Raw genomic sequence first — 288,358 nt, forward strand, 5'->3', positions numbered from 1 at the left:
CAGGGGAGAGCTCTCAATTGTTTGACCATGAGGTGGAACAAACTAAAGCCCAAGGTTGTTGACCCATAGACAAGACCCAAGTTCTTCTGTTTACTCAGGCTATTGCTTGAGGAAGACTGACAATAGTGTGATACTGGAGTTCAAAACAGTTAACATTAGTCACTGCAGTGCTTTCTTTGGTATATTTGTGTATGTCCCCAGAGACCTATTTTATAATTTATGTAATGCAAAATAAATAAAGCTTGAGCCACTAAGCGTGCCATCAATTCACAACCTGTGTGCACAGGCAGGGAAATCAATCAGACAATGAAATATAGTCCTGTGCAAACAAGAACTTGAAAGACTGCTGAAGACAAATATTTAAACTATAAAAAATAAAGAAATAACTTCCACTGCATGTAAATGATGCATAAACATCCACAATGGGGAAGCCAGGCCTGGGAGAAGCTTCCCCACAATCCATGGCAGCCTGAGGGGTACATTTCGAACTCAGGTTTGTTAATATATTTTTAAAAAATATATTGATCAATTTAAAAAAAGCAACCGTCTGTTACAATAAAGGCATCTGGCTGGGATCATCTGACCCCAGCACTCTTTCCTGACTAGGCAGGGGGTCAGACTTGATCTGTTGAGGTCCCTTCCGACCCTAGCATCTATGAAACTCCAAGCCACTAGAACCCAGCGAGGTTTGGTCACTGTACTAGTATGGTCTAAATTTGAACTTGGAACCTTGACTACAAACAGCTCAGAATCCACAAGCAATCCATTAAACTACTCTAGTCTTCTATCCACAGTCGTGTAAAGTTCCACCCTGTTGCAGATTACTGCCCACAAGCCCCTCACTCTGCACTTGTCTGAAATAGAACCAATGCAAACTGGCAGTAAAAGAAGAGGGTGCAAGTTTTGTAATACTATATATACATTCCACATGGTCCCACGGCATGTCCCAAAATAATGCAAGGGGAGTGAAACCAGAAATGCAGATCCAATGGCCTTACTCATAATGAAAGAATATGGACACAAGTTCCACAGTTACTCCTATAACCCAAGATATTCTGCCACCTTTGCTGCTCTAAACCTAATTTGCACAGTCCCAGGTACCCAGGGGGTGTTTGTAAGGCACACAAGGAGCCCCTTTGGACACAGGCATAACCTGGTGTTGTTGTGGCTAGGGTGGCAATAGTGGCAGCTGCTATTTTTGCAGCTTGAGTTGGTGCCCAGGAATACTTAGACCAGCAGTTTTCAGCATTTTTTTTTCCATTTGTGGATCCCTAAAAATATGAAGAGGTGTATAAACTCTTTGGAAATTTCAGATGGAGGTGCGGACCCCTTTAATTGTAAATCATCTTTCGCAGACTGCTTAGACAGTCTGCAGACCCCCCCATGGGTCCACAGACCACATGTTGAAAACCACTGGTTTAGACTACTGCCTTTGGAGGTTAAAATAGCCAAGGAGGTTGCTGCACAATAGGAGGAATCTCCAAGTTCAGATTGTGGTTGCACCTAACAGGTAAGCCGGAGTTTGCTGCAGTTTGTGTTAAGAAAATTAAAGTTCTCTCTCAAAAAAACCAAACAGAGAAAATTCTAATAACAACTTTCCCAGGAGCAGCAGCAGCTGCTGCCACCTTCTTGCAAAACACTTTAACACACAAAACACCTTACTCTTTGTAAGGCCAACAAGCCATCATTTCAGAAGGAACAGGAAAGCACATACTAAAAGCAACATAAGTTTTATTCAACAGCAGCTTTCACTATAGCAGGAAACACATGAATCCTAAACTGGTGACTGCAGACAAAAGCTGGGTTCGCTGCAAGTGTCCACTGAACAGTGAAGGAGTACCTGGCTCAGGGGACAGGCTGTGGGTTATGCAGTTGCTCAGACTTACACTCCTCTTTCTTCAAACACAGATGAGGTTTGTACTGAACGACTGTCAGCATCCACAAGCAAAACCATGTTGAGCTTTATGGGCAAGTGCCCTACTTATGTCACATACCAGAGTCCCTACTAGTTGAGGCACAGGGCAGGTAAAGGAAGGAAGCTCCTATAGGTCTCCTTGTATAGCAAGCTGACAAGTTCATCTCCTTTGGTCTCTCTTTAGCTCATAAATCTCTTTCTCCTTTCCTAGATTTCTGTGAAGAGGAACATTTACAAGTTTTCAGCCAGTTCGGCACTTGACAGAACAAGAAGCAACAGTCAAATTACAGCAAGGGAAGTTTAGGTTAGATATTAAGAAGTATTTTCTCACAAGGAGGGTAATAAAACACTGGAACAGGTTACCCAGAGAGGTGGTGGAGGCTCCATCCTTAGAGGTTTTCAAAACCCAAAAGCTTTGGCTGGAATGATCTAATTGGGAATGGTCCTGTTTTGAGTGGGGGGTTGGACTCACTAGATGACCTCCGGAGGTCCCTTCCAATCCTAACTTTCTAGGATTTCAGTGAGTCCTAACAAGTCCATCACACATTTGAGTTTGAGTCAAACAGAAAGATAAGGAGGAATCAACTCATCCAGCTACTGAAGTGAAATTCTGCATAGGTTTCTTTCTATTAGCTGCTCTAGAAATCTAAACAGTGCAGGTCCATCCAGAAACAACAAGAGAACAATCAGCCATCAACCAAGAACTGGCACATGCGGTAAAACTCAGAGTGATCTTCAGGGCTAGTGTTATTAAGCCTCTATTATTATATTCGCTGAGCTCCCAGATAGTAGACGAGCCAACTGTGCTTAAGAGTGCAATCAGTCCGTGCACTTTGGCAACTACCATACAGCAGCTCTTCCCTTTGTTCTTGTTTTTAATGACTACCTTAATAAAAAGACCAAGTGCTTAGAAAATACCTCATTGTAAGTGGCCAACTCTTTTTTAACCTTCCAGTACAATTAAAGAGTGACATCGTCCTCAATTACAGTAGAACTCCAACATTAAAAGTAAGGCTGTCCAATTTCTAGGCAGCCATGGCCACCTGCAGTGCAGGCTGCAGCCCAGAAGAGCCAGGCCCCCTTTCACAGGCAGCCCAGCTCTCTCCCACCATGCAGGCAGCTCCCCAAGCCCACATGTAATACAGGAAACCCACCAAAGGCAACCTGGCTTTCTCCTGCTGCTCATGCAGCATGGACAGCCTAACTCCCTTCCCACTGCACTGCCCCACCCCTAGGAGTGGGGGTGGGAGCTGGAAGCAGGAGCCTGGAGGTCCAGGCTGCTGCCACAAGAGCAAGTGGGCAGAGTGGCAGCTAGCAGTAATGCATGAGCCAATGGTTGGACAGTCCTACATTCAAAGAACAATGGAAAAAATTCAGGCATTAATGAAGTCATTGGAAGTTTTGTTGACTACATCAGCAGAGCCAGGATTGACCCAACAAATCCAGAAGGTCCAAAATGCATATACAGGCACATGGTCCAACGTGAACTATTTGGCTTGAAAGCAGACAACAAACAACACTAATGCAGATCACTGCAGTGTGCTTGCTGTAAGAAGACAGTAGCCTCTGCTGTGCTAGGGTTGTATTTTATTGCCCAAGAGAAATCAGGAGAAAGAGGCTAGTTTCTTTGTTTTGTTTTTAAGTTGCTTGCCAATCACAGGAGAGAGACTACATTTAGTTGCATGAAAGAGTCCTAATTAGAAAGGGACATACAAAATTTAATGGTTTTGGTTTAAAATACATTTTCAATTATACAATTAAAAAACAGCAGTGAAGACAGAAAAAAAATCAGTTTCATAAAACGTGCACACAACAGTGCTGTTATTTAAGACCCGTGTCCCAGTGTACTTTAATAGAAAACAATCAGCAATTCAGTTCACGTACTTCATTAACAGTAAAAAGAAATAATTGTTCATGTCAATCCTACCTTTATAGAAGATCTAAATCTACTTCCCTAACCCAAGAATGAATTCCTGTAATAAAGCTTCCATTTTCAAATTAAAAAAGAGTATATACTTGTATTTCTATGGGTGTATAAAAATTCTCTCACCACAGTAGCATTCATCCCATGTAAATTAATGGCTGGAAGCTCAGATTTCAGTAACATTCTTGTTGTACATCAGGCTTCTGTTTTATTTGTACATTGAGGACTGGTTCAAGGAGATGGCCATGTGTGCACAGTCACACCCATACGTGTGCCCACTGCACTCCATGAATGCTTCTTCTTTTAGGGTTTCAGTTGTACCTGCTGCTTACAGTCATTTAGGGCTTTTATATATGTGCTCCAGGAGTGGCAGGGGGTGGGGAGCCTCCGAGAGCTGCTCTAATTATAGTCCCCAGAGCATCATGTGCATCAGCATCCCCACACTGAAAAATGCAGCGGGGCGCTTTAACTAAAGCTTGTCAAATGAGCTTTAGTTAAAGCATCCCTGCCACCATTTTTTAGTGAGGGGATGCTACTACACATGATGCTGGAGTCTGCCAGAGTGTGGGAGTATGGTAATTCCCATGCTCCAGCAGACTCTATTAATCAAGTAAATCGCTGTCATTACAACATATCGGAGCAGCCTTGCTGCATGCATATAAGTGCCCTTAGACTCCAGCACAGAGCACGCAACACTTGGCAAATCCCAAAGAGGTTTTCACATAGTGCAGAGAAATACACAATGTGCAGTACATCAGCAAATCTCAGTACCCATGCTGAACTGAGCTGTAAGGCATTAGTGATCGAAGTAGGCCTGGTGTGGGGAGGCAAGAAATTGTCAGAGATCAAAGCCCCTAAAAAAAATAATGTAATTTAGTGAATATCAGAAACTGAAAACCCTAAACAACTGTCCTGGCTACCAGCTGCTTCTGTCCCAGGCTGCCCCTGCTCAGTTTCTTCTCTCAGTGGTTTGATGCCTCATGCTGTACATTGAGCAAGATGCCCATGCCAGCCTGCACTCCCCACTGTGGCACCCTGCTGATGTTTTAGCCTCACCCCAACACCCCACCCTCTGTGCATCTGCACAGTCAAGTTCTCAGGATTACAGGAACCATCAGACTATCAGACCATCTAGTGGTCCATGTAGTTCAGGATTCTGTCTTTGGCCAGCACTAGATTCAGAGGAAGGCACAAGAAATCTTAAAAAGCAAGCAGCTACAGAATAATGCACCCACAGGGGAAATTTCTCTCTAATCCCCAAGAGATTGCCTGATGCCCAGAAACACAGGCCTTGGAACTCTGCCTCCACAGGTGACTGGTGCTCAGCTCCTCCCAGGATCAGGCTGTCTACAGAAGATGCACAAAACTCATTGCAGGTAGAGAGCACTAGCAAAATAGGCAAGGGAAAACTAATCACAGAAGCCCAAGCCGTCACACCTCACTGCCCAGAAGGGACTACTGTAGAGCAGGTGTAATTCTTTGCTTTGGTTTAGGAAAACCCTCTCCAAACTCATTATTTGTGCATTTTATGAACATAAAGCATATGTTAAGTTTTGGTGCATACTAGGGTTTTTTTTTTAAATAAGTAGATTAAATAACTGCTTTCCTGTGTACGGTATCCTTTTAGGTGGGCCTCATTGCATATATTCACTGTATATACATGAACACCATCTTTATATATAATCTATATATATATATATTATATATGATTCATATGTACACATTTACAAACCTTCAAAAATATATTGCACTTATATACAATACAGCTTCATCTCAAATGAGTTCACACAGTAACTTGAGGGAGTTCTTCATAAGCAAGGCAGTTATACGTTTTTAAAGAATTAAAGAGGCAATTTCAGCAATGTCCCCTGGTCAGCAGTAAACATCATGGAGTCTCATCTCCAAAACCCACATGCAAGTCCCATTAGCATCAATGGGAGCTATGCAGCTGCATCTGGCAGAGAAGAGTCCAGGAAAACACTATTAGGCAATAGCAGGCCAAAACGAATATTGAGTCGATAAATAGAATACAAGAGCCATATTACAGGGCTTCCCCCTCCCCCATTTGCTAATGCTTTATACGCACTCTTTCATACCTGATCTCGTTGATCCCTCATGTCAAGTACACTGATCTAGTGAGCATTATTTTGTCCTTTGGGAAGAACAGAAACACAAGTGTACTTATTTCCTTAAACAAAAACAATGCTCCAGTCTCTGGAAGAACTCGACCCTCTCGGTTTCTTCTAGAGAAAGCGATTAGTGTTTTACCCTGCCGACTAAATTATGGAAAAATGTTCATTTGAGACCTTCATTTTAAATTCTCAGGAGGGTCAGTAGGGTTAGTCTTAGATCTCAGTGAGTGTGAGCTTATAAGATCCTCCAGCTTCTTCAATCTGTAACTGGAAGGTGTCTTCATTAGAATAGTGCTTCACAATGTTATCATCCATGTTGACCAGGATTCTGGGAAAGTAAGGCAGGGAAGTTATTACAGGTCAAAATGCCAAAAGCATGAAATGTTATTCATTCAGTTAAAAATATGCTTGTACTGTCCAAAATTAACACAAATCTCTAACTCACTCCTGATTCTTTTCGTCCTGGTTTAACTGATTTAACCCCGACTTAGAAGCTGCCCACAAACTGTTGCCCATGCTATACAACAGCTTTAAGGCCATCTTATGGGACAGGCAGTGCCTGGAAATCCTTTTAAGGGTGATGTGGGGTGCCATGCAATGCTACCACTATTAGGTGTGCAAACATGATTCACAAGTAAAACCAGAGATTTCAAAATAGGAATCTGTAATGTTAAAAACACATGAGTTGCAGTCTGAGTTCTTTACAACAGAAGAATTGCTCTATCATGCATTTCTATAATCAACAAACAAGTTAAAATTAACAACTGCCAAGTTCCAAAAGAGCGCCTTGAATCGAACGTAGGGTGCCTCGCGTCTAAAGCTGATTGAGAACCACTGGTCTATTGTATATACCCAAGATGAACTGTTCCTCAACAGATGGTTTAGTTATCAAAAGACAAGGCCTCCAATTCACCATCTTTGCATTTAGTTCTGCTTTAGTAAATTCCACTCATGTGAGCATGTACAGTAATTAAAGATTCAATTCTCTGGCCAGTTCTGCTGATCACACTTCATGAAGGAAACTGATAAACTGAAAAGGGCTGAGAATTATTAACAGATTGAAAATTGACTGGAAAGGATCTAGTGGCAAGAGGCACAGTTGATCAAGGGGTTGGAAGGCAAGCCATATGAAGAAAGTTTGAAGGAATTCATTAGGTTTAGCTTGGAGAAAAGGGGGTTAAAGCAGGGACATAATAGCTATTCTCCTAGATTTGAATGGCTTCCATAAAGGAGAGAGAGTGATTGCTTTTCCCTTGACATAGAGGACAAGACAACAGGCAAGAGAACAGACTTAGATTAGATTTCAGGAGAAAGATGTTTCACCCCTAAGGACAGTAGGACCAGCAGCACAGGGATGTAGTCAGGCACCTGGGACACAGTGGAAGCAGCAGCTTCTGGTTGCTGCCACAACTGCAACTGCAGAGCTTCTGGCAATGGCCACTCTTTTGTCAGTATCTGAGGCTACCCAGGTCAGTATCTGAGGCAGTTGCCCCATTCACCCCACTCAAACTCCACCATTGTGTAGGAGGACAATGGAAGAAGCTGCCTAAGGAAGCTGTGGAACCCTCCATCTTTCTGGAACAGTTTAAAAACAGTGAATCCTGTATCACTGCAAGGGATTTAAACTACATGACTCTTAAGTCCCTTTCCAATCTAATTTCATGAAAACATGACTTACAGTGACAGATTCAAGCAGCTGAAATCTATTTAAGGTTGAGGAGTGACTGAATAAGACTACAAATACCCTCATGCATGACAACAGAGGGATCTTCAGTTTAGCAGGCTTATGTAAAACAAGTTCTTATGATTGGACCTTGAAACTAAATCAGAAATGAAGTTCCAATTTTTAATAGTGAGAGTAAAGTAACCAGTGGAACAATTTATCACTGTATGAGGAGTCGTCTGTCTCTGGAACTTTTAAAACAAAGACAGAATATTTCTTGAGATGTGCTCTAGTCCAAACAGGAAGAAACTGCTAGGGCCAGCGTTATACTGGAGGTCTGACTAGATGATCACAGTAGTCCTTTTTAGTCATACAATTGAAGACTCATGCACACAGATCACACAAGTACTAAATCTGTTCCAAAGCTTGCACTCATGGATGTGCAGAGAGGGCTTATGAAGGGGCATATGAAGCATAGATTTATCTGAAGATCTGACAGCACATGTAGAAAGTCACATTTTTTCTGTGAAATTTGCTGCAGATGCCCTATAGTCAGTACTTACCCTTTTTTACACTTCTTGAAGATTTTTCCAATTTTATCAAAAGGAACATCATACTTATCCGATATCTAGAACATAAAGAGTAAATACAGTCCTTAAACCAGGAAGACTATAGAAGACTTTCACTTTTACTCAAAAAAGAAATGATAAAAAGGACATTAAAAAAAAAAAAAAATCAAACAGAAGCCCTGCCTTTTAGGTTTGAAGCTGAGGGCCAGATGCTACTCTCACTATTAGATGTTTAAGTGGACTCATGTGCCTAAGTGAGATCCTGTTCCACTCTACCCGAGTCCCTGAAAACTGGTTAACACAAAGTAGATGGGTCTTTCTTTTGCTTGCTGCTTTTGAAACCTTGCCTTATGGCAGATGACAGCACTTTACAAAAATAGGCGTATTGACTGTTTTTCATGAACTTGACCAGGGAAAAATATCAGGTTCCAATAATATGGTAGCTTTGCATATTAAAGAAGGGGCCTTAAAAGGACTGACACTTCACTTTGGCCCTCAGTGACTGCAAGAAAAAAAAAGATCAGTTCAACAAACATTGTTTTGGAAAGATCTCCAGTTTTGGGAGCAGATTTAACCCGTATGATGTAACCCGTAATACAAATGGATTGAGCTCCCCTAAGCAACACAAAGCATGTGTGCAGCATAAAAGAGGTGTATACCAGAATGAGGGAAATCAAGGAAAATGAAGCGCTATACTCCTAACCTACCTACAAAGACAAAAGCTTCAACAACCGGGAGAAACAGAGACAACCCTGACACACTCCTGTGGTGCCAAAAATGCTTGATCTTAGCCAAAAGACTGAGATGCTGATGGAAACCTACCACAAAGATGGACTGCACTAATCTGAGTAAGACACATGGTAGTGCCCATTAAGCACAGTCCCCCCCTCAGTGCCAGGTCTTTTTCAAGTCATGGTGAACCGCTACATCGAATACATTTCAACCTCTTCACTCCCACAGCTGAGCAGTGCTTCTCTCTCTCTCACTGCCAATGATTTCTGTTTCTTTGTGAGCTTAAATCACCTGGCAAACATCACCAAACTTCTATGTAGCTGAGAGACTTTGTTGCCCCCTCTCTCAGCCTGTCACATACGATTAAGTACCGTCCTTCCCTCTATGAGATGAAGATGGACCAGGCAGCCCTGCATCTCATCTGCATAAAAATTTTTGGAGGGTCCCAGGACTTGACAAGGATACCCATTTCCAATTGCGAGTGGGGGGGGGGGTGGTAATTAGCATGTGGATCCTTTGTGAGGGGTGTCTGGAGTACACATACTAAACAGTGTTGGGTTGTGCGGTCACCATGACTTGAAACGCTGTCGACTCCGCTGCGGCCCAATCCAATAACCTATATGATAACTTATAAGCCTTTTAACCCTAGACCAGGGGTGAGCGATTATTTTGACTGCAGAGTCACTTAAGTTTTGGGGAGCTGTTGAGGACCACACACACAAAAATCTGTCAAAAAATATCATAAAAAAAATTATAGATAAAAGGTAAATCATATACTTAAAAAAAAAAATCAATCTACTGTAACATCTTAATTGTATTTCAAAAAATATTTTCTGTCCCGATTTATGGGTTTTTTTAGTAGTATAGAGGCAATCGCATAACAACTCAGAATAAAAAGTCTTAAAGTCTTACACTTGTACACTGTGTGGGGGAGGGGGTGTTGAGTATGTGGGCGAGTAGGCCAAACCCTGCCTGTTCCCACCTGGGGTAGCCTGCGCTGTACTCCTGCCTGCCAACAGCACAGCCCCAGCCCTGGCTAGGATGCACAGCTTCTCCGTGAGGCTGCTCCTGCTGCTGCCTGGGTACCAATTGGCTCCCGCCATCTCCAGCAGCTTCTCCTCCTGCCCCTGCTCCTGCCCTCATTGCACCAGGCAGGCAGAGTGGGTGGAAGGTGGCTAGAGCCGGAGCCCTGCACACCAAGGCAGGAGCCACCTGACTAGGCACATGTCCCCATGTCTGTTGCTGCTTCCCTGTGGTACCTGCTGCCCAAAGTGGCATAGCAGGGGCAGGAGAAGGCACCACCGCTGGAGGCAGGGGGAGTTGAGTAGCATGTAGGTGGCTGCGGTAGCAGCCCCAACAAGGAAGCTATATGCTTTGGCCAGGGCTGAGGCTCTCAGTGGGCACGGGGTGGGTGCCAGTGGGAGCATGGTGCAGGTACCTCAGGTGGGAGTGGATGGGGCTCAGTCCCATGCACAGGACTGCATGGGCAGCTATGGGCTGGATGCAATCAATTGGTGGACCAGATCCGGCCCATGGGCTGTATTTTGCCCACACCTGCTCTAGACAAATAATCATGCAGAGTTTGTGCTACACATTAGCAGGTACAAAATTGGTGCTCAAAAGTGTGTTTATGGAATAGCTATGCTGCAATTTGCAGCAGTCAGGATTGGGACCAGAGTCAGACCTACAGCCGTCTCCTGTTCCTCTCACCAGTTTCTACCCTCCTCTGTCCCTTTCCCCCTCTTATTGTCACAGGCACCTCACTTCTACATTGCATTTGGGGAGGGAACAACCTGAGCAGGGTCTAACAGTAACAAAGGGCCAGGAAAGCTGCAGGGGGAAGAAGTTGGGGGACCAGAGGGCAAAAGGGCCACCTGACCACTCCCCCCATGACTATTTTCCCCACTGTAGTACTGGGAGGGTGATGAATTCAAGGCAACACTAATTCTATACCTGGAAAATTATAAAACAAATTTATAAATTTTTCCATACATGGAACCTAATTATTGGGGAATGTCATCTTGTAATCAGGGTCATCTTGTATTTGAGTAACAATGGTAATAATAAGCAACATAAATGCCCCAAATTCAGGTTTACAAGGTGAGACCATATGCTCTAAGGTCCCACACTTGCTCCTACATTTATGCCCAAGTGGAACCACATAACTGAGTCACTACATTCTTCCTCCTCAATCCCAGATTTTACAAGAAATACCTTGACACAAATCAGGAAAACAAGTCACTACAACAGTAAGAAATCCTTGATTAGGATACTAGATTTGGATCCCAAAGCTAGCCAGCACTGTCCATTATACAGCTCTAAACCCTCTGGCCTTCAAACTATTACAAGGCACTGACTGGACAAAGACCAAGCATGAAAAAACAAACAACCTGAAATTTTAGTGGCTGGGGTAAGTTCAACAAAAGAAGAGCTATAGTTATGCTATAAGAAAAAAAATTCACTCTACTTCCTGCATTTCTGCATGCTCCTAAATTCCTGAAATATTCAGTTTTTGGAATGAAATTTTCCATGCTTAATAAGTGCCTGAAGGATAATTTTACCCAGGTATATGCACATGTAACCATTTAGAACACCTAGTAACCCTGAATCAAAATACTGCCTAGTAAAGTAGAAAATGTTACCATGCTTTAAGGGAATACACATGAACAAAAAGTTGACACACTCCTACCCACCAATTCACTTGAGTATACTTCAGAAACTGCTCCATCAATCCCAACTAATTAAAAGGTTGTCTTTAATATGAAGGACAGCCAAGGTAGGAGTCTGCTGATTAGTTTTGAAACCAAAGAGAAACCTGGGAAGCTGCTTCTGCAGCTTGACAGATAATTAATCTGCATGAGAAAGACAACCTAGAAGCCCAAATTTTCAAAAAATGACTAGAGATTTTGAGTGCCTCAAGGTTTTGGCACCCTTATAAGGCACCTTGATTTTCAGGAAGTGTTCAAGCAAAGACCCACTCTGAAAAAAATCATGCCCCTAAAATGGGTCAAAGCAAGCACTCAAAAATGGAGACTTTCAAAGAAAAATTGCTAGTCATTTGAAAAGTAAGGCCATAAATTTCAGATGCTTCCTTCTGCATATAACCTGTTTTTTCATAAATCAATCAAGACCTCTTTGTTGGCTTCATTTCTAAAATTCAATTTTTGTTTTAAAGTTGAAGGGTAACTTGCAGTGTTCTCCTCCTTCCTCAAATGTTACCTCGCTAAAGAACCAGCCCCAACTCTTTAGCTAGAAGAAACTGAAATATTGGGATGAACCAAACTGCTGCTATGATTCAAGTTTAGACATGCTCTCAGAAGTTTTTAGCACTTAAGTATAAAGAACTAGGTATCATGTTCACTGTTTCACAGATCAGGCACATGATTTTACAGAACAACCCTACTACTTACAGCTTCCATTAGGCCTTTCAAAGATGGTGTCTTTAGCATAAGTGCATCAAAAACTTCCTCCGACTCTTTCCGAACATACAGCAACACTAAAAGCAAACCAGGGAGAGCGTGATTTATGATATAGTTGTATCTTGAGGAAGGAACGTAAGTCATAGTGGTAATATTCATTAAAAAGCACCAGAAATCTGAATAAGCTTGGTTAACCTTTTGTATTCTTGTTGAGGAAACATCAGGCGCATGTTCCACTATCCTGCACTTCTCTCTCTGTTTACTAGATAAAAGCTATCTTCAAAATGCTTTAAGGTAAGTTAGAGTAAGTGAAGGGTTCTGAACCAAGGAAGACAGATCTTTCATAGCTAATTATGGCCCATAACATCCAGCTTGTCATCTGTCACACTAAATTACTGAATATAACTAATGCAATTGCCCACCCTAGCCTTCCAAATGTCTTTAGTATTATTTTGGTCTCTTGCAACCATCTAGAGATTTTTCCCTATTTCAAGCCAGCCTCTCTCTCCTCTCCTCTTGCTAGTGTTGTTTTCTCACTCTTGTTGAGTTCTGTTCCTTCTAGCAGAAGGTGAATTTAACTTCCTCCCCTGCAGAGAATCAAGCAGCATCCTTAAATTCTTATAAATTCATTATACACAGAAACCACCTCATTAAAAAATAAATAAATAAATAAATAAATAAATAATGCAGCAAGGCTGAGAAATAAACCAACAGAGCAGGGAAGTTTGGACTTTTAACAGCCTCACTTGTCCTTAATCCACCTTGTAATGATTAGTTATCATGACATGTACTGTTTACTGGGCTTAATTGCTTGCTGTTCCGACGCAGCTATGAACTGAAACAATTGCAATGATATCTAGGTCAAATGGGGTGAAATAAGGCTACCACAGGAGGTTGAAGAATTTTCTTTGGTGGAAGGAGCATAGAAACAAAACCAGAAGGTGGAGGTTGGTTTTAAATGTGAAGACAGCTCAATCCCCTTAATTATAAAATGTGCAGATATGATGATACTGCAAGCTACACATAGAATAAGGCTATGGTTTCCATTTTACACACACTAACAAAAGGAACCAAACTGTTTCATTAACTGTTGGTTTCCCTTAAACCAGTAAGGAGCAATGTATTTGCTGATCTCAGCTGGAATGAAAGGACAGTGCTGTGGTTACAGCTGTAGACTGGTACTCCAGAGATACAGAATTCCTTCTGTCCCACAGCCTTCTTATATGACTGCAATCAGATCTCTGCTTCACTGACCATTCAAGAGGAGGGCAGTAGTACTTTCCTACTCCACAGAGCTGTTGTGAGGGGAGAGAAGTTAGTATCTGTGATGTTCTATAACACTACGGTGATGAAGCCAAAAGAAGTACTTAAGGTAGATAGACTATTCACTCTCACTCTCCTTCCAACAGGGGATATGAGTGGGAAGGGAAACAGGGAAACGTTCCAAGTAGAATCAGTTTGTGACTTTAAGCACTTGAACTTCCAAAGCATCTTTTATCAGAGGATCTCAAAGGATTTTACAAGTATTTATACCCCCAAGAAGTTGTAATGAAAGGAGGAGAAAGAGAGACAAGGTGAATGACCTGCCAAAGTTATTCCCATCACAGATGTTGACTTGCTGTGTGAAAACTGCAGAATCCTGAGCATGAGAGACTCCCAGGATGTTAAAACCAAAAATACACACCTAGAAATTTCATTGCCACCCCAGCCAATACACTGTGGGTACAGTCTCCTTCCCACACATGGGAATCTACTGTTAGCACTCATGAAAGCCATAAAAACAAATGATACACTCCTTTTCAGTATATGATATACTCTTTTCTTTGTGACAAAAGAACTCTACAAATTAGTCTTAGAATATATATATTTACCTCTTTTTGGTTCCTCTATTCTAGACAGCTTATTGGGAGGTACAATGAAGTCATCCTCAGTTATATATGGTCCTCTCTTCAGACTGGAACTGTAGCAGGGCAACCCCCCCCCAAAAAAAACCAAACATAACACCATCAGCAGTAGGATCAGCAGGATCAACCAAGCTTGCCTGGTAGAGGGGAAGTTGCCTAGTCACAGGTATTGTGAGGAAACAACAGGCACATCATTTCCAGAACTAATTATTACTGCACTGGCCATAATGAGCATTTATTTCTAGACAAGTCAATATACTTCATTTACAACTGTCCAGGTACTTTGCTCCTATACATATTATGCTATATTCTTGTGCTTAAGCAGTCCAGATGCACTCTGTTAAAGCAAAACTCCACGTATTTAACTGGAGAGTCTCAGCTACTGAACCAGACAGTCTACGTAAGAGTACCTTGGCAGCCTGAATATTATCAGCATATTGGAAAAAAGCACAGGAGCAAACTTGGGCACTGAGATGGCTGCAACACTAATGGATACTATCTAACATTCAAGATCTTCCATTACAGAGAAGCCAGAAGCTAGCAACTCAGATCTAAGCTAAACAGCGGGTCTGACTATTCTGGGACATATATAATGGAAGAGCAAAATGTACAGTCCATTGCAAATTCCTCGGGGCCCAGACTTCCCCCTCCTCATTGTTTATTTGGCATCCTGTACCTCATTAGTCTTACCACAAGACGGAAATAGGAAGGCTCTTACCTTTCACCCTCCAGTTCTTCTGAGGCAACGGGAAGAACCTTTAAAAGCAAAGAAAGAATTTATTGGAGCCTATAGAAAAAGGTGCTTTGAACTACACTTGTCTACCATGACCTTGAATTGGAACCTCTGAAATGTCAACTAGACATCCAACTCAGAAATAATGTCCAAACAACCACCTCCCCCATATGGACTCTACCAGCTGCGTTCCTCTGTCTTGCCCTAAATATTTGCCAGCAGTGGACCACTGCATTAAAGACTGGAATGCATTTCTGCCTCTTCCTTGTCAATTCTGCAGTGAAATACTTAACAGCTGCCTAATTTCTAGTGTCACATAGAAACATTATTAAAAAAGCTAATAAGTTAGCATCCCTAAATAGAGTATTTCTTTGTATACTACCTGTTCCCCACATAAAGGTGTGAACACACATAGAGGGCATGTTTACGTGTGCAATTAATGCAAAGCAATAAACTCTGAAATGTATTGCTCCTGGGTGCGTTGTCTGAACATTCATCTGGGATCGCAGCATGTTGAGCTGGGTATGGGCAGCCCCAGCTGGCACTGAGTTCGGGGGGTCAGCCTGCCAGACAGGGGCTGCTCCTCTCAGCTTAAATGTGCTGTGGAAGGGCTGGCTGGGGCATAAGGGTGCTTTAGTACAGCACTTGTCAACAGGCAGCCCTGACACTGGAGAACCCTCATGCACCAGCCAGCCAGGGCATCCTCTACAGCATGCATTACTGTAGAGTAAAAAACTCTGCAGCAGGACAGTACTTGTATTCAGGAGTACTAACCTGCAGCAGAGTTAATTAGTTTACTCCAGCCTAATAGGGGTACATGTAGTAGACAGCATTTACTGCAGAGCTAATTACTCTATTCTTCAGTAACTCTCATGTAAATGTGCCCACAGACCATTTTAAAGGCAGATTAAACCACAAATGTCTAGATATACAAGCCAGTTTGGAAGGGTTTAAATCTCCTGGAATGGTTCAAAAGTGTGCCTGGATAATTAGGTATCATTTTTAAACTGCTCTTCCATAGCCTGCACTTAAAGTCTGCAACATCCCAGATTGATATTGGGGGAGGGTAGCCATGTGGGCATAGGAGCTGTCTGGATTCCTGCTTCTGGATGCCTGGGGGCTGGGTGTTCCAGACTTCCCTGCAATGTCTGCATCACATTGGAGGCTTTAAAAGAGCACCTTTCCCCAAAAGACTTTCAGCTGCTGGCAACAGACCCTACCTCTGCAGATTCCCAGGCTAATTTGGGGTCAGGAGAGGGGTGGCCAGGCAGGGATGCTACTTGGACCCCTGCTTCTAGGTTTTCAGGGGAATTGCCCAGCTGGTGAGTGAGTAGGTGCACCTTTAAGTATAGGCACCCCAAATGCTGGGCAAAGGAAAGCTGAGTGACTACACAATGGGCAATTAATACCATGGGATGGCTGTCAGCACCATGCTCCATAAACGTGAATCACCCTGTTCATTTTCAAAAATTGCTCCTCGCCCTCCATGTTACAATCCCATCACCTCCCCTGCCCATTCCACCCTGCTCACACAGCTCTATACAACTGTCAGCAATGCAAGTTAATTGAGCTGCTTTCAGGCACCCCCACAATCATCACTGCTCCCCCAGATCAACCCAAGGCACCACAGACTGGGGTCACTTGTAGGCAATGGAAGTAAATGAACAGCTTTGTATGGAAAGTCCTTTTAAAAGCCACAGCAAGTCACAGATCTTGGGAAGCAACTTGGAGCACCCAGGCCCCTGGGAATGTGGAGATGAGAGGTCCAGGCAGGTCCTCCCCCATACACAGACACACAGACCTAGACACCCCCAGTCAGGGTACCACCACACAGATTTTGGTCAAGTGCAGGAAAAAGTTACTGAACTCAATGTTAGTTAAAAGGTGGAAGCAGAAAATTGTAGTTGGGCTGAATACTCACTACCACCCCCTGGTGACAGTTCAAGAGTACCAAAAATGCCTAAAAGGCAACTGTTCTATTTGGAATCCTTGGCAGTACATGCATGGACACCTCTGACCTGGGACAATTATGAACTGATTCCCAACCCACGATACTTTGTAATATTTCAGTTATGTGCGTCCATACTTTAAGGCAAGCACCTGTTTTTGGAAGGCAAGATGTAGAAAAAAAGATTTTCCTAGAGTCATGGCAGAGGGCTTACTGTATGCAGCAGTAGTAGCAGCTCACTCAGTCTGAGCTAGCTCAACGACTCTTCAGGCAAAAGCTAGTGTTAACCCTTTCACAGTTCCTGCCAAACAGGTAACAGCTATTAGCTGCTCAGCTACTAGCTGTTCAGCAGTGGCTGGAGGGGGACTCCGGCCCTGCTGCTTGTTGTTCCATTTTGGCAGCTGTTACAGTACAGTGTCACCATGCTTTTTCCAGCAAAGACAAATCAACTTCGCTGCTTAAGATATGTAACCGAAATTTTAGAGTCTCAATTTTTCGGAAAGGGGGCACGTATGCAAGTAAGTATGGTGTTTTTAAAGATACAAGAGGAATGAAACATTAGCAATAGAAACATTTAAAGGTCATATCACTGCTGTACTTAGACTAATAGGTCATTTTCTGTACTGTGGCTGGTAGCAGGGGCTTTGTAGAAAGACATATGGAAAAAGCCTATGAACATTTCTTCCTAATCCCTGTTTGGTGGAGTCTGAGCTTTAACTGTTTGTGTTTTAGGGCGCATTATACTAGAGCTAGCCAAAATGAGAGATTAAAAAAAAAAAAAAAATCACAGGAGATTTCACTCATTTAACATTTGGTTTCACTTTGAATCAGAGGGAACCAGGAGATTTTTTTGGGGGGTGGGGAAGAGGGGAGGGGGGAGAAAAAAGAATTTGTTTCAGAAACACCAACCTAGGGAATTTCTGAGGTGAACCCCCTCAGGGGACCATGACAGCTGCTCCTTCAATGGGACTTTCCTGATACTTTCACCACTATTTATAGCATGACGAGGCTGACCTGGAGCCACAGACCCTCAAAAGCACTGGGGTCTCCTGGTCCTGTGGTGGTGCACAGCATGGGGCTGCCCTGTAGCAGCAGCGCCTAGAAGACCAGGTTCTGCAGCAGCCCAACAGAAGTCATGCAGGAAGTCATAAGGAAACTGCCTCTGTCAAACCAAAGAGCTCATTAAGATAAGCTGTTTTTCCAAAACACGGCAGATCAATGAATTGGCATTTTTCAGTAAAACACTGCCGCTAGAAAAGTAACTGACAGGTTCTAACCCCCTAAGAGCAATTTCTATTTCTAAGATTTACACATCTAAGAACCAGTCCATTAGCTCTGTATGGCATCATCATGTATGTAGTGCTAAAAATTTGCATACGTGCTCACAATTTTTGTTTCTCTCTCTCACATACACACACACTTATCACGTACATGAGCACCACGTTGGAGATTTGCAAAGTGAACATCAGGGATAAAAAGAACTGGCTGAGTGTCAAGATCCATGAATGGCTTGAAGACAGTGATGTCCATCCGTTTGTGGGAGGGAAGCATTGGCACTTTGACATCGGAAACTGACAAGAGATCAAAAAAAAAAATCAACATAAATGGATAGTTAAGACACTTATGAGGTCCTGACCTTACTGAATCTTAAGTGTAACATGTTGCTATTTAGATGTGATAAGCTGGGGCAGGGGGAAAGAGAAGAACCTTGGGTCTACTGCTAACATTTCTAAACCAAGCAGAAAGGTTTCTGATGGTGTCACTATCTCCGGAGGCTGCTAAATCACCCGAGTCAGAGGAGACTGATTCTATAGGCTGCATCTCCCTTTCAAAAATATCCATTTTTTACCACATTTCAGCAACAACTTCCTAAAGGGTATCTTAAGTCTCCTCTTCCCTCACTCCACAAATGACAGAGCTTGAACACCATCCAATGCTCTCAATCTGCCTCATTTTCCTTAGGCAAAGCCTTTTTCAGCAAGTAAGGATGCCAAATGACATCACATCCCAACTTAACCACGATTAGGAGAAAGCACTTACGTTGGCAGAAAGAAGAACTAATATATTTCTCATTGACAGAACTTCTCCAAGCAAGCTCACCCTTTCTCTGGAAGCTCATGCCCAGCAAGATCAAGAGATAGGTGTAAGTTTACAGGAGCCCATGGTTTCCATCTCAATATCACATAATTGCTTGAAAGGGTTACACACAAGATGCTTCACATTTACAAAAACATTTCTTAAGGAAGGATGGTCTCCTGGCTACCACACAGCTAGGATCTCTGCCCTGCTTTGTGACTGGCTTCCAGGGCATCTTCACTGTGCCTCAGACTCTCTGCTCAGTGAAGTAAATACTTGTATACTTCACAGGAGCTCTGTGAGCCTTTTATGCATTCAGCATGGTAATGCATTTGGAGTAAAGCTGGTCAGGAATTTCCTAATGAAATAATGTGTTTTTTCCTGTCAGAGAATGTTAATGTGTAGGATGTGGACACAGCTTTCATTGGGAAAGCTTCTCAGGTCCAAAATGGATGGAATTGCTACTCAAAGAGGGGGAGAAGGAAAAAGAGGGGGGAAAGGGGACAGCTACTGCAGAACAGCTGATAATGGGCCTCATCGCCAGTTTATCCAAAAGATTCAGGGCTGCTCTAAGTCACAAAGTTTGGCTAGCTTATCCACACCAGTCAGGGTGTGAAAAGATCATACAGCTAAGTGACATGCCAGCAATACCCCCGTCTCATCACAGCAATACTGACAAAAAGAGGATTTTCATGAGCTTAGCTTCTGTCCTTTGGTGAAGCAGTCTAGCTTAGGCAGCAGGGCAATCGCACTTTCTGCCACCATACACTGGCATCTCTTCTAAGGGGTTCTGATGACATACTGATGCTGGCACACTAGGAACACTGACAAGCCTACAGGTTCAGGTTCCTGCTCTGCCGTGATTTGGTACAGGAACTTCAACCAGGGTATCCCACCTCCCCACAAGCAACCTAACATCCAGGCTTGCCTGTTGTAGGTCTCCTTCACTCTCCTGTCAGACCTCTTCCACTTCATATAAATATTCAGCGAGCCAGAGAGACTGACTCTAGTGACCACCAGTTTGGTGACTCGCAGGGGATGTGGGTGACCCAGGCTTAAGTCCCTGTTCTGCCCAATTCGGGCTTTGATTTCCTGTATGCAAATGAACTGCATGGCTCCTGGCCTCTCTCTCTCACCCCCATCACAAAAGGTCTGATGTATGCCCCAATGCAGAACAGGAACGTTTCTGAAGTTTCAAAAAAATGGTTTTGAAAGGTGGCAATGCCATTTTCCACTTAGCTTCATTCTGGAAAATCTCAACTAGAAAGCACTTTCAGAAGTACTATTACTGCTATGGATGTGGTGTAATAATACTCTGACTTTTTTTTGGTAAAATGAAAAGTTCCATGAAAAATTCTTAAAATTCCTGCACTGAGAAGTACTTTGGTTTGATTTGATATTTAACCTATGTCACCCTGATCTGTCGCATTGCCTCATGGGAGCTCTAATTCACATGTCACATGGTCTGCTTTCTTTATTGGCCAGACTATCTGGCTGGACCCCATAGACTCAAAGCACTATGGTTAGCATGGCTCCCCTGGTTGAACTGATGTGGAAGTTCAAAGGCAAGATCTAAGTGTACCCCTGGAAATGCAGGTCATCAGGGAAGCCCAGCCTGTAAGAAGAACAGGGTACAAGAGAACTGAACCGCAACTTCCTGGAGGCACTAGAGAAGCTGAGATGGGCGCAGATTAATGTCAAACTCACCCTAAACAAAGCATTTCAATTAAGTCTGTCAAAATGAAGGGATTCTGATTTGGGTCAAACTGACCCTAAATGAAGTGTTTCATTTCAAAATTTCCCAGCGCAAGGTTTCCAGCAGGGGAAATTTCCCATATACATTTCAAAACATTTCAGTAAAATTAAAAGATTTTCTGTGGTGGAAAGAAAAAGAAAAAAAAAGCTTCAAAATTTTCTAGAAATTGCCTTTTTGTTCACAAATAAAAAAAATCTTAAGCAAAAACTGTCAGCCAGCTCTACTACAAGGCAATCCATGTATATACAGTTATATCAGGGAGGAGTGGGAAGGGAAGAGTACAGCACCTTGCATTTAAAAAATGGCCACTCCATATTTATTCAAATTTTGGGGGATAAAAGGGTCCCTTTGGGATTAAACTTATGTTTTGCCCCAAGAGGGATTTTCCTCACAGGTTTGGCATGGAATGCCCTTCTCTGCTATTAACAGTAGGTCTACGTCATGCATGGTGATCTGTGGATGGTACTGAGGCTACTACACTCGGACAGAACAACCCGTATCATTCAATATTTTAAACACAACACTTGCACATGTGGAATCTCCTCTTTAGGATGTACTTCAAAATGCTGCCCTCGCTGCAACTGCCCCAGAACAACCAGGTTTCCCTGTGACGACACTTTCTTCTGAAGCTGCACCACCAGCTTTCCTGACTTGCTGGGTCAGGAAAATCTTGTTTGACAAGCTGCAAGGTGAACACTTGTTGAACCGGTCGGACTGTTATAAGTTCAGCTTCTGGCAAACACATCCAGTGACATAACATCTTCCTCACGCAATAGAAAGGGGGGTGGGGGGAAGGAGTGCATGCTCCTCTGCTACACAGCATGGAAGAGAAATGGGGATATACATTTTACATGAATCAGCCCTGTTAACAAGTAACCAGGCACGTACAGGGAACGAGCATACAAAACTGGATCTTCAGGACAATGTTAAGAAGTTAGAGACATCTGGAAGAACAGAGCCAGAAAGCCTTTGTGTACTTAAGCACTGAGGCCTCAGTCTCACCTTCACTTTTGCGGCAGCTTACAAATATCAGGGGAAAGCATCAGGGGCTAGGCAAACAACTATTCACCACAGTGCCCCAGGGGAAAATCAGGAGCACCAGTCAAACTCCTAAAAAAAGTCTCAGACTAGATATAAGGAAAAAGTTCTTCATGGTTTGTGTGACCAGACTCTGGAACAGACTCCCAGCGAGGGTGGTGCCAGCACTTACCCTGGAGATCTTCAAAAGGAGGCTGGATGCACACCTTGCTGGGGTTATCTGACCCCTGCAGTCTTTCCTGCCCAGAGCAGTGTGGCTGGACCCAAAGATCTCACAAGTCCCTTCTAGCCCTAAACTTCTGTTAATCTGTTCTCAAAACAAATCTCAAGCCAAAACTACTACCTGAAAAGGGATTAGCTTGATCTGGTTCATGGAAGCTGGGTCTGGAAATCAGAAGAGCTGGGGTCTTACTCCAGACTCTGCCACTTGTTACTTCAGGGTCCATGCCACTTCAGGCCAGATTTGTAAATGTTCCAAGTACTTCCAGCTCCAACTAGCTTTGGCTGGAATTGCAAGTGCTCCAGCAGTTCTCAAAATTAGGTCCCTGCCCAACCTGTGCATCAGTTACCCCTGCTGGAAACCTGGGGCAGACAATGCTTACCCAGCTTTGAGGGACACCTTGTACAACACTTTTCATCTTTGATTCCAAGTGCCAAGTCTTGGATCCACAGCTACCACACCTCATTTTCTCAGCTGGGTTCCCAGGTTGGAGGTACATTTGAACTCATTGATAGTGATTATACAGAGCTTTCTGGAGTGAAGTTGAATTCGAGTCCTAACTGATCCAGGGCACAGTAAAAAACAGTTTGCAAACCCAGATATAGTGGCTCAAAGGGAATCTATTTCATATGTTTAAGGGAATTTGTTTATATAGGAGAGCTCCACTGCACCAGAGACAAAATTCTGTAAGGGATGTGCAGTCTAATATTTAAAGGCTTGGAAGAATAATTTTTACTTACAGGCATTCAGCTGAGAACTGGGGTCAGTGCACTTGCCTTTTCTTTTGCTTTGTTTTCGTTCTTCATCCCTGATCTTCCTCTCTGCTCCCTGCCAGATAAAATATTGGGGGAGAGGAAGAGGAAAGGAGAGAGAGAAAAAAGGATTTTCAGTTGTTTGTTTTTTCTTCCCCCCTCAGGTCAGTGACACTTATCTAAAGAGTAGTGTTTGCAGAGGCCAGTCCCACACCAACCTTGGAGGCAGGTCAGCTAGAACACATTGCTTTTGAAGTCTAGCCAGTATTTATTTTGAAGCACCACCACCAAATCAAACAGTCAGAGCATCCAACTCGGTCATCCACTTTTCTTTTAAATATGGGACCAGGAGCTACTGAGCAGTTCTCAACTATCTCCATGCATGTGAAATAATCTTGAAACATGGTATCCAAGATAAAGAGTGCCATGTGCAATTCTCTCTCCAATTAAAAGTTCAGTCAACATCTTCATCAAAAATTTTATCTTAAACTATAGTTAAGCTAAATTTAAATGAGCTATAATCTTAGAAGAATTAAAGCAAGACATGTCAATATATCACAAAGACCCAATCAGCAACACCCATTACTAGATCACTGTGGTGCCCCTGTGATGAAGCCAAGATGACATACGACCCAAGCTAAGTCACTCCATCTCCTTATGCCTTTGCATCACCTGCTTTGCAAGGGTCTGGTAAAGGGTGCCCAGCACTTTGAAGATAAGCAGCTACCAAAAGAAGCCAAGCATCATAGTTTTGATCTCAGTTAGAGGACAGCAGCAGACAAGAAGAGATGCAAAGGGTGCCAAGAGTAAGCACCACAATGAGGAACAGGACAGGGATTTGAGCTGTGGCTGAAGACCCCCATTTAGTTGAGTCTTGTCATTAGTTTTATCATCTTGAAAAACCCAATGCCTCTATAAGCAGTAAGTCATATGACGCACTGCTGTGCTGTCCTGGGTGTATTATAGTTAGATAACATGGTGGTCCTCCAACTCTCTCTACACACCTGAGTCCCAAGGCAGATGCGACACTGACTGTGGCTTGAGGCCATACAGTTAGCGATTACAGAATACACTCCTTTGTATAAAACTGCTAGCTGTTACTTCTGCTCTGTCATTTTTTTTTTTTTTTTTGGAGGGGCAAGAATTCTGTAGACTCAGAGGTCCCATTTCTATCTAATCTACAGCTGCAGTTTATTGATCCACAGCACTAATAAGTTCACATAAAAAAAATGCCACTTGTTCTAACAATACAAGGCATTAGAGAGGCAGTGACGAGTTGATTGTGGCTCTGCAAGAAATGAACATCTTTTTTTGTAAGAGACACCTAACGCTACAGTGTTGTAAGACTAGGTAGTAGCATGGGTGTATGGATCATGGAGGTTGAATAAAATTGCTTAGATCAATTGCTTGAGTTTAAAAGAATGCAGATTCAAAGATTTAGGAACATCCAGCTGCCATTTAACCATTTACACAACACAATGGGGCCCCAGGCTGAAGGAACCCTTCAGTTTGTGACTTTACCTACCAGGCACATTGCAATACATCAGCATTATAGTGGGAGTAAAGGCTCGAGGGGTCTGCTGAAATTTGGGTTTAAATTCTTCTTTATTTGTTAAGCACCAGCAATAAGGTTGACCTAATACAAGGCAGACTCTGCGTGAGAGCAATTAACAGCACCAACAGAAGACCTGACATCTCTTAAAGAAAATTAGGGCAATTCTTATATACCATAACTACCCCAAACATTTTATTAGCAGTGCAACCACATGCCAAATTGTGCATGACATGACTGTAGTGTGTTGCGTCCCACTGAATGCAATTAAAATAATCAAATAACAAGCATCTAGCAAGTAAGCAACAACAAGACAGGGCATGCAGAGTTGCTGCCTATGATATATGCATATATTACCTAGCCCTTTTTGAAGTTTATGAAGCGATCAAAAAATTACACACTGCAAAGCAGGTCATTAGATTTTTATGATGACTGTACTTCCAGAGAACTTGGTGAGAGTGGAATACCAGTACAAAAGGTTTTGCCATCAGAAAACATCTCTCTTGCAGGAATTCCCAGTTACATATCAGGCAACGAAACAAAACTGTATGGGATATTCAGTTCACTGTGAGATTTTACTGTAGGGGGGTTTCACTGTAAATATTCTCTTTGATTCCATTACTTATATTCAGATAACCCAGGGCAAAAGGGTGGCAGTGCTTAAAGGTGTAATAAAACAGGCCCGGTAAGAGCCTAAATCTGCCTAGAAGCTAACTTGCTGCATGACAGCAGAGTAAAGTGACCATGCAGAGCTACAAGAAAGTCAGTGGTGCAAGATGGAAGCACCAGCAGGTTGCAAGATGTAAGTTTTTGAAGTCTTTTGCTGGCTGGCTCAATAACTAGATCAAGTGAAGCAAGGAAACAGTTTTACAGAAGAGTTAGTACTTCTTAACCTGTTCTCACCCCCTTGCCATTCCCTACACTTCTTTCCCATGCCCCTCCAACCACAGAGTTACCATTGCAGAGAACAAGCAAGCATGCATGCCTCAGTGGCTGCAGCACTGACCTGAAAGCTGGAAAACCTGGGTTCCCTGTATACCACTCTGGGCTAGTCTATATTACAAAGGCTCTGTAGCTCTACCACTCAGGCCACCAAGTGGAAACATAGTTTATACTAGTGGTTCTCAACCTGAGGGCTGCAAGCAGCCCAATCAGCACATTGTGAACTGCAAGTGTGGCCCACTATGGAAAATAGGGTGAGAACCAGGTTTATACCATGAAAATAAGTTATTTTGTGATATAAACACTGTCTTCAAATGGAGTTTAAGCAACAGGCTATAGGAATCTTTTGCCAGTACAAATTATGCCTAGCCACAGGGCTCTGACAGCAGAGTTAAGCAGGTTGGAGGCACGATACATATTTTCATGCTCCTTTGCCAGTTGATATGCTGGCAAAGCTATGTGATGGAGGCCTGGCCTTACTTAGCCTCTCTGCACTTAGGGGATAATAGGACTCCTTTACGTCACAAGGGTTAAGGCAAGGCTGAATGCATTAGACTGATACGCTCAGATACCAGTCACACTGACCTTGTAAATATTTAATAGAAATAGATTGATCATTCATATAGTTTTCAAGCCTTGGCTCTTACTGGAAAATAGGAGGAAAGCAGGGTTGTTGTTGGGATTTTTTTTGTTAAGGTGCTAATGCTGTGATGGGAGGGGCACCAAAAAGGCAGGACTAATATGTGACCTATGAGTTACCATCCACATCCCGGGCACATGCAACTGCAGGTTGGAATTAACCATTAGATGATCAATTGAGTCTGTAAGAGTATTTTAAACAAAGCTTGATGAAACACTGACCTGGACTTGTTCCTACCCCGCCCAGTGTCTAATTCAGAGTCAGTTTGAGGTACAGTATAATTACAATACAGTCTGTTTAAGAATAATGCTACTGACTTACAGCCTCATCACAAAATGTGACAATATGCTCTGGGTTGATACCAAGCAGTGCCCACAGATTAAATCCAACAAACTATAGTTTTCCCTTTTAGTATAAAATAATCTGGCGAAATACATGGAGGAATAATGGAGAGAGAGACTGATCAAAATCCTGGAGAAAAAAGAATGATATAATGGAGTTACTGTTTAAGTATGCTGTAATTTATGACAGACTAAAATGTCTTCCTTTAAACCTATGGACTGACTGCAGGTTTGCCATTTTATTAACAACCTGGTCTTATGAAATAAGAGAGTTTGGGAGTCAGTAATTTTATAATTTTGTAACTAACTGAGGAAATTGCAAGTAGAAGAAAATCTTTGGGAAGCTTGCAAGCACTTTGTAATCTTCTACAACGACAGATATTTGCAAAGCAGCCAAGGCCCATATCCTCCAAACATGTTTAGCCACTTAACTCCTGTTGCAATGAATGTGATTTAGATGCATAAATAAAACATGGTATTTTTAAGAAATGACTTGGGTTCTTTGAAAAGTCTGTAGAATTTATGTGCTAAAAGTTACTTAGACTTGGGCCAAGTCCCACTAGTTTTCCTAAATAGAACAAATTACTTTTGAAAATGGGAAATAAGAGCTTCAGCCACTAAAAGGAAAATAATTAAAAAAAGAGCTTAAGATGGTATTGTGGCCCTGCTGACAGTCCAGTCAGTAACAAGACAATGGGAATGGAGCGGGGGCTGAAGAGGTGTGGCCATGTCCACACATGAACTATAACCAACCAAAGCAGTCATAAAGCTTGTCTATTCTTTGTATTACTGTAGTACTTTGGGGCCCTAGTCACAGACCATGATTCATGGTATTGCTGTATTAACAAAGAGCAGAGGCAGATCATAAATACTTTACGCAGGAACTTAGGTGAGAGACAACAGATAGATATGGGGGTGGCACAAGGAAACTGAAGCAACAGAATTAATCATGGCACATCAGTGACCTAATTTCTGCCAAGATTTTTATACAGGTAGTTGTAGGTAGCATGAAGACAAAGGTGGTAATCTATGAATCTATTCAAGTCATGGTGAAGGACATGGATAACTATGGAGCTCCTCCCAAGCATGAGGAAAACCATGGAGGAGTTTCCTTGAAAAATGAACAAGTGGGTGATGAGGACTGGTCTGAAGCAGATGCTGGCCTTTCAAAACTGAATGGAACTGAACTCCTTAGCTTGACCTGGATACAGTGTACACCTGCCCTTAGAGAGATACCATGAAGGAAGAGTCTACATGTTTTAGGCAGAGATCTCTCTCCAGATTCTTACAACCAGGCTGAGTCAAAAGATGGTCCCCCAGATTACATGTCAATGACACAAGCAAGAGGGAGACGGAGGTAGCAGGGAAGGTGGGAGAATGCCACTTCAAGCCATACTGAACTCAAGGTATCTAGTCACCCAGGAACGTAGGTCACCCAGGAACGCATGGTTTGGACAGTCAGAAATGGGTCTAGAGTAAAGAGGTAGATCCAAGTCATCCACATGGAGGCAATAACTGAAGTAGCATTTGTACGCAAGATTACTCAGTAATAAAGTGCACCCCCAGGACTCCCACAGACTGAAGTAGGTTTGAGGGGGGAGAGGAAGAGATGAGGAAGATGCACCAAGGGAAAAGTTCATGTAAAAGGGGATTTGTTTATATAGGAGAGCTCCACTGCACTAAAGACAGGGTAAGAGGGGAATTAGCTAGGGATAACATCATTTAAACCCGGACTGTTTGACCAGCAGCCCAGGAGTTGTTTAAAAAAAGTAAAAATGAAACCGGGTGGGGGTGGAAGGGGCAGACGCATTAATTTCTTCACCTCCTGTGCCAAAGCAGGTCTGGCAGCTGCAGTGAAGAAGCCCTGTGGGCCAGGGCTAGACCAAAGGGCTTCTCACTGCAGCTGCTGGACCCACCGTCTTGGTACCAGTGACAAAAGAATTAATGATAGTGGCGGCAGTATTTAAATTACTCATTTGAGTCAGACACTCCTGATTTAAACCAAGGGAGGACATGATTTCAAGAAGGGAATGGCCAACTGTGTCAGAGGCAGCTGGCAGGTCAAGGACGGAGTAATAGTTCTGAGCTTTGCCAAAGGAGGGCTTCTTAGGCTCTCAGAAGAAGCATTTCTGTTAAGTGCAAGGGAAAAAAGCTGAAGTGGAGGGGGTCTAGGATGGAAATAGAGAAGAAGTGCTCTTCAGACTGTGACTCCCAGTGCATTCATTGAGTTTAGAGACAAACAGGAGAAGGAACCAAAATCAGGAGAAGCACGTGGGTGGAAGGTGTGGATTCTGTGGTATGACTAAATCAGGCTTGAATTGAGAAGGAGAAGAGCCAAAGCTGAGAGAGAGGTTAAGGAAAGAATCTGGCAGGTCCTACACAGAGATTGCAGGAGGAAGGGAGGGTTGCGACTTGAGTCAAAAGGTAAATAAGAGGTGTCTGAGATTGCAGGGTTTTGATACTATTAAGTTGGAGACACAAAATTGTTTAGCTAGGACAATGGCATAACTGAAGGGAAAGAGAACAGGTTTGCACTGGTGGAAGTCAACCTGGTCACAGTTTTTCCACCAGAGAGGTTTCAAAGCATGATTGCAAAATAAAGGTAACAGATGTTTGGGATGAATCAAGGCTGGGGCAAAAAAGTTACGGACAAAAGAAAGAGAGCAAGAAATGGAAAAGATCAACCAATGTCTCCGCGGAAGAACAGGCAGACAGAGAAGGCTGAGAGTAGACAACAAATCATCAATGCTGAAGGACTAGAAGTCACAGAAATTCTGAGCATCTGGATGAACAAAACTGGGTAGTAGCTGGACAACAGGCACTCAACAACTGATATAGTAGTGACTGGTAAAGATTAAATCAAACTAATAGGCCTTTCAGTGAGGGAGAGACCTGAACCAAAACAACAAATTGGATGAACTGAGAGCAAGGAAATACATAGCTCAGGGGTCAGATAGGTCATTACCACGGAACTGAAGTCACTGAGACTGCAAGGAGAGGAAGAGGGAGTCAAAGCTAAATGGATGGTAAATGACAGCAAGAGAAGGGAAGTGGAGAGAACGTTGCAGGTAGTGCTGTTTTAGAGAGCAAAATGTGGGAAGGGGGAAGAACAAGGGGATTGGAAGCAGTAGGAATGGAAGAAAAGAAACCCAACACCCTCACCATAGCCTGATCTGGTAGAGGGCAGCAGGGAGTGGGGAGCCCTCCTATAGGAGAGGGCAGCTACAGAAGCAGATTCAGGCAAAGATATCCAGGTCTCAGTGAGCCAGAAGCTGGACAATAGGCAGGGTCTTAGCATTGTGTTTCTCAAAACAGAGTGGAGATTGCAGGGAGCAAGGGTGCCCATTTAGCTGTTACTGTAGCCTGCGCCTTTGAAGTTGAGATTACAAAAGTCAGGTGCTCACCTGAGCTGTTACAACAATGGCTCCCAAGCTCGAGGCGTGACCCAAATCAGGGTCACGGGGAGGCCACCCCTCGCTCCGCCCCTTGCGGCACATGGCCCATGCAGCTCTTGCCACCACTGCCCCCCATGATCCCAACCCAGACTCTGCTGGCAGCACCAGGCATGAGGGAGTTGGTACCAGGGACAGGGGTTGCAACCTGGATTTATGGTCACCGCAAAAAAAAAAAAAAGGTTGGGAGCCACTGTGTTACAATTACTGTAGCTTTTGGCAATGCTCCACCCCTGCTACATTGCACATGCTTCTTTAGGTGGCCAGTACCTCTGGAAAAAAAAGCACAGGCCCCACCTGTGTCAAGTGGGGCACTCAAACTGAGGAACCCAAAAAGCAGGAGGCACTCAAATTTTGGCCTTAAGATGAGCCTCAGCTGCCCCACCTGAAAAAACAGGATGTCTGAACTCAAAAAAAAAATCTACTGAAGTCCCAATAGAGTATTTTGACAGTTTGGTATGGTCAGGCTCAGTATCATCTAACACAACCCTCACCTCCCACACAAGACCAAAAATTGACATTGTGCCTAGAAAGGCTGCTCAATGCTCTTCTCTTCTGAAGGTGGCAAATTCATCTGGGGTCACTAAGATCTCCAAGTCAAACAGGAGAATTTGTAATACTGAAAAGCACACTGAGGTTTCAGACAGTCTAAAATAGCAGATGGCAGAATCAGATAGGAAGAGGTAGGTCATCTTAACCAGGGGACAGCCTTTTCAAAGGCCTTCTTTGCAGACTGACCTGACCTTACCTTGTCACAGAAGACTTTAATCTGGCAGTAAGCCCTGTGCACCGGTTTGTTACTCCTGTTATTGTAACTGTAGGTATCAATCTGAAGGTTTAAGGGCAGCCCTTTCACTCCTTTCTGAGAGGAGAAATCTGTGCTGAGGCAGTTTACAGAAATGAAAACCTGCAAAAGAAAAGGGGGGTGGGGGAGAACAGCTCTCATCAGTAGTAATTCATGTATTGCTAAAGATCGCCACAGGCAGCCAGGTTAAAACACAACACAACTCATACGGCTTGGGGCAGAGTGAATTTTGAACCTTAGACTAGACTTTTAGCACTACAAGTCCCAGTAGTGCATCAGCTGAAACACCAAATCCACAAGCAACAGGGACAGCTGCTCACCTCTTACATGGACAGCCACTGCAGAGGTATGAAGATTCACTTCCCTGGGGGAGATTACAGTAAAAAACCTTGAAGCACCAGACAGACCCATGATCATATTCTCTACTTGACATTTGATGGTTCTTAAATGTGTAAATAAGATACTAAAGTTATATTGTATAAACTTGAAACACAATAACCCCATTGGCTTCAGAATGACAAGTCCTGAGTCTTCAAGAGAATATCATGCTTAAATCTTTGCAGGATCCAAAACCTGAACATTCCCCAGCAGTGCTTGTAACTGCCTGAGTGTTCAGAAAAAGTTAAACCTGAACCAGCTTTCTCTCTTCAAACTTTTTTTTAAAGTTAATGAAAAAAATGTGCTGAGCTTTAAAATGATTTCAGCGCAATACAATTAGTTCAATTTCTATATGTATCAATAAAACAACTGTCTGGTGTCTCTGAAAAGGACAAAATGCTCTCCTCCCCAAAATCTGCACCTACACAAATGCCATACTAAAATCTTCTTTATTATACAGTTCCAGAAGCAATGGAACTTAGCAATGATAAAAATCACCAGCAATAAGAGTATGGATCAAAATTAGCCAAAGGATTTGAATGGATTACTCTCTTCTCCCTTTTGAGAAGGAATTCCTATAATTTGTAAAAGCAAGGATTTCAGATGCAGAGCAAGAATCTTACTTAAGATATTGAGAAACTGTTTCAAGAATCAGTTGCTATTCAGTTTTGGCTACTAATAATAAACTGAAGTTAAAGGCACCAGCAGCTAGTGAGGGCCACCTACTGAAATTTGAGGAGTACTACAATTTTCTACTGTACATTGTTTATAAAAAAAATAGAAAAGAAGAAAAAGTTCACATTACACAATCTTTTGCACAGATGACACAACAATTGACAGCTATTGAAAAAAGGGGAGAAGTAAGCCATGTCACAGGTTAGGGAGCCCAGAGACTGTTTCCAGGGGAATTTTTAATGAAAACAAAACTAACTATCAGTCTGCAAGTCAAAGGTAGATGGATAAATAATACTTTAACCACAGCATTTGAAAAATCTAGTGCAAATGAATCTTCTGTCATTATAAAGTTTAATTGTCAAAAAACTGCTACAATTTAAGCTGCAGCCCCACTAACATTCAAACAGAAGGCAAGGGAAGGCTGTACCTGCAAGTTTAACTCTGACTGCATTAGTCTCTCAGAGCACATCCAGATGAGCATGGACGTTTGTTTCCCCAGGGACAAGTAGCAGTGGCACACCTTGCATCTCTGCTACTGGTTTCCAAGCCCATGACACATGCTCCAGCATGCAGAAGGTTACCCAAGGTGGGTTAAAGGAGGCTGAGGCCAGCAACTGTGCTGGTCCCAGCAGCCTTACCTGGGGTCCTGGAGGCCTCCCAGGGCTGCAGCCATGGCAGAAAGCCTGGCTGGCAGCTGGAGAGCGGCTCTGGCCAGCCAGGCTCTGGTATTGGGCAGCACATGCTGGCACCACATGCACCGCCTTGATTTTTTTGGCATGGGTTTTTGTGACCCCAGGAGATCCTGGGGTCAACCCTCCCTTCCCCCCATCCGTCACCCCCCCATGCTGCAAAGTAGCAGCACTGAAAATGCCTGCGTGTGTGGGATGTGGCACAACAGACAGGTCTACAGTGCCACATACTGCACATCCACACTTGTCTGCTTGCAGCCTCAGGTGCCATCCTGTTCTGCCGCCTGCTTGGTTTGAGACTAACAAGGTTAACCATCTCTAATTATTCACAATCAACATGCATGAGAAAGTCATAAGCAAGTGGTTTCAGATGGCCAGTTACAGAGTTGGCTTTTAGCAAACACAATTCTTAAAATACTAAGCAATTCTCACCGACCAGATACACAAATCAGTGCATTTGTGTCTCTGATTTCCCTGACCTTTGTACATAGATTGAGATAAAGATTTGAACAGTCCCCGTGTTATTTAATAGCCATCTGTAACTTACTTTTGACAAAAGATTTGTCCTGCGATTTAGAATTTTATAAGAATAAACAAGCTATTGCCACCTAGCATTTTAGGCTGTGCAGCCCAATATCTGAAAATACACTGAAAGGAACTTGCACTGAAGCAGTATTTCAAGCCAGTGATCCTACAACTGATTCTCTAAACCCTGCTACCATCCTTCACACCAGTAGCTAAAATGTAGATGGTTATCCTCGTAGCATTACAATAGTGATTCAAGCTTTTGATTCAAAGGGAGCACATATGTAGCCAAATACCATTACACCACTACTTGACAGTGGGAAGTCTTAAAAATAAACACACTGCAATAAATTGGCCAACATGAATGACTGCTAGTTTCTACTCCCTTGACTACCCTTCCTCTGCACAAGATACTAGTACAGCCAATACTGAGTTACTTATAAAGTCTGTGCAATACACATTTAGGGTCCAGTCTGCAGCATTTACTCAGGTAAAATATACAATAAGTCTGACTTCAAACAGGTTTTCTGTCCAGGTAAAGACCAGAAGATTGGGACACCTAAAGGTGTTGTACAAGGGAGCATGTGGAGGAATTTGTCCACAGGTTTGGGACCTATATAGACACATATGCAGTCTGAGTAATGATATGGGTTTGTGGTTTTTCCTTCCCAAAATACTAACTTTTAGTACTACTTTTTTTTTATTTTATTTTTTTTAAATATGCAGTATGCTAAGACACACACACACTATAGGCCAGGGGTGGGAAAAATATGGCTCATGGGCTGGATCCAGCCCACCAAGGGATTCTCTGGCCCATGGCATGTTCCTCAGCCCTGCCCAGCTTAGACACAGGGGGGCAGCCCAGGCTGTGGTGTGCGTGGCAGGGCAGGGATGGCACAGCAGCTGGACTCTGCTTCCCAGAAACCCCCGCAACAGAAGCTTCTTTTGGCTGCTGCTGCTTGCATCTGTCACCTCCAGACCCAGCCCAGCTGCCTGCATACCTACCACTGGGGGCACCTGATGCAACAGGTGGGCAGGGAGGGAGGGGGTCTCCCTGGAGACAAGCCCAGGACCCCTGTGGGCAGGGCGCGCTCAGCCAGGCGAACAGGATGGAGCCAAGGACAGGTGGGGAACAGCACCCGGGAGTGGGACAGATGGGCGAGGCAGAGATCACGGGGCAGTGACAGGGAGGGCCAAGGGCAGAGCCGCAATCCAGGAGGTGTGGGGAGCAGGTTGCAGCTCTGCCCTGGGCCCCAGCCCTACCCTGTTGCCACCCTGTAATCCCGGTCCCAACCCCACCCATCCCACTCCTGGACTCCGCCCCCTGCCTGCCTGAGGCCCCATCCCATCTGCCTGGTGGCATGTACCCTGCCTGCAGGGGTCCCAGCTGATCACCATCCATGGAGACCCCACCTGCTTGCTCCACCCAGTGTTCCCAGCAGTAAGCATAGGGCAGAGGGGCTCCAGCCAGATACCTACCCCCTGCAACAGCCCACAAAAATTCCTTAAGTGGCCCGCCAGCCAAAATAATTGCCCACCCCTGCTGTAGGGTATTCTGTACACACGTGTTGGTAAGCTTTTACAAATGGTTTAATACGGCTTTGGAACTTTAGAAAACGAGTCACTTAATATTGCATCTCTGCTCCAAAGTAGAAAATAAAATTTCTCTAGAACAAGCAGGAATTGGTCCATTTTTAGTATCATTTATTTTGATTGGAAGATCTTAGCATTTGGAGCCTTTACATCCAGGATTTTACATAGTCTATGTATATTTGGGAAGGAAGGGTTCAATTCCAATTAGCTAATTGGGCAAAGCATCCATAGCACTTTAAGATAATATTAGTAGCTTTGGTTGAAATGGCAAAAGACATGTACAACATAGGCATACTACACTTGATCTGAGAGCCCATTGAGCCATACACATCTGCTCAATCTAATAGTTAAAGGCAAATTGAAGCTGCTCATCTGTCAGGTGGAAAAGATTTCTCTCTCACTTGAAAGCAGCTGGCATTTGATTTGTTTGGCTTTGAAATACTGACTTCATTTCTATATTTAATACCATTCAGCCTTCTGTGAACTGGGAGGAAGAGGAAAGATCAAAAACTTACTAAGTCTTTTCTCTCTCTGCACCTCTCTGGGATAGGATCCATCCTGTCCAAATGTAGTCAACCCAGAACTTGACCTGTGTCATCCTTTCTACAGCATTATCCTTGTTGTCCTCTGATACCAGACTGAGGCTTTTAAAAACCCATCTGAAAGGAAGTGGGAGAACAGCTTCTCCTGTTCAGTGTAAACTTGATTTCTCCCACTCATTTTTTTTGTTTAGGTAAGACTTGAATCATGTTCTTAAAGAAACACAAGGACGAGCGACTGAACCAACTCATCCCCACCCCAAAATTGCCAGAAGCAAGAAAAATATAACCGCAAAAGTTGTTCTGCATCTCTAGCCTGCTCAGCAAGATTCTTCTTCAGATGTCCAACCTATTTTCCAGGGGCAGTTCCGCATTCTCAACTATATTAAGATTTGCTACTTTTCAAAAACATTTTCATCTTACCACCCAAGATTCAGCTTGTGTGACAGCACTTAAAAATAGAGCATTGCCAAGCCCAAGCATTTAAAAGCTGTGAATCAAGATCCTAAAAAACTGGACTGGCTTTAGTGTCATAAGGTTGTTAAAAAGGGAAAAGAATCAGGTGCATCGTTATTTTTGCCTTGTGGCTTTTGAGTCTTTATGGTGTGCTTAAATCACATTTCCAAATTCTCAGTGACCTAGAAGATAAAAAATTACTCCTGCAGCTCCAGGAACCGGGTATTTGAGGTTAAAAGAAAAAAAATTAATATTACAGATCAAATACCACGAAGGCAACTGTACATAAACAGATCTGTACCATTCCAAGACAGGTGCACATATACCGATTTTCCTCCAATTCTTCTGTAGTCTCCCCAACTTGAATAATAAATCACATTATCACAAGTTGGGAATTTGGCATCCCAGTACCCCTCTGAAGTATGTAAATATTAGTCCTATTTTACACAAGGGGAAACTTAAGCAGAGAGATTAATTAAAGAAACATCTCCAAGGTCCAGTGAAAGTTTGTGTGGCAGAGAAGAGAACCCAGGTCAGGTCGGAGATTTAAGCACAAGGCCATTCTTACTCCATTTCATAATTCAGGGAAACTTTTTTTTTTTTTTTAAATTTAGTACAAAAGTCAACAGAAAAACAGAAATACCTGATCGTTAATTTAAATACTCACTCAGGGAGAGCAGAAAAGTGGCTCAAGTACCTCTGACAACAGTTTTTCCTAATAAGTTCTACTTTTCAAACCAGGGAAGCAAGTGCAGCCAAAGCTCTAAAGGCTCTCTGTCAATAAAGTAGAGTCCGTTTCTTTAATGAGTACTAAACGTTCCTACATTTTTCTCTTCAGCACGTTTTGGACACAACACTCTCTATGCCATGCAAATTTTACAAAGCAATTTAATTTTTCCAGGAGTCTAAATATTAGATCTTTTAAGTGAAGATAAAATTAGTGTTCCTTTATACAACATTTATTTTTCACTGATGAGAAATCAAGATGTACTTGGAGATTTCTATGAATACCAAGAGCATCCATGGTTGTCAAACTTAACAACAAACATTTGGATATTAAATCTTAATATTAAATATTTGGATATTAAATCTTGTGTTTCACAGCTCTAACCATCTCTGTGACGGGGAAAGCTTGGGGCCGAGTCTCAAGTAGACCCGCTCACCTGTCTCTATGGGGCAGTCCGCCTAGTCTTGCTTGCCATGACTTTGGCATTCCCACAACTGGTGGAAAATGCGGGAGACTACCCATTACATGCCCAGATGCAGGGGGTGCTATCCAGTGCTCTGAGCCTCCCCTATATGGTGGCCTATGCCTCAGAGATGGCATCATAAATTCTCACTACACCCCTGGCCTAAAGCCAGACCAAGCTTAGCCTTGGCTGTCAGGCCTCTTTCACATGTGCATTCACAGCGCCCTCCTCCCGCTAGGGCCTCTCGCACTCCATCCCCTCTCACAGGGACTCTCTCTCGCACTGACAACTTGTTCCGCCCTGCTCCCTCTTGGAGCAGCTCCTGTAGGCCTTGGGGCTTTATCTGGATCATGCTCTGGGTGTAGGGGGGCCATCAAGGTACCTCAAAAAAAGAGAAGACAGTTGCATCTGTCCCCACCACCATGAACAGCATGTGCCTCTGAGGGGGGAAGGGGGTGGCACGGCAAGCCCCCACAGGCAACTGTGGCAGTGTCAGCAGTGGGCCAAGCGGGGAGCTCCCACAGGCAGCCGCAGCAGTGTTGGTGGTGGGGGGAGGGGGGAGGTGCCAAGTGTTGAAAAAGAGAGGACCTAAAGTCATCCGGTTTCATACTAATAGAGGACAGAAGACCAGAAAACTGGACTGTCCTCTATAAAAATGGGACAAATGGCCAACCTACTTGGGTGGCAGACATACAGTCTCTTAGGCCTCTCCCGCGACCCTCACCTGGGTAGTGGCCAGCCAGATCCCCAACCCAGGCCAAGCCTGCCCTGGCCCTACTCAGGGCAAGTCTACCTAAACATGAACAAACGCACACTGGGCCCCTGCCCCACATACTGGGCTCTCAGCCCTCGGTTCCCCACACTTCCCTCAACTTGTTCTTCAGAGTGTTGGCCCATGTGCTGCCCTTCAGGCTGTCCCACAGCCCTACTCAACCCTCATCAGGGCCCTCACTACTGCCCCCTCTCTGGGGCTACACATCTATCCCCTCCCTGGGGCCTCCGGGGTCTGTCTCACCTGTGGGGGCTGAGGTGGCTGCAGCCATGCCTGGCTCCCTTATACCCACAGTGTTGTGGGGGCTAGGGATTATCAAGGTGCCCCGACCCACCTTTCACTAGGGAGGTGAGCGGTCCTGGTATTTAAGTGGAGCTGCCACACCATCAGCAGTCCCTCCAAGGCTCCTTATCCCAGCAGAGTGCTGTTTTAGGTCACACCCAGGACCAAGAGCCCCCTGCTCTTACCTGCCAGATGTTTCATACAGCAGTTCAGCCAAGTGATGTGTCTGCCTGGCTGCCAGCAGAAAACTGCTGCCAGCAGAAAGCTGGCCTGTGTTTAAAAGGGCCGCTGCAACCAGGCACCTGCTAGCTGCCTGACTCAGCCCTTAAAGTGGCAGGCACTACAAGTGCACTGCCGCAATCTCTAATCACATATTGTTAACAAGCCATTAGCAACATGGATGAGATTAAAAGCACAGGGCAAATTATCCCACATCTGCCTACCGTAGAATTTTCAGACCTTTCTTTAAAGTATCCAGACACTCTGAGATGGGACATTGTGGTAGATTTATTTGAACCTGATGTAATGTGGCAACTCCTATGATCCCAATATTCACTGCAGTTTCATTTTCAGCATTACTGTACATAAAGACTCTACAAATCAAATTTATGCTATATTATATTTCTGTACCTAGGGGATTAAGATACAATCTAACAATTCCAAGATATATTGGGTGATTCTGTTATAGTCAGGCTTCAAGTAAAGCTTGTTCTCTTCCAATATTATTGAAGGCAAAGAGCTCATAAAAGATTTTTGAATATCTAAATTTTATATAAGATTATAGTTTCACTTGCACCTCATTTCAGCAATGTGCCACTTGCAGCTTCTCAAGATCCTTTTGAAGTTTGGTTTAATTCAGTCTTCTTGCAACAATGGTGGATAACCCAATTGAGTTGGCACCCTTTTTTGGCAAACTGATTAAAATACCATGATCTTCTTAGAACTTTCATTTGGACGCTATACCCATCAACAGTAACATTCCACCTGAGTTTCAGCGGTGGACATTTGCGAAGTAATGTCTGGGAGGGCCTTCAAGTAGGCTGTCTCCACAGCACAAGCATCCCTACTCTGTCTTTGGATGGCTCACCACATACAGCCAGCCACCCCAGATCTGAACTTCACACCAGCCTTGGACACCAAGAGACCAACTGCATCTTTCCTGAGACTTAGCTTCTATTTTCTAGGGACAGTATTGCGTGTTATATAGTCTGACTCACTGGAAAGAAAGACACCAGCAAGTAGCTGAACCATCCCCAGACAAGCAGAGCTCTATCTGGGATGCCTGCTTTACATGCCATGTAATTCTGTGGGATGCAGGTCATTGACAATCCCAGAGTAGGCCACAACCAAAACTGAGCAGCAGAAGAGACCCAAACAAGTTGCTGGGGTCCTTAGCATATCTAAAAGATGCAGGAACTAACAGAGAAGAGGATTTGTCCAACTTAAAGAGAAAGGGTTGGGTAATGGGTCAGGGGGCTCAGGCTAATTACTTATTCTTGTATTAGTTCATACATAGAATTAACACATCTGTGGCTGAGTACCAGAGGCCCTCAGTAGCTACAGACTGATATTACCTCATTGGTAGTCGTCTGTCAGAGCTGTAACTCAGGGTTTCACAAAATTCTGGCAGCTCCAGCCCCAAATTCTACACACAAGTAATTTATTGTCCATCCATCAGAGAAAAGCTACATCAAGACAGAGAGGTTGTTAATACAATGGTGATGGCTGGAAGTCAGGTTAGGTCTGGCAAGACAGTTAGCAAATCTTAGGAAAATAAAGGGAACTAAAACAAAGGGGACTAAGACAAATAAAAGGAAATAAGACTAAACTAGCCCCTTTTGCTGGGAATATTTTCCCTTCTAAAAAGAAGGGAGCTTGATAAAGATCAAATGAGATGTTGCCAGTGCTGATGCTGTCACTATGTTGAGTCTCCTATCTCCCACTCATTTCAGAGCTTTTACAATTAGAGAGAGGCAAGCCAGGAGAGCAGACAAAAAACGAGAAACAGAGGCACCATAGGCTCCTCAGTCTCCTTGTGCATTTGGGATCAGACCTACCAGGACTGTGCAGTCCTACTAAATAGGACTAGGTCCCAGGTTGCATGAACCAAGTACTGGTCTAACCAAAGAATTCACTTAGTTAAGTTTGGAAAACTCAACATAGGCATGACCAAACTAAGACCCAAGGCATTCCACTGTTGTGGAGTACAGCATGGAAAATACTACGCATTCCCAAATGCAGGGAAATGCTGGTAGCAAGTTCATTCTGTCAAGAAAACCAAAAATTAATAGTAAGGAAAAGAAATATTCCTTCCCACAAATAGAGTTATAGCAATTGTTATTCCAAGGAAAAGACAGGGGGTGACTGTGTTGCAGATTGCCAGTAACAAATTCTGTTACCATGGGGGAAAACATGGGTTCCAAAGTTCCCGGAACAATGGCATTCAGATTCTTGGTAACAGTATTTTTTTAAGTTAGGCTAAAGATGCAAGGCCTGTGCCAGTTTTTGGTGATGATATGCATGGCAGTGGTAAGTGGCAGGCTTGCTGAAAACACCCACAGGCAGAAAATCCTACGAGGATTCCAAGTTTCCTGCAAGAGCATGAGAAGGAATAAGACAACTTCTGAAGCTGAAAATTTGCCTGGAATTAATGAGTTGGTTAAATTCTAACAGTGACCAAGAGAAACATCTCAGCTTCCCACAGAAAAAAAGAGATTTGTTAAGGCATCCATTTTGTTCCTATTATAATGGAAAAGGTGTGGGTATCTTCATTTGACTATGAAAACTGAACAGCTCAGAGTAACAATTCCCATGGAAATGGGAATCTTAGAAGGCTGAGCCTAGGGTTATCATTTCATTAAATGGATTCCAGAGCGTAAGAATAAAGTCAGGAAGATTTGTTTCGGTTTTGCAGTGCTTAAGAAAAAGTACAACTTGGGTATCTCCTTAGGAAATCCTGATTAGGTTTGGTTGGTTTATGGCTTTTTTTTTTTTTTTTTTTTTAAAGAATCTGTGTTACAAACATCAACATTTAATGTTTATAATAACTTCCACCTGCATCTCAGCTTCTCTCTACTCATTTGTGTCCTAAGTATTTGTAGTTCTACAGCCTTTGCTCTGACCCAATGTCTTTTCTTTAAATACATGTTTGACTCATCATCCTCCCATTCATATTTCAGTGTTTAATTTCAACTAACTAGACCTGTACTTCCTTCATGCAACTAAGTGGCAACACCTTATTTTAACGAAGCATGTGATTGATGTTTCATTAGAATGGCATCCATATAAATGCATGGGATATTCACCAATCAAGAAAGTTAAAATTTGCTCCTACAGTGAACTCCAAACAAAGATTATTCTAGAATAAACTTTTTGAATAAATCACTGCTATGCAGACAAGAGAGTCTGGCTTCAAGTTATGTTAAGTGATCCACCCTCTTCAGAAGGTGTGTTCAATAAGATGTGCTCAAGGATTGCATGTCACGGGCATATTCTATTGTAGAGACCACCCTTCTTAAGTAATCTTCTATTTCCAGAGACCAGCCCAAAGTATCCCTAAATAGTCTAAGGCAGAATTCTGCCCCTCCTATATTAGCATAGTTAACCAGCTGATTTTTGCCTGCCCTTTAAGGTTTTGCATACAAATAACTGCCCTGCACCTCTACATAGGCTGAACATACACTAAATCTTTTTATAGATTTCAAGATTCACTCACAGTAAGGTTTTCTGACTCAGTGCCACTTCAGTACATTTTATCTACTCTGTGGCATTACAAACCTCTCCACATACAGTATTTTGCCTCCAAGAACTGCCTCTGTCAGAGGAAGAGTATTCTTGGGTTATTGGGGGGGGGGTGTCTCCCCCCTCTCATCGCCAGCCTAAGCAAAACAGAGGGAAACCATCAGGGAATGTTTGTCTAGGAGCTAAAGGAAACAATACTGGCGAGTCAGAAGGTGGTTCTTTCTTGCCAGCAGTGACTGCGTAGCCCATCACAGCATAAGGGGTACCATGCTGTTACAGATGTACAAGACAGAAAACCTGGTAGAAGGCTAGTTAGAAAGTCAGGTTAATTGTCTATCTTCATTAAAATATCATGTGGAACCTTTATAAGAACGAGCATTAACTTCTAGGTCTTCCTCAGCCTCTAAACTGGGCGATTCCATTCTGTGAAACTCCATCTCTGCCACAGTTTCAGTTGACCAGACAAAAGGGAGCTCTTCACCTCCGTGTCCTGAACTACTGTCTAGAAGCACCAGTAAATGTATACCTTTTACTCCTGCTGTGGCTCAACTCTTGCATGTGAGAAATGATTCCTGTAGATGACAAACTATACAGAAAATGTTTGGCTGACAAAGTTTGGATAATCAGGAGAGCCAGTCCATAGGGCTTCAGGAGTTTGGGCTTCAAAGTATGGTGGCTAGCTCCGATTAGACACTATGTTCACTGAACCAAGGTCTTAGGGTTCCTGTAGGGTGAGGCTCATGCAGAATATTAGCTGGGGCACCAAGCTGAATCATGCAAAGCCAGTCATCTGGGGAAAACAAGCTAGCTGAATTATCTAACCCTCAGTGACCTAAAATGAGGTTATGTTCCCAATACCAGGAGTTTGTTTTACAAGGCAATAGTCATGAGTAGAGCTGGCAAGACTGTACCCTTTGTAGATGGAAGAGTGGGAAATACTGGGGCAGAAATCTACACCTATTGTGATATACATTAGTGGCACTGTTACTATTCAAGTAAAACTTTAAGGCTCCAACTAAAGGAAGGAGTCACCATGCTAGGCACTGCTCACATATATGGTAAGAGTTCCTTGTCTGAAGAGCTTACAGCCTAACCTGACAAAGCTAGGAAAAAGTAGTGCTATTTTCCTCATCTACAGATGGGAAGGGAAGCACAGAGAGAGAGTGAGTGATTTGCTCAAGAGGAAGATGTCTGCAGAAGGAAGAACTGAACCCAAGTCTTTCATGCTCCAGTCTAGAGCGAATCACAAGACTGCCCATCCCATGAAATTGCCTCATCTGCCCTCCACTCATTATTCTACCTCATCTGGTATCGCTCCTCCCCTCCAAGTAGCATCAAGCAGCTGCCCTATTTTCCTAAACCATGAGCCAGCAGGTGCCCGATTCCTAAACCATCTTTTGTCTTTTCCCCCCACCCCAAGCATGAAATTTTCATACCACCCCCATGACTTCTCAACCCAGTCAAATTAAGTGGCCTTCATTATAGGTGAATAATCATATTCACCAGATTTTAGACTGGCTACTGGCTCATTTAATCCCAAACAGCCACTATTCTTCCCCTTTCAGTATTTTCACACCTCCCCCAATCTAACACATGTTCTTTGACTGCTTTCAATCTTCCCCCTTTCCACCAACTCATCATCCTCCTCATGCTCTCAATCCCCTTCCTGTCATTAGACTCAAGATGGACATAAATAGCCTCTCCTGTCACCTCTATCCTGGCTTCCTTCTCTCTGTCAGTTCCTTCACTGTTACAGGAGACAGCACATCTATTTTTGGCCCCTGCCAATTTTATCACTCCTCTCCATAGATTCATAGATGCTAGGGTCGGAAGGGACCTCAATAGATCATCGAGTCCGACCCCCTGCATAGGCAGGAAAGAGTGCTGGGTTCAGATGACCCCAGCTAGATGCTTATCTAACCTCCTCTTGAAGACCCCCAGGGTAGGGGAGAGCACCACCTCCCTTGGGAGCCCATTCCAGACCTTGGCCACTAACTGTGAAGAAGTTCTTCCTAATGTCTAGTCTAAATCTGCTCTCTGCTAGCTTGTGGCCATTATTTCTTGTAACCCCCGTGGGCACCTTGGTGAATAAAACCTCACCAATTTCCTTCTGTGCCCCTGTGATGAACTTATAGGCAGCCACAAGGTCACCTCTCAACCTTCTCTTGCAGAGGCTGAAGAGGTCCAGGTGCCCCAGTCTCCCCTCATAGGGCTTGGCCTGCAAGTCCTTAACTATACGAGTCGCCCTTCTCTGGACCCTCTCCAGGTTATCCACATCCCTCTTGAAGTGCGGCGCCCAAAACTGCACGCAGTACTCCAACTGCCGTCTGACCAGCACCCGATAGAGGGGAAGTATCACCTCCTTGGACCTGTTCGTCATACATCTGCTGATGCACGATAAAGAGCCATTAGCTTTTCTGATGGCTTCGTCACACTACTGACTCATGTTCATCTTGGAGTCCTCCATGGCTCAGTGCACACTATGATCTGCCACTTAGTTCTGAAATGAAGTTGTTTCTACTGATTTCTCACCTGCCCCAGAGCACAGTAGCCAGCAGGGGGCTCAGGACAGCTGCTAAAGGGAAAGTATACATTGCAGGAAGAAGAGGATATTGTGTCTACAGCTTGTCTGCCACAGTCTGGAGTGGCAAGCTCTTGACCAGGGTACACAAATCAGCACACAAACATTGCATCAGATCACCGCCAAGCTATGCTGAAATCTCAGCTGTTGAAGCAGTACAATTTCTACTGGTTCTCCCAACAGAATACTACTGAAAGCAGCTCAGAGAGCACCTAACACAGCATCCAGTGTCTCCTGGGCTCCCAATTTGGTTTCACTGTAGTTTCCTGAAATCAGAATATAAAGTCCAAATATTGCTGAAACTGAACAAATATTCTGTGGGAAAACTTTAGTTCTACAATCTACAGAGTGTGTAAAACCCAGTAGAAAAATTCTTGCTGACATGGGTGACTTCAATCACTGATAAAGCATATCCCCAGTTGTAAACTGCTTCTCCCATCAATACCCATACCAAGGGTACACTGTACATCAGATTGTTAAATACTTTTTTCAGATAAGATCATTTTTGCATTATTATAATTAAACCATTGCACTTTTTACTTTGAAGAGCTACTATGCAGCATGAGGAACTCAAATCTTGCTTTATTCTGTGCCTTCTTCACACACAAAGTCATATAAGCCTCTGTCAAAAAAGTGAAGTAAATGAACCGTGCAATAAAAATTGTTGAAATTGGCTCAGCTACCCTGTGATAAGATCATGGAGTTGGGAAAGAGCTGCAGCTCTGATGATGAGTAATCTGATCAAGACTCACTGACAAATGTATTCACTCTTTAAAAAAAAGGGGTGGGGGGAGGAAATGGAGACTTGGAAACGCAGATCTACGGCTGCAAAGACTGTAATGCTCAGCTTTTGAGCCCTAGGCTCAGATATAAAACCACACTCGCATATTCCCTACTTGCCTAGTTTTAAAACTAAAGTTGTTTTGACTTCCAGTTTCTCTTGCTTTTTAAAGTGTTCAGGAGTGAGAACTCAAGCTCAGAAGGCTGATGTAACACCAGCCTAGAGCCTCATCTAAACCTACTGTTTAGAAAGCGTGTGGATTTAACATGCTAACAAGTGCTCCACTGATGCTGCTGGGGGGCGGGAGGGGCACTCTTCATTCTTCCACAAAACAAGTATATCAGAAGTTTTTTATGCACAGCTCCTCTGATATACCTGATCCCTGACCTAAAGGCACCACCCTGGGGAAGGAAAGAGTTCTTGGCTCTCTACTGAGACAGGCAACAAAAATTTCAAAATTGCCACTGGCATAGTTGACATGGACAACCAGCCACTGAAAAAAAAAAAGAAGAGGGACAAAAACTACTAGTTAACTTCACAAAGGGCATTACAGACCATGTGATCATAGGAAAGTAGGGCTGGAAGGAATTACAGTCTTCTCTTCTTCAGACTAAATAAGCCCAGTTCCCTCAGCCTCTCCTCACAAGTCATGTGCAACAGCCCCCTCACCATTTTTGTTGCGCTCTGCTGGACTCTCTCCACTTGGTCCACATCCTTTCTGTAGTGGGGGGCCCAAAACTGAACACAGTACTGCAGATGTGGCCTCACCAGTGCTGAATAGAGGGGAATAATCACTTCCCTTGATCTACAGGCAACACGCCTACCAATGCAGCCCACTATGCCATTAGCCTTCTCGGCAACAAAGGCATGCCACTTGCTCATATTCAGCTTATTGTCCACTATATCCCCAGAGGACATTTTCTGCCAAGCTGCTGTCCAGCCAATCAGCCCCCAACCTGTACCAGTGCATGAGATTGCTCCATCCTAAGGCAGGACTTTGCACTTGTCCTTGTTGAACCTCATGAGATTCCTTTTGGCCCAATCCTCCAGTTAGTCTAGGTCTCTCTGAATCTTAGCCCTAGCCTCCAGCATATCTACTACTACCCCAGCTTGGTGTCATCTGCAAACTTGCTGAGGGTGCACTCTATGCCATCTTCCAGGTCACTGATGAAGACACTGGGGAAAAAACAAAAAAAATCAGCCTCAGGACCAACCCCTGGGGCACCCAACTTGATACCGGCTGCCAACTAGACACTAAGTCAGCATGGATTCACCAAGAGCAAGTCGTGCCTGACCAACCTGATTTCCTTCTATGAGTGACAGGCTCTGTGGGTGAGGGAGAGCAATAGATGAGATATACCTTGACTGTAGCAAGGCTTTTGAAACTGATATGCAACTGGTTAGACCATCGTATTCAGCAAACAGTCATCAATTGCTCAATGTCTAGTTGGGAGGAAGTATCAAGTAGGGTTCGCCAGGGATCTGGTATTATTTAGTAGCTTCATGTTTTGAGCAATAGGATTGAGCACACACTCTGCAGCTATGCAGATGCTCTGAAGGGCAGTGCTAGGATCCAGAATGACCAGGACAGACTTGAAAAATGGCCCACAAATCAATTGGATGAGAGTCAACACGGACAAGTAAAAGTTCTATACTTGGGATGAAATAATTGAATACAGACTGGAAAATGACTGGCTGGGTTGCTGTACTGCAGAAGACCTGAGAGTTACAGTAGACCATTAGCTGAATATAAAAGCCACCAGTGTGCTCTTGTTACTAAAAAGGCCAAAAGTATACTGTCATTTGCAACTCAAGGGAAGCGATTCTTATGCTGTATTCAGCACTGATTACTTTGTCGTCTTCAGGGTACTTCACAAGAGATTCTTTGAGGACCTGCTCCATGGCTCTTTCCAGTTACTGAGGTCAGGATGACTGGTCTGCAATTCCCCGAATCCTCCTTCCTTCCCTTTCTTAACCATGAGCACTGACTGTATTTGCTATTTTCTAGTCAGCTGGCACCCCATCCACCCTCCAAAAATTCTCAAAGAGGATACCTTATAGACCTGAAATTACCACAGCCAGTTCCTTCAGTACCTGAGGGCACAACCCATATGACCCTGCTGACATGTAAGCATCTAGTTTCTCTAAGTAATCTCTAACCTGTTCTTCTATTACTCTAGGCTGTGTGTCCCCTTCCCTCTCTTTGCTGCCAACTGCACTGGTCATCTGGTAGCTACCCCTATTTGTGAAGACTGAAGTTAAAAAGTATTAAGTACTTCAGCTTCTCTGCATCACCTGTACCTAGATAGTCTTCTGCATTCCATACGAGACCTATGGTTTCTCTGATCTTCCTCTTACTTCTAGAATCCCTCTTTATTTTTTTTTATGGCCTTTGCTAGTTGCATCTCAAATTGTGCCTTGGCCTTCCTAATTTTCTTCTTGCATGCCTGTGAGATGCTCTTATTCTCTTCCGTCATACTATGACCAAATTTCCACTTTATGTAGGATTCCTTTTTCAGTTTCAACTCACTAAAGAGATTGCCATCTAGCTAGGCTGGTTTCCTGTTTCACTTCCCATTCTTCCACTATGATCAGGATAGCTTGCTCCTGCACCAGTAAAAGGACCTCCTTAAAGTACAGCCAGCTCTCCTGGACTCCGTTTCCACCTCAGATTTGCCTCCCAAGGGATCCTGCCCGCCAGTTCCCCAAGGTAGTTAAAGTCTACTTTTCTGAAGTCCAGGGCCCTTACTCAGCTGCTCTCCCTCCTTCCTCTCCTTTGGATCTTGAACTCTGTCACTGTCACTCAAGTTACCTCCCACTTTCACATTCTCAACCAACTCCTCCCTGTTTGTGAGCAGTAAGTCAAGAAGAGGCCCCCCACCTTAGCTGGCCTCCCCGCCATCTGTATCAAAAAGTTATTCCCAACACACTCCAGGAATTTGCTGGATTGTTGTGTACTGCTGCATTTTCCTCCCACCAGATGTCCCAATAATTATAAAGTCCCCCATGAGAACTAGGTCCTGTGATCTGGAAATTTCCATCAGTTGTTTAAAGGAGGCTTCATTTACCTCCTCCTCATTTGGAGGCCTGTAGCAGATGCCCACCATGACATCCCCCACTGCTGCTCTCCCCTCTGAGCTTTCAACAGATCTACCTTTCACTTTGCACTGGACCTCAGAACACATGTACAATCTCTACAACCCTACTCTAAACCTGTACTGTGGTCTTGATGAATGATTCCCGCTCCACTTACCAGCCCCAAACCCCAAGTTCCAAAATTGTTTTCAGGTATAAGATCTCATTCCCATTTGCAAAAGCCCTGGATGTACAGCAGTGTCACTGATAAAACTGGTCCCTTTGCTTGCATACACAAGAGGCTGACAGGTCATGGTAGGGCTGACTTATCAGCCCCAGATCTGGAAAACCTTTCATTTGGGTCTTCATCCACTCCTTGTTTGTCCATCAGTGCCTCAGAAACAGAACAAGCCTTTTCATAATGGACTGTCTCAGTTCCTCCAGCTGTAAAATACATGTAATTCTTAACTACTATCATGGCTGTTATACAGCTCAGTTGATCTATGTTCGTGAAGTACCCTAGTTCCTTGGAGGATGGAATGAGTCTAATTCTGTGGCGGCAGCACACAGCTCTGTTGTCAGAATCCCACTGTGGCAGGGCACTGTTGGTGCCTGCCACTTTAAGGGCTGAGACAAGCAGCCAGCAGGTGCTTGATTGCGGCGGCCATTTTAGATCTCTGGCCACCTATATAACCAGAGCAGTTCACTGCTGGCAGGCAGGCAGAAACATTGCCTGGCTGTAAGGCTGTATACAATATCGTGGAGGTAAGAGCAAGAGCTGCAGGGGATGGCTTGGAGGCTCCTGGTCCTGGGCATGACCTAAAACTGTACGCTGCCAGGTGTGGGTGGCCTGGTGGTGCTCCCAGTGGCACATGAGCCCCCAGGAAATACCAGGCCAGTTACCATGCCGGTGAAAGGTGGGTCAGGGTGCCTTAGCCCCCACAACACTGTGGGTAGAAGGGGGCAGGCACGGCTACAGCCACCTGAGCTCAAGGAAGCTGGAAGACCCAGATGGGGCCAGGCACAGCTATGGCCACCTGAACCCAACCAGGGAGGGAAGTCCTGTAGCCCCCAGCGAAGGGGCAGAGATGAGGAGCCCCCAGCGAGGGGGAAAACCAGAGGGCTGGGAGCTGTGTGCGCGTGTGTGCGTGTGTGTGCGCGTGTGCGCTCAGTGAGGGGCATGGGGCAGAATTAGCCCAGGGTTCGGCACAAGGCCAGACCACACAGAGTAGGGGACTTGCGGGAACTGAAGGGACTGAGAGGCTGGAAGGCGAGTAGCAAAGCCTGATGGCCCAGAGGGGTCACTCAAGGAGGAGCAAGACAGTAGAATGTGGCCCGGTAATGGACAGTATGCCAGAGGCCCCGGTGAGAGAGGGGCAGTGTGGAAGAGGCCTCCTGTGAGGGGAAGTGTATGAGTGTGCACATGCATGGAGCCCAACTTTGGACTCCGTTTGTTCTGGTCTCAGGCTGGGAGTAATATTAACCTGGATGCCATCTGCGAGGCTTGGGCTGCAGTGTAGGGAAGGAATGGAGCCACAGATAGCGTCGCCCAGCATTGGGGCAAGAATGGGCAGCCTCCTGCCTAATTAACATCATAATTATGTATCATCAAGGCGTGGCAAGTGAGGAGGTGGGCAGCTGGCCCAGAAACAGGTGGGCAGGCCAATGACAGAGGCCCCGAGAGCCCCCCTGTTACACCCCTGATAGCAGCCCTTCACGAGTGCTTACTAAACAGAGTTTTCTGAAGGGACCAGCACCTCCATACACTATTAAACATTCAAACTTTTGGATGTAGAAGGCACCCTGCTCCACAGTTCCAGTGCAAGATGGAAAGCCATCCTTTTCAGCTGAACTACAGTCACAACTAGATAGTGGCTTCATGGATTGGAAAAGACCAATGTCTACAAGCAGCTTCACAAGTACTGCCCCTCATGCAATGTGGGATCACAATGAGACAAAGGCATAAAAGCTACTAGATTAGGCAGGGTGGAAGAAACTCATTTTCCCTGCTGGGGAAAGCTTCCTGCTGCCCATGCTCCAAGCTCTTAAACTTTCTCTGCAAAACTCAGTTTCTCCACAGCTGCCTAACAGTGATTTCCTTCCTGAAGTTCCTACTTCCCCCTCCCTCTCTAACTTCTTTGGCAAGACAGACCACGAGATACTCTGGGCAGCACCTGTCTACCATCTATTCTGTACAGCCCGCTAGCATTTTACAGCTCTATATAAATCTTTGCAGCAGTAGTGAGGGATTCAGTTGCTCCCCCAGTTGTACTCTTCCCATATATTACCTTTAGCATTTTACTGCATGACTGAGGCTGTATAAACATATGCCATTATTAGTCATCTACATACTGTTAGTTCCCAGCTTCAACTATGATGTGCTAGCATACAATCAAGCTGACTTCTAAAAGTGACAGGACCAGTCCTTGGTTTACAAGGGAAGCTCAATACCTCCAGGCCTGGGATGACACTTCAACCAGCAGGGGTCAATCAATAATTTAAAGAAAGTCCTCCAACAACACTTGCAACTTCCAAAGCTGAGCAGTGCTATTACCCCTCTGAAATAGCCCTGTGTCTTTCCCTCACCAACAAGGTTTTCTTGCACTGTGAAGATGCACAAGCCTTCCACAAACTCTAGGGGAGTAGCTCTCAATCTGTTTAGACTTTAGAAAAATACCAGCTCTTAATTTTCACTAGTTTTGTGACTATGGAGAAACAAAGCAGTTTCTGTTGCAAAGAACTCAGAAAAAGCACAAGAATCAGGATGTTTTCAACACTACAGATTCTTATTTGATGTTTCTGGGTTTACCTTGTGACTCATGTTTCTATGCCTAGCAGTGCTAACATTGCATCCCACAGCACCTTGAAAGGATCTCAAGGCACCCCAAGGTGCCAGAGCACCCTGGGTGACAATAACTGCTCTAGGGTTTTAAACAGCACCTGCCAATTAATACACCAGCTGCGAAAGCTGCTGAACCTGTGTGGCTACCACTGACCATGGTGTCCCAGTGTCCCAACTGCATGAGGATTCATCCAGAGATACATAAGTTCACCCAGAGGTTGCTCAGATGTAAAATAGCTCATTGCATGTTGGGAATCTATAGTTGCATGGAATACAGACTTTAGTGTTTAAATAGTAGCAATGGCAACCTGTTCTACTTGATATAAGTTAGATTCAGCTGTCTAGGTTCCTGGCAAATTACTCTATTGGCTCATGTGTTGAGCCACTTCTATAGGTTATTGGCAACTCCTAGGGCATCATACATGATTTAGTGTAGTTGAGAAACCAGTATCTCAAACACCTGTGCACCACTGCTCTGGGAAACATTTGTTGTAGCTCTGAGTCAGTACTCCTATCAGAATAGATTTTCCCTGTCAAAAACCTTAAAGTAGCTGCAAAGCTTTTAATGTCTGCATATGCAAGAAGCCCTCTTAATAAACAGCCAGGAAGATTTTGCCTAATTCATGAGTGTAAACAAAGTCATTACATGCTAATCATCAAGTCACACACCCCTTTCTTTCCCCATATGCTGAAAGGGCAGGAAACATAAGCTTGGTTACATACCTTTGCTTCCTCATTGATGTCCCAAGTAAAGGATATGGCATTGTAAGCAATCTCTTCAATGTTACTGATTGTGTTGAAGCTCTCCTTATAGTCAGCTGTCAGGCAGGAGAGGAGGAACAAGGGAGCAGAGAGGACAAGTTTATAAGTATCTAAATATCCTAGTCATACATAGCAGATGAAGTGGCCAACTGCAGTTCTCTGACAGTCTGCCACAGGTTAATGCAACGGAGAAGCTTTCAAGGTGGGGGAATCATTACCAAAGTTGAAAATACTTTGTATTAAAAAGGAGAGGGAGGTGAATTACAACAAAAAAAATAAATGAACTGAGAAAGTCAGCAATGCCAAGTATGGCAGGTACAGGGTATGTGCCATACCCCATAGTTATGTATGAGAAATGTCATACTGCATGACAAGGGTATAAGCTCTGAATAAAGCTCCTTCAATAATAAACAAAGATTTGCATGCGCGTCTGCTTTAAGTGCCAAGTGATTAATCCCTGCCTTTATTCACAGAAGGAAAGGGCTGGGAGGTGCAACCCAGCTTTCAACCAGGGAAATCTGGAAGCCAGCCAGTCACAGCCTTGTCTGCAGGCAAGTGGAAATTTGCAGTGTTTTCTTTTTTAACTGAACTAAAGCCTCATTGTGAGAGAAGCACTGGGAAGATGGACAAATTGTGCTAAAGTATTTTGATAGGGGTCTTGTCCTTCATAGCTCACCAAGCCCATGAATTACACTGAGACTTTCAGAAGCAGTCAGTGATTTGGGAAGGGGGCAGTTCAATTTCTGGATGCTGAGATGCCATAAAGGGACCTATTTTTCAGCATTTTTGGAAAGCTGCACTCTTCAAGGCATCTCTAGTTAGGACTCAACTCATAATCACTGCTGAAAATCCACTGACCACAAGCTTCTCCCTGGTTCAGCTGCAAAGCTAAGGAGAGAGCTCAGTGAGGTTCCCTTTAATAATGAAGCACCAGCAGAAAGTTGAAGCTTGCCAAGAAAATCAGATTTAGAGTTTGACACCAGCAATTAGAGAGTTTCTTACCTATGTCAATGCATCTTTGTTTGGCTGTGTGCTGTCGTGAGTGCCAATATTTCCAGTGCCTGAGCTGATCTTCTCTTGTTTTGTCTTCAGCAAACACTACCATGATGACGCTCTTTGTGAAAAGGAAGGGGGGGGGGAAGAGGAGGAGGTAAATATATAAATAAAAGAAAGCTTTAAAGGATAAAAGGCCACTGTAAGTTTGGCTTGGAAGCTTTGCTTAGGTTTGCTGTACTTTGCTTTCAAAGCTCAGGAAAAAACATACTACCCCTGGCAAAATGAATCCTAGTTTCCAACAAAGAGACACACTGAGGTTCTTCTGCAACATTAGAGATGATGATGGCCAGAAGTTTCTCAGGTAAAGAAAAAGTAAAGGTTCTCATTCCAGGTGTCAGCACTGCACGATCCCACCACCAGTGACAACCCTGCTCAGCAGACAAAGATACCAGTAAGTGAATGAGCCAAGAGATTGACTGGCTGTTCCCTTTCGAGTTGGCATGGCAGAGTAAGAGAGCCAGCCCTACTCCTGCAGGATTCAGTCTGAACTGTGCATTTAGAGGGACTGGATGGCTCTTAGCTCAGGCCCTCTGAAGAGTGGCAGCACACACCATATCTCCCAAAAAGTTGTAAGAGTCACCACTCACTCGGACTTTGCTGATAGGATGGTGGATTCCTTCACTGCTGCTGACTTCTTTCAGTGTGATGGGATAAAACTGGCCCTTGTTCAGGTAAGTCATTGTGCTGTCCCCTGGCTTCTGTCGAAGGGATTTGGAAGCTTCTAGAGTATATTCAAAGTTATTCCTACAAAATGGATAAGACGAGGATTGCTAAGGAGTTTTGCTGAAAAGCCAATATAATGTTTTACAGTCTATTTGGAGAAGGTCCACAGGATTCTCAGTTGACACACTAAGCCCATCATAGTGAGGAAGGAGGAAAACAAAACTAGTCTGATTTATGGCCATGCCCTTCCCTCAAAAAAAATAGCTTGGCACTCAAAACCCCTAGGCCATCATCAGGTAGGACTGCAGGCAGCCTATTCATGCTCAGAGCAACATGCTATTTTTATGCAACAGAAAACTTTCTATCAATGACTAAAATAAACTCCACACATAGTTCCTTGCTCCTATGGCTCACTGAAAACAGGCAAGCATCTTTCCATGTCTACTAGGGAGGTGAAGCATGTGGAAGCCAGCTCCAGGGGAGTCATGAGAATCAGTACTAACTCCTTAAAGGACAGTGTAGATCCACATTACAACAAAGTCCAGAGTTACGGTGGAACTCCCATTTGGCAGCACGGTGCCATGACCAATCCAGTAGAGTTGCTGTTCTCTAAAAACCATAAATACGATTCCCCGGGTTGTTGAGGATTCACAACTCCAACTGAAACCAATGGGAGCTGCAGATGCTCAGCACCTTGAGAATCAAGTCTGACACCAACAGGTTGGCTATAAGAGATGAGGAGGATATAGGACAAGAGGAACCTTCATGCATTACCCAGCAATGCTGTCAAAAACGTAGTCTTCTGAACTCATGTTGGCCATCCGCAGATTTAGTTCAGCAGGGAAGAAAACCTGAAAATACCAATAATTAACTCAGCACAGAATCAAAGTCAGTGGCTGCCAAAACACTTTAGATGGACAGCTTGAGGAATTGCTCACTAGTAAGTTGTGGCCAGCATGTGCAGTGTACTTGCTTATGGGCCTAGGTCAAAAAGATACTCTGCAGCAAGTACGTACACGATCTCTGAGCCAGCTTATGGTAACCTTTTAAATCAAGCTTTCCTCTAAAATTTATCAACTGACAGACATTATACATATCATCCACACACACTTGGTGAAAATGTTGCTTTCAGTAGTCGTAACAGTCTATTCAGAACATGTGGGAAAGCCTGGCTATTTCATTCGGGTGCCGGAGAAGGAGCTACTGAGTGCTCTTGAAAAAACCCCAGCTAGGTACACACTTCATGGTTGCTTCTGACTGATTATTTCCATGCATTATTTAGTCAAAGTGTCCATCATTTGTAAGATTAGCCATTTGCTTTTGATAATAATTTCATGTTCTATAGGTTTAATTTGCTAAATTATACCAATGAACCTTTCTGGGAAAATCTTCTATTTCTAATCCACTGGACAGATTTCAGGCTTACATAACAATTGGAAGTGGAACAAGATATCCCTGCACAGATTAGGGAGGACACACACACACACACAATAAGTAGCTGTTCCTGTACCTCTTGCACTCCTTCTTTGAAGGTCTCTGAGAAGGTGGAGTCTGGCGTGCGCCTTTGGGAGTTCTGAGGCTGAGCACTAGAACTAAACTGATCAGGGTTAAGATTTCGGTCAAAAACCACCACACGCTCAGGAGGTTCAGGGTGGTAAACAGCTGGAGGGATACCCACGGCAAAGCCATGGGGCTGTGTTTCCATTTTAATTGAATGCGTGGGCATTGTTGCAATGGAAACAGTGACAGTGGTATCCGGGGTTGTCTGATGGCCTCTCTTGTCCATGCCCATTTGGGTAGTGTGAGGAGGAAGAACAATATTGAAAGGTACATTTTTCAGAACCTGAACTCTGTTTTCTCCAGCAGAAATGAGCGATTGTTCTGTCATGTTTGGGAGGCTGTTCCTTTAAGGGAAAAAAAAATGCTCAAAATAAATAGCATCTAATGGCCCCTTTTCTGGTCAAGAAGAACTAGCAACATTTCTTGGGGTTTTGGCTAAAACAAACTCAACACTGGTCATCTTACCACTGAAAACCAACTATATTCTACTTAGGAGAAAATGGGACTGTACAATTTATGAGGGTCTCCATCTCTAACTTCTAGGACTCTAATTTTGAGTTATGTTGTATTTTTAACTGGCCATAAATTATTAATACCCCATAATTCCCTAAGAACACAGACTCAGATCATCAGCATTTACACACCAAAGGCCACATCAGATATGAGGGACTCATCTAATTGGTTTGCATACATGTATATGCTCCCCATGCTCTGCTCTTTTTGACAGGGTTCAAAGGAAACCAAAATCTGCGTGGCTGAGCTTTCTGTCCTCATCTCATCATTAGAAATGGACAAACAACAGAACTTGGAGGACCCCAATTAGCATACACGGGCCCATTCCTGATGAAAATCAGAACCTAACTAAAGCTCACTTGTAGGCGACTTTACGCAAGCACAGGGAAGGAAAGGAGCATTAAGCCATCTCATGACTCCCCTATAGGAGGGATGTGATCAGGCTGTGTATGGAGGGAAGAGAGAAACTGTTGCTGGACTGTTCTTCCTTCTCTCACACAAGTGGATGGAGGTGAGAAGTGGGCAGGGCCTTCGCCCTAAGTAACAGTTCAGTCCCAGGGACAGCACAGCTACCTACTGCCCTCTCTCACAGGACCCCTGGCAACTTCAGTCTAACTCAGTGGCAGCCAACCCTTTTGGCCCAGGGCACCACAAAGTCCTGCCCTCTCTCCAGCTGCCAGTTCAACTCCCTTCCTCTGCTCGATTCCTTGCTCTGCTTTCTCCCTGACCCCCCACCAGATCTGCCACATGCCAAACAAAATAGCTGCACTTGCCATTTGTGGCACAAGTGCTGCAGGTCAGCTGCTCCAGTTTAGCTGATAGGCTGCCTGCCAGCCTTGCTGTGTTCTGCTGGGAACAGCCACAGGCCCCAAAATCTTTGTGATGTTGTAGCAGAGCTTCTGCAGATACTGCCACAAAGGTAATAGCATTTTAAGCAACCTTCACAGTATATCAGGATTGTACATTGAAGGGACAGGCTTTTGGCAGATATGCAATAACAGACCCTCCTACCTTTTGTTATGATCTTGGTCAGGGTGATCTATATCTGGTTTTGCTGTTGAAGTCCTCCTTTCTCTGGGAACCTGGATGGATCACACATAGGGAAACAAGTTTAATTGTTCCTGTCCAAAAAACAAAGTTAGCTAATCAAAACAAAAAAAAATCTGCTCTTTCCCCCTCTATTTTGGCAAGGTAAGGGAGTCTCACTTTGTGAGGCACTGTTATTTGAAGACACTGGTTAGTACCTGTAAATTGCTTTAATATGGTCAACTTAAGCCTGCTCCCTCCACTACTATGTGGATCCCAAAAATAATGCACTTTGAGGGTCCTTTGAGGTCAGTTTTTCCATGAGACTTCCAACCTGCAACTTTCTGCTAAGAGCAAAAAGGTAGGCCATTCTGGCGATTTGTTTTGGACACTTTCCCCGAGAGCCAGGCTGAGATCACTGTGCTCATTTAATAATGGTAACACAAGACTTGGCCTTCCAAGGGCCTTTCATAGTCACACAGTAGCATGCAAATGTTAGGCAATGTTCAAGGTACCCTGTAAAGTTGAAATTATTCCCACTGTGGATGGGGAAAGCAAAGAAAGGCTGGCAGTCTGCTCTTCAGAAGTTCTGAGCACCCACAACTCAGGGTAAGGTCAACAGGTGTGCAGCACCTTCAAAAAAGAAGGCCCAGAGCAATTTATCCAGTCACATAGCAAATCAACAGTAGCACTCAGGTGATATCTGAATGGTAACACGGATTCACACAGGGCGCATCTACACGAGTTGCCTAATCAGCTTCGCAGTAAACATCTCAGTCTCTACACGCGCGGTGCTATTAGGAGGGAGTAAACTAATTAACTATGCTGCAGGTTGGTACTTGTAAATACAAGTATTATCCTATAGAGGGGTTTTTTTTGTTAACTCTGCAGAAATGCACGTATAGACGTTGATGGGGCTGGCTGGGGCACAAGGGTGCTTCAGGGCAGGGGCTGCCTGCCAGCTAACCCTGCATTGGAGCATCATTGTCCCCCAGCCATCCCTTCTGCAGCACATTAAGCTGTGTTGGAGCAGCCCCAGGCTGGCAGGCTGAGCTCCTGGGTCCCCTACCAGCTCGGGCTGCTGTGACCCAGCTCAACATACTGCAGTCCTGGATCCACGTTCAAATGCAGCACCTGAGAGCAATAAACTCTGGCACAATATGCCCTGAAGTTTATTTCTGCACATTAATATCACATGATGTGCCCACTATGTAGTAGATTGGTATTTATAAGGTTACGGAATATTAAACATGATTGACAACAATAAGCACATTGAGTGAGTAGCGTTATAGATAATTGTAAGCCACAGTGATAAGCAGCCTACTGACTCAATAGATTCTAATGATTTAATAAAAAGCATCAAACAATTATTTATTAACTCTTTAGAAATATACCCTCATATACATGGTGACCCTCTTCCAGTACAGACTCTGTGGTTAGACAGCTTTGTAAGGACTTACAGCATTCAGACTGGGTTTGACCTGGCAAGAGGGAGGCAATGACCTACTCTATATCTATTACTTAAATCAAGCCTTGCAGTTCTTTACACTGCAACTTTGTACAGTAAAGAAAAAGCCTAGATACAATCACAGCCTGCAGAACTCATCCTATCAGCATTCCTAAACTGAGCAGAGTTTTAAAGCTGTGTATTGTCATGTGCATCAGAAACTTGCCAGTAGTCTCATGATGCTTGTCAATAGGACATTTCTGTCTAGTGCTCCAAGTTTAAAAAGGGGTTACTCTCTCAACCTGCCACCCTGTTTGGGCCTCCAGAGACATTACTGATTATTTGATTATTAACTCGTATGTTTAAGTTCCAGGCTACTCCAAGGCATACTGCAAGTCATGGTACACTGATGCACACCATTTGAATGATTAAAAACTAATTCACTGAGTCATTAGAAGGAATTACCTCCACACCTATCAGCACTGAAACCTACTGCATAAGCACTATCACATGCTGTACTTTTCCCCAAATAAATGCAAGCTATTTAAGCGATATTGGAAATGATTTTTCCCCCAGTAATAGTAATTATAGGCTCACAGCAAAACCCTTATAGAAACAGTATATTTTTTAAATAGCTTCCAATTAAATCCTTCAAACTGCCATGGCATTTCTGTAGCATATAGTCTAGAAAAGCATATTAGAACAATGCTGGTGAAAGATTTCTTAAAGGTAGTGATTTTAGAAGCCTCCGTTTTGGGGGGCCTATGTTAATACATGATAAAGAGCAGATAAGTTGGTGTGAGTGTGTGAGAGTGAGAGAGAGAATAAAGCCTCTTCAAGATGCTGCTTGATGGGGCAACCAAAAAAGTCACTAATCACTTCTGAAACACTTGAAACTTGATATTTTAATTCAGATTTATTTTTCTATAAGGTTTGCTAGTAGCACAAGTCAGGATATGGTTAAAGATTTTGTATTAAGCATTTAGGTGTGATGGTTTCTTCTTTAAGTATCTTTAAATAAACCCTGACCTTTTAAATTTTCTACCCACTACACAGGAAGCCCAAACTCTGCCTCTTTGCCTTAGTCTCTCCGTCAGATAAAATCCTCTTACATTTACACAGACTTTATTTGTGCATACACATTCTGAATACCTATCCTCCTGAACTTTTAATCCAGTCTACAGAAGAAACCTTGACTAAAATATTCATGAACAGCAAAATGATTTATACTTCATTAAAATCCCTTGTGTTCCAAACCTCCATCAGAATTCTCCTTATAATTCTTCAGATTTGAAAGTTTAAATTGATTTGTGGATTAAAATCTCTCTCATAAGGAAGGCTTTTTCAGTGGACAAATAAATGAGGGCAAGGATTTGCTAAGGAGGAGAGCAAGATCTCTCACAGAAAAGTGGCACAGTAACTATACTTGCATCAATTATTTTGTGGCATTTTTGTCGTACACATTGGATGCATCTACACATGGAACATCTACACATGCACTTTACTGTGGAGTTGACCAATTAGCTCCTGAGTAAAGCGTCATGGTCTACATGTGCGCCAATATTAGGGCGCAGTAAATTTAATTAACTCTGCTGTAATATAGTACTGTTGGGAACAGTACTAACGTACAGCAGAGTAATTTCCTCTGCCAAAACACATGTGTAGACCACGACAGGGGCTGGCTAGGGCACAAGGCTGCTAAAGTGCAGGGGCTGCCTGCCACTTAGCCTCTTCATACCCCAGCCAGCCTCTCCATTGCCCTCCACTACCACCTGGAACCTAGGGTTGATTCCCCACCTCCCCCACACAACCTGCCAGCCTGAAGCTGCTCTGCCCTGGCTAAAAGTGTTGCGGTCCCAGGCGCATGTACAGATCCTGTGCCAGCTGACTCTGGTACAGACTGCACCAGAGTTTATTTCATCGCCTTAATAGCATGTGTAGATGCACCCATTAATAGCTAAACTGAGATGTGTTAAGCATCATAAAACACAATGATACACCAAGGGACTGTATACAATTATAATGCTTGAAACATTAATTAAATACTTAATGATAAGCATGTACTTTGCATCTAACAAGTAATATACTTCTACTGGCTTGTCAACAATTGACAAGTGGGCTCAAGACACTTGAGACACCCAATGAAGAATCTCTGCTGGGATTTTGCAAATAAACTCTTGCTTCTGCTGCATCCCTTCCTTAAATGGCAGGGATATAATAGGAAAGCCCAGAGAGAGGAAGAACTTGGAGTTACTGGCTTGGTTTGGTTTAATCCACCTGTTCTGGACATTCTGAAATGGGCAAGTCTTTAGGAAGAACTTGAGTACACAGTGGTTTGACAAGGCAGTCAGCGACAGAAGCGTAGAATTGCCAACACAACTCCCCTTTACAGTCAAAGGATTTGGTGCTTAGCTTTTAGACAGGGATTTTTCTAAAAGTATATTTATAATATTATTTGTCTTATGGTAGTACCTAGGACCCATATTCAGAAACTATGGCTCCATCACACAAGGGATTGTACAAAAAGAGCAAAAACTCAGTCCCCATTCCACATACATAGACATTTAATTCTTTATAACTTAAATATTGCACCCTACAGATTGTGAATCTCTAGGCAAAGCTACCAGCTTCTTACAAGAAACTCCAGAACAGATGACATCTGAGCTTAACAAAGGTATTATCAGGAAAAAACAAGCACCACAAAACCTTAGTACTGTGCAACAAGATGTCCTCATTACACTGTATTTAAAGCTTCTACAAAAATAGCTACATGTAATTTGCTGTTAGAATTTCACTTCTTCATACAAGTCAAACAACTACTGTCAAAGTACCTTGTAATAGTCATAGAGCAATCCCAGGGCAGCTGCGCTGTCTTCATCGCCATTGATACTCATCATGGCTTTGGTGGCTGCAGTAAGGGGATTTTCAAGAAAGGACTTCCAGGCTTCATCTTCACTGGTGTATGGACGCCTCTGGGAGTAGAGAGAATCATTCTGAAGAACCAACACCGGCCTTTTGCTTTGGTCATAAAAAAAAAAATGAAACTTTGTTACATCAAAAACATATAATAAGCATGTTTCCCAACTTCTGTTATGCTTCAGTAAAAACCATGCAGCTGACTCTGTGTTTACATCCTGATTTTATGTGTTGCAGTAGTTACTCAGCGTACAAAAACTAGACACCTCATTCTGATATTTACTTGTGTCAGTGAGAATCAGGGGTGGTTTTACTGAACTCAATGGTCAGATCACCAAACTGTTTAAGGCTGCTAACCCAACATGGCATGGCAAAGTACTCTGAAGTTAGTAATCTAAAATGCACAATACTATTTACATCCTTTACTTAAAGAAATGCACACAGCAGCAACTTGGGATGAATATATTCAGGCTCTGTCTGCACACCAACTCCTTCAGGCTTTTTCATACAAAACTACTGAGTGTGGATTAACAAAATCCACAGTCATGTTACACAATAGTGCTAAATCCACTTCTCTGTATCTTAGAACTCCCCCAGAAGACACTTTCCTTAATCCTCAGAGTATACCTGAAAGTTATTAAAAGTTGCTGATTAGCTGTAGACTATACATGGAATGTGGCCAAAGGGGACTATAAATCAACAGGGCAGTGCCATTTTCTGGCAATAGAAGCCAAACTGCTTATTGTGTGTTTACCTCAGATAATCCATGACATCGTATTTTGAGACCTGTTTGAGGGGGCTCCCAGGAAAGATCACACACACTTTGGAAAGATTTTTTTCTAGCATAAATACCTGATTAGGACAAACCTAACTGTTTTCCAAGCATTTTGCTTTCCTTGCAAAGGAAAAAATTCCAAGAACTCAACATGAGGCTTAGATCCCAAGTACACAAGTGGACGTAGGGAGAATTGGTGTTTGCAGCAAACAGTTTTACCAGCCTAGACAAGTTAACATATTTAAACTCAGTTTGTAAAATTTATGCTCCCTCCACAATGGCCAGGTAAATAGTGTTTAAACCATGTTAGCTTGAACTAGTTTAAAACCAGTTCAGACAGTTTTCTCCCCAGTGTGCACAGGGCCCTAGTTGATGTTTACTACACACTTTGAGTTCTTTGTTTTTAAGATGTCAAGAGAAAATAGATACCATCAACTCTTAAAATAAAGTTAAAACACCCCTACAAAAATGAACATCTTCTTATCTATTGTACCTGTAGGACTATTCACAGATTGAACTGGCTAGAAATACCAAAGAGACACTATGATCAGCTAAATATTTTACATTTATAACCGTTCCCTTCCAAAAGGATTGCAAAGCACTTTGCAAACTATGGGCTTGATCCTGAAAACTCCATGTCACACAGCTGGCCTCACTGGGACAATTCAATGGGACAACTTGCAAGAGTTAAGGACTACTCAAGGGACTGAGCACTGCCAGACCCAACCATGAATTGCAAACTGCTTTGCAAGTCTTCCACATGAAAAGGGCAGATAAACAGACACCTCCAAGGGAAGACAGCTACAAATTCATGCATAGCAGATTGCACAACAGAGGGACAAGGCTAATTTTTCCTCCAAGGAGATAGGCAGACACCAAAACTTATGGAAAGTGACAAAGGATTTTTAAGTATCCACACAGAGAAGATACCAAGAGGTTTTTATAGGAAAGACTCAACTATAGTAACCTGCATCAATCCGTCTTCTCACAGCTGAAGGGTTGGGTCAACTTTCCTTGGTATTTAAACTTGAGGTTCAGACCACTAGGCTACCCGCACCTCCCCTCCCCCCCAGTGCAAGGCTCATAGGAAAAAAAATTAAATCTAAAAGCCAAAAAAAAATAAAAAAAAAAAATTCAGAACTAAAACTAAACAGCTGCCAACCTGAAATCCAACAAGCTCAAAAATTACATGTTTTTGTAAGGCTCCGTTCTCATTGCAACACCCAAATAAAATGCACAATTGCCCTAGAGGTAACCTACCTCCTCTAAAAAGGAGTGTAGAAAGAATTATCTTTAGAACTATCAACAAAAGTGTAGGGTTTGGCAGTAACTCAATCCCTTCACAGAACTGCAGGTTCTTTTAGGAAAATGAGAACATATTTATAAAAGACAGTCAAATGTGTGTTTTTTTCTGACAATTGACTTGCAATGAGTTTTAGGTTTCAAAGAGTCTATTGGCACAGATATGTGTGCATAAAATACTGAACCTTATAGGCAAAGTTTGGAAATAAGTCTGCTATTGTGTATTTAAAACGCCTCAGAACAGTTAGTTTATTTTCTGCTTGACCAAATTGCAGGAAGTAGGAAAACATTACAGAAACTGCACTCTAGTAAGGGTACAGAAGTAATAGGACAGAGCTGCTAGACTTATTCTTATATCACTTCTCTACTTTTTTTCAAAGTGCTCATTCAGTAGAAGCAGTTATTTATTATTTTGTTGATCTGCAAAATCAAGATTCTTCTCTTTACCAAAAAGCCGGCTGGTTGCATTTTGTTTACTGGCAAATTCTCAGTAGCAAAAAGCTCAAATTATGATTAGTCTTATACTGAACACATGCAACAAGTGCAAAGATAATGTCTCTGCTCCAAAGCAACTGTAATCCAGAAGAAAGAAGAAGTTTAGATATGTATACATCTAGTTGACCTTGGAGAATTTAAGAGTTTCTTTGTTACAGAAAAGCTTTAGCGAGGCTTCCTGTTTAAGCTATTACTAACAGTACGTACGCTCAGTAGAATACTTGGATTAGAGAAAAAAAAAAGCCTGCAGTTGTCCAAATAAATGAACAAAGTAAATTTTCATGATGCAGTGTGATGATGACAGCTTACCGATCTATTCAAAAGAGTGATTTCCCAGGCACTACAGTGACACTAGCTGCATTTTCTCTCTCTCTCTGAATTTACCAGAAGCCAACACTGTAGCTGAACACCTTGAACAATTTTGAATAGCTCATGCAATATGTTACAAAGAGGAAAAAAATGCAAGTTGACTGATGGCTTGGATCATATTACTAGTACCCAACACTATACAACCACATATATTCTGATAGGAAGTGTGGATGTTGTTACTATTAACTGTTTCAGGTTAACGTACTATAAAGGAAAGGGGGAAAAGAAAAGGCATCCACTCTTGAGTTCTTGATAAAAGCTGGTCGCTTTTAGTAGCTAGCATCACTAGGGTCCTCAAAATATTTTAAAACAGAATATATGTATTATAAAAGATATATATTCCATAGAATATAACTGTGTGTGTGTGTGAGTGTGATAGCTATATATAAATCTACATAAATCTCCGTCTGTCTCTCAGTCATAGATATAATAGTGTGATATATCTATATAAATCTACGCATCGCCCTCCCCCTCTCTCACCGTTACAGATATAATACAGTGGGTGCAGGTGCATACATAACTTTATAGAGGGATACACTGGTATGGGTGTACACCTGTGCACACGCAAGCAGGTCAGGAATCTCCACAGACATTTCCCACTCAGAAGATGAGGGTTCTGCCCGTGATGAAAAGCCTCGTACAAGATCAAATCAAGTCCTTCTATAGAATAAAGCCCGCGTTCACGCCTGCCAGGGGAGCTGAAGTAGAGACCTTCGCACAATCACGGCAGACCAGGGCTGGAAGGAGCTCACATCTAGCCCGACCCCTTGCTCCAGCAGGGCCACCCCCAACTGGATCATCCCAGCCGGTTTTTAGTTTTTTAAAAGTCACCTTCCCACCCACCCACTTTTTAAAGCGAAAAAAGTCCGTTTTCAAACCGGACGCCACGTCCAGCAGCCAGGAAGGGGAATCGCAATTCGCTTTAAAAGTCCGTCCCGGTCACCGACAGAGCTCCCACCTACTGCGCCGCTCTGCGCACCCACCCGCCGAGAAGCCTCCACTGCCCGGGCCCGGTGCCAGGACCCCGAGGCCGCCGCCCCACAGCAGCGCGCAGCGGGCGTCCCCGTCGGCACGCGGATCCCGCCGGCCGGAGCACTGAGGAGCCGGAGCCGGGCACCCCACGAGCCGCCCCGCGCGCACTCACTTGTCGTAGTCCTGGGTCATGTCTGTCGGGCGGGCGGGAGAGCAGCGGCCGCCGCACCAGCGCGTTGTGGCGGCTGCTCGCGCTAGCTGCGGGGCGCCGGCGGCCGCAGGTGGATTGTGACGCCAGCCCCACTCCATTGGCTCGGAGCCGCCGCGGGCCGGGCCTGGGCTCGGCGAGCCCGCGGATTGGGCCGGTCGGGGGGCGGGGCTTGGCGTGCGACGTTCTGGGCCGCGCCGGAGGGGAGTCGCAGGGAGCGCTCGGCGGCGCAGGGGCCGCGCCCGAAGAGTGACGGGAGTCTAGGACTGGAAGGGACCTCGGGGCCAGGCCCCTGCTCTGGGCAGGAAAGCGGGCTGGGTCAAATAACCCCAGCAAGGTGCGTCCGGTCTCCTTTTGAAGATCTCCCCTTGTTCTCCCTCGAGTGGTGTTCCCGCCCTCTGCCTTTGCCCGAGTTGCTGCTCTGCTTTCTGCTCCTTGCCTGGTCTCCTACTCTGCCTGTCCCCTCCCTCACCAGTGGGGCACCACAGAGAGTCCTAGGCATTGGCAATGCACAGGGTGTGCACGTGGGTAATGCACTCCCCTAAGCATGGCACTGCACCCCCTGCAGAAAAGCAGCACCAACACTGGTAGTGGTGCCTGCAGCCAGGCACCACTCGCCGCCCCCCACCCGCTGTTGGCATCTGCGAGCAGTCCACAGTTGCTGCTGGACACTGCCGACGCTGCCAGCAACGTCTGTGGGTGATTGCCAATGGCTGGTTGGCGCTCCCCACCCCACCGCCACCTACAGAAGCTCCCTGTTTGCTGCCGCCATACTCCTGCCACCAACAGCGCCACCACTGCCTGCAGGAGCTCACTGTGCCCCCCCCGCCAGTCGCCAGGGGCACATGGCATTCATGGTCCTAGGGAGGTGGGGCTGCAAGGGACCTCCATAGATCATCAAGTCCCAAACAGTCCCATAACTATCCCATACAAACCATAATCCAGCCATTCCCAAACTGTAGGTCGCAACCCCAATTGGGGTGGCAACATCAGTGGATGGGGTTGTGGGGGTAGAGGACTGGGGGTTGGGAGTGAGGGGCCATGCGGCGGAAAAGTTTGGGAAGCACTGCCATAATATGAACTCTCTACATACGACTGCCCTCAATGCTGACTTACCACAGACCTAACAAACACCCTCACCTGCCACAGGTAAAGCAGGGGAACCAGGGCAGCCAACATCCTGCTTCTGTGAAATGTTTTCAACACATGCTCAAGAGATCCTGAGATGGATTTGGGGCTGAAAACATGCAGAGGTCGCCCCTGTCGCTTGTGGCACTCACACTGCATGTCAGCCACCCTGGCTTAGCGACGGCGCTTCCTTCCCAACAGTCCTCCCCACATCAGTTGCCATCAAAAAGCCTCCATCCACTCAAAAGCTGGTTGTAAGCCACCTAATTTGCAGACTGCAAAAAAAAATCCTTAATGCTTGGGTGAGCCCATCTATGTTATTACAGGGTGTCATGACAGCTTTGGGCTGTTCAGACGACGTTCTGAAACATTCTTACAGAGTATAAGCATAGGTCAGACCTGATCTGACCAGCCTGAGTCTTGTCTTTACTAGAAAGTCATGTTAGTAAATGTAGCTCTGGAAGGTCCTGTTCAACAGTGTCCCTTTGCAGTAAACAGGACAGTTCCTACCTATATTTAACATCATGCGGTAGAGATGGGGAAGTTCTACTGCAGGGACAGGCAAAGTCTGGCTCATGGGCTGGATCAGGCCTGTGGAGGACTTCATTTCCCAGCAGCCCCTGCTTGCATCACTGCAGCCAGTTTCCATGGAGATCCCAGCAGTGGCAAGGCCATGAGAGTGTGGGGCCAGGACTTCCATGGAGACTGGCCCCAGGAGTGCTGGCAGGGCGTGCAGCTGGACACGGAGCTGCTCTGGGGCTGAGATCTTACGGTGGTGACAGCATGGTCTAGAGCCAGAACAGACTGCAGTCCTCCTCCTCCCCCACCCCTCCAAGTTGTTTCTGTTGTTGCTTTTTTGGTTTTTTTTAAGTGAAAACATTTGTCAGTGATTCTTGATAAGATTACTCATCATCAGAGCTCCAGCTCTTTCCCAACTCCATGATCTTATCTTATCTTGGTAACTGAGCCAATTTCAACAATTTTTATTGTTAAAAACCACAGATCATTCTGTGTAAACCATAGAGTAGTTTTCCACTGAAGTATTTTAACCTGCTTCACCAAAGATAACAGGGTCGCTTTCTCCAATTTCCACTGCTGGTATCAAGGAAGAATAATTCCTCTGCCTTTGGTACAGACATTTCAGATTTAAATTGGTGTAAATAGGATGCATTACATAGCTTCTTGCTCCCAAAATAGTACTCATACAGCCAGGAAAGGGAAGCAAGATTCTCCTCTCTTCCTGTTGAGCAACACTTCCCACTGAGCCTGGAAGTGGGGCTGAAGAGCTCTGGAGGGAGCAGAGCCCACTCTTCTGCCTGAGGGATGAATTGATCTTACAGATCAACTTCCAGAGAAGGTAATAAATGAGCATGCACCAGGAGTCATCTATCCAGTAGCCACTAATCCAGTTACTGGCATTTTTCCAGCATAAAGTTTTATCTAGTTAGATCAATCCATATATGTAACCTCTGTTGTGCACACACAAATCTGGCTGGAGACTCTTTGATATACATCTTATACAAAAATATATAGCTCTTTGGAACAAAGGCTGTCTTTGTTCTATATTTGGATAGCACCTAGCACAATAGGATCTTGGTCCATAGTTTTCCCCCCTCAATGCAGTGGTTCTCATTCTCCCCACTTCTCCACTTTACCCTTAGTGTTATTGTTTTTCTGCATTTTATATAAAACATAGTCTAAAAGAGATATAGATTATGCTAATTCATGTGCTTCATGCACATTTTGTTGAATTAAGCCATATTCAAATGCAGTTATACACTGTATCAAAAAACACTGTTAAAAGAACTTTTTTTAAGGAGATGATGAAGGTTTTACACAGAACTTGAGCTGATGAAACCAGTCTTAAAATCATCCCTACTGCTAACGCACTAAATATCCTGGTACACCCAAAGGGGTGCATAGAAATACCCTCTCAGAAACATCTCGAGGTTGTCTCTGAAAAGAAGGGGTGGGAGATTGCTCACCTGGGTTACAAATTTAACCAAACCCATCCGGCAACAATGCTATATGTCATCTGTTAAGATGCTTCAGCTACTGTAATTTTAAAGTATGTACAATAATAAAAGGCTTCTTTCCCAGGGAAAATCCTTCCACTCTTTGAAAAGGACACACTCCAAGATCAAAATTTACACAAGGACGCTTCAATCCACCAACAAAGAAAATACAAAACTGACAAGAAGAAATCCTCACTAAGGGTCCAATTCTGAAAGGTGCTTAGCATCCTGTGCTTCCACTGGCTCTACTGAAACTAGGCATGTTTTAAAAAAAAAACTTGTGTTGACCTGCAAATATTTCTAGATAGACAGTATCAGATAAGTAATGTCATTCAATGTCAAAGTGAAATATAAATTGTTTAAGGTCTTTTATCCAAAAAATAAAGTACACTGCATTTTTTAAACTATATTCAAGACCCTAACCCTTTTGTTACTTAGACCAAATAAAAGGTAATTCCTTATGCTGTGTCTGTATACATTATAGGATTATCATATTTTATAACAGAAGACCAAGGTTGTCTAATAATATATATCGGTTTGTTTCTAATACAAACCATACAGGCAACTCAAAATAAGAAGCATAAAATGGTTTCTTAGATGCTATCAACTGTTACACTTTGAACTTACGTTCTGTTTTTAAAGTCTTAAGGTACATAGAAACTAACTTCTTTGGAGTTTATTGTCCCTTTGGTGCATATGCATACCTCTCTCATTAACAATACAATACTAACCTATGTGCCAGACTGTAAATGGGACCAATTCAGGTACCAAAAGAGTGACACTCAAGAGTCACCCTTACCGACATCACCTCAGAATTGCTAAAACTCAGTGAAGTGCCACATACATTCTGTATTTCTTTTTAAACCTGGTCTGTCGGGATTTAAAAAAGAAGCAAACCCCTGCTTTCAAGAGAAGGTGTAACCTTCCTAGTTGGAATTGCTGCTCTTGCTCGATGAAAACCCAGTTAGTGATATAATCTCAGGATGTCATCCTCCTGCTGTACTCAGCCTTGGTAAGGCCGCAGCTGTAGTACTGCATCCAATTCTGGGCTCCACAATTCAAGAAGGATGTCAAGAAGTTTAAGAGAGTCCAGAGGAGAGCCACGCACATGATCAGAGGACAAGAGAATAGGCTTTATGAAGAGAGGCTGAGAGCCATGGGACTCTTCAGCCTGGAAAAGCTCAGGCTCAGGGGGAACCTGGTGGCTGCCTATAAGTACATAAGAAGTGTGCATCAGGATCTGGGGGAACGTCTGTTCACCAGAGCGCCCCAAGGGATGACAAGGTCCAGCAGTCACAACTCCTCCAAGACCATTTTAAGCTGGACATAAGGAAAAACTTCTTTACTGTCCGAGTCCCCAAGGCGTGGAATAGACTCCCTCCAGAGGTGAGGCAAGCACCTACTCTGGACTCTTTTAAGAAACGTTTGGACGCTTATCTTGCTGGGATCCTTTGACCCCAGCTGACTTCCTGCCCCTGGGTCAGGGGGCTGGACTCGGTGACCTTCCGAGGTCCCGTCCAGCCCTAATGTCTATGAAATCTATGAAATCACTAGCACCATAAGGAGCCATAATGGCACAAATACTAGATTACAACATCGTTGACAAATCGGCCAGTCACAGTCAAGATTTCTTAAGGTTGCTGTAAATGCTGTAATGTCACAAACTGGATTGCATCATCCCTTCATAACTCAGACAGAAGGCAGAGCCAGATTAAGAACAAGAGTCAGTTTTTTTACTATTATTTGGAATGGGGTAGCAAGTTAAGGAAATGGTCCTTGTAGTAGGCAAACTGAGTTATGCTCACGCTCTTAGCATAACTTTAGGCCTTCCTAGAACTAGGCGATTAAAGTGTACAGAGTGCCTTATAAGGCACTGGGAAAAGTGAGTGCTGCGATTGGTACGGTGGGTTAACCAGGTACAGTACTTTGCCTAAAAGGAAAGGAAACTGAAAACAGAATAGAGTTGGAGTACCTTGGAGACTGGACAGTCTGAGATGAGAAAATTACAAAAGTAGTAGACAAACAAAGAGACAGTGTGCGTTTGTGTTGTCACCCTGGGGAGACAGGAGCAACCTTAGAATTCTTGCTGTGAGGAATGAGGAATCCAGAAACTAACATCCCACACACCCAGCAGAGGATCCGAGGCCGGTACCACTGAAGGTCGCTGTTGTAGCATCTGAAGGAACCGCTTGCCATTATAAAGAGAGGAGAAAACTTGTAATAAACTTAGGGGTTACTACTAAAAGTTGACTTGATACCAAATTGGATGAGGGGCCATGTCAATTTTGGGGGTTTCTGGTAAAAGGAATCCTGGGGGCAACAGTCCTGATTCTCCTCTGCCTGGTACTTTCTGGAGTCATGTATACCTGTGCACAGTAGTCACAGAACTGTACCAGTCTATGTGCTGGTTGGCTGTTTGGTTCAATTCTTTCCTCATTCAGTCTCTTCATCCAGGCCTCGCTACGCTCCTGCTCCTTGTACCCTCTCCTCCCCTTCTAACTTCCCTACTTCTTCCCCTCACCCCCACCTCCCTCCCTCTAACTTCATAATTCCCCTCTCCTTCCCTTTGGTTTTGTTTAGCTAACCACCTCCTAACTGACCCAAGATAAAAAAAAGACAAAAGTAGTTTTGGAAATCATCTGCCATCACATTGATCTCTCTAGTATAGACTGTAAGCTATCTGTCTATTCTTGTTTTACTGCAGCCTGCTTTAGAATGGCTCTTCTTATTAGGCAGATTCTCAGGCATTGTTATCAAGCTAGGGAGAAAATGTACAGGGCCAATTCAATTCAGTCAGTCATACACAATACCCTGATGTATAACCAAGTAGCCAATCCACTGGCAGAGATGGGCACCATCAGAAGAATCAAAAAGAAGTGGCAGCAGACAAAAAGGAGTTGAAGTCAGATTCTGGGCATGAATTTTGTGAAGAACTGGCATTGAATCACTTCTCCTACTAAGCCTGAAATCCTACCAGATACTACCTTATGGGATGGGGCAGACTGGTAATGAACTAGAATAAAGGATCCTCATTATGTTGCTGGCATTGAAGGAGATCTTTGGCCAGATCCAGAAGGGTAAGACAACTGTAGACTCCCACAATCCAGGCTGGAGCTGGTGTGCTGGACAGAAAGGAGGAGGATCAGGGAAAGGATGAGGAGTTATGTAGGGGTTTTATTATATTAGCCATCATTTGGGGATGATATTAAAAACTTAGGGGCAGGGCAGGATTTTGCAGGTTCTTGTAAATGTGCACGTAAGGGCTTTTAAAAGAGCAGCTGATGCGCCATGCAAGGACAGAAACATTTGCCTCTCCCTGCTAATCCTCATATTCCACCATCTCACCAGGACCACAGTACAGATTACATCAGGCAGGTCCCATATATACACTCACTTTTCAGCTTCCAAGCCTTGGCATCCTTTTCATCACTTTCCTTTTGACTGCATATGTCAATGCTTCCAGGTTCATAGGAGCATTCAGCTCAGTGGCTTCCTCAGCAACTTCACATGGGCAGACTCAAAATGGTGGGAAATGAGGAGCAAAGGGAATGCAGAAAGTAAAGCACAAGCACTGTGTATGAAAGGCTGAAAACAGGATACTCTAAAGCAAGAAATTCTACATTTTGGCACTCTGGCATATTATAGTGCATCTGACAACCCACAGCATCTAGAGAGAGAGAGAGACTCTTACCTTCCTGGAAACACATTTCATGAAGATTCATGACATCATCCTAAAGAAATGTACCTGTGTTTTCTAATGCCTTTGAAGCAGTGTAAATAATCAAGCTGATGGGGCTTAATAGAGAGGGATCAAAAGCTGTGGGAGGAAGACAATTTGAACACAGAGGCTTAAGAGTTGCAGGAACTATGGAGGGACTGATTTCTGCTTCTGGACTCCCTCAAATTTGCCAGATTTTCCAAAACTTCTGATGATTCATTGCTTTGAGGATGTTTGTGCAGGAGTGTCTAGATTAGTAACAGTGCAACTATTAACAATGAACATCTCCTATCTTAAAGCCAATAAACCTGAGCCAGCATAGCAGCTCTGGTCTCCAATTCAGGTCCCTAGCATAGAAGGCTGAGCAGAAAATCGGATCTCATGACTATGTAGTATGGTACAAATTTTTAAAAGTTGTTTTAAAATCAAGCACTCACAAGCTGTTTTTATTTGGCTTTTGTAACAAATGACTGAATTAGTTTTAAGTATCTAAAGCTGAGGAATAATTAAGGGAAGATAAACCTCAAATCAACAACAATTCCTTGAAGATCACAAAACAACTAGAGGCTCCCTATGCCTGAAGGGTACTTGTGCCTGAAAGCTCTCAAAGAACTTTGTTCCAACTGCTCAGTTGGTCTAATAAAATATATCACATCTACCCAAAGAACCTTGCCTGCCCATTAAGAACTAAATATGTTTCCACTGAAACCTAAAGATTTCTTGTTATTCCCAGCCATACCCTTCAAGAGGCTCAGAAAGGCTAAAGCTTTGTTTATTCATTTGTCTCTTCTTTCTTAGCTAAGCCAACAGAAGAAGGACAAGTTGAGTTCTGTGAAATCTTCTAAGTCACACGGTGGGGTATTTATATTCTTGGAGATGGAAACACACATTAAAAGACCACAATATACACAACCAAATTCTACATTTGTATCGCAGAGGAAGATTACACACTCTTAAAAGAGACTCAAAATGTTATGCAGATCAATATTTATGTTATTTATGTTTGTTATCACCTAAATTAGTAACCTGACATAGTAAAAGGATTTAGAATTGCTGTAAAATAGTCTTAGTCATTAATCCAATTATTGCACATTTCTAATCAATGCACTATAAAATAATTTAACTTTAAAGGAGAGAGATAAAAGCCAGAAATCTGGTGCTCTCATTTTTATCAATATTTTTAAGTACAGGTTTCCCTTGATTTATGCGGTAGGTGCATTCCTGGAAAACTGCGCATAAATCCAATTTGCATAAAGGGAACCCAGTTTATAATGTAACAAAGAGGGATTCGTTCCCAGGGCAGTGAGGAAGGGACGGAGTGAGGCTGGGGCTAGGGAATGGGCAGGGACAAAAGCATGGGGCATCCCAGTGGCTGCAAGCAGGCGGGGTTGGCCAGTCCCAGGGCTGCAGCAGGGGTGACACTGGGCTCTTCCCAGGGCTCGGGACGGGTGGCAGCCTGCTCTCATCTCACTGCAGGCTGGGGCCGGCAGCAGCGCCAGGCTCTTCCCAGTGTTCAGCAGTGGCACTGGGAGGGCAGGTTGGGGAGGCTACAGTGAATTTTGGGGTGGCAGCAGCCCTTCTCCTATCACTGAAGCCCGCCCTGAGCACCGGGAAGAGCCCAGTGCTGCTGCCGACCCCAGCCTGCAGCGGGACGAGAGCAGGCTGCCGCCAGCCCTGAGCACCAGGAAGAGCCCAGTGCCACTGCCAGCCCCAGCCAGCAGCAGCAGCCTGCTCTCACCCTGCATACCGAGGCTGCAGAGCCCAGCACAGCTCCCCAGCCTGCAGCCCTCCTGGGGGTTCAGGGCACAACACAGCCCAGCAAATGCAAGTCACTGGCACTGGCTGCTCCCAGAGCAGCTGCAGCTGCAGCAGGGGCTGCCGTGAGTGGGGTCCTGGCCCCATGGCCCTTTCCCCTCCTATCACAGGCTTACCTGTTTGGGGGAGGAGGGAGCGTGTCTATGCCAATTGCTTGAGAGTGAATTTACCTCACATATAACAAATTTGGAGCATAAAAAGGGTCATTGCATAAGAGCAAATTCACATATACAGAACCCACATAAATCGAGGTACACCTGTACAGAAAAAAAACCCAGCAAAGCAAAAATGTTGACCTTTCCGTGAACATTTTCAGTGAACGATCACAAAAAACAGTTCTAACTGTAAAGCAGACAGAATAGGCAGTTAAAGCTAAAAGACTGAGGTGGACACCCTAGCCTTGGGCTATCCAGCACCAGTTGTCTGCTTAAGAAATGTGGCTTCTCCACCTCACTTTAGTTTTGCTTATAGACAAAGTGGTGAGCTCTCTCCCAAGAGAGCACAACTATGTCAGTGAAGATAAGGCACTTTGTGGTTCATTGACTTTTTAACTATCATTATAGCAACATAACTGTTGATTGATTAAACTACATAGGACTAACATTAAGCACATTACAGGCACACCCTTTTCTTTTGAATCTGACTCTACCCTACCTGTCCAGAAGGTACAGAGTACTTAAGGATGAACAGTAACCTTTAGTCCTGTTTATTAAAAGTACATCTTTTAATTTATTCTAACGTGTAAAAAGAGCATTGTTGTATTTGTAAATTTGAACGTTAGTTTTTTTATTTATGAAGCTCATAAAGTTGCTACTATTACAATAGTTTGGAAAGAAAGCTGTGTCTGTAATTAAGTATATACGGCCTTTTCAAATTAGTTTAGTACTGTGACTGTATAATGTGTCTTCTGGACAATAAATTCTTAAAAACTTTAACAAAGACCATAGTAAAAGGAATAAAACATTCTATTTATAGAAAGGAGTAATATAGGTTTTAAAACAGCTTGTCTTGGTAGGCTAAGAAACTTTTAAAGAAAGCAACAGGGTACATTATTTTCTTAACTGCTAATAAAAACAGCAATCTAGGATGGATAGCTCATACGCATGTCAGCCATTTTTCCAGACAACCTTAAGAACTCAAGTCTTTCCCTCAAACAAAGGTGAACATAAGGGGTAATAAAATATTTTAGGAGTTTAAAACATAGACCCATGCCAAACTGTAGCCTTTTTGTTCCAATTTAGACAATCAGATCATCAAGCCAGGACTCATCTTTTCTGACTTGAAGTATCCAGCAAACAACACCATGATAGGTACCCTAGGATGCAGACACAAAAACACACAAACGTATTTATTAGGGCTGTGCAAATCTTCGGTAGCCAATTCAATTCAGAGGAGATTCAGCCCGATTCGGCGGCCGAATCTCTGAATCCAAATCAAATCTGGAGACCCATTAAAAGGTCCGAATTGATCTGGAAGTCTCTGAATCGATTCAGAGAGATTTGGAGATTCAGCCATAGACTGTACAGGCAGTCCTCAACAACACTGGACACAGCTGCCTCCAGCTGGTAAGTCTGTTGTGGTGGGTGGAGGTGGGGGGGGAGGGCAGATCAATGCCCCCACAGTGAAGGAGGGCATGGGAGTGGATGGGTGCCCTGGATCTGCACAGGGCGGGCTGAACCGGGCTGCACTCCAGGAGGCTAGCCCCAGTCACCTGCTGCCGGGCTGCGCTCCACAGGGCAGGCAGAGCCAAGGCTGCACTCCGGGAGGCTAGCTCCCACTGCTGGGCTGCACTCTGCTGGGTGGGCAGAGCCAGGGCTGCACTGCAACAGACTAGCCTCAGCCACCCGCCACTGGGCTGCACTCTGCGGGGCGGGTGAAGCCAGGGTTGAGCTCCACCCGCCTTGCAGAGTGCAGCTCAGCAGTGGGGGCTTGCCGCCCAGAGCACAGCCCTGGCTCCGCCCATCCTGCAGAGCACAGTGGAGTGGGGGCTATGGAGGGGCTGCAGCCACCCTAAAATTCCCCACAGCCCCTGCCCGATCCGGGTACATGCACCTGCCCCCATGCTCTGCTGCTGCTCGCCCAGCCGGGGCAGGGTGGGGCAAAGGTGTGGGGAGGCTGAAGGAGCTTCCAGCACTGCACACTGCTTGTCTGAGGAAGTGCAGTGGCACCTTCCCACACCTCCCCGCCCCAGCTGGACAAGTGGTGGAAGGGCATAGCCCCCCTCTAAGTGCCTTCCGCCACCCATCCAGAGCACAACCTGGCCCAACCTGCCCTGCACAGATCTGGGGGCACACACCTACTCCCATGCCCTCCAGGACCAGTGGTGAGAGCTGCTGGAGGAGCCACCAGAAGAGCAGCTCCCGGCCCAGCAGCACACCTAGCCCCTCTCCCTGGCTAGGCAGCTTGTCCCAGCCCCAATCCCTCCCTCACTGTGGGGGTGTTGAGCTGCATATCCCCACACACCCCTTCCCTCCCGCCTCTGCCCGCCACAACAGACTTATCAGCTGGAGCTGTTTCGAATCATCAAATTCATAGAATCATAGAAGTAGGGTCGGAAGGGACCTTGTAGATCTTCAAGTCTGACCCCCTGCCTGGGCAGGAGGAAAACTGGGCTCAAATGACCCCAGCCATGTAGGCATCAAGCCGCTTCTTAAAGACCCCCAGGGTAGGAGCCAGCACCACTTCCCTTGGAAGTCGTTTGCAGATCCTAGCCGCCCTGACTGTGAAGTAGTTCCTATGGATGTCTAATCTAAACCTACTCTCCAACAACTTGTGGCTGTTATTCCTTGTTACCCCGGGGGGCGCTAGGGGAAACAAGGTCTCCCTCAAACCCTTCTGGTCCCCCCATGTGAGTTTATAGACAGTCACCAGGTCCCCCCTCAGCCTTCTCTTGTGAAGGCTGAACAGGTTCAGGTCCCGTAGCCTCTCATTGTAGGGTCTGCCCTGCTGTCCCCGGATCATGCGGGTGGCCCTCCTCTGGACCCTCTCAATGTTGTCCACATCCCTCTTGAAGTGGGGTGCCCAGAACTGGACACAGTACTCCAGCTGTGGCCTGACCAATGTCGCGTAGAGGGGGAGGATCACCTCCTTGGCCCTACTTGAGATGCACCTGTGGATGCACGATAGGGTCCGGTTAGCCCTGCCGACCATGACCTTGCATTGTCAGCCCATGTTCATCTTGGAGTCAATGATGACTCCAAGATCCCATTCTGCCTCCGTGCTCTCAAGAAGGGAGTTTCCCATCTTATAGGTGTGCTGCTGGTTACTACTGCCCAAGTGCAGCACCCTGCACTTGTCCGAATTGAAACGCATCCTGTTTTTGTTAGCCCACACTTGCAACCTATCCAGGTCTTTCTGCAGTCTTTCCCTCCCTACTAGCGTGCCCACCTCACCCCAAATTTTGGTGTCATCAGCAAATTTTAACAGGTTGCTTTTCACCCCGTCATCCAAATCGCTGATAAAGAAATTGAACAGTGTGGGCCCAAGGACCTGCAAATTGAATCACTGCCCCTCTGAATCAGCTGAATCCGGATCCGAAGCAAATACTTGCTGCTTCGCACAGGTCTAATATTTATGCCAATGAAACGTGGAGCAGACACAATATCACCCACACTGGTGTAAGTCACTACTCAAGTAATTTCCTAACCATCTATGAGCTTCCTTCTGCTCTTTCCACATGATTTCCACAGTTGGAGCACTGCTTTTTTACTTGGTTCCAGACACATAGGGAACCAATCCAAAAACACCTATAATTCACAAGTTTAATTCCCAGTTTTCAGATTTCAGTTTCATCATTTTCTTTAGACTGTGACAAACTTTATAAACACTTCCTGGGGATTTGCTGCACTGTACTGGTTACCTTCCAGCACTACCTCACTACTGAAGCCTGAGCTCCTGGCTCATGGGAAAAATTTTGAGCCCTTTTTGAGCTCATGGGAGAAATTTTGAGTCCTCTTTTTGCACACACAAGGAATACGGTCCAAACTACTCCCTTTAAAGCTGTCAGGTGACTTCAATGCAATTGATCATAGAATCATACAAAGGTAGGGCTGGGAGGGGACCTTTGGTCCTTAACCCTTTTCATTCAAGAAGTCATTTGTCAAGATCGATGGCTTGTCCCAACCCACGCCCCCCTGGCCCTGACAGTGCCCAAACCAAAGTCCCCTGCCAGCACCCCTCACCCCCAAGCCACAGCATCCTAACCCTGCTGGCACCCCTCAACCCCCAAGCCACAGCCCCCTGCCCTCCCCTGCCAGTTGTGCTGGTGCCCCTCACCCCTGATCCACAGTCCCCTGCCAACCCCAGCCCTACTGGAGGGGGCCCCCGGCTATCCCCATCTTGCTTGGGCCAGAGTGTAAGCAGTGAGTGCGGTCTCCAGCTCTGTGGTGCCCACCCAGGCACGCACCTTCCCGCTGTGAAGGACTGCCCCTACTTCCTTCCCTCACTTAAGGGCCAGGCGCCTTCTCCTCACTGCTCCCCCTGCCCTGCCAGAGCTGCGTGTCTGGCTACTGTGCCCAGCGCGCGCGTGCGCGCACACACACACACACACACACACACTCTCTCTCGCCTCCACAGCCCTCCGGACAGTCCCCTGGACTTCCAAACCCCGTTCCTCATACACTTACCTGTATCCAGTGGCTGGGGCTGTTCCCATGAACTGGCCTCGCTGTATCCTGGCCACATGCATCTGCGTGCACAGATGCACGTGTCTGTTGCCTCCAATCATCCCAAGCAGTGCTTGCAAGCTGTAACGCTGCCAGCCTCCAAGGGGAAACCTACACTTTCATGGTATTTTCTGTGACTTCCGCATGACCCTTTCAAATAGTCCTGTGATCCAATTTTGGGACGCAACCCACCGGTTGAGAAATGCTGATCTAGTCCAACCCTTTGTTCAAAGCAGGAGCATCACCAACCAAATCATTCCAGCCAGGGCTTTGTCAAGCCAGGACTTAAAAAGCTTCAAGGATGGAGATTCCACCACCTTTCTAGACAACCTGTTCCAGTGTTTCACCACTCTCCTAGTGAGAAAGTTTTTCCTAATATCCAACTAAAACCATCCCTTTCTGGAACTTGAGACCATTGCTCCTTGTTCTGTCATCTACCACCACTGAGAACAGTCCAGCTCCATCCTCTTTGGAACCACCCTTTAGGCAGTTGAAGGCTGCTATTAAATCCTTCCTGTCTTCCCTCTGCCTCTCCTCAGAAGTCATGTGCACCAGCCCCCTATTTTTGTTGCCCTCTGCTGGACTCTCTCCAACTTGTCCACATCCTTTCTGAAGTGGGGGGCCCAAAACTGGACACAGTACTCCATATGTGGCCTCAGCAGTGCTGAATAGAGGGGAGTAATTACTTCCCTTGATCTGCTGCCAATGCTCCTACCAATGCAGCCCAGTTTGCTGTTAGCCTTCTTGGCAACAAGGGGACACTGCTGACTCATCCAGCTTATTATCCATTGTAACCCCCAGAACCTTTTCTGCAGAGCTAATGCTTCGCCAGTCAAGTCCCCAAGCCGTAATGGTATTATTCTTTCATCCTAAGTGCAGGACTTTGCACTTGTCCTCACTGAACCTCATGAGATTTCTTTTGGCCCAATCCTCCAATTTGTCTAGGTCACTCTGAATCCTAGCCCTATCCTCCAGCATATCTACTACATCCCCCAGCTTTGTGTCATCTGCAAACTTGCTTAGGGTGCAATCCATTAGGCCTGTGTGAATAGGCAACTATTCGATTCGGATTTGGTCAATTCAGATTCATCCAATTTGACTCAGAGATCTGAATCGCTTTTTTGATTTGATTTGTCTGAATTGATTAGTTAAAGATTCGGTGATTCAGCCATAGGGTATAATGGGGAATCAATGAAATATCTATATCTGTTATTTTAGAACCTCAAATCCTGAAAGCAAAACTCATGTCATGTGTGTGTGTTAAGCCAAGGTGGGGTGAAAATTGCAGCAGGGTGAAAAACTCTGAATCAATTTGGAAAGCCTAAAGCTTCTAGTTATTTGATTCAGATTAGTAGATTTGGCCCCCAAAACATCCAAATCATCTCCGAATCCGAATCGCGATCCGAAGTTTTGCACAGCCCTACAATCCATCCCATCTTCCAGATTGTTAATGAAGATATTGAACAAAACCGGCCCCAGGACTGGCCCCTGGGGCTCTCCACTTGATACTGGCTGTCAACTAGACCTCAAACCATTGATTACTACCCGTTAAGCCCAACACTCCAGAAAGCTTTCTATCCACCTTACAGCCCATTCATCCAACCCATACTTCCTCAGCTTGTTTGCAGGAATGCTGTGGGAGACAATATCAAAAGCCTTTCTAAAGTCAAGCTATATCATGTCCACTGCTTTACCCACATCCACAGAGCCTGTTATCGCATCATAGAAGGTAATCAAGTCAGTCAGGCATGACTTGACCTTGGTGAATCCATCCTGACGGTTCCTAATCACTTTCTTCTCCTCCAAGTGCTTAGAAATGGATTCTTTGAGGACCTGCTCCACCTTTTTCCTAGGGACTGAGATTAAACTGACTGGTCTGTAGTTCCCTGGATTTTCCTCCTTCCCTTTCTTCAAGATGGGCTCTATATTAGCCCTTTTCCAATTGTCCAGAACCTCCCACAATCCCCACAAGTTTTCTAAGATAATGGCCAGAGACTCTGCAATCACAGCAGCCAACTCCCTCAGCATCCTCAGCTGCATAGCATCCAGCCCTATGGACTTGATCAATATGTTTTGTCAAAATCTCTCATTCTAGTAGGAGCTGGAAGTCCTGGGATTTCTTTTTTAGCTGAAATCCCAGGGAATATTATTGGACCATTATTCCATTTTACAGGAATACTCAACAGTTCTGTTTGAAGCAGGTGAGGACACACATGAAGGTCAAGATGACTTTACTATGGTGCAGGAGTTTTCAACTTTTTTGGATCAGTGCACCCCTGGTGGCCAGATGTGGAGTGGGGGAAGGCAGGGGAGGGTGGCACGTGGCCGAACGTGGAGTGGCAGTAGTTGCTGCATGTGAGCTTCCCCCGCTCCCCACATCCAGCTGGGTGGGTGGCGCCTGCGTGGCAGTGCAGGATGGTGTGCGGTGGTGCTCTGTCCCCAGCCACCTGCGTGTACCTCCTAGGGCCTTCTCAAGTACACCCTGCTATGGTGCAAGCACTGTGCTTCATCTTGTCTGGTCTAACTAGTGAAATTTGGCAGCTTGCTCAGCAACAGGCAGATATATGCACTAGGCCAGGTGTTGGCAATGTTTTTGGTTGGAGTGCTAAGAACACCACAACTCTGACCCATGCCTTGACTTCGAATGCCAGGGGCATACTATGGGGGAGCCACCAAAGCCCAATCCTTGCTGGTGGTGGTGGAAGCACGCATGCCTCTGGGTGGCTGGTGGAGGAGGGGGAGGGGCCAGGGTTGCACTGCCCCTGTGCCCTGAGGCATGCATGCAGTTGCTGCCACCATGGAGCTGGTGCTGGGGCTCCAGAGCCCAGTGTAGCTGTTCGAAGCCTGTCAACCACCTTCTGCAGCTGCCCAGAGCTCTGGAGCAAGGCACTGGCTGTGGTAGCAGCAGCTACAGGTGTGCCTCCAGGCAAACAGCAGGGTGGGGGCTGGGGTTGCATTGCCCCAGGCCCCTCCTGCCATTCACCGAGGCACGCATGCAGCTGCTGACACAGAGCCCAGTGTAACTGTTTGCAGCCTCCCAGATGCAGGTGGCCCAGACTCTGGGCAACTGCTTCCAACCACAGAGCTCAGGCTGCCTGCTAAGGAAAGCCTGGGCCAGCTGAAGCCAAAGAACATTTTGTTACCATGCAGATAGTCAACACCTTGCAAAAGAAAGGTGAGGAAAAAGCTGACCACCTGATGTACCAGGAAGAAGCAGGAGTTGTTCCAGGTATTAAAAAGGACAACACTGAAGAAACCAGGATGGCTGTAAACAGATAAGAATGCAAAATAATGATTCCAATAAGTGTCTCAAGCCAGCAAGGAGTGTGAAGGAGGGTAAGAAGAGAAGAAATAAAGAGACACCCAGAGAGTATTCCAAAGTTGCTACAAAAGATCAGACTTTGGAAGCACCAAGTTGGCTAAATGCCAGATCTCCCCAATACTACAATCTGGTAAGTAACCATTTGCCTATTGCATTCTTCAGCTATTTTTTTTTTCAAACAAAGAAAATAATATTTTCTCTCTCATAAGACATTAGGTAAAAAACTTTATTTTGAACTTCAAAGTCTTTGGTAAAAGGAATACTTCCCACAACCTATTTCCATAACTTGTAATTCATTCTCATGACATTTGGAAATAAACAGCTGGTTTTGGAGCTCCACCTCCAATTTCAAATTGTTCTTTATAATATAAACAAAGAGAAACCTTGGCCCCAATCAGGCAACCTGATCCCGACGCTCATGAATCATCATTCTCCATCTGACAGTAGCCCACATAGGCTCAAAGATGTGGGGGTTGTATTGTACAACTGAGGGCACTCTTCATTTAGCCTGTATTTCCAGGACCTTTAGGAATTTCCACTTTCTTGGGCTTGGATTTTTTTTTTGACTTATGAAGTCTTGCACTGAAAAGTTTGTGTTCTATCAAACACACCTCCTCGTGGATAAGAGAAACATCTACCCTTAGGAGGAAGGAGAAGAGGTTTAGGATGAACTGGTAGCTCTTCGAAAAGTCTCCTTCTTTATAGTGTGCCAGATGCCCACATATCCTAAATAACAAAAAGGAAAGAAAAAAAACAGTGTCATAAGTACATCTTAAATCACGGGCTTGTCTTGTTGGCAAATACATAATAGAAATCATTTAAAATAGAAATTAAAGCAAAACACCAACATTTCATTAGTGCCATCAAAAGTATTATGTTCTATGACTGCATCCCTGAGGCAGAATCTCACTGGAATAATCTTTCATAAGAAGGGGGCAGACCAAGACTAGGACAAGTTGCAGTCCTAGGTAGGGTGATGATTTGTATTACTATAGTGTCTTAGAATTACAAGACATGCAGCAGGAACCCACTAAAAAAAACTGAACAAAAAATGGTCCCTGTTTTTGAGAACTTGTGATTTGAAGTATAATACAACAAATGACAGATAGACCCAGAAACACCAGGAACCAATGAGATAATAATATCAGATAACGCGAAAAACAGCAGTTACAACACAGCAGCAACCTGCCTGTTAAGTTTTATGTAGAAATCACTGCAGGAGGAATATAAGAAGGATAATGATGGAGTTTTGTTGATATTGACTGATATCCCCCAAGCATGAGAGAAGACCGCATGGAAGAAAGCATGAAGGTACCTATTTGAAAATTTAAACTGTGTGTGATGGAGGCCAATGTCTTGGGCTGAGGGAAAGATGACTGAGTATGGAGAGAGTGTAGAGGGTCTCGTAAGTGAAGAATGGTAGCAGTGCGTACTCTACATGCCCCAAAGCAAGCACTCAGTGGTGTTAAGTAAGGTCAACCTTTTAGGGTCAACCATAAAAAAAAAAAAAAAAAAAAATTGTTTTGGATTGATCCAAAACCAACATCTTGAATTTTGTGAACTGGAAAAAAAATAAAGTTTGTAGGCCCTTTTTAATAAAGCAAAAGTTTAAATCCATGGTCCCCAGTCCCCAGTCTTTATCGGTTCAAGGGCAATAACACTGTGCAAGTAACATGCTGTGGTCAATATCATGCTTGCTCTCCTTGTCTGATTTCAATTTAAAAACTTTCTAGTTTCTTATAGAAGCCATATTGGAGGGTCTCAAGCAAAATACCAGTTGTTTGCTATGAGTTTGGAACCTATCCCATGAGTCACAAGAGAAGATAGGCACCGTTCACAAAATGAGGGAAGGAGTAGGAGATGGTGAATCCCATTATATTCTATAGCCTGGTGTCCAGGATGTTAACAATGAAGTCACTCCACTCCAACCAAATGAACAATGAAATATTTTATTAAAAAGTAGAACCGCTTGAAATAGAGAAACTGAAAGAGACCTAACTAAGCATACCTCACCTACAAGACCAGTGATTAGAACATTCCTCTGGGAGGCAAAATCTTTGCTCAGATCCCTACAATGAGTCATGCTGGAGAAGGAATCCGAATCTGTTCCCTAGCTCCAAGGGAAGATGCCTAACATATGGGTTCTGGGGTCCAAGAAGGACCATAAGACTACCACCTCGTCCTCACTGTTTTTTTAAAGGCGTTACCGCTTGTGAATCTACCAATTTTTTAAACTGTACATTTAAAAAATATCCAAAGCTTCGTTTTGACATTTCCATATATTTTTCTTTACTTTTTTGGCCAAAAAAGAGTATTCACTGACTATAACCTGAAAGTATGAAGAGTTTTAGTCAACCTGAAACTGATTTTCCTGACAATACACTTGTGGCTAAGAAAAGGTCTGCCCAGACTAGCACCTAACTAAACCTCATATTTTCCACGATTTTGCAGCTGCAGACTGACACACAATTTGGCTGTCAAATCTGATATTTCAATTCTAAAAAAACCTTTAATTTTTGCACTTAAGGGGGAAGAAAAAATTTAAAAGCTGAGTAGAATGGAGAAAATAGAAATATTTTTCATAATCTGCAGACAGCTCCAAAGGGGTGTGATCTGCAGTTATTCATCATGTCTGTTTTAATTCTGAGACTATCAGTGGCAACTACATGGCAACAGAGTTAATAATACATTGCCATATATATTTAGCAGAAACATTCAATTAATGCAATTCTTGTTAGTGGTGGATATATGGAGGTTAGTGGGAAGCCACATGTTGTTAGGGTAGGTGTTGCAGTTTCAAAAAAAGTTAAGTCCTCTCTACTCCACTGGCCTTAGGCTACTACTTTATACTATAAAGTAAATTTGAATAACATTTTCTTTGTAGAGTCAATTTTTCCAATAGCATGTTACAGTATAGATGACAAATCTGCATGTATTTAAGTACTAATACTTTAAAACAGGATTAGATAACATAGTGGTACACTATCTTTTATAACTCATAGTTCATAAATGAAAATATCTGTAAGAGATATGCAAAATATTAAGGGTTAGATAAGACAGCAGTGATAATTAAATTAAATATGTGCACAGGAAAACAGGAGGTTGCAACATTACATTTACACACATGAAAAGAGCCCAAAGGAAGAGACTTCAGGTACATTAAAAAAAAGCGGGGAAAAATGCGCTTTACCGGAAGAAGCAGTGCCTTAGTTTGACCTGGCTCTGCAGCATCTGTACAGATCAGGTTCTTCAGCGGAGTTTTTTGATGATTTTCTCTAACGCTGAGTCAATCAGCTATTAGATAAAAGTGCCAAAAAAGCCCCACTAAAGCACCTGATCTATACAGATGTTGGGCGAGCTGGGTCCAACTAATGTGATGCCTCTTCTGGGGATGTGCTGGGCTCAGCGTGGGAGCACAAGAAGTTTAAAGTGACATTTTTGTGGGTTTTTTGACATCTGTAAGCATCTCTTGCAAGCACAATCCAGTCCTTTTGAAGAGTCCTATTCTCAAAATGTGCTGGGAAAAAATCAAAATACAGTATTTTACTGTAATTTAGTTTCAGACTGAAACAAAGTTGAATTGAAGCTACAAAAGCACTTATTTAATATGAACTGGAGATAGAGCTTTCATAAAGATGTAAAAAAGTGTGCTTAATGGCTATGTGAGTCGCTTATTTTCACATAGGTTAGTGTGAAAAACCTCTCCATTTAAAGTTTATATTTAGGCATATACTTTCATATGCAGCAAGCTAGTCTAATGTAAACTACAATCACCTAATGTGTATAAGATGTATTCACATTAGAATGAACTGGATTCTCCTCTTTGTACGAATCCAGTCATACAAAGGAAAGTACTTATACACAATAAAACCTCTTGTAATATAATACTATGTTTACATTATTCCAACCTATTCCAGTGACAGAGAATTTGCAAAAATGCAGCATGAAAAGATATACAAATATGCAAGACAGCAAAGTCTGTACACACTTTAGACAGCGTAATTTTCAGATAGAATACTAAATTCAATTGATTTTACAAAACAAAGGATGATTAGTGTAAGGCTATTAATACTAGATTAATAGTAATCATACTATTAGTGTGATAGCATTAAAAGAAATAAAAGTTTACTTCAGTATAAAGGTATATAGGCATGAAGCAGAAGTCAGTTTAATTCAGCTATATCTCAACTTTACTTCCAACTAATAAAACAGCAGAAGTCCAGAACTGTGATTTCAAACTGGTCTTTAATGTCTGTTTCCCTTCTCTACTGCCACCCAAATTCACTGGCCAAATACAAATGTGGCTGGCTTTTCACAGTATATAACTCAGGGATAGCACAGTAAGCTGACTTACATCCACCAAGTCACTCACCCAGTTTACAGAATGAAGAGTTTCACAGTAAGAGAGAAACATGACTTCAGATGTAAGTTCCAGTTCCTATCCCAAGGTGCAAATACTACTGAATTCATATATTCTGTTCTTAGGTCTTCTGTACTTTGAGAAATGTAGCCTATCCAGCATTCAAATATATTGGCAGTGATAGAGTCCTACACCTATACAGAGTCCCAACTAGCTTCGGTAAGATGTATAAGCGATCTCTAAGCAAGAGTGAAACTACTCGTACAGTCAAAGAACTATGATGTGATTAGAATGACAGAGACTTGGTGGGATCTCGCATGACTGGAGCACTGTCATAGATGGGTACAAACTGTTCAGGAAGGACAGGCAGGGAAGAAGAGGAGGAGGAGTTGCGCTGTATGTAAAAGAGCTGTATGATTGCTTAGAGCTTGAGTATGAAACTGGAGATAGGACTGTTGAAAGTCTCTGGGTTAAGGCTAGAGGGGAGAGCAACAATGGGGATGTCATGGTTGGTGTCTGCTACAGACCACCCAACCAGGAGATTGAGGTAGATGAGGCTTTCTTTAGACAACTAGCAGAAGTTTCCTGACCACAGGCCCTGGTTCTCATAGGGGACTTCAATCACCCTAACATCTGCTGGGATGGCAGCTTGGGCAACAGTGACCACAAAATGATCAAGTTCAGGATCCTGACAAAAGGAAGAAAGGAGAGCAGCAGAGTATTGACCCTGGACTTCAGAAAAGCAAACTTTGACTCACTCAGGAAACTGATGGGCAGGATCCCCTGGAAGGCCAGTCTGACGGAGAAAGGAGTCCAGGAAAACTGGTTGTACTTTAAAGAAACTTTACTAAGGGCACAGGAACAAACCTTCCTGCACTTAGGACAGAACAATCCCATGCACCAGTACAGGCTTGGAACCAACTGGTTAAGCAGCAGCTCTGCAGAAAAGGATCTGGGGTTACAATGTACGATAAGCTGGATATGAGTCAACAGTGTGCCCTTGATCCCAAGAAAACTAACAGCATACTGGGCTGCATTGGTAGGTGCACTGCCAGCAGATCAAGGGAAGTGATTATTCTGCTCTTTTCATCAATGGTGAGGCCACATCTGGAGTACTGTGTCCAGTTTTGGTCCCCCCACTACAGAAAGGATGTGGACAAGTTAGAGAGAATCCATCAGAGGGCAACGAAAATGGTTAGGGGGTGGGGGGACATGACTTCTGAGGAGAGGCAGAGAAAACTGGGCTTATTTAGTCAGCAGAAGAGAAGAGTGAGGGGGAATTTAATAGCAGCCTTCAACTGTCTGAAGGGTGGTTCCAAAGAAGAAGGAGTTAGACCGTTCTCAGTGGTGACAAATGACAGAACAAGAAGCAATGGTCTCAAGTTGCAGAAAGGGAAGTTTAGGGTGGATACTAGGAAGAACTTTCTCACTAGGAAGGTGGTGAAGCACTAGAACAGGTTACCTACAGAAGTGGTGGAATCTCCATCCTTGGAGGTTTTTAGGCCTGGCTGGACAAAGATTTGGTTGGGATGATACAGTTGGGGGTGGTCCTGCTTTGAGCAGGGGGTTGGACTAGATGACCTTCTGAAGGTATTTAAAGTACTTCATTCTTGAAAGAAATAATTATCTCAACAAGTTGTGTGGCTGTTTTGGATTATATTCCAATGGAAAGTAAGATGTCAAATTCAATTTCACTTGTGACCAAAATCAGGATTTGGGAAAATATGCTTTAGATAAAATGGCCATTTTTATTTGTTAAATCAATCTCTCCCCCAGTCCACACAGTTTTTTTCTGAAATACCTGTAGGAAATATTCATTGCTTATAAAGCTGAATGCAAGTTCCTAAAATCGACATGATTGTTTGATTAAGGTCAGGACAACTGAAACTCACAGCATTAGGGATACAGTTTGTTCTAAATTAAACATTTTTCCAAACATTTTGGTAACTCCTTCTATTCTCTTGGGAATGACTGTATGATGGCTTAATCTGTGACATTAAGGAAAAGAGGGCGTATTTCTTCTTAACCTCTTATTTTACCATGCAGTTCAGGATGATGATTTAGTTCCATCAGCTTTTTTAACCTTTTGGGAAACTCAATCACTTTGTATCCTATAATAGATCTCTTCAAACCCCTAGACCAATCTTCACACACACAAGCACAGAGATCATAACACATAATTATATCACTGGCTAATGCACAGCTGTGTACCTATCTTATGCCTTACATATTTCATTTTATAGAAATAAAATACCATATATATGGGCTTAGTCTGTCTGTCAGTCTGTAATGCTCTCGGAGCACTCTGACTGGCTGTCTCAGCAGCCAGTCACAATGCTTACTGAAACAATCAGAGTGCTCCACACAGACAGATGATTGGATGTGGAAAGGGGAGGGGTGGTGGAGTGTGGCTGGATGCACAGCGCTGGGATGGGGGCGGTGGGGACGGGATGCAGGGGGGCATGGCATGCAGCTGGATGCGGAGCAGCAGCAACACAAGCTGGTGGCGGCTGCAACCACATGCAAGCCCCCCCGGGAGGCGGCAGCAGCGCAGGGTGGTGGAGTGTGACGCTCCGTTCTCGCCTGCTCCGTCATTCTTGATGGGCAATTCACGTGGGGGGGGTACACCCCCCCATATCATATAAACATATAAGGTATAATATTAAAATAAGGTATTTTATTTTGAAATAAACACCTAAAATAATAGGTATTTATACACGCACACACACACACACATATACATATTATATACACACATATATGTATAATGTGAGAGAGAAATATAGACATATATAGTAGGAGAGCATTTTTCATAAACATTTAACTGTTTTGCGTAACAATATAATAGTTCACAACAAAAGCCAAATACCTACTTTTTGTTACATAGTTTGACTGTACAAAGCCAATATTCAGGGTTCATGGGTCTGTGCAAATTGCATTTTTCTTGCAAAAATCCCTCCAGGCTATGTCCATGAAAACAACTTCCATCTGGGTTTTCTTCATCCCAGCTTAACTGGAAACTCGAAGGGCTTTGCTTTTCAGTAACTTGAGGTGAATCTGTCAGTGCGTCAAACTGTCTTTGTAAGCTCTGTATCATTTCTGTACAAATAGAAACAAAAGCCTAAGCCACAAGAAAGCTTCATAGTTTCATAGTTGGTAGGGTTGGAAGGGACCTGAGCAGATCAACAAGTCCGACCCCCTGCCACGGACAGGAAAGAATGCTGGGGTCAAATGACCCCGGCAAGGTGATTATCTAACCTCCTTTCGAAGACCCCCAAGGTAGGAGCGAGTACCACTTCCCTTGAAGTTGGTTCCAGATCCTAGCCACCCTGAATGAAGTAGTGCTCCCTGATGTCTAGCCTGAACCTACTTTCAATCAACTTGTGGCCGTTATTCCTAGTTACTCTGGGTAGTGCTCGAGGGAACAGGGCCTCTTCCGTTCCCCACTGGTCTCCCTTGGTAGGTTCACCTTTCCCCAGATACGCAACTTATCTTTTCAACATAACACAATAAAATTATATTTGGAGCTGATTTACAAAGGAATAGAATTTATACTTTTATCTCTGTATGATAGAGACAGACACTAAAAGGTTTATTTACTCTCTTCTTTACCTTCTTCCTTCTCCTCTATCCTTTCTAACTGAAGAGCTCCCATCATATAGAAACAAATAATTGCTAAGTGTGATAAGTGTGTTACCTTGTACTTCATATTGTTAAATTTCATATTATTTCCAGTCCCTCTGGATCATCCCAATCTTCCTATTTGATATCCTTATTCTCCTATGCACTGACAATGTTTCTTAACTTTGTACTGCCTGCAAATGTCATTAGCATCCACCTAACATGTTGTGCCAACATCATTAATGAAAATATTACATAAGGTCAGTCCCAGGACTGTTTTTTGTGAAACTCTACTAGCAACCTTCATCCAGCCTTGTACTTTCCTTTTTGACACAATCCATTGTCGTCTCCCTTTGAGCCAGGCCCTTACTCATCTTGCAGTTCTTGTACTAAACTCCATCTTCCCTAGCTTAATTAATAATTTTCCATGTGGATTGTGGCACCATATCGATTACATTCCCTTTGCCTAGAAACCAGTCCTGTAATATTATGCCATGCCAGGCTGGTATAATTCAAACTAAAATCTCTGCTTGTCTCTGACTTTCTTGTAAATGTTGATCTTGAGCTGGCAGCCAGTATGTATAAAACAAAGCTCTTACTCAGCTATCTTGTACACTTTCCCAGCTACCACCTTCCTTTATCACTGGGAGCAAGACTCTTGTCCTGCCTGTCACTCATAACCTCAGCATCATCTTCAGCTCTGTCTAGGTTGACTGAATTAAACACAGATTAAAATTTAAAAACAGCAAACAGGAAATCTTGCTTTTAAATTACTGGGTTTAATCTTGATTTGCATGTGCATTTTACTTTCTTAAAGAAAGGGTGATTCTCGTTGCTTGGCAGCCAGTAAAACATGACTGCCTCTAATAGTAAGGGATTGACTCAAAGACTCAGGAAGTTCCTTCCAGTCCTACATTCCTAAGAGAAGAGGATACCCACAACAGAAAGAAGATGGGAAAACAAATTCACTAACATTGAGAGAAGCATTAGTGAGATGAAAGGAGATCTAAGAGGGAATGGAGATGTAGAAGGCAAGTGAGGATAAGATTTTAAGAAAAGAGCATGGTTTGACTGGCAGAGCAGTAGGTCAAGGAGGGTGATATTGGAGCACAGGTTCCGAGTCCTGGTTAAAGGAAGTTCTTTAGAGACTTTGGAAAAAGTAGTTTTAGTTGTCTGCCAGATTGGAGGGGAACTCCAGACACTAACTGAACATAGTGCAATCAATGAGCTCAGAGATGAAAGGAAGAAGGGACAGTAGTAGGAGAGGCAAGTAGAGTCAAGACTGGTTTACTGTTCTGGTGATATCTTCCCCCAGGGACACGGAAAATTAAAGCATGTTCTTATTGTAAGGGAAAGAGCCAAGGTTCACTCACGTCTTCTCTTTAAAGCAACAGCTTTTTGCTTGGCTGAATAGAATAGTGGCTTTTCACATTTCCACAGACACCTACAAGTAAAAGAAATATACACAGTGAAAAGGTTAGCACAATTGTATCTAAACAATTTAAAGGGGCAGAAATTTCTTAAGAATCCTGCTAGAGGTATAAAGATATTTTTAGAAAACCTAAAATAAAATATTTTAATTTTATTTTCAAATAACAATTTCATTTAAATTTAAAAAAATATTTTGTCCTGATTTGTGTGTGTTTGCATTGTGTATATAGAGGTGATTGCATAATAGCTCAAAATGAAGTCTTACTCTTGTATATTTAAGGGGAGAGGGTGAGGGGGTGTCTGGGGTATGAGTGGATTTGGGTGGGTATGGGGCTTGTGAGGGGTTGTAGGTGTGTATGGATGTGGGTGGCAGCATATGGGGGTTTGTGAGGAAGAGTGGGTGTGTGTGGGTATGGGGTTTGTGGGAGGTTGGGGGTGTGTGCAGGTATGTGCACATAGCAGTGAGCAGGGCTCCCCTCAGAGACGTGTAGGGGGTATGGAGTTTATGGAGGTGTGTAGGGGACAGTGTGTGTGGGTGCAGTACTTGTGAGGTATGTGATTGTGTGTGGGGGAGGGTGTGGTAGTGGGGTTTGTGGGTATGGTGGGGTGGGCATGGGAGCCTCCCAAACCTGGTCAGCATTTGCCCCCATTCCACAATAACCCGGAGCCCGCACACCCTGTGGCATCTCCCCGCCGCCACCAACAGTGTGCAGCCCCAGCCCTCCCCAGCCTGCTCTGTACCACCAGGCCATGGCATGTCCTACCACCCCTGAGCAAACAGGGGGCGATGAGGTGGTCCCACAGCTGGATTGCCTTTCTAAGCAGCCCAGGTGGCAGTGGCTCCTTCTAGCAAAGTATGGCCCACAGGCCAAATCCGGGCCATGGAGGGGCTTTGTCCAGCCCATAGCGGGTCTCTTGGTCTTGTCTGGCCCAGGCGCTGCTCAGCTGTGGCACCTCTTGCCACCCCTGGGCACACAGTAGGGCTGGGGCGGCTCCATGGCCGGACTGCCTTTCTAGGCAGCCCAGGCAACGGCAGCTCTTTCTGGCTGCTGCTGTTGCTAGCCCCAGCCCTGCAGTTGCCAGCAGGGACTCGTGCGCGCAGCCCCATCCCAGCACACCCCATGTCTCCTCTAGACTAGCCCATCCACACCGAGTGGCAGTGGCAGCTGCTGAGCAGAAACTTACTCGGTGCAGGGGAAAGGCAGCCCCTCGTTCTCACTGTTGCCAGGCGTATCTTGCTGCAGCCACCTGGAGCCTGCACTGTGCCAGGCTGCCCTGCATCTCTGCGACCATCACCGCTGCTCAGGCTGCCTGTCACTGTCGCCCCACTGAGCAGCCCAGAGTGCAGCGGTGATGGTGGTGGAGATGCAGGGCAGGTCGGCGTAGTGCAGGCTCTGGGTGGCTGCAGCAAGAACTGCCTGGCACCAGTGAAGGGGAGGAGTTGCTTTTCCCCAGTGCCAAGCAACAGTTTCAGCCTGGCAGCTACCACTGTTGCTTAGCCTGGATGGGAGACTCCAGAGGAGGCACGGAGCATGCCAGTTTGGGGTTGCGTGAGCAGGTCCCCACCAATACCACAGGTCTGGGGCCAGCAGTGGCAGCAGCCAGGACCCGCCTCCACCTGGGCTGCCTAGAAAGGCAGTCCAGCCGTGGATCTGCCTCAGCCCTGCTGCATGCCCAGGGGCAGTAGGACATGCCAAGGCCAGTTGGTGCCTGGGCCAGGTGGGACCAGGGGACCCGCTGTGGGGCAGAGAAAGCCCCTACACAGGCCAGATTCAGCCCGCAGGCCATATTTTGCCCACCCCAGCCTAAGATCAACGGGAAATGGGAGGCACTGAGGAGTAACATACCTGGCACGCTCTTCATCCAATTTCTTTTGCTCTATATCCACAGATTTCTTTACTACCTTGTACCACTTTCTGAAATCAAACCATAGGCGGCCTACAGAAACATCCCAAAATTTAGTTTATGAACAAATGATTACAACACAAAAAAGGGTAATGCAAAGAACATTTTACAAAAGGCCTCAGAAAATTTATCTTAATTTTCTTTTTTCCAATAGAAACATTTAAAATGTATACACAGCTCACTATTATATATGAGTTTAAAATGAATTTATTTAGCCCAGACTCTTAAAACTTAGAATTGACTAAAATTATTTTCACTATGCTAAAAAGACAGCCAGATTGCCAGATCTGGTTTTAATGGTCTTTGTGCTAATCAGTATGGCAGTAGAAAACCTCACAGAAGTCCCTAGGCACAATCATCTCCTTTCCTTTGTTCATGTAAAAGGTTAGAACAGAGACAGAACAATGTAGATATCCTTTGTAGTGTTTGGAATGAAGGGACATTTGGAATAAGATCTACAATAAGTACTAAAAGAATGAACCAGCAACTTCTAAAGGCAGTGCAACCTGTTAATAGTCGAGCAACAACATTGTGACATACATGCTAGCAAGCAGTGGTGCTGTTTCCATTCTTGGAATAACATGCATTTCAACCTTTCAAGAGAAATGTGAAACAAATATGGTAATTACTATCCAAGCACTGCAGAGACATTTGTGTACTGCTGGCAATAAAATACAGTGTTAATTTTAAGTGAACAATGTAAAAGTCTTCCAAATACTGTCAAAACTCTGTCCACATGCTTCAGACATTATGCTCACAAACTGACACAATCTCTCTTTTTGCTTTTTCGTTCATTAGGCCCTTGTGTGCTTATCTAGAATGTAAAAAAATTAAAATAAAAAAATCACTCTGCCATGCTAATCCTCCTTAGCAAGATGTGGGTATGACCTTTGCAAGCCTTCCTGAACACTTTTCTAACCTGATTTCTTACCTTTGACTGTACAGTGGCAAACTTTTTCTCCTATTTCAGTTACATTTATATTCTCTCCGACTTTCACATGCTTTTATCTAGACTAAGAAAATGGGTTGTGTTTGAAGTCATGTTACTCACTAACACATTTTAACTAAAATTACTTCAAACAGCTTATATTTGGCATACACAAGATGCTTAAAAAGTAATAACTGGCTGTAGTCTATGCTAGGGTACCCCTTTACTCGGCAGCCCCAGAAAATAAAATGGATCTTTAATGCACATAAAGGGTCACATTACAAAGAAAAAGGCATATCAACCTGAGCAAAAATAATGAGTACAGAAAAAATGAAAGGCAATTAGCAAAAACACCACATTTGTACACACAATTAACTAAACATATCCAAGAATGGCAATTACATAATCAAATACAGCAACAACTGTATGAAAACAAAACTCTAGTTATAGTTATATTTTCCCAAAAGGAGTAATTGGCACATCGCAAATGAGTAATGAATGCCAAAGAACACAGTTTGAGAGTCAGTAATGCCAAAATTCTACATAGCTGAATTACAAAGTTATTTCATTTACAAAATTATATTAGACTGCTTCCACTGAAATATTTATGTACCTTCTTTATTCTTTTTGTTTCTTTCTTCAGCAAAGTTTGAAAGTACCCTGAAAAGATATACTTTTATCAGATGGACTTTTTCTGGACCCATGCATTCTATTTTTGAAACATTAAATATATATTTCAAATAAAACTATAGCCATCAAGAATTATACTTTAATTTAGAATTTGTAATTAGGTTTACGCTCAGTAGTCAATTTAGAGCCATTTTTCATATGTAAACTATTTCTTACAGTTCAAGAATTCATGATTAATTAACTAAAGTAATAGTGTCATACTATATAGATTGTTTCATAGATGAGTTATGTCAAAAATATAATTTCATAGATTGAATAGATTTCATAGATTTTTAGGGTCAGAAAGGACCTCAGTAGATCATTAAGTCTGACCCCCTGCCCTGGGAAGGAAAGAGTGCTGGGGTCAGATGACCCCAGCTAGGTGTTTGTCCATTTCTCATTATTTAAATTGGCTTACATTATTTGAGTCTTCACTCACTATAAAAATGGTTTTTAATAGCTCTGGACTGCAACATTAGAAAATCTGATCTCCTATGACAAACTGTCAATAGTCTATAAGACTTACCATTCATATTGATCATTTAGTAAAAGCAGTAACTTGAGCACCACTATGATGATGGCTACAGAGATAACATCATAATTTACTTTCCTTGCTGATTTATTCTCTGCATCAAGAGTCAGAAAGTCTGCTTCTCCAACACCAGTCTTTTTTACCACTCTGCAAGTCCAACTGTGCAATTCATCTGATTAAGAAATGTAAAACATTATGAACGAAGATATCCAGACAAATTAATAATAAACAGCTTCCAAAGTAAGATGTGTATATATAGACAGCACTTTGGGAAAATAATCTGTTAGGTCAACAAAAAGCTACATTTGTTTTAGGCTAATAAGCCAGTTTACAAATATTTTTTAGACATTTAAAAAAATATTTTTTATAAATTTTAACTAATTAACACAGAAAGCCTTTATGAGGAAAACAGGTATGGTTTTTGGTATATACTGTGATAGTTGGGAAACATTACACTTTTAATAACATGTTCATCAGGTCTGTTGGATGTAATCTTGACAATGTCATTGGGCCACTCTAGCCTTGTCCTGAGAATGGCAAACAAACCTTAAACCCATGTTGTTCAAGCTTGAACAACTCTACATATGAGCTGATCTTTACTGTTACAAATAGTGGCACTGATTTCAGGGGAACCCCTTACAGTAGTAAAATTAAACATGTAAATATTTGCTGGAAGAGGCCTTAGGGGATGTCTATACTGCAAACTGTGTGGCAAACTAGAGATATCTGTGCAAGCTTTAAACTAGTTAGCTCAGGTACCAGCTGAAGGCTAGCCATGGCAGTACACGGTTCAGCACAGGCTACTCTATTTTGCCAAACAGCAGTCTGCTGCCTAGACAGATTAAGACTGGCATTACAATTTCTGAATGTCTTTGCTTCTGTGGTTTATTCCAACACCAGCTGTACTGCATCTGTACAGTCTTATATTGTTATGCTTATTTTCACAGGTACGAAACCCCCAAATGTCTCACCTTTCCAGTTTAGCCAGAAATTCAGGAACTGATTACACCATAAGCAGATTCCAGAAAGGTTAGTTGTGTCTTCGTACAGTCTGACTAAGCATAGCATTAAACTACCTTTATCTTCTATTCCCCATGTAGTTGTTGCTTACAAGGACTTAAATTAGACCTCCATGGTGATGGGTTCTTAACTTTCCAATCGTCTCCTTCATACACAACACTCGCAACCACAATAGATCCTATTACAATAGAAGTGTTATCAAACTAGTCGCTTCCAAAAGATAATTTTAGTGATATTTTCTTTTTATTATTCCCTATTTCAACATGACTCCTTATAATGTAAAAACAGCTCAAGAGGTACAATTAATTCACTGTTTTACTTTATTGTTTTGGTCACACAATATATTATTTTTCAAAAAGCCGCTAATATTTTCACATGTTATCAGGCCATTTTATTTTGTACTCCAAACATTTTTTCTTTGTAACTATTATTCTTTTGTACTAATTTAAAAGGGTTTGATTTAACTTTGAATTTCCTTGGAATAAGTCTGAAAAGTCCAGACCTACATGCACTGCTTAACTTGCTTAGCTGGCGAAGTTAGGTCTTGATTACACAGAGAGTATTGCAAAATAGTTGCCCAGTAATTTAAAATGGAAGCTCCAACCTGGAATTTTAGTCTTGATGAGTATTTGTTTAGTCCTGATGAAATCTGATGAATATTTGTTTTTTTAACTCGGTTTGGTTTTGTGGGGTTTTTGGCACATTCAAATAGCGCCATAAATAAGAGCTGTACCATGTTATTCAGTATAACAGGTCTACACAATGAAAATAACTGCCCATACAAACTACCTAACACGTTTGCAAAATAATTAACGTGATCACTTCTGAAGGACCTGAGGATTACATGAACCATAAGCTTGAATATGAGCCAACAGCACAGTGTGCTCTTTGGTCTTGTTGCAAAAAAAGGCAACAGCATACTGGGTTGTATTAACAACAGTGTCACTTGCGAATCAAAGGAAGTGATTCTTCTGCTCTATTTGGCACTGGTGAGGTCTCAACTGAAGTACGGTGTGCAGTACTCGAAGTGAGGACCCACACTTCAAGAAATAAGTGGACAGTCTGGAAAAAGTCCAGTACAGACCAACTAAAATGACTGGAGGCAAGACTTAGGAGGACTAAGAGAACAAAGGTTATTTTGTCTGGAGAAGAGAAGACTAAGGGGGGATTTGATATCTAAAGGGCAATCAGAGAGAGGACACAGATGGGCTCTTCTATGGGCATTTGTACACATGCTTGCACTGCAGCACTGGATGCTTTTAAAAGTGCCTGGTGCTGTGGCACAAAAATTTGTATAAACAGTGAAATGCACGTCAGCACTGAGAAAATGGTGGTGGCACACTTTTGAGCTAAAACACATTGAAGGTGTTTTAGTTCAAAAGCGCACCACTGCCATTTTCTCAGTGCTGACGTGCATTTCAGCATTGATACAAATGTATGGGATGCAGTGCTGAAAGCGTCAGCTTGCATGTGGAGCAGACTCGATTAATTGAGTGTGCTCCGACGTGCCGGACTTCTGGCATGTTGGAGCAGACAACTGTATGTGTATAAATGCCCTCTGTGACCACAGGAAACAGGAGTAGGAATAATGGCCTCTAGCTGCAGCAGGGGAAATTCAGATTGAAGGAACTTTCTGAATATGAGGGGAGCCAAGCGCTGGAACAGGCTACCTAGAGAAATTGTGGAATCTCCATCCTGGGTAGTTTTCCAGAGCAGGTTAGACAGATGCTTTGCTGGGATACTTTGGTCAGTGATGATCCTGCTTTTAAGCAAAGGGCTGGACTAGAAGATCTTGTAAGGTCCCTTTCAGTCCTACTTTCCTATGATCCTATGTTCCTTATTAAAAGGGATATTTGAGATCCTACGGCAGGAAATCTAATAAAATAGGCTTGGGTAATTTTTTTTGTACGTATTTGTTGACTATCAAAAGACAATGGTGAATCCTCAAATATAATAACATTTTATGTTGATAAAGTAAAGCAATAATACTGATGATAAATCAGACCAAGCAAGGCACCATCATTTAGAGTTTGACAGCATCACTCCATAGTGCTAAGATCAAAATTTATGATTCATTTCAATTTGTACATTGAGAAATCCCATGCTGGTTACAGAAAAACGGAATATTTTATTTTAATTTCATTATTAGACTATATAAAATCCAGTCACAAAGTCAACTCACTGAAATTCATTAGGGAAAATAAGGGATTGCAAATTAGTTACGTTTACAATTCATATTAGATATTAAATAGATGTCTAAACATATTTACATTGAAAGATAAAGCAAAAGAAACAGTATGAGGCCCAATACTACAGTATAAAGTAGAAATCAGGAGAAATTCCCAAACAGCAACAGCACACAAGAACACCACGTAAGAAAAAGCCCACACCCCTCTTTGAGACCATACACAGGACACAATCCGGTGGAGTGCAGTAGTTCCAACTGAACAAAGCATTTATGCCTAAAATTAAACAAGTGGTTGTGAGGAGTCCCCTTCATTATGTGGGATATTCACATGCTTAAAAACACGCTTGTGTGCTTTGTTAGGCTGGGAACACAGTACTCCCAACTTTGCTGAATTGAGCCTTAAAGCCCTTAATAGTAACTTTAAACATCCGACCAAGACATCAAATTGTTAATGTAGTAATTATCTTCCAGGCATATCTCTAAATACACAGGATCTTAGGGTTTCCCTGCAGTGCTATAGTCAACTTTAACAACACCCTCAAGCCCCAACTCAACTCATCACCTGCACTGAAACCCCTACGTTCACATCCTTCCCCTGCCCCTTCTGGCAGTCCAGCCTGATCCTAGAAGCTCTTCTAAACTTTAAGGCCCTAGTTTTTGCCTGCCTTCTAGTCTGGCCCTCCCTGCAACCTATTCAGAGCTTACCTGGGCACCACAAGTTACAAGCACAGGAAGACAATCTGTTCCTGATTTCCAGCCGTTCTACACCCTTGTCTCCTGTCTATAATTAGAGCCGGGCACAGGAGGAGGGAACAGTACACTTCAGATGGATTTCTAAGAGGCATTTAGGAAAAAGAAGAAGGCCACAGGGTAAGGTAGAACTAGGAAGGAATATCCTTTGTGACTTACATGAGTTGCAAAAGACCACAAGAGTCAACCCCAAATATGACTGTAAACTTACTCTTAGAAGGTGAAGGGGAAAAACTGTAACATCAGGATATATAATTTATTGGGTGGAGACTGAGAAGAGTTTAGAGTGTACCAAACAAAATTCTTTTCCAGTATGTATTTACCAGGTAAGTTGGCTTCCATCAAATACTTTATGCACAACATGTCTGGATGAAGAAAGCAGCTGTCGGTTATAGCTGGAAAGCGAGGCAAGTCTAGAAACGTTGCAAGTTCAAGCATCTTGTTATGTACATCTTCATACTTTGGCCAAGACTGAAAGACAACAGAAGTTAAATGTTTTTTTTGTTTGTTTGTTTGGGGGGGAGGGGTGTTACGTGTGTTTGCTTGATTTTAGACTGACATCTTTAGATATCAATTTTTAATTCAAATTCCACTTTTATTGTTATATCAAAATGTATATTCCCTTCCTTTAGTGACTACATGAAGCGCTGGTATTAGGTAGGATGCTCTTAAGATTTGGAACCCTGCCACTCCTTATATTTGTGAGGCGCTTCAAATGTCTCTACAGTGCCATTGTTACTGCGTCATCATTTAGTACTTCCTTTAGTACTAAAGTGGCTGTGCACAGTTATTTTTAGCTGCTACATCACTGTAGCGATGTGCTACAGCAAGGTGTCATGGTTTGTGCCCACCGATGCTATGTCACCGTAGCACTTCACTACAGCGACAGAGACTTGTATAGATGTGCCCTGCTTCATGTAAAATATCTTTCCTCACTTCACTGCTAACACTTGGAAATGAACTTCTCTCTCTCTCTTTTCAAAATGATTAACCACATGAAAAAAAGATTTGCAAACCTCTACTGTTACATTAATTCTGCATAAGAACTGCATTTAGGACCAGATTGTGTCCTGTTTATTTGGAATGAATGAAAAAGGACAACCTGAGGAATTAAAACACATAAATAAGGATCAGATAAACTGACTCATATTTTAATGTATTAATTCATATGGTCATCTCTATTATTTTGTATTTTTATTTGAAATTTACTTATGCGTAAGGTAATTTTTGGCTGATCAAATTCCAAGTTACATTACAGATTTGAAGTTAAAATGGAGTAGCAATATTTTTTCTGCTACTTACTCTTTCTGGGCACTTAAGCCTATTCGTGTTTAGCAAGTTAAGTATCGTATTTACTTGAATCTAAGACCATGAGTTTAAGACAACTCCCAGTAATTAGATTATATATATGGAAATTTTTTTTGTTATAATCTTCCAGGTACATAAGCTAATTATAGGAGGTTTCTCTTGAATTTGTCCCCTCCCAGTGCTACGGTAGGAAAAACAGTGGCTGGTGGGGTCAGGTGGCCCCCTTGCCCTTTGCCCCACCCCCAGTTTTTCCCCCTGGGGTCTCTCCCTCCACCTTTACTGTCAGACACTGCTCAGGCTCTGTTCCCTCCCCAGGCATGTGCTTGATACACGTGACTGTAAGGGGACCAGAGAGGGGAGGTCTGAAATGCAAGGAACCAAAACCCACAGATTTTTAAATAAACATACCCTTAGTAACTTGCACGTATGCAGATTACTACGGGTACCTACAGACTTAGTTCATCCAGAATTGATGCATTTTACCTTGTTTTGCAAAGTGCTGCAAGTTTAAGCACAGGTTCTCCATAAACATACTTCTGAGCAGCACTTTTGTACCTACTTATGCATAATACAAACTATTGATGATATTAGTTGAAAGTCAAAAGGCTCATGATTTATTGCATTGTTCATTGAGCTGGGCCCCAGCAGAGTCAACAGCATTTCAAGCCATGGTGACCAATAGAAATCACATGTTTAAAATGCTTTAAACATGAGACTTCCACTGGTATTAATGTTATGAAAGTTACTAAAAATGTACCTTATGTACCCACTGCTCAGCATATATATTTACTCTAGATACCCCCTACACAAGATCCACATGTTAATTAGCCCCCTACGCACAATTGCAATTGGGTGTTCTTGTCAAGTCCTGGGACCTGCCAAAAATGTATATGCAGGGGGCCAGGTTCAGCTCTACCTCTCGGATGTCAGGACCACACCAATCACATGCAGTCGACCACACTGAAATGTATTTGATGTAGTTGTTCATGAGTTGAAAAAGAGTTGGTGCCCAGAGGGACTGAGAGCAATGGACACGATACCTTATTCAGATGGGCTGCATTAACCTAGTCTCATGGTAGGTTCCCATCAGTGTATTTGCCCAATATGAATGATGAGTTTTACAGGTATGCTCAGTGTGGGTTGCATTCAATCAACATCATAGTCAGTTTCCATTACTGAGCACATACTGCTTTTGGCAGCAGTTTAATGACAGACAATGTATTTAATGAGAAGGTTCTCCTGTATATGCCTATAAGACGAGGGACCTCTGAGGGGAAAACCTCATCTTATATTTGTGTCAATACAGTAAATACTTCACTGAATGGAAATTAAGCATACACTTTAGTTTAAGTATAGGTCAGTTGCATCATACACGCATTTAACTTACGCGAATTCAACTATATGCGGGGTGGGACTTGAGTTTGCATATGGCGCTGCCACTTACCTGGAGGCCCATTATGGCAGTGACGGCCACTACCTCCAAAACCTCCTGCTATCGCCATGGAGCCATGCCCGGAGCTGTGTGGCTGGCTGCCTGGCGGCAACATGGTGGTGGCCAGACGGCACGCAGCCATCCCCACCACCCCGCGCTGCGCCGCTGCTGCTAGCCGCACAGCTCTAAGCATAGTGTTGCGTGCAAACTCAAGCCCTGCCCCCCCTCCTACCCCGCGTATAGTCACCAATTTTCGCCTTATGCGATTTTCACCTTACGCGTTGACTTCAGAACCTAACCCCCGCGTAAGATGTGACTCCACTGTATGCAATTTAGTGTTTTCTTGAATAGAAATTGACAACTGAATTGGAGCCTCTATGTTTTAAGTCCCAAAACCAAAAACTCAAAAAAAATCCATTATGCTAGTAAAAGTAGAAATTCAATATTTTTGGTGATTTCTCTCTTTGAACATAGGCAATTCAGCTAGTTTTCAAATTTAATAATTATAAATGTATGCTGGCAAATATTCTTTTAAAAAAGGGGAACTTCTACCCACACCAAGCATGCAGTTAAAAACAATGCTTGGCTTTAAACATGTGACTTCTATTGGTATTAATGTTATAAAACGTACTAAAACTACACTATATAGTTATATTATGTACCTTATTTTCTAAACAATGATAAAAAGTAATTTAGATGGACACATCTTGAGGAAGAAGAAATCTATACATTCCTAGAATATTAGAATCCAAGGTTTACAGTGCCTTCCAATCCTTTTAGAAAGCAGTTAGTAAGCTGGTGATCAAAATAATCTTGAAACAAATGAATGGAAATTTCAAGTTTGAAATAACACATATTCCCTGATATCTCTTTTTTGAAATTGATGAGCAACTTCCCAGTGACTTGAAGAACTCAATAGGCAAAACAGATAATGCAAATTAAAGCAGTGCACAAACAGTATCGTTAAATTGGCTATAATGCAGTAGCTTCTCGGCCTCTTGTGGGCTAAGATCAAGTATAGTAACTTTCCTATGAGGATAAGAAACTCAAATACTAATCTTCCTTAATATTAAAACCAGGCTCTCTGGTAAAGATTAAAAGTGAACAATTACAGAACTTACACTAGTTTAAGAACTTACCGCTCGTCAACCACTATATGTCAGTACCGAAGTTATTTAAGAATGTTTTTCCTTCACAAAAGGTACCAAATATGGATTAGTTTTTTTTAAATCAAACTGAAGTTTAATTTTATAACAGATCTGATCATCTCCACCCCAGAGTGCTGAGGGAATTAGCAGAGGTCATAGCGGGACCCCTGGCACAGCTTTACGAGCACTCATGGTGCCCTGGCGTGGTGTCAGAGGATTGGAAAAGGGCCAATGTGGTTCCCATTTTCAAAAAAGGGAGGAAGCCTCCTTTCCAAAAAGGGAAGAAGCCTCCCATTTTCAAAAAAGGGAGGAAACTATAGGACAGTCAGCCTTACCTTGGTCCTGGGGAAGCTTTTTGAGAGTTATCCTGGCGCATGTCTGCGAGGGGCCAGCAGGGGAGATTACGCTTAGGGGCAACCAACACGGGTTCATTAGAGGCAGGTTCTGTCGGACCAACCTGGTGGCCTTCTATGACTTGGTCACAAAATCGTTAGATGCAAGTGTAGCAGTGGACGTAGTCTTTCTGAACTTCAGGAAGGCCTTCGACACTGTCTCTCAACCCATTCTCATTAAAAAACTAGGGGACTGTGGCCTCAACACCTACACAGTCAGATGGGTCACTAGTTGGCTGGAGGGCCACACCCAGAGAGTGGTGGTGGACCGGTCTTATTCAGCCCAGAGGGATGTGGGCAGTGGGGTTCTGCAGGGCTCGGTCCTTGGGCCTGCGCTGTTCAACATCTTCATCAGTGACTTGGACGATGGGGTAAAAAGCACCCTGTTCAAATTCTCAGACGACACTAAGATGTGGGAAGAAGTGGGCACGTTAGAAGGGAGGAATAGGCTGCAATCAGACCTAGACAGGTTACAGGGGTGGGCGGATGAGAACAGGATGGGTTTCAACACTGACAAGTGCAGGGTACTGCACCTGGGGAGGAAGAACCAGCAGCATACCTACAGGCTGGGGAACTCCCCTCTAGTCAGTGCAGAGGCAGAAAAGGATCTTGGAGTCATTATTGATGCCAAAATGAACGTGGGCTGACAGTGTGGGGAAGCGGTAAGGAAGGCTAACCGTACCCTGTCATGCATCCACAGATGCATCTCAAGCAGGTCCAAGGAGGTGATCCTCCCCCTCTATGCGACGCTGGTCAGGCCGCAGTTGGAGTACTGCATCCAGTTCTGGGTGCCGCACTTCAGGAGGGATGTGGACAACATGGAGCGGGTCCAGAGGAGGACCACCCACATGATCAGGGGGCAGCAGGGCAGGCCCTACGAGGAGAGGCTAAGGGACCTGAACCTGTTCAGCCTCCACAAGAGAAGGCTGAGGGGGGATCTAGTGGTCTGTTACAAACTAGTCAGAGGGGACCAGCAGGCATTGGGGGAGTCCCTGTTCCCCCGAGCGCTACCAGGAGTGACTAGAAATAACGGTCACAAGCTGGCAGAGGGTAGATTCAGGCTAGATATCAGGAGGCACTACTTCACTGTCAGGGCAGCTAGGATCTAGAACCAGCTTCCAAGAGAAGTGGTGCTGGCTCCTATCCTGGGGGTCTTTAAGAGGAGGCTAGATGAACACTTTGCCGTGGTCATTTGACCCCAGCATCCTTTCCTGCCATGGCAGGGGGTCAGACTTGATGATCTGCTCAGGTCCCTTCTGACCCTACCAACTATGAAACTATGAAACAAACAGACAAAAAAATCTGATTTTTATCTAACTGATGTAAAAGAGCTGTTCAATGCAGAATGGCAATTTATGTTGTTTATTGCAAAGAAACACAGCACATTAGTAGTACTAAAAATGTACGGCTTCTTTTTAAAAGTGTTTTTGCATAAAAAGAGACATGAGAGCTCTACATAGGTGTGCTCACCATGGGATTTAACACAACTGGGACATGCAATACACAGGGAGGGGCACACTAATCCACTACAAGTCCTTCCCAACCAAACACTTCCTTCTGTGGTTTAACCCCTTCAGTTCAGTTATGTCTACTGAAATACACAACTGTTTTTCCTACTACAAAGAATTACAAAATAAGCAAAGTGAATAAAAAGCACATAGTAGTGAATGTTTTTCCCTCTCCTGTGAATAATAGCCGGTAAAAATTCAGCTGAATCACACATAAAACCCCTTTTTGCTCTAGTTAATTGGGGGTGGCAGCATCTGACTAGTGTTTTCAGTAGTAATACACTGAAACTTCTTGCCAACCACTGCCTACACTTTAGCCACTGTTTGAGGCCAAAAGAGCTGTTACCTAGTGCGGTAAAGCCCCCTATTTCTACAAATTTTCACACAGACTGAAAAGAGCCTTCCATGCAAAAAATGTACTATGTACTGTAGTATCTATTGCTGCAAAAACAGTGAAAAAACCCCCCAAAATGAAGATAATATCCAAGCTGCCCTACCTCAAAACTAAATGAAATTCATCACCTTCCACCCAGCTACTTATCTTTCCCTCCCCAGAAAAAGCCTGATGGGACAAGTCATCCTGAAAGTCAACCAAGAAAGGTTTTGATGAATCAACAGGGAAGCAAGTTCCAGAGTTGAGGCTGCCTTCAACTGAGTATATCCTGCCTCCAGCATCTCATGATTAAATCCACAGAAGGAGTGGTTGGGCAGGAGAAGACGCTGTTTGATCATATGCCTTACATTTTCCCAATATAATTTGAGATTAGATAAAAAATAATTTAAATTACACATTTCCAGCTGCATTTCTGTACTAAATACTTACAACGACTCCTTGTCCCATCATTTCCAGAATTACAGGGCTTATTTGTTGTTCCCAGGACACTGGAATCACCCAAACAGTTTACAACCCATAATTACAAGATCATAAAGACATTTTATAATTTAGGAAGACTGGCAAAAATATTAAATATTTGACTACCATACAGCAGTCTTCTCATGCTTCTTACAAGCTGGAATTTCTTGAAGAATGACCAGTGACTGTTATGGGAGAGTCAATGTCTTGTCCGAACGCTGGATGAGGCTGCTCCTAGGGATTTTGGTTTTTTTACTACCTTGTTGTCTTTATTCTTTGATCTTGCCCTTCATAAACTGAGAAAACCTCAGGCTTTCAAAGGTAGTAAGAAACCTTGATAATACATAGGAATACTTTTATCTCTTTGCTGTTATTAACTTAAACTCACAATTCATACTATTCCATAAGGAAACAAGGCATTTTGATGGCTATTTGTTAAACTGTTTCAAATCAGTTACAACTTTTTATCTGAGAACTTGATGGTAGATTTTTTTCCTGAACTAGAAGATGACAACCTACTTTTCATAAGGCAGGTGGGTCCATCTTATTAGTATGATAATCAGAGCATAGCAACAGGTAATTGTTTTGGGTAAACCCAGATTGCATCCTCTCATAATCCTTGTTCGTACAGTATCAGAATGTTGCTGATCAACTTAAAAAAAACACTGAACCGATAGGCTGACTTTCTGGCTTTACTTTCAGCCTGTTTCTGACATACTAAGATTTCTCAAGTTTTTACCACCTCTTTCTTATATGACAGCATAAATCATTTTCCTTTCCCTCCAACACTTATTTACAAAAAAATCATCTTTGAAATTTCTGAAATATTCAACTAACAGGAATGCTTCAAACATTGATTCTCAACCAGGGTGCCACAAGTTTGAAGGTGCTCAGAGGTATGAGAAGATAAGCAAGTAAGCACAAGCTCAGGCACTTCCCTTCTTCACCACTGCCCAGACCCTTGGCAAGGAGGCAAGTGCTGTAATAAACAAGTTAGTTTTTAAATGAAGCGACCCTCAATTCACAACAGTTATTGAGGGGTGCCTTGGGTCTATCAAAGGGTGCCTCAAATCTAAAAAGGTAGAGAACATATAAAAAGAACAAGCTATGTTTTTTGGGGGGGGGAGTTACTTTTTAAAAATTATAACCAGATTAAGAGGGTAACAAAATACATTTGTAAAGGTTAATACAAATACAAAACAAAAACATTGTAAAGATAAAAACACCTGTAAACCAAATTTGTAAACTAGAATAAGGTATACACATGTCCAAAAATACTTCAGTGTAGAAAGATACGCTAATTAGCTCAAATGTAGAGCAGTGTTTCTCAACCTTAAGCTCAAGACACCTCTCAGAAAATGCCAGCTGTTAGTTTTCACTCATTTTTTGGCTATGGAAAAATAATAAAGCAATTTTTCTGTTGCAAGGAACTCAGAAAGATCACAACAGATCAGCATGTTTTTAATACTATGAATTCTTATTTGAAATCTTTAGGTTTATCTTGTGAATCACGTTTGCACATAAGACTGCTAACATTGCATGGCATCCCACAGTACCCTTGAAAGGATCTGAAGACACCTTGGTTGAGAATCACTAATCTAGATAGTTCAGGTATTGGTAAATTCAGATTGAACTGCAGCAGCATGAACTCAGTGGAGGCTAAATTACCCACCACAGAATATTGTGCTCCATGTTCCTCTGCCTAGACTATTTTTAATATCTACCCTAATTCAATCTACACTATTCTGCAACCTGTAGTGCAAACATACCCCTATTCGTGTAAGATGTGGTGACTCAAGGGCAGTAGAAAATGACTGATGCAGTAGTTCTAGTACAGTCACTACCCGGTTACCTAACAGAACTGACAATAATCAAGCTACTTGACAAATATTACGCCAGTTTGGAATTAGATTGAATGAGAATGATCTAGCAAATCAGCTTTTTGCTGAGACTATCAGGTTAAAATCCCTATATTAAACAAAAGTCCTTATTTGCTTAATGTTGCCCTCCACCCAGTCTAGTCTCACCATAATCAGTTCATGTTTAACCTTCCATATATCTTTGTTTCACTTTCCATGAAGTCTGTTTGTTTTAATCCCCTCAGATTACTCACAAATCCTGCTAAAAAACAGTACCACATTCAGTTTGGATAATAAAAATAACGTAGTCAGTTTTGTGTTGTAGTTTCTAAACTGTCTTGCTTTTAAGCCCTTCAGTACTGGGTCTGCAGGAAAATTTTAAGAAGTGCTGAGCAGCAATAAGGGAGGGAATGGATTTTTTCCCCAGCTCCAGCACCTATGAATCATGTACAGATGCTGATGTAATAAAGGAGGAGTGTACCTCCAATGACTAAAAGGGATACAAGTGACAGGAAAGAACAAAAAAGGGTGAAACTTCTGCAGCCATATTTAAAGAACTGCTTAAGATCCAGAGCTGCTAAAAGGAAAAGAAAAAATTGATAAGGGCTCCTCCTAAAAAAAATAAATAAATACAGCAACTGAGATCATATTTGCAATGACAATTTTACGAGACTCATAAGCACCAAGGGAAAACTGAGGGATGCATTTATTAGGCTACCAGAATCAGAAGTCCTACCTTTGGAGGCAGGCCTGAGTGTTGCAGAGGAGGACTGCTTAGTTCTAAATTTAAAAAGGCAGCCAACATACCCCTTATGAAATCATATGTAAAGTACCATTGGCATATAAAAACTACACCTTTTCAAGTTGAATTTGAAGGTCTTATTGCTGCTGAAGAAGCCCATATTTACACCAGAAGGCTGTGAAAAGTACAATTATGAATGCTCAGTTCAGAAAAACAACTTTTGTTTAAAAAAGGATTCAACATATGTTCCATGAGTTTCCATGACCAGAACCAGTGTATGCCTTGGATATTTGATTTTAATGCCATAGAATATCAATTTCAAGTATAGGATTATCTCATGTAGCCAGACACAGGGGAAAACAAAAGAAAAACAGGGATCAGAGGGTGAACACTGAGTACAAAAGAATCAGGTTTTATTAGGCAGAACAGAGAAATGTAATTTGGATACAAGGAGGGCTTTTCAAAGCAATACCTTTTTAGGGTGAGCAAGCCAGTTCTGTTTATTAGGTGATTTTAGTTATAAAAGCTTTTGGATTAATGTCTTTTAGAATTAAATTGTCAGAGAGACATGGCTGTGCTGCTCAGTAAATGCTCACAAAGCAAAACTGAATAATAATGCTCCTTATTATTACAACAGTTAAGCTTAATACGTTTGAAAACTTTATTGAGTGTTGTGCTGAACTGTACAAAACTACTAAAATTTAGAGCTTGGGTACAAATTCTATTGAATTTCATACATATTTCAGTCAGTTTGTTTTCCTTTTTCATTAAGCAATGCTTTAAGACAGGTAGGGACAAGCTAGAGTTTCTGTTACACAATAGCAAGCTCCTGTGATAAACCTGATTACAATAACCCTCTTAGAAGTGAACTTCCTCCTCAGGTCTTAAAAAAGCCTCACCCTTTCTTATTGTCCTTCTGAAGGAGTTTAAGAAGAGGAAAGAAAGAAATGCATGCACCTGCTAACTTCATACCTGCAGTACACTCTGAAGAAGGAAAACTTACAAAACACGCACTGAATGTAAGGGTTAAAATTTGCCAAACATTGGCAGGACTAGGTAGGAAACCAGTGTTTATTTTGAAATGGAAAAACGAAGATGACAGAGCCAATGTACGGAATTCAGATGCTTGGATTTATATACGTTCCTAGAATTTTGAAGAGTAATACTGCCTTAACTGGCCTTTGTGTCAATCCCAGACTCTTTGGGAAAGAAGAAAAGGGGCAAATGCCTTGTGAAATGGCACTCAGTAATTCCCACTGTATAGGAATACTTCTTTATCCAACACCAGTCCCACTTGCTACTAAGTAAACCATAAGTGCTGAAAAGATTAATGTATGTATTAACTGAATGCCTTAATTTAATCTATATGGAGCCACAACACATTTACACTACCTTTCACATTCAATAAAAATACTTCATTATTCACTGACATATCATTGTAAACAATAAAATTATACATGGCACTTTAAAATTTCAGCAAACGTTAGCAAGATAAAGAGAATTCCTCCTCCAAGAAGCTTACAGAAAGCTCCGATTCTGACATCAGAGTCCTTTGGGGATTGATCAGCACTTGCATGTGAGCAGCACAAAAACAAAGAATGAACAGCTACTGGAGTAGAAAAATATGTTAAAGGCTAGAACACATCTCAACTCAATTCCCAACAAATTCACTTAGATTTACTTAGTCAGAAGCTACTTACAGTTTGAAATGAAACAAAATAAAAATAAATGTGCAACCAAACAAACACCCAAGAAACTGATCTATTTCAATACCAACAGTTTGTTGCAAGGAACAGAGAGGACTTGAATTATTTGATATTGACAAATTTCAGTCAAATGCCGCTTAAATAGTATGTCTGAAATTTGTGCTTTTCAAACTCCTTGTTAAAAATTTAAGGAAGAGATTTCCAAAGGGGAACAAAGGATTTAATAACACAAGCTGCAATGGGAGGAGATCCTCAGGTTTAATCCTGGTTCTGCAACTGATTCACTGTATGGCCTTGGGCAAGCCACTTTGTCCCAGTTTCCCAAAAGAACAACTGGAATAATAACAGACTCCTTTCTCATCGGGAAGTTGTAAAGATAAATCCATTAGTGACTGTGAGGTACTCCAACAGTACATCAAAGAATGCCAAAGAAGACACTATGAGAAACTAAATATTAAGTACTGTACAAGGCATAGATGACCTGCAATAAATAAGACAAGAACTCATGCACTGAATGAGAAAGATAAGAATTACTGAATAACTGGCCTTAATACCTGAAAAATAAGTCTTCTGCACTAGATGAAGTGGGCAGCCAGTGTTATAAGCAGTACACAATTTGTAATTATAGCCTATATCTATATAGTGAAGGCTATGCACATTGGGATCAAATACAGTTGAAAGGCAACATCAATTCTAGCATGTCCTAACATATGAATGCTTGACTTAACAACCTTAATATTTTTTTAATGAAGCTTTCTTGTATATAAATAGGTATTAGCTTAATCTAGCCACGAATCCAAGCCCGAAGGTCACAAAAGGTCAACAAGATTATGCTCAGAAATCCAATTCAGTATGTCTCCAGAAATTTACACATAAACTGAAAAAAAAAATTAGAATATGCTGTTTGTCATACCTTCCATTCCAAAATGGCTACCACACATTCATTTATTTTTGCATTTATTTATTAGGCTTCTGCTCTGACTACATTTTTATCTGGACTATGTGCAAATTTTCCTTCCCTCTACTGATCCTGGCAATGCTCTTATTTACCAATAAGAAAACCACTGTAAATCAAAAGGTAAGCCATGCTGAAAACCACTTAAACTGACAGGTAAGCCACGCAAAGGTAAGCCATGATGAAAACAAAGGTCCATAACCAAGCTGTCCTTGCAATTCTCCTCCCAACATAAATACTGGGAACCACTTAAGTAAAGATTTCAGATCCTTTTATATTTAGGGCAGGATAAAAGTTGCCTCTCTAAAAAAAATTCTTAGTAACAAGCCAATATGAAATGCAAAACTCTAGACATCTTGGTTCAGAGATGATACCTTTTCTAGACCAACTAAGAAATCACAAAAAAAAATCATCTTTTACTTAGCTGGTCTAATAAAAGGTATCACCTCTGAACCAAGAGTTCTGGAGTTTTGCATTTATTTTTGTCTCAGATCAACATGGCTACCAAATGCAAGCCAATATGAATATCTTTTTTTTTTTTTTTTTTTAAAGTGCATGGCTGAAGAGAAGAAACATCCTTAGGATATAATAGCCACTTGAAGTCTTAATAAAGTAACATCTTACTCTAATTTATAAAGCCTGTATCTATGAACTAACAACTTTTAGTGAAAAAGATTAATCTAATAATGATTTATGAGCATGAGTTATAGATTTAACTCATGAGGAGTGTTCATTCCATGCTGATGGAAAATAGAATCTTCTTTAGTAAACTGGCTGCAGCAGCTGCCTGTTTATCTTGGTTTCTAAAACAATATTATGGAGGGTAATAATTTCAATAATTAAAAATGAGTAGTTTTTATGTATGCCCACACCCCATTCCACCTCCAAGACATCTAAGTCATTGCCCCTACTAGTCATAAAAGCATGTGTTTTGCCTTGGGAGTGAAATGCTATTGTACCCTGGGAGACGCACAGCTCTCATCCTTTCAATGGGCAATCAGGTACATCCCAGAGACCAATCCCGTTCCACCCTGCAGAGATACATGGCACTCTCATTCTGGGGAAAGACCCAGGTGAGCAGTATGGAACTCCAGAGGCAATCCTGTTCCACTCAGAAAGACACATGCAACTTTCCCAATATCTTAACAGGCAGCTTTCTGTATCTCCATCATACTGAGATGCAGCTGACTCAGAGGGAAGAAGTCTCCCTGAACCAATGCATCTGATAGACAGCATCGATTTCAGTGTAAAAAATAAGAAGAATGATGATGACAGATGGACCATGGTGGTGCACACCTTTTACCCAGACAGTAGGAGATGTTGGTTATGGGCATGCCTCACTCTCAAGGAGTTCAGACCCACATCTTGACTCACATTCACTTTGCATTAAATAGACATTGGAAGCAAAAAGGATATCCCAGGGCTTTATCCCTCCCAGGGGGGGCTACTTTCCTTTCTGGGCCATGGAGTGTGGTACCTTTTTTACTGTTCTCCTTCTGCCCCCATAACTCTACCTGTTGGCCCACCTTGAGCAGAAGTAATGGAGTCTAAATTCAGTCCTGCATTACCCGTAGCCTGATAATTAGGAGACTTCTCTGAGAATGGGAGATGTGGGTTCAAATCCTTTCAAGGTAAAAACATTTGGTTTCTCACTTTCCTGACAAGATTTACCACTAAACTATTGGACAAAAGGTAGGGATAACTATTGCATGGTTTCAGTATCACAGTCACTTAAGAGGGGTTTTCTCCAGTTAAGGAATCAGAACTTTACTCAGGATTCATGCTCTTCCAAGGACAAACGGGATTGCAAAACATTTTAGGTATAATCTAGATGTCTCAGCAGTTTATGGTTACTGCATGTATACTCTATGGTGATTCTGGGCATGTCTACATAAGATGTTTACTGCGGAGCTGCCTAATTAGTTTCACAGTAAAGTCTCCACATCTACACACACAGCCCCATTAGGTTACAGTAGACTAATAAACACTGCTGTAGCTTTAACTACAAGTACCACCCTGCAGCAATGTTATTTACTGCGCAGCAATGCTGACGGAGCTGGCTGGGGCATGAAGGTGCTTCAGTGCAGGGGCCACCTGTTGACTAGCCCTGCACTAAAGCACCCTTGTGTCCCAGCCAGCCCTTCCGCAGCACGCTGAACTGGGTCAGAGCAACCTCGGGCTGGCAGGCTGACCCCCTGGCTCCCCTGCCAGCCGGGGCTGCTCCGACCAGGCTCAGTGTGCTGCAGTCCCAGGCACACACGTAAACTCCAGCGCAATATGTGCCAGAGTTTATTTCTTCACATTAATTGCACATGCAGATGCATCCTGTGATGTGTAAAAGGCACTTGGACATCTTGCAGATAGAAAAGAACCTGGGCTGTAAGTTTTGTTGAAAGGTTTAAACATTTTATCTACAAGAGAAAAAAAAACAGAAGGAGCAAGAGAAGAAAGGACAGACATTTAAGTTTTAGCCTGCTACTCACACAGCTTGTGGAAGAAATGGGATTTACAGCATCCTTTTCCTGTTTATTTAAATTACTATTTTACTGTAAAAAATAATGTCTGCAAATATGTCCTCTTATGTTTATATTAGTGATTTATGAAAATTGTCATTGTATTTATTCTTAACAGGTTTACAAGCCAAAACTGAAAAATGGGAGACTTCTGGAAGGCTATAAAAAATCTCTAAGAGACTAAAAACCGGCTTAGTAAATTAGCACATTCCATTTCATGGAGATATATTTCAAAATCCAGCAACCTCAGAAAAAGGACCACAGGAAATCACTTAACTACTATATTATTGCAATCACATTAATATTTTTAATATAAAGCAAGTGAACTGATGCAGGATACAGAAAAGCAGAAGTAAAGGGTTATTTTTCTTTAATAGGCAGGAAAAGAAAATAAGTACAGTTCGAAATCTAAGTGATTCATTTCATTAGCCTCTCCCAGAAAAGTACTATAATTAAAAATTAACACACCTACAACTAAAGAAACAAGAACACTTAGAATACTGTCAAGTTTATTAACTTTCATAGCTGATCTAAACTATGACCTCTTTTTTTCAAATTTAAAAGCAGAAAAGCTAATAGAATTATATAGAACCTCTGATTTGGAAACACCCAAAAGTACCTTATACACTAATCACATAAATCACTTAGCTCACTAGTGAAACGTAACTGTTTCTTAAGTGAAACTGCTTGAGATAGACAGCATTGACTTCAGTCCAAAAAGCAAGATCCAAACTGTGAGAATAAGTGCCATAAGACTTTGAGACTCTGAGTGGTCAGTATCTTCATGTCACCTTCATCTAATTTAAGGGTATGTTTTCGTTTCAGAATAAAATCAGATGATTAGGTCCATGGTCTGGCCAGCAGCTACTGCAGGTGTGGCCAAACTGCAAAGGCACACACATTACTGTCTCCCTATCAATGCAGCACTCACCTCTGTGGGTCAGCATGGCTTCTGGGGGCATATCCCATACTTCCTCACGCTGCCTAAGATGAGCCGCTGATATTCTCTACCAGCAAGTTATTGGATAACCGGTTGGTCTTTCTGGGCACATAAGAATTGTGACAGGGAGCCCCATCCCTTGAACAGTCATTAGTCAAAGACTGCCTGTATACAATTTGTTTTTTTGAACTATAATTTGTTAAAATGCTATCTTCTGAAAGTTTTTACGTGTGCGACCCTCAACATCTGACCAAAACTCATTAAATGGCCCTCCAGCTGAAATAATTTCTTAACCCTGCTATAATGCTGCATTCATTCCTCAAACCTGACCTGGAAGGATACCTTGGTGTTCTATTTAACAGAAGGCATTAAGGGCTTGATCCAACAAACCTTAGGACACTGATTAATGCAAGATATTCCAGTTGTTTCAGCAGGACTACTAATATGTTTCTATTTGTAGCATTTCAAGTAATTCAGTATTATTAAATCATCCAATAAGCCTCAATTCATGGTTTATGAAGGTAAAAATGAAAACAAGTTTACTTTTTTCTTAATGGAAACATCAATGATTATTTCTTCTTGTTAGTAAAAAGTAATCCATTTATCTTAAATGCAGACCAACCTAGGTAGGGTTAGCTAAAAAATAAATACTCTAAATAAGTGGCAGAAAAATAATAAAATAGCAATCTCAAATGCTTTGCAATTAAATAATTTAATCTCACTAGTTTGTAATAGATGCCTAATTATAACAAACAATATTACCATATTAAAGACTCTAGAAAGAAAAGTCAACTAATCTAGATAGGCTCAGATACATTAAGCGTGCATTTTTCATTTTCAGTCCTATTGATACAATATTCCATGGAATATATTCAGTTTCATAAATGCACTGAACTATTTTTGAAGGAATGTCTTCTACAGGTTTCTCTTGCTTTGTGCGGGATCTATATATGCAAATTCGCTCTTAAGCAATGACCCTTTTTACACCCCAAATTTGTTATATGCAAGGTAAATACATTATATGCGAGGAAGGGGTGGGGGAAAGGGCGCGGCGCAGCCCAGCAGCTGCAGGCACGTTGTGGCGGCCACTCCTGGGGCTGCAGCAGGGAGCAAAACGGAGGGAACTGTCAGTGGGTGCGGGGCATGGGGCAGCGGGGCACAGCTGTTGCTGCTATGTGCACCTCAGGAAGGCTGAGGGATGGGGGTCTATGCCTGGCTCTTCCTCGGGGGCGCATGTCCCTGGATCTGCGTGCAGGATGAGGCCCCACACCCAGACAGTTCTTTCCACTTTTCTCCCTGCTGCAGCCCCAGAAGCAGCCGCCACCACCTGCCTGCAGCTGCTGGGCTGTTCCATGCTCCTTCCTCCGCCCCTTCCCTAGCCCCAGTCCCACTCCCTCCCTCACCACTGTGGAAATGTATCCCTATTTGTTACCTTATAACCAGGTTCCCTTTATGCGAATTTTAGTTATGCGCAGTTTTCTGGGAACGCATGTACTGCATAAAGCAAGGGAAACCTGTACTGATATTACTTTTGTTTGGATTAATTAGGAATCACAGAACTAATCCTAAAAGGATGTTATTTGACAGAGTCATCTAACAAGTTTTATAATGAGCTGGCACAGATTATTAGAAAGTCACAAGTATTTGATGCCAAGGAATTTCTAACCGAGCACTTAACCCTGAAGTTTAGGCTTACAGTTCAACCTTAATTTCTTTTATGTACCATAGGCAATTATCAAAACTGTTGTGTAATACTTTTTCTTTAATGCATGGGAAATTCTCTCATTTTATATTCCTCTTCAGGCTAACTGACTGTTCTTTTGCCCCCAACATTCACAAGTTAAAAAAACTACTGCTTTTCTTCTTTAAATGTAAGTAAAACTTGACGGGTTAGATTTACAAAACAAAATGACTTTTAGTATAGTCGAACAATGATGTACTAATTCTGCTGCATTTTCATGGCATACATCTGTTTAACTTGATCATTTGTATTGAGCAATCAAGATTTTAGGTGGCCATAAGGTAGAAAATATTAACAGGCCATAATTATCACAGCCATCTTTTAACTGTACCTTGGATTAAAAGTATGAGAATCAGAGAGACAAAATATAGGGTCAGACCTCTAAATATTCCAGCCTAAAGAAAACTTGGTCATTGTCACAACCCAAGGGTGTGATTTTTGTTTTGTGAGTGCTTCGGCACTGCTAAATTATTTTCCCGCTAAATTGCAGCTTCTTTGCATGGTGGAGTTTTCTGCTGCAGAGGAGAACCCCGGTGCAAAAGAATTCCCGCCACCAGTAGCTTTCTTTGCAGGGTGCATTTCTTTGTTGCAGCACAGAAATGCACGTTGCAAGAAGTTCCCGCCATTCGTATTCAAATTTGTGCCCCACCATTGGCTAGTTCTAAATTATTCACATGTGGCGGCTAGTGATTGGCTTGCTAGCTGTATAAAAAGCTTGAGTGGTTTCCGCCCAAGTTGGAGGACTCCACGAACACGAGGAGGAGGAGACTTCACACTGTGTGAAGATCTCTAAGCGCTGCGGAGCCTATCGGACCCAGCGTATTTCAAACAGGCAACAGGGGCCTGATCAGCCTCTAGCCTCTCCCCGTCGCCAAGCGCAATCCTCGACGTATCCCTCTTCCCTGCGCGCAAAAAGGATCCATGGAGCCTAGCAAACTTTGTGTGAGTCTATTCAGAGCTCTCTACTTCGAGTACTTTCTTCGGTTGGCGCGACGGGCTCACGGTTTAGAGCCTCCAACCGGATGGGCTAGAAGAGTGTTCATGGGAAGGAACTCTAGTCCGCCCCTCTTCTCTTCTATCTGTAACTGCAACTCAAGCAAGTTTTCCTGCCTGCACCGTGACCATCTTCGGTGTAAGTAAAATAATCTTAAATTAACCATTAAGCGTCCATGTCTAATTCTAGCGTGCCGCCTGTTTTCTCCGACCCAGCGTGCCCGGGCTGCTGGCCACAGCCTGCGCGGCTTGAAAAAGGGCCCGGATCGCTCCCGGCCCGCACAGTCATGTTTTGCAGCTCAGTTATATTTAACAGATGACTAACTTTATATGAACATACAGAATATAGAAAGTGCCACCCTTTCCTCGCAAAAAATCAGAGATGCCAAGTGAAGGTAAATTTTAAGATTAACCCTTGATCCCTTAAATGGCCCGTCTCTCGCAGCAGCAGAGTAGATGTTCAGGGAAAATAAATTCTTAAGCAAAGTCTATCCAGACTAATTAACAGTCTATCCAGACTTTGTCCCCTTTCCCCCACCCCTTCACCAAGGCTTTGCCTAGGCCCACTTAAGGGAAAATCTTAGAGGATGCAAAAAAGCCAAACTATTCAAAAGATACTTGGAATGAACAAGCATGTAGCCATCCTGTATCATGAGGAAAGAGTTTACCTTCTGTAAAAAGGAGAGGTTGCCTCACATCTGCCTTACCTTCATACAATTTACACACAAGAACCTTAAAAGGAATTAACTGAGGAGCATTCTGAACCATTACTTTTAGTTTGTTTGGTTCTTTGCTTTTTAAACTGGTCTTTGAAAATGGGGGAAATTCCAGAGCACTGGAGGACTGTTAATACAATTTCAATTTTTAAAATGAGTAAAAGGGATGATCCAGGGAACTGTAGACAAGTGAGCACGATATTACAGGGTCATAGGAAAGCAGGGCTGGAAGGAACCTCACAAGGTCATCTTGTCCAGGCCCCTGCTCAAGGCAGGATAATGCCTAAATAAATCAGCCCAGCAGGTCTGTCCAACCTGCTCTTGAAAATTTCCAGAGATGGAGATTTTACACTTTTTCTAGGTAGCCTATTACAATGTTTCACCACAGTCAGTGTAAGAAAATTCCTCCTAATCTCCAGCCTAAATTTCCCCTGATGCATCTTGAGGCCACTGGTTCTAGTCCTATCCACTACTACAGCCACAGAGGAAAGTCCATCTCCATCCTCTCTTTAATTGCCCTTCAGGTATTTGAAGACTGTTATCAAATCCCTCCTCAATCTTCTCTTCTCCAAACTAAATAACCCTTGCTCTTTCAGCATTTGCTCTCAGGTCTTGCCTTCAAGGATTCTGATTAATGTTGTTAGTCTGTGCTGGACTCCTTCCAATCTGTCCACATCCTTCTTGAAGTGTGGGATCCAAAACTGGACACAGTACTCCGGGCAAAGCCTCATCAGTGCTGACCAGAGTGGAATAATGATTTCTCTTGATTTGCAAGTGACACTTCAGGATACTGTTGGCCCCTTTTTTGGCAATAAGTGCACACTGTTGGCTCATATTCAGCTTACGGTCTACTGTACTGATGCAGGGCTTTTTCTGAAGTTCTGCAACCTAACCAGCTATTCACCAGACTATTTGTACATGCAATTATGTCACCCCAAGTGCAGGGCTTTGCACTTGTCCTTGTTTAATCTCCTCTGATTGATTGTAGGCCCTCTTACCAACCCATGTAGGTCATTCTGGATCCTAGCCCAGCCTTCCAGTGTCTGTAACTCAACCCAACTTGGTGTAATCTGTAAATCTGCTAAGCGTACACTCAATCCCATAATCCAAATCATTAATGAAGATGTTGAACAATACCAGACCCAGAACAAACCCATGGGGAACCTCACCTGATACCTCCTCTCAACTAGACACTGAGTAATACACGTTAAGCACAACGATCCAACCAGTTACGTATCCACCTTACAGAACTTCTATCTAGCCTGAATTTCCTTATCTTGTTAATAAAAGTGTTGTGGGAAACAGTGTCAAAAGCCTTGCTACAGTTAAGTACCCAGGTTGTAGCCGTATTGGTCTACAGGAAAAAACAATCAGGGCTCATGGTAGAGGTGATCTCTTTTATTAGACCAACAAGATTTTTGCAAAAAAATTTCCTCTGTGAAATCCTATGAAATATGAACTTTCATTTCTACCCAGGAGAACTTTTACAATCTTTTCTCCAATGCCTGATGATGGGTTTTTGCACCCAAACACTTGCAATTAAAGAAATTTTATTCGACCAACAAGATTAGTGCAAAAAAAAAAAAAAAAAATCACCTCTACCATGAGCCCTGATTGCTACAGTCAAGGTATATCATATCCACGCCTCTACCCCCACCCACAGAGTCTGCCACTTTATCATAGAAGGAAATCAGGTTGGCTGGGCATGACTTACTCTTGGTGACTTGCTGGCTCTTCCTGATTACCTTGATCTCCTCTAGATGCATTACAACAAATTCCTTGAGGACTTGCTCCACGTTCTTTCTAGATATCGAGGTCAGGCTGATCCTCCTTCACCCCAGATCTTCTTTCTTCCCTTTCTTAACATTGGGGACTATATTTGCCCTTTTCCAGGCAGCCAACACCGCAGCCAGCCTCCACAAGTTCTCAAGGAGTGTACGGCTCCAAAATTACCTCAGCCAATTCCTTCGGTTCCTTAGGGTAGATCTAATCTGAACCTGCCGACCTGAAAGCATCTAACTTCTCTACATAATCCCTAACCTGTTCTTCTATTTCTAAGATGTTTGTCTCCTTTCCTTCATTTGCTGCCAACTGCACTTGTCATCTGGTAGCTGCCCATCTGTGAAGACTGGAATATTAAAAAGTTCACCTTCTCTGCATCATCCATAAACTAGATTGCCTTCTGTGTTCTATAAGGAATCTATGGTTTTTCTGGTCTTCCTTTTACTTTCGGCTTACTTATAGAATCCCTTTTATTACCTTTTATAGCCCTTGACAGTTGCATCTCAAATCATGCCTTGGCCTTTATACTTTTCTCCCTATACGCCTATGCAATGCTCTTATACTCTTCCCTAGTACTTTATGACCAAGTTTCCGCTTTTTTTTTTTATAGGATTCTTTGCTGAGTTTCAGCTCACTGAAGAGATTGCTGTCTAGACCAAGGTGGACAAAATACAGTCTGCGAGTAGTCTCTGTCCAGCCCACGACAGGTCCCTTGGTCCTGCCTGGCTCAGGTACCAGCCCGGGCACATGCTGCCACCCCCCCCGGCACACAGGGGGGCTGGGAAGGCTCTGTGGCTGGACTGCCTTTCTAGGAGGAAGAGCCTATGAATTCTCTAGGGAACTGGCAGAGGCTGCATGCTCTCGGTGCATGGCTGTCACGGGCGACTTCAACCACCCTGACATCTCATGGGAAGAGCGCTCAGCCGAATCTGATCGGTTGTGAACATAGGCAGAAAAAAATATTTGGGGGCTGAGCGTGTGTGTGCACTACCCAGCAGGTAAGTCTGTGGGAGAAGGGCTGTGGAGGGAGCAGATCAAAGTCCCTGTGGTGAGAGAGGGTGTAGGGCAGTCAGAGGCGGGGGTGGAATGGGGCCCTGGCCAGGCCGGGTGATGGGACAATTGGTGCCTGGGTTGAAAACATCATCTCCAGTTCCATCCATGGCATTGGACATACATTACTTTTTGAAGCTTTTAATAATGGCCTCTGAAGATACAGAATCATTGAAAATTAGGGTTGGAAGGAACCTTAGGAGTTCATCGAGCCCTTGCTCAAAGCAGGACCATCCCCAACTATATCATCCCACCCAAGGATTTGTCTAGCCAGGTCTTCAAAACCTCCAAGTATGGAGTTTCCACAACTTCTCTGGGTAACCTGTTCCAGCTCTTTACTACCTTCCTAGTGCGAAAGCTTTTTTATCTAACCTAAACTTCCCTTGCAGCAAACTGAGATCATTACTACCTGTTCTGTCACCTGCCAACACTGAGAACAATCTACCATTCTCTTTGTAACCACTCTTCAGGTGGTTGAAGTCTGCTACTAAATCCCCTCCTAGCTTTCTTTTCTCCAGACTAAAAAAAACCAGCTACCTCAGCCTCTTCTCATAAGAAATGTCCCAGCCCCCTAACCATTTTCATGGCCCTCTGCTAGGCCCTCAAAAAGTCAGAATCCATTGGCAAAGCAGTATTATAGATGGCTTAATCTTCCCACCAGGTGTAATCTCATGATTCACTTGCAAGAGTCAGTCTGAACACTGACATCGTAAATGATCATTAAAGGGCTTATTCACTATGGCATCCAGTGATTGGAGATGTCAAACCATCTGGTATGCCTACAAATCTCAAAACTCAGTGACAGAATTGCCCACTACTAAAAGTTTTCTAGACAACTTTCTTAATAAATTCCAAATACAGCAGAACAGAGTAAGATGCCTTCTCAGGAACTTATACTATAAAAGTTGACTGATATTGCCTCCAAAAAAAATGTTTAAAAGATATTTTGAGTAAGTACTTATGTCATTTGGTGCCCTTGTAGGAAGCAAAACCTAATCCTACTATGTATCTTTAGCATTTCACAGGAAATAAACTAATGTAACATAATCAATAAGCAGCTGTAAGAAACCTGTTCAGTACCCATCAAAATATTAACAATTTAATCAACATTAATTTAAATATGAAAGTGATCCCAAAAATTGGGCCCACTACTCCTGAATGACTACTAGGAATGCAAAACATTAATTTTACAATCTAAAGGTAGCTTAGCTCAACTTGACAGTACCTTTACTAATGATAACAAAACATAAGGAAGCTAATTAAATAAAAATAAAAATTACCTCCACACGAAAGATTCTGAGATCAAGTCCATACAATTTAATCTCCTCTGGAAAATACTGAAAAGCATTTATGTAAGGAATATGACCTTCAGCAACAAACCTGCAAGAGTCAAATCAACATTTAGTCTAAAAACATGTATACATTTTTTAATGTAGGCTTTTTAAAAATACAAAAGTCATAACACTTCCGAACTGAAATACTCAAGCAATTCCATCTGAGATTGTGTCTACAAAAGGCTACATTAATATTAAAATATTTAATATGTCTGATAGCATATTAAAACATAAGCTCAGATGTGATCCACAGCTAAAGTCGGGGTATAATATTTACAGTATGTTTATGTTTGGCTTTCCTGGCACATTCTTCTACTACTCAATTTCTGGAAATGGGTAAGATATATAGACTGACCACATTTTTAACATTGACTTAAGCAATTAAACACACAGTACTCTGTGTATTACAAAGTTCTGTCCACAGAAGTGTGCAGTTTTGCTCTCCAAATCCATTAGAAGCTTAATACATTGTTTTCATGTGGATCGGTTAGGATTTTATGCAGAGTTTAAAAAAAAACAACCCCCACCCCAAATTTCCATAGCAAATAATTCATAAGCGTGCTCAGAATCACTCTCAGCTTATACATATGTCAAACCTCTAGACAATTACATATTTTATATATATTTATAAAACATCTAAACAACAAACAGCATTTTACATTTTTTAAAGGTTTTTGTGCAGCTGTAACAACATTTTTGCATCGTTTAGTATCTAGATCAGGGCTGTCCAACTTCAAAGCAGCCGGGGCCCACATATCCCATGGGTCGCACTGGCAAGGGCCACGCAGAGCAAGAAGCATTAGTGGGGCCATGGGCTCCCCAAGGTGCCTCAACTTCAGCTTCCTGTGTGCTCTCCTGTGACACCATGACACACAGGCTCTCTAGGATACTGGTCTCCGTGGAACCACAGGCTGCACTATGCCATACTTCTCCACTCCCTGGGGTGGGAGTATGCAGCAGAAGCCAGGGAGGGAGTCCTGAGACCTTGGCTGCTGTTGCTACAGCAAGAGCAACAAAGGCAACTGACCAGGTGGGAGTGTGGGGGCTGCGTGTTAACCCCTTATGGGTTGCATGCAGCCCACAAGATGCCAGTTTAACAGCCGTGATCTAGATCATGGGTTCTAATCTAGACGGTGTTGCTGGGCACATAAGTTCATTATTCAACAGTTTACATGACGTTGACAGTAGTCAGTCTAGCACTTGCCAAGTGGTCACACTGCAAGAGCCACCATCTTGCAAGAGCCACCAATGTGCACAATTTACCACCATCTTGCACCTCCAGTTGATATTAGAAATGGAAAAACCAAGGATCAAAGGGGATCAAATGAGGACCTGGACCCACAATATGTTTACATAGTCATAGTGACATATGCTAATGCCATTAGGAAGTTTATGGTTTTTTTTTCCCAATCAGGATGGACAATCACTCCCCCCAGCTCCTCAGGAGAACTGATTTAAACAAGTGTATGATATGCCTTAATTATATTTCCAGGGGACAAGAGACCCACTTAAACATAATTTTAAAAAATATCTCATGCTAAACTTGCTTTGACTAGGTCAAATTACATTACAATTAAAACAAATGAAAGAAAGAAGAAATGTGTAACCCTGATATTGGGGCACCCTTTAAAAATTGGCACTCCTAACAGTTAGATTAAGACCTTTGTTTTCTATTCTAAGGAGTACCACAGAAATTCCAATGTTGTATCTGATATAATCCTTTACTCCCAAAGAGCCCAGGTTTGGAATTTTTTAAAGCACATATATTTTAGTTCACCTGCTCCCAATTTAACGGGAAATGCTAAATGTTCAAACGCTGCCATATGACAAAGACAAATGGGGGAAGACAGTTTGTACTCATGTAAAATTTAGCTGTTACTTGAAAGGTTCAGTTCAAGTATGGCTAAGCCCAATGCCTCCTGAATACTATAAGAAAACTGTATATCAAAGCCATTCAGCACAGCTACAAAATAGTAACGAGTTTGGTCTTGCCAGCTCTGCTATGTTTAACCTAGTTTGAACTGTATTATAATGCACTGGTTTACAGCCCTGTGAAATCTACTAGGCTGAAACTTAATCTGTTAACAGTATTTTTGTATGCTGAAAAGAATACAAAATATGGACAGCAAACTGAATATTACTAACACTAGAAAAAATTAGGGTGCTATTTGGGACATACTGGTAAGTACAAATAGTCTGAACGTTATTTTTAAACAAAATGTCCCTTTAAGATGAGCTAATTGCAGGATTATGCATTGAATGTGCCAAATAGTAACAAGCTTGGTTTCTGGTGCTGTAAATCTTTTGAAAGATGGCTGGGTGCCGTGCTGTCATGCCTAATCACCAGGGAGGAGTAGGATTCAGCTGACTACAACTTCAAGGAAACACCAAAATGAGAAAAGGCTGCAGGCACATTTAGCACGTGACTATAATTCAACTTTGAAATATTCATGATGTTCCCATAAAAATTCAAGTGGTAAGGCAGGATACTTAACATTTTCTCTACTCAGTTTTCATCTCAATTTGATCCATCACTGAATTAATGTATCCATTTTATGGAATACAAAAATGAAAAGAAATGTATTTAGGTTGCAATGTCAAGAATTTAGTAAAAAAATACCAGACTTATGGCACTTAAATTCTGCTTTCTTCTGCAGGCAACTTGAACAACAAATATGGGGAGGAGCAGGGGAGGGGAAGGGGAAACAACATGCAGTGATCATGTAATTGAAAAACCAGGTAGGTTTGCAAGTGCAATCATACCATATGAAGTTTCCTAAGTTGAGTGCTTCTTGACTTCTGCAACCTGAACAAGATATTTCAACGTTTTTATATGAATGTTAGAGATTTAGACATCGTCAGGCTACGAAGCACCATCGGATTCTCTCGCCTGAATACCTGTACGCAGGTTAGGAAGTTTTACCAATTTACCCCTGTATCGTGCTCAATAACTTGTATTTAATTAAAGCATAACTTCTATGCAGTTGAACAGTATCTTTCAGAAAGATATTCTGGCTTGATCTGAAGAACTAGGAACACTGAGAATCCACCATTTCCCTTGGTAATTTGTTCAAGTGGTTCATCATTTTCATTATTAAAACATTAGCATTTTTATTTAAAACTTCTCTGGCTTCACTTTTGAGCCTTGGTTCTTGTTACACTTTTCTCTGCTAACCTGCAAAACATTAATGTACTTGGTATTCTCTCCCCATAAAGGTACTTATACTGTAATCAAGTGACATCCTAATCTTCTGTTCAATGAATGGATTGAGCTGTAAATTAGTCATTTCAAGACATACTCGTCATCTCAGGAATTGTTATTTATGGCTTCTTTCCCCAGGACCCTCTCCAATTCTTCAACATCTGTTTAAAATGTTGACATCACAACTGGATGCAGTATCCTAACATTTGTTTCTCTAATGCTTCGTACAAAGTTGTAAAAAAAATAAATCCCAGCGGCTATCACAGCTGGGTCCCAATGGAAACTGGCCCCAGCCACGCAGGCAGGGGTTGCTGGGAAATGGAGTCCACTGTGGCCAGATCCAGCCCACAGGCCAGACTTTGCCTACCCATGTTCTTATCCCTACTCAGTCTTCTCTCTCTCTTTTTTTTTTTCACATCAATCCTTTTATGTTCAGTTGCATGCCCCTTTCGCTCCCTACATTTTCAGAGTTTCCACTTCCAAGGATAAAGTCCCTCATTCTGTAGCCAGCATCTATGTTTCTTGTTCCTACTGCAGAAGTAACAATGGAGCTGTTTGAGATTCTTAAAAAAATAGTTACAAAAACCTTTTGGCTGTATTAAAATTGTACATTTTTTCCAACGTGTCCAGCTGAACAAACAATTCAGACTGCAGCAGGTAAATGCTTATTGTCATCCTGTAATTTACTCACCTGTCTTTGCATCATCCACAAGCTTTATCCACAGCAATTTTATATTTGCTTCCAGATCAGTGATGAAAACATTTAATAGAATTGAGCATAGTGCTGATCCCTGTGGAATCATGCTAGAAAACCCCACACAACATGGACAACTTCCACCAGCAATCACTTTGGAAAGCACCACTCAGATAGTTATTAATCTAGTTAATGTGCTTTCATATAACAGAGCACTATTTTTTTAATTGGAATATCGTGCCACACTAAGCCAAACGTTGTACATCAGGGGTCATCTACCTTTTAACAGTAGGCTACTACTTGTGACCCTGCTCCCCTGTGGGCCACCAATTCCCCCTCCCCTCCAAGCCCAGAACCATGCTGAAACAGACTGATGTCAAGCTAACCAACCAACAGTTATTCAAGTCATTTCACTTGCCCTTTTTGGAAGACTTACTCACCATTGGAACTCTTCCAATCGTTTAAAGTTTCCTGATTGTCCAAGATATATTTAAAAATTAATACCAGCAGGCCAAATCATCCTATACCATTTTTTTTTGTTAAGATTTTTGTTCATGGACTCTATTGCCTTAAGCCTTGCTAGCCATGTATTTCTCATATGTTTTCTATTTTATTTTATCAATTTGAGCACCTGACAATTCTCCCAACCTGGTCTGGAAACTTCCAAAATAGTAAGTGCTGGTCTTGCTGTTCAGGCAGTATCATAGACCATGCTTATTAATATGTTTTTTCTATTACATTTCACAAATTGCAATGTTCATAGTTGGCAACACTTAACTATTTATATCTCAGCAAAATCTGTAAGAAATGTTGAAGGACAAAGACAAGGTACTTCCTTACAAGTGAGACTTTTTCTGACTATAAATTTGAAAATCCTATTGCAAACAATGGTGCTGTTTGAGATTCTTAAAAAAACAGAAACAACCTTTTATCATGGAAATGCTGTAGCTAAGTGCCTACCATCATCCACTAGTTGGTAAGTAGGCAGTGGTCAGCAACAAATTAAAACTCACATTACTAACAACAGCAGCAAATATTTCACTAGAGACTTAATCATACCTTAAGAGATCCGACAAGGTCATTGGTTCTTTCAGCCAGAGTAATGCCATATAACAGAATGAAAGCGTCATTGGCATTGACATCCTCACGTTTTCTTTTCTCCTCTTACGTAAATATGAACTACCGTCAATCGACCCAGAGTGGACAGACATGGTTTCTTTTATTAATGGGGGGAAAAAAATCTATAGGTAATTTGACAAAATATATTATACTGAACATGTAAAAGATACAGAAAATATGACAAACTGACCGTCCAACAAGTTTATTTACCTAAAAGGGACATTTTTGAATCACCACTTTAGGCTAGTGTGTTAAATAGCTTAAATCTTAAAGTGCCTCTTTTTACTGTGACACAAGATGATGAAGACTCACTGAAGCAGTGCCACTGGTACTTATAAACTTTGTATCCTAATCTCTTATTAATCAAAGAGGCAAGTCTCCCATGAGCACCAGGAGGAAGTAAATTCTATATATAATAAAATGTTAACCTTGATAGGCTCTTTCTAGTGAGACCCATGTTTACTACTTAACTCTTATGTAGCACATGATTAATATTAACTAGTCTTGACAATTTCTCATGAGCCAAGAATATTATTTCCATTTTACAGACGAAGAAGCATCAAATAAAGGACAAATGATTTGTCCAAAGCTGCATGCATCAGAGCTGTGAATGATAAATCAGTTATTAGCTGCCAGATGCCTGTCTTTACCACTGGATTGTATTTTTTTCTCCAACTCAAGTCAATGTGCCTTTAAACCTCAAAGTAGCTAGGGCTTTAACAAGAGAACCAAGGTAAAGTATAAATGTATTTAAGCAGTGTAACACAGTTTAAAAATCTCTATATCTGAAAAATCTGCGCTTAGTGTCAAGACAAACATATAGTTTAAAAATATTAGAAGTGTAGCACTGATAAGAGTGGGTACAAGAATCAGATGCTAATAGAGCACAAGGTCTGAGGGATGGGGTGATTATATTCTTACTTCTTCAACACATCAGTCAAAAAAGGGAGATGGTGTAATAGCTGGGAAACTTAACAGTTCTCTCTGTTCTCTTTCAGCAGAGCGAACTGGTCTTTGATGCCACCTGCTGGTCTACAAATAACAGTCGCTGGCATTAAAAGTCCCCTGTAAGTGGATTAAGGAAACTGACTCTTCAACTCAGGCCTTATAAAAACTGGTGAAGTCAATGCAAGAGTTATCACAGTACTTGTGTAAATGAAAATCAGAGAATAAAATAAATAATCATAACTAATTCTTTCAGTCATCAGTTTCACCTTTTGCTTACATAGGTTAGGGTTAAACGAAGCCTCATGGTTAATGTTTCATTGTTATCTTGATATTCAGCTTGACTTAAATATATGTACTCCTAATGGTGACATAGCACCTTCTATTATATTTCTTCCAGGAAGAGAGGGAGAAAAGTCTATGATGGAACTTTTTTCTTTGTCTTCCAATGTGTTTTGTATGCCTGTTTAGCTTCTGTCTCTCCTCAGAGAAGAACCATGCCAACCACTTGCTGGTCTGTTAGAAATACTAATTGGAAGGATTTATGGCATGTGCACTGAATGAAAATATATAGTGAAGATTTCTAAGTGAACAGTCAGATTTTCAAAATTCACATTAACTGTGTCAAAAAGTGATTTTCCAAGTAGACATATTTGTTCCTACCTGAGGTCTTGTCAACTGAAGAAATCTGTCCAAAGCTGCGTTCTGTCTGTACATCTATATCACTTCCAGAGAAAGATGACAAGTCAAAAGAACTAACTCTCTCTGGCTCACTATCCACATCAGTAGCACTGTCAGATACCTGTTTTTGTAAATAAATCACAGAATTATCTGAAGTTAGTTAAAATATATGGCCCTGACTTGTAAAAGCAAAGTTAATATATTGGCTGGTAAACATGGGATCATAGTCTGTGTGAGATCTTTTAACTTCAGATGGCTTCTCTGAACAGAAGACAAACGATTTGGCTTTCTCTTTACAGATAAAATAAAGAGACCTGCATGCCTAAAAAGATAAACACCTACATACAGGCTGTATTACAGACCCCAGACCTTATTTAATATACCCATTTCTATGCCATTATGTCATTTTCAAAGCCGGGCCAATAGATAACATGTAGTTTGTGCTGCTTTAATAAAATGTGGTATTAAAAATTAACAATTTATCATCCATAAAACAGCATGTACTGTCTTAAAGCATCAAAATAGATTATTTAGAATCTCTTATGAGGACAGTCCTTATAGCAAGACATTAAAACAATGCATACACCTGACTGAACACCATTCCAAGATAAGAGAAACCATTTGCCTATCAACTTTGTAATTCACACTTACAACCAGTTCCTGGGGAGTGTCATTAACTGGTCTAGGGCAATATGCCTGTTTGCTCTTCTGAAGGTAACGTCTCCAAAAACTGCACAGAATTTCATCCTGATAAAAATAATAAGAGAGATTGATTAGTCTAAGCCTTATAAAATCATTATTTTTTTAAAAAGACATATTATTGATACAACTAAGAAGTTCTGAACAGTGTTCTGGGCCTGTTTCCACTAAAACATTAATTGGAAAATTAGAATTACTATTTGCTGTGTGTGGCAGGGGCAGTTGTGACACCCCCTGGTGGCCATGTGACTCCTGGCCAGCTCACTCTCTATTACAGCCCTCTCCGAATTGCTCTCCCACTATGCAGCCTTCTTACCAGAGGATGAATAAGGGAGGCTGCCCAAAGGCCTTAGAGTGAACCTTAGTCCATTTGTAGTACCACTAGATCTCACCTGGACCTTTTAGAGTCTTGATTCAACCCTTAGCTCAATGGGCCCTCCTAAGCTCAATGGGCCCTCCTGGCTGGCCTGTAGCCCTGCAGGGCACCTGTAGTTTCAAGGGCTACATAAGTATCTGTACCCCTCCAGGGAACCCATAGCCTTAAGGGCTCTGTTCCTCCCCTACACCATGTCCCAAGTCTTGCAAGCATTCTCTCTTTGATATTACTTATTTGTACACTCGGCCCCCTTGGACCTTTATATCCCCTGGTCCCACATACGGTCTCCCTCTGGGTTCTCAGACCCCCAGTCCCACACACACCCCCTCCTCTGGGCTCGTAGACCTCTGGTCCAGGTTTCAGCCTTTACCTAGGCTCCTAAACCAAGGGGCCCCCACTCTCAGTCTGTAGGCTCCTGGGTTACCAGTTCTCTAAGTAGGCCTTGAGCCTGCCCCAGCAGGGCACACGGGTAAACTACCAGCACAACTTCAATAAACAAGAAGCATCTCAGCCCTCAGGTACACACCTCAAACCCTCTATGAGTTTAACATAAAACAAAGGCCACTTGTCTATAAAACCCAGTCTTTCTCTGTCTAGGAAACTTGCCTCTAATCCCAGCCCTGCAGAGTTGTTTAGATCAGCATTTCTCAACCGGTTGGTCACAAGAATATATGAAAGGGTTGCAAACAAACTTTAAAAATGGATCAGCAAACATTAAAAATGGATTCCCCTTTAAAAGTAGAAAAATATGGAAAGCTATGGCTTTTTCCTTGCAGGCTGCCTGCTTGGGGCCCCTACTACCCTACACACCCACCCCTGCCCCACACACTGAGGGCTGGGGAGCAGCAGACCAGGAGTGAGGGGCACAGGATTGGGACTAGCCACTGATGTTTACAAATGGGTCCTGCTACAAAGAAGGTTGGGAACCACTGGCTTAGATAAATCCATGTCCAGTCAGGAGTCCTTCTGCTCTGTTGCCAGGAGCTCCTCACTTCATGGCTACCAGGGAGAGATTGCCTGAGCAGTGCAGGCTCTGGACTTATATAGCTCCTGCCTGAACCCTCTGGTCAGGTGAGTCTCTCATTAGCTCCCCTCTGCCACCTGCAAGCAGCAGGCACACCCCAGTGCCCTGCTACACTGTGCCCAGTATATTTATTTTCATAGATTTACCTCCTTTTCCTCCTCAGTAAGTTCTTATGATAAATTTATTCCATCTATCTTAGAATACCAATATTCGTGAAAAAAACAAGATCAACTGCTCATGCTCTTAGGTCTGTTTACCTTCATCCGTGGGCACACCCCTAATTTTTGCAGGGCTTCAGCTTGCTTCTTGAGTATGTACTGAAAGCCTTCACAAACGTACCATTCCCAGCCTTTATCTAAAGGATAACAAACAAAAATGGTTGTTTCTCTCCACACATACCCATTTAATACATTAACAACTTGATCTCTTACCGCAGGAACTAAAATATTGCTTTGATCAAGGAAACCCCACACATCCTGGGGCAAAACTCTACAAAGTACCTCAAATAACTCAAAGAAGGATAGTTTCTTAAATGACAAAAAAGCAACCAAATAACAACAGCTTTTCCACATATTTCTCAAGAATCAAATAGCTGTAGTAAAATGAGAGTTCTCTAATATTACAATACAAACGCCATGTTGATATGTTAGCTGATGAGATGTTTGAAACAAAACAAAACATAGTAGTCAGGGAAAAGGAAGCATGCTTGTTTCTTTCCCATTACCAGCCTGAAAAACTAGAACTCATTTCAACAGCAAAGGGATGAGAAAGCAGCATACCCTCCATTTTATTTTCTGTCTCTTTCATAGAATCCTGGAGATTTTAATTTAAGAGACCTTGCCAGACATTCAGACCATCCTGTAAAGATCAGTGTTAGCTGAAAAAGGGGCAGAATCTGTTGCAATCTACTCATTATCTCGTGGTTCCAAATGTTACACAATTTTGCCCTTGCTTCTATTCATAATTCCTGCTCCTCCTGCTCTTTTCAAATTTTCCTACATTCATCTACATTCTTATTATTCCTATTCTCTAATTCATTGTCTCTCCCAATGTAAAGCAATGTAACAAAATGCCCTTCTTTCATTTATATTTCAAGTCTGCTGCAGTTTCAACAACTACCTTTACTTCTTGTCCTATCTTGTGTATGCACATTTTGTTCTTCTTTATTATACAAATTTCATACCAGGACTGAACCACTTCCAATATCCATATAAAGCACATGCACATGGGCCAATTATAGAAAAAAAACCTAATTTGCTCACGAACTACGTTGGTAACACTTAAAATTAGTATATTGTTATCCTGAAAAACTGAAAATCTAGAAAGATGTGTTACACGAAATGTAGAAATAATATATGATGAAATCTTCATACCAATTTTTTTCCTCTTTCTTAATCCTTTGGAGATTGACTGGATCTTGGTATTAGGAATAACATCAGAAACTAAAACCTCTTTAGTTCTCTGCAAAATAAAAAGGGAGGTTAGTAAGAAAACAGCAATATCTAATTTGTATGGGCTACCTGAGCCAGAACATTTAGTGCAAGAACCCTCACTGCCAGCAGAACTGATTCTTTTCCTCTATTCAGCACTGGCAAGGCCACATCTGGAGTACTGTGTCTAGTTTTGAGCCCCGCATTACAGAAAGGTGTGGACAAAAAGATAAGGGAGCTGGGGCATGACATATGAGGAGGGGCTGAAGGAAATGACCTTATTTTGTCTGGAAAAGAGAAGACTGAAAGGGGATTTAATAACAGCCTTCAACTACCTGAACAGTGGTTACAATAAAGATGCAACTGGACTGTTCTCAGTGGTGGCAGATAAACAAAACAAGAAGAAATGTTATCAAGTTGCAGCAAGGGAAGTTTAGGTTAGATATTAGGAAGAAATTTTTCACTAGAAGGTAGTAAAGCACTAGAACAGGCTACCCAGAGAGGGGGTGGAATCTCCATCCTTGGAGGTTTTTAAGACCTGGCTAGGCAAAGCCTTGGGTGGGATGATATAGTTGGAGATGGTCCTACTTTTAGCAGTGGGTTGGTCACTAGATGACCTCCTGAGGTATCTTCCAACCCTAATTTTCTATGATTCTATGATTTGCATCATTTCACCTAATTAAAGAAAAGAATAAGCTAGAAATAAGTATAAATCTTAAAACTGAAGAATGACAAACAGGAAACTATGACTGTATATGGATGATGCAACTAATCATGTCTATACTGTATATCATATAGTGTAGAGATACTTAACTATGTTCTAAATGAGACACTCAAGTCCTGGAAGCAATCTAGCCACAATACCATGGCACCTTTTGCTCACCTCTCTCTCACTGTTTGGGGGTGCAGCATTTTTTAACAGCAAAATTTAGCCATAGAATTAAAAGATCCATAATGTTGTCTGCAACTTGTAGTAATCCAAATGAAAATTCACTAGTTTTAAGTGGTGGAGAGGAGTGGAGAGTTTATTTACTTACCTCTATAACATTGTGACAAGATTTGCAATAAAATTTGCCTTCGTCGGTAAGACCCCAGTTTACATCAGAACATTGTACACAGGGCTCATTGTAATCTCTCTAAAAGAAAAAAAAGTAGACTGTATTTGACTTCCATATGTAGTAAATAAGACAAGTAAGTTTTCACTTACTACTGAGCTATCAAGCAACAATGAGCATTAAAATATTGATGGAACAAAATGCAGTTAAAACATTTTCTCCCAGAGATTCTTAACCACGGTACCATAGGACACTGCAGAAGAAGAAATTATCCAAAACTAGACCGTGTTAAGCATGAGTTAAACAGCAACTACAGATTATTATCCCATTACCTGAATTAGCTTTTGTGACACCTTTATTCCTAGAAGTTCTTTTCTTGTATACCTCATAGCCCTTCCCCTACCCTCTCCCTCCTGCTTCTTTACCTGTTGTATTCTAATCACCCATTCCACTTTATACACTGTCCCATGCTGTCCTTTCATACTGCCTGATGAACATGACTATGGACTCACAAAGCTTGTGGGGTGTGTGTTGGTCTACCTTGGTTAGTCTGTAAGGTACAAATCTATACTGCCTTCTGACTGACTTCAGACTGAAGCAGGGTAGATTTATACCTTACAAACAAACCAAAGTAGATATATAAGTATAGTTTTTGTGAGCAAAAAATTGCAGACCAAATCATCCATAAATGTATGTGTCTGTGTATATATATTTATCCACTATGGGTACACATTTATCCACTATGGGATTTCTTTCATCTTTTTCTGATGCATTTGGCACCTGGGTTGGCTGTCTGGTAAGAAACACAGTCCAGTTGCCTTTAACTCAGCAAAGGTTTTTTATTTGGGACATAACTGAGATAAGAGGTTGTAAGAGAGCCTGTCACTACAGCAACTACAATACTTTTGTTAACAGCGAGAGGAGCTCTGGTCTCCTATGACAGCTAACAGTCTGCAACACACACACGTGTGAGCACATGGTATAGATGTGCATAAATACATGAGTATGCACAGTGTATTTATACGTACACACACAAGGTTTGTGTGCGTACACAAACTGTTTATATGTGTGCATACACACACGGTTTATACGTGTAAACAAGGTTCTTTGGGTAGATGTGATATCTTTCATTTGACCAACTAAATAGTTGGAAAATTTGTTCTTTGCAAGCTTTTGGACACAAACACCCTTCTTCAGGCATAGAGAGAGTCTTTTGGGTTATATGTGTACACACACAAACACATGAGGCTTATATACGTACGTACAAACACAGAGTATATGTACACACACGTGCGCATGTTTTATACATGTACTGTTGCCAACCTCGGCCATTTGCAAGGGGCCTAAGCCAAGCTAGAGAAGTACTGCAAAGCAGAAGGCCCCAAAGTCCATTTCTCAGTGATTGTCCTGTGAATCTTTGTAGATGTGAGAACGTCTGCAAATAAAGGAAGCCATTAAGCACAATTAAATAAAGCACAAACCCTGAAAGGAGATAAGGGAAGTCCGTGCATTAAATAGTCCATATACACTGTATCATAGCTTTATCTTAAAAATATTAGTAGTGACCAATGTAACCAAAAGTATTAGATGTTATTATTTTGCAGTAATAGATATATTTTTGTTAAGATGCTTAAATAATTTGTAAAAACAAAAACAGCTTTGTCAGAGAAGACCATAAACTAAGAAGAAACAGGTCAGCATTGAACAATATTCCACAATGGGAAGGAAAGGAGATAAGAAACCCGCCCTCTCTTTCCCAAGTATGTAAATCCTAACTAAACGACACCTTCTAAGTCCACAAGAGATGTGGTTCAGTCCAGTTCCAAAAGTTTCAGTGAAACAATAAATGTTTGTTTTCATGTTTTAGAGTGCAAGCAAATAAAAGGTTGGGCTGTAGACCTGTTCCTGTCTCCTTTATCAGTAGCTTACCCACAACGTTATCTGTTAACTGGGTAACAGTACACATACACACACACGGTTTATACATGCATATATACACACACACAGAGTTTATACATGTAAGCACACACACATACAAAGTGTGTGCACGTCCGCATGTGTGTGAGATCATCATAGGCCATCCCTCTCAGTTGCAAAGCTGTCTTGCGACCCAGTGCATCCACAGGTGGCAGATAGTGGAATGACCTTTAGGGAAGGTTAGCTCTGAAAGAAGCAGGGGTAACTCTGATGAATAAGCAGCTGCAGACCAAGCAGCAGCAGCACCACCAGGATGTGGTGGGGACAGCAGATGGCAATGTTCTCCCTCCTGAAAAGCCACATAAGACCTCTGATGGTGCTGTGACATGGCAAGTACAGGTCACTGCTATAATAAATCTGTCTAGCCCCCAGCCTTGGGTCTACAAGTCCTTAGCAGCAGAGCAGGCAGAAGATGTTAAAATCTCAGTGGCTGCGAGGGCAGATGAAGGCCACAGTGGAACAAGATCTCCAACTGTCTCGGCCTCCCAGCCGTTGGATCAAGGTCTCATTCTGTCAAGAACTCTGTGGAAGCTGATGTGCAGGAGCTTCTCCATAACAAAAGAAATCATGTACAGACATCTTCCATGAAAACGGCGATAGCACATTTTTCAGGCTTTTCAGCAACCTGCTAGCGATGACAGGAGCAGGATTGAGAGGCCTGGAAGCTCCTGGTCATGAACTGGCATGAAGGCAGCAGTTACAAGAAGATTTAAGCACTTGGACGAGGCAGGTGTGTGATTTGGAAGTCCTCGAGGCCAACTTGGAAGAAATGCAACACGGACATCAACTCGTGGGAGACCACTGCCCAGGACCATCCCAAATGGAGGAAGAGTCTGCTGCAAGTCTCTGTACTTTGAAACCTCACAACGACAACAGATGGAAAAGCGGGAGTGGCAGAAACAGCGTATGGTGGACTGAACCAAGAATCCAGAGCCACCCACTCCGCATGGAAACACGTGCCTGAGTTGCAATACACACATGCATGCACATGGTTTATGTGTGTACAGACACACACACACACAAGGCATGAGTGTATATATAATGATATGATATTATATACATATGCACACATGGAGTATATATAGCACAGGTATGTATGATGTATGTATATGTTTGTATATATGTGTTTATAAATGCACACAGAAACTATTTGTATACACCAACCAATGTGTGCATGTGTGTACGCATATGTAGATGCATATAGATACACACACACTCATGTGTGCAGTGTGTACACAGCACAAGTATATCTACACATATATATATTTAGATGTGTGTATGTGTATTACTTGTTCTACACACACAATTTGTGTGTATAGACACACACACAGTATATATGGATAGACTGACCAATGTGTATGTGTATACAGATACATACACACACTTGCGTGTGCAGTGTGTGTATAGCACAAGTATATATACACGTATAGTATATATTCAGATGTGTGTATGTGTATTACTTGCGCTACACACACACGATTAATATGTGTATAAACTGACCAATGTGTGCATCAGTGTGGGCATGTACCTGATACATGTGTTCCTGTCTCGAAACACACACAGTGTGTGTGTATAGCACAAGTATACACATATATATAGTATATACTGATGCGTGTATGTGCATTACTTGTGCTGCACACGTGCACAGTTATATTGATGTGTGTATGTGTATTACTTGTGCTGCACACACCCAGGGTGTGTGTGTATAGACGGGCTCACGTGCGCATGTGCAGAGAGGCACACACAAGCAGGCCCTAGCACAAGGCTGTCCCGGCCGGTCCCTTCCCGCAGCCGAGCCCGGCGCCCCCTCCCCTCCCCTCCCCTCCCGCTCCCCGCGCTCGGGCCCGAGCTCGGGCCCGGGCCCGGCGGCGCGCCCGCCCTCACCGTGTCCTCCTCGTCCATGGCCGCGGCGCCCCCGGCCGAGCTGCGCAGCTGCAGCGCGGCCCGCCCCGCGCCGGCCCCGAGCACTCGGGTTCCGGCCGCCGCGCGCGAGAGCAAAGCAGCGCACATCGCAGCACAGCACAGCACAGCAGCGCCGAGCGGCGCCTGGGCCCTGGGCAACAGAGTCGTTTTCAAGCGAGGGTTGAATCCTCCAGGGTTTAGAAATCAACCCCCACGAGACCGACCACTGAGAGTCACCCGGGAGATAAATGCTCAGGCATTCATGGAAATAAGTAGTGAATGTTGCATTTGATTTAGATAGTAGGCCGCTGGATTTTTAACATGCATTTGCCTTCATTAATGTCATTGCCTCATAAACCTCCGGGAGCAGATTCACAGAGAGCTGGCAATCCTACTTCAACCCTTATCTAGATGCTGCCCCAAACACCACGCCCGAGTGATGCACAGGCAGCTGGGTGGCCATTCCTCCGGTTTTGTATAGGACAGTCTGTTTTTCTGGTCCTCTATTGATATGAAACCCGATGCCTTTATGTCCTCTATTTTTCACTGCTTAGCACCATCCCCAGCCCACCACTGACACCACCGTGGCCACCTGTGAGAGCTCCCTGCTCGGCCTGCTCCCGACACTGCCACAGCTGCTTGCAGGAGCTCCCCACGCATCGCCCAACACGTCTCCACTGCCAACACGTCTCCACTGCCAACACCACCTATGGGAGCTCACCGTGCCCTCAGCCTTGGGAGGCACGCAAGGTTCATGGTGGTGGGGACATGGTGGGGGGGACTGGGGGGGGTTCATGGTGATGGCGGGGGGGGGGGGGGGGTTGTCCTCTGCTCTTGAGGTGCCTCAATGGCCATCCTATCCTTACCAGGGTGGATCTAGGATTTTGAAGGGTGGGGGGAGGGTGAAGGTGCATGGTTAGTCACATAGAATATGACAGGAAAGCTTCTTTGGGGAGATGTGATAACTTTTATTGGTTGGAAAAAAGTTCTTTTGATGCTTTCAGGCACAAGTATCTTTCTTCACTCAGGCATAGGGAGTCCCTGCTGTCCTGAGATCTGCAAGGAATGAAAGAAACTAAAAATGTGCCAGGATGTCAGTGAGAATGTAAATAGGTGGAAATTAAGGAAACAATGGGAAGTCAGGGGGAAATAATGCCAAAAGTAAATAAGGGAGACTCTACTCAAGGTAGAAAAGAGGCAGTCTGTGAAATAGCTGGAAATTAGGAAGACAAAGGGTAGAAAAGGAGGGGAGGGGAGGAAAAGGGAAAAAGAAAAGTGTAAATGTTAAGGTCTGGAGGTATCTGGTGAATCAGATGTCGGACAGGTTGTTAATGTGTGTCCATGACTTTTTGTATCCAGTAGGTTTGTGAAGTTTGTTCATGACACACATTTTTCTCCAGTTAAAAGAGACTAGAAACTTTCTTAACAGGCTTGGGACCTAAGCACTGTATTATTCAGTTCAAGATCAAAGTAAAAGCAAACATAACTTTATCAGCATGTGCCTGAATTTGCTAGATTATACATTAAGTTTAAAAGACAGCAGACACTAGGCCAAAAACAAAGATCCAGATAGTCAAAACAGATTGTTTCATTAGTCTGGAAGTTATTATAGTTAGACGTACATAGCATGCAGACTTGTAACAAAATCTAGTTTTCTTGAGTGTCTTGAGAGTGCTTCCAGTACTTCACCATCAGTCCTGAGTTAATATATCTCAGTTAAGGTTTTTAGGTAGAGCTAAAAAACAGTTTGCAGGGCAATGAGATAGAAGAGAGACTTTATCTGGAGCAAAATTCAGAAGAAAGGATACTTTGGATAGCAGAACATCAAGACCATTAAAAAGGAGAGTGGGTCCTTAACACCTATGGAATTAAGTGACATTAACAGGAATCAGATCATAGTGAGCCATGAAGTCAATTGACTCAGTGCTGCCTGAACAGAAATGCCATTGCCCCTCCTAAGCAGTTGGCTTTAAAGCTTGGGTAGAGCAGAAATCAAAGGGGAGAAAGTACAAATGTACCTCCCTTAATCCACCCTTGATTCTTACCAACAGCAAGGCCCAATGCATGAGCAAACCCATGTCCCAAATGCATCAGAAGTTGCAAGACATCACATAATAGAGAATTACAATAACTAACTGTAAAGGGGGAATTTCTTCCTACCCTCTCTTTGTGGTGGCCTTTGTTGCTAAGATCTTGGCCTTGAAACCTTGTGGGAGTAAGTCCCAACTTTTTATCAGTGTCAAATTTGTTGCTCTTGAAACGTCATGGGCTCAGTTTTATATCAGACCCTACAACAGGGCCTGCCTCTGAAACATTCTGTGCATCCTATATCCCTTAGCAGACATGGTCAATGCCTTAAAGAGCTTGCAAATTAATTTTAGACAAAATCCCAGTGACTTTTGCCATTGCTGTGTCCTGTCTAACCCTCACTGCCGGCTGACTGCAGCACTTCTTTGCCAGGGTGGCCTCCAGCCCCCAGGGGGAAAGGCAGGAATAAGACAAATTTGTGGGCAACCACCTGATTACCAAGTCCAGCTCAGGCAGCTGGTTCCTCCACCAGGTAGCTTTACTCCTCCCCTAACTTTGGGGACTGAGGTAGAGAGAAATCAGTGTTAGTAGTGCAGGGATCCCAGCCTGCAGAAGAGAGCAGCAGCAATTCCCAGAGAAGGTAGGTTGGGGGTGAGGAGAGTGGGAGGGAGGGAGAAATTCCTGGCAACAAGATTGACAGCTGCCCCTGGAGATCAAGAGTGGAGAAAAGGAGGGAGAGATGTGGGGTGTTTGAGAGAGAAGTTTATGAGGATAAGACTATAAGAAGAGAAATGGAAATTGGGCTTTGAGGGGTAAGTCCTGTGACCCCAGGAGAGCTAGACTTCCCAATAGCTGAGGGTGAAGGGAAGGAGGAAGAGATCTGGGCAAGAGCTGTGTCCTGTGGGAAATAAACTCCTGTTTGCATTTCATTTTTCCAGGAAGAGTCCTCACAGCTGTAGAGGAACCTCACCTTTAATGTTTTCCTTGGTGCCTCTCCATTTTCTTTACCAGGCTACCTCCGGAAGCATGGGAGTGGGAGAAGCAGGACAGGAATGACAGGTGTGAGATGATGAAGACAGGCTACCACATATACAAGGTGAGCAACAGTGCTTTTTTGTTGTTTGTATATAAAATAAATGTCAGGAGGCCTTGAGCTACCCCCCTGGACCTGCCACTGATTCATCTTGTGGTACAGTAAAATGTGGACAGTAATATTTACCTCAAAATTATGGGACTTAATTGGCAAAAAAAATCACTGAGGCTAAGAATTTAACAGGATTTAAAGAAGTTGGGCATTTTTGTGATGAAAAAATCCAGTTACATCAGTTAGGTTTAAAAAAAAGTGTTTGGAGGAGTTATAAGCCCTCTTGCTTCAGGTCGCAAGCTAAGTGATGGGACTCTGGACAGGTTATCCCAGAAATGTCCACTGCAGGGTTTTCTTACAGCTGCCACTAAAGCATCTGCTAGTGTCCTCTTTTGGTGATAGGGCACCAGTTCAATCCAACATGGCAGTTTCTGCAGCATAGGGGTATTGTAAGCATTCATGAATTACTCACTGTGCAGTCCTTTGAACATTTACACCAACACTTAAATGCTAAATGTATATTTTAATTGCAAGTTTTGAACTTGGAGGCAGAGGAGACTTGGTGTTATGGCGACAGGAGGGGTGTTCTGTGTGTAATGTGCGACAGGCCCTGCCTGGCTTACCTTGGCACTGCAGCCCAGGTGGCCAGGCCATGAACAGAGCAGCCAAGGGGAAGGAAGGACATGTGTGGATGCCAGGAATGAAGCTGGATGCACTCCTCACCCCCGGAAGCAACCCAACGCTTCCCCTGCTGGCCAGTGAGCCTGGGGAAGTGGAGCGTGCATGCTTCGGCCAGGAGGTAACTGGGAAAAACCCAGGTGCAGCTCCCACAGCCAGTTGTGAGCTGGTTATACTCTCTGGGACTGGATGACCCCAACAGACCCAGAGGAGCCCATCAGCCCACAGAGGATTGAGGCCCAGAGGCAACACCAAGCCTCTCAGTCCCCCTTATGGACAGCCTAACACTCTGACAAACTCACTCACTGTCACAGCGGAGGGACCACATGAGGAATTAAAGGAGAGGTGGGGATGGGAAAGTGCAACCCAGTGGGGACCCAAAAAGGGTGAGCCCTGGAGGGATGGCCCATGAACCTCATGCACCCCCACAGTGCGGCCATGCTTCTGAATGACGCCAACAGGGGACAGCCATGACATTCAGCCCTGAAAGGCCTGGCAGGGAATGCCCTGGGGTCCTGGTACATGTGGCCAACTAGCCAATTGGGAAGGACGAGGAGGGGAAAGGCCAAGTAGCCCGAAGGGGATGAAAAGTCCAGGGGGTGGCCCTCAACCCTCTGCACTCAAGATTGAGCAGCTCAGTGTGGGGGCAGTGGTTCCCTGCCCAATGCTCAGATTGAGCTCCTTTAAGATAAATTCTTCTTGTGTTGCCATGTTTTGGGGAAAGGAACAGAACTGCGGCATGGCACCTTTTCTTTGTCAAGCCATCACATGAAAAACAGAACCTGCAATGACATCAAGGCAGTGCCAGGAACTACCATAACACCAGAGTAGAAAGGGGTAGGAGCATAGTGGAGGAGGGGCCTCACAGACAACGAACCAAGAAAGGCGTTCTGGAGCCCATACAGGAACCACTGAGCACTACCTCCAGAGGTGTCAAGAACAACAAATCATGGTGGGCGAGTAGGTTCAAGTGCAGCTCCCTGAAGTGGCAAGTCATGGGCCTTTCACAAATGGATATAGTATGAAATAAATTGAGGTGCTATAGGAGAAATAGGGCCTTAAGTCAGGTAATGTACACCCCATACCACAGCAGCATTCCCTACAGTAAGCATGTTTTCTAAAATGATGCCCACTGTAGTTTTTTATAGGAAGAGAAAAATGCTTCTACTCTCTTCTTCCACAGTTTACTCCAGTCTAATTTTTCCCTTTACTAGTTACTTTCCTTTATTCATAGTTTTATCTATCTATAACATCTTCATAATTACAGCCTGTAGTGATGTGGGGAATCTGCCTTAGGGACAGCTGTGTACTCTGTTTAATATCATAGATTCACTGTGTGGAAGCTGCCAGAAATAATGTTTTGTCGCACAATCAGCGACTGAAAGTGCTCTACAACTGTACACTGACAAAAGTGGACAGCTGCAGAGCGCTCCAAAGTGGAGTGCCTTCATTAACTTCGGTTAGTGTGCTCTGGGTGCAGGGCTGGGCTGAAGCAGCTCCAATCCACCTGCGTCCTCCACTCCAGCACAGGCTGGGCAAATGCCAGAACAGACCTCCCTCCCCTGCTTTCTTCCTCTTCCATCCTGAGACAGCGCCAGAGCTGGGAGAGGTGGGAGAGAGCTAGGGGAAGAGGCTACAGACACACAGCCTTTCTTGCTGTGTTGGCTCCAAAGTGTAGCTTCATCATCCACCCTCTCAATCCAACAGCAACCTTCTGCTGGGTCAGGAGGGTTGGTCTAACTCATGGCACTTTCTTTGAAGTGCCATGAGTTAGAGTGTCAAACTTGAAACTATTTTTGAATGTGGGGTCTTCTGCCCTTCCTTTTGGACAGAAATTCCATGGGGTCATTAAACCTCTATGGGCCTCTTTTCATGTGGAAATCTTCTCAGACAAAGAACTGGCTACTGTCCAGTGCAAAACATTTTTTTTTCAAGCCTGAACTTTAGGGGAGAAGTTGCTAAGCTGGAGATCACCTGATCTTTACCTCTGATTTATCACCTGATAAAGAGAACTGGAGTTTGATTTTTAAAAAGGGGGATTTCTCACTAGCTGTTTTAAAGATTAAAAAGGCATGACTGCACAGATGAGAGAGTGGGATTCTACCTTTTTCTATATTGCAGTGTTCTGCCAGCAAAGCCATATTATTTAGGGGTGTGAAATGATTGCACCCTGGAGCCACCTCTGTTGTTCAGGGAAACTGGTGTAATGCTTTAACAGCAGGAAAAAAATCCTGCTGCTGCCAGAATTGTGCCCACATCAGGGGACGTGCATACCACAGTATAGCAGCCCCTGTAGCCTATTGTTCAGAGGAAGAGCCATATGCAGGAGAGGAAGAATCCAGGTCTCCTTATTGGACTGACTTAAGTCCAAAATAATACTTTAATAAATAAGTTGAGCCAGGGAAAGATACACAGGAGTTCCGCAAAACAAAAATCTAAGAATAGCAGTAATTTTGAAACCTTAGCAAACCTATGAGTAATGTACTTGAACTGTCACATCTCTAAAGAAGTAAACCATATGTTAGAGCAGTGGGGGACAACTTTTTTTGCAGGTATGCCACAAGTTAGCCCCACATTTTCCCTGAATGCCACTCTGATCCCCTTCCTCTGCTCTATTTTCTGCTCTGCTTTGTACTCTCCACTCTCTACTCCCTGCCCACTTGCCTGCTCTATAAGCTTCTGTGCTGCCTGTCCCCTCCCTGATCTACTGGATGCCACACACGGAGGCTGCTCATACCACTTCTGGCATGTATGTTGCAGGTTGGGCACACCTATGCTAGAGCATCTACAAGGTTGGAGCTCTGGCAAAGAATATGCTTATGCAACTTGGGAGCTCAAGAAGAAGGTAGCACTGGTGGTAGATGTTAGGGAACCTTGACTATGAGATCTTATTTGCATGGTAGTTGAAGGAACAGAGCCCCCACGCTCAAGAATTGTGCCAGAAAAGCCACAGAAAGAGGGTGCCAGAACCAACTTAGACTAAGGGAACATTAAAAACACAGGAGAGATTCCAGCATGATGGGGCAAAGCATCCTTCTGAATGTCCAGAAAACTGAGTTTCAAATCCTCTCTCCAGACCATTTCCCCAACTTTAAATAGGGATAACAATACATCTGACTTTCTTCATATCACATTTTAAAGTCTACTGATGAAAAGTGCTGTAAGAGCTCAGTATTATTGTCTATCTGGAGCCCCGCATCATTTGAACATAAGGTTGCAGCATCAGCTGGAGGTTTGCCTTAAGGTTGGCATACAAGTTCCCTGAGCTCCTATGTATACATACGGGCTGCAGTTGCTGTGGAGTCCTTTAGACTGGTGCAAGGTTTTCCACAGCTGACTGAATCACCAAGCAGGACACTTGGTTCAGATAATTTATTTTAATCTTGCTTTTTCTTTTATATTTCAGCTCCTTTCAGTCTTATTGGTTAGCATAATTCATCCAGCAGTTTGATCCATTTGGCTCCAATTCATCCGTGCAGCTCCACGTGGCCTTTACGTAAGATTTGGTGTATCTTCTTGTGAACTACAAGATGCACTACACTACACACATTTATTTAAGACAAAGCTGCCCTTCCTCCTATGGCCTGTGCTGCCTGTCCCTGCCCCTGGGGGCAGGGCAGAGTTGTTTGGCCTGCAGGACTAAAGGAGCCCATGGCCAGGGAGTTCAGGGGGACTGAGGGAGCCCCTGTGGAGGTACTGGTGCAGTACAATGCAGTGGGAGTTGCCTGCTGTGTAGCAGGGGGCCAGGTGGAGCACCCCCATAGTGCAGTGGGGTTGGGGGGAGGTTGTGTGGCTCCAGGGGCTTGTGTGCCAGGGAGGGAGGCTATGTGGTTGTGGAAGTGTACGTGGTACAGTGGGGAATGAAGGAGGGATGTCTACTGCTGTGGCCCCTGTGACATATGGCTGGGGGGCCTGCAGCTTCTGGCCATTCAGAAGTTGGACAGCCCTTATTGTATAGCTTTCGCCTACCCATCTATTCATACTCTTAAGGTTTACATCTTGTAGAAACTGGAGAATAGTACAATTTATTTCCTGAATGATAATCTTTACTCATGATTTGTATCAGATCTACATTTGGAGACAAATTGACATTCAAATAACTGTATCAAGTTACTATTTGTAACTTTTAGACAAGCCTAGGAACATGTCATAAATCTACTGGATACAAAAAAATCATGGACTAAATATAAACATTGGTTTTATGGCACATTATAACCTGCCTGTCATCTGATAACTCCAGTTAACCTGTCCACATTTTACCAGCTACATTATTCTATCACCAGTTCAACATTCCCACTCCCCTCCCCACCTGTCTCACACACATTGTCTTCCACACCTCTGATCCTCACTGCCACGTATTTGCATTTTCATAGACCTGTATTTTGGCTTCTATTCTACCCAGGAGACCACACAGTTCACCAGCAGACTTTCTCTATGCCTGAAGAAGGGTGTTTGTGCCAAAAGCTTGCAAAGAACAATTTTTCCAACTATTTAGTTGGTCAAATAGAAGATACCACATCTACCCAAAGAACCTTGTCTGCCTAATATGTCCTTAGACCAGCATGGCTACAATCAACAGCCCAAAGTTACCATTTTGAAATTTATTAATGAAGTAAGACAATCTTAAATGAATTAGATAAAATGAAAAGTAAGCTTACTAAAATAGGTTTGCATCTGAGATGCTTTCTTAAATAAAGGAAGCATTAATTGTAGGTAGGTAGGAAGTGACCTGTTTGCCTAAGGTCACCATGGGCCAGATTTTTAAAGATATGTAGGTGTTTAGTCATACTTTCAGAAGGGCAAAATCAGGTTAGGTGTTTAACCAGCTTACAAAGCATTGAAAATACTACAGACTGCCTATCTACATCTTTAGGGCTGCTTACAGACATTAAAAAAACTAAGAAACTGTGCTTTACCAGACGAAACAGCATGTTAGTTCAGCCCAGCTCTGCAACGTCTGTAGAAATCAGGCTCTTCAGCGGGGCTTTTTGACGCTTTTATCTAAAGCTGAGTCCAACTAACGTGCTGGGTGAGCAGGGTACAACTAACGTGCTGCCTCTTCTGGGCATGTGTTGGGCTCGGCACAGGAGCGTGCCAAGTTTAAAGTCAAGCACCATTTTGTTTTGTTTTTATAAACATCTGCAAGCAGCCTAGGTGTCTAAATACTTGTGAAAATCTGGCCCCTTGTCTCAGGTTTTCAGGATTAGTTGATGTTATCCTTTCCTGCCTATTTTTTTCATAGATTGTAAGTGAATAACCAGGCTTGCAGCTTTTTCAGATCATATTTGGTTTTTCAACTTTCAATAAACTGGAACACATGAAAGTCTGTTCTATGCCTATTATCAAATCTGAAAACATAACTAAGGCAAACGCTTTCCTGCACAATAGACACTGAAAGTGTTGTCATTTGTAAAATGCCAGTAATATTCACTTGATAGTAAAGACTGATATTTGATTCTTAAACATGATGTTGACATGTGAAAAATGGCTTCATTTCTGAAGTTAATGTTATTTCCCCATGATTCAGTTTATCATTAAAAACACCACTCTCATATTTCCAAAGGTTGCATGGATGTATTCTTTTTTTTCCAAATGTATATGGAAGTTTGAGGCCTTTTATATACCTTACCATATACCATTTATACGGTAGTTTGAGGCCTTAACCCTGTTTGTTGTAATTTGAAATATAATTTTAAACAGGTCTGTTTAAAAAGGGAAAAATGTTTTTATATTTGATTTAGATCCATTCGAGTTATGTTTTTAAATGGGTGATTTAGGAACTGAATTATATAATGTAGTTGCCCGTGAGCTTATGGTTTATGTCAGTTCTGAATTTAGATGGAAATTTAAATTCAGGCAACCCAGGGGACTCCTTTTTAGTCTTATGTGCCTATAATTCATCCTGGCATATCCCCTCTCAGCACCTTACAAGCTCAGAGTAGACAGAGCCATTATCCTTCCTTCTGTACATTCTGTCTAGGTCAGCAGTTCCCAATCTGTGTATGGGTATCACCAGTGGTACACAGACAACCTGTCAGTGGTATGCGTTAATAGGTTTATTATAATTACTTTATATGACAAAAATTTGCTGGTGGTACTTAGGTTGAACTGAACATTTTGCTGGTGGTACTTAAGGTTGTATTGTTTTAAATTAGTAGTTCACAATCTGTCAGAGTTTAGGAACCGCTGGTCTAGGGTGATTTACACAGAAGGTGGTATGAGGCAGAATTTGTGATTAGCCTCAATAATTTGTGATTAGCCCTTATAATGGACACTTAAGCAGAGAATGCAGGTTCTGTGCATTCTTCCCCTCGTGCATGTGTTCCCCTAGTGGAGTCTGCTTTTAATAGTGTTTGGAAGGTATTATAATTAGGGACCTACTTAAATTGCAGCAAGATAAAGGGTTTTTCATGGTGCACAGAGCCGATTTTGTGGGCATTTTGCAGCAGCTGCACTCCTCACCATTGATTGATGGAGGGGCCCCAACAGCCCTGTTTCTTTTTGCTGATTAGTTGAGAGGCAAAAAACATATAATCAAATAGCAATCTCCACTGAAATATTATATAAATTACAGTATTACTATATCTAAGCATGCAGGGGTTTGGGTTGTAGCTGTGTTGGTCTAAGGACATAGGCAGACAAGGTTCCTTGGGTGAATTTGATATCTTTTATTAGACCAACCCAAATGGTTGGAGAATGGTTATTAAGCAAGCTTTCGGGTTCTAAAACCCTTCGTCTAAGCATTATATTTAAATCTAAATCTTTGTTTTCTGGTAAGCATTTTTGGGGGGTTGGTCAATTCTGTGGGAAATCGAGGCCAGTGCCATTTTTCATGGCAATTGCAGAGATCGCCATTTTTTGTGGCTTCCGTGAAAATTGCAAAATCACAATTTAAATAGGACCCTAATTATAACCTGATTAGCTGTTGCTTACTGTATTCACCCAATTCCAACATAACCTTGAATTGAAGATGACCCTCCCAATAATTAGATTCCATACGTGGAAAATTATAAATATATTGTAATTTTCCATGTATGTATAAATTCTAATTAGTGGAAGGTCATCCTAAGTCCATCCTCCCCCACTGCTGTGATGAGGAAAGAAGTGGGAGAGGGTACCCTTGTCCCCCCTCCACCTCTTCCTGTCCCCCCATGCCTGCCCCCTACCATGCAACTCCCTGTCACATGCCCCCTGCAGCCTGCCCCCTCTACTCCCTGCCTCCCCCACCCATTGCTCCCCCTGCAGCCTGCTCCCCCACTTACCATCTGCTGCAGCTCTGTTTGTCCAGGGTAGTCAGCACCATCACAGCTGTAGCCTAACCTCAGCCCAGCCCTGGCAGGGAGAAGCAGCAGCAGCTCCCAACCAGGCTGGGTTGGGGTTGGAGAAACTGGAGCTTGAGCAGAAGGTATGAGGGAGAGGGGGCAGCTGATGGAAGGGGAGCAGGGGTAAGGGGTTGGGGGGGAGGCTGCAGGTTCCCTTCCACACCCCATGGCCCTAAGTTTTCCCTAGCCATGTCCCCCTCTCCTACCAAATGAGCCATTTTGGCCCAGGGCATGTGCCAGCTCAGCTCTGCTTCCATTCCCAAGCCTAGGGCCAAAGCCAGAGTAGAGCCACCACCTCTGAGTGCTGAAGAGGTGCTGAAAGTATGGGGAAAAATTCACCTGATTCAGGGACTTTAAAAAAAGTGCCCAACTGCTGCTCCTGTGGCATAGTCTGCCCCTCCATGGTTGAGGGAGGGAGGAAGCTGGGTGCTGGGGTGCAGCTACCCCTGCATCACCAGTCATTGCTCCTGCACTCCCCTTCACAAAATCCTGGATCCACCCATGCCCTCATATAAAGAAAACAGGAAAAAGCCTTGGTATAACATCAACTGGAGAACTCTGTGCGCATGGCTAATGTGACAGACCATGAGGAGTATTGTCACATTTCTGTTGTAAAGTATTCAAGTTATAATGTTGGCTGCCTTAGTTGACCTCCAAAACTAGTGCATGAGGAACAGTGGGGTAATGAGACAGTGAAGCCAGAGTTGCTGGATATATGACAGAAGACACATCCCTCTTCAGAGACTTGAACAGCTTTGCTGACACTTTACCCAGGCAGGGATTGCAGGTAATACCCAGGAGACAGCCAGAGGTGAAGGAGAAATAAACATGATGATGGTGACAGATATAGCAAGGATGGACAAGTAGGCTATTGTCTGAAGGGGATGGTCTAAGTAGACTAACAGCTTTGGGGCTCAAGGCTTTGAAATACTGGAAAAAAAACAGCAGAACAAACTTTGGGGTGGTCTGGGGGCTGTGCGGGTTGGACTGGGGACAGAGGAACAGCTTAACCATTTGCAGAGGGCAGAGATGGCCTTTGCCCCAATAAATATCTTTATTCAAGAGAAGCTATTAGCATTGCTGCTTGGAACTTCAGGTTGTACTTCTCCCCAGTAGATAAAGTCCCTCTCTCAGAAGCTGAATTGGATGCTAGCTCCTTGAGTAAAGGACACAGAACAACCAAAGAGGGTCAGAGAGGCCAGCATCTCAAAGTGGGAGGAAGCCAGGGAGGAGCCTAGGCTGGACTGGCTTCAGAGAAGGTCTCAAAGATCAGACGTGGCTGCAGTGGTGCTGATCGAGAAGCCCCTGGGGGGAGCTCCATGACACCTAGAAACCAAATTGCTAGGAGGATTTTGACAAACTGTAGGACGCTCAGAGAAAAACAGCAGAGTAGATTATGAACTAAACACACCAACCCAAGAATGATCAGATACGTTCACTAACTACAGCCTGATTACTATATTGACTCAAATCCAAAATGAGGCTCCCCCACCCCCATCAGCGTGGGGGAAGAGACCTCATCTTGGATTCGAGTAATCCATTACTGGCATAGGGTTACCATGTTTCCAGTTCCAAAAAAGAGGACACATGTTGTAGGGACACTTCACTCACAACCCACAGCCCCCTGGCCCTGCCAATGCCCCTCATTCTCAACCTGCATCCCAGCATCCCTGCTGCTGCCCCTCATTCCTGACCTGCACACCCCCGGCCCTCCCAGTACCTCTCACTCCTGACGCACAGTTCCCCACTCCTCCCCAGGCCATACTGGTCCCCCTCACTCCCAACCTGCAGTTGCCTGTCACTGCTGGTGCCCCTCACTCCTGATCACAGCCCCTTGGTGCTGCCAGTACCTCACACTCCCGACCAGAGCCCCCCGCCCCCCCTTGCGCCCTCATTCCCAAGCCACAGTCCCTCCAGCCCTGTGAGTTCCCCATATCCCTGACCCACAACTCCCTGCTCCTCTCAGCCCTCCTGGAGGGGGCCCCCAGCTGCCCCCATCCTCACTAGGCCAGATTGTGGCAACTGCAATTCATGCGGACGGTGGCAGAGTGAGTTTGGCCCCAGTGCAGGTGGGAGGGTGGAGGAGGAGAGGCCTGTGGCACCCCCCACTCTGGGCTTGGGCTCCAGCGCTGCACGAGGTGGCCTGACCATGCCCCTCCCCACCCAGGCAGCATCTCCTGGCCGCTCTGTCCCTGAGAGCTTGGGCACCGGCCCCTGTGCTATCAGTCCAGCCACAGGGCTCCCTGCTGCCCCCAAGGTTCCCCCTCACTCCCTTCCCCTGCTGCAGGGGCAGGCATCTCTCCCCCATACCCCCTGCCCTGCTACAACCCTGGTGTCCAGACAGCTTCCTCCAGTGCTGGCAGGCATCTGTCCCCTCACACCCCAATCCCTTTCACACACCCCTGCCACACCCTGCCCCCCCTGGCCCCCAACAGTCTTTAAGCCCTGGCCCTCCAACCAGGGCTCCCACTTACCTGTAAGCAGCTGCTGATGCTGTTCCCACCATGCTGCCAGGCTGGATGCTGGCCACGTGTGTATGCGTGTGTACTTGCACATACCCCCTACCTCCAATCGCCCTCCCCCCCGCTCCCCAGCAAAGGAAAATCCTGGACATTGGTTCAGATTTCAAAAAAAACACCCAGACAGAGATGGGAGGATCCAAAGAGAGGACATGTCCAGGAAAATCTGCACGTATCGTAACCCTATTTCTGGTTCATAGGTTCATAGGTATAGGGTCAGAAGGGACCTGAGCAGATCATCAAGTCTGACCCCCTGCCCTGGGCAGGAATGAATACTGGGCTCATATGACCCCTGGTAAGTTTAAGCTCATATGACCTCAGCTAGGTAGTTATCAGGCCTCCTTTTAAAGACCCCTAAGGTAGGAGCCAGCACCACTTCCCTTGGAAGCTGGTTCCAGATCCTGGCTGCCCTGACTGTGAAGTAGTGCCTCCTGATGTCTAGCCTGAACCTACCCTCAATCAACTTGTGGCTGTTATTCCTTGTTACTCCAGGAGGCGCTCGAGGGAACAGGGTCTCACCCATTCCTCTCTGGTCTCCCCTGGTAAGTTTATAGACGGCCACTAGATCCCCCCTCAGCCTTCTCTTGTGAAGGCTGAACAGGTTCAGGTCCCGTAGCCTCTCCTCGTAGGGCCTGCCCTGCTGCCCCCGATCATGCGAGTATATTCTGGTATAAATATACTTATCATTTAAATATTTAACCTTTCATATTCCTAAGAGTAGCTTTAAACTTTTCTCAGTGTGTGTGGTAGGGGAGTGCTAAATGGTCGTATTCTATTCAGATTCAGCCCAAATTGGGAACAGTGATTTGATTCGTTGATTTGGATCACTGTCCCCAATTTAATTTTGCCGAATCTGAATCTGAAGATTTGATGCTGATTCAGAGAATCACTGATTTGGCCATAGGCACAGCTTTAAATGTTTTTTCTACATGCCACCATGCATGGCTCATGATCACTGTGATGCTGGGGCGCATGGAGGGTCCCACAGGAGTGTGGGGGGGGCCTCCTGCGTGCTTGGTGGCAAACTCAGAAGTACTTCCAGTCCACTTCTGGGTCTGCAGGGGAGTGCGCTGGGGGGGGGCCCTTCACCCTCCCTGGCTTGACGATTGGCCATGGGGGGACCCTGGGTGCCCCGCCCAGACCCAGGAGACACCAGTCACTAAGCCAGGGGGGTGTGTGGGCGGGGGGGGGACACGCTCCCCGGCAGACCCTGAAGTGTACTGGAAGTGCTTCTGCTCCACTTCTGAGTCTGCTGCCAAGCACGCTGGGGAGCCCATGTGCCCCACCATTGCAGCACTCACAAGCTGCCTGGAACCTTGAGGTGTGTAGAAAAAACATTTAAAGGTGTGTGTCTGACTCACCAAATCTTTCCGTATCAATTTGGAGGGTTCTGATGTGATTCAAAGAGATTAAAGGGTCTCCTGATTCGATTCGGATTTGGAGATTCGGCCACCAAATCAGGCCGAATCTCTAGCGAATCAAATCAGGGACCAAAGCTTTGTGCAGCCCTAGTGTGTGGAGTGAACACTTGCAACAGCCCATTAATGGTTTTTACACTTAGTTCTCCATGTTAGAAAGGTGATTACCCATCACATAAAAATATAGTTAACACTTTGAAACAGATCCCACTTGTTCTAATTTCTGTATTTTTGTTTGTGCAAACCATCTCTGGGAAAGTGAGGCAGCTTCATTTGGCAGAAAGGGGTGTGATTTTTTAAACTATTTTTTTAAATGAAATATTCTTGGAGAAATCAGGTGGGAGCAATGATTACATATGAAGGGTTATTGCTTCCAAAAATGGAAGAAACAGCTTTGATCCTGTAAAAGCTTGTGTGCTTGTTTAACTTTACATATTTTGAGTAGTTAGCAGATCTACTCAGTGTCTGGTGATGAAATTGTAGTGCACTGTTGAAACAGAGTCAGGAACTTCATTTTCTAATGACAATTGGTTAGAAAAATACCATATTGTAGAGACAGTATGATGTCAGCAAAACTGTATGAAAACTTCAGCCATTTGAGCTAAATGAGAAAAGGGCATTTTTATTCTAGCAAAGTGTGTTTCCATGGGGAGCTAAATTGAATAACTAATAGCATTATAATTATACCACTAAATTTCTTCAGGTCAAATGTGAACTTATTCTGTGACCTTAAAAAGTCAGTTGCATTTCTTTCACATGATTCACTTTCTGTGTCAGTAAAATAGGTATATCAATGCTGACTAAATTTTGGAAATTGATTTGAGATCTACAAGCAAAAATTATACAAGTAATATTATTATACTTTTATTGCAGATTATAGTGTGAGGGACTACATACAACTGCAGATTCTTTCTTATTCATTATGTGCAAAAGTCATCTACTAAACAGTGCAGCCTGATAGCCCATCAACAAAATTTCAAAGCATATTAGAGGAAGCAAGCCTTGCATCTATTCCTTAAATCACTTCAAAATGATATGTATAAAACCGGTTATTCAACATGTAATATTATGTGTTACCTTTGTCCCTAATTACAAGTTACCCAAGCATAGTGAAATACTGATAAGGGTATGATAATTTCAAAGCTAGGAGACCAACTATCTTCCTGCTTCAGTTAACATTTTTAATTAAGATCACTATGAAGCATAGTCAGATTGATGCACAACTGATAAATATCATGCCTTGTTGTTCCATTGTTTTGACTGTTTAATGAATTGGGTTCCATTGCTGATACCACAATTCTGGTTTCTGACTCCAGGTTTCCTTCATTTGAATGTGTGTGTGCGTGCTTGTGTATGTATGCATGTACACATGCACATGTGTGTATGAAACGAATCAAGTTTACTTTTGCCCATCTTCAAGACAGAGCTAATGTAATAGTAGCAGCTTCAGCATGTATATAGTCACCCAGTAATTATTAATAGAGCTGCTCTCACGAGTCCAGCAGGAGCATAATGCCTTGTGGGACACTTACTATGAAGGGAAAAAAGAGCAGAACCTTAGCCTTAACAATCTAAATGGTGTGAAGGGACATGCTGGCCAGACTTGCCAATGCTTTGTCTTTTAATTAGATCTATACTGTCTTTGCTTTATCAGAGCACCTGAAGTGGGCTAAATGTTTTCCTGAAACTTCAGGAAGGCACAATTCCTGACACAACTCAACCATCTAAGGGCAGAGAGGTGAGTGAACAAAGTCTGGGGAACAAGAAATATGTATTTTTATCTAAGTCACCCAGTTCACCCATGGACTCTTTAGAAGGGGCTTCAGTATAGAGAAGATAGTAGCCCTGTTGGTGGGCTGTATCATGCAGCAGGTACTGCATGGAAGAACACAGTGGCACTTGTAAAAGAAGCTAACAGCAAGTGGACAAAGGTGGGAACATCAATGAAGTGTTTAGGGTGGGGCAAGCTTAACAAGGGAGGATCAATAAGGAGGGGCAAAGTTGTAAAGAGCTTTGAAGATTGCAACAGGAAGTTTAAATTTGATGCTGTAGCCAGCACTGGCTTAAGGTGAGACACACCCAGTGTTGCCTCATGTGTATGTGTGTATTTTTTTAGAATTTCATGTTATGACTTTTATCATAAGATTCCAGCTTCTGGATTCATGGGATTATAATGAGACTCTCAGATTTGATTAAAAAATTATTTCTAGTCTGCACAGGTGCTGAGAAAAGTTTTGAAAAATATTAAGTAATGGCTCAAACATTGTAAGTTAAGTCCCAAGTATAGTTATCATTTAACATTTCTTGATTTTTATTTTTATATTAGTCACGTGATTTGTGGTGACTGATACATACATGGTACATGATTTGAAATGATCAATACTGCGCAAAGTGACCTGAAGATTTTAAGGGCCTGTCTGGCCAGTAACTTGGATTTAAGGCAGCAATTTGATCTCCTTGTCTTCCTGCCACTTCTGAGAGAATGACATCTTCCCTTTGGGGTGTACTAGACTTTCTTTCTCCTCAGTCCCAGAGAGACAGGGTGACAGTAGATAGATGTTAATTAGGGCCTAATGATAGAGGATGGGTAACTAAAGGAAGGGAATAACACTTATAGGCAAGAAGGAGGACTTCAGTTGTTAAGAATTTAAAATATTTGGAGAAGAGCAGCATGCATGTCTCAGAAAGTGAGGTATGAGAAGCCTTGGTTTTGTATTCTGTTTCGTCCTGAATGTAGTTTCATGGATATAATATTTGTAGCTATGTCAGAGTCTTTGGTCATTGGCTTTAGTAAAGAAAATTAGGGGTCAAACAGCCTGAAGAGGATTTTCAGTTCAAACAGCACACTGCATTAGTGTAGCATCTTTTCAACATCTTTATCAATAATTTGGATGTCGGGGTGAAGAACTCACTGGCCACACTTGTGGACAACACCAAGTTATGGGGGAGCATGGTCATGCCTGCAGAAAAGTTGCAGATACAGGCAGACCTAGACAGACTGGAGAGATGGGCAAATTGGAACCAGATGAGGTTCAACATTGAGAAATGTAAAGTGCTCCATCTGGGGGCAAATAATCCCCAATATACCTACAGGCTTGGTGGCGACAATTTGACTTGCACCATGGCTGAAAGGGACCTTGGGGTAATAGCTGACCATCACATGAACATGAGCTGTCAGTGCAATGCTGTAGCCAGCACGGCAAACAATACTCCGGCATGCATCAACCGATGCATCTCATGTAAAACCAAGGAAGTGATTCTTCCACTGTACTCAGCACTAGTGAGACTGCAGCTGGAATACTGCATCCAGTTTTGGGTGCCACACTTCAACAAGGATGTGGAAAAACTTGAGAGGGTCTAGAGAAGAGCCACCCATATGATCAGAGACTTGCAAGACAGACCATACGAAGAGAGACGGAGGGACTTGGGTCTCTTAAGCCTAAAGAAGAGAAGGCTGAGAGGGGCCTTGGTAGCAGCTTACCACTACATCAGGGGGGTACATCAAGAACCCAGTGAACAACTGTTCACCAGGGCACCCCTGCGGAAGACCAGGAGTATTTGATACCAACTCCTGGAAAACTGCTTCATGCTCAATTCTAGGAAAAACTCCTTCACAGCCAGGGTGTCTAGATTGTGGAACAAACTCCCTCCAGAGGTGGTGCAATCACCTACCCTGGAAATCTTCAAGAGGGAACTGGACAGTCACCTCGGTGGGGTCACCTGACCCCCAGTTGTCTTTCCTGCCTAGTGCAGGGGGGCTGGACCTGATGATCTTGCGAGGTCCCTTCCAGCCCCTAACAATCTATGAATCTAGGAGTACAGACATTTTAAAAAAGGCTAGGGAGCCACCTTGTGGATAATGCAAAAAGATCTCAATGGGAGTAGTTCTGCTTTGCTGGAAATTCAAGGGCTACTGTTTTCTGTATACAGTTCAACTTGGCAATAGCCACATACTTGGTTCCATTAGCTGTACTCACAGCACGCGGCTCTTCCACTGATTAAAACCAGTCAGCAAGAAAATGAGTGAGACAGGGATGGGGAACAGAAGTGAGGCTCTGAAAGAGTAATGTAGAATGTAACAGGCCCAGAGAGGCCTGGTGGTGAATGATCCACATCCTAAAATACATGGCAAGTCAATCGTTTTCTTTGAGAGACAAGGTGAGTCTCTCACTGTTCAAGTGATTTTTTTTTTTAAATCCCGTGGTTGATTTTCTGTGTAAAATCCCATCCGTGTAAGACTTTAGTTACAGTGTTACACATTGGTGCATTCCTTAGGTAGGGGCAAGTATCAACGTTTCTAGGGGGCAAATCCTGTCCCATACTGAGTCACTGCAGTGAACTGTGAAGCTATTTGTCTGTAGGAAGAGTCAGGGCACAGCAGGTAAAGCGCTCATCCAACTGATTTTTGCATGCCATAGCTCAGTTCTACCTGTATCCCCTGTACCATATTACACAGGGAAAGTCAAGATGGGATTATTGGATCATTGGAGCTCCAATTTGTGGACCTCCTGCGTCTTTGGGGACCACCTGCATCTAAAAAGAAAGACCTATAAAGGATGGAAGACTGGATCTACCCCAAAGGAGGAGTATTCTGCATTGGTCTGGACCTGTAGGGAGTGAACCAGAAAAGCCAAGGGTGCGACTGAACTCCAACTGGCTACATGTATCAAAGACAGTAAAAAGTCCTTTTTTAGATATGTGAGAAGCCAGAGGAAAAGCAAGGGTAACACTGGACCATATGGCACAACTGATAACTGACACCCATGAAAAAGCAAACCTACTTAATGGGTATTTTGCATCAGTTTTTCATCAACCCCAAGGGACAGCCCTGCTCAATACGGTATGGAATGGCTAGGGTGAGGGAGAATTGTTACCTTTCATCAATGTAGACCATTTGAAGGAACACCTTGAGAGGCTGGACACCTTCAAGTCAGCTGGCCCAGACAATTTACACCCCAGGGTACTTAAGGAGCTGGCAGGCATCATAGCTCAGTCACTGGCACGGATTTTCGAGAACTCGTGGTGCTCAGGTGAAGTGCCCAAAGATTGGAAGAAAGCCAATATGGTGCCTATCTTCAAGAAAGAGAGGAAAGTAGATCTGGGGAAATACAGGTCCATCAGCCTGACCTCTATCCCAGGGAAGGTCTTGGAAAAAATTATCAAAGAGACCATTTGGCTGGCTAAAGAGACAAACTGGCTAATGGCAACATCCTGAGGGATAGCCAGCATGGGTTTGTTGCTGGTAGGTCTTGCCTGACCAATCTCATCTCCTTCTATGACTAGTGACATATTACCTGGACAAGGGAGAAGAGATTGACGTTATATATCTTGATTTTTAAAAAGCCTTCGATCAGGTGTCCCATGATCATCTCATGGAAAAATTGGGCAACTGAGGCCTCAGCCACATTACAGTCCTATGGCTGGGGAATTGGCTCCAAGGTCAGACACAGAGAGTGGTAATAGACAGAAGTAAATCATCATGATGCACCGTGACCAGTGATGTCCCCCAAGGCTCTGTCCTTGGGCCTATACTCTAACATTTTTATTAATGATGTGAACACTGGTATCAAAAGCGGACTGGCCAAGTTCGCCGGTGACACCAAACTTTGGGGTAAAGCGTCCATACCTGAGGACAGGATGGTGATCCAGGCCAACCTAGACAGGCTCAGAAAATGGGCAGATGAAAACCTGATGGTATTCAACACCAAAAAATGCAAGGTACTCTACCTTGGGGAAAAAAACCCCACAGCATGCTTATAGGTCCGGCAGTGCTAGGCTTGCTAGCACCAAGGCTGAAAGGGACTTGGGGGTCATGATTGACCACAAGATAAATATGAGCCACCAATGCAATATCACAGCTGGTAAAGCGAGAAAAACCCTGGCTTGCATCCATAGATGCTTCTCAAGCAAATCCCAGGATGTCATCCTCCTGATGTACTCGGCCTTGGTGACGCCGTAGCTGGAGTACTGCATCCAATTCTGGGCTCCACAATTCAGGAAGGATGTGGAGAAGCTTGAGAGGGTCCAGAGGAGAGCCACGTGTATGATTAGAAGGGCAGGAGAACAGGCCTTATGATGAGAGGCTGAGAGCCATGGGACACTTCAGCCTGGAAAAGCACAGGCTCAGGGAGGAACTGGTAGCTGTCTGTAAGAATATAAAGGGTGTACATCAGGATCTGAGGGAACACCTGTTCACCAGAGCACTCCAAGGGATAACAAGGTCAAACGGTCATAAACTCCACCAAGACCATTTCAGGCTGGACATAAGGAAGAACTTCTTTACTGTCTGAGCCCCAAGGGCCTGGAAAAAACTGCCTCCAGAGGTGGTGCAAGCACCTTCTCTGAACTCCTTTAAGAGGCATTTGGACGTTTATCTTGCTGGGATCCTTTGACCCCAGCTGACTTCCTGCGCCTGGGGCAGGGGGCTGGACTCGATGATCTTCTGAGGTTCCTTCCAGCCCTAATGTTTATGAAATCTATGAACAACAATATGGCTTCCCACAGGGCAGCATGCTAGCAGCAATCCTTTTTAACATACATATCAATAACCAACCCATACAAAACAATACGATGAGCTTCATATATACTGATGATCTATGCATAATGTTGCTAGAGACGGACTTTGCCCCTGTCAAGAACAGGTTGACATGTACACTGAGTAAGCTCCCAGATTATTATAATAAGAACCAGCTACACACCAACCTAACCAAAATGCCTTTCATCTATGCCATAGAGAAGCCAAGTGGAAATAAACATCATTTGGGATTCATAGATTCATAGATTCATAGATGTTAGGGTCGGAAGGGACCTCAATAGATCATCGAGTCCGACCCCCTGCATAAGCAGGAAAGAGTGCTGGGTCTAGATGACCCCAGCTAGATACTCATCTAACCTCCTCTTGAAGACCCCCAGGGTAGGGGAGAGCACCACCTCCCTTGGGAGCCCGTTCCAGACCTTGGCCACTCGAACTGTGAAGAAGTTCTTCCTAATGTCCAATCTAAATCTGCTCTCTGCTAGCTTGTGGCCATTGTTTCTTGTAACCCCCGGGGGCGCCTTGGTGAATAAATACTCACCAATTCCCTTCTGTGCCCCCGTGATGAACTTATAGGCAGCCACAAGGTCGCCTCTCAACCTTCTCTTGCGGAGGCTGAAAAGGTCCAGTTTCTCTAGTCTCTCCTCGTAGGGCTTGGTCTGCAGGCCCTTGACCATACGAGTCGCCCTTCTCTGGACCCTCTCCAGGTTATCCGCATCCTTTTTGAAGTGTGGCGCCCAGAATTGCACGCAGTACTCCAACTGCGGTCTGACCAGCGCCCTATAGAGGGGAAGTATCACCTTCTTGGACCTATTCGTCATGCAAATCCCACTGACTGTGTACTTGGGGTTACATTGGACCTGACACTTACCTTCAAAGCACATGTAAAGAAGATGAAAGGGCCCACCACAACATACTTTGAGAGTTGGTCATCTCTAAGTGGGGAGCAAACACAACTACATTATGAACCATTGCTATTGCCTTGTATTATGCTATTGCAGAATATGCATGTCCAGTATGGGAACAATCAGTTAATACCAAGAAACTAAGCCCAATTCTATACAACAGTTGCCATGAAATAACTAGATGTTTAAAGCCAACACCAGAGGATGGCACAGTTCTTTGGGCAGATGTGATATATTTTATTAGGCCAACTAAATAGTTAGAAAAAATGTTCTTTGCAAGATTTTGGGCACAAACACACTTTTTCAGGCATACAGAGACTCTGCTGGTGTTTTGTGTTTCCCAAGGTAGAAAAGAAGCTAATTTTTAACATGCAGGTCTATGAAAATGCAAGAGTGGTAGTTTGGGAGACAATGGGTAAAGATAGGAGGGGGAAGGAGGGAAATGTGTGAAAGAATGTAGCTGGTCAGCTGCAGGCAGGTTACCAGGGGTTATCAGATGACAGGTGGGATGCAGTGTGCCATAAATGCAATGTCTCTATTTAGTCCATGATTTTTTGTATCCAGTAGATTTATGAAGTGAAGTTCATAGATTATCTGTGAAAGGTGTTTTGTAAATTCCCTTTGAGGATTAGAACTGAGAGATTGGAGAGAGAGAGAGAGAGAGCGAGTGTCTTTTGAAAAGTCTGCACCCACACGTAATTGATTCTTTTTGTCTTTCATGGAGTTTTGGTGTGCAATGATTCTGGTACGCAGTTGTTGTTTGGTTAATCCTACATATTTTCCATCAGGGCATTTGGTACGCTGGATTAGATGTATTACATTTCTGGAGGTGTGAGTGTTAGATCCAGGAAGGGTGATGACTCTGTTGTGGGATGTAGTTATTGTGGGAGTTGTGAGAGAGATGTTGGAAGGTTTCACATTTCTTGTCCTGGCATAGTCTGGATCCATTTGGTGTGCTTTGGGCCATAGGAAGTTTACTTCTGGTGATGAGGTTAGCGAAGTTCGGTGCTTGTTTAAAGGTTAGGATGGGTGGTTCTGGAAAGATCTCTTTTAAGAATTGTGTCTTCTTCTAGTATGGGTTGCAGTTGTTTGAGGATTTTCCATATAGGTTCCAGGGAAGGATGATATATCATAACTAATGGTGTACGATAAGTGGGGATTTTCTTTTTGTACTGCAGTAATTCTTCATGTGATATCCAGGTAGCTCTTTCAAAAGTGTGATCTATCTTTCTGGAGGAGTGTCTTTGTTGGGTGAAAGCCTGTTACCAAATTTGTCCATTACCTTGGGGTGTGCTCATTTATTAGGGATAGTTTCTAGGGTCTTGGTGATTCTGTCAATGTGCTGCTTGTGTTGCTATACGGAGCTGTATCTCTCCCTTCTGCAAGCCCTCACCTCCAATGGAGCTATCTTGCAGGACTCAGTCTCAATGGGACTGGGTTCCTCCAGTCACCAAATCAGTCATACACACAAACACACACAAATTAACGTGACACGCCTGACCTGGCCGGGCTGATCAGCATGGACAGGCTGACACCCTCATATGCCAAGAATCAGTTCATAAAAGCAACAATAAAATGCAGTCAGACACAAGCACACGGGTGAACAAAATCCCTCTGAGTCCGGCTGGGTGTCCAGCTGACACCCTCATGGGCCAGCATTCAGTTCATAAGGGCACGTCTGAGTCAAACTGAGTCAATCAGCCTGTACAAGCTGATCCCCTTATGTGTTTCAAACTCAGCACGTCCCAATCTTTGGCCTCTTGATGAGCAGACCCCACAATAATTTTGGGCTTCACAGGGATCTTTAGCTTAGGTAAAAGAAGTGTTGCTGCAGAGCACGGGAGGAAAGAGAAGCAGAGAAGGAAAAATATACCCAATTACTACCAGTTTGACTATAAAAGTTATTTATTGCTAAGCATATGAAATATATAATAGTACTATTAGTAATGGACATGCAAAAGAAAAACAAATGCAAACAATGACAATACTATCCTGGTTTCACTAAGTATTTGGGGAAACTTAGCTCAAGCTTAACTAATACAATTCAGGTTCAGAAGTTTATGCCTAGAGAGAAGAGAGAGAGAGAGCGAGCGCTGGGATCTCACCTAGTCAAAGGTACTCAGGCTGCAAAGCTGACAGGCATAGTCCGTAGCACAATCCTTGAAGAGAGAGACGATCTGTTCTTCCAGCATCCCAAGAACGACAGGGGATGGTGTCAGCACAGGAGTTTTCTTCTTCTTTCCTTTTCCTCTCCTTCTTTCCTCCTTCTTCTTGAAGCACACACACTTTTTACAGATTTTTATACCCTCAGTTCAGCTGCTTCGAAGCATCCTTAATTGTGTAAATCATTGTCTTTTCTATTGACAAGGGGTTATCTGGTTTGGACCATCTCAGGAAACTGATTGATAATCAGGAAACACTTAAGATTAGGGAGTAACCCAAATACTTGGCAGCCAGCTTGAGATTCCTATGGATGGCAGATATACTGATGGGATATCTCATGGTTTCTTCAGGAACAATAGATAGCTTGCAGCATCAGGATTTTGGATTTTTACTTGTTGTGCACAAGCCGCAGCTTACCATGACTTTTCCAGATCTTACTATAGTCTTTTAACAGGTGCTCATAACCTTTTGTGGAGAGGACTCCCATCAGTCGTCCCGGGAAAGGTATGACAACACCTGTGATTAGGGTTCCAGCAGGCTGGATGCTGTGATGAACCCTTAACCATTGTTCAAATGTTGCCCATACCCCCTCTGACTCGGTCTCTTGCCTCAGCATTCCCTAACCCGGCAACTGAGTTTTAGTCAATCAAGTTTAAATAGGCCTCCCATAGTGGGACCGGGGAATGTACGGCCCGAGATGCCTATTAAACTTAGAGCTGTGTGTGTGTGTCTGGGGGGGGGAAAGTCCTTAGTAAATCCAGATTAGAACTGGTCTGATAAATGCTGAGCTGGGTGCGTGTGAACATGGGTTAATTAACATTTGAAGCACAGATTCCCCATCATGCAGTGCTCCCCTGCTTCTCTGGTCCCAGAATTCACTGCAGTCTCTGCTTCAGGCTTTCTGTTCTCCATCTCTCATGTAAATGAATGGTCATCTGGTTCCATCTCGGATGTAAATGAGACCTAGGGCAGTTGGTTCACTCTTGTTACCCTTATCTTGAGGGTCTTAGGTGTCTCTCTCACTGCATCTTAATCAGTTTCATTTAGGTAGAGGAGGGGAAGGGGGGGGGGGGGGTGAGTCCTTGTGAGTCAGACAGACTGCATCCTGTGCCAGGGTTGCCCAAGAACACACAGCCGAGACGTAACAAGCGCTTTTGAGATTTGTGAGGTGATGATCATGGGTATTTTCCTCAGTGAAAATTTAGTGGTATCAGAGAGCTTAGCTATATATTACAGCTTTTTTGGTGTGTTTGGGGTGATTGCTGGTTCTGTGTAGATATATGTATGTTGGTCTATGGGTTTCTTGTATATGGTGGTTTTTATTTTACCATGGATATTGATCATGGTGTCTAAAAAGGAAATTTTGGTGCTGGAGTATTTTAGAGATAGTCTGTTGGAGGGGTGATGATTATTAAATTTGTGACGGAAATCAATCAGACTGAGGTCTGTACTCTGAGTTGTAATCTTGCTCTTGCAGATATGCAAAGCAGGTGTGGATGCCATCCTGGTGTGGGATGTTGGTATATAAGATAGTAACATCCGTGGTAGCTAGGCAGGTATTGCTGGGAAGGTGGTCTATGTTTTAAGTTTTCATAGAAATTCTGTTGTGTCTTGGATACAACTCAGTCTTTGGGTGACAAGAGATTTTAAGATGGATTCAATGAAACCTGGTATTTCTTCAGTTAGGGTTCCATGGTTGGAAATTATAGGTCTGCCAGGGTTCCCTTGTTTGTGGATTTCAGGGAGCATGCTAAAAGTCCCTGGATTGAGTAGTGGAGGGTACCGACTTTTTCATAACTCAGGCCTGTCTCTGCTGATATCCCAAATAGATCAGCTCACACACAGGTCAGAGAACTTCCCAAGACACATGCCTACAATCTCAGTATGAAAAAGGATATTAGACACACCTTATTCTCAACCAGGATCAATTTTGGAAAGCTGAAAGCACTGAAAAGAAAATCAGCCAGGTTTCCTTGTTGCCAGTGCAGAGATAAATAAATAACTCCAGAAACTGTATTTGTCTTGCAGCCTTTCATAGAGGAAGGCAGAGTAATCAACATATCCTTTCTTGACTTCTGCTTCCCATAGTTATAATTACAGTTTCCCAGTTTCCTTATAAACATTCTGGCAGGGCTTCAGAGTCTAAAAAGGGAAGGTGTGCATATACTTACTGTTTTCACAACAGGATTTACAATGGTACAGAAAAATAATTAAATTTCTAGGAAGCCATGAAGTCTATGGACATTTTTAGAATGGAACCATAAAAAGGTTTTTATTTTTTTAAATTCATATATGTTTAAATATAGCCAGAGCCATAGCAATACTATTAAATCACATGTCATTGCTGGCTTTTGTCATAGGTAATAGAAAGTTCGAGATTTAGGAATTTTCCACTTTTGTTCCCTGCCTCCTCATCTGTTTTTCAGATCTCTTTCTAGTGGAACAATCAACCAGATTTTAATTGCAATCCAATCTGTTAAAAGCCCATTTGGGCCTACTTCCTCCTGCAGGGCCAGTATGGAGTCAAACCATCTCTGGGAGAGCTGGTGGACAGACTATGCTTCAAGAGGACACAAGGATTCCTGGAGTTCTCCTGGGCAGTTTAGAATGCCAGCAGAACCAACTTTCCAGGAAGTATGACCTATTCACCTGGTCTGATACATAGGCCAGCATGGAAAGACAGTAAAGAAATAATGTTTTATTTTTCCCATGCCACTGCTTAAAACCTTAGAAGCATTTTGGAGCCCAACAGATGCCCACCAAACAAACATTCCATACTTCCATGAAAGCAAAAGCTGCAGTTGTCATTGGCCCACGTGTGATATTTTCCAAAGAGCGGGAGACATTCCTTACTTCCTACCTGTATGTAAGTAGAGAGAGTCTCTGACCCTGAAACAAGGGCTTGGGACAGACATTACACATAAACCGGTTTAAGTAATTAGAAACTGATTTAAACCTGTAACAGAACAGATGTTCAGTGCACATAAAGAAGTGTGAAAATGGCTGAAACTGGTTTGAGATAAACCTGGTTGAATATAGTATCAGACTTAACTGATTTGGGTCAAACCAGTTTATGCAATGTCTGTCTCAGACCACTTGCTGGTTTAAGATCAACCAGACTCCCCCAGCATCCCAGAATACTCTCTGGGCTAGGTGGGGCTCTCTGCTTCATGCAGGGCTGGCCCCTTCCCTCTGGTCCCTAGCTGCAGCTTGAGTAGAGACCTGCAGGCTGCTCCCCCTCCCCCCCTTACCACTCCCTGCAAAGCAGGAATTCCCCCCTCCCCTCTGCTTTGCTGAGGAGGTGTCTGTGTATTAGCTAGCAGACCACATGCTGGTTACAGTCCATGCTGAATCAACAGGCAGAATCAACAGGTAGCTGGTAATGTCCCTCTGTTGTTTTCTTAATGGGGTGATAAACACTGAGTTAGGGGTGATAAACACTGTTATCAATTCCCTGCTGGGCTAATCATAGCATCCTGCTGAGGCCCTGCCATACTCCCCCCAGCTCAACACTGTGGAAGGGAAGGGAGGGCTGCTCTAGAGCCCCCCAGCTTCTAGCCTGAGCCACTGCAGGCATGTGCTGGCATTTCTAGGATGTCTTTGCAGTTACAAAGTGATTTAGCTTAGCCAGCTTAGACTAACCTGCAAAGATTGACTCAGTTCAGGCTCAGACTTTTTGAATGTCACCTTAGCCAAGATGTTCTTAAGGAACTGGTTTGAGCTAATGTTAGAATGTAGTTAGATGGCAATGCTACCTAATAGATACAGTAGTGGCAAAACCTTTGCCTTAGACTAGTGTTTCTCAACCCGTGGTATGTACGCAAGACACAGGCAGCGGGTACACGGGTGCTGCGTTTTGGTCTTTGCCTGCTTGGGCCAGAAGTTCTGGCTGCCACCCCTCCCACTGTGTCCAGTGTACTGGGGCTTTCAGTCTCTGGTGTAGGTGTGCCAGGGGATAGGGAGAGAGGCCCCACGCAGGCTGCTTTGCCCCGGGGCACAGTGGAAAAAGTGGAACTCAGCTCACGGAAGCGAAACCAGAAGTGCCATGGTGGGACTTCCGGTTTTGCTTTTGCTGTGTTGATCGGCATGGGGTACGTAAGGCACCAAAGGTTGAGAACCACTGCCTTAGACCTTATAGTTAGCAAATAGCAGGTGGTTCAGTATTGTTTAAACAAATGAAAAATTATGAAATTTATTTTAATAGAGAAGTTGCCTAATAAAATAGGAGAAAATCTAGGGATAAATTATATGCCATTTTTGTCTGATTCAGTGTTGTATTTTTAAATGGTATTTTCTCTTTATGAGGACAAAACTTGGTGGCCTAATTAATAGGATTCTAATAGTACCAATGTTGTTGTATTATTTTTCTTTTTTGATAGGAAATTATTTGGGGGTTAGGTAAAATTATCCAAATTTGTAATTGGACTTTAATGGACATTGAATTGTGCCCACTTAGTATTTCTTGTGCCAGGTATACAGAATTATTATGGAATCTGAGAATCTTGCATCTCATAATGAATTTACCTTCATAATATGCCACTGCAGGGGGGAAATGTCATTGCCATCACTGACAGGTGGGCCTATATACCATTTCTACGCTGGCAGGATCAGACTTTTTGTAGGAGCAGACACCAGGAGTTCTCAATTGTATTGGTACCAACTTTTACTTTGGGAAAACTGCCCAACAGCTTCTTATTGTGGCAGTAACTCCTTTCATCATTTTTTCAACTTTAATAATTTCAAAAGATGAAGAACAGACATGCAATATAGTGTTTTACCTCTCCTGTGTCATGTGTTATCACTTTATGGTCTAATTCAAACCATTTGGACATGCCACTCTTTGTTAGTCTACATGATGAAAGAAAACGTGGTCATTCCACTTTCCTGATCATGTTGCATGCTTTTTCAAATGAACTGTTCCTGAGGAAAGATTGTTTAGTCAGATACAGTATGCAAATCTCTTGCATGTGGATGGAGTACTTTGGGAACCCAATTACAACCTGAGGGAAGAGGCCAGTACGTGCTTGTATAAAGACATTTTAAATGCCAAGGAGTTGAGGGCCTTATCCTGCTCTGATTAAAACCAATGGGTGATATAGGGCTATCACTGGAGTCAGTGAGAGTCAGCCCAGAGAGGCTTATTATTGCTGACTGTACTTGAATGTTTTATTACGATGAGAGTAAAATGTCATATCTACACCAAGCCCAAACTACTGTTGCCATTACCATCATCTGAATTTCAAAATGCATCACCTATGCTGAGAAAAAATAATTGATTAATTCTACTGATTTTTATCAATGCAGTTAACTGTAATTACCTTTGTCCAACACCAGAACAAATTTAGTAATTTATAGTTTGTATATGTACATATTACAAAAGCAAAGTTACAAGCAAAGATACAACTAGTATATGCTCCATCATTAGAGCAATTCATGCCATTTATGTGATTTGGTACAGTGAACAAAGATAATAGACCATGCACAGGGGCAGCTTAAGTAACCAGCTCCTTTATTCTATTGTCTTCCACCCATAAATGAGTCTGTTTCCAGCAATGTTTATTTGTAGGACTTAAGAAGAGAAAGATTCCAACTTCCCCTTCCCTCTAGATTATTTGTTCCCAGACTGGGAAAATTTAGTATTTTCCCAGTTTAAGAAGAAGTTGCACCCTGCAGACACACTCTATTTCACAGTATTTTGCATAATCATCTGCTAAATATACTGCAGCATGTGGTTACCACATATCATTTGGCAGCTTTGTGGCTGCTGTGGGATTCCTCCATTAGGAATTTCACATATAAATTGCAACTTCTCGCATCCTAGATGAATAAATCTGCTAAAGCAGCTGTCTAAATTGTTCCCACAAAGTTGTGTCTTCATTGCCTGCATATATGGAGCATTGCCAACCTTTATGATTTCAGCTGGCTCTGGTGATAGCCCCCAAAGACTATAGAAGCTTGGGCCCTTTAGCAATCCTGCCTGGGAGATGACACCATCTGTGGTGAGGAGTGAGGGAGAAAGAGCCCAGCAGCTCAGGATGCCCATACTCCATCCTCTCCTGTCTCAGCCGCCTGCGGAGAGTTCAGGATTGAGAGTATGGTCGGTGGTAGAAAGGTAAGAAAGGTTTATTGACTTAACGAAAACACGACTTTGCACAGATAAGTAAACAACAGACAGACAATAATAATTCGTGTCGGCAACTTATCGGCAGTCCCCTCTGATGCCTGATGTACAACAAGTTTCTCTTCTGCAAAGCTCAGCAAAGTCAGGCGTCCCTGATCAACACTATCTGGAAAGACCCTGGTATTCAGTCTTTGGTTTCCTTGAGGTCTATGGGCCCACTGATTCAGGCCAGCAGCTAATCTTAAATCAGTACTTCTTTCACAGAGCCACATCTTCCTTCTGAATGATTTCCGTGTGTGCCAGCCAATTTATAATTTCTGAGTTGTGCTGATAATGTGCAGCCATTCAGATTCTTTTTACTTCAACTGTCCTTAGACTGACCAATAGCAGTACAAGCCTTGCATTCTTTTGATAAGATTAATTTTAACTATGCCAGAGGGTCTTACTACTTCAAGGCTTTGCTAACTTTACTAGGCCTTACTTTATACAAGGCCTTACTACATCTTAAACTTTAATTAGGCTCTTAACAACAACATATAGCTTAATATCTGAACAAATGACAGAAAAACACTTGGTCTAATCTTCATTGAACCTTCAGCAAGCAACTTTGTCACACACACATAATTTTCAGCTGTCACACTCCCCCTCTTCTGAGCACTGTGCCTCTCTTTTCCCCCTCCATGTAAGTCAGGCCTGGGAAAGCAGAGAGCAGGACCCTGCCACAGGGCACACAAAAACCCTGGGAGTTGCAGTAGGAGCTCAGGTGAAACTAGGGGCCTAGTTGCATGACTTCAGAGGTCTGACTCCTAACATTTTAAGCTGTTGGCTGTACTGCATGTACCCTACATTTTGGCAAGGTAAAGGAAAATTGCTGGAATATACCTGTTTTACATGTGCAAATGCATTTGCATGTACAGTCAGTGCAAGATCTGTACACATAGGGGCACACACATACACAGTGTAAGTGCATGCATATTTTGAAGGTATAGGGTAAAATAGGCAAAATGGCCACATTTTTAAATGTGTCTACAAAGCACTCTTATCTGTGTAATAGCTTGTGTGAAGAAGGTAGCCTCTACAATGTTGAAATAAGTTTCCTAGTGATTTTTAGACTTGTGGAAAGGTTTCTCCTAACAAGATTATATAAAATATGTTGAAAAAGCCTCCCACAAACCAAGGCTAAAAAATTGCTGTGAAGCTTATGTTGACAACATTAAATATTCATGCAGAACCCTTAGCTTCAGAAGGTTTAAGGAGGTGGTGTTGATGGTACAGAGATTATCTCCACCCACGTTAAAAAGCAGCCACAGCTGACTAACTCTGTAACAGCAAATGAGAAAACAACATAGTCTAGCACAGATTAGCTTTACATAAGGAGAAGCTCGCTTTCCTGTGTGAAATGGATCCTGAAGAAACAGGATGAGAATCTGAGATGGAATCAAAACATTCAAAATGCTTGGTATGCCTCAGGTTTTGAATGTTGATCCTTCTACTCATTTCTCTGCGCAGAACATAAGAAAGATTGAATCAGCATTAGTTACTGAAGAAAACCTTTTATGTTGCTACCAAAATATCAGAGCTGGATGCTGCTGCCTTTCATTTCTCTTTGGGCTCTCACTCATGTGAACTAGTATTACATGGGGAAATTGTCCTAAATTCTCTATACCAATGCGTATGGTAGAGCATGACCCAGGTAATGTACCATGCACTGACATCAGTAGGAGATCCATACGGTAGTGCCCAGGTTTTTATATCTGTGAACAGTTGTTCAATTTGGAAGTACTTAGATGATAATGTAGTGACAAAAAATAACCAAAGGACAAATCACATCAAACCAATCTCATTTCCTTCTTTGACAAGGAAATGGCCTAGTCAACAAGGGGAGAGTAGTGGATGTGACATATGTGATGAACGGCCAGCCACCACTGAGAGCAGTCTGGCTCCATCCTCTATGAAACCACCCTTCAGGTAGTTAAAGGCTGCTATCAAATCCCCTCTTAGTCTTTTCTTCTTCAAACTGAATGAATCCAGTTCCTTCAGTCTCTCCTTGTAGGCTACAAAGAGCCAACTCTCAGGATCCTTAAAATTCGAGTTTATTAGACGGATGTACAGTAATTTGATAAGGTCAAGATTGTAAACTCTGTGGCTGTCGATGGTCAATTGAGGCTTTTTCCAAGTTGGTGTTGTCTTCAGGAGGGGGTCACCGGCTGGTCTTTCTGGATGGACAGGTAGGGTGCTGATTAACTTGGAGATGAAGAGGACACCACTGAGAGTAACTAACTCTTCACTGCCTTTTATTTTTCTCTGGCAGACTTCTGTGCTCCCCCCCAGTTTTCAGATCTGCCCAATGCAGGGGTCTCTGACCCTCATGGGACGTCCCTCTGGATGGCTGCTGTCAGCCCCAGGGTCACATCCACTAGTAGATGCAGTTTCAGGAGTCTATTGGTGAATTTTGATTAATTTAATTGTTGGTATTGTCTAGCCCCTGAAAATGGTCGATCAGGAAGTATTCGGTCTTAAGAGTTGGTCTGTGGCATTGATTAACTTAAATCAGGTACATTGTTGCATGTACAATGAAATTTCAGGGATTTCCTGGCTCTGTATTGATTCTTTCCTCTTGTTAGTCTTCAGTCTTGTAGATGTTAATCCTTGCTCATTAACACATTATTGCAGTTAGATACTGCCCTTACGTACTCAATCACTCAGTCCCATTCATTTAGAGATTAGCTCAATACAGAGAGACTGCAGTTCGATTCCTGCCTTTCTTGATACTGGTACATGATACAACTTCTAAAAATAAAATACATTCATTACAAGGTTAAAATGATAAAATATAGAATATAAAAGGTGAAATGCCATGGCACATACAATAAATAGAATACAAAATATAGTGAGGGAAAATACAGATGTACAATACCATGCTATATCTATAGAAGCCCTTATCAAATGTAATTCATAAAACATCAATTTTATATCCCATAGAATACCTAAATAATTCTATATCCTTATCCTTATAGTGAAAAGAAAGACAAGAAGGGAGGAAGAAAGAAAAGGCAGAAGAAAGAGAAATACTCCAAGGAGAGGCTGGCAGTGCAGGCAAGAAGCCTTTGCTATGAGGAGGCTTTATTGTATTGGGGACAGGCAAAAAGGGGGCTTCTGGTTACATCCTCAGAAGTTATGTGCCCCAGGCCACTAACCATTTTCACTGCTCTCTGCTGGGCTCCCTCCGACTTGTCCAGATCCTTTCTGAAGTGGGGGGCCCAAAACTGAACACAGTGCTCCAGATGTGGCCTCACCAGTGCAGAATAGAGGAGAATAACTACTTCCCTTGATCTGCTGGCAGCACTCCTACTACTGCAGACCAGTATGCTGTTAGCCTTCTTGGCAACAAGGGCACACTGTTGACTCATATTCAGTTTATTGTTTGCTGTAACCCTAAGGTCCTTTTCTGCAGAGCTGCTGCTTAGCCAGTTGGTCCCAAGCCTGTAACTGTTCATGGGATTGTTCTGTCCTAAATGCAGGCCTTTGCAGTTGTACGTGTTGAACCTCATGAGATTTCTTTTGGCTCAATTTTCCAATTTGTGTAGGTCACCCTGAAATGTAGCCCTACCCTCCAGCATATTTACTACTTCCCCAAGCTTGATGTCACCCACAAACTTGCTGAAGGTTCCCTCCATCCCATCTTCCAGGTCATTCATGAAGATATTGAACAAAAGTGGTCCCAGGACCAACCCCTAGGGCACTCCACTTGATACTGACTGCCAACCAGACATCAAACCATTGATCATTACTCATTGAGCCTGATGATCCAGCCAGCTTTCTATACACTTTACAGTCTATTTATCCATCCTATACTTCCTTAACTTGGTGGCAAGAATACTGTGGAAGACTGTATCAAAAGCCTTGCTAAAGTCAAGGTACATCATGTCCACTGGTTTCCCTGCATCCACAGAGCCAGTCATCTCATCAAAGAAGGCAATCAATTTGGTGAAGCATGACTTGCCCTTGGTAAATCCATGCACATTGTTCCTGATCACAGTCTTCTACTCCAAGTGCTCAGAAATGGATTCTTCGAGGACCTGCTCCATGATTTTTATGGTGACTGTAGTTCCCTGGATCTTCCTTCTTCCCTTTCTTCAAGATGGGCACTATATTTGCCCATTTCCAGTCATTTGGGATCTCCCCGTAATCATCATGAGTTTTCAAAAATAATGACTAGCAGCTCTGCAATCACATTGGCCAAGCCCCTCAGTACCCTCAGGTACATTGCATCTGGCTCCATGGACTTGTCCAGTTTCTTGTACATGCTTAGATTTCATAGATTTCATAGACATTAGGACTGAAAGGGACCTTAGGAGATCATCGAGTCCAGCCCCCTTGCCCAAGGGCAGGAAGTCAGGTAGGGTGAAAGGATCCCAGCAAGTTAAGCATCAAAACACTTCTTAAAGGAGTCCAGAGGAGGTACTTGCACCACCTCTGGAGGGAACTTATTCCAGTCCTTAGGGGCTTAGACAGTAAAGAAGTTTTTCCTATGCCCAGCCTAAAACGGTCTTGGAGTAGTTTATGGCTGTTTGACCTTGTTATCCCTTGGGGCACTCTGGTGAACAGATGTTCCCCCAGATCCTGATGCATACCCCTGATGTACTTACAGGCTGCCACCAGGTCACCCCTGAGCTTGTGCTTTTCCAGGCTGAAGAGTCCCATGGCTCTCAGTCTCTCTTCATAACGCCTATTCTCCTGCCCTGTGATCATGCACATGGCTCTCCTCTGGACTCTCTCAAGCTTCTCCATATCCTTCCTAAGTTGTGCAGCCCAGAATTGGATGCAGTACTCCAGCTGTGGCCTCACCAAGGCTGAGTACAGTGGGAGGATGACATCCTGAGATTTACTTGAGAAGCTTCTCTGGATGCAAGCCAGAGTTTGGTTTGCTTTACCAGCTGTGACACTGCTTTGGTGGCTCATATTCATCTTGTGGTCAATCATGACCTCCAAGTCCTTTTCAGCCTTGGTGCTAGTGAGTATAGCACTGACAAGCCAATAAGCATGCTGTAGGGTTTTTTTTCTGAAGGTGGAGTACCTAACATGTGTCACTATTGAAAGTCATCAGGTTTGTATCTGCCCACTTTTTCAGCCTATCCAAGTCAACCTGGGTCATCAGCCTATCCTCCAGTGTGGATGCTCTACCCCAAAGTTTGGTGTCATTGGCAAACTTGGCCAGTCCACTTCTGACACCTGTATCCACGTTGTTGATAAAGACGTTAAAGAGAACAGGTCCAAAGCTGGAGCCTTGGAGGACACCACTGGTCACAGAGTGCCACGATGATTCACTTCTGTATACAACCAGTCTCTGAGTCCGGCCTTGGAGCCAATTCTCCAGCTATCAGATTGTGATGTAGCCGAGACCACAGTTGGCCAATTTTTCCAAGAGAAGATCATGGGACACCAGATCTAAGGCTTTTTTGAAGTCCAGATATATAACGCCAATCTCTTCTCCCTTGTCCAGGTGATATATCACCTGGCCATAGAAGGAGATGAGATCGGTCAGGCAAGACCTACCCACAACAAACCCAGGCTCTGGCAGGGCCTCGGGCCCTCCTGCTCACCCTCCTGCATGAACTCCCACGCTAACTGGCATGCCAGGCCTAGAAGTGTGCCTGTTTGTGCATCCTGTTCATCAGGCTCCAGTCACATGGCTCCCTAGGGGGCTGGGTGAAGTAGGAGCTGGGAGGGCATGATTGTCCTTGGCTCCACTCAGCTGCCCCTCAGCTGACTGGGTCTGGGTCCCTATATCCCAGGGAAGGTAGTCACAGCAGTAGCTGGACTATCAGCAGTACAATGCAAATGGCCACATGCCGCCCTCCCAGGGTCCCTTTGGATTCTGAGGCCCCCTCCATCTGGCACTTCTGAGGTCTCCACCCAGACAGAACCCATGGTTTCAGGCTCCACGCAGACAGAGCCTCTGGCTCTCAGTTGTGGGGGCTGCCTGGCACGGTTCCAGGCACATGGGACCAGGAGCATGGCCACCTCCCCTTGTGAGGTTTGCTCCACTTTGTAGACTCTGGGATGCCTGATAGAGAAGCTCCAGACCACAGTCCAGAGACTGCATGCCATCAGGGATGGTGAGCAGGAGATAGACTCCTATTGCCAGGCCCTTCACCCTCTGGAGGCCAAGGGTAGACCAAGATCACTTTCCAGGACAAGGGAGGACTTGAGGATCCCCCACAATGTCCAGCCAGGGGGTTGGACCAAGGTGGACAATGGCCCCAAGGCCCACTGCACCAAGGTCCCCTCCCCTTTGGAGCTTTGCAACAGGTATGAACCTCTTGCAGCACCAGTACAGCCTGCAGAGCTGCAAGCTCCTGCAGGCAGGGGAGGACCACTTACAGCTACCATCCCTGCTCTCCCTAAGGCCACACGTAGAGTGGTTGTTGTGGGAGACTCCCTCCTGAGGGGGACTGAGGGCATGATCTGCCGCCCTGACCCCTCAGCCCAGGAGGTTGCCTACCAGGAGCCCGTATCCGGGACATAGTGGAGAGGATCCCAAAGCTCATCTGGCCACCAACCACTACTCTATGCTCCTTATCCATGTGGGCATGATCGGAGCAATCCCAGCCAGGTCATGAGAGGCTACAGGACTTTGGGAGTGGGGCTTACAGGGTTGGGGGCACAGGTGGTGTTTTCCTTGATCCTCCCAGTTTTGGGTTATGGGCTGAGGAGGGAGAGGAGGATTGAGGTAGTCAACCAAAGACTGCAGCGCTGGTGTCATTGTGAAGGCTTTGGCTTCCATGATCACTGTCTGCTCTTTGGTGAGAGAGACAGTGGTCTGCTGGGAAAAGATGGCCTCAACCTCACTGCACTGGGGAGAAAGCTCTTCTCAGCCACAATGGCTGACCTGCTCAACCAGGCTTTAAACTAAGCCGCTGGGGGATAGGGGGACTACCACCACAGCAAGCAACTTTTGCAAAACCAGCAGGCTAAGTCACTCAAGGGAATCCACCCCTACCCTAGCCCTGGAACGATGTCCACCTGGAAGTGTAGTTAAGAATAGGGCCTCCAATTGGACACTTACATGCCTGTACACCAAGGCCAGGAGCTTGGGGAACAAACAGGAGGAACTGGTCCTCCTGCTAAACAAGAATGACTGCATTCTCATAGGGATAACAGAGACCTGATGGGACTCCAACTATGACTGGGTCACAGGTATAGACAGCTATACCATGTACAGGAGAGATTGTGCAGATAAAAGGGGTGGGAGTGTAGCTCTCTATGTCAAGGAAAGTTACACATCCCTGCAAGCCAACATTGGCACCCAGGGTGGGCAACTGGAGACCCTGAAAATCCGTGGTGAACATGGCACAGGGGACACAATGGTAGGAGTCTACTACAGACCTCCTGATCAGGATCAAGAGCTCAACCAGGAGTTCACCAATGAACTGGCTGAGGCTGCACACTCCCAGTGCATGGTTGTCATGGGAGACTTCAACTACCCAGACATCTTGTGGGAAGAGCACTTGGCCAAATCTGAACAGTCCAAAGCTTCCTCATGTGCGTGGGTAAGCTCTGTCTGACTCAAGAAGTCTATGGACCAACAAGAGGCAAAGCGGTTCTCGACCTGGTACTGGCAACCAGGGATGATCTAGTCAGCAACCGAATGATCAAAGGGAAGCTGGGAGACAGTGACCATAAGCTGATCACTTTCACTATCCACTGCAAAGCTGGAAAGTCAGTCAGCAATGCAGAAGTCCTTGATTTCAGGAAAGGTGACTTTGACAAGCTCAGGAGGCTTGTTGGCAAGGCCCTAAAGGACCATGACCCGAACGGGAGGGAAGTTCAGGATGAGTGGTTCCTCCTCAAGGGAGTGATCCTGAAAGCACAAGCAATATCTATATGAGGAAAGGTAGCAAAAGGGCACTGCAGCCTCCTTGACTCTGCAGGGAACTTGTGGACCTCCTGCATCTAAAAAGAAAGACCTATAAATGATGGAATACTGGAATCGCCTCAAAGGAGGAGTATTTTGCACTGGTCCAGACCTGTAGGGAGTGAACCAGAAAAGCCAAGGCTGTGACAGAACTCCAACTGGCTACACATACCAAAGACAATAAAAAGTCCTTTTTCAGATATGTGGGGAGCTGGAAGAAAAGCAAGGGTAACATTGGACCCCATATGAGACAACTGACACCCGACACCCAGGAAAAAGCCAACCTGCTTAATGGGAATTTTGCTTCGGTTTTTCACTAGCCCCAAGGGACCGTCTTGCTCAAGACAGTATGGGATGGCAAGGGTGAGGGAGAATTGTTATCCTACAGCACTGTAGACCATGTAAAGGAGCATCTTGAGAGGCTGGACACCTTCAAGTCAGCTGGCCCAGACAGTTAACATCCCAGGGTACTTAAGGAGCTGGCAGGCATCATAGCTCAGCCACTGGCACGGATCTTCAAGAACCTGTGGTGCTCAGAGGAAGTGCTCAAAGATTGGAAGGAGGCCAATGTGGTGCCCATCTTCAAGAAAGAGAGAAAAGTAGATCCAGGGAACTACAGGCCTATCAGCCCGACCTCTATCCCGGGGAAGATCTTGGAAAAAATTATCAAAGAGACCATTCTTGACAAACTGGCTTATGGCAACATCCTGAGGGACAGCCAGTATAGGTTTGTTGCCGGTAGGTCTTGCCTGACCAATCTCATTGCCTTCTATAACCAGGTGACATATCACCTGGACATGGGAGAAGAGATTGACATCATATATGTTGACTTTAAAAAAAAGTCTTTGATCTGGTGTCCCATAATCTCTTCATGGAAAAATTGGCCAACTGTGGCCTCAGTTACATCACTGTCTGATGGCTGGGGAATTGGCTCCGAGGTCAGACTCAGAGATTGGTAATACAAGGAAGTAAATCATGGTACACTGTGACAAGTGGTGTCCCTCAAGGCTCCGTCCTTGGGACTATACTCTTTAACATCTTTATTAACGATTTAGACATTGTTGTCAGAAGCGGACTGGCCAAGTTCACCCATGAAACCAAACTTTGGGGTAAAATGTCCACACCTGAGGATAGGCTGGTGATCCAGGCTGACCTAGACAGGCTCAGAAAATAGGCGGATGAAAACCTGATGGTGTTCAACACCGAAAAATGCAAAGTACTCCACCATGGAGAAAAAAACCCGCAGCATGAGTCTAGACTCAGCAGTGCTATGCTCGCTAGCACCACAGCTGAAAGGGACTTGGGGGTTATAAGCTACCAATGCAATGTCACAGCTGGTAAAGCAAGCAAAACCCTGGCTTGCATCCATAGATGCTTCTCAAGCAAATCCCAGTATGTCATTCTCCCACTATACTTGGCCTTGGTGAGGCCACAGCTGGAGTACTGCATCCAGTTCTGGGCTCCACAATTTAAAAAGGATGTGGAAAAGCTTGGGAGTCCAGAGGATAGCCATGCGTATGATCAGAGAGCAGGATTACAGGCCCTATGATGAGAGGCTGAGAGCCATGGGACTCTTCAGCCTGGAGAAGCACAGGCTCAGGGGTGCTCTGGTGGCTGCCTATAAGTGTATAAGGGATGTACATCAGGATCTGGGGGAATGCCTTTTCACCAGAGCGCACCAAGGGATGACAAGGTCAAATGGTCACAAACTCCTCCAAGACTGTTTCAGGCTGGACCTAAAGAAGAACTTCTTTACTGTCTGAGCCCCCAAGGCCTGGAATAGATTGCCTCCAGAGGTGGTGCAAGCACCTACTTTGGACTCTTTTAAGAAACATTTGGACATCTATCTTGCTGAGATCCTTTGACCCTAGCTGACTTCCTGCCCCCGGGGCAGGGGGCTGGACTCGATGATCTTCTGAGGTCCCATCCAGCCCTAATGTCTATGAAATCTATGAAATCTTGCTAGAGCCTTTCAGACCAGGACCACTGTATTGTGGTCCTAGCTTCTGGGTTTCAGCTTCTGTTGCACCCTCTTTAGCTTATCTTTGCCTTTCTTGGGCTGGGCCTTTAGCCCTTATCACTACCCTTTTGGGTTGTGGGCTGTTTAGCTAGGTTTCTACCCCTATAGGGCTGTAGGGTCTTTAGCCCAATTCTGTCTTTCTATCCTTCTCTACTAGTGGGCCCTAGCCCCAATTCTTGCTCTCCTACGTTGTATCATTGCTTGTACCTTATCCCTAGCAGGCTTAAGCTTCATGTGTTTATACAGGATTAATAAGATACATAGAAGTGCCCATTAAGTGCAGTACCCCTCACCACCAACTCTTTTTAAAGTCATGGTAAACCACAATGTTGCATACATTTCAACTTCCCCTTCACTCCCACAGCTGAGCTGCACCTTTCTTTCCCATTTTCAAGAATTCTTGTTTCTTCACGGGTCTTAAATACCTGATAAACATTACCGAACAGGGCCCCAAACAGTTCACCCAGAATCCCTCTGTCACCCGCTCTCTCAGCCTGGTTAGTATGATTAGTGTGGTCCCACCCTCCATGAGGTGAAGCCAGACCAGGTTGCCCTGTCTCTCATCTGGATATAATTTTTTACAGCATCCCAGGACTCATGACAAGAACACCCAGTGCCAACCATGAGTGAAGGGTAATTAGCACACAGTTCTTTGGAGGGTGGGGGTTGCATATCTGGAGTACAAACACATACCGAGCAGTGCTGAGTTGTGGGGTTACCATGGCTTGAATGCTGTTGACTCTGGTGGGGCCCAGGCCAATGAAATATGTGGTAAATCATAAGCATTTTGTTTTAGGCTGGTATTATACATAGTTTATACTATATCTGTAAGTAGGTAAAAAATGCTGCTCTGAAGTGTGTTTATGGAGTACTTGTAGTAAAGCTTACAGCAGCTTTGAAAAAGGATTTATGCATCAATTCTACATGAGCTAAGTACATAGATACTTCTTTGTACTCACTTGCTATACCTTCTTGGAAAATAAATACCTTGAGAAAGAACACTGAGCTTAGGAGGTAGTTTTCTTAATGTGCATTAAGGGAATAACCAGGGTTTTTTTTCAGGTTCCTATATCCCCTTCATCCTGTCCTGATCCTACCCGTAGTGCCACAGATTTCAGTGAGACTCTGGGTACTCCTTTCCTCTCTTTCTCTGGATTGCTCTCAAGGTAGAGTGTACCGCTGTCCCTTCCCTGTCTTGGTTAGGTTATGTCTAGTGGGATGGCATTCTCCTGCACTCTCTTGGGTTTGAGCTGTTGCCTTCAAAGCCCTCTGTAAGGGTTAAGCAGCAATCAGTTGGTAACTGTCCTTAATGACTGGCCCTTATTGGCTCAGGGTCTCAGTCTCCATAAGTCTCACAGCTTAGGCAGATGCCTACTGTACTGCTGTCCAGCACAGAGTCCCCTTTCCTGGGTTCCCTCTGGATGGGAGAAAACTTGTCTTCCCTCCCCTGCAGCTCCTCACTGTGGCTTCTCCCACCTTCAATTCCCGCAGGTGAAGTCCCTCTTTGGTGCAGCACTAACCCAGACAGGCATTCACCTCCTCCTCCCAGGCATTGCTTCTCCTCCTTAATCATTGGTAGGTACCTGCATGGGGTCACTTTGCAGTTGGATCAGATGCATAGGGTTGGACCAGTGCAGGGTTGGATCTGATATTCATTGTTGGCCATGCGTGGGGTTGGGCTGGCATGTGGCCGGATCTGGCATGTGGGATTGGATTGGTGCACAGGGGACACATCTACACAAAACATTAACTGTTCAGTAGCCTAATAATACTCCACAGTACCACATCACAGCACAGACATTGCTAATATACTACTATGCAGTATTATTAGGCTACTGCACAGTAACATCAGTAAAAAGGCATTTACTGGTGTGGTTACTGCTCATTTATTTAGTACTTGATTTTGGAAGTTGTAATTAAATGAAAAATTTTAGGATTGCAAAAATTTTTGCAATCCTACCCCCAAAAGCCTACTGTGCATTAAGGAACATGTACATGTTCCTCAGATTGCACCTGCACACCTATCTCATCCCGCACTTGGGATCCAGTCCACGGACCAGCAGTCATCTGTGCCACAGGGCTAAAGCACCATTGGACTAAATGATGTCTTGAAATCCCTTACAGGCCCATATTTTCACAGTTCTATGATTCTGTTACTTGGATTTTTAGACACTTTTCAAATAAAGGAGCTGATACAATCCTACCCCCAGAAGCTCACAATTTAAGCAGGTTAGCTATATATAAAGAGTTAGCGTGGGTGGATAAAACAAATAGATGAGTGTTTTTTAAATACATAGCAATGTAGTAGAATTGGCACTTGAAGAGAAACAGAGGGACTTTTGAGTGTTTCCTTGGCTTTATAGTCAAAAAAATGTCACCAGCAAACATGGTTTTTATTAGGACTGGAAAAAGCAACATTTTTTTTCTAACTCTTTAATCCAGGGCAAATAAAGACACCTGGAAATACTTTCGTGCACTTGATGATTCTTGTCCATGTCCTCCTAGAAACCCCCATGAAGCTTTTCTTCAATGGATAAAATCTCAGTAGGGTAAGAGTAAAACTAGGAATCATTCCAATGCACATGGTGGGCAGGTGCTGGAGCTCCAGTGTATCAGTGATCTAGCAGGAGACAAAACTAGGTGACTGAAGGAAATGATTTCTAAGCTCCCAGAATGTGCTGTCTTGGGTTTGGCATTCTCTTCACACGCTGACGCAGGTGTCCCATTGTGACCAGAGAGGCTAAGGGACTGTAAGGCCCAGAGTTCCTGTGGGGAACACTTTGGAGGGCTCAATATGAACATTTTTTTGTTGTAAATAATTTCAGGTCTCTACTGAAGCTGAGTGAAGCTGCATGCCTGGGGGACAGTGGTAGGGGATGTGGTCAGGAAATTGGGAAAAGGCAAAAGTGAAGGAGGAAAGGCCATAGGGTGAGGAGTCCTCAGATTCTGTAGTAGCATGGTAGAAGACTGTTGTATGGATGCAGGCTACCAGCTGCACACTAGGGTTAGGGCAAGTTGGTGACTCTGGAGGAAAGTTACTTTGAGATCTGGCCTATACTACCCCCGGTCCTTGAACCAGCCATTATGTATGAGTGATAGCACTATAGGCACAGACAGAAGTGACAATTTTCACCCAGTTTGGCCTGTGAAAGCACTCTACAGCCACGACCAAACACAAATGGACTGCTGCAATGTACTTTTAAAGGGCCTGATCCCATGACGATCTGAACTATCATTACACGAGGGTTCAGATGAAAGCACTCCAAAGTGGAGCGCCTTTATTAACGTGTGTCTGCTCCTGGTGCTGTTTTTATAAAAAGTGGGGGGTGGCGGAGGGAGTGGAGGGAACTCATTCTGCTGGTTGCCCAGCTGGCACCGGAGGGTGGGGTGGGTGGATTGGAGCCCTCCCCAAGGTGGGGAGCTCCAATCCACGTCCCCCACTCCAGCACAGGCTGGGAAAACCCCAGAATGGACCTCACTTCTCTGCCTTCTCCCCCTCCTATCCTGAGGCAGTACCAGGGCCAGGAGACATGGTGCAGAGCTGGGCCTCTCTCCCTGGATTGGCTCCAAATTGAAGCTCGATGCTCTACCCTTTCTGTGTAGCAGCATGAGGTAGACTGGGGAGCTGCACTTCTGTCTGTACGTTTTTGTGTGTATGGAAGCTGATGTAAGGAAATGCTCAAGATAGATGCAGTGTTAACTCTCTAGTAATGTGGGATCTGACTTTATATGCCCAAACTCAGATCTGTGTTATAGCCAGGAACATTGCTTCTAAAGGCCATTTAAATGTTCTACATTTAAAATATAACACAGCTAACATTATCTCACACCATAAACACTGCATCTATGATAGCTAGCTAGCTAGCTAGCTAGCTAGATAGATGAAGAAAGAAAGAATATAGACTATATATACATATAACATTATATTATATATATAATCTTACATTTTAAAACACATAAATGTGTACTTTAATAGTTGTATATAACACCAGTGTTTTATCTGAGGCTCTGTTAAGTACAAATTATGGTAATACAAATCTCTTAATTCCAGTGAATTTTTGTGTTTGGACACTATTTAGACACAAATGGATAGGCACATCAATTTGTGCCCAAATGGATGCTGCATTTGGACACAAACCAGTAGGCATTCTTCTAATCATATAATGTACATATAGGCAATGTAATGTATGTAGTTATATTTTCAAACATGTCATTTAATATATATTGTTTTTAAATGACATTGGTCAAGGTACACTGACAAATTATCTGCAGCAGTAGCTGCTGCATAAATATGTATTAATTGAACCCTTAGGCAAATGTATTAAGTGATAAATTATTCAGTACTTGTCCAAACAATGCAGTTGGGGATAAATTCATCCCTGATGCAGTGTCATCAGCTTCAAAATGTTTATAATCAGGATAAGTTTGGTCTTCTGGTTTTAATTAAAATAATTATTTACATGACATGAATGTACATATTTTAAAAGCCACTTGGAGGTATATAGAGCTTTAGGCACAATCCTGGAAAAAAGATGTATGTGTGATCCTTTTGCAAGATCAAGGGCCCAGACTGTATGCGTCTGAGGGATGGTTTTCCCCCCATTTTCTGGCATGATAACAGTGCAGGAACCTACTCGAGGTTCATAAAAACATCCCCATCCTTGATCAATAGGATGTAAATGTGAGTGTAATTCTCTATTTTATCTTTGCTTGTGTCTTTTTGCTCACCCCCAGGATTACTTTCACAACAGTGTCCTGTTAAACAGGTCGTTGATTTATATTGCATTCTAGAGCTTGATAGGAAATAAGCTATCCTTTGCTCAAAAGAAGTATTTGAGTTTCTGCTTCAGTGCATAGATGTAAGCATCTGCTTCTCAAAATGTATTTTGCTTCCTGGGGACTTTTCATAAACCTTGGATTTCCAGTGCTCTAATTTTATTGCTTTTTTCTCTTTTAGCTGTTTGAAATATAGCTAAAACTAACACTAACAACTTACCTGGCACTGCCTGAAGGGAATAGTTCTTTGGAGGGACTCTGCTGAAGGAGCCAGTGACCAGGGATGTGGAGAATTAATTTCTAGGCAGGACTCAGAGGCAACTCAGGTAGGCAATTCCTGCTAAGCTGCTAATTCAGTACTGTAACAGGAGGGTTTTACTGTTAGGTCTGCCTGTGCAGCAAAATGTTACCACAGTCATTAGCAGTTTCATTACCTGTCCCAGGGCTGAATGGGATTTCACAATCAGTGGTGGACCCAAGAGAAAATATGTTAAGTATCATGTCAGCTACCCATGATGAAACCTTGGGGGGAGGCTTAGCTGGCACCATGCTGCAAACAGTTTGTCCTGGCCTCCAGTCCCACTAAGCTATGACCTAGCTCTATTGACAGCCATGTTCTGACACAATAATATTTCATAGAGTTACCCAGGCCCTCTGGGGGAGAGTTGCACTAGTCATAAATCAGGACAGGGAGGTCTAGGCCACACATCTGTGGTGTGTTTTTTGAATTAACTGACTGTAAAACTGCAGTAAACTCATTGGCTCAAGGCTTTTCTTAAACCGATGTCAGTTAGGATCAATATAGCACCCATTAATGAAGCCCTGCCTAGGGAGGGTGATCTTTTGCCTGTCAGCCCAAGCCTCTAGTAAACTTGTCCATTTGCCTTTGGACCTGTGACAAGTGACATTACCCTAAATATACTGTATGACCAAATTGAAAGAGTTGTTTGAGTTCTTGTGCTTTCTTCCTGAATCATGTCATTTCCAAGACTTTCCATTGGATTTAAATGACTCATTTATTCATTAAATTGCAGCCTTTCTCAGCTATTTTCCCTACCTCTCAGTATTCAAAACACATGCAGCCATCTTAGCAGTTGATATTTTTCTACCTTTTTGGCATCTTTTATTGAAGTAGTTGCATGGAGCTGTGCTTGATCCATTACAGCCACTTCTGAGCTTTTGGGAGTGGAGATAAAACGCATTTTTGGCTCAGTGCCTAATAATACTGCACATGGAGGATAAAAATTGTCATAAAGCCTCTTGATTTAGAAAAATGGAATTTGTTTTCTTTTTACTGTAGAGCAATTGGATTTCCTGAATGTCATGTGTCTAGGATGAGGAATCTCACTTGAGCTTCTTTTTGCAAGGAGAGAATCATGAAGGTTTTGAGTTCCTCTCTAACTTCTGGGTTATCAAGGTCTTTCTTTAGTAAGATTGTCACAATAAGTTGAACAGTATAGAACAAAGGTGAAGATTCTTTTATATCTCTAGAAAATGATCATATACAGTTTAACAAAATTAATCTCTTTCTTATTGCTTTGTGGCTTCCTCCTTAGAATTGCTGGAAAGTAAAACTTCTTTTCCATTACCCCTAGTGCTGTGTAGATAATATTCTGGGATGCATAAGATTTATAGCAAGTGTTATGCAAAGAAATAAAGAATTGTTTTATTTTATTGTTGCATCTGGTGTGTTGATTTAATATGACAGGCAGGTCTAGCTTTATATACATAGATAATTCATGTACTCAGTGGGTTGCATCTGTGTTCCACTCTTTGAATATTTTTCCTAATTTCTTACCCAGAAATAAGATTTGACTGCATCTATATGCATATCAGGATTCAACAGCATAGCAAGCCATATCTTATCTTGTTCCTGTACTGATATGTATTTATTGTCCACTTCTGGTGTTTTCTGGTGGTAGGATGTGGTATATGATTCTCTTTGGGTTTCTCAGTATGCTTGCTTTTGGATTAACTTAATTTTTCTGCCTGTGTTCATTAACTGCTGTGAAAATGGCCAGCAGCATAAGTTAGAATTTAATATTAATATTGAATGTGATCAAAGTCCACAGCATATTCTTAAGAGATGGACCTTGATCACCAGGGATCCTGGTTTTCTCTGATTGCACCCATCTACTTTGATATAGGCACTGTCTAGCAGCCTTGGAGTGCATGCCCAGTTCAGGCCTCGGGGTGTGTCCCCAAGACTTGGGTGTTGGGCTGCGTTCAACCCCAAGGGAGGCCCCGACACTCGTCTTCCATGACTTGATCTTCCATTCAGTAGTGGGACTCTCCCTCGTGGAAACTCGCGAACTGGGTGCTGCCCCTTGCAGGCGTTCTTGAGGCTCCACCTCCCCTACACCCCAGCCGTACGCCAGCCTTCAGGATGACCAGGTGATGGGTCGCCGGCTTGTCTCTTTGGTGTTTACTCCTGCTCCTGTCCCCTCTTGCCTGTCCCTCAGTGTCTTTTTTCGCCCCAGGTGTCTACGGGGTGTGGGACCGGTCCTGCCTCAACCTCCTCCTTGGCCCTATCTCTGAGCTGCTGGGTTCACTGAGGCTGCCTCCACTCTTCTTCTTGACCCTTTGGGTCAATTGCGGATGCTTCCCTGGTTTAGGCTCTAAGTGCCCTTCAAGGTACTAATGTAAACCAAGAAACGAAAGAAAAAGGAAAAAAGAAAGGAACAGTAGGGGTTTGGGCCACAGCCCACCCCACTCACATGTCTGGCATCCGTGGTCATCAGGATCCCTCGACGCTGTCCTCCTTGGCCCGGTTCTCCTGCCGAGCCAGGTGTTTACCCTTTTAAAAGAGCCGGGACCCTTCTGGTAGGTCCCCGTCCGGACTCCCACAGATCCCCCTTGGTGATTCTGCAGCCCAGGGGGGGCAGCTTTACCCTCTATCCCTGGTTTAATTACCGCCTCTGTCGTTTTCCTGCCGCCAGCTTTTAAATCCACCGGGCGGCAGTTTTTGATGTCATCCACCGGCATTGCTCCCAGCCGCAAATAAAAGCGGTTGATGAACCGTGCTGGCGGCTCTTCTCGGTGCAGCATGGCTTTTCCTGCTGAAGGTAAGTAAGCGCCCTCCTTAGGGCTTTTGGTTTTCTTTTTCTGGGAGCTTGCCTCAGCCTCAGGTCTCGCCATGGGAGGGATTCCAGGGACCTCCATTTGTGTCCCCCTGGGACACTGATAAAAGAAAAATCCCCAATTTTCGGGTTAAAAAATGTAACCCACAATCCACATTTTTCTGTGATCAAAATGAAACACCACTAATACACATATACATGTACATATACATATATATATATATATATATATATATATATATATATATACTTACACACACACATATATATATGTGTGTGTGTGTGCGTGTGTGTATATAGTGGTGTTTCATTTTGATCACAGAAAAATGTGGATTTGAAGTTACTTTTTTTAACCTGAAAATTGTGATTAGTTTTTTTTTATCAGAGAAAACCAGGATCCCTGTTGATCACTTTACTAAAGGAATTATAAGACATGCTAACCTGCAACAGCAGGGGACTGAGCCTAATGACTCATGCATCATTGTTCTTATGTTCCTAATAGTTCACTGAAGCCCAACACACATGCCATGGTTCCTCTCCAACACACATGCCACCCCCCACCCCCAATCCACATAATCTAATCCTAAACTGACAGGGAAGCACAGTTTCCAGGTCTAAATGCAATATCTGAGGCCTGTTTCCAGTTGCAGACTTCACATAAACAGTTGCTATTTTCCTGGTTGATAAGCATATTGAAAAATAATACAGAGACTGGACTAAGAAGGGCATAATTGCTTGTTTTCTGACTTGTGTGGAGCTAAAACAGGGAGAAAGGATATTATTGGTTGCATGTGCTTGTACTGCAGTAGTTTAAAGGGTTGTACTCTCAATCAGTTGAAAATATTCTTCTTGATATGTCAGGTATATGGTATTACTGTCTTCTTCCACCCTTTCATTCAAAATCACTGTGGGCTTATTCCTGCTAGTTTACTGTGGATGGCTGAACAGCCTAATTCTGTCAGGTGCTGAGTGCTCTGAAGTCCCATTTGCTTCAGCACTGTGTAGAAAAGTGCTCAACACATCCTTTAATTAGATGTTGATTATCTGTGGCAGGACTGCCCAACTTTGGAGTGGCTAGGAGCTACAGGTCCCACAGCCACATGCTGTATGGGACACATGCACCCAGGCACTTGCCATACGAGACAGACAAAGTACAGTGTGAGTGCCCCTGAACCCCACGGTGCAATCAGTGACTCTCACTGCACTATACTGGTGCCTCTGCTCTATGTGGTATCAGGGGTCCTCCAAGCCCCTTGGCTGCAGGCTCCCTCAGCAGCAGTCAGAAGTCAGCAGAAGCTAGAGGGAGGGGAAACCTGGGGACATGGGTGACAGGAGCCTCCTGATCCTGGGGGGGGGGCACCAGCGGCTGATTGCTGATGAGGTGGGGGGCTTACCCAGTGGCTGATAACCAACCGGGGGGAGGGGGTCTCCCAGCGGCCAATTGCTGCCACTGACAAACCCAGAAGCACCAGTGGCACTTCTCTCGGTGCCCCCACATTCTCGGGGGGGGGGGGGCACCGGTCATCACTCCCCACTCCCTGGCTGCCAGCAGCCAATGTCTGGGGGGCATGTGTCCCCTCCCCCCCACAACGCATCACCTATGCCTGGGGGCTTTGGTTGCAGCAGCAGGAAAGCAAAGTGGGAAGCAAATTACCCTTTGGGGCCACATACTATTCTCAGTGCTGGCAGATGACAGAACAAGGAGCAACAGTCTCAAGTTGCAGCAAGAGAAGTTTAGGTTAGATATTAGGAAGAATTTTCTCACTAGGAGGGTAGTCAAACACTGGAACAGGTTATTCAGAGAGGTGGTGGAGACTCTATCCTTGGAAGTTTTTAAGGCCCAGCTAGACAAAGCTTTGGCTAGGATGATCTAGTTGAGAATGATCCTGTTTGAGCAGGGGGTTGGATTAGATGACCCCCTGAGATGATTCTGTGCTGCCTGTGGGCTGTCAGTTTCACAGCCCCTGTCTATGGAACCTATTAGCTTAGCATGGGCTTGTCTACACTAGAGAGCCTCTGCCACTATAGCTGGGTCCAGCACAGTTATATCAGCAGAACACCCCAGTGCAGGCACAGCCTACACTACAGAAGGGGTTTGTCTGCCAGCATAGCTATACCATCTTGCTAACACAAATTAGGCCAACAAAAGTAATCTTCTGCCTGCAGAGCTATGGTCATCCCAAGGGTTTTGCTGGCACAGTACTGTCAGCCAGAGGGCATGCCTTGTAACATAGATCTGGCCTATGTTTCATTCTGTGTCTCTGGATAGGTTCTCAGCAACGTGTATGGATTTAGCTGAGACACTCTAATCTGGAAGTAATTAGGCCACATCAAGGTAAATTAGCCCATGTGGAACTCTGTACTGCCCTGGCTAGACTGCTTCTAGAATTTTCCCAGTCTGGTTAAATTGAGCTCATGAATCTCTACAAGACAGTCCCTCACAAGAGCAATATTTTGTAGCTACATCTCTGCCAGGGTTACGTACAAAAATGCTGTGTAAGAAGAAAGCTGTTAATTTTGTAAAAGTAAACTTTGAAAATCTGGAAATGCCAGTTTTAAGGTTGACAAGATTATTTGGGTAAATGCTAGGCCTGTGCAAAGTGGCTAGTATTCACTTCGGATTCGATCAGTTCAAGGGACAATGATTCAATTCGGTGATTTGAATCACTGTCCCGAATTGATTCAGGCAAATCTGATTTGGAGATTCGGCTGCTGCTGAATTAGCCAAATCTCCGAATCACACAGGCTACATCCCCCGCCTGCTGTCCCAGCCCCGCCCACCCCAGCTCCCAGCTTTTTTCCAGACTTCTTACTATTAGAACAAATAAATTGGAAGCCCTATGGGTAACAAACTCGTGTGGTGGATTGTGCTGATTTATTCTCTGAACACCAGCCATTCTGGGCACTGTTGAAAGAAGAGATCCTGTAGAACACACAGTTCTACAGGTCTACAATACTGAGATTTTAGAAGTGTTGCCTGGACAACCTTAAATCTGTCATTTTATAAATGCCGAGTGCTTGATTTACAACCAAAAGAACACTTTTAACATTAATGCAATTTCTTAGGGTTTGGGGTTTTTTAAAGAGAAAAGTAAAATCAAATTCTGCTCAGTAAAAAATAAAATTTTATTTCCCTGGAGAAAAGGTCATGTTGGGTTTCATGTCTTCCCAGAACACTGGGAATACTAAGAGTTCAAGTGTGTCAAGCATAAGATTCTGAGGTCCAAGAAATATTGAGGTCTGGGTTGTATGCTTTCATCTTCTGCCCTTGGAGCCAGCAACACATCCTGGGAATTATTTGCATGCACCCCAATTGCATTCACAATGGTAGGTGTAGCTGATTTAAATGACAAGTAGATGATTTGGAGCAGTTTGGCAGAGCAGATATTTTGGTTGGAGCCAGCCCTTTGTGTGAACAAGGGAGAGAGATGTGCATGAACAGTGAGGGATCTAGTACGCCTCCACTCAGCGGTGAGTTCTGTAGATTGTCAGTAGTAGTGCACAGATGTGGTCTCACTGTCCTATATCAACAGGGGGGTGGGTATGCATGATCTCAGGGTTCACTGAAAATATTGTTAGATAGAACCCTGTGAGTGAGACAGGACAGGTTGTAGAAGGGGTGAATCACTACTCTGTTTCTACATAGCAGGCTTAGTGTTTAAGTGTAGAACAGGAGTAGTAAAGCCCATTGAAACATGAGTTTTGCTTTAGCCACCAAAGTCATTGGACACTCTGCCAGTTGTCAGGTAACCAACTACCTGAGTACTGAGTACTGCCTACAAAGGCAGAGTGCATATGCATGCATGTTTGTGGGCGTGCTGGGTCACCTCACAAAGAGGACAGAGTGAAGGTTGCTTTGGGTGTGTACAATAATTCTATCTGCTGGTTTTCGGGGCACATCCACATGTGCGCTTGCAGCAGCTCAAATAGCAGTGACACAGATTTGTGCTGGAGATTTGTGCCTCAGCACACATGCCTGAACATGCACTTTGGTGTGGGGCAAATTGTGCCACTTGGGGCAAACTGACCGGCCCAGCTCCTCCCAGAACTGCAGCCAGGGGTAGCTAACAGCTGGGGCCAGCACCTGTGCTGGCTGCAGGAGTATGAAAAGCTGCCCTGATGAGCAGCTCAGGGCTACTTGCTCTCAGGAGCTTCTGGGGGAAGAGCCTCTGGGAGAAAGTTAGCCATACCCCTTCCTGTCCTGGGTGGCTTCTGCTGCTGTTGTTGCTGCAAGCTTGGCCTCAGGAGCTTCTAGAGAGAAGATAACCAGTCTCTTTCCTGCCTCTGGCTTCTGCTAGCTTGGCCTCAGAGCTTTTGTGAGTGAGTTGGCCACACCCCTTGGACTTGGACTGCTGCTGCTGCTCACCCCATGGCAGGGTCCTCTGCTGCATGCTGCTGGTCCCCCTTGGGGAGGGGCCCATTACACCCCAGTTTCTGCACCCCTGTTCAGGCCTGCTGCCGAGCCCACCGCCAAGCTGTAGTTGGGGGACAGCCTGGGGAGGGAGCATGCACCACCTGTAAGCCCCTCCTCCCCCACCATGACTGCCAGAACCTAAAGGTGCCTTACCTGCCTCAGCTGCCTTGGTAGATCAACCCCCACCTTCACCTCCACTTTCACTGGAAGCACACCCTGAGTGGCTGAACTGAACGGCTCCCGCCATCACTGCTGCTGTCCTGTGTTTCTGTTGGTGCCCCCTTTCAGGAGCGAGGGAGATTCCCTGCTGTGCTACCTTGCACTACCTGATACCACACCTGCACTGGATTACTCCCTAATTGACTGACTGCTCCTGGCCTCCCCCACTGCTACCTCACTGTATCTGATGCTGCTTTGTCTTCCTGCCTACTGCTCTGCTGCTGAGCGCCTGGCTGGAGGCCTGAGGGGCTTCTGGACAAATCTTCAACAAACAGAGCCCCTTTACCATTCCAGCCATCTTTTACATCTGCCTCAGTAGCCTTCCCTGTGTGTTTTTTGACCTTGTGTGGTAAGTCCTGTAGTCCACTCCCCCTGCCCTGGTGTTTTGTTGTGTGGCTAAGTAAGCCAGCTTGAGTTTCCCCAGCCCGTGTGTGTGTATGTGTGTTTTCCCCTCCACCACATTCTGAAAGCATAGGCCTCCTGTTGTTTTTTTTCCTGTGGGGCTGTAGCTCAGTGAGCTTCAGCCCCTGCCTGCCCCTACTAGATTCACCAGCCCCACTGGATATTTTGTTTTTCTTTTATTGTCTTCCCTGCCCTCATGTGAAACAATGACAGGGCAGGAACCTTCTGGGGGTGCAGATGTCCCCACAGATTCCTGCAGTCCCCACTATGGGGGAAGGTCCCAGCCAAGCCCCCAAGTGGATGCATGCCCCTGCAGCCTCCATCCTGGATGCAGGGTCAGTCCAACCTCCTCCGGGGGTGGAGAAGCCTGCAACCTCTGCTTCAGGGACAGGTGGGACTCCAGTAGGTCACCCCTGGCCAGCTCCCCCACCCCCGGAGGGGTTCCCAAGCCCCCTTCCTCATCATCAGGGACCAAGGGCAAGGGCAGTGGGAAGGGCTTCTCTTCAGTCTCCTCCACAGCTGGGGGTGGGAAGGGCAAGAGCCCTGCCCCCAAGCCTAGACCACCAGCACCTGAGAAGACCAGGTGCACTACACCACCTAGCATGCCCACTCAGCCTGTCCCTGGCCCTAGCCCTGGCCCTACCAATGTGGCCCTCCAGTGGGGGGGGGGGGTAACTGCAGCTATGCACAGGTAGCTGGGGGGAGACCTGAAGCCAGGGGACCTGAACCCTCCACTGCTGGCTCTTCCAGCTTGAAAAGCAGGGTCCCCTTTCCAGCATTCACCCATAGGCACGGGGTGAAGTGCCAGCTGCCCAAGCAGGAGAACCTGCACTTTGAGAACTGGGTGCAGGCCCTGGCTCAGGTAGTGGGGGCCCCCAAGATCATGGTGGCTCCTGCTTTCATGGCAAAGGTGTCTTTTTCCTTGCCTCAGAGGCTGCCATACAAAGGTGGTAGAGAGGGGGCTTGTGGTGGAGGGCAAATATGTCCCCCTTGAGCCTGTAGAAGAGCTGGGGACCCAAGGTAGTTCTCAACTTCATCACCCCCCTATATCTCCAATTGGGACCTGTTTCCCCCAGCTCCAAACCTTGGGGAGAGTTGTCTCTGCAGTGGTGGCCCTGTCACTGGGGTGCCAAGATCCTGGCTTCTGCCATGTGCGCTCTTTCTGTCACCAGGTTATGATCCAGCTGGCCATGGGAGCATAGCTGGAGGCTGGGGGTGCCTGGTGAAGATTTCACTAGGGGACCAGCAGTGCTTCTGGTGTTGTGCCCTGGGGCACGTGCATCATGAGTGCCCCGCCGGCCAGGTGGGGAGGGCATCCACGGGTCCCACTGGCAAGAGAGGTGCCCCTACCACCAGCACCCCTCTCCCCGGTGAGCTTAAGGGACACCACCCCCTAACCAAGTTTGTCAGAGTCCCAGGGAGGGCAGCAGCAACCAGGGAGAGAGAGGGAGCAGGGCCCCCCTGCCCCCAGTCATTCCCCCATTGTGGCTGCCCCCCCAACCTTCACCTTCTACCGGAGCCTGTCCACCTGAGGACTGCCCTATGGCTGAGTGGATGCAGGTCCTCTTTGAGCATAAAGGCAAGAGGAAGGCCCAGGCACAGCTGGAGCCCTCTGACATGGAGGACTCCTCTCCCCCTCCCAAGACCACCATACGTGGGTAAGGAGAGGCTCAACCTCCGGGGGGCCTCCTCAGCTGCATGTGACACCCCACCCCTGGGAAAGATCAAATGTGTGATCCCTTTGGAGGAGGTTTTGGGCTGCTAGATAGTCCTAAACAGGAGCCCATGGAGGAACCCCCTCATTCTGCTGACTAGGGCCTACCCCCTGAGACCACAGGCACCAAGGCTGAGGCCTCAGCCTACCCAAAGGCAGGCCCAGCAGTGGAGCCTCCTCCCTCTGATCTGAGGCATACAGAGACCCTGGGGCTCACCCCAGTGAGTCCTGAGGGAGGAGGTCCCTTTTTCCAGGACCCCGAGGCAGATGCCAGAGCCACCTCAGTGCTTGGTAGGTCTCTTCTCTCCCCTCTCCCAGAAAAACCTCACCTTCAGCCTGCCCCATAGTCCCACACCAGAGTGGGTCACGATGAGGTCCCCTAATCAACAGGCCACTCTTGTCAGGAACCCTGGACAGGCCCCCTGGGGCTCCAGCTCTACCCCACCATCTTGTGAAAGAGTCCCACCCCGACCCTTACCCCCACCCCTGTCTCAAGGGGCTGCAGAACTCTCCCAATCCCAACCTGAGTCTGGGGTCTTAGCAGACTGGGGGGTTCAGATAGTGCCTAAGGAGCCCACTGAGCCCCAGCACCAGGAGGAGGATGCCCAAGAACCAGCAGGTTCCATGGTCCCAGTGGTCCCCAGGGAGGAGCTACTTGCGTTTCTTAACCGTGACTACACCCGCTGGTCTGCCAGCAACATACAGCTCACCTTGGACTGCTGGGGAGATTTTGACAGCATCCTTGCCACTGCAAGGGCACTGATGGGGGAAGCAAAGGGCCCAAAAGCTGCAACACCCAGATCTATAGGTGGGCCCGCAGTTTCATAGATGCCCTCTATACATATGGGTGGGCGCTATGCGAACCAGCGGGCCTCACACCAGGCGTTGAGATGCGCAAAGCCCTTATTGAACTGTCTACTCCACTCCTCCGGCCATGATGTCATTTAAGATCATGACCCTCAATGTCCACGGCTGCAGGAAGTGCCTCCGGAGGTGCTGGGTTCTCTCCTTCCTTCAGGAGGGAGGGCACTCCATAGTATTCTTGCAGGAGACCCTGGCGACTCCAGCCGACAAACCAAATTGGCGGCTGGAGTGGGGAGGCAGGGTCTTTTTTAGTCACTTCTTGGCCACCTCTTGCGGGGTGGCCACCCTGTTCTCCCCAGGCCTGCAGCCAGAGGCTCTCCAGGATGTTGAGATGGTGCTGGGCTGCTGCACCTCTGGGTCCAGGTGTGGGGGCTGATCCTGAACCTTCTGAATGTGTATGCCTCTGTGACGGACCTGGAGTTGGTGGATTTCTTCTGCCAGGTGGCCACATACATTGACACCCTCAACCCTCAAGAGTGCCTGGTCCTTGGTGGGGACTTTAATATCACCCTAGCTGCGCAAGACTGGTTGGGCAAGGAACGGAACCAGGCCACCATGGGTGTCTTCGGAGAGATCTTGTCAGACTACTCCCTGGTGGACATCTGGCATGCCTGTCACCCTACCGACCCCCTGCCTTCACCTGTGTGAGGGTGGGGGAGGAGCAGGCATGCCACTCCCAGTTGGACTGAATTTATATCTTGTTGCTGCACTTTGCCTGGGCATGCTCCTCTGGTATCTGGCCAACCCCTTTCAGTGATCACCACCTTGTCTGGGCCCAGGCCACGCTAGGGCCTGGGCGTCCAGAGTCAGCCTACTGGCATTTCAGTGCCAGTCTGCTGGAGGATGTGGGCTTCAGGGAGGCCTTCCGGGAGTTCTGGCTGGCCTGGCAGGAGCAATGGGCAGCTTTCCCCTTGGCTTGGAGATGGTGGGATGTGGGGAAGGTGCACATCCGGCTTTTTTGCCACAGCTACACGCGGGGGGCACACCAGGCAGAGGGAGGTGGTCCAGTAGCAGCTCAAGTGGGAAGTGCTAGAGCTGGAGAAGCACCTGGCCACTTACCCAACCAACCTGTCCCTCTGCAGAGTGGGAGACATGGGAAGAGCTTCATGCTCTGGATGACCACTGCGCACGTGATGTTTGTCTGCTTGCATGTCCAGCTCCCTTGGGAGATGGACTGTGGCTTCCGCTTCTTCTAGCTTCTGTAAAAAAAAATAAAGGATTCATGGCTAACTAAACTTCCCGAGGCCTGGAGAACAGGAGCCCTCTTAATAGCCCTTTCATTTTTACACTAATGGCAAATCATCCAGCAATATTTAGCCAGATTGGTTGTTTGTTTGTTTTTTTAAATTTTATTTTACAAAATCTTCAGTAAACCTCAGTAAAAAAAAATTACCAAATGCTGCAGCTGAGCCAAAAGCAATACCAGTATAGCTGTTTCTGTCTATATCCATGTGTCCTGTAAGGTTAAAATTATAGTGAAAGGTGGTTGTTCAAAAAAACAGCAGCCCCTCCTTCCTCTCCCTTCCCATCCCTCCCTCCCAAACCAAAGAAATACAAAAAACAAACAAAACCCCATGGATGACAGTGAGTTTACCATAGAAAAATAAATGCTCATTTTAAATTGATTCAAAAATATCTAAAATAGCATAATTACAGTTATAAACTCACTCACATGGTGAGACTTGAATAGCACAGGTTGATTAGCTAATTTGTAAGTTGATTAGTGATCCCTATCTTTTTCTCTGGCTTTTAGCTATTCCTGTTGGCCTTTTCTGGCCTACTGAATGATCACAATGTAGTGTTTATCACTTAATCAAACCACATGCATTCTGGAGTTGCCAGGGGCTGGAAATCACATGCCACTTAGAAATTTTAGCTTTTCCCAGGAATGAGCTGCCATAGTCTCGGAGGGATTTTGACCAGCATGACTTTATTTCCCAGGAAACAATTAACAATTTTTTTCATCATCTCAGCATAGTAACTATGGTATGATGGTGACCTGTAATCCACAGGAGCTGCTGTGTTCCCCTTTCTTTCCCAGCTAAGGCCCCTCCCTTTCATTTTGTTGTTTGCTCTTTACATTTCTTTAATAGCAATACCAGTGCTAGCTGTGATTGTATCATGACCTGGTCTCATTACCAAGAATTCTTGTAGACCACAAAAGCTCATAAGGGGTGCTTGTACACATGACAGTGGTTTAGTCCTTAGGTTGCATTCTATGCCCCCTAAATTGAAAGGGTGAGTTTTTCATTGAAACAGTAGGTTTTATTTTTCCATCACTGTTATATATGTTATTGTTATATACTGTTATATATGTTATTGTCTTGGTGGTCACAGGCACCTGCTGAAGTCAGAAGTGGCAAAGCTCCTGATCTTTTTTTTTTCTTCTGGTGAAGCCTGTCCACTTCTCCCACAGTCAGGGGGTTACTAATCTGTGCCATTAATCTGTCAGCTCACCTCTCAACCATGGGCTTCGCAGAAAAAAAGGATTGGGCTCCTCACTGCTTCTGCCTTCAGCAGGCTCCTGCAGCTGGCAGGACACCTGGGGCTACCTTGGAATGGGCTAGCTTGCCCTTGGGGCAGTGCGGTGAGGCAGCAGGAGGGTGACTGGGTATGTTGGTGGCCAGAAAAGGCGGTGGGGATGGTGCACAGGGCACTGGAAACTCAAGCGGGCTCAGGGAAGCTACCGGCCTGCCCAGGCAGCCCCGCACCCTGTGCACCATCTCTGCTACCTTCTCCAGCCACCAGCACACCCAGCCACCCTCCTACCACCTCCCTGTGCTGCCCCAGGGGAAAGCCAGCCCGTTCCCAAGCAGCCCCAGGTATCCTGCCAGCTGCAGGAGCCTGCTGAAGGCAGAAGCAGCGAGGGACCCAAACCTTTCATTCTGCAGAGCCTGCCCACCTCTCCTACAGCTGGGGGGTGAGCTGACTCATGGCTGTAACATTCCAAATTGCAAACGCATTTAAACCCCCAAAACTTCCATATGTATAACGTGGGATGCCATTAAGCCACACAAAGGAAATTTTTTGTCATGTCTACATCATGATATTGTCACATGTACAAGTACACTCAGTGAATGATTTGGTGCACTTGACTGGCCTACCTTTCTTGCTTGGGCTTCCTAACAGACTATCTGTATCAGGATGAATGACTGTAGCACAGGCCTGGGCAAAATATGGCCCACGGGCTGGATCCGGTCTGCCAATTTGATTTATTTCTGGGGCAGCTGCAGGCCAGATGGGGGGGTTGGGGTAGGGTTGGACTATACCTGCACCCTACTGCTCAGGCAAGCTCTGTTGCACATCCCCTTGTCCCCCCTCCTTCCCTATCCCTGCCCCTGGCTGGCTCCCAGGACCTAGCACATGGGCAGCCCCCGACATACATATGCACACCCCCCATCGACTCCCCATACTCATACACACACTCCAAACACCCCCACCCACCCCCCACCTTGCCCATCCTCCACATACACCCCCTGCCCCCCTGCACAATATACAAGAGTAAGACTTTATTTTGAGTTATTATGCAATTGCTTCTATATACACTATTCAGAAAAACATAAATCAGGACATTATTTTTTTTAATACAATTAAAATATGTTACAGTAGATGGTTGAGTTTTAGAATATGATTTTTTTTTATCTATAATTTGTTAAATGCTGTCTTCTGAAATATTTTACATGTGTGGCCCCCAACAGATCACCAAAACTCATTAAGTGGCCCTCTAGCCAAAATAATTGCCTACCCCTGCTGTAGTACATAACAGAACCTTTTCACTTGGGCAATGCATCTGCTCCAAACGTTAGGGTAGAAAGAATTGTCAGAGCACAAATTTCAAGTTGATTCACTTGCAATGTGTGAAATCCTGTGCCTAGAGTATTCATTTATACTAGGGGCCCATGGGCCAGAACCTGTCCATGCATCAGTGTGATCCAGCCCACAGAGATCCCCAGCAGTCTGTGATGGCACTGTTTATTGCTGCAGCTCTTGAACCTTTCCACACCCTGTCTTCTGGGCTTTGCCAGTGACCTCCTGAGCCTCTATTACTGGTAAGAGCAACTTCAGGGTTCTGGGACTGGCATTCCATTTCCTAAAGGCCATAGGCACAGCAGACTAGCTAGAAGACTAACAGCACCCTGGTATAGTACCTTTGGGGCTCTGGAAGAGGAGCCCCTTCGCTCATGCTGTATTCTCTGGACAATATTTCTGCCTTCTTCTATCACCTGAGTAATGTAAAAGGGTCATAGCTTGAGGGAGAATTGCCTGCTATGTATTTGCTGTGAAATAATAAACTTATCCAGTGTTCATGTCTTGATGTGTTTACACACAGGCAGAGGATAGCTTCCATTAATTACCACCAACACAATAAAATGACATGTTTTACTTTAACCTTTCTAACTAAATTTGGGAAATACAATCACACAGTCAAAGACCTGGCCACTGTTACTGAAACACATTTTGTTTCCTAGCAACAGTTCAGGCTTTGGGTTAGAGATGCTCCCCTGCTATGTGTGGTGTAAAAGAACTAAAACCACAAGCAGAAAGATTTCTATTTTGATTCCTGGTGGGATTTGATATTACAAGTTGCTTGTATGCATCTGAGGGCAAAATTTGCCCCATGTGTAGCAGGGCACTGTGGGGTGCCTGCCACTTTAAGGGGAGCTGCTGCCTGAGAGTCAGCTTCCAGGTGGCAGGAGCCTGCAATCAGCCCCCACCTGCCCGGAAGAGGGCCAAGCTGGGGCTAGACAAGCCCAGTGCCTGAGCCAGTCAGGGAGCCCAGCCCTGAGAGCCTGAGGAGAGGAGTTCTCTGCAGCAGGGCTGAAGGACCCTAGCAGGTAGGAGAAGCAGAATGACTCTGCAAGCCTGGGAACCAGAGAGTATTACCTGGGGCAGAGAAGAAAGGGTTTATGTAGACAAGGGCCTTTGTTTTATGTTGGAATTATTGTTTTAGTTGCATGGGGTCATGTGGCCAGGGCCAGTAGGGCATCTCCTGGTCAGAGGCCACATGGCTGGTGGGTGCCAGCCCAGGCAGGTGGCCAAGCTCCTGGGGGACCCAGCTCAGAAGCAGGGACAGAGGGCCCTGGCCACTGCAGGTGCTGCTGCACCTCCTCCCAGGTCCACTGAGGGTTTTGGTATGGTCCCTGAGGGCCTGGGCAGGGCAGCAGGTGGCACGAAGGTGACCAGCATGATGGTGTCCAGCATCTGGCGGTCCTCCTCCATGATCTCTACTGCCCGGGCCACCATGGATGCTGGATGCTCCAGCAAGGATGCCACCACCATCAGCCAGCGCCCTCCACATCCACCACCTCTGCCAGCAGTGCACCCAGGACAGAATCCTGCTCCTGGACTGACTGGTTACCACAGTGGAGGCCAGGGTGGCAGACTTATGGGCCTGGGGAGCCAAGGATTGGATGTGGGAGTGAGAGAGGGACCAGGAGGACCATGCTTTCAGGGACTGGCTCCTTGTCGTCAAGGAGAGGCACATCACTTGCCTCAAGAGGATGATGCAGGCTCAGGAGCGGCAGGAGTCTACTGTGCAGTAAAGTGTCTTGTGTAAATGTGCAACCCTGAAAATTAAACTGATAGCACAAGAAGAAATTTGGCTTAATGTAACAAGAGCAAAGAATTACTAAAGGCCTTTCATGAGATCTAAAAGAAATATTGTAGACTCCTTGGATTGATTAATTAGAAGGATTCAGATTGGAGAGGGTCCAGTACAGAAGGACAAATATGATTCAGGGAAGCAAGACTTACAAGGAAAGACTGAAAGAACTAGGGTTATTTAGACTGTAGAAGAGAAGACTGAAGTCAGGGATTTGATAACAGTCTTGAAATACATGAAGGGTGATTATAGAGAGGATGGGAATTAGTTTCTCAGTGACTGTAGGAGACAAGACTAGGAGCAATTTCTTCAAACTGCAGCAGAAAAATTAAGGTTGGAGATTAGGAGGAACTTTCTGACTCAGACAGTTAAGTATTGGAACAGGCTACCTAGAGGAACTGTGGAATCTCCATTCTTGGAAGTTTTCAGGAGCAGGTTAGACAAATACTTGGTTGGGTTGGTTTAGTCAGGGATGTTCCTGCCTAAAACAGGAGGCTGACTGGATGATCTCATGAGGTCCCTTCTAGCCCTACTTTCCTATGATTTTATTTGCTTTTCTAAAGAATCCATATTAAACACCTTGGGCTTATGATCAGTCAGAAAGAAACAGGAACAAGCACCCAGTTCCATAGCTCTTTCTAAAAATATGTAGTCAGTGGGAGTTTTGAATGATTCAAGCACCAAGATCTATTTGGTCCATTCTATAGCACAGTGGCCATGTCTATACCAGATGCTTACTGTGCAGTAGTGTCGCCAGACACGAACTGTGATGCAGTGTTATTGCACAGTTGTAATGAGCTACTGTTCAGTAAGCATTGATAGGCAACCGTGCCGGGATGCTACTGTGCAGTAATGCTGGTTACTGCATGGTCATTTAGTACTTGGTTATGCATGGACTAAATGACTGTGTAGTAACAACAGTACAGTGGGCATCCTGCAGTATGCAGGAAATCAGACTGCTGAAAAGTAGATTGGGAAGCTTCAGGAAGAGAGAGGCAGTGTGTTCCAGCATTCTTTTATAAAGCTGCCCAAAGGTTCACTGACTGAGCTAAGAGCTGTAAGGCACAGACAGCTGGAATCAGAGAGCCCTCACATTGTGCTCCCATCTTAAGGCTCCATCATGTACAAGGGTGCATGATTTTAAGTTATGGCTACTGTGAGCAACTCTCCTTCTGCAGATGGGATGCTCCACAGAAGAGACCTAAGAACATAGTAAGTGCAGTAACGTCTTGTGCAGCTGGCATTACTTATTTATTAGATTTTTATACCACCATCCCCAACAGAGACTCAGGGAAGCTTACTTCATGAGAGATAAACAACATATAAAAGCAGATGGAATAGGATATGAAGCAAAAGCTCCTTAAATAGTATCCCTGCCTAGTCTGGCTTGCTAAATGTCTGAACAAATAGTGTTTAGGCTGTTGAAAGATCTAGTGAGTCTTACAGCATTTCTGAAAGATGTCCAAGGTCAGGCTCTGGTGGGCTTCAAGAGGAAGGGGGCTCCAAAGCTGAGGACTACCGAGAACAATCTCCTAGGTGTTTTCAACAGATGCCTTTGATGCACTGATGGTATTAGTCAGAGGTTGTTCTTGGCTGACCTTAGGGATTGTGATGGGGCATAAGGGAGAAAGTGGTTCCTTAGGTATTGTTTAGGGCCTTCTAGGTTCAGCACCTTGAATTGCTTGGAAAGCTACCAGGAGCTGAAGTTATGTGCTCCTGGGAAGGCACCCTGATCAGAAGGCAGGCCACTAACATTATGCACCAGCTACAGCTTCCACATGGTCATTGCAGGCAGCCCCACGTAGAATACACTGCAATAAACTAGCCTCAAGATTACGAAAGCATGGATGACAGTGGCCAGATCCAGTTCCAAAAGAAGGGGTCACAACCAGATGGAGGTGGTGAGAGGTACTCCTAGATCCTCAAGTGGTGGCTGTCATCACCACTTGAGGATCCAGGTGCAGAGAATCCAGGAACACTCTAAACCTGTAGACCTGAGTAACAAGGGGAGGTTGAACGCCATCAATAATAGATATCCCAATGCCCCTTCCCCTCCACCACCACAGTTCAAGCAGCACTTACTACCAACACCTCTGTTTTACCAATACACCTACAGGCTTGGTGGCACCAAACTGACTAGCACCACAAATGAAAGGGACCTGGGGGTAATAATAGACCATAATATGAATATGAGCTGGCTGTGCGATACTGTAGCCAGTAGGGTAAATAATACTCTGGCGTGCATCAATCAGTGCATCTCCAGCAAAACCAAGGAGGTGATTCTTTCACTCTACTCAGCACTGGTGAGACCGCAGCTGGAGTACTGTGTCCAGTTCTGGGCACCGCACTTTAACAAGGACATGGACAAACTTGAGAGAATCTAAAGAAGAGCCACCCATGTATGATCCGAGTCTCAAAAGGCTGAGGGATCTGGGACACTTTAGCCTGAGGAAAAGAAGGCTGAGAGGGCACCTGGTAGCAGCATACTGCTACACTAGGGAAGTACATCAAGGGCTCGGTGAGCTACTGTTCACCACAGCACCCAAAGGGAAAACCAAGAGTAATGGCCACAAACTCCTGGAAGATTGATTCAGGCTCAATATTAGGAAAAACGTCTTTATAGTCAGGGTGTCCAGACTGTGGAATAAGCTCCCTCCAGAGGTGGTACAGTCACCTACCCTGGAAATCTTCAAGAGGAGACTGGACGGTCACCTTGCCGGGGTCATCTGACCCCGTTATCTTTCGTGCTTGGTGCAGGGGTCTGGACTCGATGATTTTCCAAGATCCCTTCTGGCAGGTTGTGTTGGTTACTCCCAGGGCCGCTGCAGCAGGAGCTGGGGTGAGTGGGGAGAAGTGGAGGCTCGGGGCATAGTGAGGTAAGTCAGTAGGGGAAGGGGTGGGGGAGGCATGCGGTGCAGCCTGTCAGCAGAGGAAACTGTGAGTGGGTGCAGGGTGCAGCAGGAGGCGGGGGCACGGCTCTTGCTGCTACATGTACCCCAGAAGGGCTGGGGGGCTGTCCTGGGCTCTTCCCAGGGGGCGGGTGCCCACAGATCTGCATGTGGGTGGACAGCAGGCTGCCGCTTGAAGCTGGGGCTGATAGCAGCACCAGACTCTTCCCGGAGCTCAGGGTGGGCCACACCAATGGGAGCGGGGCTGCTGCCACCCCAAAATTTGCTATAGCTTGCCCCCAGTCTGCCCTCAAAAGGCCACTGGCAAGTGCCAGAAGGAGCCGGGTGCTGCCACCAGCCCCAGCCTTCAGCGGCAGCCTGCTGTTCTCCCACGTGCAGATCCAGGGGCATGTACCCCCCTCCTCCCCATCCCCGGGAAGAGCTGAGTGCAGTCCCCAGCCTGTAGACCTCCTGGGGTGCACGTAGCGTAAGAGCCATGCCCAACGGTCCCGTGCCCTGCACCCACTCAAAGTTTCCTCTGCTTTGCTCCCTGCTGCAGCCCCAGAAGCAGCTGATGGGCTGTGCTGCACCCCTCACCTCACCCCTTCCCTAGTCCCAGCCTTACTCCCTCCCTTCCTCACCACCCCATGAGTGTATCCCTATTTGTTATGTTATAAACTGGGTTCCCTTTATGCAAATTCAATTTATGTGCACTTTTCCTGGAATGCATGTACTATATAAATCAAGGGGAACCTGTACTGGGAATGGGGAGGAAGTCCAGGGGCCTGCTGGCAAGCCAAGCCTCTGTGAATAGACTCAAGGATGGAAGAGGTCTGATCAAGCACTCACCACAGAGCTCATGGTGGCAGCAGCATTAGGGACTAGAGTCTTGCACAGGAGCACCACAGGATCCAGCAGCAGTAAGTCAGCCTGAGGCTGAGCCAGCAAACTAAATCAGGAAACACCTGCAGCAGCTCAAGGAGGTATATGACCAGCAGGGGCAGGGAGATATATAAACACAGGCCCTGAGCCAGTAGGAGTAGTCTGGTCCTGGAGGCCAAAGTAGAAGGAGTCTTGCAGTAAGCTGCTTGCTGAGGAATGCCTGATAGAGGTCTTGCTATCTCAGAGACAGGCAGTAAGGAGCTGAGGACTGCCGGGGAATGAGACTCAGTATAGATGGAAGATTTCAGATATCCAGTGTGCTAGAGAATTCAGTTGTAGCCAGTGTACCAATGTTTTGGGTTGTGTTTTACCTGGTGGTTTGGAGGTCCCATAAGTCCCCAAGGGGCATGTGACCACCTTGAGCCCAGCCAAGGGTCAGACTCAAGCCACAGACTGGGACCGGAGAGCCCAGAGCCCAGAAAAGGGCAGAGTTTGGGGCCAGAGGGACCAGCTCAAGAAAGGGTTAGAAGACCCACAACACCACTTTAGAAGGGGCCGAAGCAGACCCAGGAGACCCAGAGACAGCCCTTCCCGGGGCAAGACCAAGGCCATGGGCCCATAGCCCAAGCAGGGCATAATCTGAGAGGATGAGACTTGGGCTGGGCCCCAGAAGTCAGGTCCAGGACAGTAGGCCTAGGCTACAGGAACCAGGGAGAGAATAAAAGGGCTGAGGCCAGAAAGGCTGAAGCCCTGACAAAGATGTAAAAGCCTGGGGTGTCCCAGTGTTGGACTGGGACCTAATGCTCACCAAAACCATTAATTGGCAGCTTCTGTGAGGCATGGGCATGGTGTAAAGGGGTGGATGGAGCCACTTAATTAGCTCTTAAGGCATAACTGGTGCCCTGGAAGAACCAACTGGTACCTAGAGGAACTGGGGCTTACTCTGGGGCCTATTAGATAGCTTCCCTTCCAGCCTAATAACTACATTTAAGGTATGGCAGGAAAGTGTGAAGGGGAGGACACCCTAGGGCTAGAGCAATGTGAAGGGTCACGGGACCCCCAAGGGGTGTACTAGCCATACCTGGAGTGCAAGGCATATTACACCTACATCCAGTGGTGGTGGGGGACCTCAGCCCAAGTGAATAAATAAGGCACCTCGAATGTATGGTTAAACGCCAGTCATCCCTAATAAGGTCCAGTGGTGGTTCAAGAGTTAATACCACTTGTGTTTTAACTCATCATGCTTTGTTTCAGTTAAAGTGTGCACTTTAATGGCTTTCTACTACTGAGGATGAAAATTGGTATCTAGAGATGTCCCATTTGAGAGGATCAGGTTATACCAGTTCTATGTTTCAAATCTCTCATCAGCACTAAGGCCCATTTTTCTTTAGTTTATAACTGGGCCTTGTCATAACCCAGTGAGTTTGGTGCCTCGGCACTATGGAATTTTCTTGACACCTGAGAGCCTCTTGCACAGCGAGAGTTTTTGCTGCATAAAGAACCCGCGTGCAGGAGAGAGTTCCCGCCACTTTTGCAGCTGCTTTTGCAGGATGCATTTTCTCTTTGCAGCACAGAAATGCACGGTGCAAAGAGTTCCCACCATTCGGATGCAAATTTGTGCCCCGCAATTGGCTAGTGCTAAATTATTCACACGTGGCGGCCGGTAATTGGCTTGCTGGCCGTTTAAAAACTAGCGCGACTTCCGCCCAAGTCGAAGAGCTTTGAGCACGCTGCAGAGTGCCTCAAAAGAGATCCGACTTGCGGCTAGCTGATCGATAGACTGATCACTTATCGATCCTTCTTCCCGTCGCCGAACGCAGTCCCAGACATACCCTTTTCCCTCCGGCTTGAATTACGGACGAATTTACTGGCATTGGCCTCGCCAGCTGGAGCAACTCACATTGTTGTCCAGACGACCAAACCATTTCTGTCACAGCCACCCGTGACGTAAGTAAAGTTTTTTGCAACCATTAAGCCTTGTCAGCCTCTCCATTCACCAGCCCGCCCTGACGAACGAGCAGTTTCTAAATCACCTCAAGTCGGTTCAGCCCGGCTGAGACATGGCGACGAGGATGGGATCTAAGGACACGGTGAAGGAGACGAAACTAATTAAGTTCTTAGTGGGGGTGAAGGCGAAGAAGGCGAAAAATCTGGCCCCCACTCAAGAGTTTGCCCAGGGCACCCCGGTACCCGAGGGAAGAAGGAGAACCCACCCCGCCGGATTGGTTTGACTGTCCGGCCCTATCGCCTGGGTCACGTGGTGACGAAGGCTTAAAGACCAAGGGCCGCCATGCGGTGAAATCGGGGGGCCCAAAATGGAAGAAAGGGAAAGTGATAAAAGTGCTGTGTCGTGCGGTAACGGGTCTACTGCGGAAAAACAAAAGTTCAGCAATGCAATTGCGCACAGCAGGCATGGAGTGCGTGGAGCAGGCGGCGGGGGGCTCCAAGCTGCTGCCAGAAAATGGCGCGGGGGAACACCAGGAGAGCGCGGGGATTCCCCTAGGAGGCGGCCTGCGGTGCTATCACCCCTGGCCCCACCCCCTGGAGTGACGCCACGGGAAAGCCTGCCTCCCTATGAGGGAGAGAAATTGCATTCAGTGCTCCCAGCTGACTTGGGAGAGAGGAATTGTATCCAGTGCTCCCAGCTGAGGGAGGGGAATTATGCCTGGTGCTTCCACCCGACTTAGTTAACCCTCTCCTGACCGCACTCCACCCGATAGTGCTCGTCGAGCAGGGCACTGATGCACAAGGCGCAACCCGTACCACCATCACACACCGCACCCGCACCCGGGGTGAATTGCAAGAGTCATGCCAGGAATCAGGAATAAAACCTAGGGAACCACTAGCCATATGGCTAGGGTGCCTAGTGGTGGAATTCAGGTCAGGCTTCTTAGACCTAAATAAGGCTAATCTTTTGATGCACCAAGCCTCATGGAGTAGGGGGCACGCTACTAATCTAAATGTGGTAGCGAGCAGCATCTATTGGCCCATTCCGCTCCCAGCTCTCGTTGCAGGTCAAGTGTGCCACAAATTTCATGCGTGGCATAATGGACGACGGCCGAACCCGTCTGTAGAACAGCTACTGCCGGCCAGCATTGGAGTATCCTACGTGTCCTGGAACCCGCAGGTACATCAGTTGGGACTGACACAGGTGCAGATCAACGCACCATGGCCTCATCATCATCTCAGTCACCCCGGAGATGTTCCAACCACCCTGGACAGTGTTGAGGTATGCGTAGAGGTTTACGGGGGAAAAGAGGCCGTGACTCTCAGGCTTCTCCTCGGGCCACTAGCCAGTCAGCCGGCTGGAAACTTGCCAAGCCAGATGCCACGGCTGCAGGCCCTGATGGATCCCACGATAGAGGTCTCCAGTGGGATGAAACCACGTCCTATGGCGTACTCGGTCGAACGAGTAATTTCTGAATCACCTCGAGTCGGTTCTGCCCAGCCGAGACAGGCCTCTTTTCATTTCACACCGTCCCTCCAAGAATACACCTGAAATGTGATCTTGCAAGAAAAATATACAAAGTCGAAATGACATTTCCTTACATAAAACTTCTCTCAACCTGTAACTGTCCTCCCTTACTATCCATGCAACGGAATTAAATGGAACACTTCAGTATCTTGTAAACCCCTGAGTTTTACACAGAGCTTATACAACTAGAGGAGAACTATTCCCTATATGACGTCAAAAGAAGTTAGGGATATTCTGCACCATTCAGGAAGTACCTGGTGGCATGTGGGACTAGCACTCAGCTCTCTACCCTCTTTCACTCTATCTAGTAAAATAATTACTGTATTTGAATATGCAGATTCTATAGTATACGAGGCATTAGGCTCTTCATAAGATTGCATTGATTGCAAACCAGGAAATAAATGCCATTAAGAGAAGTCATAGTCAACTTTTACCTGACACTCATTTTGTGAGGGAAAAAAATCAAGGTTAAAGCAACCCTTCTAGGAAGGATACCACATATTTGCATATGACTCTCCTTATTATGGTTATGGATAGTCCCTTGTAGCATGAAGCACACACTCCAGATGGTACCTTTCAGTCATTGCAACCAGCTAATCAGCAGGGGTCACTGAATACATAAGAATACAGTACTCATCTGCCCCTCCTGAGGTCTTTTGGTGATGTAATTCTAGGTGTTTGCACAGTACTAGGCAGTTACTGACACTGTGAATCAGCACAAGAACACTTACCCAATAGCATTTGTATAGGCAGGCTCTGCCCACAGCAGCTGTTTTCTAGTTTATCCGAGTTCACAGTGAACAAATATACCTAGTATTGCTGTGCCCTGAGAAGTATGTTGATTACGTGGCTTGAGACATTTTCTCCTTTTGAAAATGACCGTAACATTAGTCATCTGATTTTTGGAGCCTTATTTTTCTTCCATGACTGGCTGCCAGATAAAGCAAATAGAAGAACATGATACAACTTTACTTGGAGCGTTCATAGGAAATGTCTTCCACCAACATATAGAGCAGAAAGTTAGAATAAGAATAGTAAAAATACAGCTGAAGAAGATAAATTAAGCCCTGGTCTACACACAAGTTATATCATTTTAATTATACCAAGCAGAAGGCAACTCACACCTTAGAGACTAACTGGTTCAGAGATCTTTCATAGGCAACAACCTATTTCCTCAGATGCTATGAATGGACTGTAGGTATAGTGAGTGTCTACATCTGAAATAGTTGTGTGTGAGGACAAAACAGGAGAATTGGATAAGAGTGCCACTGCTAGGGATAATGATCCTTATGTCTTGTAATACATTCTAATAGGGGATGTTGGCAAACAGAGATGTGACATCCATGGTAGTTAAGGGCTGTGTAATTCCCTCAGGTATTGTCCATGGGATCTTTGGTCAGTCTGTAAAACTGTATGGACAGTTGTTTCTCAGCTTCCTCTTATGAATATTGTTTTGTCCATGACAACAAGTGGCACCCCCTATTCTTATCAGCCTGTTGTTTGTATGTATGGCTCTCTGTTCTACAGGACTCAGGTTGTATACATACAGCTTGCGGCACAGGTCTAGAGTGGGGCTGCAGCTATTGGGTGGAGCCCAGGATGCGTACTTCCTCCTGTGTTGTGGTTCCTCAATTTTTGGGAGAATGTAAACTGCAGCTTGCCAGAATAGGCTCTGCATCACGTAAAAATAAGTGAATTGGTCACCCAGCATCCTTAAATATGATGTTTATTTGCTTGCAGCTGGTTCCAAAATAAGATCTCAGTGTACCCGAGTAAATTTCTTCTGTGGATTAATTACAGTCTGTTTAATTAATCTAAACCTGGTGCCATCCATGAGCATAGAGGTAGCTAGCTGTGCTAATCAGAAGTCAGGAAAAAGGAAGGGTAGAATCTTACTAGTTCAGAGAGGCCTGGGCTTTCATAGGCAACAACCTACTTCATCACATGCTATGAATGAACTGATTATACTAGTGTATGTAGTGTGGCATAGCTTCTCCCTAAGTGTGGCTCTTGTTATAAAACAGCTACCAGTATTGTTTATTGACATATATGAAGGATAATAAACTTAACAGTGCTTATATTTAGGGACCTACTGAAATCACAATTTAACAGATTTTGTAGAAATCACAAAATCCAGCATTGCTCCCAAAATCCGGTGATATCTGCAAAAATCCATTAAAAAAACCCCACAATTTACTGAAAATAAAATGCTGGCTCCCCAGAAGGAGCTTCACTATAAAATTGCTTCAGTATAAAATTACACCCCTAAATAAACAGGATAGGGTCATATAAAATCTGTGAAGATCAGATCTACGCAGAGTCATAGGCAAGGGAGAAGAGAGATGAGTTGAAATATGTCATGAAAGCAGATGAAGCAGGGAGATTGAACAATACAGGGAGGTAGAACAATACAAGCTGTTCCAAACTCTAGGAACTGAACAGGAGAAGTCTGCTGTATCTCAGCTAGCTGGCCTGGTGAGTTTATGAAGTGGACCAGATGACACAACCACGTGCAATAACTGAGAACTGGGGTTAATGTTCCAAAGTCTCCTTCAGTCCTCTGTGGATAGGGTGACCATATGTCCAATTCTCACCCGGACAGTCCTGTTCTAAACACGTGTCTCAGATATCCCATTGGGTTGGCAAATTAACAATTCAGTCCCATTTTCAGTGGGATACCCTGGACTTATGTTTTCAAGTGAGATTGTTTGATTCCCCTCCTTCCCCCACCCTCAACACACACTTCACAACACTCTTTCCTCCCTCCTCCCCCACTTTAGTGCAGTGGTTTTCAACCTTATTTTGTTTGCATACCCTTGAAAAATTTTGAATGGAGGGGATGACCCCTTTGAATTGTAAGTGTGGGTATTCACACTTTTGATTGATCATAGTCATGTTTTGTGGACCCCTCAGGGGTCTGCAGGCCACGAGTTGAAAGCCACTCCTCTAGTGCACTCAGCTGAAACTGGAGCTCAGAGACTGTTTCTGTTTTGAAATTAGGGAAATATAGTCATCCTATATGTGGATTATAGAGAGGGGAGAATGGGAGAAAAACTAGGAATGCCAGTACAAGGCTCAGCAGTGCTCTCAGTTGCACAGAGATAAGTTGCTGATCCAGGGACACACTGCCATACATCAGTGAAAGTATGAACATTATGCCCAATAGTTTTACTGTCCAGCCTAGGAGCCATCTGAGATAAAGCAGAGCAAAATATTGGTAAAGGTACATGTATTTTGAGCTGAAATAGAATTACCTGGGGATTGCAGGTTATAAAACCTAACCAGGCTTGTCCTCCACTTTGTTACATTAAAACAGAACTGAATGAACTTAAATTTGTCCTCTGGGAAGTGACCTCCACATTCTTATGCTCAGCACTTTGTAGTGTTTGTGTTTCTAGAGTGCTCACACCTTAAATCATGACTTCTCTGGCAGCCCATGGAGTGAGTAAGGATCATCCCAGTTCTGCAGGTGGGAAAATGATCACAAAGGTTAAATGATTTTCCTGCTCAGATAAAAGCGAGTCAGCAGTCAAGCTGCAGTGAAAAGCTTCACAATCCCTAACTCCCAGGGCTGTACAAAACAGCACCATTCCGATTCAGCTTCAGTTTTCACAATTCGATGGAAATGTTTTGTTTCAAGTTTTGTTTCGTTTCAAAAACACTGTTCCGTTTCATTTAATCGAAACTGTTTTGCTGTTTCAATGCTGTTTCAATGTTTTGCCTATAGTTATTATGGGGAAACATAAAATGCAGCAGGCAGGCAGGTCGGGGGCTTGCCCGCACCCCCCGGGAGGGCTGCGAGGGCTGTTCCAGAGTCCTCCTGGGGGTGCGAGCCCCTGAGCTGCCTACCAGATGAGAGAAGCCAGGTGCTGCCGCCTGGGACCAGTGCCAGGAAGATTGGTGCTGCTGCCAGTCCCAGGTGGCAGCACCCAGCTCCTGTCACCTGGCAGGCAGATCGGGGGGCTCGTGCTACTGGGAGGACTCTAGCACAGCCCCCACAGCCCTCCTGGGGGTGCCAGCAGGCCCCCAATCTGCCTGCTGGCTGACAGGAGACGGGTGCTCCTGCCTGGGGCCAGCGACACAGGGTGGGGCAGATCAGCTTGTGTGGGGACTGGGGGAGTGTCCCCACATGAGCCCATCTGCCCCAGGCCCTGCACCTGTGTGGAACTGGCTCCTGTACAAGGTCGGGACAGATCAGCCACTTCAGGGGCCCGCTGCCATGATCCTCGTACCAGCTGATCTGCCCCAATCTCACCACCGGGGGGAGTCCCCCTGCAGCTGATCTTGCTACCTGGGGGGGGGTGTCCCTGCACCAGGTGGGGGCCTGGGTCAGATCAGCTGGCGTGGGGACACTCCCCGTCACAGGGATCGGGGTGGCAGTTCCCCGACTGGCTGATCTGCCCCGCCCACTACCAGAGCCGGCCAGGTGGGGGCCTGGGGCAGATCAGCTGGTGCAAGAATGTTCCCCCACCCTGGGATCAGGGCAGCGGGTCCCCACCTGAGCTGATCTGCCCCAGCCCCGCTGGCCCCAGTCGGCAGCACCCGGCTTCTGACAGCTGGCAGGCAGATCGGGGGCCCGCCGGCACCCCCGGAAGGGCTGTGGGGGCTGTGCCGAAGTCCTTCTGGGGGTGCGTGCCCCTGATCTGCCTGCCAGATGACAGGAGTCAGGTGCTGCCACCTGGGGCCACTGGCAGCACTGATGTTCCTGGCGCTGGGTGCAGGCTGCACCCAGCATCAGTCTGTCATCTGGCAGGCAGATCAGGGGCCCGCACCTGTCGGAGGACTCCAGCACAGCCCCCGCAGCCCTCCTGGGTGTGCAGGGAGCCCCCAGTCTGCCTGCCAGAAGACAGGAGGCGGGTGTTGCCGGCTGGGACCCGCGCTGAAGCCAGTAAGCCTGGCTTCGGAACTCGAAACATTTCAAAACTTTTGAAACGTTTCAAGTTCCCTTGTTTTGTTTCAAAGCTGCTTTGAAGGCTTTTGTTTTGTTTCAATTTCAGTGTTTCAAGCTTGAAATGCATCGAAACAGCTTCAAAACGAAATACCAGGTGAAATTTCGCACAGCCCTACTAACTCCCAGTCTTGTGCCTGCTCTGTCCTGTGTTACTTTGTTGCCAACCTGCATTTTTGTTGACATTTTGGTCCCTGAGAACGTCCTGATGAATAGCAAGATCTCAGATACTTCCACAGGAAAAAGGACTGCCTCGAACCTCCTGGATCACTGTGTCCAGTTCCCTGCTATTCCAGGCAACCCCATCCTATGATCCCCTTCACAAATAGAGAAGTCCATGCTAAAAAACTGGTTAGTGTTTTGTTGCCTGGATCCGCTGAAATGCTGTTACAATACTCTTTTGGTAGTTATAATTTCTCTTAATTTCCAGCCTAAATCTATTCAATGCTTATTTTCCTTTAATTTAAAATAGCTCTTTTCCTTCCCCAGTGTTTGTCTTGATAAATAGGTCATCTTTTTAGCCTTTATTTTCATAGACTGAACAAGGCTAGCTTTTTGTCATACTGGTTTAAGATAGGTTGTCTGTCCTCCTGGTCTTCTCAGTAGCCATTTTCTGCACCTGTTCCAATATGCATTCATTTGTTTGAACGAGTGAGCCAAATTGTATACTGTACTCCAGATAAGGACTTAACAGTGCCTTATACAACAGTTTTAATATTTTTTTTCTCAACTGTATATATTCTCTCTGCTATAGCCTAGCTTTGCATAAGTGCTTTTTACAGTCACATTATATTTGTGGTAGTTTTCCTGTGATCACATAATTCAGCCAGGTGTTTCTCCTCATTAACCATTTCCAGCTGATGCAGAAATTCTTGTCTGTGTATCTTGTACTTCATACCAGGGGAGCTGTACCTTTGGCCTGCAGAGCCATGGCATCTAGCCCACGGGGCTCCCCCTGGGTTGGGAAATTTGGCAGAGGGAAACAGTGGCAATTAATACTGCCACCCTCCCCTACTGCTGAATTCCCAAGTCCCATGTTGCTAGATTGGGGTCAGGCTTTCCCTTCCACCAGCCCACCAGCTGGATCCGGCCCACAGAGGTACCAGGCACTGTCCATCTAGTCTAAGACAAAAAGGTTGAGCACTACCGCTTTATATTACTAGATGTAATTTCTTTTCTGTTATCCTTATTATTAAAGTCTTCCAGTTCTTTCTGTATGATATTTTGACCCCCCCCCACTTTCAGTAGTGCCTTCCAACTTTGTGTCATCAATATATTTTATTAGCATTCTTCTTTCTTTCGTGCCTAATAGTTAATGAAAATATTTAATTGGTCTGAAGACTAGTTCTCTAGAGCAGCATTTCTCAACCCATGGGCCGCGACCCAAAAGTGGGTCTCAAGAGTATATGAAAGGGTTGCGAACAAATTTTAAAAATGGATGAACAAACTTTAAAAATGGATTCTCATTTACAGGAGAAAAATATGGGAAATGGTGGCTTTCTTTGCAGGCTGACAGAGTTCCAGCCTAGAAGGGGCTGCCTGGGGCCTGCCATGTACCACACACCTACTCCCTGCTCCACAAACTGGGAGGCAGGGTCTAGGGCAGGGGCTAGTGGGGTGGGATTGAGGGGCACTAGGTCAGGACTGGCCATCAATATTTACAAATGGGTCCTGGTACAAAAAAGTTTGAGAAACACTGCTCTAGAAGCTCTCCTAGTAACCTCCCTACAACCCAAGTTTGCCTCAGCTTGCTCACGACTAATCAGGTCTGCTCCAAAGCAGCAAATCTCCGGTGCATCAAGGGACAAAAGTATGTGTATAAATGCCCTTACAGACTAACCTGTTCAGAGAGGTACAAACTTTTGTAGGCAACAGCTTACTTTGTCAGTGTCAGATGCTATGACTTCATAGTGTTCATAACATTCATAGCATCTGATGAAGTAGGCTGTATCCTACAAAAGCTCATGCCTCTCTGAACAAATTAGTGTCCAAGGTGCTGCACTGCCCTGCTTTCTACCTAACTTCAGACTAACATGGTTAACTCTCCTCCAGTTTGAGTTTCTTATGTAACACTATTTCAAATGCTTTACTGAAGTCCAGATAGATTCAATTCACCTTGTGTTCCTTATCTGACAAAACAATTGTTGAATCAATTATTTTAAAAGACAAAAATATTGGGTTAGTCTGGAACAATATAGCTATGTTGCATTTCATTACATTTTCCATTTAAGTGCTAAGTTAAATTTATGCTTTTCTTGAAGTTCTGTTCCAAACCTTGCTGTAGTGAGTTGCCAGGTAGCCTGGCTCAAAACGGTCCTTGAGCCTTTTAATCTGGTCCGAGCAAAAGTCTTTCTCTGCACTCAGAAACACAAACTGTAATGCCCTGGGTTCTTCTGTTTCCCAGGGATCAGGCAAAAGCAAACAGTCCACACAGACGAACCTGTAGCATGTGCCCACTGCCCAGCAACACAAGCTTCTAAGTAGTGGTGTGCGAAGTGGGCCCTATTCAATTTTAATTCGGCCCTAATTGGGGACAGTGATTCGATTTGTTGATTCAGATCACTGTCCTTGATTAAATTCGGGCAAATCCGAATCTGAAGATTCAATGCTGATTTGAAGAATCAGTGATTCAGACATAGACACAACTTTAAATGCTTTTTCTACATTCCTCGAGGTACCAGTGCAGCTCATGAACGCTGTGATGCTGGGGTGGGTGGAGTGTCCGACAGGAGCACGGGGGGGGGGGGGGGGGGGAGAGCCTACAAGCTTGGCAATGAGCCCAAAGTGGACCAGAAGTACTTCAGGTTCCTCTGCCAGGGAGCGCGTGGGGGTCCCCCCCCCTCCCGCACCCCTCTGGCTTAGCAATTGGCTGCAGGGGGACCCCAGGTGCCCCCCCCCAGACCCAGGAGGCACCAGTTGCCAAGCCAGGGAAGGGGGTGTAGGGGGACCCATCAGAGCACTCCCCAGCGGACCTGGAAGTGGACTGGAAATGTTTCTGGTCCTCTGCCAGGGAGTGCATGGTGTACCCTCCCCCTGCACCCCTCCAGCTCAGCAACTGGCTGCAGGGGGACCCCAGGTGCCCTCCCGCTAGACCCAGGAGGCACCAGTTGCCAAGCCAGGGGAGGGGGTGTGGTGGGGCCCATCAGTGCACTCCCCAGTGGACCCGGAAGAGGATCAGAAGTGCTTGTGGTCCACTTCCAGGTCTGCTGCCAAGCATGCTAGGGACCCTTCCATGCTCCTGTGGGACACTCCATGTGCCCCAGCATCACAGCATTCACAAGCCGCCTGGTACCTAGAGGTATGTAGAAAACATTTAAAGCTGTGTCTATATCCGAATTGTTGAACCATTCCGAATCTCTCCGAATCGATTCGGAGGGTTCTGATTTGATTCAAAGAGATTAAAGGGTCTCCTAATTCAATTCAGTTTTGGAGATTTGGCCACCCAATCGGGCCAAATCTCCACCGAATTGAATCGGGGACCAAAGCTTTGCACAGCCCTACTTCAACACTCTGGGTTAATCTGCACCACGGGGTTCAGTTGCTAATACTCCAAACTAAACACTCCCAGCCAAGGTTAGTTCTCACCCTGTCCTCCCTATCCATGCAACCATTCTTCCTTCCAGGCCCTCCTCCCCACTTGTTCTTCCTAGGGTTGCCAACTCCAACCGAAGCTATTCCAGGAGATTTTTTTTTCCAACATGACATAATGTCATTAATTGTACTGTTCAACTGTTCACAATATTGATCTCCTGGATTGCTTTCAATAGTCACTGGGAGATCAATGCTGATTCTAGTAGATTCCTGGCCAATTCATGAGGGTTGGCAACCCTACCTTTTCCTGTCTCCTTATGCTTCTGGGTCAGCCAATCAGCTTCCCCTCATTACTGAGTAACTGAGCCAGCTGCAGCCCCTTAGGCAGGTGGCCTGTTACGAGCTGGCTAATTGTTCCAGGCTGCCAGACTGCAGCCTGTTACACTTGCATACTTCTGAGGTTAAACTAATGAGTTACTTAGTGCATGGATCTCTTCCTCACCACCTTTCTTCAATCCACCTAGGTGGTTTGCTATTCTCCAGTCATACTGTGCCATCCCAGATCAGGTAGGTTTATTGCCAGGTTTGTAATTTCACAAGCTGGTTCTTTCAAGATTCTGGCATGGAGGTTTCCCAGTCCTCCCAGTATGAGCATAACCAGCTCTTTGAGTTTGGCTTCCACCTCAGATGTGATAATTTCTATTTCTATACATTTGTTCCCATTAGCCATCCTGCCTTTATCCCTATCATTTACATTATCACACTTATGGAAAACACAGGCAAAGTATGCATTTAGTTTTTAGCCCAGAGCTGTAATCTTGATTTATTCCTCATTATCCAGAAGACCCAATGCCGCTTTCCTTGTTCTCTTTTTATTTCTATGACTAAAGAAAACTTTTTACTGCATGTTTTTAATTTCCTTTGCAAGGTCTAACTCAGTTAACTTATTGGCAGTTCCTGTTATCCCAACACTTTCTGACTTCCTAGACATAGCTTTCTTTGCTGAACAGTCCCCTTTTTCCATTCCTAGTAGACTCTCTACTTACTCCTAACATCTTTGTGAGGTGGTTACTTACTCAATAAGGCTTGGAACCTTGCCCTGTAAGATTATTCCCTGGCTTGTGATACAAATTCCAAATATATTTAGATCCAACTTTTACTTAAAGAAATTCAAACCTCTTTCCAAATAAAGTGTGCCCTTTTGAAATAAGAACTTTAGCTATGGACCCATTTGCTATGGATCCTTTCATTTGATTTTAATGTAATCCACCCAAGATGACTTGGCACAAAGTTATTATCTACACCCAGCTCTTTTATGGTGTCCTCACTACACACCTGACAAAGTCATCTTTGATGAGACAGGTCAGTTACAACATCCAGGAATTATTACCTGTATTTATTGATCTAATAACATTACAGAGATCTCTAGCCATACCTGGATTCAAGCCTGGGGATTCACAACAGTTCCCAAAACTCTGCTCTGGTAAATTTTTTTTTACAGTCCTTTCTCACAATGATTTTGATCCAAATTGATTCTGTTCTACCAATGCTCTCCCTTCTTTTTTCTTTATTTTTCCATTGCCGTATGAATGTACATGGCTAGCCTGCTACTTTTACTTTTGTTTGCATCTTCCCTGAATGCTACAACCTTGAATATTTATATCCCAGATGTGTCCTCTTCCTCCATGTTCCCATTTTCTCTATGGAATCTGATTCTGCACCTTGAACTGGAATTTCTGGTTTTTGCATTTTTCTGCATGGGCTCCTTGTATTAGTGTACAAACATCTCAGTTATTCCTTTTTTGATTTCATCCAGTGTCTTCGCTTCATTAAGTTTAGTCTTTTTACTAACTGTATTGTTTACCTGACTTCTTCTATCGCTATTAATATCTTCTCTTTCCACTCTGGACTCTTTATGCTCTAACATTCCATTATTCCTTATTTAAATCAATATTTACCTGATTTTTCCCTTTCCTGTTCATTAAAAGCAAATGTGAGATTCTGTGAATCTCTTCCAACCTTTTACTGCTTTCCTAGTTTAAAGCTTCTGATCCCAGAAACCTAGTACCTCCAATATCCACATTCTCTTTCTGTGAGGACTTCCTCATGGTTGGGCATCTCAAAACTTCCTCACAGCACAAATCTTTTGAGTTTCTTGATCCTTATAAGCTTGTCATGCCCTCACCCTCCTTCTCTAGGGACTAGAAGAGCTCCATTAAAGATCACCTGAGCCTCTATTTCAAAAAAAATCTGATATCTTTATTAGACCAACTCAGCTATTTGGAAAAATTCTTCTTTGCAAGCTTTTGGGTACAAACACCCTTCATCAGGCTGAGGAAGCATCTGCAGTTGGTCTGTACTCTTCCTGGATGGAGTGAATAGTAAAAGAAGTCAGAGGTTGGTATGCATGTAAGAAAGAAATGCATACCAGCCTCCATGGGCAACTGGTGCCTCCTGAGTCTGGGGGTGAGAACCAGATTGCCGACGACACTTCCAGTTTTGCGGCTGGCTCTTCCAGGGGGTGCACAACCAATCTCAGGGGGTGCATGTGCACCTGTGTGCACCCCCTATGTGTTGTCAATGCCAGCCTCTGGCTTCTTCACTATTCATTCCATCCAGAAAGAGCACACACCAACTGCAGATGCTTCCTCAGCCTGATAAAGGGTGTCTGTGCCTGAAAGCTTGCAAATAATTTTTTTCCAACTATTTGAATTGGTCTAATAAAAGATCAGATTTACCCAAAGAACCTTGTCTTTCTAAGACTCAGCATTTAGAGCCTCCTTTGATATGTGCGTATTAAAGTATGCACGCTTTATGTGGGAACATGAATAAGAAATTCCTCTTAGTGTTTTCATTTGTAGGTATAATATGAGGATGGAATTGGGTGCATATGAATTTAATAGATACTCACACTAGTTTGTTCACATTGTTTTGAAATTGGCTCATATAACATGCATTAGAAAAGTAATCTGGATAAAGGTAGAGTCGACAGAAAGTAGGTCATGATTGACTCAAGAATTTGGGTAAGAGGTGGACAAGAAGTCAGACATTGGAGGGAGACAGTATTTTAATATTGTTTAAATACATTTCATAACTATATGTACATTAACATATAAACATAGCTTATGGAATTTGGTTAATTGGTTAAATGTGCTCCGACCCACACCCTGTTAGTTGTTCTGGTTCTAATCCTTTTTACGGTTCTCATACAGGTGAACTAATGAAGTAAGGGGTCCAGAAGCTCATCTTACTACTAATCAGAATTGTCATTCATTTCAGTATGAGTACAACTTAGCCCTTTGTGAGCATTTCTGTATTCCAACTGTAGAGTCTTAAGTAAGTAGGTTATGAAGATGTAGCGATCCCCCAAAGCTATAGCATGGGAGCCAAGAATCAAGGTTCTCAAATCTTGTCCCTGCATGGTAGAATTGTCCAATCTGTGGGTCTTTATGGGCCTAAACAGTTTCTAAAGAAAAGGGGCAAAATATGGTCCTAAGAATGTTTATTCAAGACTACTTGCCAGAAAAAGATTTGTCAATCTCTTGTGCACATTTAATTTTTATGAAGAAAATCAAGCCCAGATTATGTTTACAGAATACAATGATGTTTGTAAGAAAAGATTCAGTGGGCCCACTTTTGGTAAAGTGAGCAGGGCTTTTCATGGAATATAGTCCTGGTAGCATAATACCAGAAATTATACATGTCTCCATAATTTACACTTAGAAACTACAACCAAGAAATATGTACAAGTGTCTGTACAGGGAAATGACAAAGCTTGCATTCCAACCTTAAATTACCTTTCTTAAAGAGTATATGTCATGGAAGGAACTTAAAATGAAACTATGTCTAAATGAGCCAGGAAACCTAATTTATTCTTGCATTAATATAGCATGGAACTTTGTCTCCCTCTAGTGGCTGATTTTCATAAGAGGTTTGAGTTGGTTACTGCTTTGCATTGAGGCTAGGTATAGACATTACACTTTTACTGGTATAAGTTATTGGAAACCATTCTACCCCTGTAACAGAACAGAAGTTCAGCACATACAGACTGGTTTAAAAATAGTGGAACCAGTCTAAGATTTGTGTCCCCCACCCCCGCCACCAAAGGGCAAATGTGTGTTCTGTTCACTATCGATCTAACCTATGCTAAACCACATAACTTAGATCGATTCCACCTCAGGCTTTTTGAATGTTTGTACCTAGCCCAGTAGTTCTTTAGTTCAGTTAGAACAGATGTTTTATATTGAAAGATCTGCTGGGGACATGGAGGAGTGGGAGGAGGCCAATTAGAGGCAGGGGGCGCCACGTGTACGTGTGTGTGCACATGTACGTGACTGGCATACAGCCAGGCAGGGTAATAGGAGCAGGTCTGGCAGCTGGATACAAGTAAGTCTAGGCACAGAGAGGTTGGAGGGCCAGGACTTGGGGACTGTCCAGTAGGTGGCTGTGTGAGGCATATGTGTGTAGCTGGGTGGCAGGGGTGTGTGGAGAGGATGTGTGTGTGGAGGTGGGGTGGGTGGAGTGAGTCTGGCTCTGGTGCAAGCTGGAAGAAGGAGCAGACAGCTGTGGCACCCCCCACACTAGGCTGGGGCTGCCCGCAGCATGCTCGCGGGAAGGTGTCCAGGCACCAGGACTGTGGTGGGGGTAGAGGGGCTGAGGCAATGCTCAGTGCCACCAGCGAACCCAGCTCTGCACTTTTGCCAGCCTGACACTCCAGTAGGTGAAAGGGGCAGGGGAGTCCTTCAGGGGTGGGAGGGAGCTGCATGGCTGGGCTGGCAGTGCTGAGGGCTGGTGCCCGTGCTGTCACAGGAGAAGTGGCTGGGAGAGACTGCCCAGGAGAGGAAGGGGGCCATGGCCAGTCTGCCTGGTGTGGCACAGAAGCCCCAGCCTGGTGTGGGGGGTGCCACAGCTGTCTGCTCCTTCTTCCTCCAGCCTGCACCAGAGCCAGACTCGTTCCACCACCACCTGCACAAGCCGGACCCACTGTAGCTGCAGCCACCATGCTCCGGCCCAGGTGGGATGGGGCCTAGAGCCCCTTGTCCTCCTCTTGCTGCCCGCAGCATGCTCCCAAAGCCATGCTCCATTTCATGCTGCTGCTGTGGAGCACAGCAGTGGTTCTCCCCACCACACCCTAGCCCCAGCCAGGGGCAGGGGACAGCATGTGGTGCTCCTGCCACTGCCTGTGCTTCCACATGAGGTATGCTGCATGCACCTCATGCTAAAGGCTGTCCTCATAGACCACCATCCTGTAGTCCTCACAGGCTCAGGCAAGGCAGAGGCATCTGGGATCCCCCTCCAGCAGGGCTGGGGGGCATAAAGAGCTGTGGATTCAGAGTGAGGGGCAACAGAAGGACTTGGGGTAGAGGGTTACAGGTCAGGAATGAGGGGTACCAGCAGGGATGGAGGGGCTGCGATTTGGAAGTGAGGGGCATTAGCATGGCCCAGGGGGCAGGGGACTGTGGGTTGGGAGTGAGGGGTACTGGCGGAAATGGGTGACAATGGGTTGGGAATGAGGAGCACCAGCGGGGATGGGGGACTGCAGGTCAGGAGTGAGGGGCACCAGTCAGGACATGGGGGCAAGGGACTGTGTATTAGTAGTGAGGGGCAGTGGCAAAGCTTGGAGGGGACGACTGTGGCCTAGGAGTGAGGGGCAACAGCATGGGCAGAGGCAGAGCACCAGCATATCAGCACTGCTCAGCACCACAAATCAGTGGGGGGGCAGCTGCAGCTGGACCCATGTCCCGGTAAGTGAAGGGGGCAAAGGGAGCTCTGATTTTTCCATGATTTAAATAAACCAAAATCAAATGCCAACATATATAGGTATTTAAAATGTATTTTATTATAAAGGCTGAAGCACTGGTAGGCTTCCAAATTGCTTTAAAATTGTAAATATATCAATAAAACATTGTGTTCAACTAATACCTATATATGTATAGTGGCATTTCATTTTAATTGTAGTAGAACACTGATTTGGGGGGGGGTTAATGAGAAAATCTGTGATTTTTATAAGAGAATTTGCAATTTTTTAAACAGAGAAAATGAGGATCCTTGGTGATTAGTGAATGGACTACAAATTATTTTTTTTTATTAGTCAAAGTATTGAAATATTCTAGCAGTGTTGGGGTGATGTAGCTGTGATGGTCCAGGAATTATGGGACAGGCAAGACCACATAGAACTGTGCAGTCAGCCATCAGACTCAGTTTAAGATGACAATATATAATGTCTATGTACTTGGCAGCCCTATTTCCTCTGATACTTTTCTGTCTTAGGTTCTTTGAATTACCCATTTTTCCCATCCTGTGGCTTTGGGGCTGCTGGTCAGGCCTCTTTTGTTCACAATTCCTATAGACATAGCTTATCATTATTATTATTACTACTATTTTATTACTATTCCTATTGTTATTAGTGTATTATTATTATGATGATTATTAAGTAGTCTGCTGGATGACTCCCAGAGCTGCAAAGTGGAAAGGCTCCCCTTTGGGGGCAATTCAGCAGTGACTATTTCATCCTCACTTCTCCCACAAGCTCTCTTACTTTGAGGATTGTTTTTTCTTTTTGTCCTTCTCTTGGCAGATCAGCTACTTCTCTTGATGACAGGTTCATTTTAACCAATGCATTCTGACAATTTTTTTTATCAGCTGAAGGGCCCTGGTGTTAAGATGGGTTACCCACTATGATCAGACAGACAAATAAATGGGGAAAACCTTGTTTGTTAGCACCAAGATTACAAGCTGCATTGGTAATGATAAAGTTGAATATAAGTCTTTCAGTTTCTAGTGAAATTTTGAATAGCAGAAGTTTGCATATGGCCTGATGGAAATGAATGGGCAAGTTTATTTGGACACACACTATAAAACCAGTGAGTATTCAGGTCTGTTCCATAAGTCCAAAGGGCTGAATTCTACATTTCATTTCACTGGAAGATTCCCCTAAGTAGATGCTAACGTTTTAGAATCTACCTTATAGGATGTGCCCACAGTGGACTTCAAAACAACAGAATTATTCTATTAGGACCCATAGAAGCCCCATATGTGCCCATATACAAATGTCTATATAATTGGACTCTTCAGGAGGTTTATAGAAATTAATTTATAAATCCAGGGAATTTAACAGAGAAACAATAACATTTCTATAGTAGGGTTAGCGTGTTATTGTTGCAGTGATGTTCTATGTTCCAGGGCATGCGGCTGGGCAAGGAACTGCTCCTCTGTGCCCATATACATAGGGCACATAGGGGCTGGGGCTGGGATCTTGCAGTGGGGACAGCATGGTCAGGAGCCAGGGCAGAACAGTGATCCACTGCTTCCATGCCTCTGCCCAGGGCATGCGGGCAGCGGATCACAGTCTTCCTTGGCTCTGGACTATGCCGTCATTGCCACAAGATCCCAGCCCCGGAGCAGCTCCCTGCCCAGCTGCGCCCCCTGCCAGCGTTCTGGGGCCAGTCTCCATGGAAACTGGCCCCGTGCTGCCATGGCCCTGCCACTCTTGGGGTCTCCATGAAAACCAGCTGCAGGAACGCGGGCAGGGGCTGCTGGGAAATGGAGTCTGTTGCAGGCCCAAACCAGCCCGTGGGCTGGACTTTGCCCGCCCCTGGGCTAGTGTAAGAAAGTGTAAGTGACAGCAATAAGATGATGCAGTTCCTCAGGGTCACCCCAGGCACTTCTAGATGGTTCTGTTTCTTATTTATTTTATTATAATGGATCCATTTGTTATATGCATTGCAGGAAGAGTGATTGTTTAGGAAGGATCTGATAGACGAGGGGATAATGGATTCATTTAGATGTTCCTCATGTAGGAGTAATGGATTTTAAGTAGCAATGGACTGTAAGTCCCAACCAGCTTTCCTTACATACAGGTACTCCTCACTTAATGAAACAACGTTAACTGGGACGACGTTATTTCATTGCTGATCTAGTAGAGAACATACTTGTTTAAAGTCGCACAATGTTTGATTATAACATTGTTTGGCCACCGCCTGCTAGTAGGTAACTACGATGTAATTGGATGTAACTGTGATGTAACTGGATTCACTTAACATCATTTCACTTAAAGTTGCATTTTTCAAGAACATAACTACAACATTAAACGAAGAGTAGCTGTATCAACAAATTTATGTTTCTGTGAATTTTAAATAGCTTGGCCTCATCATGAAAACAATTAAAACTGCTTATAAATTATAATTCTCTCATATAATGACATTTGCTGCTGCTGCAGTACTGAAATTCTAGCAAGGCTCCTATGTCTGTAGGTCTTGGACACACAGATCCCACTCACTAAAATGTAATGCGATGATACAATTATTTGTTACATAACTTGCAGTTCCTCCCATTTCTTGTAGTGAATGCATATGCCAGTACACCAGGAAGAGCAAAGTTTCTGAGAACAGAATCCCAGCTCTCCTACACTCCAGATAAGCTTCATGCTAGTGAAGGTCTCTGCCTGGGTCTTAGACTTTTCTTTTTCCCTGAGTAAATACCTTTGGGAAACTGCAGCCCCAGAAGTAAAGAAACCAAACCAAACTTCTGTTGTAAAGATTGTAACTTAAAGTATTCTATAATCATGTAACCTGGGTGGTGGCCCAATAGTTGCCACCTCTGCCCAAATATCAGGGATGGTGTGGTGAGAGTGGGGCAGGGCTTCCAGCCAGCACCAGTTTACTTTCCAGCCGGCCCCTGCTCCCCACAGAGCAGCCCGTGGTCCCAAGAAGGTCTAACACTTAACTGATTTAACTATTTACACTTTATTAACAAAACAAGAATAATAGGAAAGGTTATTTACAAGTGAACTTAAACGGCAAAACAAACCAGAATGCATTAGTCAACCCTTGACTCAAGAACCACAGGTAGGTTAACTGGCAGCTTTCAGCCACTGCTGAGGTGCTACAGCAAGGAAGCAGGGTGCTTGTTTCCAGCAGTTCCAACAGGCTTCCTAATAAGGGACAGACTGCAACAGTGTAAGCTCTTCTGGTCTGTAGCAATCAAATTGTATCAAACCCCAACCCCTGAAAGAAGCTGAAGAGTGACCCTCCGTGGCAACTAAAAAGGCAAGCAACAAGCCACAGAGTAGGCTCCTGTAGCAATCGGCATGACCCAAGCACAAAGCTCAGGGACTCCATCTGACGACAATCAGCTGCAGAATAAGGGACAGGACTGAGTCCCCTCTGGGACAGTCAGTGGCAGAGGGTCAGCAGCACAGGCAGCTCCCAGGAGTTGCTGCTCTAAACCCCTGCTCCAGATGACTGGCTGGGTGCCCCACATGCCTTGCAGCTTGCTAGTCCCGCTCCAAGCACCAGCATACGCCCTGAGCTCCCAGGGACCCTCTTCCTGGCGCTCTGCCGCTCCTCAGGATCCCAGTGCCTTGCCTGCTGCTGTCCCGCTTCCCCAGGAAAGGTAAGGGGGTTTCCTCAAACTCACCGGCCCAGCTCCCTGCTCTGGATAAGGATACTGCCTACGCTCCTGGCTGCTGCTTCTTCTCCACAGTGGAGTGGGGGGCTGACTGCCACGCCTAGCCTTCAGGACACCCAACACATCCAGCACACTTCGATGAGGTCTTGGGGCACCAGCTCTATGCCCCAAGCCCTGACCGCAGCTCCCTTCTGCTGCAGGGCTGGAGGCACAGCCAGCTGCAGCTGCCTTCTTCTCCCAGGGCCTTCGAGGCTCTTCAGAGGGGTCTCTCTGCTCCCTGTGCTGGGTCAGCTCAACCCAGCTTTTCTTAGGCCTCCTGCATCATTCCCCAAAGTCACTGTCAGCAGCCCCCGTCACACGCCAGTTCGGCTGCTGCTTTTATCCCCTCAGGCAGTCCCTCCCTGGCTTGGAAACAAGCCAACCAAGGCTCAGGGTGGCTGGCCCCCAACCCTGGCCATCCCCCTTCTATGTGAATGAGGGGATTGAAAACCCCTTCTTTAGACTGGCTTCTCCTTTTTAACAGGGCAGGGCTCCCCTGTTCCACCCTTGGGGTCGCTCTGAGTTCACTGGCACTGTTTCTAGCCCAGGGTGAGTATCTCAAGCCAATCTGGTGAGCCCACATTGGCAGTCTGTTACAACCATATAACATGGATACAATGAATGTAAAAGGGATTGAAATGCATCTAGACTGAAGAGCTGCAGGTCATGTTTATGAAATTAGGAAGGTAAACATGAGTGCAAGATTCATATCAAACACCTCTTTAATGTATGTTTGGGGAGGGTTGTTTGCATGTATGATAGATTTGATAAAACTTCATAGTTTCATAGTTGGTAGGGTCGGAAGGGACCTGAGCAGATCATCAAGTCCGACCCCTTGCCATGGCAGGAAAAAGTACTGGGGTCAAACGACCCCAGCAAGGTGTTCATCTAACCTCCCCTTAAAGACCCCCAGGGTAGGAGCCAGCACCACGCTTGCCCCCTTTGTTCCTTATTGGGATTACCTCTCTTTGGGCTTGGAGGATGTGTCTCCTTAAGGAACGACCACTCTTCTTGGACACCCAACTCCTCTCCCCTCCAGGACTTCAGTACCTCCTCAACTATTCTTCTTACCTCATTGAAATCTGCCCTCCTGAAGTCCAGGGCTGCTGCCTTGCTGCAGGCTTTTGCCACCTTGTGCTGGATGGTGAATTCCAGCAGGCAATGATTGCTGTTGCCCAGGTGGTCGAGCACCAGCAGCCCCCTCACGATGTCATCGCCTGTGGCCAGGACCAGATCCAACAAGGTGTCTCCCCTGGTGGGGCTGTGCATCTCCTGGGTTAGATGGAGGTCCTGTATCTCGGCTAGGAACCTACATGAGTGGTCAGACCTGGCTGACTGCTCTTCCCAGCAGATTTCTGGAAAGTTCAGGTCCCCCATGATGACCGCGTCTTTTGACCTAACTACCTCTGTGAGCTGACTTAAGAATTCCCGGTCTAGCTCCTCCCCTTGGTTGGGTCGTCTGTAGTAAACCCTCACCATTAAGTCCCTTTCCCCTTGACTTCCTTGTATTCTAACCCAGAGCACTTCAGTGTGCCCCTCATCTGACCTTGTGCTACTAGATGAGGATGTGTATTCCTCCTTGATGTAGAGCACCACACCCCCACCTTTCCTCCCTGTCCTGTCCCTCCTGTACAGCCTATAGCCCTTGATATTCAATAAGAAAGTAATGTTTTATATTTTAATTGTATTTTAATGTGTCAGACTCCAAATTATTATGACAGCCAAGCACTTGGAACCAAAATAATGTATAATTTGATTGTATTTTTTTATTTATCTGATTTATTTATGATCAATGAGTATGTGTGGAATCTATGAAAAAAGGGAGATAAGAGTTCTTATTCACATATTAATCCCTGTCCAGGCCCTACTATCAGGCCATGTCACAAACTTTCACCCTTCAAACACACAATCTTAATCTAAGAAATGGTACTTTTGTGATCCTTGTTTCTATTTTGAGCCTGGGCTGCTAGTGCTCTCCCACCATAAAGTACACAGTTGTCTGCTGGTAATAGCAGTCCATATTCCTACCTCCTTTGTCATGGTTACAATCTGTATGGAGATCTGTTTGCTTGGCCTTTGTGCTGTCATCTATTTTCATCCAGATACAGCTACTATGTATACTCCAGATACATTATGCATGACAATGCCAATGCCTCTTTTAGTTCTTGAAGTTCAATAGAATTTTACAGAATTCCAAGAAAATCTGAGACAATCAGAGCCCCACTGGAGAAGGAGACAGCTCCACTCATTGATACCTGCGCTCCTGATCTTTGTAAGATGAAATGGGCCTGGATTTTTATTTTAAACCAGATTCCTATTTTGCATGCACATGAATTACCATGAATACACGAGGGTGTAATTGTATGGGGGAGGGTGTGGTTCTTTGGTTGGCAGGGGAAGGTTTGTGGGCATGGTGGGGTGTGCATGAGAGCCCCCCACACACGTTCCCCTGAGCTGGTCAGCACCCACCCTGCAGAAGCCCGGAGCCCACGCACCCTGCAGCTCCTCCCTGCCACCACCAACAGCATGCAGCCCCAGCCCCACCCCCTGGTTCCTCTAGATGTACTCCCACCGGAGCGGATCAGCCAGAATCTGGACACGATCCAGCCCGCGCCACACCTCCTCTTCACCACCTACCTGTAGTGCGTCCTGCTGCCCCGGGCACAGAGCAGGGCTGGGGCAGCTCCACAGCTGGACTGTCTTTCTAGGCAGCCCAAGCAGTGGAGGCTCCTTCTGGCTGCCACTGCTGCTGGCCTCAACCCAGAGGGTGGGGACCCATGTCACACAGCCCCAACCGAGCCCACCCTGCACCCACTCCAGACTTGTCCGCCCAGGCTCAGCAGCGCCAGGCAGAAACTGTAGCTCGGTGCAAGGGAAAAGTAGCCCCTCCCCCTCACTGCTGCTGGGACCTTCCTACTGCAGATGCCTGGAGCCGGTGCTGGGCTGCCCAGTGTTTCTGCCACTATCGCTGTCACCTCCAGGCTGCCCAGCAGGGCAGCAGTGGCAACACAGAGCAGATGCAGGCTGCCCGGTGCAGGCTCCAGGTGGTTGCAGCAGCAAGGGCCTGGCAATGGTGGGTGCTGGGGGTGCTTTCCACCCACACTGAGCAACAGTTTCTGCCTGGTGTCACTGCTGCTGAGCCTGGGCAGGCGAGTTCAGAGCAGGTGAGGGGCAGGTTGTGTCAGGGCTGTGTGTGCGGGTCCCCACCAATTCCGGGGGTCTGGGGCTAGCTGCAGTGGCAGCCAGAAGAAGCTGCTGCTGCCTGGGCCGCCTATAAAGGCAGTCCAGCCACAAATCTGCCTCAGCCCCGCCGCATGTCCAGGGTGTGGCAGGCCGCACCATGGCTGGACAGTGCCCGAGCCAGATGGGACCAAGGGACCCACTGCAGGCTGGACAAAACCTCTCTGCAGGCTGTATTTTGCCCACCCTTGCTGTAGACACTGTTTTATTGAGAGATGCACAGTTTCTAATTATTGTAACTGACCTTTCTTTATCTGTTCTGTTTTTCATTCTGTGTATAACTATGAACTTTCATCAGTCTATCACCTATACTGCCTTATTCCTGCTGTCTGCCTGAGATAGTGAGACAAAAAAATAAACTGAATTTATTATTACACACAGACAACTTTAAAACTGCAGGAGAATTCATAATAAGTATTTTGGTGACCTTTTAGGTCCTCCTAACCTTTCAACAGCAAGAGTAGGTCCTCCTAACCTTTCAACGGCAAGAGTATTTGATTATTCATACTATATTTCCATGCTTCAGTTCAGTTTGGAAATGGAAAGATTTACATTAGAGATGTGTCAAAGTAACCTCAAGGTAAACAGTAACTGGAGAGTCTCTGTACAAGGTCCTAAGAAAGATGCATCATCTTCAATACAGAGATGTTTCCCTCACAGATACGTTTTGCCACCAACTCAAACAAAATCATCCAGATGTGGTAGTCTGTGTAGGTGTAGTTAGTTATCTAAACATCACTGTAAATGTAAAAGCACAGTCTAGAACAAACAGGTGGGCAGGATTGTCCTGCTTTGAGCAGGGGATTAAGTTAGATGATCTCCTGACATCCCATCCAACCCTAATTTTCTATGATTCTCTCTCTTCTCCAAGAAATCCTTACTCAGCCACCCATGGCCTGAAAAACATTTTAGAAGCAACAGAGCAATCATCTCTGAAGACATAAACATAGGAAAACTTTTTGGAAAGACTATTGAGAAGGAAAGGAGGGTCTTGGGTGTGTTTCGTTACTTTTGCTCCTTATCCAACAAACGTAATGTGAAGGAACTTTGTAGTCATGGCAGGGTCCAAATTACTGTGTTCTAACTGTATACAATATGTGAGGTCTACCTTGCTATTTTGACAGAGTTCTTGGGGCCTCTGAAACACAGAAGCTTGCTAGCTAAACTATTTAAAAGGGCACTACCCATTCCTAAAACTTCAGTATTGTAGGTAAGGACTGCAGAATTTATTTCACACTTCTGTCCACGTCACTGCATAGGACCTAGGTAATCAGAGGAAAGAAGTGCTAGGAAACAAAAGATAGAAGCTGAAGTAATTTGTATTGTTGCAGTTGGTGCTGTATTAGGTTCTTATTTTCATATAAGGCAGCTGAGCCCAATTGTCCTGGTTCAGCAACCTTGTTATGAAGTACAGCAGCCTGAACAAGTTCTAGTGAATGTTTGTTTGTATTTGTCCTCAAAAATGAGAGAATCAATTTGGTGAAACTTGGAGCATGTGGGATCCCTACCCCCTGGGTTTAATTCAGTCTTTTAAAAAAATATGTTTCTTTGTTATTTCCAAGATAAGGACATGTGTCAGAAGGTGAATTTGTCTGTTTATGACCAGATCTGGAGTTTCCATGGTGAAATATGCCAACGTGAATTTCCTTTGTAAAGCAGAGCACATCCTTTACTGGCAACAAGTGTTACTATGTTAGTACTGAGGAAGTGTCATTGTCCCAAATCCATTATGTTTGTGAAAAGTTATGTATCCTCAAAGAGTTATTTTTAACTAGAAAGGAGTATTTATACTGGCCAATGAGAATAATTCACTATTTTTTCCCTCTTATTCATCTTCTCATGAACATTTGAGAAAATATATTATCCAGGTTAAAGGGTCAAGTTTATCTCTGGTATAAATCTACTGACTTTCGTGGAGTAATGCCAGGGATAGGTTTCATCCATAATATTCAATATTTATCCCATCCAGAGGAAACATTATCAGTGCAATATTGTCTGAACATTTCTATCATCCTTTTATTAGCTCTTCAATCCACATGATTTGAAGAGGCAGTAGTTTGATTACAGAGTTTGTACAAGGAGCAAAAAAAGAAAAAGCAGTCTGCGGGGCTAGGGACAGACATTGCACATAAACCAGTTTAAGTGATCAGAAACTGGCTTAAACCTGTAGCAGAACAGATGTTCAGAGCACATAAACCAGTTTGAAAATTGCTGAAACCGGTTTGAGATAAATCTGCTCGAATGTAGCATCTGACTTAACTGATTGGCTCAAGCCGGTTTATGCAATGTCTGTCCCAGACCCTTTTCTCATTTAAGATAAACCAGACTCCCTCAGCATCCGAGCGTGCTCTCTGGGCTGGGCGGGGCTTTCTGTTCCATGCAGGGCTGGCCCCTCCCCTCTGCTCCCTGGCTGGAGCTCGGCACAGAACATCTGCCTGGCTTCTTCTTACTAAGCATGGATTATTACCCCCTCCCCTCTGCCTTACTCAGATACCTCAGCATTAGCTAGCAGACCACACTCTGGCTACAGTCCATGCTGTGGGAAAGGACAGAAGCATACAGGCCTTTTGGAGCTAATCAACAGGTAGCTTAATGTCCTTCCTTGGAAGAGCTGTTTAAGAAGATGTCCATTAGTTAATGGAGAGAGGCTTTATTTTCTTAATTGATAAACACTGAGTTAGGGGTAATAAACGTTCCCTGATGGGTAGCTCAGGAGGGGGTTAATAATCAGAGTGTCCTGCCAGGCCCTGGCCACACCCCCCTCAGCTCTGCCCTCTGGAAGTAAAGGGAGGGCTGCTTTAGCCCCCCTGGGTTCTAGCCTGAGTCACTGCAGGCATGTGCCTGCATTTAAGGGATGTGTCTGGGTTACAAACTGATTTAGCCTAGCCAGGTTAGACTAACTTGCAAAGATTGAATCAATTCAGGCTCAGGCTTTTTTAATGTCTGTCCCTAGCCCTAGAGACTAGGTTTGGAGGGCAGCTAATTAGGGAAAAACAGGTCCTGAGTACATTTGATGAGAATCAATACGAGACAAAACAGTACATCACTAGGAAGTGTTTGTACAGGGAGTGTTACTTCAGTTGAAGGAATAAGGTTCAGATTCTAATTTCACAGGCTAGAAACAGACATTGCCTTTGTGCCACCATAAAAATTGTTATGGTGGTATAAAGTTCAAGCAAACAGACATCCATCCCCCTTGTCATGCCCCAAATGCCCAAATGTTGTGGCTGTGACATAGGTAGCATCAGTTTGTGCTGTTTTTCTTGTGATGGATGTCTGCTTTATGGCAGGAGAGCACCAGCTACCCCAGGCAGGGGCTTCCAGTGCTTCAGGGGCCCATCTTCCAAGAAATGGGAACTCCCAGAGTGTACATAATCAGGCCCTGGGAGTACCTGCCCAGGTTCCCCCATTTGCAGGTGCTCCCTGCAAGGGATTCCCTAGGTGTATCTCATGCTGCTACACCCCAACTCAGAGCATGTCTCTGCAAATGGGAAAACTCTAGGCTCCTCCACTTGCAGAGGCGTGCCTGAATAATTTGACTTGGGGTGTTCCTCTGCAAGCAGGGAAACCTGGGGTTCCTCCATTTGCAGAGGCCTGCCCCAAGTGTTGTTCTGCAGGATTGGGCCCCTGCTGCTCCTGGGATCACCTAATCCTTTGGGACAACAGGCAATGTCTGTTTCACCCAGTGAAGTAGATCAGCTGATCAGTGAAGTAGCACAACTCATGTGTTTCATTTGGTGATGTCTGTAGCCACATAAGGGAGATTAGGAGGAATTCACAGAAGTCAGTCTAGTTTCACCAGTGTAAACTGGTCGGAGGTCAGAATTACACCCAAAGTGCAGCAGGAGGCATGCATGTCTAAATATCAAACATATAGCTAATGTAGAGAGAGGTAGGTAGCTATGTTAGTCTGAAGGCAGGTGGAATGTAAGGCAGGGTGGACCAATTTGTTCAGCAAGGCATAAGTGTTTGCAGGTGATAACTGACTTTATCAGGGTGTGTGTGTATGTGCACACGCACACACACACACACACACACACACACACGCGCGCATATGCATAAAAAAAAAATTTCTTTAGCCCTGGTCATCTAATTAACTGGAGCATTGCTGTGGTAAGCTAATAAACTGGTGCATTGTTGACACCAATGTATAAAGATCCTGATTCAGCAAGGTACCTAAAGGTGCAGACAGAAATGACAATTTTCACCCAATCTGGCCCCTGAAAGTGCTTTACAGCTGTGACCAAACACACAGCTGTAGAACACTTTAAAATGGTCCCATTCCATGAAACCCTGAAGCCTCATTGCATGAGGGTTACCTTAAGTAACTTGTGTCTGCGCTGCCTCCCAGCCACGGTACTGTTTTTAGAATGGGAGTGGGGGAAGGGAGCAGAGGGAGTTTGGTTTGGGGTTTTCTCAGCTGGTGCTAGAAGGTGGGATGGGTGCGGGGGCTCCAACTCACCCACCCCACCCTCCAGCGCCAGTTGGGGAATCCCTAGAATGAGCTCCCTGTGCTCCCTTTCCCCTCTCCTATTCTGAAAACAGTGCCAGGGCTGATGGGGAGAGGGGCATTGCTAGGGGAGAGCAGCTTTAGGCTCACAGCTGCTTTAAACAGCAGTGGATTCCCCAACCCCCAAGAACGAACAATGAACTTTGGTTGGGTCTAGGGGATCATTGTCACTCATGGCACTTCCTGCAAAGCGCCATGAGTTACAATGGGGAGTTGCTTTTGTGTCTGCACCTTATGTGCCTGCCTGTCTTTTATCATGAGTACTCTAGTTGAGGTAAACAGAACCAAAATACTTGAAGTTAGGCACATATTTCAGTACTTTGCTGATTAGGGGCCTAAGTTGTTTTTAATTTTCTTGGTTTGGCTACCTTGACACTTCTCTCAAGGATTAAAATGACTATGACTGATGTATTTTATACAGTTATACAGATAATAGCTGTTTTTTTGTCCTTGACTGGGAAGCTTTGATGCTGTCATGAGGGAATGAGAGTGTGTGACTTATTTACTAATTATTAACTTGTTTATAATTTGGATTCATTTTCCACAGGAACTGAACACCTTTATGATAAATTCAAATCAAAACCCCAAATCCAAACTGGTACTTCATATTTTGGTTTGAAGCTAGAAGTATGAAGCTATTACCTGCATGTACAACATAGTACAGTGGTATGGAGCTGTGTAATTTTTTTTTTACTGACCTGGGTTTAAAACCTAACCACAAAGGATGAAAACATAAAGAAATTCAGCTAATTTTGAAGGACTGCCATGTAAACTTTTTGTCATGGAATTTGTTCTTCCCATGGTTCTGAGGGAAGTTACTTTAGAGAAATTTTAGAGTATTTAAAATGCTTTCCATTAGTTTTCCTTATACATTTTGTATCCCTGACCTAACAGAATTGTCTAGGGAAATAAAAAGAGTTGGGAATTCCAGCTCCAGAGCATTTACTCCTCTTCTGTCACTGACTATCTGTGTGGCCTGAGGTACCTTATTTAATATTTCTGCTTTAGCTTCTTGAGAATACTGCTGCATAGCCCACAGAAGTATTGAAAAAATTAATTGGCTAAAATTTGCAGAGAGCTTTGAAGATGGAAGGGGCTGTAAGCACTGTTTATCATTAATACATATTATAGCAAACAGTTTGCAGTATAGTACTATGTAGGATCATTCAGTATTGTGGTTTGGGGGGGGGAAAGGAACATCTCTAGGAATGTAGAAGTCTCCTTAGGAAACCATTTTTTTAAACATTTTTTCATATTTTCCTCCCCTACCTTAGCTCCAGACTTATGATGATGATGAATAAGCATGGCGGGACAATTTGCTCTGATAAAACAATGTGGCAGATGCACAGAATACATGGGAAGGGGATATATGCAGTTTACGGGCAGAACTAGGATTCTGAAAAGTGGGGTATGTCATCCCCTAACACAACACCTATTTTTCTCCAAGTAAAAAGAATCTAGAAGCTTTGCTGACATGCTAGGGGCCTAGGGCTATGTTATTCCATTATGATCCAGGCAAAAACAAATATAATTGGCAGGGGGTGGGAGGGCAGAAACAAACAGGGTTGGGGGAGAACTTGGTTCAGCTGCTGACAGCACCACTTGGCTACCTAGGGAAACCAACCAATCACCCAGGCCCAGCTTTATGGTGCCTGGTTGTGCTTCTTGTTCATCCTCCCACAGCCCCCATCATCTGGAAAGGGTCACTGAAGTAACTTACCTCTTCACTTCACCTTTGCAACTCCCTCCTACTTCTGACTGCAGCACCAGTGCATAGCTCAGCCTGATTTTAGCCCTGCCCCTCCCTTCCCTGTCTCTAATTTGTTGTGGGCTCAAAACCCCTAGGAACAAAGCCCTCAGTACAGGTTCCTAGGTAGAAGCACACTTTCACTGAACATGCTGAGGGGTGAGCAGAGGAACATTACTAGGAGTAGATAACAGACAGGATAATTGTAGAAGAAGGGCTAGCTTGATTAGAGGAAGATCAAGGGTTATGAACACCTATGGAGCAAAGAGATTCGCAGAAATTGAGTAGGTAATAATAAACCATTAATTCAGTTGACTCCTTCACCTCCCCCAGAAAAGAAATACCCTGTCCTTGTCAGGCAGTTTATTTTAAACTTTCATTGGAGCAAGAATCAATGTAGGGTGTGACTCCACCCTCAAAACTCCCTTTGGAGCCTGCCCATCCCCTTCCCCCTGATGCTGGCAATTTCATGTTCTGAATTGGGAAATAATGGGATGCATTTAGCAACCAGAGTGCATGAAAGTAACTTAGTAAATCTGTGGAACAGGGCTTTTGTAATGAAACTGGTTTGTGGTTGAGGACCTTATCTTGCAAAATACTGAGAGCTCTCGACTTGCATCTACAGGATCCAGGGTATCTCTGAGAACTCAGGAAGCTCAGGCCCTCAAAATAGGTGTGTGTATGAACATTGTAGATCCCAGCTATGTCAAATAAGTAAAACAGACTAGCTTTTAGCTAAATAAAAAAATAAGTGTATGGAAGTTCATACATCATTAAAGATGGAAACATTTTCTGCTTGGATGAAAATAACATTCTGTGCTCAAATTGTGCATATTCAATAAGCCTCCCACATCTGTTGATCATTTTTTTCCTCTCCATTTCTGCACCAAGGGGTGCACAAACTTAAAAGGGCTGTATCATTCAATCCATGCAACCATACTCCTGCTCCAACAAGTAAATTATAATTCACAGAAAAACAAGTTAGCGAATCTGAAATACTCCAATTTGCTGGCACATCAGAAGCCACAAATACTACACAGGAAGATTCCTTTGATCTGCAGCCTATGGGCTGTATCCTGTGAACGAGAAGAGAAAATACAAAAGGATGTTGTTTCTTAAGATGCAATTTGCTAAAACTTGACTTTACTCTTACTGTTTCTCTTCACTACATTTTCACTTTAACTCTCTGGGGAGGGGATAAATGTGTGTGGTTCAGAATGTAATTGTACTTATCTCAGCTACAAAATAATTTATAAAGTATGACAAATAACTTTATCACCCCTCTGTTCCTCCCTTGGGGGTCTCAAGCTCAAAAAGTCACTTTTGTGAGATTATTTTTTTTTCTCTTTTTATCAGGTGGGAAAAGAACAAATAAATAAATCACCATCAGGAACACAGACATAACAGAAGTATAAAATGAAGACTGATGACATCATCCTGTCTGTCTCCTTTCTAGCACTAGATTCTCCTCTAGAGTATTTTCTAGTTCTGTCCAGTCTAGTTTTAAACAACCCAAGTGCCAGAACTTCCAATTCTTCAGTTGACAGATTATTATACAAAAGAAGACTCACATCTCCACTAGAGAATTAATCAAGCCTATAGAACAAAGAACCCAATTAAAACATGTATGCTAACTCTTTTCAAACAAATTGAAGAATATTCTGTTCCTTTGTCTGTACCTGATTTTCCTCTCCGACTGCACTCTAACATAGTCCAGTATATCACTTAACTTGTATTTAGAGACAGGGGTCCTCATTCTCTATCATCCTATGTTCCATACAAGGGCCAATTTCCCAATGAAACCTGGCCTATTTGTACTAAGGAAACCAGGCCTTCAATGAGTCCTGCTGTGTCTGTGTGATGAAGAGCCCATGTAATTATGAAAAGATTTATTTCAGCTTTCAGATATCTGAGAGCAGGTATCCTGACTTCTTACTTTACAAGGCATCTGATATGTACAAAGGACTAAAGTTTTGTGTTTTAACAGCCACTACTGATGGTAAGTGTGGAATTGATAGCTAATTTCACTGTCTCTGAGGTCTGGATTTAGATGCAACTTCCTTTGTCCAGTCAACCAAGGGAATAATGTTCTTCATCTGTGTGGAGCAAGGATGTTTGACCAATGCAATGTAGATTGATGACTACTCTTTATATTTTAGTAATATAATAAGTCATCATAGTTTCTAGGGTCGGAAGGGACCTGAATAGATCATCAAGTCCAACCCCCTGCCCTGGGCAGGAACGAATCTGGGATCATAATACCTCAGCCAGATACCTATCCAACCTCCTCTTGAAGACCCACAAGGTAGGGGAGAGCACCACCTCCTTTGGAAGCCCATTCCAGAGCCTGGCAGCCCTAACCGTAAAGTAATGCCTCCTGATATCAAGCCTGAACCTGCTCTCAATCAGTTTGTGGCCAGTATTCCTTGTTATCCCAGATAGTGCCTAGGGGAACAGAGCCTCACCTGTTTTCTGCTGGTCCCCCCTGGTGAGTAAATAGATGGCCACCAGATCTCATCTGAGTCTCCTCTTGTGGGGGCTGAATGGATTCAGGCCCTTTAATCTATCTTTGTATGGCCTGGCCTGGTGCCCCATGACCATGTGAGTGGCCCTCCTCTGGACCCTCTCAAGGTTAGCCACATCCCTCTTGAAGTGCAGCACCCAGAACTGGACGCAGTACTCCGACTGCAGCCTGACCAGTGCCGCATAGAGGGGAAGGATCACCTCCCTGGATCTGCTTGTGATGCATCTCTAAATGCATGACAAGGTGTGGTTAGCCTTACTGACCGCTTCCTCTCATTGGCAGCTCATGTCCATCCTGGAGTCAACAATGACTCCAAGATCCAGCCACTGTGTTGTTGAGAAGGGTTTTCTCCAGCCTATAGGTATGTTGCAGGTTCCTTCTCCCTAGATGCAGCACCTTGCACTTGTCTGCATTGAATTCCATTCTATTCTCATTCGCCCACCTCTGTAACCTGTCTAGATCTAGCTGGATTCTGCCCCTCCCCTCCAGTGTGCCCACTTCTCCCCATATCTTTGTGTTATCAGCAAATTTGGACAGCGTGCTTTCCATGACCACCTCCAAGTCGCTGATAAAAATTTTGAATAGGACAGGCCCAAGGACTGAGCCCTGGGGAACTCCACTGCCCACATCCCTCCAGGTCGAAAACAACCCATCCATCACCACTCTCTGGATGCAACCATCAAGCCAATTTGCTACCCATCTGACTGTGTAGGTATCGATGCCGCCACTTGCCTAGTTTTTTTATGAGAATGGGGTGAGAAACAGTGTCAAAGGCCTTTTTGACGTCCAGGTAGATGGCATCTACCTCAACACCCACATCCAAGGACTTTGTGACCTGGTCATAAAAGGAAACCAGGTTAGTCAGGCAGGACCTACCTTCAATGAACCCATGTTGGTTGCCCCTAAGCATTACCTCCCATGATGGGCCCCTGCATATGTGCTCCTTGATAATTTTCTCAAAGGTCTTCCCAAGGACCAAGGTGAGACTAACTGGCCTATAGTTACCCAGGTCCTTCTTTCTCCCCTTCTTGTAAATGGGGACCACATTGGCCCTTTTCCAATCCTCTGGGACCTGGCCAGAGCACCATGAGCACTCATATAGCCGTGCCAGGGGCCCTGCTATGACCTCTGCCAATTCCCTCAGTACCCTCAGATGAAGAGCATCCAGACCTGCTGATTTATACACGTCCAGCCCCTCCAAAAGTTCTCTAACTAGATCATCCCTGACCCTAGGCATGGTGTCATGTCCCCTGAGCCTGTCCGTAATCCTAGTGGGGGAATTGTCCTGGTCCCTGCTCAGAAATATGGAGGCGAAGAACTAATTGAAGAGATCCGCTTTTTCCTCTGCTGCAATCATCAGATTGCCAAGCCTGTCTTGTAGGGGCCCCATGCTACCTGGTACCTTCTTCTTACTCCCTATGTATTTGAAAAAGGACTTTTTATTATCCTTAATTCTGGTCGCCAGCCCTAGTTCCATCTCTGCCTTGGCCTTCCTAACTGCCTCCCTGCAATCATGAGCAACAGAGGTGCAATCCTCCTTGGTGAGTGCCCCTTGTTTTCACTGATTGTATGCTACCTTTTTTGCCCTCAAGCCTTCCTGGATGCCTTTACTGAGCCAAGGGGGCTTTTTAGCACTCTTGCCCACTTTGGTTCGCATTGGGACTGACTCCCTCTGAGCTCAGAGGATCATCTCCTTAAGGAACAACCACCCGTCTTGGATTCCCATCTCATTGAGACTCCGAGTCCCCAATGTCTCTATTACTAATCTCCTTAGCTCATTGAAGTTGGCCCTCCTGAAGTCAAGGACTTTTGCCTTGCTGCTTGCTTTCACCACCCTGCGCTGGATAGTAAATTCCAGCAGACAATGTTCGCTAATGCCTAAGTAGTCGAGCACCTACAGATCCCTCACCAGGTCATCACCTGTGGCAAGGACCAAGTCCAGCAAGGCATTTCCTCGGGTGTGATTATGTACCTCCTAGGTTAGGTGGAGGTCCTGTATGCAGGCTAAAAACCTACATGAGCATTCAGACCTGCCTGGCTGACTGATTCTCCCAGAAGATGTCTGGGTAGTTTAGGTCACCCATGAAAACCACAACCCTTGTCCTTACAACCTTCGTGAGCTGACCTGAGATTTCCAGGTCCAGCTTGTCCCCCTGATGAGGCAGTCTGTAGTAGATGCCCACTATCAAGTCCCTTTCCCCACGCCCCCCTTGCATTCTAACCCAGAGCGCTTCAGTTAGCCCCTCTTCTGAACCCATCCTGATCATCGAGAATGTGTACTGCTCTTTAACATAGAGCACTACACCCCATCCATTTGCTCCTTCTATTATGTCATCTACTCTTGTGTATTTCAATTAAATTAAACACTCTCCCCCATTTTTCCATCAACATTCCCCTGTTTATAGCTTCTCACTGAAGAACAGGCATGAATCTATACATTTCAGGGGTGGGCAAAATACAGCCTGCAGGCTGCATCCGACCCACAAGGCCATTCTATCCGGCCTGTGGGGCCCCTAAAAAATTTAGAAAATTAATATTAATCTGCCTTTGGTTCCTGTCAAAAATGACAGGAACCAAGAGCAGTAGGACCCAGGGGAAGCCTGGTGGGCTCTCACAACAGCAGGGCCTGCCTGGCCCCACCCCCAGGGGCTTCTGGCTTGGGAGCATGTGGTTGCCCTGGTGGCGCTGGAACCTCAGGTAAGGGGGAAGTGGGGGGGAAGGGCAGGGGAGGACCCTGGGCAGGGAAGGAGCCTGGGGAAAAGCTGAGCATGGGCAGGGAGAAAGTAGCCCCTCACCCACCCTGTGGCTAGCACCCTGCACTGCAGCCACTCACAGTCTGCATGGGGCTGCCTATGCCTGCTCTGGACATCCCCGTGGGCTGCGAGCGGCTGAAGCAGGGAGCATGGGCCACGGGGTGGGCGAGGGGCCACTTTTTCCTGCGCTCATTTTTTCCCCGGGTTCCTTCCCGGTGCAGAGGAAAGTGGCCCCTCCCCCACCCTATGGCCCACACCTCCTGCTGCAGCCGCTCACAGCCCACGCGGGGCTGTCCGGAAGAAGGCACAGGCAACCCCAGATGGGCTGTGAGCAGCTGCAGTGTGTGGCACCAGCCACGGGGTGTGTGAGGGGCTGCTCCCCCCCCCCCCGTGTTCAGCATCAGCTTGTAACCTGCCCCCACAGCCCTCCTGGGCCCTGCACTGGCTCCAGCCTCACCTGTCAGGGCTGCGCATGACAACAGCAGCTGCGGCCCCCGCACTTGCCGTGCCGAGCAGTGTTTGCCACTGTCACCTCTGGGCTACCCAGCACGCAAGCTGTGGGTGGGCAGCAGCAGCCAACACTGCCCGGCATGGCAAGCAGGAAGGCTACAGGTGCTGCCACCAATGGGTGAGCCCAGAGCTGGCTTGGAGCCCAGGCGGGCAGCGGGGCCAGGTTACAAGCTGGTGCTGAACATGGGGAAAAGTGGCCCCTTGCTCTCCCCATGGCCAGCACCCCATGCTGTAGCTGCTCACAGCCCATGTGGGGTTGCCTGTGCCTGCTCCAGACAGCCCCACGCAGGCTGCAAGCACCTGTAGCAGAGAGCGCCGGTCACAGGGTGGGCGAGGAGCTGCTTTTCCCCATGCTCTGTACCAGCTTCTTCCCTGCCGGCAAGCAGGGGGTCGGGGCTATGAAGTGCCCCCTGCCTGTACCGTGGGACTGGGGGTACTGGCTGTGAGTGGGCATGGGAGCCAGCAGGAACACAGGGCCCTCACTGGTGTCCCAGAGTCAGTGCTGGTGGCGCCCAGAGCAGGGTGGCAGGAGCGCGGGGTCCCAGCCATCAGGGGCTCTATGGAGCTGGGCCAGCTCCCCCCTCTCTCTGCTGGTGCAGCCCAGCGCGGCTCCACACACCCCTGCCAGCCTGTACCCTGCTATGGGCCCCGCCGGTGCTGGCCCTGGGACATGGGTCCCAAGATGGTGACCAGGGGGCAGGGCACCTGTCAAGGGGTGGGGATACCTATGCAGCCCGCAACAGCCTTCCAAAACTAGGTAAGCGGCCCTCTGCCCAAAATAATTGCCTGCCCCTGATATATTTAATCCACCAGGCATGATATACATAACACAACTTCAGTATTCTGGGAATTTTCATCACAAGCTTCTGTTACTAGTAAAGCTCCCAGGGTAACAGAGCTATAATCTGTACTATGCTGCTATGGTGACCTTAACTTTGTTTCCTTCTAGTATTCCCTGAGTTTATTTGCAGCTCCTGAACTGTGTATAAAATGAAACAAAATCTCATTTCACTCATATAAAACAATAATTGTTCAGTTTCACAGGACTATGCCAGTCCAAAATACAGTAGTGCACAGTCTCTTTCTTTAGTACTATTTACATTTTTAAAAAACACTCATACAAATAATGTATATTGAGGCATTTAAAGTGAATAATACATTTTAAAGTCTCAAGCAAAAAAAATCTGTCTAGTTAACAGATACTACCTACTCATTTGAAGCCTAATTATATTCTCAGTCAGTTCTGATTTACATTTAAATTACAAATTACATTTTGCTAGCATTAATCTACAATGCTACTTAAAAATACATATTCCATGGTACATGAATAATAATTCAAAACAGGCAGTTCTTGATGGATTACTATGATCTCTCAATAGTGCATGTTTAATATTAATATCTCCATAAAGTTTTCTCCATTTGACTATAACATTTCTTAATGTATAAGACTCATACTTTCTAATCCAAAAATGCTCAGTGACATCAGATCTGCAATATACTTCATCTCCATGTACCTTTTTTGGGAATATGCAGTACAGTCAGCTGGTAAAGCACCTTGTATAGTCATTATTGGAACAGAACAAGGAGATTTCTATGAACAAAGACAATTATAATTCCTTTTTATTATGACCCTGCTAAACCCCATGAGCTGAGGAGGATTGGCTTAGAGGAACAAGTGTTTGTTCAAGGCTCAGTTCAGCAAGGTGCCTCCTCATTTGCCTAATTTTAACCTGGTGTATAGTTCCATTTGCTTCACAAGGATGAATCATGTGGAACTAGATCTGTTTAATTTGGAGAAAAGGAGGTGAAGAGATGACATAATAGTGATTTGAAAAGCTGCCAAAAGGAGGATGGACATAAAATTGTTCTCCCTTGTCACGAAAGACAGGGGTTTATAACAGCAAAGAATATTTAAGTTGAACCTCTGGAACAATTTAGCAACTGTGACAATGGTAGGACACTGGAAAACCTGCCCAGGGAAGCTATGGAATCTTCTTCTATAGAGGCTTTCAGCAGAGATGGAGAGGCATTGGCCTGGGGTGGTTTAGGAACAGTGAATTCTGCAACTGTGCAGGGAGTTGGACTAGATGATGCAGGAGGTCCCTTCCAGGACTCCCAGTCTACTCATTTAAGTGATGTGTGCACTTAAGTAACATGCTAAATCAGGTCCTCAATTTTGGTGTCCATTCTTCAGTGAGTTAGCAGTTTGCCTTGTCATGGGCACTTGCAGAACTATGGTTACTGTAGTTTTCATTTTGGTGGTTAATTTTTCTCATAAATCAGTAAAACTGGTTTTTTAAAGTGCCTTATTACTTCCTTCCCCCCAAGGCAACAGTAAGGGTCATGTTTTGGAGATATCTTACCTGAGTGAGAAAAAAAAAAACTTGTGATACTTTCCACTTCAAGATCTCCTGTCACTTTCCACAAAGATCAATAATAAGTTTGCTGTGATATCCTGACCAGATGCCAATTCTGGCAGTTATATTCTGCCTATCTAGAATTCTCCCTACAGTTTCAAATGCATGCGATATTATTTTCTTCACATTCACTTGTGAGAGAAGCAGAGCATCTGAAGTCAGTGGGAGGTGAGGGTGTTCATGAGTATGTGGGATTCAGCTTCAATCTGGAAATTCAAAAGCATCACAGAGAATTCCTCAGTCAAAAAAATTAGACAAAAATGTGTTTTAAGAACATAAGAACATCCACCCTCTACCAGTGACCCATTTAATGGGTCAGACCATAGGTCTGTCTTGCCTAATATTGTATGTCATACGCTGGCAGAGGGTGGATGCTGAAAGGGAGAATGAACTGGGTTTCCCAGTCACAGGCCCTGGTTCTCATGGGAGACTTCAATCACCCTGACATCTGCTAGGAGGGCAATACAGCAGTGTGCAGGCAATCCAAGAAGTTTTTGGAGAGCATTGGAGACAACTTCCTGGTGCAAGTGCTGGAGTGGACAACTAGACGTCATGCTTTTCAGTACCTGAGTCTCACAAACAAGGAAGAATTGGTGGGGAATGTAGTAGTGGATGGCAACTTGGGCAGCAGTGACCATGAGATGATACGAGTTCAGGATCCTGCGGAAAGGAAGAAAGGAGAGCAGCAGAGTGAGGATCCTGGACTTCAGAAAAGCAGACCTCAGCTCACTCAGGGAACTTATGGGCAGGATCCCTTGGGAAGCCAGTCTGAGGGGGAGAGGAGTTCAGGAATGCTGGCTGTCCTTTAAAGAAGCCTTACTGAGAGTGCAGGAACAAACTATCCCAATGTGCAGGAAGACTAGCAAGTATGGCAGAAGACCAGCTTGGCTTAGCAGGGAACTCTTCAGTAAACTAAATCATAAAAAGGAAGCTTATAAAAAGTAGAAACTTGGACAAATATCTAGGGAAGAATATAAAAGTATTGCTTGGGCATGCAGCGATGAAGTTAGGAAGGCCAAAGCACAATTGGAGTTGCAGCTAACAAGGGATGTAAAGGGTGACAAGAAGGGTTTCTACAAATATGTCAGTAACAAGAGGAAGGGCAGGGAAAGTGTGGGTCCCTTACTGAATGGGGGAAGCAACTTTGTGACAGAGGATGCAGAAAAGCCTGAAGTGCTCAATGCCCCTTTGCCTCAGTCTTCACAGGTAAGGTGTGCTCCCAGACTACTGCACTGGACAGCAGAGTTTGGTGAGGAGGTGAGCAGCCTTCGGTGGTGAAAGAACAGGTTAGGAACTACTTAGAAAAGCTGGATGTGTACAAGCCCATGGGGCTGGATGAGATGCACCCAGGGATGCTCAGGGAGTTGGCTGATGTGATTGCAGAATCATTGGCCATCATCTTTGAAAATTCATGGAGATCAGGAGAGGTCCTGGATGACTGGAAAAGGGCAAACATAGTGCCCTATAATTAAGAAAGGGAAAAGGAGGATCCAGAGAGGATATTTGAGAAAGGGAGAAAAGAGGATACAGACCAGTCAGCCACACCTCAGTCTCTGAAAAAATCATCAAGCAGATCCTCGAGGAATTCATTTCTAAGCACTTGGAGGAGAAAAAGGTGATTACAAACAGTCAGCATGGATTCACCAAGGGCAAGTTATGCCTGACCAACCTGATTGCCTTCTGTGATGAGATGACTGGCTGTGTGGATGTGGGGAGACTGGTGGATGTGGTGTCCCTTGATTTTAGCCAGGTTTTTTATTCGGTTTCCCACAGCATTCTCTCAGGCAAGCTAAGGAAGAGTGGGTTCGATGAATGGACTGTAAGGTAGCTAGAAAACTGGCTGGAGCATTGGGTTCAGACAGTAGCAATCAATGGGTCAATGGCTACTTGGCAGCCAGTATCAATTTGTCCAATTTGTCTACATCTCTCTAAATCCTAGCCCTACACTCCAGCATATCTACTACTCCCCACAGCTTGGTGTCATCTCTAGACTTGCTGAGGGCGCACTCTATGCTACTCTCCAGTTTATTTAATATCTTTATCAATGAAACCAGCCCCAGGACCAACCCCAAGGGCACTCTACTTGATACCAGCTGCCAACTAGACATAGAGTCATTGACTACTACCCTCTGAGCTGAATGATCTAGCCAGTTTCCCACCTTACAGTCCATTCATCCACTTGTACCAGGAAGTTGTCCTCAACAGTCTCTAGAAACTTCCTGGATTGCTTGCATGCTGCTGTGTTGATTCCTCCTCAAGAAGTCATGTTCATCAATGAGCTAAACAATGTTTTTATTATTGTTGCTACCAATTTTCCAGGTACAGAAGTTAGGCTTATTGTCCTGTAGTCCCTGTGCCCCCTATAGAGCCTTTTTTAAATATTGGATTCACATTGGCAACCATTCACTTCTTTGGTACCAAGGCTGTTTGTAAGTGGTAGGTTGCATACTACAGTTAAGAGCTCGGCAATTTCTGATCTGAGCTTCTTCAGATCCTTAGGGTGAATGCCATCAGGTCCTGATCATTTGCTATTGTTTAGCTTATCAGTTTTCTCTACAACTTCATCTATTTTAATTTAGAACCATATAATAACTCCCTTAATGGCCGGCTTTTACCAGCAACCATGAGGCTGACAAGGGCCCAAGCAAGGAATAAAACAGTTATCTTGCTCCTGAGAAAGATTCTATCTGTCTGAAACTTCACTGATAAAGAGGAAAAGCCATTACTGACTCAAAGATGCCAAAAAACAGGGTGACTTAAAGTGTTTTCTTTCTAAATGGATATTCAAGAGCTCACATATTCTAACACTTAGTCCTTCTCTAACAGAAAGAAGAATGAGGTTAGGACTGAAAAATTAAAAAGCAGAAATAAAGGAAAGAGACGTACTTATTCACAGTTACTCACAAAGAGGTTTGACATGTGAAACGCTAGCACAGCATAGCCAGGCATGAGTGTTCATGTCTTATCTTTTATTTTTCCCTCTAATAAAACTTTCTGGTTGTGTAAACACTGTATTTTATTACATGTTTCTTTGGCTGTAGAGATTTTTGGTGGACAAGGGTCTGCCTTGCAAATCGTCTTTATTATGGACAGAACCATCCAGCCCTTCTAGCAGACATAAAAGTGTTTGAAACAAAGAACCCAAGAAATAGTCAGATGTATTTTCCCCTCCATTACAAACTTGGGAGAATAAAAATCATTAGTATTTGTGTAGCACTTTGCAGAGTACTATTTAATCCTTTCAGGACCTCATTCAGATCATTAGCTCAGAACCAAACTGATTTATTCAGACCTCTGGAGGAAGCTGCTGGCAGAGGCAAGATTAGAATTTAGCACAACTTGACTCCCACCCCTGAACTCAGTCCTGCTTCCTGACCGATAGATAGCCTGAGTTATATGAGCCAATGTTGAATTGATGTAGTATCAGGCTGTCAGTGTGAGTTGTCTATAACAGCATGTGCCATTCAATAAAGAATACCTAATATAGTGTTGAGACAGAAATATTATGCTACAAAACATAACAGCAATCAATTTTAAAAGAGAACATCCTGACTCAGTTCCATTATTTGAAGAGCTTCAGAGATAAGGGTTTTACTTTCTATTTCTTTTCATTGATTAAGGACAACAGTTAGGCAAGTAGAAAAGTGCAGTGACCATAAATCCACAGTCCCTATAGAGAAGGGAACTGCTTTTCAGGAACAGGATAGATGCAATATCAATATTGTTTTTTCTGAGCACAATATTCTTTCAACGGAAAATAGTGCTGGTCAGTTAAATGGTATAATACAGGAAACAATCTATCCTAACTCAGCAAGTACAGGGTGCCTCACTGTGTATTTCCCAGACTACGTTGGATTGATTAACTCAGAGATCCTCCTACACCTTTCTAGTAAGCAACATCTCCTGTATAGACAATCTTTTTTGTAACTTTCCTTATAGATGAAGCCTTTCTGACCTTCAAAGGACCTGAATGCTATTTGCATATGCACATTCTTGTGTAGAAGAGGTCCTCTTTGTGTAATTCCATATATATACAGGGCTTAGTCCTTCTGTCTGTGTGTCTGTCTGTAATGCTCTTGTGGGGTGTGGCTCCCGGCGGGGCATGGCTCCAGCCAGTTCTGTGTCAGGAATGCCCATCAAGAATGACTAACAGGATGGGCGGGGACAGAGCGCCACCACCACCTTCGGGGGGGTAGCATGGGCCTGGATGCAGAGCGGGAGGGGTGGCGCAGGGCCAGATACGGAAAGGATGGAATAGTGCAGGGCTGGACACAGAGCGGGGATGAAGCGGGGTGTCATGGGGTCAGATGTAGTGAGGGGGGAGGTGGTGCACGGCTGGCTGCAGAGTGGCAGCAGCGCAGGGTGGTGGGTAGTGGCGGCAGCATCTATGTACAAGCTTCCCTGCTCCCCTCTCCATCCCCAGCTCATGGGAGATGACAGCGGTGGCACAGGGTAGTGGGTGGTGAGTGGTGGTGCTTCATCCCCACCTGCCTTCCCTCTCCTATCATTCGTGATGGACAATTCGCTAATTACTTATTAAGGTGTATCTCTGCCTTTTAAAAACATTGGCTGCCTATACATGTGCTTGGAGGTTGGAGGGAAAAGGGTGTTTTTCATTAGAGTGGTTCCCAGACAGCTGCTCTAATTAAAATGGCTCACCATCACGTGTATTAAGCCCCATCCCCCAATTCCAAAATGGCCATGGGGTACTATAACTAAAGACCATTCAAAGAGGTTTAGTTAAAATCTCCCACAGCCATTTTGAAATGTGGGAGGGCTTAATACATGTGACGGTGCGGCAACGCTGGAGTGTTCTAATTAGAAAGCAAATGAGCACATCTGTAGGCAGCTGCTTATAATAACCTGGAAAGTATGCATGTGCACTACTGCTCTCTTTTGGATGGAAACAGAACTGCCAGAGCACTATAATGGTGAAAACTAATAGAAACCTGCTTTAGTTCCAGTTGTAGAGGCCTGTGATGTAGCAGTTGGATCTAATTCAGGGGCAGGCAAAATACGGCCCATGGGCTGGATTCAGCTTGCCAAGGCATTCTATCCTGCCCATGGGATCCCTAAAAGATTTAGAAAATATTTATCTGCTCCTGGCTTCCTGTCAAAGATGACAGGAGACAGGGGCAGTAGGACCTGGGAGAGCTGGCAGCAGGATGTAAGAGGCCAGCCGCACTTACCACCATCTATTTCCCTGCTTCCTGCCTCTACCCTGCTTCAGCAGCACATGGCCCCCAGCTGCATGGCCAGACTGGGGAGCACAGGGCTTGCATTGGTACGTGTGTGTGTGTGTGTGTGTGTAGACAGGGGCAGTGTGTAGGGGCAGTGTGTGTGTGTGGGCTGGACCAGTGTGTGTGTGTGTGTGTGCATGCATGAGTGTGTGTGTGTGTAGGTAGGGCAGAGTGTGCAGGCAGGGGTAGAGTGTGTGTGTGTATGTGTGTGTGTGTGTGTGTGTTCATAGGGTGAGTCCCACATGCACCCACACCCCCTCTCACACTGCTATACATGCAGACTCCCACACCCCCTCACACATCCCAGCCACCTTCCCCCCACACACAGTTCCCCCACAAACCCCGTACCCCCCACACCCAACATACCCACACACACACCCACATGCTTCCTCACTTCACATACCCAAACACCCACAGCCCCCCACAAACCTATACCCCTTCCAAAATATACAAGCATAAGACTTCATTTTAAGCTACTGTGCAATCACTTCTATGTACACTACACAAACACATGTAAACCAGGACAAAATATGTTTTGAAATCAAATTAATTAATGTTTTAGATGTTCACTTTCTAGAAAATAATTTAGTATTTTTCTGGTTCCAAGATGGCAAAACCCCTTGCTGAAAGGAATACTTCCGGGGCAAGGGGAGGGATTTATGGTAGCTAAGGTCAGGAGTTAAAGGGCGGGACTTCTGGGCCCAAGATGGTGACCATGGGGCAGGGCACCTGTCAAGGGACAGGGATACCTATGCGGCCCTCGACAGCTTGCCAAAACTCGGTAAGCGGCCCTCTGCCCAAAAGAATTGCCTGCCCCAATCTAATTTCAATCCCTGCAGCCAATGCAGTGTTTTTAATAGCCCTGGCCTGGGCCATATGACAGGTTACCACGGTATTGCAATGTTCATCAATATAGATGCCTTATCATTTCTTCCTTTGAAATGTAAAATGGATAACACTTCAGATATTCTCTACATTTGCTCTTCCTTTTGATTTTTGCAGTTGAATTACAAGGAGAGAGGTTGGAGTCAGGCCCACCTCTTCTTCTTGTGACTACATGCCAGGTACTTAGAGACTGAAAGAAAGCCTTGCTCTTCAGAGTGTATTACGGAATGCCAAATTCTGTTCTCTACAAAGGCAGAATAACCCTGTCAACTGCTCTGACCTGATATTGACCATGGGCGACTGGTGCCTCCTGAGTCAGGCAAGGTACTTTTCCCCCCAGCAAGTCAGTAACCGGGGGGGGGGGGGGGTCCCCCTGCAGCTGATCGCACCAACTTGGTAGTGCCAGCAGGGAACGCCACACGGGGGGGACCAAAGGGATCGCTTCCCCTTGCACCCCTACTCCCCGGCCGGTGCTCTCGGGGGGGGCACCAGCAGTCTCACCTGCCCCCCCCCACCCGTTGCCTAAGCAGGGAATGCTGGCTGTCAGGGGGTGCACCAGTATTCTCAGGGGCTGCATGTGCACCCCCATGCACCCCTTACGCGTCACCACTGTATTGCACATTCCAACTCACTCTACCTGCTGCAGAGGGCAAAACTTGACTTCACCTCTTGTACCGTGATCCATCCAATAGACCATAAAAATCATGTGACAAGTCAAATCAAACTGCAAATGCAAGTATTAGAGGCTAAGGCTGCTGGTAAGGAATTTTCTTGCTGTACAAGAAAGAGATCCTCCTTCAAATGGCCACAGGAGGCCACCTAGCTCAATTCCGTTTCCCTGATGTTCCCTGTCTAAATTAGCCTTTACAGGTTTATATCTACCTCAGAGGTGCTCAATCCACAGCCCATGGTGCCATGTCATCTGTTCCACAGGGCTCTCCACAGGTTCAGAAATTTGGTGCCAGGGGAGTGGTGCTAGTTCTCCCATACTGCCAAACTTGGGAGCCCAAGAAGGGTGGCTGTGCCTTAAGGAAACGATCCTTAGGGCACAAAGCGAGACAATCCTGATGCGAGGAAAAGGAAGGAAAGGGGCCAGGAGGCTTCCTTGGCTGACCAGAGAAATCCAGGGCAGCCTAAGGGCCAAAAGTCGGCATGAGTCGGCAGTGTGATGAAGCCATCAGAAAAGCCAATGGCACTTTATGGTTCTGCTATGTCATCGGCCAATTCTTTTAGTACCTTTGGGTGAAGATCGTTGGGGCCTGCTGACTTAAATACATCCAAACCTTCCAAGTCCCCCTTCACTAGGTCAGTGCTAACCATTAGTGGATTGGTATTACTCTCACTCCAGACTAAAGACACACTGGGAGGTGCATTTGTATCCGTGTCCAGGAAAACAGAAGCAAAGAAATTATTTAAGAGCTCCGCTTTTTCCATCCTATCAGTTATGAGTTGCCCTAGTCCATTCTGTAGCAGCCCTATGTTACCCTGCACCTTCTTCCTGCTCCCTATGCAATATACATCAACCCTCATCAAGACGGAATCCAAGGATGAGGAAGTAGAAGGATTGTGGGTTAGGCTACATGGGGGGCAAGGAGAAAGGGATTTGGTGGTAGGGGTCTGCTACAGACCCCCACATCAAGGGGAAGAAAGAGATTCGGGGCTCCTGAGGCAACTCTCAGAGACCATAAAAGCTAAAGAGGCAGTAGTCATGGGGGACCTAAACTACCCGGACATCTGCTGGGAGTCACAGACAGCAAAGTCCCACCACTCACGCAGGTTTCTAACCTGTGTACAGGACCTCCACCTGACACAGGAGGTACACGGTCCCACTAGGGGGAATGCCATACTGGATCTGGTATTGGCAACGGGGGATGACATGGTAGGGGACCTCCAGATCGGTAGCCATCTGGGGGACAGTGATCACCTAATAATAGAATTCACCATAAAACGTTGAGTGGGTAAGGTAACTAGTAGGGTGAAAGTGCTAGACTTTAGGAAAGCTGATCTCAATGAACTCAGGCGATTAGTCAAGGACGCACTGCAGAGTAGGAGTTTTGAAGTGATGGGAGCCCAAGAAGGGTGGCTGTGCCTTAAGGAAAGGATCCTTCGGGCACAAAGCAAGACGATCCCGAGCGAGGCAAAAGAGGGAAAGGGGCCAGGAGGCTTCCATGGCTGACCACAGAAATCCAGGGCAGCCTAAAGGCCAAAAGGGGAGCACATAAAAAGTGGAAACAGGGAGAGATCACCAAAGATGAATATACCTCCTCTGCTCACGCTTGCAGGGAGGCAGTTAGACAGGCCAAAGCTACCATGGAGCTGAGGATGGCAACCCAAGTAAAAGACAACAAGAAATTGTTTTTTAGATATATAGGGAGTAAAAGGAAGGCCCAGGGAGGAATAGGACCCCTGCTAAATGGGCAGAAACAATTGGTGATGGACAGGGGGGACAAGGCTGAACTCCTCAACGAGTTCTTTGCCTTAGTGTTCCTAAGTGAGGGGCACAACAAGTCTCTCACTGGGGTTGTAGAGAGGCAGCAGCAAGGCGCCAGACTACCATGCGTAGACCCTGAGATGGTGCAGAGTCACTTGGAAGAACTGGATGCCTTTAAGTCGGCAGGCCCGGATGAGCTCCATCCGAGGGTGCTGAAGGCACTGGCTGACATCATTGCACAGCCACTAGCGGGATTATTTGAACGCTCGTGGCGCACGGGCAAAGTCCCGGAGGACTGGAAAAGGGCCAACGTGGTCCCCATTTTCAAAAAGGGGAGGAAGGAGGACCCGGGCAACTATAGGCCAGTCAGTCGCACCTCCATCCTTGGCAAAGTCTTTGAAAAAATTATCAAGGCTCACATTTGTGAGAGCCCAGCAGGACAAATTATGCTGAGGGGAAACCAGCACGGGTTTGTGGCAGGCAGATCGTGCCTGACCAATCTAGTCTCTTTTTATGACCAGGTTACGAAACGCCTGGACACAGGAGGAGGGGTGGATGTCGTATACTTAGACTTCAGGAAGGCCTTCGATACCAGTATCCCACCCCATACTGGTGAACAAGTTAAGAGGCTGTGACTTGGATGACTACACAGTCCAGTGGGTGGCGAATTGGCTGGAGGGTCGCACCCAGAGAGTCGTGGTAGATGGGTCGGTTTCGACCTGGAAGGGTGTGGGCAGTGGGGTCCCGCAGGGCTCGGTCCTTGGACCGATACTCTTTAATGTCTTCATCAGCGACTTGGACGAGGGAGTGAAATGTACTCTGTCCAAGTTTGCAGATGACACAAAGCTATGGGGAGATGTGGACACGCCGGAGGGCAGGGAACAGCTGCAAGCAGACGTGGACAGGTTGGACAAGTGGGCAGAAAACAACAGAATGCAGTTCAACAAAGAGAAATGCAAAGTGTTGCACCTAGGGAGGAAAAATGTCCAGCACACCTACTGCCTAGAAAATGACCTGCTGGGTGGCACGGAAGTAGAAAGGGATCTTGGACTCCTAGTGGACTCCAAGATGAACATGAGTCGGCAGTGTGACGAAGCCATCAAAAAAGCCAATGGCCCTTTATCGTGCATCAGCAGATGCATGACGAATAGGTCCAAGGAGGTGATACTTCCCCTCTATCGGGCGCTGGTCAGACCGCAGTTGGAGTACTGCGTGCAATTCTGGGCGCCACACTTCAAGAAGGATGCGGATAACCTGGAGAGGGTCCAGAGAAGGGCCACTCATATGGTTAAGGGCCTGCAGACCAGGCCCTACGAGGAGAGACTAGAGAGACTGGACCTTTTCAGCCTCCGCAAGAGAAGGTTGAGAGGTGACCTTGTGGCTGCCTGTAAGTTCATCACGGGGGCACAGAAGGGAATTGGTGAGTTTTTATTCACCGAGGCACCCCCGGGGGTTACAAGAAATAATGGCCACAAGCTAGCAGAGAGCAAATTTAGATTGGACATTAGGAAGAACTTCTTCACAGTTCGAGTGGCCAAGGTCTGGAACGGGCTCCCAAGGGAGGTGGTGCTCTCCCCTACCCTGGGGGTCTTCAAGAGGAGGTTAGGGGGTCATCTAGACCCAGCACTCTTTCCTGCCTATGCAGGGGGTCTGACTCGATGATCTATTGAGGTCCCTTCCGACCCTAACATCTATGAATCTGTGAACTTCCAGACTCATGGAAAACCCTGAGCTCTGCACACTGGATCAGGTGCCTGATCTCAGCACATAGGGCAGGACAAGGGCAGCACTGAGTCCCAGGGCTGAATTCTGGTGCACAGGGAGGGGAAGGAGTGGCACCAGGCCCCTGCAATCCAATCCCAGCAGGAGTGGGCAGCACTGGGCCCATGGGGACCAATCCCAGTGTGTGGAGCGGGTCGGGGGGAGGGTGCCAGGCCCTAGGGCATGATCATCAGGGATCCTGGTTTTCTATGATAAAAAAATCCCCTATTTTCAGAAAAAGGTAACTCAAAATTTACATTTTTCACTGATCAAAATAAAACACCACTATATATATATATATATATAGTGTCCAGTCAGTGGGCCAGATGGAACTCCACACAGCACAATCACCAGGGATCCTGGTTTTCTCTGATTAAAAATATCAACCCAACATCCACATTTTTCCATGATCAAAATGAAATGCCACTAATACACAGATATATATGTAATAACCTGGAAAGTGTACATGTGCACTACTGCTCTCTTTTGGGTGGAAACAGAACTGCCGGAGCACTATAATGGTGACAACTCATGGAAACCTGCTTTAGTTCCAGTTGTAGGGGCCTGTGATGTAGGAGTTGGATCTAATTCAGGGGCAGGCAAAATACAGCCCATGTATATATCTTTGTATTAGTGGCATTTCATTTTGATCATGGAAAAATGTGGATGTTGGGTTGATATTTTTAATCAGAGAAAACCAGGCTCCCTGGTGATCGTGGTGTGTGGGGTTCCATCTGGCCCACTGACTGGCCCTGCACTACTCCTCTAGCCCACAGGGCTGAAAGGTTGAGCACTACTGATCTAACCTATTCTTAAACTATATGAACAACTTTGTCATACAGCTACCAGACACATTGCTGCAACAAGCCAAGAATACCTGAACTGCCATAGGTAAAGCAGGGGGGTAAGGGCACCATCGATATCATGCCACTGCAAAGTCCAAAGTAGTTTATTAAAACATATTCAAGAGATGGTAAGTATGGTAAGATCCAAGGAAGGGGACCATGCCTCCCGTTAGAGGAAGGCAAAAGCCTCCACACTCTGCACTTTTGCCAAGTGATTCACTATGTGGCTTTGGTCAATTCACTCCTCTTCACTTTTCTGCCTCAGTGTTCCTGACTTGTAAAATCCAAACAGTGGTCCTAACTGCAAGTTTTGTGAGAATTATTAGTGGACATACGTACAGCCTGTAAACACATGAAGGGGCACATTGTGCTTCTGTTGATTTGGGCACGGAGGAATCATTAACATGTATTTCCTCCCTTCCTTGTGGAAGTGGGGAAAGGTGCAGCTGCCACCACAATACTCTTTCACATCACCAGATCTTGCACAGTCCTATGGGGCGGGGTCTGAGTGAAGGGAAGAAGCAGAAGGAGAGCAGACTTTCTGGTGTCAGACAGCAGTTTCATGAAGAAATTGTTTCCCTCCTTGTTTCTTAAGTAAAATGGTAGGTTCCGCTGCTGATAGAGGACCTCAGCAGACTCCCAATACCCCTAGCTGCAGTGGGTGGGCCACAGGGTAGTCAAGCAGACCAAGTGCCTCCAGAGTATTAATCACACTATTTTATTCAGCATGTATGCTTTCAAACCTCATGCTAGGGTCTTGTGCCTTTATGAAGACACAGCATGGTAAGATGATATTTGCATGAGCACTATTCTGAATTGAGGCAGAGGAAAAGGGAGGTAATTTACTCCAGCAGTTGCCCATTCACACAGACCCTAATTTTGCTTCAGCTAATCAGTGAGAGTGGTGACATTCACCAGGAGCTTGAACAGTCTGCTACTGCAGATTTGGTCAGCTGGCCTGTTCAGTACTACTCTAGCAATCTTAATCTTATTCATTCTAGCATTTTCACTTTTATTTACTGAGGCTTATTTTATATACTCTGTCGGGGACAGGTTGGTAACTGTCTGTAAATTTATGGACACAGCATAAGAAACAAGCCTAAAAACACCTATCTGTAAAAAGCCATAAAAATGGAGCTGTCAGTAAAAACACTAAGCAACTAGAGCTTGATTAACAACCCATCACCAGAAAGAAGCTGAAGCCAGTGTTGGAGGACTGATTACAGCAATACCAATTTCTGTCTGAGCAGAAGCATAGCACCCTGGAGGGAGCTCTTGTTAGGGCTTTGTGACTCACAGGAGTCTGTAGCCCCCTCCCCTACCCCTAGCCATATGCTGCTACCACTACTCCTGTTGCCATATCTTTTCTGCCTATAACACTGCTCATCTCACATGAAGGCAGACAGTAGTCCTCCTTTGGGGGGTCCTTGCCAGCAAGCTGGGAGCTGAACTGGTGGGGGTACAGCGTGGGTTCAATATGTTGTGGGGTACAGATGCAGGTGTCAGAATGTGAGTGAGTAGGGAACCCTTAGGATAGGGGTATCACAGTATAAAACCACTGCTGCAGTCAAGCAGGGTCGCTAAAACAAGACTTTTTTTTTACTGACAATCTGAAAACTTTTTACTGACAGCCAAATATTTTTACTGTGGTTGGTGTTAAACCCCTACATTTGAAACCCACCCTTGTCCAGGGCCCAACAGAAGGGTTATATTTACTTTATGTAAAACATATAGCAGTAAAAAAGTTTGGTTGTCAGTAAAAGGTTGTAGATTGTCTTGGATTGACAACCCTGGGTTTACCCCTCTCTGATCTGCTGTGTGCCACACACGGAGTTTGCCTATGCCACTTGTGGCTTGTGTGTTGCAGGTTGGCCATTCCTGGACCATGTTATGTGTATCTCAGTTGTATACTTTTGATACAGGCCTTGACACCTATCCAAACACCTTGAAGGTTTTAAAAAATGGATCAGAATCTTTCAGATGAAGCCAACTGCTAGCTAGAGACTGTCTTGTTCAGTGAACCCACATGGCCTGCAACCCAAAAAATGGATTGTTGTTACAACCCTCACAGAGTTCTCCTTAACTCATGAAAAGCTCTCTGCCTTGATGTTTCTGATGGTATGACTCAAGAACAGGAAATCTGCCTTTAACATGAATTTCCTGATTTTCATCAGGTTATCTAATAAAGCTATCTGATTTCAGCTCTGCTGGTTAGTACAGAAAAGGATTTAACTACTTCTCTAATCACCAAAATATATCATATTTGACACAATCTGATTCATTATCTCTTCCTTCACTTACTCTTAGTATAACTCATATCCCCTGTTCCTTCCATCTCATTTTGGGCGGGGGGGGGGGGGAGGGAGGGCGCTTTTTCAAATTGTGCACCAGTCACCAAAGCAACTAACCACTTTTGCAAGGAGTAAACTGACTTTCACTGCCACCTACACACAATACCTTCCAGTACTGATATTTTTTATCACCATAGAAACCACTCTCGTTCTACGGGATGATCAAGCTTGACCTGGGATTTTCTTTATCAGTTTATACAGTTTATTCTCAGTGCCCATTCCAAAAGTACAAACATCTACCGTATACAATGCATCTCATGCCAAAATCAGCTTTCTTTTGGTGTGTGTGTTCAGGAATGTCTATAGTTTTGTTTCCACAGGAGTGAAGTAGCAAAACAGCAGGGGACAACCAGGATAGGAGTGATGGGCACTACTTTTTCAGGATGAGGAGGGGGTGCAAAAGTAGTCATTACTGCAGTGGAGCTGACGGCCACTGAAATCAGAATGGCAAGTGCTGGTGCTGCCTCAGGCACAGAGCTGTGCTGCTACTCTACTGCAAGAGTGTGAACCCCTACATCTTACTGCTACTTCAACAAAAAAGTGCTTGAAAATTCACAGTCACAATATATGACTCCCATTCATCCCTAATAGCTTAATTCCCTGTAACAGGGAGCCAGAATCTTCTATTACTTTAAGCAGAGAGCAGCAGACATTTAGGTAACCCAGGAGCAGAAGCTTTAAGCAGCTAGGCTAAACTGCCACAAAGAAAAGGGTAGATTTGTCATGAGGCCAAAATGCAAACTCTTGTGAATGGCTAGAGAGCCACCTGACAGGAAGAGGTGGGGCTTTGGAGGTACATAAAGCCAGTGCCTGAGACCAGGTTATCAGTCTGGCCCTGCAGGCAGCAGGGAGAGGAGCTCTTAATCAACATGACTGCAGGAGAAGGACTGACTGGCATCTAATAAGTCCCTGATACCTGCAAATAAAGCGGAAGGGGGTCTTATAGGACTTTTATACACATGCTCCAGGAGGCATATGGGGGGCGCTTTAATTAGCGCAGGTCTAAGAGTGTCACATGTATCAGCCCAGAGCGTCACGTGCATCAGCATTCCCACACTGAAAAATGGTAGCACCGCGCTTTGAATTAAAACTCATCGAACAAGCTTTAAAGTGCCTCACTGCCATTTTTCAGCATGGTGACGCTGATATGCGTGACACTGGAGGCTGCTGGAGCGCAGTAATTACCACACTCCAGCAGACTCAATTAATCGAGTCTGCTCCGACATGCTGGAATTACAGTGTGTTGGAGCAGGCTCCCTGCATGTGTATAGAAGCCCATAACTTGCAGGGAAGTTATGCCCCAGTGTGGGGAAAGGTTTTGTTATACAGCCAATAAACTTGCATTTATGTTCTAATTAGGGACTGAAGAACTGGATTGTGGCTACAAGGGAGGTCTGGAGGCCACATACAGGTGCCTGGCAGGACACTCAGAATCAGGCAGCCTAGCCTGGGGTCATGGACCCAGAAGGCTGTAAGCTGGTGCAGGCTGAGGCTGAGAGAGCTAAGGCCAGTGGGAGCAGCCCAGCCTGGGTTTGGGGATCCTGAGGGCAGAAGACTAGATAGTGGAGGCAGCCTGGCTTAGAGTTGGGGACCCAGAAGCCTGAGGGCTGGGAGAGGGCTACAGCAACCATGTGAGTGGCAGGAGCCTGGGGAGCAAAAGGCTAGGGCCAGAAAAAGCTTAAGTCAAAAGGGCCAAAGCCCGGGGAGGGATTAGGCCCAGGGGTCCCAGAGAAAAGACTGGTAGTGGAAGCAGCCTGGCCTGGAGTCGGGGACCCAGAAGGCTGAAGGCTGAGAGAGGAGGCACAGTAGCTGTACGGGCCCAGGGGCCCAGAAAGCAAGAGGCTAAGGCTATAGTAGGGAGGCTTAAGCCAAGGGGGATAAAGCCTGGAAAGAGACTGAAGCTGAGCACAGCTGGAAGCCAGATTAGGGTCAAGGGCCTGGGGAGACGATAGCCTTTCTGGGGCCAGGGGCATGACAAGCTAGGTAGATTTGTTGATTAACAGACAGGGTCACCAGGCCCACTGGACAATCTAAGGTAACATATGCAAAGCATGGGTGTTGCTGTAGGAGTGGAAGGAGGCCACAAATAGCCCTTAAGGTAACTGGTGCCCTGCGACACTGAGGGGGGCAAAGGGAGCCCCCACTTAGGGTTTAAAGGACAGGATTGGGTGTCAGCCAGGTATTCAAGGGACCTGCTGGCCGAAGCAGGCTCGGGTCTACTCTGGGACCCTGGGGCAGCCTGCCTTCTAAAATAAAATAATTCTATCAAGGCATGGCAGGAGAAAGGAAAAGGCGAGCTACCTGGAGAAGCTGGAGTGGGCAGGAGACACGCAGCTACTAGGGAGTGTCATGGCTGCCCTTGGGGCCCAGTCCTGCTAAATTCCCTGAATGGTAATAACAGATGTGAGAACTCATAATACTATTGTTTTTTTTCCCCTCCCTAATTTTCTTTAAAGCAAGTTAGCTGCTGGATGCTGCTTTTAAAAAACATTTGCCCCTCTAAAGGCTTCTGAGAATCCCAGAACTGTAACAATAAGGGTTCAAAATGTACATTCCCCATCAATCTTCCCAAGCCTCAAAGTTCAAGTTCTTTTTGCCTGTTGAAAATCAAGAAGATTGTGTAACTCCTATGGAAACAATGAGCTTCAACTAAAACAACACATCAGTCCCCCCATGAAGTTTGGGAATGCTTAGAATTGAAGCCAGCTCTGAACTTCAGCCCAATTTCTCCTCCATCCAGATGCCACATTCCCTCCAACAGGGTGTGTAAATGGGCCTTATTGTAATGAGAATCTAGCCTTCAGGTCAATCTTGTTCCAAATTGGAACATAGTGTCCACATGGAGGTGTACATGAATGCTCTGGTTTTCGCCCTTTCATTATGGTTTGCTGTTGGTTTGTGTGCAAGCTTTGCAGATAAAATTGCAGATTACTTACAAACAAATCAGGTGCATCTCTGCTGTTTTAGCCCCACCAGTCTCCTCTGTTTATTTCATCTCTACTACCTATTTTTATATGACAGACAGATGGGGAATTACAACTAAGAGATGAGACAGTATTGGTTAAAGAGTTGTTTTAATACCTGCTATTTTCTCTCCATGTAGGCTTTTGTACACCATCATCAAGTCATTTCTTCATCATCTTTTTGATAAAACAAATAGCTCCTTCCATCTGTCAGTTGAAGGCATTTATTGCCTCATTTTTGTAGCTCTTTCTTGTCTGTTCCTTTTTCAGCTTCACCTTTCACTTTCTTCCCCATTCCAATTTGGTAGATTCCCTTACTTCTTTTCCCTAGATGCATCTCTCTGTCTCTCTTTCTTTCAAGAGAGAGACTGGTGGAGAGCCTGCCTGTCAGAAAGGAGAGAAGAAAGAACAAGGTTCTTTGTTGTGGGCTGGTTAGGTTGATCCTTGCTGTTTGCCTGGGGCAAGGAAATCTTTAGGAGCCTTCGTTCTTCAAAAACCATTTGACATCATTTGGGTAGTGCCATCTAACTGAAATGAAAATGACTAGGAATAAGATGAACCTAAGATGTTTCAGAAACCCCATTCCCTCATTGCATTGCAAAGTTTTCCATCCTATATAAAAAGAAATAAATCCTCATTCAAAAGAGCTCATAATCCATTCTCTAATACTCACAAAATGGAAGGGAGTATGGCCAAAGTTAAGTGTCTGGAAGAAATGTTTGGCACTACTCAACTGGCTTAATTTTTAATAAATAACAGGAGTATTGTTTGCATCCGTTTCTCCAGTGATACTTTATTTTGCTTCTGTTACTTAGTCTTCCACAATGAAAGGAAGAGCAAGCCAGCCACCATGCCAATAGGATACAGAACTTTATCAATAGGTGAGAGAAATAGTCAGGTGCTTGTTGTTAGTGGCAAGTGTAGGCTGAACCCAAGCACAGAGGGGCCATATATTGTAGTTCTTACTACCATTATTTTCTAACTGCTTTGGGCCAGAAAATGCAGATAAAAATCAGTCCAGCTATCCTCCCTGCCTCAGCTATTTTCAGTTCTGTATCCAGCGTTCCTTGCCAAAAAATGTAGCAGTAAATTGTCTATATAGGCACAAGCTTTGGGAAGGATGACAATAAAAGCTTCCTCAACTGTAGCAGAAAATTGCACAAAAGTGACAATCAAACATAAATCATAGAGTTGAAGGGACCTCAGGAGTCATCTACTCCACCCACCTTCACAGATGCAAAATTCAGAGTTCCTAAACCACACTAGACAGATGCCTACTAGCCTTGAAAAACACCTCCAGTGAGGGAGATTCCACAGATTCCTTAGGGATCTTGTTCCATCGTCCTGCTGTTCTTACAGTTAGGAAGTTTTCCTTGAGATTTAATGAAAACATTATAGCAGAAATGGGGCTCAAACTCAGACAAAGAAGCATCCCTTAAACCCATATACCAAGGAATCCTTTGCAGAAGAAGCCTTTGGTTAAAAGGTAGAAAATTGCAGTGAGCACCACTGCTGATTTGAATTTCTATAGCAAACTCTATAGAAAAGTAGGGTTTTCTCACATTGTTACTTGGCAAGTTTCAGTCGATATAATAAATCAGTATTGGTTGTCTTAATAAATGCATTTATTTGATCTTGCTTTTTAACATGCAAAAAGTTCTGATCTCCCAGGACATTCACCATGATGAGATACATATAAACTATGGCCACTTGGAACTTCTTGATAAGAGCAGAATACCCCTCTGATCATCTGTAACAGGGATCCAGGGTCTCCCTGTTACTTTAAGGAGAAAACAGTAGTGGAGAGTTCCTCAGATAGGGGAAAACACTGCCTATGGTGAGCTGACAGCAGGGAAAAAGACATCCAGATGGCCAGAGGCTGAGTACCTATTGCAGAGCTGGCTGCTCCGCATTAGTACAATAGGGCAGAGCTCTGCTTGAGCAGCAGGGACGCTGCTACAAGCAGTTACACCAGCAACTGTAGGCTTCCCTGAAGACTAGCCAGTAAGCCCAAGTGATACCAGGGCCAGGGGACCAAAGTTGAGAACAAGAAAAGGGCTGGAACCCAGAAGCCAGGTTACTGAGCCTAGGCTAAGGGACAAATGAGAAAAAAGGGGCAGAGGTTGGGAAGGCCAAGGCACCAACAAGGGCATAGGGGCTTGAAGTGCCTCATAGAATCATAGAAAATGAGAGTTGGAAGGGACCTCAGGAGGTCATCTAGTCCAACCCCCTGCTCAAAGCAGCACCATCCCCAGCTATATCATCATGGCCACAGCTTTGTCTAGCCAAGTCTTAAAAGCCTCCAAGGATGGATATTCCACAGGTTCTCTGGGTAACCAGTTCCAGTGCTTTACTACTCTCATAGTGAGAATGGTTTTTTTTTCTAATATCTAACTGAAACTTCCCTTGCTGCAACTTGAGAAAAGTGGTTCTTGTTCTGTTATCTGCCACCACTGACAACACTCTAGCTCTATCCTCTTTGAAACTACCCTTCAGGTCGTTGAGGACTGTACTCTCAGTCTTCTCTTCTCTAGACTACCTAAGCTCAGTTTCCTCAGCCTCTCCTCATCAGTCATGTGTCCCAGTCCGCTCACCATTTTCATTGCTCTCTGCTGGATTCTCTCCAATTTTCCACATCCTTTCTGTAATGGAGGGCCCAAAACTAGACACAGTACTCCAGATGTGACTTCACTAGTTCTGAGCAGTATAAGTATTGTTCGGGCATGCAGGAAGGCCAAAGCACAATTGGAGTTGCAGCTAGCAAGGGATGTGAAGGGTAACAAGACAAGTTTCTACACATATGTCAGGAGCAAGAGGAGAATCAGAGACAGCTTGGGTCCCTTACTGATGGGGGGAGGCAACTTTGTGACAGAGGATGCAGAAAAGCCTGAAGTGCTCGATGACTTTTTTGTCTCAGTCTTCACAGGCAAGGTCAGCTCCCAAACTACTGCACCGAGCAGCACAGTTTGGAGAGGTGTGCAGCCCTCAGTGCTGAAAGAACAGGTTAGGGACTACTTAGAAAAGCTGGACATGTATAAGTCCATGGGACCAGATGGGATGCACCCAAGGGTGCTCAGGGAGTTGGCTGATGCAATTGCAGAGCCACTAGCCATCAATTTTGAAACTCAAGGCAATCAGGAGAGGTCCTAGATGATTGGAAAAGGGTAAACATAGTGCCCATATTTAAGACAGGGGAAAAGAAGGATCCAGGGTACTACAGACCAGTCAGCCTCACCTCAGTCCCTGGAAAAATCATCAAGCAGATCCTCAAGGAATCCATTTCTAAGTACCTGGAGGAGAAAAATGTGATTAGGAACAGTCAACATGGATTCACCAGGGGCAGTCAAGCCTGACCAACCTGATTGCCTTCTATGATGAGATGACTGGCTCCGTGGATGTGGGAAGACTGGTGGATGTGGTATACCTTGATTTTAGGAAGGATTTTTAGCACGGTTTTTGATACAGTCTCCCACAACATTCTCGCAGGCAAGATAAGGAAGTACGGGCTGGATGAATGGACTGTAAGGTGGAAAGCTGGCTGTAGCATCGGGCTCAGAGAGCAGTAATCAATGGCTCAATGTCTAGTTGGTATCAAGTAGAGTGCCCCAAGGGTCAGTCCTGGGGCTCGTTTTGGTCAATGTCTTTATCAGCAACCTGGAAGATGGCATAGAGTGCACCCTCCACAAGTTTGTAGATGACACCAAGATAGGGGGAGTAGTAGATACATTGGAGGGTAGGACTAGGATTCAGAGTGACCTAGACAAATTGGAGGATTGGGCCAAAGGAATCTCATGAGATTCAACGAGAACAAGTGCAAAGTCCTGCACTTGGGACAGAGCAATCCCATGCGCCAGTACAGGCCTGGGACTGACTGGATGGGCACCAGCTCTGCAGAAAAGGACCTGGGGCTTACAGTGGACAATAAGCTGAATATAAGCCAGCAGTGTACCATTGTTGCCAAGAAGGCTAATGGCATATTGGGCTGCATTGGTAGGTGTGTTGCCAGTAGGTCCAGGGAAGTGATTATTCCCTTCTATTCAGCACTGGTGAGGCCACATCTGGAGTACTGCGTTCAGTTTTGGGCCCCCCACTACAGAAAAGATGTGGGCAAATTGGAAAGAGTCCAGCAGAGGGCAACAAAAGTCTTGAGGAGGCTGGGGGACATGACTTATGAGGAAACACTGAGGGAACTGGGCTTATTTTGTCTAGAGAAGAGGAGACTGAGAGGGGACTTAATAGCAGCTTTCAACTACCTGAAGAGGGGTGCGAAAGAGGATGGAGCTAGATTGCTCACAGTGGTGGCAGATGACAGAACAAGGAGCAATGGTCTCAGGTTGCAGCAAGGGAAGTTTAAGTTAGATATTAGGAAGAATTTTCTCACTAGGAAGGTAGTACAGGTTACCCAGGGAGGTGACAGAAGCTTCATCCTAGGAGGTTTTCAAAACCTGACTAGACAAAGCTTTGACTGGGATGATCTAGTTGGGGATGGTCCTGCTTTGAGCAGGGGGTTGAACTAGATGACCTCCTGAGGTACCCTCCAACCCTCACCTGTCCCATGTGTGCCCAACTTGAGGCCCTGGAGGGGCAGGTAAGGGAACTCCAGGCGGAAGTCAGCAGGCTGTGGGGGATCAGAGTGGTTGAGGAAGAGATTGGTGGGTACTTCCATTCTCTGCAGGACCACACATCTGGAGGAAAGGCATCACAGGAGGCAGTTGATGCAGAAAGATGGAAGATGGTCACCTCCAGATCCAGACATCACAGACCTAGACATCGCTTTACTGGTACAACTCCCCCAGTGCAGCTGGTAATCAGGTATGATGCCCTAGCATCACTGGGAGAGAGTACAGCAACAGATGCCATGTCCACAGCTACCACCAGACGGGCTGAGAGGCAACCGGGCAGCCAGAGGAGAAGACATCAAATCATTATGGTGGGCGAGTCCCACCTGAGAGGAACGGAGGGAGCCATCTGCCACCCGGATCCTACAGTATGGGAAGTATGCTGCCTGCCCAGAGCTAGGAATCAGGACGTCACAGAGAGGCTTCCAGACCTAATCAGGCCCACTGACTATTACCCCATGGTCTTCATCCATGTTAGAATGAATGATGTGGCCCAGAGTAGTCTGGGACAGGTCATAGATTCATAGATGTTAGGGTCAGAAGGGACCTCAATAGACCATCGAGTCCGACCCCCTGCATAGGCAGGAAAGAGTGCTGGGTCTAGATGACCCCAGCTAGATGCCTATCTAACCTCCTCTTGAAGACTCCCAGGGTAGGGGACAGCACCACCTCCCTTGGGAGCCCGTTCCAGACCTTGGCCACTCGAACTGTGAAGAAGTTCTTCCTAATGTCCAATCTAAATTTGCTCTCTGCTAGCTTGTGGCCATTATTTCTTGTAACCCCCGGGGGTGCCTTGGTGAATAAAACCTCACCAATTCCCTTCTGTGCCCCCATGATGAACTTATAGGCAGCCACAAGGTCACCTCTCAACCTTCTCTTGCGGAGGCTGAAGAGGTCCAGGTGTCCCAGTCTCTCCTCATAGGGCTTGGCCTGCAAGCCCTTAACCATACGAGTGGCCCTTCTCCATACCCTCTCCAGGTTATCCACATCTCTCTTGAAGTGTGGCGCCCAAAATTGAACGCAGTGTTCCAACTGCGGTCTGACCAGCGCCTGATAGAGGGGAAGTATCACCTCCTTGGATCTGTTCGTCATGCATCTGCTGATGCATGATAAAGTGCCATTAGCTTTTCTGATGGCTTCGTCATACTGACGAAGTCAGTCATGGCTGACTACATGGCTCTGGGAGACAGGCTTAGAAGTTCAGGGGCACAAGTAGTCTTCTCATCAGTCCTCCTGGTCAGCATCCATGGCCAGCACCACAGCAACTACATTGAGGAGCTCAACTCATGGCTTCGGAGCTGGTGCCACTGTGCAGGGTTCGGCTTTCTAGACCATGATCCTTACTGGACGGGACAGCCTACATCTCCCTCCGAAAGGTAAGAGTCTGTTCTCTTACAGGTTGGCAGACCTCCAACGTAGAGCTTTAAACTAGCTTCATCGGGGGATGGAGATGCTGAGGTCAGGACGAGATGGGGTAGAACAAGCCATGAACCGCACGCTGGAAATGATCAGATAAGTACTAAGGGGCCCACTAAGAATCAGAATAGGGGAATACTAAGGGCACCTATCAGGGGGCTTAGGTGTCTCTATACTAATGCTAGAAGTATGGGAAACAAGCAGGAGGAACTTGCATTCCTGCTTGCAGACCAAGACTTTGACCTGGCTGGTCTAACAGAAATCTGGTAGGACCCTACCCATGACTGGGCAGTGGGCATTGAAGGCTACAGGCTATACAGGCAGGATAGATTGGGGAAAAAAGTGGGGAGCATATCTCTATATGTTAGGGAACATTATAGTTTAATAGTTTCATAGTTGGTAGGGTTGGAAGGGACCTGAGATCATCTAGTCCGACCCCCTGCCATGGCAGGAAAGAGTACTGGGATCAAACGACCCCGGTCAGATGTTCATCCAGCCTTTTTTTAAAGACCCCCAGGGTAGGAGCCAGCACCACTTCTTTTGGAAGTTGGTTCCAGGATACATCCTCTGCAATAAAGATAGAGACAGAGAACGGGCAAATTCAAGTCCTATGAGTCAGATTACAAGGGGGTAGGGGTGAAAGGGACTTGGCAGTGGGGGTCTACTACAAACCCCCACACCAGGGGGAAGAGTTAGACCTAGAATTCTCAAAACAGCTCTCAAAGGCAGCATGCTCAAAAGACCTAGCTGTCAAGGGTGACCTAAATTACATGGACATCTGCTGGGAGGAGCAGTCGGCCAGGTCTGCCCACTCACGTAGGTTCTTAACCTACATACAGGACCTGCACCTACCACAGGAGGTATGCAGTCCCATTAGGGGAGATGCCTTACTTGACTTGGTGCTTTCCTCAGGGAAGGACTTGGTGGGGGAGCTACAAATACAAGGTAACCTAGGGGATAGTGACCACCAGTTGATAGGAGTAAGGTGGGACAGACAAATAGTAGGGTATTAGAGCTAGACTTCTGGAAGGCCAATTTCAATGAGCTCAGGAGATTGGTTAGGGTAGGACTGAGGGGTGACTGCATCTGTGAGATTGGGGTCCAAGAAGGGTGGGAGTCCCTCAAGGGACTGATTCTACAGACACAGAGGGACTCCATCCCAGTACACACAAAGGGAGTCAAAAGAGCCAAAAACCTTTTTGGCTGAGCAGGGAAATCCAGGAGAGCCTTCAGACGAAAAAAGAGGCCTACAGGCTGTGGAAGCAGTGGGCAGCCATCAAGGAGGAGTATACCTAATTGGCTCGCACTTGCAGGGAAGCAGTGAGGCCAAAGCCAATACAGAACTCAAGTTGGAACTCAAGTTGGCAACAAAGATTAAGGATAACAAAAAGGCCTTCTTTAACTGCATAGATTCATAGATGTTAGGGTCGGAAGGGACCTCAATAGATCACCGAGTCCGACCCCCTGCATAAGCAGGAAAGAGTGCTGGGTCTAGATGACCCCAGCTAGATACTCATCTAACCTCCTCTTGAAGACCCCCAGGGTAGGGGAGAGCACCATCTCCCTTGGGAGCCCGTTCCAGACCTTGGCCACTCGAACTGTGAAGAAGTTCTTCCTAATGTCCAATCTAAATTTGCTCTCTGCTAGCTTGTGGCCATTATTTCTTGTAACCCCCGGGGGTGCCTCGGTGAATAAAAACTCACCAATTCCCTTCTGTGCCCCCGTGATGAACTTACAGGCAGCCACAAGGTCACCTCTCAACCTTCTCTTGCGGAGGCTGAAAAGGTCCAGTCTCTCTAGTCTCTCCTCGTAGGGCCTGGTCTGCAGGCCCTTAACCATATGAGTGGCCCTTCTCTGGACCCTCTCCAGGTTATCCTCATCCTTCTTGAAGTGTGGCGCCCAGAATTGCACGCAGTACTCCAACTGCGGTCTGACCAGCGCCCGATAGAGGGGAAGTATCACCTCCTTGGACCTATTCGTCATGCATCTGCTGATGCACGATAAAGGGCCATTGGCTTTTTTGATGGCTTCGTCACACTGCCGACTCATGTTCATCTTGGAGTCCACTAGGAGTCCAAGATCCCTTTCTACTTCCGTGCCACCCAGCAGGTCATTTTCTAGGCAGTAGGTGTGCTGGACATTTTTCCTCCCTAGGTGCAACACTTTGCATTTCTCTTTGTTGAACTGCATTCTGTTGTTTTCTGCCCACTTGTCCAACCTGTCCACGTCTGCTTGCAGCTGTTCCCTGCCCTCCGGCGTGTCCACATCTCCCCATAGCTTTGTGTCATCTGCAAACTTGGACAGAGTACATTTCACTCCCTCGTCCAAGTCGCTGATGAAGACATTAAAGAGTATCGGTCCAAGGACCGAGCCCTGCGGGACCCCACTGCCCACACCCTTCCAGGTCGAAACCGACCCATCTACCACGACTCTCTGGGTGCGACCCTCCAGCCAATTCGCCACCCACTGGACTGTGTAGTCATCCAAGTCACAGCCTCTTAACTTGTTCACCAGTATGGGGTGGGATACTGGTATCGAAGGCCTTCCTGAAGTCTAAGTATACGACATCCACCCCTCCTCCTGTGTCCAGGCGTTTCGTAACCTGGTCATAAAAAGAGACTAGATTGGTCAGGCACGATCTGCCTGCCACAAACCCGTGCTGGTTTCCCCTCAGCATAATTTGTCCTGCTGGGCTCTCACAAATGTGAGCCTTGATAATTTTTTCAAAGACTTTGCCAAGGATGGAGGTGCGACTGACTGGCCTATAGTTGCCCGGGTCCTCCTTCCTCCCCTTTTTGAAAATGGGGACCACGTTGGCCCTTTTCCAGTCCTCCGGGACTTTGCCCGTGCGCCACGAGCGTTCAAATAATCCCGCTAGTGGCTGTGCAATGATGTCAGCCAGTGCCTTCAGCACCCTCGGATGGAGCTCATCCGGGCCTGCCGACTTAAAGGCATCCAGTTCTTCCAAGTGACTCTGCACCATCTCAGGGTCTACGCATGGTAGTCTGGCGCCTTGCTGCTGCCTCTCTACAACCCCAGTGAGAGACTTGTTGTGCCCCTCACTTAGGAACACTAAGGCAAAGAACTCGTTGAGGAGTTCAGCCTTGTCCCCCCTGTCCATCACCAATTGTTTCTGCCCATTTAGCAGGGGTCCTATTCCTCCCTGGGCCTTCCTTTTACTCCCTATATATCTAAAAAACAATTTCTTGTTGTCTTTTACTTGGGTTGCCATCCTCAGCTCCATGGTAGCTTTGGCCTGTCTAACTGCCTCCCTGCAAGCGTGAGCAGAGGAGGTATATTCATCTTTGGTGATCTCTCCCTGTTTCCACTTTTTATGTGCTCCCCTTTTGGCCTTTAGGCTGCCCTGGATTTCTGTGGTCAGCCATGGAAGCCTCCTGGCCCCTTTCCCTCTTTTGCCTCGCTCGGGATCGTCTTGCTTTGTGCCCGAAGGATCCTTTCCTTAAGGCACAGCCACCCTTCTTGGGCTCCCATCACTTCAAAACTCCTACTCTGCAGTGCGTCCTTGACTAATCGCCTGAGTTCATTGAGATCAGCTTTCCTAAAGTCTAGCACTTTCACCCTACTAGTTACCTTACCCACTCAACGTTTTATGGTGAATTCTATTATTAGGTGATCACTGTCCCCCAGATGGCTACCGATCTGGAGGTCCCCTACCATGTCATCCCCCGTTGCCAATACCAGATCCAGTATGGCATTCCCCCTAGTGGGACCGTGTACCTCCTGTGTCAGGTGGAGGTCCTGTACACAGGTTAGAAACCTGCGTGAGTGGTGGGACTTTGCTGTCTGTGACTCCCAGCAGATGTCCGGGTAGTTTAGGTCCCCCATGACTACTGCCTCTTTAGCTTTTATGGTCTCTGAGAGTTGCCTCAGGAGCCCCGAATCTCTTTCTTCCCCTTGATGTGGGGGTCTGTAGCAGACCCCTACCACCAAATCCCTTTCTCCTTGCCCCCCATGTAGCCTAACCCACAATCCTTCTACTTCCTCATCCTTGGATTCCGTCTTGATGAGGGTTGATGTATATTGCATAGGGAGCAGGAAGAAGGTGCAGGGTAACATAGGGCTGCTACAGAATGGACTAGGGCAACTCATAACTGATAGGATGGAAAAAGCGGAGCTCTTAAATAATTTCTTTGCTTCTGTTTTCCTGGACACGGATACAAATGCACCTCCCAGTGTGTCTTTAGTCTGGAGTGAGAGTAATACCAATCCACTAATGGTTAGCACTGACCTAGTGAAGGGGGACTTGGAAGGTTTGGATGTATTTAAGTCAGCAGGCCCCAACGATCTTCACCCAAAGGTACTAAAAGAATTGGCTGATGACATAGCAGAACCACTGGCGCAGCTGTTTGAGCACTCATGGCACTTGGGACAGGTCCCAGAGGACCGGAAAAGGGCCAACGTGGTCCCTATCTTCAAGAAGGGGAGGAAGGAGGACCTGGGTAATTATAGGCCAGGTAGCCTCACCTCAATTCTCAGCAAGACCTTAGAAAAAAATCATAAAGGATCACATTTGCAGGGCGCCAGCGGGTAACACAATGGTAGGGGGCAACCAGCATGGGTTTACAGCAGGCAGATCCTGCCTGACTAACTTGGTCTCTTTTTATGACCAGATCACAAAGTGCTTAGATGCAGGGGAGGAAGTAGATATTATTTATTTTAAAAAGGCTTTTGACACAGTGTCACATCCAATTCTTATGAGCAAACTGAGTAGCTGTGATGTGGATTTTTTCACAGTAAGGTGGGTGAAAAACTGGCTTATGGGACGCACCCAGAGAGTGGTGGTGGATGGGTCGGTTTCTCCCTGGAGGGATGTGGGCAGTGGTGTCCTCCAAGTCTCTATCCTTGGACCAGTACTGTTTAATATCTTCATCAGCGATTTGGATGAAGGTGTTGAAAGCACCTTGTCCAAATTTGCAGATGACACTAAACTATAGTAAACATACTGGAGGGCAGGGAGCGAATTCAGGCAGATTTGGACAGACTGGGGAAGTGGGCAGATCAGAATAGGATGCAATTCAACAAGGATAAATGCAAGGTGTTGCACCTGGGGAGAAAGAATCTCTAACACACCGATAGACTGGCAGGTACCATTCTGAGCACCACAACAGTGGAAAGAGATCTCAGAGTCCTGGTTGACACAAAAATGAATATGAGTTGCCAGTGTGATGAGGTAATAAGCAAGGCTAACTGCACTCTTTCTTGAATCAGCAGGAGGATGACAAGCAGGTCTAGGGAAGTGATAATTCTCCTCTATGCGGCATTGGTGAGGCCACAGATGGAGTAGTGCATCCAGTTTTGGGCGCCGCACTTCAAGAGGGATTTAAATAACCTTGAGAGGGTTCAGAGGAGAGCTACTCATATGGTTGAGGGCCTGCAGGTAAGACCCCATGACGACAGACTGAAGGATCTGAATCTCTTCAGCCTCGGCAAGAGAAGGCTGAGAGGCAATCTTGTGGCTGCCTACAAACTCATCCTCGGGGGGGGACAGGGAATAGGGAACACTCTGTTTACCAGGGCACCCCTCGGGGTTACCAGAAATAATGGCCACGAACTGAAGGAGAACAGATTTAGATTGGACATAAGGAAGAAATTCTTTATGGTAAGGGTTGCCAAAATATGGAATAAGTTTCCAAGGGAGGTGGTGCTTTCCCCTACCCTGGAGGTGTTCAAGAGGAGATTAGACAGGTATCTGGCTGGGATTACCTAACCCCAGTGCTCTTTCCTGCCTGGAGCAGGGGGTCGGACCCAATGATCTACCAGGTCCCTTCCAACTCTAGAAATCTATGAGTCTATGAACCCTAACTTTCTATGATTCTACATGTGCATGTGCACATGCATGTCGTGCCACTTGCCTGATCACCCTCCTCATGCTTCCCCCAGCCCCTTGTAGGCTGGAATGCTGCCAACCTGCAAGGGGAAACCTGCCATTTCCCACATTTCCCGCTTCAGTGTCTGTCTCCAAGTCTTCTATTGAATTACAAAAAATCATTCCAGGTGAGCAAGAAATGCAATAATGTGATGGAAATATGGAGTAGAATGGAAATAACAAGATTAGCAATTTAGAGAAGAGATATTTGTAAATTATTTGTACAATTCAACACTACTTCAGTACAGATAATATAATAGGAGAAGAGAAGGGAGGAAAGTGAGATCCATTAAACCACTAAAATGACCAGATGCCACTCTGCTTGCCTTGAACCATCCATCGTATTTTACACACCTGTGGCTTTATAATATAACTTTATCATATAACTTCTTCAGAACACAACTTCTTCAACCTGCCATCACATGTATATTTACCTCCATGCTTTAGATATAATTAGCAGTCTGAACTGACTAGTTATGCTATGCAGAGCTATAGTTTTATTATCATCAGATGGTTGATGGAGGAGATTGGCTTATTTTTATCTATGCTGCAATATCTATGAAAGGCCAGGTTACAAACGCTTTACTCCTGTTAGTGAATGTTGCACCCAAAAACTGTCCCATTGACAGATTAGTCAGACTATCGGTTGTGCACCAGTAGGAATAAAAGGTTCACAAAACCAGCCCAAGGTAAATTGGGAGAAAGGTGACATTTTTCTTCTACCAAGCTGTTGTTCACAAACACTTTCAAAGGGTGGTTCTTCCAAAATATCCCATGAAATGTCACATACCCAAATAACTTGCTGACCGGTGTTTTTCTGTATAAAATAGGAGACACGCCTTGTTATGTTGCTACTGAACTACTCAAGAATATTTTGATATGAGATAAACTGTAATTATCTTCTTGGGGCAGAGTGCAGAAATGAAAATGGCAATTATCCACTATTTAATTATACTGTCTATTAGTTATGCTTCTTTTTTCTCATGTACAAAATACTTCATCTAAAATGAGCACATCTGCTACAACCCTCTGTGTAGGTGTGGAAGTGGCCAAGAGTTAGATCAGTTCCAGCTACAAATGCTGACATCTCCAGATGGATTCCACCAAACAAACCTTGAGCTGTGTTGTCTGATGTGGGATGTTTTTCAGTTCTTTGTAGGTTCTCGTTCTCTTTCAGACCAAATTGAAAACTGTATGGGGTAGGGATGGTCATCTTTGTTACCTGCTTGTGTAGTTCCTAGTCCTCTAATTCTTAACGAATTTGAGAAAAAGTAATTTTTTTTCTTATTGGCTGTGATTTGGGGTAACAGTCTTTGGCTAAGTACAGACATTCAAAAAATCCAAGGTGGAACTAAGTCACATGGTTTTTTGTAAGCAGCATAGTTTAGATGGGTAGCGAACAGAACATACATTTACCTTTTGCTGTGGGGGGGCAGCGTACAATGGCCAGGTTCCACCATTTTTAAGCCAGTCTGTGTGTGCCAAAAGTCTGTTCTGTTATGGATATAGACCAGTTTCCAATTACTTATACCAGTAAAAGTGTAATGTCTGCATCTCACCTTTACTGCTTTGTTAAGGAAGAATACTATATTCACCATAACAACCTCCAGGGGAATGAGACTCTGAACTCTATCTTTCATTTCTTACACACACAACTTGCCTCTTTACTTTGGTGGGATGCCAGGTATTTCTCCTAGGTTTTATTTAACATCAGTCCTCTTCCACCAACAGATTTAGTTTCAAAAGAGCTCAGTTTAGAGATTTCCTAACTTGTACAAATTTACCAACTGTAAGTTTTCTCTGTTTTAAGAATAATCATGTGGACAATTCAGGATTCATAGATTTATAGATTTAGGGTCAGAAGGGACCACAGTAGGTCATCGAGTCCAACCCCCTGCTATGGGTAGGAAAGAGCACTGGGGTCAGATGACCCCGGCTAGGTGCTTGTTCAGTCTCCTCTTGAAGCCCCCCAAGGTCAAGTGAAGTGCCCAAAGACTGGAAGAAGGCCAATCTGGTGCCTATCTTCAAGAAAGGGAGGAAAGTAGATCTGGGGAACTACAGGCCTATCAGCCTGACCTCTATCCCAGGGAAGATCTTGGAAAAAATTATCGAAGAGACCATTCTTGACAAGCTGGCTGATGGCAACATCCTGAGGGATAGGGTTTGTTGCAGGTAAGTCTTGCCTGACCAATTTCATCTCCTTCAATCACCTGGACAAAGGAGAAGAGATTGATGTCATATATCTTGATTTTAAAAAACTGTTTGATTTGGTGTCCCATGATCTCCTCATGGAAAAACTGGCCAACTGCAGCCTTGGCTACATCATAGTCCAATGGCTGGCAAGTTGGCTCCAAGGTCAGACCCAGAGAATGGTAATAGATGGAAGTAAATCATCATGGTGCACCATGATCAGTGGGGTCCCCCAAGGCTCCATCCTTGGGCCTATACTCTTTAACATCTTTATTAATGATGTAGACATTGATATCAGAAGCAGACTGGCCAAGTTCACCAGTGACACCAAACTGTGGGGTAGAGCATCCATACCTGAGGATAGGATGATGATCCAGGCTAGACAGGCTCAGAAAATGGGCAGACAAAAACCTGATGGCATTCGACACCGAAAAATGCAAGGTACTCCACCTTGGGGAAAAAAAATTGCACTGCGCTTATAGGCTTGGCAGTGCTATGCTTGCTAGCACCACAGCCAAAAGGGATTTGGGGGTCATGATTGACCACAAGATGAATATGAGCCACCAATGCGATGATAAAGCTGGTAAAGTGGTAAAGTGAGTAAAACTCCGGCTTGCATCCATAGATGCTTCTCAAGCAAATCCTAGGATGTCATCCTTCCTCTGTACTTGGCCTTGGTGAGGCCGCAGCTGGAGTACTGAGTCCAATTCTGGGCTCCACAATTCAGGAAGAATGTGGAGAAGCTTGAGAGAGTCCAGAGGAGAGCCACATGCATGATCAGAGGGCAGAAGAACAGGCCTTATGATGAGAGGCTGAGAGCCATGGGACTCTTCAACCTGGAAAAGCGCAGGCTCAGGGTGGACCTGGTGGCTGCCTATAAGTATATAAGGTGTGTACTCAGGATCTGGGGGAATGCCTGTTCACCAGAGTGCCCCAAGGGATGACAAGGTCAAATGGTCACAAACTCCTCCAAGACCATTTCAGGCTGGACATAAGGAAGAACTTCTTTACTGTCCAAGCCCCAAGGCTTGGAACAGACTGCCTCCAGAGGTGGTGCAAGCACCTACTCTGGACTCCTTTAAGAGACATTCGGATGTTTATCTTGCTGGGATCTTTTGACCCCATCTGACTTCCTGCCCCTGGGACAGGGGGCTGGACTCAGTAATCTTCCAAGGTCCCTTCCAGCCCTAATGTCTATGAAATCTATGAAAGGTAGAGGAGAGTACCACCTCCCTTGGAAGGCTATTCCAGATTCTGGCAACCCTTATTGTAAAGAAGTTCTTTCTAATATCCAAACCAAAATCTGCTCTCTGTCAATTTGTGGCCATTGCTCCTAGTTACTCCAGGGAGTGCCCTAGTAAATAGAGCATCTCCTATTCCCTGATGCCCTCCTCTGATGAATTTATAGGCAGCCACAAAATCACCTCTCAGCATTCTCTTGTGAATTCAGGAATTTAGGTTTAGGTTATGGAGTTGTTGTATTGTTAAATGTCTCAGTGTAAGTGGTGACAGCTATATGCTGTTAGGACTGTGGCACTTATCTCCCAGGTCAGGGACAGTGAAGAGTAATTAAACTTTGTTGGTTTCTATTCATACAGAAGCATCCTGAGACAGTGGAATAGCAACACCCCTTAGATAAGATACATCTTAGAAAGAGCCAGTTTTCTCCAATCCTGCATCAGAGATCTGGGATTCAAAAAATGGAAAAGTCCCAGTTACAAGAACAAAGATGTCAGATATTAATGTTGGGTCTTAAAAAAAACTGAAGAACTGGTGAGACTGGTTAGGGAGGCAGGGAGAGACTCAGAAGCAGCAGAGAGATCCAGGAAGTTTGAGCAGAGTAGAGGCACAGAGAGTTATGGCTGAATAGCAGAGATCCTCTTTAACTGAGAGACAACTTGGTTTAATAGGGTGAATGAGAGGGGGATGACAGAGAGAAATAGAAATGCATCATGATTTGAAAGAGAATTCAGGTACATAAAGGTCTGGGAGTGCCTGCGGTGTGAGCAGTGCCTCCTGGTGGTGTTTTGCAGGGAACAGGCAAGAGAACTACAGGAGGAGATGGTGAGGCTGCAAAGCATCCTCCTCTATGAGTTCATCAATTCAGTGCTGAAGGAGACCTCGGAGACTGTGGAGGAAGAAATGCCATAGAGTCAGTGCTAGAGAAGAGAGAGGACACAGATTCCCAAGAGAGTGGAAGATGGAGATATGTGACCTCTGGCATGAAGCAGAGATCTTCACCTCCACCTGCAGAGGTTCATCTGGAGAACAGATATGCAGCCCTATCAGCAGAGAGGGAGGAGCACATTCCATTGGTGGAGGAAGACAGGCCAGGCCCTCTCAAGGTGAGAAGGATTGAGATAACCGTCACCAAGAAGAAGCAATGGGTGGTGGTGGTTGGAGACTCTCTTCTGCTGGGGACGGAGGGAGCCATCTGCTGACCTGACCTGTTATCTCAGGAGTTCTGCTGCTTGCCCAGAGCCTGGGTCCAAGATGTCACAGAGGGATTACTGAGACTCATTTGGCCCTCTGACTACTACCCCATGATGCTTATCTATGTGGGCACCAATGATACTACCAGAGGAGACCCTGAGCATCTCAGAAGTGACTACAGGGCTTTGAGTGCAAGGGTGAGGGGGTCTGAGGCTCAGGTTGTCTTCTCATAGATCCTTCCAGTCAAGGGAAAGGGCCCAGACAGGATCAGGTGCATCCTGCAGATTAACACTTGGCTGCACAGATGGTGTTGCCAGCAGGGCTCTGGCTTCTTCACCCATGTGATGTTGTTCCAAGAAGGATTGCTGGGAAAAGATGGGATCCACCTGATGAGGAGAGGGAAGAACATCTTCACAGACAGGCTTGCTAACCTAGTGAGGAGGGTTTAAACTAGGTTCACCGGGGGCTGAAGATCAAAGCCCTGAAGTAAGTGGAGAAGCGGGAGACCTGGAGGATGAGCAAACAGGAGTGGGCAACAAGGGAGGTATTCTCATATTTCCTGAGAAATCAAGGCAAACAACTAGTTACCTTAGGTGCCTGTACACAAATGAACGGAGCCTGGGAAACAAGCAGGAAGAGTTGGAAGTCCTTGCACAATCACAGAACTATGACGTGACTGGAATAACAGAGAGTTGGTGGGAGCTCGCGTGTCTGGAGCACTGTCATGGATGGGTACAAACTGTTCAGGACGGACAGGCAGGGGAGAAGAGAGGAGGAGATGCACTATATGTAAAAGTAAAGTATGATTGCTCACAGCTCCAGTGTGAAACTGGAGATAGGCCTGTTTAAATTCTCTGTGTTAGGGTCAGGGTGGAGAGCAACAAGGGTGATGTGATGGTGGGGTCTATTATAGACCACCAGACCAGGAGGAAGTGGTGGATGAGGCTTTCTTCAAACAACTAGCAGAAGTTTCCCAATCACAAGCTCTGGTTCTCATGGGGGACTTCAATCACCCTGACATCTGCTGGGAGGGCAATACAGCAGTGCACAGGCAATCCAGGAAGTTTTTGGAGAGTGTTGGGGACAATTTCCTGGTACAAGTGCTGGAGCAGCCAACTAGAGGCTGTGCTCTTCTGGACCGGCCGCTCACAAACAGGGAAGAATTGGTGGGGAACCTAGTAGTGGATGACAATTTGGGCAGCAGTGACCACAAGACAATACAGTTCAGGATCCTAGGGAAAGGTAGGATGGAGAGCGGCAGAATAAGGACCCTGGACTTCAGAAAAGCAGACTTCGACTTGCTCAGGGAACTCATGGGCAGGATCCCCGGGGAAGCCAGTATGAGAGGGAGAGGAGTTAAAGAGAGCTGGCTGTACTTTAAAAAAGCCTTACTGAGAGTGCAGGAACAAACCATCCCAATGCTCAGGAAGACTAGCTAGTATATGACAGAAGACCAGTTTGGCTTAGCTGGGAGTTCTTCAGTAAACTAAATCACAAGAAGGAAGCTTATAAGAAGTGGAAACTTGGGCAAATAACAAGGGAAGAATATAAGAGCATTGCTTGGCCATGCAGGGATGAAGTCAGGAAGGCCATACCACAATTGGAGTTGCAGCTATCAAGGGATATGAAGGGTAACAAGAAGGGTTTTCTACAAATATGTTAGTAGTGAGAGGAGGATCAGGAAAAGTGTGGGTCCCTTACTGAATAAGGGAGGCAACTTTGTGACAGGATGCAGTAAAAGCTGATGTACTCAGTGCCTTTATTTCCTCAGTCTTCAGAGGCAAGGTCAGCTCCCAGACTACTGCACCAGGCAGCACAGTTTGGGGAGGAGGGGAGGAACCATAAGTGGCAAAAGAATAGATTAGGAGCTATAAATACAGTCTGTGGGGCTGGACAGGATGCACCCAAGGGTGCTGAGGGAGTTGGCTGATGTGATTGCAGAGCCACTGGCCATCATCTTTTAAAAGTCATGGTTATCAGGAGAGGTCCCAGATGATAGGAAAGAGGCAAACGTAGGGCTCCATATTTAAGGAAGGGGAAAAGGAGGATCCAAGAAACTACAGACCAATCAGCCTCACCTGAGTCCCTGGAAAATTTATGGAGCAGATCCTCAAGGAAGTCATCTGGAAGCACTTCAAGAAGAAGAAGGTGATTAGCAGGGATCCTGGTTTTCTCTGCTTAAAAAAACCCCCAATTTTTGGACAAAATTAACCCAAAATCTATATTTTTCCATGTTTAAAATGGAAAATACACTCCTATATATGTATATTAGTGATGTGGGTTACTTTTTTAAATCCAAAAATTGGGGATTTTTTCTTAACCAGAAAAAAACAGGATCCCTGGTGATTAGGAACAGTCAGCATGGATTCACCAAGAACAAGTCATAACTGACCAACCTGATTGCCCTCTGTGATGAGATGACTGAATCTGTGGATGCAGGGAGACCAGTGGATGTGGTATACCTCAAGTTCAGTAAGACTTTTGATATAGTCTCCCACAACATTCTTGCAGGCGAGATAAGGAAGTACAGGCTAGATAAATAGACTGTCAGGTGGATAGAAAATTGGCTTGAGCATCAGGCTCAGATGGTAATAATCAGTGGCTCGATGTCTAGTTAGCAGCCGGTATCAAGTAGAGTGTCAGTCCTGGGGCTTGTTTTGTTCAATGTCTTTACCAGCAACCTGGAAGATGGCATAGACCGCACCCTCCACAAGTTTGCAGATGACACTAAGCTGCGAGCAGTAGCAGATATGCTGAAGGGTGGGGCTAGGATTCAGAGTGACTTAGATAAATTGGAGGATTGGGCCAAAAGGAATCTCACGAGGTTCAACAGGGACAACTGCAAAGTCCTTCATTTAGGATGGAACAATCCCATGCACTGGTACAGGCTGGGGGCTGACTGGGTGGGCAGCAGCTCTACAAAAAAGGACCTCAGGGTTACAGTGGACAATAAGCTGAATATGAGCCAGCAGTGTGCCCTTTTTGCCAAGAAGGCTAACAGCATACTGGGCTGCATTGGTAGGAGTATTGCCAGTAGGTCCAGGGAAGTGATTATTCCCTTCTATTCAGCACTGGTGAGGCTACATCTGGAGTACTGTGTTTAGTTTAGGGACCCCACTACAGAAAGGATGTGAACAAATTGGAGAAAGTCCAGCAGAGAACAACAAAAATGGTGAGGGGGCTGGGGGATATGATTTCTGAGGAGAGGCTGAGGGAACTGGGCTTATTTAGTCTAGAGAAGAGACAACTGAGAGGGGACTTAATAGCAGCCTTCAACTACCTGAAGGGGGTTACAAAGAGGATGTAGATAGAGTGTTCTCAGTGGTGGCAGATGACAGAACAAGGAGCAATGGTCTCAAGTTGCAGCAAGGGAAGCTTAGGTTAGATATTAATAAGAATTTTCTCACTAGGAGGGTAGTAAAACACTGGAGAAGGTTACCCAGAGAGATTGTGGAATCTCCATCCTTGGAGGTTTTTAAGACCTGGCTAGACAAAGCTTTGGCTGGGATGATCTAGTAGGGAGTGGTCCTGCTTTAAGCAGGGGTTGGGCTAGATGAGTTGCTGAGGTCCCTTCCATCCCTAATTATCTATGATTCTATGATTCTTGACTCCCCTGAGGACTTGGACCCAAGAATATATGGGAACTGGGAGGAAATTGAGGCAAGGAAATGCACGTAGGAATTTTTAATTTGTGTGTGTGTGTGCATGTGCACATGTGCACAGAGAGAAAACAACTGCATGCGTATGTCTAGTGCTAACTAAAGAATGAGAGTGATTTGGGTTTTTTTAGGTTATACAGTTGCTGTAGTCCCTTATGAAGTCCCTGTATCTATTTGCTTCAAATAACGCGTGCTCTGAAGAGCTGAACTCTAAACCCAGAGTGCCCATGAAGTTTGGGCTATGGGAAAGGATGTGCTTACGCTTCTGCAGAATGCAGTAGTCAGCTCTGGTCTTGGGAACATACAGCAACTGGCTGCAAGGTCATCTCTTCCGAAAGATTACCAGAGAACACGCGTCCAGGAAACATGTTAGAAAGATCAAGGAAAGAGTCAGCACTGCAGGCTACTCTGACCAAGGGAATCTTAAGAGCACCTGGACACAGAGTGGTAAGATCCAGCCACACCAGCCTGGTGAGTGTCCATGTGGAGAACTTCTTCCAGGCCTGTGTGACACCACTAATACACAATGTATCAGAGACTGAAGTTTGGATGATTGAGAATGTATTGTATAATGTCTGAGCTCCTTCCAGTAGTATCTTAAGTGCAGTCACTAACATCTGCAACCAGTGGTTCATTTCCTGCCTCATCATCTGAGGGAGAAGTAATGTGTTGGAAGAACAGTTTAAAATAAATACAGTGTGTGCAATGGTGTGACCCTCCCATGTGGAAGGGAAGGTCAAAAACATGCCCTGGCACTTGCCCGAGAAGGTGGTTTTTGTCATCATTTCCCACCTCTTGCTGAGTCTGGGCCACTGTGCAGATAAGAAGGGAAGATCCGTGGAAGCTGCAAGAGAAAGCAAGCAAGAGGAAACACAGGCAAAAGCAGGTTCTTGCCTCTACTCCCAGGCCTACTTATGCATTTTGCATTAAAGAAGAGCTGAATAAAATACATGGGTAGCCATGGTATCGGAACCAGGAGTGCAGGCTTCCCCTGTCCCAGATGAGTGCCTGTAATAGGGAACCCTAGCCCTGTTACTAAGAAGTGGAGCGGCCCCTTTAAGACTAGGGTCTTCAGAGCGCAGCCTGCCAGCAGAGCAGGGGTTAAAGGATAGCCCTACCAGCTGGTCAGCTGAGTGGGGCTGCCAGGTGACTGGGTGAGGGTACAGGCCTGAACTATATAAGCCCTGGTCTGAGGTGGCCAGGGAAGCCCAGGTTGGGACGGAGAGTGGACTCTTGAAGGCTTCAAGCAAAGCTGCAGCAGCCCTACATGTGAGAGCACCAGGCAGTGAAAGTCAGAGACTATGGTAAGCAGGCTAACTGCCTCTATTAACTTTTCTTTATTATAGCCCAGGGCCTTACTGTTTATATTGTATTTTAATCCAGTGGTTTGCAGCTGAGGCTGCAGGGGAGGTGGAGACTCCATTAGCACCCACAGGGGCAGCTACAGGGGTCAGAGAGCCTGGTGCCACAGGAAGCATGGTTCAGATTGACTGAAGCTACTGCCTTTGAGCTGGACCCAACACAGTGGGTCTAAGCTGGATGGCTTAGGTACATAAAAAGGGGTGGAAGCTGTATTGGCTGAGACTCCAACAGAGTGAACAGAAGATGCAGATAACAGTTGTGAGGCATGGGGCATGCTAAGGAAAGGTCAGAGTCATGCAGGAGCTGCACCCTTCCAGAGCCTGGAGAACAAAGACCAGATCTGGGAAGCCCTGGGGCAGCCTCCCTTTTGAGAACCCAAAGAAACACCAAGACATGGCAGATAAGTGAAGGAGAGTTTGTTCCTAGAAGCCAATTAAAATATGGAAAAGGAGCTCTGGGGTGCCTCCAGGCATTCTCAAATGTCCCTGGAGATGGCACCCTTATCACTGGCTGCAGAGTAGCCTTCTTGGGTGTGTCTACATGGGCTGTTTACTGTGGAGTAGACTAATTAGCTCTGCAGTAAATGTCACACATCTACACATGCACCTTTTATTAGGCTGGAGTAAATTAATTAATTCTACAGCAGGGTAGTACTTGTTTTTTCATGCTGGGGCATGAAGGTGCTTCAGTGTGGGAGCTGCCTGCCAGCTAGCTGCACAACACATTGAGGAGAGGAGGAACAGCCCCAGGTTGGCAAGCTGACCACCCAGGCCTCCTGCTACCCAGGGCTGCTCTGACCCAGCTTAATGTGCTGAAGTCGCAGGTGCATGTTCAAATGGTGTACCCAGGAGCAATAAACTCCAGTGCAGTATGCCCTGGAGTTTATTGCTGTGGAATTATTCCACTTGTAGACATACACCTCATGCTTTCACTTGCTGCTTCTCTCCACCCCATGAATCTTGCATCCTTGTCTATGCAGTAGCACAGCTTACACCAGAGTGGAGAGTACCCTCTCTCTCCCACCCCCAAAAGACCAGTTTGGTGGTAAGGGGTAGAGAATGTAAGTTTGAAGAGGACATAGATTGGGGTGGGCAATTATTTTCACTCATGGGCCACTTAATGTGTTTTGGTAAGCTGTTGAGGACCACACATATAAAATCTTTTAGAAGATTAAAAAAAATCTTATTAAAATCAAACGTACTATACCATATTTTAATTTATTTAAAAAATATTTGTCCTGATTTTATTGCTTTTTGAGTAGTGTATATAGAGCAATTGCATAATAGCTCAAAATAGTCTTGCTCTTAAATATTGTGTTAAGGGAGTATGGAGGGGGTGTTTGGAGGGGTATGTGGGGGTGCTTCTTTGAATCTGGATAATGTCACTATTTGGTGTGTGCTGAACTGCTAGGGGCAGCCATTAGTCTAAGAGAAACGAACATGAATCAGGTGGGTGCCACCATTTCCCTTTTAGGGCCACTGAAAATCTTCACTAAAGAGTGCTGGAACGAGCAACTAGTTGCTTCACAGTGGGCAAAGTCTTCTTGCATATTCCTTTGTCCCTTGTTACGGACTGGCAACAGTTCTTGCTCGCATACAACAGGTCATCCATTATGTCCATTGTTACTTCACCAGTAAAACCTCTACACTCCTGAGTGTATTTTGTTTGAATATTTTTGTGTATAAATCATCTGTAAACACTGAAAACAATGTATTATTAAAAAGGTATTTCTGATGTTTTTATAATTTAATTGGTTTTCTTCAGGACTGAAATTCAAGCACAACTGCACCGTGAACCAAAGCTTGAGCTCTAACACGATAAATGGAGCTGTTCAGAAACATGGGAATAATCATTCTGATCCAGCTGTGTGAAGCACTTGGAGAGTTCTGCACGAATAGGCAAGTGTTACATCTTCTGTCTAAGAGCATCCAGGCTAGTGTCATCGGTTTTCAAGATCACATTTATTTACTTTGCAGGCAGGTAACTATCAATTTACTTGGCTCAATTTCTTAGGTCTGATATAACACAGAGAAGCAATAGTTGCCAATCAGGTATTTAAATATGGATAATGTCTGGAGGATGTTTATAATCATACAGCAGCTTACTTCAGCTGTAGTCAATAAATCATAGAGGTTCAGAGGCTGGGGAGAGCTGCGAGCAGTCCTGCTGTATCCACTTGTACATAGCCTAGGGATGCTGCTTAGTGGTCTGCACTTGCACAGGGTTGCACACCTTGTGCTGCACTTCAGATGCACACACATCTCCAAGTGTAACTGCTGTGCTTCACCTTGGGGGAGAAGAAATCCTCCAGGAAAGTGAGTTCTTCTGACCCCTCTCAAGATCCAAAGGATTCTTCTAACCTTTGCTAGCTGACAACTCATCTGTTCTTTACAAGTGTCAGCTCTGCTCAGTGCAGGCTGCTTCACAGGGAGGTGTTGCCTCACTGTGTTTTGGCTGCAGTCCATGCAAACACTGAACAGCATTCAGAGTCTGAATCCTGTTCAGTGTTTGCATTGGCCCACAGCCAGCAAGGCTTTCAGAAAAGGCAAGTTTAGGGATGTGAGAGGAGATGGGGAAGTTGTGCAAAGGGGAGAGGCAGGACCCTTGGGAAATCTTGGCCCTCCTTCTACAACTAGGCTCTGGAATGCTGGAGGAGCCTTGGGAGAAGACAGTGGGGAAGGGGCAGGGCAACCTCCAGTACTCCCTCACAGGAAAACCACATAAGGAGCTGTAGAGGTTAGTTCAGCTGTTCTCAGAGCTCGTCTGTAGCACCTGCATGGCCACACTTGAATAGCTTTTGTCATTAGAAAATTATATATATTATTGAGAGAAATTATTATTTTTAATGATTCTATAAACTGCATAGTAGGACTTACAAATATACACATGTATAGAAAACATATACTGTATGTATATTTTGTGTATTATTATAATACTTTATAAAATATTATTATTGCTGATACACAACACAATATTTTCTTGCATACAACACACACCTTTTTCCCCCAATATCAGCCTCCCCAAACTGGGGTGCATGTGTTTAAGTAGGGAAGCTGATTTTTTTTTTCTCCCTAGGTTTAGAAGTACCCTGGTTAGATTCCTTCTCCATACTGCAGCAGCTTTGGTATTACTGTTCAGGCAGCTGAAGGAATCAGTTGACTTAATGGCTCACTGTTCTTCACTCTACCGGTATTAACAGTTGTCACTCCTTTCTAATGATTTTGTTCCGTTAATCAGGCTAACTTTTCTTAGGGCAATTTTACTGTCTGCTAGCAACTCCTCATCCATTTCACACCCTCTTTGGCTCTTTAGTTCTCTTTAAAAATCATAGACCCACCCATGGAGACCAGTGTTCAGCCTGCAGCTAGGAATTCAACTTTCATTATGCAGAAATGGGAGGGTGATTCAGCTGAAGATTATGTACTGTCTCTATTCTATGCAGCCATAACCTCTGAAAAAATCTTTTATTCCTCAATCTGCTTGCAGAAACAAGGTATATATTGTGTTTGGGGGTATGTTTGTATGTGAGAAATATAAGATATTCACCCTAGTTATACAAGTACTAAAACCATTAGCTAGCAATGCCATCATTTATGCAAAAATACTGACATGTACTCTTGCACTCCATCAGTGCCTTATGCATTTATCACCAGCCCTGAACTTCGCACCAGAAATACTGAGCTTGTTGAGTACCCAGGTAGTTTCCCTATGCAACAAGGAAATTGTATTACAAAGCCTTCTGGGGTTTTTTCCCCTGGCATATTTGACTGTAGCAAAACTATAACTAAGTTTTATAAAAGATGAGTTTTTGTTTGATTTCAAATGTTCAAGAGTTTATTCTACCAGGCTTCCAGTGCATATGCAGAGGAGGTTTTAATAATGTCTCACTGGTATTTAATCACCTCTTGGGTGTTGCTCTTATTAACTCAGTGGATCTTGAATCTTAAACCACAGAAACAATTTTTTCCTCCCTGAATTCATCTGGGCAGATTAAGACAGCCCAAGATTTAGTGATCATTAGGCAGGCTCAGTTGTTGAAAACTATCTTCCTTGGTGATGAATCCTCAGAATTAGTGGGCTGCTGCAGTTTGCACATAATCACAAATGGACTCTTCAACAGAGCATTTTTCCCAGCAGGGCTGCAGTTGAGGAGCTCCCTTCTTTAAAAGATTTGACAGCCAACCAAATGCTTTCTAGACCAAAAGCAAAAGCCACCTCTTTACAAATCAAACTTGCAAAGTCACTATTTCTAATAAGTGTATAGTAGGTCTGTTTCAGGATGTGCTAGAGAAATTGGGAGGAGAGAAGTGATATCAAGTCCTCAGCAATCCCTTCTATTTCATAGTGAGTGTGGTGGAGAAAATGCATGTATGGGTGTTAACTGAATTTCTATTAAAAATGGCTGTGTACTGAGGAGGGAGTTTGGATAGTTAAATTGGAGAGGAAGGGGGAACTCCTTTTCAAAAGGACACTGGCACTGTACAGGACTCATTATATTTTAATTCTAGAAGTATCCTCCTTTCTACTGTAATCCTTGAATGTCACTGTGATGGCATAGAAGGGCTGTAAAAGTCTGTTAGCTAACTGGAAGAGAATACCTTATGTGCAGGCACTGCATTAAATGGCCCCAAGTTGCCTTATACAGGCCTCCTTGTAGCAACCCTGGCATAGGGGACAAGTCGGGGAGTGTCCCTCTGTGGGCTAGGGCTCTGCTTAGTAGGAGGCTCTGTAATCTTCATTTCTGGATGCTCCATTTTGCACCAGGGGATGGTCCAGTCTCCCAGAAATGAATGGGAAGAGCCATATTTTCCTAGTAGCTTTTTGTGAAGTTAAAATCTCTTCCTGTATTAATGCTGTAATTTTTTTTTTCTCCCCTGTTGCTGTATATGCATACTCATAGGGCTGCTCATAAGTGGAGGCTTGCTAAATTTGGGCTGAAGCATTGTTGGGGTTTGTTTGTTTGTTTTAATACAGGCATTTGTTAAAGGGCAAAAAACCCAAAAAGTAGTATGCAGACTTTGTAAATAAATATAAGAATCAAAACACATAGGCCTGAAATAGCACACTGTCAGCCCTGGACCACAAAGCACTTTCCAAAGCTGGCTCAGAATTACTGTCTCTATTCTTTAGATATGGAAACTGAAGCACAGAGAAGTAATGTAACTTGCTCAAAGTCATACAAGAGTTAGTGGCAGACCTGGGTTGGGAGGGGGAAGCATATGTTTTGACACTTCAGCCTATGTGCAGACTGCAGGACAGGTGTGTAAAATACAAGATCACCTGGGGACAGATACCTATAATCTGCTCAGTTTCTTGAATGATGAAATATAACACTCAGTTGCGATGCCAAAAAGGCTATCATTATCTCTTGAAGATGGAGATAAGTCCAGATTGGACCCTCAGATCCAGCCCCTAACCCATATTTGTTTCCCACACTTCTCAAATGCAAAAAGCAAACACTCCTACTTTTGCAGGTCATGGCACTGGCTACCTCAAGGGAGCCTTCTTTCCAGGATGGCAGGGGTGCGTTCTGCTTTCTAATTGAAGTACAGCTGGTTTGACCCAGCCCTAGCTTTCCCCATTCCATTACTTTTTTTTTTTTTTTTAACACTGACCCAAAATGTCATGTGCATAGCCAGTGTCTTAACCACATATCCCATGATCCCTGTCCATTCAGAAAGGAAGTGCTAGGGGAGGAACAGGAAGCTAAGGAACCACTAATGAGGAAAGAAGTCGGGGCAATAAACGTGTGTTGCTGTGTCAGGAAGCCACAATAAACTAAGCCAAACTAATGATAGCTATGCAATTGTTATCAGACAGAGGAGTTGCTGAATTATGAGTATATTTTAAGAAACAGCAACTCCCCCCTTCCACGTTTCCTTATCCTCAAGCAATAAACTAAATGTTCTCATGATTTTAGAACTTCAGAAGTAATGAATGGTGCCATTATTTCATTACTAAGCTACTACTAATGGCCATTGTTTCATGGGTTTATGCAGCATTTGTGTTTTTTAAAAAATTCTGGTTCCAATTTTCAATTGGCCAAAAAGTTTGTGAGAAGCTGTCACGGGAAGGGGGCCTCTGTATCTACACCAGAAACAGCCGAATTGCAAATAAAGGAACTCAGCTCCTCTCCTTCAGCTAGGGTCTTGGCTCTGACCATATACAGCAAAGGCTGGTTATGTATGTATTTGGAAAGGGGGCAGAATTGGGTCTTCATTAAGAGACAGACAGTATGCTGTCTCTTCTGGCTTCAGATATTACAATTTGAAACTGTTCCCTGAGAGAGTCTCAGTTTGTGTGGGTTGTAAAAGAAAGCAGCTTTGTGGAGCTGGGGGAAGTGACTATTAGAGAGGCCAAAAATGGAAAGTAGGAATGAACTCATGTAAAATTGGTTGTATACATTTAATTATTTGTGTGCACCCCAAGTTACCCAGCAGACTGAAATGTTTAAAAGAACAGACAGCATGCACATGACCATTTTTTTTTTTAATTTTTATTTTTTTTAACCTTATCTGCTGCTTTTAGATTAATTCCCTAGTAGTACAATCAGCTGCTAAAAAAAACACCCTTGAAAAACTATCCTCCTTAAACAGCAAAAGACTTGCATGTAACAGGAATGATAAAATGGGCCAAATTAATTTCTAGTGCAGTTTCACTAATATAGGTTTTCTGTAATTGGTGTATGGCTTGGCTTGTTCACCCTTCAATGGGAAGAAAATGCGTTTCATGGCACACTTAGAAAATACCTCATATTTATGTTACTACAACGTTACAAACCTGACATCCCTGCCACTAGGGAACAGTAATTAATATGCATACCAGAACATCATAATCCCAAACTGCAGCAACTGGACAGCGAGGGAGGAATAACTTGCGGTTGTCCTGCCAGCACCAAAGTTTTATCATCTCACTGACTGTCTTTCTCGGTGTAGCTGTAGGTCTTATGAAATTGGTCTCTGCTGGTTTTGTTGTGTTCCTGTGGCTGGTTCTTTTCAGTTTTAAACTTCTGAGGGGAAAGAGGGACTCCACAACATCAGCAGAGACTCCCCATTGTAATCGCCATCCTACTAAATAAGGACAGAGAGACAAGAGATTGTTCATAATACATCCACCCTTTTACCAAATCAGGTGGAAGCCATAATGTCAAGCCAAGTATTCATAAATCAGATCCTAAAAAAAATCATGAAGTTAGCTTACAGATCAAAATGTTGTAGTTGCTTGTCTTCACTTTTTTTGTTTCTGAGCCTTCAACGTTCTTTCAGGTTATATTTTTAATATTTCCCCTGTAATGATGAGAGAGAGAAACATACTTTTTAAAATTAAAACTGAGATATTCATATTTACATATGACTCCAGAAGCTGGAAATTTTAAGAAAACACCAAATTTAATAAAATAAATCATGAAAGTTAGCAACACTGAGAATGGATTTGTGTTCAGTAAGGTATTTCCTCATTACAGATTACAGAATCATAGTAAAATAAAGATGAAAGAAATGTCACAAGATCATCCAGCCCTCTGCTCAAGGCAGGATCATCCACAATTAAAGCAACCCAGCCAAGTGTCTTGGCTAACCTGTCCTTTAAACTTTCCAAGCATGGAGATTCCACAACTTCTCTAGGAAGCCTGTTCCAATGTTTTATCACCCTCTTAGTCAGAAAGTTCCTCCTAATCACCAAACTAAATTTCCCTTGCAGCATCTTGGGGCTATTGCTTTTAGTCCTGTCTCTTATGGCCACAGAAAAAAGCCTATCTCCATCCCTTCTATAATTGTCCTTCAAGTATTTGAAGGCTTCTATTAAATCCCCCCTCGGCCTTTCATAGATGTTAGGGTCGGAAGGGACCTCAATAGATCATCAAGTCCGACCCCCTGCATAAGCAGGAAAGAGTGCTGGGTCTAGATGACCCCAGCTAGATACTCATCTAACCTCCTCTTGAAGACCCCCAGGGTAGGGGAGAGCACCACCTCCCTTGGGAGCCCATTCCAGACCGTGGCCACTCGAACTGTGAAGAAGTTCTTCCTTATGTCCAGTCTAAATCTGCTCTCTACTAGCTTGTGGCCATTGTTTCTTGTAACACCCGGGGGCGCCTTGGTGAATAAATCCTCACCAATTCCCTTCTGTGCCCCCATGATGAACTTATAGGCAGCTACAAGGTTGCCTCTCAACCTTCTCTTGCGGAGGCTGAAAAGGTCCAGTTTCTCTAGTCTCTCCTCGTAGGGCTTGGTCTGCAGGCCCTTGACCATACGAGTTGCCCTTCGCTGTACCCTCTTCAGGTTATCCGCATCCTTCTTGAAGTGTGGCGCCCAGAATTGCACGCAGTGCTCCAACTGCGGTCTGACCAACGCCCTATAGAGGGGAAGTATCACCTCCCTGGACCTATTTGTCATGCATCTACTGATGCACGATAAAGTGCCATTGGCTTTTCTGATGGCTTCGTCACACTGCCGGCTCATGTTCATCTTGGAGTCCACTAGGACTCCAAGATCCCTTTCCACCTCTGTGCCACCCAGCAGGTCATTCCCTAGGCTGTAGGTGTGCTGGACATTTTTCCTCCCTAGGTGCAGCACTTTGCATTTCTCCTTGTTGAACTGCATCCTGTTGTTTTCTGCCCACTTGTCCAACCTGTCCAGGTCTGCCTGCAGCTGTTCCCTGCCCTCCGGCGTGTCCACTTCTCCCCATAGCTTTGTGTCATCTGCAAACTTGGACAGAGTACATTTCACTCCCACGTCCAAGTCGCTGATGAAGACATTAAAGAGTATCGGTCCAAGGACCGAACCCTGCGGGACCCCACTGCCCACACCCTTCCAGGTCAAGACCGACCCAT

General features: G+C 44.8%; 2 protein-coding genes and 3 long non-coding RNA genes across 7 annotated transcripts; 3 read left to right on the plus strand and 2 right to left on the minus strand.

Annotated features, from left to right (window-relative positions):
* Positions 1–3,485: 3,485 nt before the first annotated feature.
* GRHL1 (grainyhead like transcription factor 1) lies at positions 3,486–64,770 on the minus strand. Of its 3 annotated transcripts, none has more exons than XM_019492725.2 (16): positions 64,661–64,770; positions 60,491–60,677; positions 56,198–56,268; positions 54,624–55,017; positions 53,888–53,964; positions 53,038–53,194; positions 52,397–52,508; positions 51,356–51,450; positions 30,457–30,615; positions 22,806–22,857; positions 18,371–18,510; positions 14,977–15,014; positions 14,226–14,314; positions 12,346–12,431; positions 8,198–8,262; positions 3,486–6,299 (listed from the first exon to the last, which is right to left on the minus strand). In XM_019492725.2, exons 1-16 carry the CDS (start codon positions 64,678–64,680, stop codon positions 6,185–6,187), a joined length of 1,857 nt encoding a protein of 618 aa, XP_019348270.1. In that variant the 5' UTR covers positions 64,681–64,770; the 3' UTR covers positions 3,486–6,184. The 3 variants fall into 3 exon arrangements, with proteins under 3 accessions (XP_019348270.1, XP_006266351.1, XP_019348272.1); XM_006266289.4 differs by having other exon boundaries at positions 22,770–22,857; XM_019492727.2 differs by having other exon boundaries at positions 22,770–22,857; positions 54,624–54,705; positions 64,661–64,769.
* A 102-nt stretch (positions 64,771–64,872) lies between these two features.
* Positions 64,873–68,300, plus strand: LOC109284376 (uncharacterized). The gene is made up of 2 exons (XR_002091814.2): positions 64,873–65,033; positions 67,925–68,300. It is a non-coding gene; the product is annotated as an uncharacterized LOC109284376 (long non-coding RNA).
* Positions 68,301–81,570: 13,270 nt separating this feature from the next.
* TAF1B (TATA-box binding protein associated factor, RNA polymerase I subunit B) lies at positions 81,571–136,895 on the minus strand. The gene is made up of 15 exons (XM_006266288.4): positions 136,821–136,895; positions 132,942–133,040; positions 131,848–131,935; positions 130,732–130,829; positions 129,027–129,122; positions 128,358–128,496; positions 126,690–126,846; positions 121,681–121,780; positions 99,086–99,233; positions 94,799–94,976; positions 94,217–94,263; positions 92,618–92,708; positions 90,713–90,783; positions 88,592–88,817; positions 81,571–82,084 (listed from the first exon to the last, which is right to left on the minus strand). Exons 1-15 carry the CDS (start codon positions 136,836–136,838, stop codon positions 81,862–81,864), a joined length of 1,779 nt encoding a protein of 592 aa, XP_006266350.2. The 5' UTR covers positions 136,839–136,895; the 3' UTR covers positions 81,571–81,861.
* Positions 136,896–137,676: 781 nt separating this feature from the next.
* Positions 137,677–234,934, plus strand: LOC106738860 (uncharacterized). Its single transcript, XR_009462984.1, has 7 exons — positions 137,677–139,506; positions 139,878–139,962; positions 144,035–144,124; positions 153,542–153,625; positions 179,038–179,121; positions 182,504–182,648; positions 234,642–234,934. It is a non-coding gene; the product is annotated as an uncharacterized LOC106738860 (long non-coding RNA).
* A 42,128-nt stretch (positions 234,935–277,062) lies between these two features.
* LOC109284375 (uncharacterized) lies at positions 277,063–285,139 on the plus strand. The gene is made up of 3 exons (XR_002091813.2): positions 277,063–279,473; positions 281,296–281,511; positions 282,607–285,139. It is a non-coding gene; the product is annotated as an uncharacterized LOC109284375 (long non-coding RNA).
* Positions 285,140–288,358: the final 3,219 nt, after the last annotated feature.

The sequence above is a fragment of the Alligator mississippiensis genome, chromosome 1 (genome assembly GCF_030867095.1).
Source record: "Alligator mississippiensis isolate rAllMis1 chromosome 1, rAllMis1, whole genome shotgun sequence".
Taxonomy (NCBI): Eukaryota; Metazoa; Chordata; order Crocodylia; family Alligatoridae; genus Alligator; species Alligator mississippiensis.

What these genes read in the sequence shown, in the direction of transcription:
- GRHL1 (XM_006266289.4), bottom strand. Translation starts at nt 64,680, where the DNA reads ATGACCCAGGACTACGACAA. An exon ending in ATGACCCAGGACTACGACAA is followed by an intron (nt 60,678 to 64,660) that starts GTGAGTGCGCGC and finishes TTATGACCAAAG; the next exon opens with CAAAAGGCCGGTGTTGGTTC. An exon ending in ATCCTATCAGCAAAGTCCGA is followed by an intron (nt 52,509 to 53,037) that starts GTGAGTGGTGAC and finishes CTTTTCACAAAG; the next exon opens with AGCGTCATCATGGTAGTGTT.
- TAF1B (XM_006266288.4), bottom strand. An exon ending in ACCTTGTCGGATCTCTTAAG is followed by an intron (nt 121,781 to 126,689) that starts GTATGATTAAGT and finishes TGACTCTTGCAG; the next exon opens with GTTTGTTGCTGAAGGTCATA. An exon ending in GTCAAACTATGTAACAAAAA is followed by an intron (nt 82,085 to 88,591) that starts GTAGGTATTTGG and finishes TTTGTTATTTAG; the next exon opens with GATATGTGGGCATCTGGCAC.